Source organism: Lissotriton vulgaris, chromosome 10 (genome assembly GCF_964263255.1).
Source record: "Lissotriton vulgaris chromosome 10, aLisVul1.2, whole genome shotgun sequence".
NCBI classification, from domain to species: Eukaryota; Metazoa; Chordata; class Amphibia; order Caudata; family Salamandridae; genus Lissotriton; species Lissotriton vulgaris.
Genome location: NC_141698.1, coordinates 837,290,994 through 837,579,351, shown reverse-complemented (window position 1 = coordinate 837,579,351; position 288,358 = coordinate 837,290,994).

The window sequence follows — 288,358 nt, the reverse complement described above, 5'->3', positions numbered from 1 at the left end:
CCATGAAGGGACCAGTGCACAAAAGATATCCCATGAAGGGACCAGTGCACAAAAGATATCCCATAAAGGGACAGATATCCCATGAAGGGACCAGTGCATCAAAGATATCCCATGAAGGGACAGATATCCCATGAAGGGACCAGTGCATCAAAGATATCCCATGAAGGGACCAGTGCATCAATGACATCCCATGAAGGGACCAGTGCATCAAAGACATCCCATCAAGGGACCAGTGCACCAAAGATATCTATGAAGGGACCAGTGCACCAAAGATATCCCATGAAGGGACCAGTGCACCAAAGATATCCCATGAAGGGACCAGTGCACCAAAGATATCCCATGAAGGGACCAGTGCACCAAAGATATCCCATGAAGGGACAGATATCCCAATAAGGGACCAGTGCACCAAAGATATCCCATGAACGGACCATGCACCAAAGATATCCCATGAAGGGACAGATATCCCATGAAGGGACCAGTGCATCAAAGATATCCCATGAAGGGACCAGTGCATCAAAGATATCCCATGAAGGGACCAGTGCATCAAAGATATCCCATGAAGGGACCAGTGCATCAAAGATATCCCATGAAGGGACCAGTTCATCAAAGATATCCCATGAAGGGACAGATCCCATGAAGGGACCAGTGCATCAAAGATATCCCATGAAGGGACAGATATCCCATGAAGGGACCAGTTCACCAAAGATATCCCATGAAGGGACTAGTGCATCAATGATATCCCATGAAGGGACCAGTGCATCAAAGATATCCCATGAAGGGACCAGTGCATCAAAGATATCCCATGAAGGGACCAGTGCATCAAAGATATCCCATGAAGGGACAGATATCCCATGAAGGGACCAGTGCACAAAAGATATCCCATGAAGGGACCAGTGCACAAAAGATATCCCATGAAGGGACAGATATCCCATGAAGGGACCAGTGCACCAAAGATAACCCATAAAGGGACAGATATCCCATGAAGGGACCAGTGCACCAAAGATAACCCATAAAGGGACCGATATCCCATGAAGGGACCAGTGCACCAAAGATATCCCATGAAGGGACAGATATCCCATGAAGGGACCAGTGCATCAAAAATATCCCATGAAGGGACATATATCCCATGAAGGGACCAGTTCACCAAAGATATCCCATGAAGGGACCAGTGCATAAATGATATCCCATGAAGTGACCAGTGCATCAAAGATATCCCATGAAGGGACCAGTGCATCAAAGATATCCCATGAAGGGACCAGTGCACAAAAGATATCCCATGAAGGGACCAGTGCACAAAAGATATCCCATGAAGGGACAGATATCCCATGAAGGGACCAGTGCACCAAAGATATCCCATAAAGGGACCGATATCCCATGAAGGGACCAGTGCACAAAAGATATCCCATGAAGGGACCAGTGCACCAACGATATCCCATGAAGGGACCATTGCATCAAAGATATCCCATGAAGGGACCAGTGCAAAGATATCCCATGAAGGGACCAGTGCATCAAAGATATCCCATGAAGGGACCATTGCATCAAAGATATCCCATGAAGGGACAGATATCCCATGAAGGGACCAGTGCATCAAAGATATCCCATGAAGGGACAGATATCCCATGAAGGGACCAGTGCATCAAAAATATACCATGAAGGGACAGATATCCCATGAAGGGACCAGTGCATCAAAGATATCCCATGAAGGGACCAGTGCACAAAAGATATCCCATGAAGGGACAGATATCCCATGAAGGGACCAGTGCATCAAAGATATCCCATTAAGGGACAGATATCCCATGAAAGGACCAGTGCACCAAAGATATCCCATGAAGGGACCAGTGCATCAAAGATATCCCATGAAGGGACCAGTGCATCAAAGATATCCCATGAAGGGACCAGTGCATCAAAGATATCCCATGAAGGGACCAGTGCATCAAAGATATCCCATGAAGGGACCAGTGCATCAAAGATATCCCATGAAGGGACCAGTGCACCAAAGATATCCCATTGAAGGGACTGATATCCCATGAAGGGACCAGTGCACCAAGGTTAGCCCATGAAGGGACAGATATCCCATGAAAGGACCAGTGCACCAAAGATATCCCATGAAGGGACCAGTGCATCAAAGATATCCCATGAAGGGACTGATATCCCATGAAGGGACCAGTGCACCAAGGTTAGCCCATGAAGGGACAGATATTCCATGAAGGGACCAGTGCATCAAAGATATCCCATGAAGGGACAGATATCCCATGAAAGGACCAGTGCACCAAAGATATCCCATGAAGGGACCAGTGCATCAAAGATATCCCATGAAGGGACAGATATCCCATGAAGGGACCAGTGCATCAAAGATATCCCATGAAGGGACCAGTGCACAAAAGATATCCCATGAAGGGACCAGTGCATCAAAGATATCCCATGAAGGGACCATTGCATCAAAGATATCCCATGAAGGGACCAGTGCATCAAAGACATCCCATGAAGGGACCAGTGCATCAAAGATATCCCATGAAGGGACCAGTGCACCAAAGATATCCCATGAAGGGACGGATATCCCATGAAGGGACCAGTGCACAAAAGATATCCCATGAAGGGATCAGTGCACAAAAGATATCCCATAAAGGGACAGATATCCCATGAAGGGACCAGTGCATCAAAGATATCCCATGAAGGGACAGATATCCCATGAAGGGACCAGTGCATCAAAGATATCCCATGAAGGGACCAGTGCATCAATGACATCCCATGAAGGGACCAGTGCATCAAAGACATCCCATCAAGGGACCAGTGCACCAAAGATATCCATGAAGGGACCAGTGCACCAAAGATATCCCATGAAGGGACCAGTGCACCAAAGATATCCCATGAAGGGACCAGTGCACCAAAGATATCCCATGAAGGGACCAGTGCACCAAAGATATCCCATGAAGGGACAGATATCCCAATAAGGGACCAGTGCACCAAAGATATCCCATGAACGGACCATGCACCAAAGATATCCCATGAAGGGACAGATATCCCATGAAGGGACCAGTGCATCAAAGATATCCCATGAAGGGACCAGTGCATCAAAGATATCCCATGAAGGGACCAGTGCATCAAAAATATCCCATGAAGGGACCAGTGCATCAAAGATATCCCATGAAGGGACAGATCCCATGAAGGGACCAGTGCATCAAAGATATCCCATGAAGGGACAGATATCCCATGAAGGGACCAGTTCACCAAAGATATCCCATGAAGGGACCAGTGCATCAATGATATCCCATGAAGGGACCAGTGCATCAAAGATATCCCATGAAGGGACCAGTGCATCAAAGATATCCCATGAAGGGACCAGTGCATCAAAGATATCCCATGAAGGGACCAGTGCATCAAAGATATCCCATGAAGGGACCAGTGCATCAAAGATATCCCATGAAGGGACAGATATCCCATGAAGGGACCAGTGCACAAAAGATATCCCATGAAGGGACCAGTGCACAAAAGATATCCCATGAAGGGACAGATATCCCATGAAGGGACCAGTGCACCAAAGATAACCCATAAAGGGACAGATATCCCATGAAGGGACCAGTGCACCAAAGATATCCCATGAAGGGACAGATATCCCATGAAGGGACCAGTGCACCAAAGATATCCCATGAAGGGACCATTGCATCAAAGATATCCCATGAAGGGACCAGTGCATCAAAGATATCCCATGAAGGGACCAGTGCATCAAAGATATCCCATGAAGGGACCAGTGCATCAAAGATGTCCCATGAAGGGACCAGTGCATCAAAGATATCCTATGAAGGGACCAGTGCATCAAAGATATCCCATGAAGGGACCAGTGCACAAAAGATATCCCATGAAGGGACAGATATCCCATGAAGGGACCAGTGCATTAAAGATATCTCATAAAGGGATCGATATCCCATGAAGGGACCAGTGCACCAAAGATATCCCATGAAGGGACCAGTGCACAAAAGATATCCCATGAAGGGACAGATATCCCATGAAGGGACCAGTGCATCAAAGATATCCCATGAAGGGACAGATATCCCATGAAAGGACCAGTGCACCAAAGATATCCCATGAAGGGACCAGTGCATCAAAGATATCCCATGAAGGGACCAGTGCACCAAAGATATCCCATGAAGGGACCAGTACATCAAAGATATCCCATGAAGGGACCAGTGCATCAAAGATATCCCATGAAGGGACCATTGCATCAAAGATATCCCATGAAGGGACAGATATCCCATGAAGGGACCAGTGCATCAAAGATATCCCATGAAGGGACAGATATCCCATGAAGGGACCAGTGCATCAAAGATATCCCATGAAGGGACAGATATCCCATGAAGGGACCAGTGCATCAAAGATATCCCATGAAGGGACCAGTGCACAAAAGATATCCCATGAAGGGACAGATATCCCATGAAGGGACCAGTGCATCAAAGATATCCCATTAAGGGACAGATATCCCATGAAAGGACCAGTGCACCAAAGATATCCCATGAAGGGACCAGTGCATCAAAGATATCCCATGAAGGGACCAGTGCATCAAAGATATCCCATGAAGGGACCAGTGCATCAAAGATATCCTATGAAGGGACCAGTGCACCAATGATATCCCATTGAAGGGACTGATATCCCATGAAGGGACCAGTGCACCAAGGTTAGCCCATGAAGGGACAGATATTCCATGAAGGGACCAGTGCATCAAAGATATCCCATGAAGGGACAGATATCCCATGAAAGGACCAGTGCACCAAAGATATCCCATGAAGGGACCAGTGCATCAAAGATATCCCATGAAGGGACTGATATCCCATGAATGGACCAGTGCACCAAGGTTAGCCCATGAAGGGACAGATATTCCATGAAGGGACCAGTGCATCAAAGATATCCCATGAAGGGACAGATATCGCATGAAAGGACCAGTGCACCAAAGATATCCCAAGAAGGGACCAGTGCATCAAAGATATCCCATGAAGGGACAGATATCCCATGAAGGGACCAGTGCATCAAAGATATCCCATGAAGGGACAGATATCCCATGAAGGGACCAGTGCATCAAAGATATCCCATGAAGGGACCAGTGCACACAAGATATCCCATGAAGGGACCAGTGCATCAAAGATATCCCATGAAGGGACCATTGCATCAAAGATACCCCATGAAGGGACCAGTGCATCAAAGACATCCCATGAAGGGACCAGTGCATCAAAGATATCCCATGAAGGGACCAGTGCATCAAAGATATCCCATGAAGGGACCAGTGCACCAAAGATATCCCATGAAGGGACAGATATCCCATGAAGGGACCAGTGCACAAAAGATATCCCATGAAGGGACAGATATCCCATGAAGGGACCAGTGCACAAAAGATATCCCATGAAGGGACCAGTGCACTAAAGATATCCCATGAAGGGACCAGTGCACTAAAGATATCCCATGAAGGGACCAGTGCATCAAAGATATCCAATGAAGGGACCAGTGCATCAAAGATATCCCATGAAGGGACCAGTGCACACAAGATATCCCATGAAGGGACCAGTGCATCAAAGATATCCCATGAAGGGACCATTGCATCAAAGATATCCCATGAAGGGACCAGTGCATCAAAGACATCCCATGAAGGGACCAGTGCATCAAAGATATCCCATGAAGGGACCAGTGCACCAAAGATATCCCATGAAGGGACAGATATCCCATGAAGGGACCAGTGCACAAAAGATATCCCATGAAGGGACCAGTGCACAAAAGATATCCCATGAAGGGACAGATATCCCATGAAGGGACCAGTGCACAAAAGATATCCCATGAAGGGACCAGTGCACTAAAGATATCCCATGAAGGGACCAGTGCACTAAAGATATCCCATGAAGGGACCAGTGCATCAAAGATATCTCATGAAGGGACCAGTGCACCAAAGATATCCCATGAAGGGACAGATATCCCATGAAGGGACCAGTGCACAAAAGATATCCCATGAAGGGACAGATATCCCATGAAAGGACCAGTGCACCAAAGATATCCCATGAAGGGACCAGTGCATCAAAGATATCCCATGAAGGGACAGATATCCCATGAAGGGACCAGTGCATCAAAGATATCCCATGAAGGGACAGATATCCCATGAAGGGACCAGTGCATTAAAGATTTCCCATGAAGGGACCAGTGCACAAAAGATATCCCATGAAGGGACCAGTGCATCAAAGATATCCCATGAAGGGACCATTGCATCAAAGATATCCCATGAAGGGACCAGTGCATCAAAGACATCCCATGAAGGGACCAGTGCATCAAAGATATCCCATGAAGGGACCAGTGCACCAAAGATATCCCATGAAGGGACGGATATCCCATGAAGGGACCAGTGCACAAAAGATATCCCATGAAGGGACCAGTGCACAAAAGATATCCCATAAAGGGACAGATATCCCATGAAGGGACCAGTGCATCAAAGATATCCCATGAAGGGACAGATATCCCATGAAGGGACCAGTGCATCAAAGATATCCCATGAAGGGACCAGTGCATCAATGACATCCCATGAAGGGACCAGTGCATCAAAGACATCCCATCAAGGGACCAGTGCACCAAAGATATCTATGAAGGGACCAGTGCACCAAAGATATCCCATGAAGGGACCAGTGCACCAAAGATATCCCATGAAGGGACCAGTGCACCAAAGATATCCCATGAAGGGACCAGTGCACCAAAGATATCCCATGAAGGGACAGATATCCCAATAAGGGACCAGTGCACCAAAGATATCCCATGAACGGACCATGCACCAAAGATATCCCATGAAGGGACAGATATCCCATGAAGGGACCAGTGCATCAAAGATATCCCATGAAGGGACCAGTGCATCAAAGATATCCCATGAAGGGACCAGTGCATCAAAGATATCCCATGAAGGGACCAGTTCATCAAAGATATCCCATGAAGGGACAGATCCCATGAAGGGACCAGTGCATCAAAGATATCCCATGAAGGGACAGATATCCCATGAAGGGACCAGTTCACCAAAGATATCCCATGAAGGGACCAGTGCATCAATGATATCCCATGAAGGGACCAGTGCATCAAATATATCCCATGAAGGGACCAGTGCATCAAAGATATCCCATGAAGGGACCAGTGCATCAAAGATATCCCATGAAGGGACCAGTGCATCAAAGATATCCCATGAAGGGACAGATATCCCATGAAGGGACCAGTGCACAAAAGATATCCCATGAAGGGACCAGTGCACAAAAGATATCCCATGAAGGGACAGATATCCCATGAAGGGACCAGTGCACCAAAGATAACCCATAAAGGGACAGATATCCCATGAAGGGACCAGTGCACCAAAGATAACCCATAAAGGGACCGATATCCCATGAAGGGACCAGTGCACCAAAGATATCCCATGAAGGGACAGATATCCCATGAAGGGACCAGTGCATCAAAAATATCCCATGAAGGGACATATATCCCATGAAGGGACCAGTTCACCAAAGATATCCCATGAAGGGACCAGTGCATAAATGATATCCCATGAAGTGACCAGTGCATCAAAGATATCCCATGAAGGGACCAGTGCATCAAAGATATCCCATGAAGGGACCAGTGCACAAAAGATATCCCATGAAGGGACCAGTGCACAAAAGATATCCCATGAAGGGACAGATATCCCATGAAGGGACCAGTGCACCAAAGATATCCCATAAAGGGACCGATATCCCATGAAGGGACCAGTGCACAAAAGATATCCCATGAAGGGACCAGTGCACCAACGATATCCCATGAAGGGACCATTGCATCAAAGATATCCCATGAAGGGACCAGTGCAAAGATATCCCATGAAGGGACCAGTGCATCAAAGATATCCCATGAAGGGACCATTGCATCAAAGATATCCCATGAAGGGACAGATATCCCATGAAGGGACCAGTGCATCAAAGATATCCCATGAAGGGACAGATATCCCATGAAGGGACCAGTGCATCAAAAATATACCATGAAGGGACAGATATCCCATGAAGGGACCAGTGCATCAAAGATATCCCATGAAGGGACCAGTGCACAAAAGATATCACATGAAGGGACAGATATCCCATGAAGGGACCAGTGCATCAAAGATATCCCATTAAGGGACAGATATCCCATGAAAGGACCAGTGCACCAAAGATATCCCATGAAGGGACCAGTGCATCAACGATATCCCATGAAGGGACCAGTGCATCAAAGATATCCCATGAAGGGACCAGTGCATCAAAGATATCCCATGAAGGGACCAGTGCATCAAAGATATCCCATGAAGGGACCAGTGCATCAAAGATATCCCATGAAGGGACCAGTGCACCAAAGATATCCCATTGAAGGGACTGATATCCCATGAAGGGACCAGTGCACCAAGGTTAGCCCATGAAGGGACAGATATCCCATGAAAGGACCAGTGCACCAAAGATATCCCATGAAGGGACCAGTGCATCAAAGATATCCCATGAAGGGACTGATATCCCATGAAGGGACCAGTGCACCAAGGTTAGCCCATGAAGGGACAGATATTCCATGAAGGGACCAGTGCATCAAAGATATCCCATAAAGGGACCGATATCCCATGAAGGGACCAGTGCACCAAAGATATCCCATGAAGGGACAGATATCCCATGAAGGGACCAGTGCATCAAAAATATCCCATGAAGGGACATATATCCCATGAAGGGACCAGTTCACCAAAGATAACCCATAAAGGGACCGATATCCCATGAAGGGACCAGTGCACCAAAGATATCCCATGAAGGGACAGATATCCCATGAAGGGACCAGTGCATCAAAAATATCCCATGAAGGGACATATATCCCATGAAGGGACCAGTGCATCAAAGATATCCCATGAAGGGACCAGTGCATCAAAGATATCCCATGAAGGGACCAGTGCACAAAAGATATCCCATGAAGGGACCAGTGCACAAAAGATATCCCATGAAGGGACAGATATCCCATGAAGGGACCAGTGCACCAAAGATATCCCATAAAGGGACCGATATCCCATGAAGGGACCAGTGCACAAAAGATATCCCATGAAGGGACCAGTGCACCAACGATATCCCATGAAGGGACCATTGCATCAAAGATATCCCATGAAGGGACCAGTGCAAAGATATCCCATGAAGGGACCAGTGCATCAAAGATATCCCATGAAGGGACCATTGCATCAAAGATATCCCATGAAGGGACAGATATCCCATGAAGGGACCAGTGCATCAAAGATATCCCATGAAGGGACAGATATCCCATGAAGGGACCAGTGCATCAAAAATATACCATGAAGGGACAGATATCCCATGAAGGGACCAGTGCATCAAAGATATCCCATGAAGGGACCAGTGCACAAAAGATATCCCATGAAGGGACAGATATCCCATGAAGGGACCAGTGCATCAAAGATATCCCATTAAGGGACAGATATCCCATGAAAGGACCAGTGCACCAAAGATATCCCATGAAGGGACCAGTGCATCAAAGATATCCCATGAAGGGACCAGTGCATCAAAGATATCCCATGAAGGGACCAGTGCATCAAAGATATCCCATGAAGGGACCAGTGCATCAAAGATATCCCATGAAGGGACCAGTGCATCAAAGATATCCCATGAAGGGACCAGTGCACCAAAGATATCCCATTGAAGGGACTGATATCCCATGAAGGGACCAGTGCACCAAGGTTAGCCCATGAAGGGACAGATATCCCATGAAAGGACCAGTGCACCAAAGATATCCCATGAAGGGACCAGTGCATCAAAGATATCCCATGAAGGGACTGATATCCCATGAAGGGACCAGTGCACCAAGGTTAGCCCATGAAGGGACAGATATTCCATGAAGGGACCAGTGCATCAAAGATATCCCATGAAGGGACAGATATCCCATGAAAGGACCAGTGCACCAAAGATATCCCATGAAGGGACCAGTGCATCAAAGATATCCCATGAAGGGACAGATATCCCATGAAGGGACCAGTGCATCAAAGATATCCCATGAAGGGACCAGTGCACAAAAGATATCCCATGAAGGGACCAGTGCATCAAAGATATCCCATGAAGGGACCATTGCATCAAAGATATCCCATGAAGGGACCAGTGCATCAAAGACATCCCATGAAGGGACCAGTGCATCAAAGATATCCCATGAAGGGACCAGTGCACCAAAGATATCCCATGAAGGGACGGATATCCCATGAAGGGACCAGTGCACAAAAGATATCCCATGAAGGGATCAGTGCACAAAAGATATCCCATAAAGGGACAGATATCCCATGAAGGGACCAGTGCATCAAAGATATCCCATGAAGGGACAGATATCCCATGAAGGGACCAGTGCATCAAAGATATCCCATGAAGGGACCAGTGCATCAATGACATCCCATGAAGGGACCAGTGCATCAAAGACATCCCATCAAGGGACCAGTGCACCAAAGATATCCATGAAGGGACCAGTGCACCAAAGATATCCCATGAAGGGACCAGTGCACCAAAGATATCCCATGAAGGGACCAGTGCACCAAAGATATCCCATGAAGGGACCAGTGCACCAAAGATATCCCATGAAGGGACAGATATCCCAATAAGGGACCAGTGCACCAAAGATATCCCATGAACGGACCATGCACCAAAGATATCCCATGAAGGGACAGATATCCCATGAAGGGACCAGTGCATCAAAGATATCCCATGAAGGGACCAGTGCATCAAAGATATCCCATGAAGGGACCAGTGCATCAAAAATATCCCATGAAGGGACCAGTGCATCAAAGATATCCCATGAAGGGACAGATCCCATGAAGGGACCAGTGCATCAAAGATATCCCATGAAGGGACAGATATCCCATGAAGGGACCAGTTCACCAAAGATATCCCATGAAGGGACCAGTGCATCAATGATATCCCATGAAGGGACCAGTGCATCAAAGATATCCCATGAAGGGACCAGTGCATCAAAGATATCCCATGAAGGGACCAGTGCATCAAAGATATCCCATGAAGGGACCAGTGCATCAAAGATATCCCATGAAGGGACCAGTGCATCAAAGATATCCCATGAAGGGACAGATATCCCATGAAGGGACCAGTGCACAAAAGATATCCCATGAAGGGACCAGTGCACAAAAGATATCCCATGAAGGGACAGATATCCCATGAAGGGACCAGTGCACCAAAGATAACCCATAAAGGGACAGATATCCCATGAAGGGACCAGTGCACCAAAGATATCCCATGAAGGGACAGATATCCCATGAAGGGACCAGTGCACCAAAGATATCCCATGAAGGGACCATTGCATCAAAGATATCCCATGAAGGGACCAGTGCATCAAAGATATCCCATGAAGGGACCAGTGCATCAAAGATATCCCATGAAGGGACCAGTGCATCAAAGATGTCCCATGAAGGGACCAGTGCATCAAAGATATCCTATGAAGGGACCAGTGCATCAAAGATATCCCATGAAGGGACCAGTGCACAAAAGATATCCCATGAAGGGACAGATATCCCATGAAGGGACCAGTGCATTAAAGATATCTCATAAAGGGATCGATATCCCATGAAGGGACCAGTGCACCAAAGATATCCCATGAAGGGACCAGTGCACAAAAGATATCCCATGAAGGGACAGATATCCCATGAAGGGACCAGTGCATCAAAGATATCCCATGAAGGGACAGATATCCCATGAAAGGACCAGTGCACCAAAGATATCCCATGAAGGGACCAGTGCATCAAAGATATCCCATGAAGGGACCAGTGCACCAAAGATATCCCATGAAGGGACCAGTACATCAAAGATATCCCATGAAGGGACCAGTGCATCAAAGATATCCCATGAAGGGACCATTGCATCAAAGATATCCCATGAAGGGACAGATATCCCATGAAGGGACCAGTGCATCAAAGATATCCCATGAAGGGACAGATATCCCATGAAGGGACCAGTGCATCAAAGATATCCCATGAAGGGACAGATATCCCATGAAGGGACCAGTGCATCAAAGATATCCCATGAAGGGACCAGTGCACAAAAGATATCCCATGAAGGGACAGATATCCCATGAAGGGACCAGTGCATCAAAGATATCCCATTAAGGGACAGATATCCCATGAAAGGACCAGTGCACCAAAGATATCCCATGAAGGGACCAGTGCATCAAAGATATCCCATGAAGGGACCAGTGCATCAAAGATATCCCATGAAGGGACCAGTGCATCAAAGATATCCTATGAAGGGACCAGTGCACCAATGATATCCCATTGAAGGGACTGATATCCCATGAAGGGACCAGTGCACCAAGGTTAGCCCATGAAGGGACAGATATTCCATGAAGGGACCAGTGCATCAAAGATATCCCATGAAGGGACAGATATCCCATGAAAGGACCAGTGCACCAAAGATATCCCATGAAGGGACCAGTGCATCAAAGATATCCCATGAAGGGACTGATATCCCATGAATGGACCAGTGCACCAAGGTTAGCCCATGAAGGGACAGATATTCCATGAAGGGACCAGTGCATCAAAGATATCCCATGAAGGGACAGATATCGCATGAAAGGACCAGTGCACCAAAGATATCCCAAGAAGGGACCAGTGCATCAAAGATATCCCATGAAGGGACAGATATCCCATGAAGGGACCAGTGCATCAAAGATATCCCATGAAGGGACAGATATCCCATGAAGGGACCAGTGCATCAAAGATATCCCATGAAGGGACCAGTGCACACAAGATATCCCATGAAGGGACCAGTGCATCAAAGATATCCCATGAAGGGACCATTGCATCAAAGATACCCCATGAAGGGACCAGTGCATCAAAGACATCCCATGAAGGGACCAGTGCATCAAAGATATCCCATGAAGGGACCAGTGCATCAAAGATATCCCATGAAGGGACCAGTGCACCAAAGATATCCCATGAAGGGACAGATATCCCATGAAGGGACCAGTGCACAAAAGATATCCCATGAAGGGACAGATATCCCATGAAGGGACCAGTGCACAAAAGATATCCCATGAAGGGACCAGTGCACTAAAGATATCCCATGAAGGGACCAGTGCACTAAAGATATCCCATGAAGGGACCAGTGCATCAAAGATATCCCATGAAGGGACCAGTGCATCAAAGATATCCCATGAAGGGACCAGTGCACACAAGATATCCCATGAAGGGACCAGTGCATCAAAGATATCCCATGAAGGGACCATTGCATCAAAGATATCCCATGAAGGGACCAGTGCATCAAAGACATCCCATGAAGGGACCAGTGCATCAAAGATATCCCATGAAGGGACCAGTGCACCAAAGATATCCCATGAAGGGACAGATATCCCATGAAGGGACCAGTGCACAAAAGATATCCCATGAAGGGACCAGTGCACAAAAGATATCCCATGAAGGGACAGATATCCCATGAAGGGACCAGTGCACAAAAGATATCCCATGAAGGGACCAGTGCACTAAAGATATCCCATGAAGGGACCAGTGCACTAAAGATATCCCATGAAGGGACCAGTGCATCAAAGATATCTCATGAAGGGACCAGTGCACCAAAGATATCCCATGAAGGGACAGATATCCCATGAAGGGACCAGTGCACAAAAGATATCCCATGAAGGGACAGATATCCCATGAAAGGACCAGTGCACCAAAGATATCCCATGAAGGGACCAGTGCATCAAAGATATCCCATGAAGGGACAGATATCCCATGAAGGGACCAGTGCATCAAAGATATCCCATGAAGGGACAGATATCCCATGAAGGGACCAGTGCATTAAAGATTTCCCATGAAGGGACCAGTGCACAAAAGATATCCCATGAAGGGACCAGTGCATCAAAGATATCCCATGAAGGGACCATTGCATCAAAGATATCCCATGAAGGGACCAGTGCATCAAAGACATCCCATGAAGGGACCAGTGCATCAAAGATATCCCATGAAGGGACCAGTGCACCAAAGATATCCCATGAAGGGACGGATATCCCATGAAGGGACCAGTGCACAAAAGATATCCCATGAAGGGACCAGTGCACAAAAGATATCCCATAAAGGGACAGATATCCCATGAAGGGACCAGTGCATCAAAGATATCCCATGAAGGGACAGATATCCCATGAAGGGACCAGTGCATCAAAGATATCCCATGAAGGGACCAGTGCATCAATGACATCCCATGAAGGGACCAGTGCATCAAAGACATCCCATCAAGGGACCAGTGCACCAAAGATATCTATGAAGGGACCAGTGCACCAAAGATATCCCATGAAGGGACCAGTGCACCAAAGATATCCCATGAAGGGACCAGTGCACCAAAGATATCCCATGAAGGGACCAGTGCACCAAAGATATCCCATGAAGGGACAGATATCCCAATAAGGGACCAGTGCACCAAAGATATCCCATGAACGGACCATGCATCAAAGATATCCCATGAAGGGACAGATATCCCATGAAGGGACCAGTGCATCAAAGATATCCCATGAAGGGACCAGTGCATCAAAGATATCCCATGAAGGGACCAGTGCATCAAAGATATCCCATGAAGGGACCAGTTCATCAAAGATATCCCATGAAGGGACAGATCCCATGAAGGGACCAGTGCATCAAAGATATCCCATGAAGGGACAGATATCCCATGAAGGGACCAGTTCACCAAAGATATCCCATGAAGGGACCAGTGCATCAATGATATCCCATGAAGGGACCAGTGCATCAAATATATCCCATGAAGGGACCAGTGCATCAAAGATATCCCATGAAGGGACCAGTGCATCAAAGATATCCCATGAAGGGACCAGTGCATCAAAGATATCCCATGAAGGGACAGATATCCCATGAAGGGACCAGTGCACAAAAGATATCCCATGAAGGGACCAGTGCACAAAAGATATCCCATGAAGGGACAGATATCCCATGAAGGGACCAGTGCACCAAAGATAACCCATAAAGGGACAGATATCCCATGAAGGGACCAGTGCACCAAAGATAACCCATAAAGGGACCGATATCCCATGAAGGGACCAGTGCACCAAAGATATCCCATGAAGGGACAGATATCCCATGAAGGGACCAGTGCATCAAAAATATCCCATGAAGGGACATATATCCCATGAAGGGACCAGTTCACCAAAGATATCCCATGAAGGGACCAGTGCATAAATGATATCCCATGAAGTGACCAGTGCATCAAAGATATCCCATGAAGGGACCAGTGCATCAAAGATATCCCATGAAGGGACCAGTGCACAAAAGATATCCCATGAAGGGACCAGTGCACAAAAGATATCCCATGAAGGGACAGATATCCCATGAAGGGACCAGTGCACCAAAGATATCCCATAAAGGGACCGATATCCCATGAAGGGACCAGTGCACAAAAGATATCCCATGAAGGGACCAGTGCACCAACGATATCCCATGAAGGGACCATTGCATCAAAGATATCCCATGAAGGGACCAGTGCAAAGATATCCCATGAAGGGACCAGTGCATCAAAGATATCCCATGAAGGGACCATTGCATCAAAGATATCCCATGAAGGGACAGATATCCCATGAAGGGACCAGTGCATCAAAGATATCCCATGAAGGGACAGATATCCCATGAAGGGACCAGTGCATCAAAAATATACCATGAAGGGACAGATATCCCATGAAGGGACCAGTGCATCAAAGATATCCCATGAAGGGACCAGTGCACAAAAGATATCACATGAAGGGACAGATATCCCATGAAGGGACCAGTGCATCAAAGATATCCCATTAAGGGACAGATATCCCATGAAAGGACCAGTGCACCAAAGATATCCCATGAAGGGACCAGTGCATCAAAGATATCCCATGAAGGGACCAGTGCATCAAAGATATCCCATGAAGGGACCAGTGCATCAAAGATATCCCATGAAGGGACCAGTGCATCAAAGATATCCCATGAAGGGACCAGTGCATCAAAGATATCCCATGAAGGGACCAGTGCACCAAAGATATCCCATTGAAGGGACTGATATCCCATGAAGGGACCAGTGCACCAAGGTTAGCCCATGAAGGGACAGATATCCCATGAAAGGACCAGTGCACCAAAGATATCCCATGAAGGGACCAGTGCATCAAAGATATCCCATGAAGGGACTGATATCCCATGAAGGGACCAGTGCACCAAGGTTAGCCCATGAAGGGACAGATATTCCATGAAGGGACCAGTGCATCAAAGATATCCCATGAAGGGACAGATATCCCATGAAAGGACCAGTGCACCAAAGATATCCCATGAAGGGACCAGTGCATCAAAGATATCCCATGAAGGGACAGATATCCCATGAAGGGACCAGTGCATCAAAGATATCCCATGAAGGGACCAGTGCACAAAAGATATCCCATGAAGGGACCAGTGCATCAAAGATATCCCATGAAGGGACCATTGCATCAAAGATATCCCATGAAGGGACCAGTGCATCAAAGACATCCCATGAAGGGACCAGTGCATCAAAGATATCCCATGAAGGGACCAGTGCATCAAAGATATCCCATGAAGGGACCAGTGCACCAAAGATATCCCATGAAGGGACAGATATCCCATGAAGGGACCAGTGCACAAAAGATATCCCATGAAGGGACCAGTGCACAAAAGATATCCCATGAAGGGACAGATATCCCATGAAGGGACCAGTGCACAAAAGATATCCCATGAAGGGACCAGTGCACTAAAGATATCCCATGAAGGGACCAGTGCACTAAAGATATCCCATGAAGGGACCAGTGCATCAAAGATATCCCATGAAGGGACCAGTGCATCAAAGATATCCCATGAAGGGACCAGTGCACACAAGATATCCCATGAAGGGACCAGTGCATCAAAGATATCCCATGAAGGGACCATTGCATCAAAGATATCCCATGAAGGGACCAGTGCATCAAAGACATCCCATGAAGGGACCAGTGCATCAAAGATATCCCATGAAGGGACCAGTGCACCAAAGATATCCCATGAAGGGACAGATATCCCATGAAGGGACCAGTGCACAAAAGATATCCCATGAAGGGACCAGTGCACAAAAGATATCCCATGAAGGGACAGATATCCCATGAAGGGACCAGTGCACAAAAGATATCCCATGAAGGGACCAGTGCACTAAAGATATCCCATGAAGGGACCAGTGCACTAAAGATATCCCATGAAGGGACCAGTGCATCAAAGATATCTCATGAAGGGACCAGTGCACCAAAGATATCCCATGAAGGGACAGACATCCCATGAAGGGACCAGTGCACAAAAGATATCCCATGAAGGGACAGATATCCCATGAAAGGACCAGTGCACCAAAGATATCCCATGAAGGGACCAGTGCATCAAAGATATCCCATGAAGGGACAGATATCCCATGAAGGGACCAGTGCATCAAAGATATCCCATGAAGGGACAGATATCCCATGAAGGGACCAGTGCATTAAAGATTTCCCATGAAGGGACCAGTGCACAAAAGATATCCCATGAAGGGACCAGTGCATCAAAGATATCCCATGAAGGGACCATTGCATCAAAGATATCCCATGAAGGGACCAGTGCATCAAAGACATCCCATGAAGGGACCAGTGCATCAAAGATATCCCATAAAGGGACAGATATCCCATGAAGGGACCAGTGCATCAAAGATATCCCATGAAAGGACAGATATCCCATGAAGGGACCAGTGCATCAAAGATATCCCATGAAGGGACCAGTGCATCAATGACATCCCATGAAGGGACCAGTGCATCAAAGACATCCCATCAAGGGACCAGTGCACCAAAGATATCTATGAAGGGACCAGTGCACCAAAGATATCCCATGAAGGGACCAGTGCACCAAAGATATCCCATGAAGGGACCAGTGCACCAAAGATATCCCATGAAGGGACCAGTGCACCAAAGATATCCCATGAAGGGACAGATATCCCAATAAGGGACCAGTGCACCAAAGATATCCCATGAACGGACCATGCACCAAAGATATCCCATGAAGGGACAGATATCCCATGAAGGGACCAGTGCATCAAAGATATCCCATGAAGGGACCAGTGCATCAAAGATATCCCATGAAGGGACCAGTGCATCAAAGATATCCCATGAAGGGACCAGTGCATCAAAGATATCCCATGAAGGGACAGATCCCATGAAGGGACCAGTGCATCAAAGATATCCCATGAAGGGACAGATATCCCATGAAGGGACCAGTTCACCAAAGATATCTCATGAAGGGACCAGTGCATCAATGATATCCCATGAAGGGACCAGTGCATCAAAGATATCCCATGAAGGGACCAGTGCATCAAAGATATCCCATGAAGGGACCAGTGCATCAAAGATATCCCATGAAGGGACCAGTGCATCAAAGATATCCCATGAAGGGACAGATATCCCATGAAGGGACCAGTGCACAAAAGATATCCCATGAAGGGACCAGTGCACAAAAGATATCCCATGAAGGGACAGATATCCCATGAAGGGACCAGTGCACCAAAGATAACCCATAAAGGGACAGATATCCCATGAAGGGACCAGTGCACCAAAGATAACCCATAAAGGGACCGATATCCCATGAAGGGACCAGTGCACCAAAGATATCCCATGAAGGGACAGATATCCCATGAAGGGACCAGTGCATCAAAAATATCCCATGAAGGGACAGATATCCCATGAAGGGACCAGTTCACCAAAGATATCCCATGAAGGGACCAGTGCACCAAAGATATCCCATGAAGGGACCAGTGCATCAAAGATATCCCATGAAGGGACCAGTGCATCAAAGATATCCCATGAAGGGACAGATATCCCATGAAGGGACCAGTGCACAAAAGATATCCCATGAAGGGACCAGTGCACAAAAGATATCCCATGAAGGGACAGATATTCAATGAAGGGACCAGTGCACCAAAGATAACCCATAAAGGGACCGATATCCCATGAAGGGACCAGTGCACCAAAGATATCCCATGAAGGGACAGATATCCCATGAAGGGACCAGTGCACCAAAGATATCCCATGAAGGGACCAGTGCACCAAAGATATCCCATGAAGGGACCAGTGCACCAAAGATATCCCATGAAGGGACCAGTGCATCAAAGATATCCCATGAAGGGACCAGTGCATCAAAGATATCCCATGAAGGGACCAGTGCATCAAAGATATCCCATGAAGGGACAGATATCCCATCAAGGGACCAGTGCACAAAAGATATCCCATGAAGGGACAGATATCCCATGAAGGGACCAGTGCACCAAAGATATCCCATAAAGGGACCGATATCCCATGAAGGGACCAGTGCACCAAAGATATCCCATGAAGGGACAGATATCCCATCAAGGGACCAGTGCACAAAAGATATCCCATGAAGGGACAGATATCCCATGAAGGGACCAGTGCACAAAAGATATCCCATGAAGGGACAGATATCCCATGAAGGGACCAGTGCACCAAAGATATCCCATAAAGGGACAGATATCCCATGAAGGGACCAGTGCACAAAAGATATCCCATGAAGGGACTAGTGCATCAAAGATATCCCATGAAGGGACCATTGCATCAAAGATATCCAATGAAGGGACCAGGCATCAAAGACATCCCATGAAGGGACCAGTGCACCAAAGATATCCCATGAAGGGACCAGTGCACCAAAGATATCCCAGGAAGGGACAGATATCCCATGAAGGGACCAGTGCACCAAAGATATCCCATAAAGGGACAGATATCCCATGAAGGGACCAGTGCACCAAAGATATCCCCTAAAAGGGACCGATATCCCATGAAGGGACCAGTACATTATAGATATCCCATGAAGGGACAGATATCCCATGAAGGGACCAGCGCACCAAAGATATCCCATGAAGGGACCAGTGCATCAAAGATATCCCATGAAGGGACCAGTGCATCAAAGATATCCCATGAAGGGACCAGTGCATCAAAGATATCCCATGAAGGGACCAGTGCATCAAAGACATCCCATGAAGGGACCAGTGCATCAAAGATATCCCATGAAGGGACCAGTGCACCAAAGATATCCCATGAAGGGACCAGTGCACCAAAGATATCCCATGAAGGGACTTATATCCCATGAAGGGACCAGTGCATCAAAGATATCCCATGAAGGGACAGATATCCCATGAAGGGACCAGTGCATCAAAGATATTCCATGAAGGGACCAGTGCACCAAGTTTAGCCCATGAAGGGACAGATATTCCATGAAGGGACCAGTGCATCAAAGATATCCCATGAAGGGACAGATATCCCATGAAAGGACCAGTGCACCAAAGATATCCCATGAAGGGACCAGTGCATCAAAGATATCCCATGAAGGGACAGATATCCCATGAAGGGACCAGTGCATCAAAGATATCCCATGAAGGGACAGATATCCCATGAAGGGACCGTGCATCAAAGATATCCCATGAAGGGACAGATATCCCATGAAGGGACCAGTGCACCAAAGATATCCCATGAAGGGACCAGTGCATCAAAGATATCCCATGAAGGGACCAGTGCACCAAAGATATCCCATGAAGGGACCAGTGCACCAAAGATATCCCATGAAGGGACCAGTGCATCAAAGATATCCCATGAAGGGACCATTGCATCAAAGATATCCCATGAAGGGACAGATATCCCATGAAGGGACCAGTGCATCAAAGATATCCCATTAAGGGACAGATATCCCATGAAGGGACCAGTGCATCAAAGATATCCCATGAAGGGACAGATTTCCCATGAAGGGACCAGTGCATCAAAGATATCCCATGAAGGGACCAGTGCACAAAAGATAACCCATGAAGGGACAGATATCCCATGAAGGGACCAGTGCATCAAAGATATCCCATTAAGGGACAGATATCCCATGAAAGGACCAGTGCACCAAAGATATCCCATGAAGGGACCAGTGCATCAAAGATATCCCATGAAGGGACCAGTGCATCAAAGATATCCCATGAAGGGACCAGTGCATCAAAGATATCCCATGAAGGGACCAGTGCACCAAGGATATCCCATTGAAGGGACTGATATCCCATGAAGGGACCAGTGCATCAAAGATATCCCATGAAGGGACAGATATCCCATGAAAGGACCAGTGCACCAAAGATATCCCATGAAGGGACCAGTGCATCAAAGATATCCCATGAAGGGACAGATATCCCATGAAGGGACCAGTGCATCAAAGATATCCCATGAAGGGACAGATATCCCATGAAGGGACCAGTGCATCAAAGATATCCCATGAAGGGACCAGTGCACAAAAGATATCCCATGAAGGGACCAGTGCATCAAAGATATCCCATGAAGGGACCATTGCATCAAAGATATCCCATGAAGGGACCAGTGCATCAAAGACATCCCATGAAGGGACCAGTGCATCAAAGATATCCCATGAAGGGACCAGTGCACCAAAGATATCCCATGAAGGGACAGATATCCCATGAAGGGACCAGTGCACAAAAGATATCCCATGAAGGGACAGATATCCCATGAAGGGACCAGTGCACGAAAGATATCCCATGAAGGGACAGATATCCCATGAAGGGACCAGTGCACAAAAGATATCCCATAAAGGGACAGATATCCCATGAAGGGACCAGTGCACCAAAGATATCCCATGAAGGGACCAGTGCACCAAAGATATCCCATGAAGGGACCAGTGCACCAAAGATATCCCATGAAGGGACCAGTGCACCAAAGATATCCCATGAAGGGACCAGTGCACCAAAGATATCCCATGAAGGGACAGATATCCCAATAAGGGACCAGTGCACCAAAGATATCCCATGAACGGACCATGCACCAAAGATATCCCATGAAGGGACAGATATCCCATGAAGGGACCAGTGCACCAAAGATATCCCATGAAGGGACCAGTGCACCAAAGATATCCCATGAAGGGACCAGTGCATCAAAGATATCCCATGAAGGGACCAGTGCATCAAAGATATCCCATGAAGGGACCAGTGCATCAAAGATATCCCATGAAGGGACAGATCCCATGAAGGGACCAGTGCATCAAAGATATCCCATGAAGGGACAGATATCCCATGAAGGGACCAGTTCACCAAAGATATCCCATGAAGGGACAGATATCCCATGAAGGGACCAGTGCATCAAAGATATCCCATGAAGGGACCAGTGCACAAAAGATATCCCATGAAGGGACCAGTGCATCAAAGATATCCCATGAAGGGACCATTGCATCAAAGATATCCCATGAAGGGACCAGTGCATCAAAGACATCCCATGAAGGGACCAGTGCATCAAAGATATCCCATGAAGGGACCAGTGCACCAAAGATATCCCATGAAGGGACGGATATCCCATGAAGGGACCAGTGCACAAAAGATATCCCATGAAGGGACCAGTGCACAAAAGATATCCCATAAAGGGACAGATATCCCATGAAGGGACCAGTGCATCAAAGATCTCCCATGAAGGGACAGATATCCCATGAAGGGACCAGTGCATCAAAGATATCCCATGAAGGGACCAGTGCATCAATGACATCCCATGAAGGGACCAGTGCATCAAAGACATCCCATCAAGGGACCAGTGCACCAAAGATATCTATGAAGGGACCAGTGCACCAAAGATATCCCATGAAGGGACCAGTGCACCAAAGATATCCCATGAAGGGACCAGTGCACCAAAGATATCCCATGAAGGGACCAGTGCACCAAAGATATCCCATGAAGGGACAGATATCCCAATAAGGGACCAGTGCACCAAAGATATCCCATGAACGGACCATGCACCAAAGATATCCCATGAAGGGACAGATATCCCATGAAGGGACCAGTGCATCAAAGATATCCCATGAAGGGACCAGTGCATCAAAGATATCCCATGAAGGGACCAGTGCATCAAAGATATCCCATGAAGGGACCAGTGCATCAAAGATATCCCATGAAGGGACCAGTGCATCAAAGATATCCCATGAAGGGACAGATCCCATGAAGGGACCAGTGCATCAAAGATATCCCATGAAGGGACAGATATCCCATGAAGGGACCAGTTCACCAAAGATATCCCATGAAGGGACCAGTGCATCAATGATATCCCATGAAGGGACCAGTGCATCAAAGATATCCCATGAAGGGACCAGTGCATCAAAGATATCCCATGAAGGGACCAGTGCATCAAAGATATCCCATGAAGGGACCAGTGCATCAAAGATATCCCATGAAGGGACAGATATCCCATGAAGGGACCAGTGCACAAAAGATATCCCATGAAGGGACCAGTGCACAAAAGATATCCCATGAAGGGACAGATATCCCATGAAGGGACCAGTGCACCAAAGATAACCCATAAAGGGACAGATATCCCATGAAGGGACCAGTGCACCAAAGATAACCCATAAAGGGACCGATATCCCATGAAGGGACCAGTGCACCAAAGATATCCCATGAAGGGACAGATATCCCATGAAGGGACCAGTGCATCAAAAATATCCCATGAAGGGACAGATATCCCATGAAGGGACCAGTTCACCAAAGATATCCCATGAAGGGACCAGTGCACCAAAGATATCCCATGAAGGGACCAGTGCATCAAAGATATCCCATGAAGGGACCAGTGCATCAAAGATATCCCATGAAGGGACAGATATCCCATGAAGGGACCAGTGCACAAAAGATATCCCATGAAGGGACCAGTGCACAAAAGATATCCCATGAAGGGACAGATATTCAATGAAGGGACCAGTGCACCAAAGATAACCCATAAAGGGACCGATATCCCATGAAGGGACCAGTGCACCAAAGATATCCCATGAAGGGACAGATATCCCATGAAGGGACCAGTGCACCAAAGATATCCCATGAAGGGACCAGTGCACCAAAGATATCCCATGAAGGGACCAGTGCACCAAAGATATCCCATGAAGGGACCAGTGCATCAAAGATATCCCATGAAGGGACCAGTGCATCAAAAATATCCCATGAAGGGACCAGTGCATCAAAGATATCCCATGAAGGGACCAGTGCATCAAAGATATCCCATGAAGGGACAGATATCCCATCAAGGGACCAGTGCACAAAAGATATCCCATGAAGGGACAGATATCCCATGAAGGGACCAGTGCACCAAAGATATCCCATAAAGGGACCGATATCCCATGAAGGGACCAGTGCACCAAAGATATCCCATCAAGGGACCAGTGCACAAAAGATATCCCATGAAGGGACAGATATCCCATGAAGGGACCAGTGCACAAAAGATATCCCATGAAGGGACAGATATCCCATGAAGGGACCAGTGCACCAAAGATATCCCATAAAGGGACAGATATCCCATGAAGGGACCAGTGCACAAAAGATATCCCATGAAGGGACTAGTGCATCAAAGATATCCCATGAAGGGACCATTGCATCAAAGATATCCAATGAAGGGACCAGGCATCAAAGACATCCCATGAAGGGACCAGTGCACCAAAGATATCCCATGAAGGGACCAGTGCACCAAAGATATCCCACGAAGGGACAGATATCCCATGAAGGAACCAGTGCACCAAAGATATCCCATAAAGGGACAGATATCCCATGAAGGGACCAGTGCACCAAAGATATCCCCTAAAAGGGACCGATATCCCATGAAGGGACCAGTGCATTATAGATATCCCATGAAGGGACAGATATCCCATGAAGGGACCAGCGCACCAAAGATATCCCATGAAGGGACCAGTGCATCAAAGATATCCCATGAAGGGACCAGTGCATCAAAGATATCCCATGAAGGGACCAGTGCATCAAAGATATCCCATGAAGGGACCAGTGCATCAAAGATATCCCATGAAGGGACCAGTGCATCAAAGACATCCCATGAAGGGACCAGTGCATCAAAGATATCCCATGAAGGGACCAGTGCACCAAAGATATCCCATGAAGGGACCAGTGCACCAAAGATATCCCATGAAGGGACTTATATCCCATGAAGGGACCAGTGCATCAAAGATATCCCATGAAGGGACAGATATCCCATGAAGGGACCAGTGCATCAAAGATATCCCATGAAGGGACCAGTGCATCAAAGACATCCCATGAAGGGACCAGTGCATCAAAGATATCCCATGAAGGGACCAGTGCACCAAAGATATCCCATGAAGGGACCAGTGCACCAAAGATATCCCATGAAGGGACTTATATCCCATGAAGGGACCAGTGCATCAAAGATATCCCATGAAGGGACAGATATCCCATGAAGGGACCAGTGCACAAAAGATATCCCATGAAGGGACCAGTGCACCAACGATATCCCATGAAGGGACCATTGCATCAAAGATATCCCATGAAGGGACCAGTGCAAAGATATCCCATGAAGGGACCAGTGCATCAAAGATATCCCATGAAGGGACCATTGCATCAAAGATATCCCATGAAGGGACAGATATCCCATGAAGGGACCAGTGCATCAAAGATATCCCATGAAGGGACAGATATCCCATGAAGGGACCAGTGCATCAAAAATATACCATGAAGGGACAGATATCCCATGAAGGGACCAGTGCATCAAAGATATCCCATGAAGGGACCAGTGCACAAAAGATATCCCATGAAGGGACAGATATCCCATGAAGGGACCAGTGCATCAAAGATATCCCATTAAGGGACAGATATCCCATGAAAGGACCAGTGCACCAAAGATATCCCATGAAGGGACCAGTGCATCAAAGGTATCCCATGAAGGGACCAGTGCATCAAAGATATCCCATGAAGGGACCAGTGCATCAAAGATATCCCATGAAGGGACCAGTGCATCAAAGATATCCCATGAAGGGACCAGTGCATCAAAGATATCCCATGAAGGGACCAGTGCACCAAAGATATCCCATTGAAGGGACTGATATCCCATGAAGGGACCAGTGCACCAAGGTTAGCCCATGAAGGGACAGATATCCCATGAAAGGACCAGTGCACCAAAGATATCCCATGAAGGGACCAGTGCATCAAAGATATCCCATGAAGGGACTGATATCCCATGAAGGGACCAGTGCACCAAGGTTAGCCCATGAAGGGACAGATATTCCATGAAGGGACCAGTGCATCAAAGATATCCCATGAAGGGACAGATATCCCATGAAAGGACCAGTGCACCAAAGATATCCCATGAAGGGACCAGTGCATCAAAGATATCCCATGAAGGGACAGATATCCCATGAAGGGACCAGTGCATCAAAGATATCCCATGAAGGGACCAGTGCACAAAAGATATCCCATGAAGGGACCAGTGCATCAAAGATATCCCATGAAGGGACCATTGCATCAAAGATATCCCATGAAGGGACCAGTGCATCAAAGATATCCCATGAAGGGACCAGTGCATCAAAGATATCCCATGAAGGGACCAGTGCATCAAAGATATCCCATGAAGGGACCAGTGCACCAAAGATATCCCATGAAGGGACAGATATCCCATGAAGGGACCAGTGCACAAAAGATATCCCATGAAGGGACAGATATCCCATGAAGGGACCAGTGCACAAAAGATATCCCATGAAGGGACCAGTGCACAAAAGATATCCCATGAAGGGACCAGTGCACTAAAGATATCCCATGAAGGGACCAGTGCATCAAAGATATCCCATGAAGGGACCAGTGCATCAAAGATATCCCATGAAGGGACCAGTGCACACAAGATATCCCATGAAGGGACCAGTGCATCAAAGATATCCCATGAAGGGACCATTGCATCAAAGATATCCCATGAAGGGACCAGTGCATCAAAGACATCCCATGAAGGGACCAGTGCATCAAAGATATCCCATGAAGGGACCAGTGCACCAAAGATATCCCATGAAGGGACAGATATCCCATGAAGGGACCAGTGCACAAAAGATATCCCATGAAGGGACCAGTGCACAAAAGATATCCCATGAAGGGACAGATATCCCATGAAGGGACCAGTGCACAAAAGATATCCCATGAAGGGACCAGTGCACTAAAGATATCCCATGAAGGGACCAGTGCACTAAAGATATCCCATGAAGGGACCAGTGCATCAAAGATATCTCATGAAGGGACCAGTGCACCAAAGATATCCCATGAAGGGACAGATATCCCATGAAGGGACCAGTGCACAAAAGATATCCCATGAAGGGACCAATGCATCAAAGATATCCCATGAAGGGACAGATATCCCATGAAGGGACCAGTGCATCAAAGATACCCCATGAAGGGACAGATATCCCATGAAGGGACCAGTGCATTAAAGATTTCCCATGAAGGGACCAGTGCACAAAAGATATCCCATGAAGGGACCAGTGCATCAAAGATATCCCATGAAGGGACCATTGCATCAAAGATATCCCATGAAGGGACCAGTGCATCAAAGACATCCCATGAAGGGACCAGTGCATCAAAGATATCCCATAAAGGGACAGATATCCCATGAAGGGACCAGTGCATCAAAGATATCCCATGAAGGGACAGATATCCCATGAAGGGACCAGTGCATCAAAGATATCCCATGAAGGGACCAGTGCATCAATGACATCCCATGAAGGGACCAGTGCATCAAAGACATCCCATCAAGGGACCAGTGCACCAAAGATATCTATGAAGGGACCAGTGCACCAAAGATATCCCATGAAGGGACCAGTGCACCAAAGATATCCCATGAAGGGACCAGTGCACCAAAGATATCCCATGAAGGGACCAGTGCACCAAAGATATCCCATGAAGGGACAGATATCCCAATAAGGGACCAGTGCACCAAAGATATCCCATGAACGGACCATGCACCAAAGATATCCCATGAAGGGACAGATATCCCATGAAGGGACCAGTGCATCAAAGATATCCCATGAAGGGACCAGTGCATCAAAGATATCCCATGAAGGGACCAGTGCATCAAAGATATCCCATGAAGGGACCAGTGCATCAAAGATATCCCATGAAGGGACAGATATCCCATGAAGGGACCAGTGCACCAAAGATATCCCATGAAGGGACCAGTGCACCAAAGATATCCCATGAAGGGACCAGTGCACCAAAGATATCCCATGAAGGGACCAGTGCATCAAAGATATCCCATGAAGGGACCAGTGCATCAAAGATATCCCATGAAGGGACCAGTGCATCAAAGATATCCCATGAAGGGACAGATATCCCATCAAGGGACCAGTGCACAAAAGATATCCCATGAAGGGACAGATATCCCATGAAGGGACCAGTGCACCAAAGATATCCCATAAAGGGACCGATATCCCATGAAGGGACCAGTGCACCAAAGATATCCCATGAAGGGACAGATATCCCATCAAGGGACCAGTGCACAAAAGATATCCCATGAAGGGACAGATATCCCATGAAGGGACCAGTGCACAAAAGATATCCCATGAAGGGACAGATATCCCATGAAGGGACCAGTGCACCAAAGATATCCCATAAAGGGACAGATATCCCATGAAGGGACCAGTGCACAAAAGATATCCCATGAAGGGACTAGTGCATCAAAGATATCCCATGAAGGGACCATTGCATCAAAGATATCCAATGAAGGGACCAGGCATCAAAGACATCCCATGAAGGGACCAGTGCACCAAAGATATCCCATGAAGGGACCAGTGCACCAAAGATATCCCACGAAGGGACAGATATCCCATGAAGGGACCAGTGCACCAAAGATATCCCATAAAGGGACAGATATCCCATGAAGGGACCAGTGCACCAAAGATATCCCCTAAAAGGGACCGATATCCCATGAAGGGACCAGTACATTATAGATATCCCATGAAGGGACAGATATCCCATGAAGGGACCAGCGCACCAAAGATATCCCATGAAGGGACCAGTGCATCAAAGATATCCCATGAAGGGACCAGTGCATCAAAGATATCCCATGAAGGGACCAGTGCATCAAAGATATCCCATGAAGGGACCAGTGCATCAAAGACATCCCATGAAGGGACCAGTGCATCAAAGATATCCCATGAAGGGACCAGTGCACCAAAGATATCCCATGAAGGGACCAGTGCACCAAAGATATCCCATGAAGGGACTTATATCCCATGAAGGGACCAGTGCATCAAAGATATCCCATGAAGGGACAGATATCCCATGAAGGGACCAGTGCATCAAAGATATTCCATGAAGGGACCAGTGCACCAAGTTTAGCCCATGAAGGGACAGATATTCCATGAAGGGACCAGTGCATCAAAGATATCCCATGAAGGGACAGATATCCCATGAAAGGACCAGTGCACCAAAGATATCCCATGAAGGGACCAGTGCATCAAAGATATCCCATGAAGGGACAGATATCCCATGAAGGGACCAGTGCATCAAAGATATCCCATGAAGGGACAGATATCCCATGAAGGGACCGTGCATCAAAGATATCCCATGAAGGGACAGATATCCCATGAAGGGACCAGTGCACCAAAGATATCCCATGAAGGGACCAGTGCATCAAAGATATCCCATGAAGGGACCAGTGCACCAAAGATATCCCATGAAGGGACCAGTGCACCAAAGATATCCCATGAAGGGACCAGTGCATCAAAGATATCCCATGAAGGGACCATTGCATCAAAGATATCCCATGAAGGGACAGATATCCCATGAAGGGACCAGTGCATCAAAGATATCCCATTAAGGGACAGATATCCCATGAAGGGACCAGTGCATCAAAGATATCCCATGAAGGGACAGATATCCCATGAAGGGACCAGTGCATCAAAGATATCCCATGAAGGGACCAGTGCACAAAAGATAACCCATGAAGGGACAGATATCCCATGAAGGGACCAGTGCATCAAAGATATCCCATTAAGGGACAGATATCCCATGAAAGGACCAGTGCACCAAAGATATCCCATGAAGGGACCAGTGCATCAAAGATATCCCATGAAGGGACCAGTGCATCAAGGATATCCCATGAAGGGACCAGTGCATCAAAGATATCCCATGAAGGGACCAGTGCACCAAGGATATCCCATTGAAGGGACTGATATCATATGAAGGGACCAGTGCACCAAGGTTAGCCCATGAAGGGACAGATATTCCATGAAGGGACCAGTGCATCAAAGATATCCCATGAAGGGACAGATATCCCATGAAAGGACCAGTGCACCAAAGATATCCCATGAAGGGACCAGTGCATCAAAGATATCCCATGAAGGGACAGATATCCCATGAAGGGACCAGTGCATCAAAGATATCCCATGAAGGGACAGATATCCCATGAAGGGACCAGTGCATCAAAGATATCCCATGAAGGGACCAGTGCACAAAAGATATCCCATGAAGGGACCAGTGCATCAAAGATATCCCATGAAGGGACCATTGCATCAAAGATATCCCATGAAGGGACCAGTGCATCAAAGACATCCCATGAAGGGACCAGTGCATCAAAGATATCCCATGAAGGGACCAGTGCACCAAAGATATCCCATGAAGGGACAGATATCCCATGAAGGGACCAGTGCACAAAAGATATCCCATGAAGGGACAGATATCCCATGAAGGGACCAGTGCACGAAAGATATCCCATGAAGGGACAGATATCCCATGAAGGGACCAGTGCACAAAAGATATCCCATAAAGGGACAGATATCCCATGAAGGGACCAGTGCACCAAAGATATCCCATGAAGGGACCAGTGCACCAAAGATATCCCATGAAGGGACCAGTGCACCAAAGATATCCCATGAAGGGACCAGTGCACCAAAGATATCCCATGAAGGGACCAGTGCACCAAAGATATCCCATGAAGGGACAGATATCCCAATAAGGGACCAGTGCACCAAAGATATCCCATGAACGGACCATGCACCAAAGATATCCCATGAAGGGACAGATATCCCATGAAGGGACCAGTGCACCAAAGATATCCCATGAAGGGACCAGTGCACCAAAGATATCCCATGAAGGGACCAGTGCATCAAAGATATCCCATGAAGGGACCAGTGCATCAAAGATATCCCATGAAGGGACCAGTGCATCAAAGATATCCCATGAAGGGACAGATCCCATGAAGGGACCAGTGCATCAAAGATATCCCATGAAGGGACAGATATCCCATGAAGGGACCAGTTCACCAAAGATATCCCATGAAGGGACAGATATCCCATGAAGGGACCAGTGCATCAAAGATATCCCATGAAGGGACCAGTGCACAAAAGATATCCCATGAAGGGACCAGTGCATCAAAGATATCCCATGAAGGGACCATTGCATCAAAGATATCCCATGAAGGGACCAGTGCATCAAAGAAATCCCATGAAGGGACCAGTGCATCAAAGATATCCCATGAAGGGACCAGTGCACCAAAGATATCCCATGAAGGGACGGATATCCCATGAAGGGACCAGTGCACAAAAGATATCCCATGAAGGGACCAGTGCACAAAAGATATCCCATAAAGGGACAGATATCCCATGAAGGGACCAGTGCATCAAAGATCTCCCATGAAGGGACAGATATCCCATGAAGGGACCAGTGCATCAAAGATAACCCATGAAGGGACCAGTGCATCAATGACATCCCATGAAGGGACCAGTGCATCAAAGACATCCCATCAAGGGACCAGTGCACCAAAGATATCTATGAAGGGACCAGTGCACCAAAGATATCCCATGAAGGGACCAGTGCACCAAAGATATCCCATGAAGGGACCAGTGCACCAAAGATATCCCATGAAGGGACCAGTGCACCAAAGATATCCCATGAAGGGACAGATATTCCAATAAGGGACCAGTGCACCAAAGATATCCCATGAACGGACCATGTACCAAAGATATCCCATGAAGGGACAGATATCCCATGAAGGGACCAGTGCATCAAAGATATCCCATGAAGGGACCAGTGCATCAAAGATATCCCATGAAGGGACCAGTGCATCAAAGATATCCCATGAAGGGACCAGTGCATCAAAGATATCCCATGAAGGGACAGATCCCATGAAGGGACCAGTGCATCAAAGATATCCCATGAAGGGACAGATATCCCATGAAGGGACCAGTTCACCAAAGATATCCCATGAAGGGACCAGTGCATCAATGATATCCCATGAAGGGACCAGTGCATCAAAGATATCCCATGAAGGGACCAGTGCATCAAAGATATCCCATGAAGGGACCAGTGCATCAAAGATATCCCATGAAGGGACCAGTGCATCAAAGATATCCCATGAAGGGACAGATATCCCATGAAGGGACCAGTGCACAAAAGATATCCCATGAAGGGACCAGTGCACAAAAGATATCCCATGAAGGGACAGATATCCCATGAAGGGACCAGTGCACCAAAGATAACCCATAAAGGGACAGATATCCCATGAAGGGACCAGTGCACCAAAGATAACCCATAAAGGGACCGATATCCCATGAAGGGACCAGTGCACCAAAGATATCCCATGAAGGGACAGATATCCCATGAAGGGACCAGTGCATCAAAAATATCCCATGAAGGGACAGATATCCCATGAAGGGACCAGTTCACCAAAGATATCCCATGAAGGGACCAGTGCACCAAAGATATCCCATGAAGGGACCAGTGCATCAAAGATATCCCATGAAGGGACCAGTGCATCAAAGATATCCCATGAAGGGACAGATATCCCATGAAGGGACCAGTGCACAAAAGATATCCCATGAAGGGACCAGTGCACAAAAGATATCCCATGAAGGGACAGATATTCAATGAAGGGACCAGTGCACCAAAGATAACCCATAAAGGGACCGATATCCCATGAAGGGACCAGTGCACCAAAGATATCCCATGAAGGGACAGATATCCCATGAAGGGACCAGTGCACCAAAGATATCCCATGAAGGGACCAGTGCACCAAAGATATCCCATGAAGGGACCAGTGCACCAAAGATATCCCATGAAGGGACCAGTGCATCAAAGATATCCCATGAAGGGACCAGTGCATCAAAAATATCCCATGAAGGGACCAGTGCATCAAAGATATCCCATGAAGGGACCAGTGCATCAAAGATATCCCATGAAGGGACAGATATCCCATCAAGGGACCAGTGCACAAAAGATATCCCATGAAGGGACAGATATCCCATGAAGGGACCAGTGCACCAAAGATATCCCATAAAGGGACCGATATCCCATGAAGGGACCAGTGCACCAGAGATATCCCATGAAGGGACAGATATCCCATCAAGGGACCAGTGCACAAAAGATATCCCATGAAGGGACAGATATCCCATGAAGGGACCAGTGCACAAAAGATATCCCATGAAGGGACAGATATCCCATGAAGGGACCAGTGCACCAAAGATATCCCATAAAGGGACAGATATCCCATGAAGGGACCAGTGCACAAAAGATATCCCATGAAGGGACTAGTGCATCAAAGATATCCCATGAAGGGACCATTGCATCAAAGATATCCAATGAAGGGACCAGGCATCAAAGACATCCCATGAAGGGACCAGTGCACCAAAGATATCCCATGAAGGGACCAGTGCACCAAAGATATCCCACGAAGGGACAGATATCCCATGAAGGGACCAGTGCACCAAAGATATCCCATAAAGGGACAGATATCCCATGAAGGGACCAGTGCACCAAAGATATCCCCTAAAAGGGACCGATATCCCATGAAGGGACCAGTGCATTATAGATATCCCATGAAGGGACAGATATCCCATGAAGGGACCAGCGCACCAAAGATATCCCATGAAGGGACCAGTGCATCAAAGATATCCCATGAAGGGACCAGTGCATCAAAGATATCCCATGAAGGGACCAGTGCATCAAAGATATCCCATGAAGGGACCAGTGCATCAAAGACATCCCATGAAGGGACCAGTGCATCAAAGATATCCCATGAAGGGACCAGTGCACCAAAGATATCCCATGAAGGGACCAGTGCACCAAAGATATCCCATGAAGGGACTTATATCCCATGAAGGGACCAGTGCATCAAAGATATCCCATGAAGGGACAGATATCCCATGAAGGGACCAGTGCATCAAAGATATCCCATGAAGGGACCAGTGCATCAAAGACATCCCATGAAGGGACCAGTGCATCAAAGATATCCCATGAAGGGACCAGTGCACCAAAGATATCCCATGAAGGGACCAGTGCACCAAAGATATCCCATGAAGAGACTTATATCCCATGAAGGGACCAGTGCATCAAAGATATCCCATGAAGGGACAGATATCCCATGAAGGGACCAGTGCACAAAAGATATCCCATGAAGGGACCAGTGCACCAACGATATCCCATGAAGGGACCATTGCATCAAAGATATCCCATGAAGGGACCAGTGCAAAGATATCCCATGAAGGGACCAGTGCATCAAAGATATCCCATGAAGGGATCATTGCATCAAAGATATCCCATGAAGGGACAGATATCCCATGAAGGGACCAGTGCATCAAAGATATCCCATGAAGGGACAGATATCCCATGAAGGGACCAGTGCATCAAAAATATACCATGAAGGGACAGATATCCCATGAAGGGACCAGTGCATCAAAGATATCCCATGAAGGGACCAGTGCACAAAAGATATCCCATGAAGGGACAGATATCCCATGAAGGGACCAGTGCATCAAAGATATCCCATTAAGGGACAGATATCCCATGAAAGGACCAGTGCACCAAAGATATCCCATGAAGGGACCAGTGCATCAAAGATATCCCATGAAGGGACCAGTGCATCAAAGATATCCCATGAAGGGACCAGTGCATCAAAGATATCCCATGAAGGGACCAGTGCATCAAAGATATCCCATGAAGGGACCAGTGCATCAAAGATATCCCATGAAGGGACCAGTGCACCAAAGATATCGCATTGAAGGGACTGATATCCCATGAAGGGACCAGTGCACCAAGGTTAGCCCATGAAGGGACAGATATCCCATGAAAGGACCAGTGCACCAAAGATATCCCATGAAGGGACCAGTGCATCAAAGATATCCCATGAAGGGACTGATATCCCATGAAGGGACCAGTGCACCAAGGTTAGCCCATGAAGGGACAGATATTCCATGAAGGGACCAGTGCATCAAAGATATCCCATGAAGGGACAGATATCCCATGAAAGGACCAGTGCACCAAAGATATCCCATGAAGGGACCAGTGCATCAAAGATATCCCATGAAGGGACAGATATCCCATGAAGGGACCAGTGCATCAAAGATATCCCATGAAGGGACCAGTGCACAAAAGATATCCCATGAAGGGACCAGTGCATCAAAGATATCCCATGAAGGGACCATTGCATCAAAGATATCCCATGAAGGGACCAGTGCATCAAAGACATCCCATGAAGGGACCAGTGCATCAAAGATATCCCATGAAGGGACCAGTGCATCAAAGATATCCCATGAAGGGACCAGTGCACCAAAGATATCCCATGAAGGGACAGATATCCCATGAAGGGACCAGTGCACAAAAGATATCCCATGAAGGGACCAGTGCACAAAAGATATCCCATGAAGGGACAGATATCCCATGAAGGGACCAGTGCACAAAAGATATCCCATGAAGGGACCAGTGCACAAAAGATATCCCATGAAGGGACCAGTGCACTAAAGATATCCCATGAAGGGACCAGTGCATCAAAGATATCCCATGAAGGGACCAGTGCATCAAAGATATCCCATGAAGGGACCAGTGCACACAAGATATCCCATGAAGGGACCAGTGCATCAAAGATATCCCATGAAGGGACCATTGCATCAAAGATATCCCATGAAGGGACCAGTGCATCAAAGACATCCCATGAAGGGACCAGTGCATCAAAGATATCCCATGAAGGGACCAGTGCACCAAAGATATCCCATGAAGGGACAGATATCCCATGAAGGGACCAGTGCACAAAAGATATCCCATGAAGGGACCAGTGCACAAAAGATATCCCATGAAGGGACAGATATCCCATGAAGGGACCAGTGCACAAAAGATATCCCATGAAGGGACCAGTGCACTAAAGATATCCCATGAAGGGACCAGTGCACTAAAGATATCCCATGAAGGGACCAGTGCATCAAAGATATCTCATGAAGGGACCAGTGCACCAAAGATATCCCATGAAGGGACAGATATCCCATGAAGGGACCAGTGCACAAAAGATATCCCATGAAGGGACAGATATCCCATGAAAGGACCAGTGCACCAAAGATATCCCATGAAGGGACCAATGCATCAAAGATATCCCATGAAGGGACAGATATCCCATGAAGGGACCAGTGCATCAAAGATACCCCATGAAGGGACAGATATCCCATGAAGGGACCAGTGCATTAAAGATTTCCCATGAAGGGACCAGTGCACAAAAGATATCCCATGAAGGGACCAGTGCATCAAAGATATCCCATGAAGGGACCATTGCATCAAAGATATCCCATGAAGGGACCAGTGCATCAAAGACATCCCATGAAGGGACCAGTGCATCAAAGATATCCCATAAAGGGACAGATATCCCATGAAGGGACCAGTGCATCAAAGATATCCCATGAAGGGACAGATATCCCATGAAGGGACCAGTGCATCAAAGATATCCCATGAAGGGACCAGTGCATCAATGACATCCCATGAAGGGACCAGTGCATCAAAGACATCCCATCAAGGGACCAGTGCACCAAAGATATCTATGAAGGGACCAGTGCACCAAAGATATCCCATGAAGGGACCAGTGCACCAAAGATATCCCATGAAGGGACCAGTGCACCAAAGATATCCCATGAAGGGACCAGTGCACCAAAGATATCCCATGAAGGGACAGATATCCCAATAAGGGACCAGTGCACCAAAGATATCCCATGAACGGACCATGCACCAAAGATATCCCATGAAGGGACAGATATCCCATGAAGGGACCAGTGCATCAAAGATATCCCATGAAGGGACCAGTGCATCAAAGATATCCCATGAAGGGACCAGTGCATCAAAGATATCCCATGAAGGGACCAGTGCATCAAAGATATCCCATGAAGGGACAGATCCCATGAAGGGACCAGTGCATCAAAGATATCCCATGAAGGGACAGATATCCCATGAAGGGACCAGTTCACCAAAGATATCCCATGAAGGGACCAGTGCATCAATGATATCCCATGAAGGGACCAGTGCATCAAAGATATCCCATGAAGGGACCAGTGCATCAAAGATATCCCATGAAGGGACCAGTGCATCAAAGATATCCCATGAAGGGACCAGTGCATCAAAGATATCCCATGAAGGGACAGATATCCCATGAAGGGACCAGTGCACAAAAGATATCCCATGAAGGGACCAGTGCACAAAAGATATCCCATGAAGGGACAGATATCCCATGAAGGGACCAGTGCACCAAAGATAACCCATAAAGGGACAGATATCCCATGAAGGGACCAGTGCACCAAAGATAACCCATAAAGGGACCGATATCCCATGAAGGGACCAGTGCACCAAAGATATCCCATGAAGGGACAGATATCCCATGAAGGGACCAGTGCATCAAAAATATCCCATGAAGGGACAGATATCCCATGAAGGGACCAGTTCACCAAAGATATCCCATGAAGGGACCAGTGCACCAAAGATATCCCATGAAGGGACCAGTGCATCAAAGATATCCCATGAAGGGACCAGTGCATCAAAGATATCCCATGAAGGGACAGATATCCCATGAAGGGACCAGTGCACAAAAGATATCCCATGAAGGGACCAGTGCACAAAAGATATCCCATGAAGGGACAGATATTCAATGAAGGGACCAGTGCACCAAAGATAACCCATAAAGGGACCGATATCCCATGAAGGGACCAGTGCACCAAAGATATCCCATGAAGGGACAGATATCCCATGAAGGGACCAGTGCACCAAAGATATCCCATGAAGGGACCAGTGCACCAAAGATATCCCATGAAGGGACCAGTGCACCAAAGATATCCCATGAAGGGACCAGTGCATCAAAGATATCCCATGAAGGGACCAGTGCATCAAAGATATCCCATGAAGGGACCAGTGCACCAAAGATATCCCATGAAGGGACAGATATCCCATCAAGGGACCAGTGCACAAAAGATATCCCATGAAGGGACAGATATCCCATGAAGGGACCAGTGCACCAAAGATATCCCATAAAGGGACCGATATCCCATGAAGGGACCAGTGCACCAAAGATATCCCATGAAGGGACAGATATCCCATCAAGGGACCAGTGCACAAAAGATATCCCATGAAGGGACAGATATCCCATGAAGGGACCAGTGCACAAAAGATATCCCATGAAGGGACAGATATCCCATGAAGGGACCAGTGCACCAAAGATATCCCATAAAGGGACAGATATCCCATGAAGGGACCAGTGCACAAAAGATATCCCATGAAGGGACTAGTGCATCAAAGATATCCCATGAAGGGACCATTGCATCAAAGATATCCAATGAAGGGACCAGGCATCAAAGACATCCCATGAAGGGACCAGTGCACCAAAGATATCCCATGAAGGGACCAGTGCACCAAAGATATCCCACGAAGGGACAGATATCCCATGAAGGGACCAGTGCACCAAAGATATCCCATAAAGGGACAGATATCCCATGAAGGGACCAGTGCACCAAAGATATCCCCTAAAAGGGACCGATATCCCATGAAGGGACCAGTACATTATAGATATCCCATGAAGGGACAGATATCCCATGAAGGGACCAGCGCACCAAAGATATCCCATGAAGGGACCAGTGCATCAAAGATATCCCATGAAGGGACCAGTGCATCAAAGATATCCCATGAAGGGACCAGTGCATCAAAGATATCCCATGAAGGGACCAGTGCATCAAAGACATCCCATGAAGGGACCAGTGCATCAAAGATATCCCATGAAGGGACCAGTGCACCAAAGATATCCCATGAAGGGACCAGTGCACCAAAGATATCCCATGAAGGGACTTATATCCCATGAAGGGACCAGTGCATCAAAGATATCCCATGAAGGGACAGATATCCCATGAAGGGACCAGTGCATCAAAGATATTCCATGAAGGGACCAGTGCACCAAGTTTAGCCCATGAAGGGACAGATATTCCATGAAGGGACCAGTGCATCAAAGATATCCCATGAAGGGACAGATATCCCATGAAAGGACCAGTGCACCAAAGATATCCCATGAAGGGACCAGTGCATCAAAGATATCCCATGAAGGGACAGATATCCCATGAAGGGACCAGTGCATCAAAGATATCCCATGAAGGGACAGATATCCCATGAAGGGACCGTGCATCAAAGATATCCCATGAAGGGACAGATATCCCATGAAGGGACCAGTGCACCAAAGATATCCCATGAAGGGACCAGTGCATCAAAGATATCCCATGAAGGGACCAGTGCACCAAAGATATACCATGAAGGGACCAGTGCACCAAAGATATCCCATGAAGGGACCAGTGCACCAAAGATATCCCATGAAGGGACCAGTGCATCAAAGATATCCCATGAAGGGACCATTGCATCAAAGATATCCCATGAAGGGACAGATATCCCATGAAGGGACCAGTGCATCAAAGATATCCCATTAAGGGACAGATATCCCATGAAGGGACCAGTGCATCAAAGATATCCCATGAAGGGACAGATATCCCATGAAGGGACCAGTGCATCAAAGATATCCCATGAAGGGACCAGTGCACAAAAGATAACCCATGAAGGGACAGATATCCCATGAAGGGACCAGTGCATCAAAGATATCCCATTAAGGGACAGATATCCCATGAAAGGACCAGTGCACCAAAGATATCCCATGAAGGGACCAGTGCATCAAAGATATCCCATGAAGGGACCAGTGCATCAAAGATATCCCATGAAGGGACCAGTGCATCAAAGATATCCCATGAAGGGACCAGTGCACCAAGGATATCCCATTGAAGGGACTGATATCATATGAAGGGACCAGTGCACCAAGGTTAGCCCATGAAGGGACAGATATTCCATGAAGGGACCAGTGCATCAAAGATATCCCATGAAGGGACAGATATCCCATGAAAGGACCAGTGCACCAAAGATATCCCATGAAGGGACCAGTGCATCAAAGATATCCCATGAAGGGACAGATATCCCATGAAGGGACCAGTGCATCAAAGATATCCCATGAAGGGACAGATATCCCATGAAGGGACCAGTGCATCAAAGATATCCCATGAAGGGACCAGTGCACAAAAGATATCCCATGAAGGGACCAGTGCATCAAAGATATCCCATGAAGGGACCATTGCATCAAAGATATCCCATGAAGGGACCAGTGCATCAAAGACATCCCATGAAGGGACCAGTGCATCAAAGATATCCCATGAAGGGACCAGTGCACCAAAGATATCCCATGAAGGGACAGATATCCCATGAAGGGACCAGTGCACAAAAGATATCCCATGAAGGGACCAGTGCACAAAAGATATCCCATGAAGGGACAGATATCCCATGAAGGGACCAGTGCACAAAAGATATCCCATGAAGGGACCAGTGCACTAAAGATATCCCATGAAGGGACCAGTGCACTAAAGATATCCCATGAAGGGACCAGTGCATCAAAGATATCTCATGAAGGGACCAGTGCACCAAAGATATCCCATGAAGGGACAGACATCCCATGAAGGGACCAGTGCACAAAAGATATCCCATGAAGGGACAGATATCCCATGAAAGGACCAGTGCACCAAAGATATCCCATGAAGGGACCAGTGCATCAAAGATATCCCATGAAGGGACAGATATCCCATGAAGGGACCAGTGCATCAAAGATATCCCATGAAGGGACAGATATCCCATGAAGGGACCAGTGCATTAAAGATTTCCCATGAAGGGACCAGTGCACAAAAGATATCCCATGAAGGGACCAGTGCATCAAAGATATCCCATGAAGGGACCAGTGCATCAAAGATATCCCATGAAGGGACCAGTGCATCAAAGACATCCCATGAAGGGACCAGTGCATCAAAGATATCCCATAAAGGGACAGATATCCCATGAAGGGACCAGTGCATCAAAGATATCCCATGAAAGGACAGATATCCCATGAAGGGACCAGTGCATCAAAGATATCCCATGAAGGGACCAGTGCATCAATGACATCCCATGAAGGGACCAGTGCATCAAAGACATCCCATCAAGGGACCAGTGCACCAAAGATATCTATGAAGGGACCAGTGCACCAAAGATATCCCATGAAGGGACCAGTGCACCAAAGATATCCCATGAAGGGACCAGTGCACCAAAGATATCCCATGAAGGGACCAGTGCACCAAAGATATCCCATGAAGGGACAGATATCCCAATAAGGGACCAGTGCACCAAAGATATCCCATGAACGGACCATGCACCAAAGATATCCCATGAAGGGACAGATATCCCATGAAGGGACCAGTGCATCAAAGATATCCCATGAAGGGACCAGTGCATCAAAGATATCCCATGAAGGGACCAGTGCATCAAAGATATCCCATGAAGGGACTAGTGCATCAAAGATATCCCATGAAGGGACAGATCCCATGAAGGGACCAGTGCATCAAAGATATCCCATGAAGGGACAGATATCCCATGAAGGGACCAGTTCACCAAAGATATCCCATGAAGGGACCAGTGCATCAATGATATCCCATGAAGGGACCAGTGCATCAAAGATATCCCATGAAGGGACCAGTGCATCAAAGATATCCCATGAAGGGACCAGTGCATCAAAGATATCCCATGAAGGGACCAGTGCATCAAAGATATCCCATGAAGGGACAGATATCCCATGAAGGGACCAGTGCACAAAAGATATCCCATGAAGGGACCAGTGCACAAAAGATATCCCATGAAGGGACAGATATCCCATGAAGGGACCAGTGCACCAAAGATAACCCATAAAGGGACAGATATCCCATGAAGGGACCAGTGCACCAAAGATAACCCATAAAGGGACCGATATCCCATGAAGGGACCAGTGCACCAAAGATATCCCATGAAGGGACAGATATCCCATGAAGGGACCAGTGCATCAAAAATATCCCATGAAGGGACAGATATCCCATGAAGGGACCAGTTCACCAAAGATATCCCATGAAGGGACCAGTGCACCAAAGATATCCCATGAAGGGACCAGTGCATCAAAGATATCCCATGAAGGGACCAGTGCATCAAAGATATCCCATGAAGGGACAGATATCCCATGAAGGGACCAGTGCACAAAAGATATCCCATGAAGGGACCAGTGCACAAAAGATATCCCATGAAGGGATAGATATTCAATGAAGGGACCAGTGCACCAAAGATAACCCATAAAGGGACCGATATCCCATGAAGGGACCAGTGCACCAAAGATATCCCATGAAGGGACAGATATCCCATGAAGGGACCAGTGCACCAAAGATATCCCATGAAGGGACCAGTGCACCAAAGATATCCCATGAAGGGACCAGTGCACCAAAGATATCCCATGAAGGGACCAGTGCATCAAAGATATCCCATGAAGGGACCAGTGCATCAAAGATATCCCATGAAGGGACCAGTGCATCAAAGATATCCCATGAAGGGACAGATATCCCATCAAGGGACCAGTGCACAAAAGATATCCCATGAAGGGACAGATATCCCATGAAGGGACCAGTGCACCAAAGATATCCCATAAAGGGACCGATATCCCATGAAGGGACCAGTGCACCAAAGATATCCCATGAAGGGACAGATATCCCATCAAGGGACCAGTGCACAAAAGATATCCCATGAAGGGACAGATATCCCATGAAGGGACCAGTGCACAAAAGATATCCCATGAAGGGACAGATATCCCATGAAGGGACCAGTGCACCAAAGATATCCCATAAAGGGACAGATATCCCATGAAGGGACCAGTGCACAAAAGATATCCCATGAAGGGACTAGTGCATCAAAGATATCCCATGAAGGGACCATTGCATCAAAGATATCCAATGAAGGGACCAGGCATCAAAGACATCCCATGAAGGGACCAGTGCACCAAAGATATCCCATGAAGGGACCAGTGCACCAAAGATATCCCACGAAGGGACAGATATCCCATGAAGGGACCAGTGCACCAAAGATATCCCATAAAGGGACAGATATCCCATGAAGGGACCAGTGCACCAAAGATATCCCCTAAAAGGGACCGATATCCCATGAAGGGACCAGTACATTATAGATATCCCATGAAGGGACAGATATCCCATGAAGGGACCAGCGCACCAAAGATATCCCATGAAGGGACCAGTGCATCAAAGATATCCCATGAAGGGACCAGTGCATCAAAGATATCCCATGAAGGGACCAGTGCATCAAAGATATCCCATGAAGGGACCAGTGCATCAAAGACATCCCATGAAGGGACCAGTGCATCAAAGATATCCCATGAAGGGACCAGTGCACCAAAGATATCCCATGAAGGGACCAGTGCACCAAAGATATCCCATGAAGGGACTTATATCCCATGAAGGGACCAGTGCATCAAAGATATCCCATGAAGGGACAGATATCCCATGAAGGGACCAGTGCATCAAAGATATTCCATGAAGGGACCAGTGCACCAAGTTTAGCCCATGAAGGGACAGATATTCCATGAAGGGACCAGTGCATCAAAGATATCCCATGAAGGGACAGATATCCCATGAAGGGACCAGTGCATCAAAGATATCCCATGAAGGGACAGATATCCCATGAAGGGACCGTGCATCAAAGATATCCCATGAAGGGACAGATATCCCATGAAGGGACCAGTGCACCAAAGATATCCCATGAAGGGACCAGTGCATCAAAGATATCCCATGAAGGGACAGATATCCCATGAAGGGACCAGTGCATCAAAGATATCCCATGAAGGGACAGATATCCCATGAAGGGACCGTGCATCAAAGATATCCCATGAAGGGACAGATATCCCATGAAGGGACCAGTGCACCAAAGATATCCCATGAAGGGACCAGTGCATCAAAGATATCCCATGAAGGGACCAGTGCACCAAAGATATCCCATGAAGGGACCAGTGCACCAAAGATATCCCATGAAGGGACCAGTGCACCAAAGATATCCCATGAAGGGACCATTGCATCAAAGATATCCCATGAAGGGACAGATATCCCATGAAGGGACCAGTGCATCAAAGATATCCCATTAAGGGACAGATATCCCATGAAGGGACCAGTGCATCAAAGATATCCCATGAAGGGACAGATATCCCATGAAGGGACCAGTGCATCAAAGATATCCCATGAAGGGACCAGTGCACAAAAGATAACCCATGAAGGGACAGATATCCCATGAAGGGACCAGTGCATCAAAGATATCCCATTAAGGGACAGATATCCCATGAAAGGACCAGTGCACCAAAGATATCCCATGAAGGGACCAGTGCATCAAAGATATCCCATGAAGGGACCAGTGCATCAAAGATATCCCATGAAGGGACCAGTGCATCAAAGATATCCCATGAAGGGACCAGTGCACCAAGGATATCCCATTGAAGGGACTGATATCATATGAAGGGACCAGTGCACCAAGGTTAGCCCATGAAGGGACAGATATTCCATGAAGGGACCAGTGCATCAAAGATATCCCATGAAGGGACAGATATCCCATGAAAGGACCAGTGCACCAAAGATATCCCATGAAGGGACCAGTGCATCAAAGATATCCCATGAAGGGACAGATATCCCATGAAGGGACCAGTGCATCAAAGATATCCCATGAAGGGACAGATATCCCATGAAGGGACCAGTGCATCAAAGATATCCCATGAAGGGACCAGTGCACAAAAGATATCCCATGAAGGGACCAGTGCATCAAAGATATCCCATGAAGGGACCATTGCATCAAAGATATCCCATGAAGGGACCAGTGCATCAAAGACATCCCATGAAGGGACCAGTGCATCAAAGATATCCCATGAAGGGACCAGTGCACCAAAGATATCCCATGAAGGGACAGATATCCCATGAAGGGACCAGTGCACAAAAGATATCCCATGAAGGGACAGATATCCCATGAAGGGACCAGTGCACGAAAGATATCCCATGAAGGGACAGATATCCCATGAAGGGACCAGTGCACAAAAGATATCCCATAAAGGGACAGATATCCCATGAAGGGACCAGTGCACCAAAGATATCCCATGAAGGGACCAGTGCACCAAAGATATCCCATGAAGGGACCAGTGCACCAAAGATATCCCATGAAGGGACCAGTGCACCAAAGATATCCCATGAAGGGACAGATATCCCAATAAGGGACCAGTGCACCAAAGATATCCCATGAACGGACCATGCACCAAAGATATCCCATGAAGGGACAGATATCCCATGAAGGGACCAGTGCACCAAAGATATCCCATGAAGGGACCAGTGCACCAAAGATATCCCATGAAGGGACCAGTGCATCAAAGATATCCCATGAAGGGACCAGTGCATCAAAGATATCCCATGAAGGGACCAGTGCATCAAAGATATCCCATGAAGGGACAGATCCCATGAAGGGACCAGTGCATCAAAGATATCCCATGAAGGGACAGATATCCCATGAAGGGACCAGTTCACCAAAGATATCCCATGAAGGGACAGATATCCCATGAAGGGACCAGTGCATCAAAGATATCCCATGAAGGGACCAGTGCACAAAAGATATCCCATGAAGGGACCAGTGCATCAAAGATATCCCATGAAGGGACCATTGCATCAAAGATATCCCATGAAGGGACCAGTGCATCAAAGACATCCCATGAAGGGACCAGTGCATCAAAGATATCCCATGAAGGGACCAGTGCACCAAAGATATCCCATGAAGGGACGGATATCCCATGAAGGGACCAGTGCACAAAAGATATCCCATGAAGGGACCAGTGCACAAAAGATATCCCATAAAGGGACAGATATCCCATGAAGGGACCAGTGCATCAAAGATCTCCCATGAAGGGACAGATATCCCATGAAGGGACCAGTGCATCAAAGATATCCCATGAAGGGACCAGTGCATCAATGATATCCCATGAAGGGACCAGTGCATCAAAGACATCCCATCAAGGGACCAGTGCACCAAAGATATCTATGAAGGGACCAGTGCACCAAAGATATCCCATGAAGGGACCAGTGCACCAAAGATATCCCATGAAGGGACCAGTGCACCAAAGATATCCCATGAAGGGACCAGTGCACCAAAGATATCCCATGAAGGGACAGATATCCCAATAAGGGACCAGTGCACCAAAGATATCCCATGAACGGACCATGCACCAAAGATATCCCATGAAGGGACAGATATCCCATGAAGGGACCAGTGCATCAAAGATATCCCATGAAGGGACCAGTGCATCAAAGATATCCCATGAAGGGACCAGTGCATCAAAGATATCCCATGAAGGGACCAGTGCATCAAAGATATCCCATGAAGGGACAGATCCCATGAAGGGACCAGTGCATCAAAGATATCCCATGAAGGGACAGATATCCCATGAAGGGACCAGTTCACCAAAGATATCCCATGAAGGGACCAGTGCATCAATGATATCCCATGAAGGGACCAGTGCATCAAAGATATCCCATGAAGGGACCAGTGCATCAAAGATATCCCATGAAGGGACCAGTGCATCAAAGATATCCCATGAAGGGACCAGTGCATCAAAGATATCCCATGAAGGGACAGATATCCCATGAAGGGACCAGTGCACAAAAGATATCCCATGAAGGGACCAGTGCACAAAAGATATCCCATGAAGGGACAGATATCCCATGAAGGGACCAGTGCACCAAAGATAACCCATAAAGGGACAGATATCCCATGAAGGGACCAGTGCACCAAAGATAACCCATAAAGGGACCGATATCCCATGAAGGGACCAGTGCACCAAAGATATCCCATGAAGGGACAGATATCCCATGAAGGGACCAGTGCATCAAAAATATCCCATGAAGGGACAGATATCCCATGAAGGGACCAGTTCACCAAAGATATCCCATGAAGGGACCAGTGCACCAAAGATATCCCATGAAGGGACCAGTGCATCAAAGATATCCCATGAAGGGACCAGTGCATCAAAGATATCCCATGAAGGGACAGATATCCCATGAAGGGACCAGTGCACAAAAGATATCCCATGAAGGGACCAGTGCACAAAAGATATCCCATGAAGGGACAGATATTCAATGAAGGGACCAGTGCACCAAAGATAACCCATAAAGGGACCGATATCCCATGAAGGGACCAGTGCACCAAAGATATCCCATGAAGGGACAGATATCCCATGAAGGGACCAGTGCACCAAAGATATCCCATGAAGGGACCAGTGCACCAAAGATATCCCATGAAGGGACCAGTGCACCAAAGATATCCCATGAAGGGACCAGTGCATCAAATATATCCCATGAAGGGACCAGTGCATCAAAAATATCCCATGAAGGGACCAGTGCATCAAAGATATCCCATGAAGGGACCAGTGCATCAAAGATATCCCATGAAGGGACAGATATCCCATCAAGGGACCAGTGCACAAAAGATATCCCATGAAGGGACAGATATCCCATGAAGGGACCAGTGCACCAAAGATATCCCATAAAGGGACCGATATCCCATGAAGGGACCAGTGCACCAAAGATATCCCATGAAGGGACAGATATCCCATCAAGGGACCAGTGCACAAAAGATATCCCATGAAGGGACAGATATCCCATGAAGGGACCAGTGCACAAAAGATATCCCATGAAGGGACCAGTGCACCAAAGATATCCCATAAAGGGACAGATATCCCATGAAGGGACCAGTGCACAAAAGATATCCCATGAAGGGACTAGTGCATCAAAGATATCCCATGAAGGGACCATTGCATCAAAGATATCCAATGAAGGGACCAGGCATCAAAGACATCCCATGAAGGGACCAGTGCACCAAAGATATCCCATGAAGGGACCAGTGCACCAAAGATATCCCACGAAGGGACAGATATCCCATGAAGGGACCAGTGCACCAAAGATATCCCATAAAGGGACAGATATCCCATGAAGGGACCAGTGCACCAAAGATATCCCCTAAAAGGGACCGATATCCCATGAAGGGACCAGTGCATTATAGATATCCCATGAAGGGACCATTGCATCAAAGATATCCCATGAAGGGACAGATATCCCATGAAGGGACCAGTGCATCAAAGATATCCCATGAAGGGACAGATATCCCATGAAGGGACCAGTGCATCAAAGATATCCCATGAAGGGACCATTGCATCAAAGATATCCCATGAAGGGACAGATATCCCATGAAGGGACCAGTGCATCAAAGATATCCCATGAAGGGACAGATATCCCATGAAGGGACCAGTGCATCAAAAATATACCATGAAGGGACAGATATCCCATGAAGGGACCAGTGCACAAAAGATATCCCATGAAGGGACAGATATCCCATGAAGGGACCAGTGCATCAAAGATATCCCATTAAGGGACAGATATCCCATGAAAGGACCAGTGCACCAAAGATATCCCATGAAGGGACCAGTGCATCAAAGATATCCCATGAAGGGACCAGTGCATCAAAGATATCCCATGAAGGGACCAGTGCATCAAAGATATCCCATGAAGGGACCAGTGCATCAAAGATATCCCATGAAGGGACCAGTGCATCAAAGATATCCCATGAAGGGACCAGTGCACCAAAGATATCCCATTGAAGGGACTGATATCCCATGAAGGGACCAGTGCACCAAGGTTAGCCCATGAAGGGACAGATATCCCATGAAAGGACCAGTGCACCAAAGATATCCCATGAAGGGACCAGTGCATCAAAGATATCCCATGAAGGGACTGATATCCCATGAAGGGACCAGTGCACCAAGGTTAGCCCATGAAGGGACAGATATTCCATGAAGGGACCAGTGCATCAAAGATATCCCATGAAGGGACAGATATCCCATGAAAGGACCAGTGCACCAAAGATATCCCATGAAGGGACCAGTGCATCAAAGATATCCCATGAAGGGACAGATATCCCATGAAGGGACCAGTGCATCAAAGATATCCCATGAAGGGACCAGTGCACAAAAGATATCCCATGAAGGGACCAGTGCATCAAAGATATCCCATGAAGGGACCATTGCATCAAAGATATCCCATGAAGGGACCAGTGCATCAAAGACATCCCATGAAGGGACCAGTGCATCAAAGATATCCCATGAAGGGACCAGTGCATCAAAGATATCCCATGAAGGGACCAGTGCACCAAAGATATCCCATGAAGGGACAGATATCCCATGAAGGGACCAGTGCACAAAAGATATCCCATGAAGGGACCAGTGCACAAAAGATATCCCATGAAGGGACAGATATCCCATGAAGGGACCAGTGCACAAAAGATATCCCATGAAGGGACCAGTGCACTAAAGATATCCCATGAAGGGACCAGTGCACTAAAGATATCCCATGAAGGGACCAGTGCATCAAAGATATCCCATGAAGGGACCAGTGCATCAAAGATATCCCATGAAGGGACCAGTGCACACAAGATATCCCATGAAGGGACCAGTGCATCAAAGATATCCCATGAAGGGACCATTGCATCAAAGATATCCCATGAAGGGACCAGTGCATCAAAGACATCCCATGAAGGGACCAGTGCATCAAAGATATCCCATGAAGGGACCAGTGCACCAAAGATATCCCATGAAGGGACAGATATCCCATGAAGGGACCAGTGCACAAAAGATATCCCATGAAGGGACCAGTGCACAAAAGATATCCCATGAAGGGACAGATATCCCATGAAGGGACCAGTGCACAAAAGATATCCCATGAAGGGACCAGTGCACTAAAGATATCCCATGAAGGGACCAGTGCACTAAAGATATCCCATGAAGGGACCAGTGCATCAAAGATATCTCATGAAGGGACCAGTGCACCAAAGATATCCCATGAAGGGACAGATATCCCATGAAGGGACCAGTGCACAAAAGATATCCCATGAAGGGACCAGTGCATCAAAGATACCCCATGAAGGGACAGATATCCCATGAAGGGACCAGTGCATTAAAGATTTCCCATGAAGGGACCAGTGCACAAAAGATATCCCATGAAGGGACCAGTGCATCAAAGATATCCCATGAAGGGACCATTGCATCAAAGATATCCCATGAAGGGACCAGTGCATCAAAGACATCCCATGAAGGGACCAGTGCATCAAAGATATCCCATAAAGGGACAGATATCCCATGAAGGGACCAGTGCATCAAAGATATCCCATGAAGGGACAGATATCCCATGAAGGGACCAGTGCATCAAAGATATCCCATGAAGGGACCAGTGCATCAATGACATCCCATGAAGGGACCAGTGCATCAAAGACATCCCATCAAGGGACCAGTGCACCAAAGATATCTATGAAGGGACCAGTGCACCAAAGATATCCCATGAAGGGACCAGTGCACCAAAGATATCCCATGAAGGGACCAGTGCACCAAAGATATCCCATGAAGGGACCAGTGCACCAAAGATATCCCATGAAGGGACAGATATCCCAATAAGGGACCAGTGCACCAAAGATATCCCATGAACGGACCATGCACCAAAGATATCCCATGAAGGGACAGATATCCCATGAAGGGACCAGTGCATCAAAGATATCCCATGAAGGGACCAGTGCATCAAAGATATCCCATGAAGGGACCAGTGCATCAAAGATATCCCATGAAGGGACCAGTGCATCAAAGATATCCCATGAAGGGACAGATCCCATGAAGGGACCAGTGCATCAAAGATATCCCATGAAGGGACAGATATCCCATGAAGGGACCAGTTCACCAAAGATATCCCATGAAGGGACCAGTGCATCAATGATATCCCATGAAGGGACCAGTGCATCAAAGATATCCTATGAAGGGACCAGTGCATCAAAGATATCCCATGAAGGGACCAGTGCATCAAAGATATCCCATGAAGGGACCAGTGCATCAAAGATATCCCATGAAGGGACAGATATCCCATGAAGGGACCAGTGCACAAAAGATATCCCATGAAGGGACCAGTGCACAAAAGATATCCCATGAAGGGACAGATATCCCATGAAGGGACCAGTGCACCAAAGATAACCCATAAAGGGACAGATATCCCATGAAGGGACCAGTGCACCAAAGATAACCCATAAAGGGACCGATATCCCATGAAGGGACCAGTGCACCAAAGATATCCCATGAAGGGACAGATATCCCATGAAGGGACCAGTGCATCAAAAATATCCCATGAAGGGACAGATATCCCATGAAGGGACCAGTTCACCAAAGATATCCCATGAAGGGACCAGTGCACCAAAGATATCCCATGAAGGGACCAGTGCATCAAAGATATCCCATGAAGGGACCAGTGCATCAAAGATATCCCATGAAGGGACAGATATCCCATGAAGGGACCAGTGCACAAAAGATATCCCATGAAGGGACCAGTGCACAAAAGATATCCCATGAAGGGACAGATATTCAATGAAGGGACCAGTGCACCAAAGATAACCCATAAAGGGACCGATATCCCATGAAGGGACCAGTGCACCAAAGATATCCCATGAAGGGACAGATATCCCATGAAGGGACCAGTGCACCAAAGATATCCCATGAAGGGACCAGTGCACCAAAGATATCCCATGAAGGGACCAGTGCACCAAAGATATCCCATGAAGGGACCAGTGCATCAAAGATATCCCATGAAGGGACCAGTGCATCAAAGATATCCCATGAAGGGACCAGTGCACCAAAGATATCCCATGAAGGGACAGATATCCCATCAAGGGACCAGTGCACAAAAGATATCCCATGAAGGGACAGATATCCCATGAAGGGACCAGTGCACCAAAGATATCCCATAAAGGGACCGATATCCCATGAAGGGACCAGTGCACCAAAGATATCCCATGAAGGGACAGATATCCCATCAAGGGACCAGTGCACAAAAGATATCCCATGAAGGGACAGATATCCCATGAAGGGACCAGTGCACAAAAGATATCCCATGAAGGGACAGATATCCCATGAAGGGACCAGTGCACCAAAGATATCCCATAAAGGGACAGATATCCCATGAAGGGACCAGTGCACAAAAGATATCCCATGAAGGGACTAGTGCATCAAAGATATCCCATGAAGGGACCATTGCATCAAAGATATCCAATGAAGGGACCAGGCATCAAAGACATCCCATGAAGGGACCAGTGCACCAAAGATATCCCATGAAGGGACCAGTGCACCAAAGATATCCCACGAAGGGACAGATATCCCATGAAGGGACCAGTGCACCAAAGATATCCCATAAAGGGACAGATATCCCATGAAGGGACCAGTGCACCAAAGATATCCCCTAAAAGGGACCGATATCCCATGAAGGGACCAGTACATTATAGATATCCCATGAAGGGACAGATATCCCATGAAGGGACCAGCGCACCAAAGATATCCCATGAAGGGACCAGTGCATCAAAGATATCCCATGAAGGGACCAGTGCATCAAAGATATCCCATGAAGGGACCAGTGCATCAAAGATATCCCATGAAGGGACCAGTGCATCAAAGATATCCCATGAAGGGACCAGTGCATCAAAGACATCCCATGAAGGGACCAGTGCATCAAAGATATCCCATGAAGGGACCAGTGCACCAAAGATATCCCATGAAGGGACCAGTGCACCAAAGATATCCCATGAAGGGACTTATATCCCATGAAGGGACCAGTGCATCAAAGATATCCCATGAAGGGACAGATATCCCATGAAGGGACCAGTGCATCAAAGATATTCCATGAAGGGACCAGTGCACCAAGTTTAGCCCATGAAGGGACAGATATTCCATGAAGGGACCAGTGCATCAAAGATATCCCATGAAGGGACAGATATCCCATGAAAGGACCAGTGCACCAAAGATATCCCATGAAGGGACCAGTGCATCAAAGATATCCCATGAAGGGACAGATATCCCATGAAGGGACCAGTGCATCAAAGATATCCCATGAAGGGACAGATATCCCATGAAGGGACCGTGCATCAAAGATATCCCATGAAGGGACAGATATCCCATGAAGGGACCAGTGCACCAAAGATATCCCATGAAGGGACCAGTGCATCAAAGATATCCCATGAAGGGACCAGTGCACCAAAGATATCCCATGAAGGGACCAGTGCACCAAAGATATCCCATGAAGGGACCAGTGCACCAAAGATATCCCATGAAGGGACCAGTGCATCAAAGATATCCCATGAAGGGACCATTGCATCAAAGATATCCCATGAAGGGACAGATATCCCATGAAGGGACCAGTGCATCAAAGATATCCCATGAAGGGACAGATATCCCATGAAGGGACCAGTGCATCAAAGATATCCCATGAAGGGACCAGTGCACAAAAGATATCCCATGAAGGGACCAGTGCATCAAAGATATCCCATGAAGGGACCATTGCATCAAAGATATCCCATGAAGGGACCAGTGCATCAAAGACATCCCATGAAGGGACCAGTGCATCAAAGATATCCCATGAAGGGACCAGTGCACCAAAGATATCCCATGAAGGGACAGATATCCCATGAAGGGACCAGTGCACAAAAGATATCCCATGAAGGGACCAGTGCACAAAAGATATCCCATGAAGGGACAGATATCCCATGAAGGGACCAGTGCACAAAAGATATCCCATGAAGGGACCAGTGCACTAAAGATATCCCATGAAGGGACCAGTGCACTAAAGATATCCCATGAAGGGACCAGTGCATCAAAGATATCTCATGAAGGGACCAGTGCACCAAACATATCCCATGAAGGGACAGACATCCCATGAAGGGACCAGTGCACAAAAGATATCCCATGAAGGGACAGATATCCCATGAAAGGACCAGTGCACCAAAGATATCCCATGAAGGGACCAGTGCATCAAAGATATCCCATGAAGGGACAGATATCCCATGAAGGGACCAGTGCATCAAAGATATCCCATGAAGGGACAGATATCCCATGAAGGGACCAGTGCATTAAAGATTTCCCATGAAGGGACCAGTGCACAAAAGATATCCCATGAAGGGACCAGTGCATCAAAGATATCCCATGAAGGGACCATTGCATCAAAGATATCCCATGAAGGGACCAGTGCATCAAAGACATCCCATGAAGGGACCAGTGCATCAAAGATATCCCATAAAGGGACAGATATCCCATGAAGGGACCAGTGCATCAAAGATATCCCATGAAAGGACAGATATCCCATGAAGGGACCAGTGCATCAAAGATATCCCATGAAGGGACCAGTGCATCAATGACATCCCATGAAGGGACCAGTGCATCAAAGACATCCCATCAAGGGACCAGTGCACCAAAGATATCTATGAAGGGACCAGTGCACCAAAGATATCCCATGAAGGGACCAGTGCACCAAAGATATCCCATGAAGGGACCAGTGCACCAAAGATATCCCATGAAGGGACCAGTGCACCAAAGATATCCCATGAAGGGACAGATATCCCAATAAGGGACCAGTGCACCAAAGATATCCCATGAACGGACCATGCACCAAAGATATCCCATGAAGGGACAGATATCCCATGAAGGGACCAGTGCATCAAAGATATCCCATGAAGGGACCAGTGCATCAAAGATATCCCATGAAGGGACCAGTGCATCAAAGATATCCCATGAAGGGACCAGTGCATCAAAGATATCCCATGAAGGGACAGATCCCATGAAGGGACCAGTGCATCAAAGATATCCCATGATGGGACAGATATCCCATGAAGGGACCAGTTCACCAAAGATATCCCATGAAGGGACCAGTGCATCAATGATATCCCATGAAGGGACCAGTGCATCAAAGATATCCCATGAAGGGACCAGTGCATCAAAGATATCCCATGAAGGGACCAGTGCATCAAAGATATCCCATGAAGGGACCAGTGCATCAAAGATATCCCATGAAGGGACAGATATCCCATGAAGGGACCAGTGCACAAAAGATATCCCATGAAGGGACCAGTGCACAAAAGATATCCCATGAAGGGACAGATATCCCATGAAGGGACCAGTGCACCAAAGATAACCCATAAAGGGACAGATATCCCATGAAGGGACCAGTGCACCAAAGATAACCCATAAAGGGACCGATATCCCATGAAGGGACCAGTGCACCAAAGATATCCCATGAAGGGACAGATATCCCATGAAGGGACCAGTGCATCAAAAATATCCCATGAAGGGACAGATATCCCATGAAGGGACCAGTTCACCAAAGATATCCCATGAAGGGACCAGTGCACCAAAGATATCCCATGAAGGGACCAGTGCATCAAAGATATCCCATGAAGGGACCAGTGCATCAAAGATATCCCATGAAGGGACAGATATCCCATGAAGGGACCAGTGCACAAAAGATATCCCATGAAGGGACCAGTGCACAAAAGATATCCCATGAAGGGACAGATATTCAATGAAGGGACCAGTGCACCAAAGATAACCCATAAAGGGACCGATATCCCATGAAGGGACCAGTGCACCAAAGATATCCCATGAAGGGACAGATATCCCATGAAGGGACCAGTGCACTAAAGATATCCCATGAAGGGACCAGTGCACCAAAGATATCCCATGAAGGGACCAGTGCACCAAAGATATCCCATGAAGGGACCAGTGCATCAAAGATATCCCATGAAGGGACCAGTGCATCAAAGATATCCCATGAAGGGACCAGTGCATCAAAGATATCCCATGAAGGGACAGATATCCCATCAAGGGACCAGTGCACAAAAGATATCCCATGAAGGGACAGATATCCCATGAAGGGACCAGTGCACCAAAGATATCCCATAAAGGGACCGATATCCCATGAAGGGACCAGTGCACCAAAGATAACCCATGAAGGGACAGATATCCCATCAAGGGACCAGTGCACAAAAGATATCCCATGAAGGGACAGATATCCCATGAAGGGACCAGTGCACAAAAGATATCCCATGAAGGGACAGATATCCCATGAAGGGACCAGTGCACCAAAGATATCCCATAAAGGGACAGATATCCCATGAAGGGACCAGTGCACAAAAGATATCCCATGAAGGGACTAGTGCATCAAAGATATCCCATGAAGGGACCATTGCATCAAAGATATCCAATGAAGGGACCAGGCATCAAAGACATCCCATGAAGGGACCAGTGCACCAAAGATATCCCATGAAGGGACCAGTGCACCAAAGATATCCCACGAAGGGACAGATATCCCATGAAGGGACCAGTGCACCAAAGATATCCCATAAAGGGACAGATATCCCATGAAGGGACCAGTGCACCAAAGATATCCCCTAAAAGGGACCGATATCCCATGAAGGGACCAGTACATTATAGATATCCCATGAAGGGACAGATATCCCATGAAGGGACCAGCGCACCAAAGATATCCCATGAAGGGACCAGTGCATCAAAGATATCCCATGAAGGGACCAGTGCATCAAAGATATCCCATGAAGGGACCAGTGCATCAAAGATATCCCATGAAGGGACCAGTGCATCAAAGACATCCCATGAAGGGACCAGTGCATCAAAGATATCCCATGAAGGGACCAGTGCACCAAAGATATCCCATGAAGGGACCAGTGCACCAAAGATATCCCATGAAGGGACTTATATCCCATGAAGGGACCAGTGCATCAAAGATATCCCATGAAGGGACAGATATCCCATGAAGGGACCAGTGCATCAAAGATATTCCATGAAGGGACCAGTGCACCAAGTTTAGCCCATGAAGGGACAGATATTCCATGAAGGGACCAGTGCATCAAAGATATCCCATGAAGGGACAGATATCCCATGAAAGGACCAGTGCACCAAAGATATCCCATGAAGGGACCAGTGCATCAAAGATATCCCATGAAGGGACAGATATCCCATAAAGGGACCAGTGCATCAAAGATATCCCATGAAGGGACAGATATCCCATGAAGGGACCGTGCATCAAAGATATCCCATGAAGGGACAGATATCCCATGAAGGGACCAGTGCACCAAAGATATCCCATGAAGGGACCAGTGCATCAAAGATATCCCATGAAGGGACCAGTGCACCAAAGATATCCCATGAAGGGACCAGTGCACCAAAGATATCCCATGAAGGGACCAGTGCACCAAAGATATCCCATGAAGGGACCAGTGCATCAAAGATATCCCATGAAGGGACCATTGCATCAAAGATATCCCATGAAGGGACAGATATCCCATGAAGGGACCAGTGCATCAAAGATATCCCATTAAGGGACAGATATCCCATGAAGGGACCAGTGCATCAAAGATATCCCATGAAGGGACAGATATCCCATGAAGGGACCAGTGCATCAAAGATATCCCATGAAGGGACCAGTGCACAAAAGATAACCCATGAAGGGACAGATATCCCATGAAGGGACCAGTGCATCAAAGATATCCCATTAAGGGACAGATATCCCATGAAAGGACCAGTGCACCAAAGATATCCCATGAAGGGACCAGTGCATCAAAGATATCCCATGAAGGGACCAGTGCATCAAAGATATCCCATGAAGGGACCAGTGCATCAAAGATATCCCATGAAGGGACCAGTGCACCAAGGATATCCCATTGAAGGGACTGATATCATATGAAGGGACCAGTGCACCAAGGTTAGCCCATGAAGGGACAGATATTCCATGAAGGGACCAGTGCATCAAAGATATCCCATGAAGGGACAGATATCCCATGAAAGGACCAGTGCACCAAAGATATCCCATGAAGGGACCAGTGCATCAAAGATATCCCATGAAGGGACAGATATCCCATGAAGGGACCAGTGCATCAAAGATATCCCATGAAGGGACAGATATCCCATGAAGGGACCAGTGCATCAAAGATATCCCATGAAGGGACCAGTGCACAAAAGATATCCCATGAAGGGACCAGTGCATCAAAGATATCCCATGAAGGGACCATTGCATCAAAGATATCCCATGAAGGGACCAGTGCATCAAAGACATCCCATGAAGGGACCAGTGCATCAAAGATATCCCATGAAGGGACCAGTGCACCAAAGATATCCCATGAAGGGACAGATATCCCATGAAGGGACCAGTGCACAAAAGATATCCCATGAAGGGACAGATATCCCATGAAGGGACCAGTGCACGAAAGATATCCCATGAAGGGACAGATATCCCATGAAGGGACCAGTGCACAAAAGATATCCCATAAAGGGACAGATATCCCATGAAGGGACCAGTGCACCAAAGATATCCCATGAAGGGACCAGTGCACCAAAGATATCCCATGAAGGGACCAGTGCACCAAAGATATCCCATGAAGGGACCAGTGCACCAAAGATATCCCATGAAGGGACCAGTGCACCAAAGATATCCCATGAAGGGACAGATATCCCAATAAGGGACCAGTGCACCAAAGATATCCCATGAACGGACCATGCACCAAAGATATCCCATGAAGGGACAGATATCCCATGAAGTGACCAGTGCACCAAAGATATCCCATGAAGGGACCAGTGCACCAAAGATATCCCATGAAGGGACCAGTGCATCAAAGATATCCCATGAAGGGACCAGTGCATCAAAGATATCCCATGAAGGGACCAGTGCATCAAAGATATCCCATGAAGGGACAGATCCCATGAAGGGACCAGTGCATCAAAGATATCCCATGAAGGGACAGATATCCCATGAAGGGACCAGTTCACCAAAGATATCCCATGAAGGGACAGATATCCCATGAAGGGACCAGTGCATCAAAGATATCCCATGAAGGGACCAGTGCACAAAAGATATCCCATGAAGGGACCAGTGCATCAAAGATATCCCATGAAGGGACCATTGCATCAAAGATATCCCATGAAGGGACCAGTGCATCAAAGACATCCCATGAAGGGACCAGTGCATCAAAGATATCCCATGAAGGGACCAGTGCACCAAAGATATCCCATGAAGGGACGGATATCCCATGAAGGGACCAGTGCACAAAAGATATCCCATGAAGGGACCAGTGCACAAAAGATATCCCATAAAGGGACAGATATCCCATGAAGGGACCAGTGCATCAAAGATCTCCCATGAAGGGACAGATATCCCATGAAGGGACCAGTGCATCAAAGATATCCCATGAAGGGACCAGTGCATCAATGACATCCCATGAAGGGACCAGTGCATCAAAGACATCCCATCAAGGGACCAGTGCACCAAAGATATCTATGAAGGGACCAGTGCACCAAAGATATCCCATGAAGGGACCAGTGCACCAAAGATATCCCATGAAGGGACCAGTGCACCAAAGATATCCCATGAAGGGACCAGTGCACCAAAGATATCCCATGAAGGGACAGATATCCCAATAAGGGACCAGTGCACCAAAGATATCCCATGAACGGACCATGCACCAAAGATATCCCATGAAGGGACAGATATCCCATGAAGGGACCAGTGCATCAAAGATATCCCATGAAGGGACCAGTGCATCAAAGATATCCCATGAAGGGACCAGTGCATCAAAGATATCCCATGAAGGGACCAGTGCATCAAAGATATCCCATGAAGGGACAGATCCCATGAAGGGACCAGTGCATCAAAGATATCCCATGAAGGGACAGATATCCCATGAAGGGACCAGTTCACCAAAGATATCCCATGAAGGGACCAGTGCATCAATGATATCCCATGAAGGGACCAGTGCATCAAAGATATCCCATGAAGGGACCAGTGCATCAAAGATATCCCATGAAGGGACCAGTGCATCAAAGATATCCCATGAAGGGACCAGTGCATCAAAGATATCCCATGAAGGGACAGATATCCCATGAAGGGACCAGTGCACAAAAGATATCCCATGAAGGGACCAGTGCACAAAAGATATCCCATGAAGGGACAGATATCCCATGAAGGGACCAGTGCACCAAAGATAACCCATAAAGGGACAGATATCCCATGAAGGGACCAGTGCACCAAAGATAACCCATAAAGGGACCGATATCCCATGAAGGGACCAGTGCACCAAAGATATCCCATGAAGGGACAGATATCCCATGAAGGGACCAGTGCATCAAAAATATCCCATGAAGGGACAGATATCCCATGAAGGGACCAGTTCACCAAAGATATCCCATGAAGGGACCAGTGCACCAAAGATATCCCATGAAGGGACCAGTGCATCAAAGATATCCCATGAAGGGACCAGTGCATCAAAGATATCCCATGAAGGGACAGATATCCCATGAAGGGACCAGTGCACAAAAGATATCCCATGAAGGGACAGATATTCAATGAAGGGACCAGTGCACCAAAGATAACCCATAAAGGGACTGATATCCCATGAAGGGACCAGTGCAACAAAGATATCCCATGAAGGGACAGATATCCCATGAAGGGACCAGTGCACCAAAGATATCCCATGAAGGGACCAGTGCACCAAAGATATCCCATGAAGGGACCAGTGCACCAAAGATATCCCATGAAGGGACCAGTGCATCAAAGATATCCCATGAAGGGACCAGTGCATCAAAAATATCCCATGAAGGGACCAGTGCATCAAAGATATCCCATGAAGGGACCAGTGCATCAAAGATATCCCATGAAGGGACAGATATCCCATCAAGGGACCAGTGCACAAAAGATATCCCATGAAGGGACAGATATCCCATGAAGGGACCAGTGCACCAAAGATATCCCATAAAGGGACCGATATCCCATGAAGGGACCAGTGCACCAAAGATATCCCATGAAGGGACAGATATCCCATCAAGGGACCAGTGCACAAAAGATATCCCATGAAGGGACAGATATCCCATGAAGGGACCAGTGCACAAAAGATATCCCATGAAGGGACAGATATCCCATGAAGGGACCAGTGCACCAAAGATATCCCATAAAGGGACAGATATCCCATGAAGGGACCAGTGCACAAAAGATATCCCATGAAGGGACTAGTGCATCAAAGATATCCCATGAAGGGACCATTGCATCAAAGATATCCAATGAAGGGACCAGGCATCAAAGACATCCCATGAAGGGACCAGTGCACCAAAGATATCCCATGAAGGGACCAGTGCACCAAAGATATCCCACGAAGGGACAGATATCCCATGAAGGGACCAGTGCACCAAAGATATCCCATAAAGGGACAGATATCCCATGAAGGGACCAGTGCACCAAAGATATCCCCTAAAAGGGACCGATATCCCATGAAGGGACCAGTGCATTCTAGATATCCCATGAAGGGACCATTGCATCAAAGATATCCCATGAAGGGACAGATATCCCATGAAGGGACCAGTGCATCAAAGATATCCCATGAAGGGACAGATATCCCATGAAGGGACCAGTGCATCAAAGATATCCCATGAAGGGACCATTGCATCAAAGATATCCCATGAAGGGACAGATATCCCATGAAGGGACCAGTGCATCAAAAATATACCATGAAGGGACAGATATCCCATGAAGGGACCAGTGCACAAAAGATATCCCATGAAGGGACAGATATCCCATGAAGGGACCAGTGCATCAAAGATATCCCATTAAGGGACAGATATCCCATGAAAGGACCAGTGCACCAAAGATATCCCATGAAGGGACCAGTGCATCAAAGATATCCCATGAAGGGACCAGTGCATCAAAGATATCCCATGAAGGGACCAGTGCATCAAAGATATCCCATGAAGGGACCAGTGCATCAAAGATATCCCATGAAGGGACCAGTGCATCAAAGATATCCCATGAAGGGACCAGTGCACCAAAGATATCCCATTGAAGGGACTGATATCCCATGAAGGGACCAGTGCACCAAGATTAGCCCATGAAGGGACAGATATCCCATGAAAGGACCAGTGCACCAAAGATATCCCATGAAGGGACCAGTGCATCAAAGATATCCCATGAAGGGACTGATATCCCATGAAGGGACCAGTGCACCAAGGTTAGCCCATAAATCGACAGATATTCCATGAAGGGACCAGTGCATCAAAGATATCCCATGAAGGGACAGATATCCCATGAAAGGACCAGTGCACCAAAGATATCCCATGAAGGGACCAGTGCATCAAAGATATCCCATGAAGGGACAGATATCCCATGAAGGGACCAGTGCATCAAAGATATCCCATGAAGGGACCAGTGCACAAAAGATATCCCATGAAGGGACCAGTGCATCAAAGATATCCCATGAAGGGACCATTGCATCAAAGATATCCCATGAAGGGACCAGTGCATCAAAGACATCCCATGAAGGGACCAGTGCATCAAAGATATCCCATGAAGGGACCAGTGCATCAAAGATATCCCATGAAGGGACCAGTGCACCAAAGATATCCCATGAAGGGACAGATATCCCATGAAGGGACCAGTGCACAAAAGATATCCCATGAAGGGACCAGTGCACAAAAGATATCCCATGAAGGGACAGATATCCCATGAAGGGACCAGTGCACAAAAGATATCCCATGAAGGGACCAGTGCACTAAAGATATCCCATGAAGGGACCAGTGCACTAAAGATATCCCATGAAGGGACCAGTCGATCAAAGATATCCCATGAAGGGACCAGTGCATCAAAGATATCCCATGAAGGGACCAGTGCACACAAGATATCCCATGAAGGGACCAGTGCATCAAAGATATCCCATGAAGGGACCAGTGCATCAAAGATATCCCATGAAGGGACCAGTGCATCAAAGACATCCCATGAAGGGACCAGTGCATCAAAGATATCCCATGAAGGGACCAGTGCACCAAAGATATCCCATGAAGGGACAGATATCCCATGAAGGGACCAGTGCACAAAAGATATCCCATGAAGGGACCAGTGCACAAAAGATATCCCATGAAGGGACAGATATCCCATGAAGGGACCAGTGCACAAAAGATATCCCATGAAGGGACCAGTGCACTAAAGATATCCCATGAAGGGACCAGTGCACTAAAGATATCCCATGAAGGGACCAGTGCATCAAAGATATCTCATGAAGGGACCAGTGCACCAAAGATATCCCATGAAGGGACAGATATCCCATGAAGGGACCAGTGCACAAAAGATATCCCATGAAGGGACAGATATCCCATGAAAGGACCAGTGCACCAAAGATATCCCATGAAGGGACCAGTGCATCAAAGATATCCCATGAAGGGACAGATATCCCATGAAGGGACCAGTGCATCAAAGATACCCCATGAAGGGACAGATATCCCATGAAGGGACCAGTGCATTAAAGATTTCCCATGAAGGGACCAGTGCACAAAAGATATCCCATGAAGGGACCAGTGCATCAAAGATATCCCATGAAGGGACCATTGCATCAAAGATATCCCATGAAGGGACCAGTGCATCAAAGACATCCCATGAAGGGACCAGTGCATCAAAGACATCCCATCAAGGGACCAGTGCACCAAAGATATCTATGAAGGGACCAGTGCACCAAAGATATCCCATGAAGGGACCAGTGCACCAAAGATATCCCATGAAGGGACCAGTGCACCAAAGATATCCCATGAAGGGACCAGTGCACCAAAGATATCCCATGAAGGGACAGATATCCCAATAAGGGACCAGTGCACCAAAGATATCCCATGAACGGACCATGCACCAAAGATATCCCATGAAGGGACAGATATCCCATGAAGGGACCAGTGCATCAAAGATATCCCATGAAGGGACCAGTGCATCAAAGATATCCCATGAAGGGACCAGTGCATCAAAGATATCCCATGAAGGGACCAGTGCATCAAAGATATCCCATGAAGGGACAGATCCCATGAAGGGACCAGTGCATCAAAGATATCCCATGATGGGACAGATATCCCATGAAGGGACCAGTTCACCAAAGATATCCCATGAAGGGACCAGTGCATCAATGATATCCCATGAAGGGACCAGTGCATCAAAGATATCCCATGAAGGGACCAGTGCATCAAAGATATCCCATGAAGGGACCAGTGCATCAAAGATATCCCATGAAGGGACCAGTGCATCAAAGATATCCCATGAAGGGACAGATATCCCATGAAGGGACCAGTGCACAAAAGATATCCCATGAAGGGACCAGTGCACAAAAGATATCCCATGAAGGGACAGATATCCCATGAAGGGACCAGTGCACCAAAGATAACCCATAAAGGGACAGATATCCCATGAAGGGACCAGTGCACCAAAGATAACCCATAAAGGGACCGATATCCCATGAAGGGACCAGTGCACCAAAGATATCCCATGAAGGGACAGATATCCCATGAAGGGACCAGTGCATCAAAAATATCCCATGAAGGGACAGATATCCCATGAAGGGACCAGTTCACCAAAGATATCCCATGAAGGGACCAGTGCACCAAAGATATCCCATGAAGGGACCAGTGCATCAAAGATATCCCATGAAGGGACCAGTGCATCAAAGATATCCCATGAAGGGACAGATATCCCATGAAGGGACCAGTGCACAAAAGATATCCCATGAAGGGACCAGTGCACAAAAGATATCCCATGAAGGGACAGATATTCAATGAAGGGACCAGTGCACCAAAGATAACCCATAAAGGGACCGATATCCCATGAAGGGACCAGTGCACCAAAGATATCCCATGAAGGGACAGATATCCCATGAAGGGACCAGTGCACTAAAGATATCCCATGAAGGGACCAGTGCACCAAAGATATCCCATGAAGGGACCAGTGCACCAAAGATATCCCATGAAGGGACCAGTGCATCAAAGATATCCCATGAAGGGACCAGTGCATCAAAGATATCCCATGAAGGGACCAGTGCATCAAAGATATCCCATGAAGGGACAGATATCCCATCAAGGGACCAGTGCACAAAAGATATCCCATGAAGGGACAGATATCCCATGAAGGGACCAGTGCACCAAAGATATCCCATAAAGGGACCGATATCCCATGAAGGGACCAGTGCACCAAAGATATCCCATGAAGGGACAGATATCCCATCAAGGGACCAGTGCACAAAAGATATCCCATGAAGGGACAGATATCCCATGAAGGGACCAGTGCACAAAAGATATCCCATGAAGGGACAGATATCCCATGAAGGGACCAGTGCACCAAAGATATCCCATAAAGGGACAGATATCCCATGAAGGGACCAGTGCACAAAAGATATCCCATGAAGGGACTAGTGCATCAAAGATATCCCATGAAGGGACCATTGCATCAAAGATATCCAATGAAGGGACCAGGCATCAAAGACATCCCATGAAGGGACCAGTGCACCAAAGATATCCCATGAAGGGACCAGTGCACCAAAGATATCCCACGAAGGGACAGATATCCCATGAAGGGACCAGTGCACCAAAGATATCCCATAAAGGGACAGATATCCCATGAAGGGACCAGTGCACCAAAGATATCCCCTAAAAGGGACCGATATCCCATGAAGGGACCAGTACATTATAGATATCCCATGAAGGGACAGATATCCCATGAAGGGACCAGCGCACCAAAGATATCCCATGAAGGGACCAGTGCATCAAAGATATCCCATGAAGGGACCAGTGCATCAAAGATATCCCATGAAGGGACCAGTGCATCAAAGATATCCCATGAAGGGACCAGTGCATCAAAGACATCCCATGAAGGGACCAGTGCATCAAAGATATCCCATGAAGGGACCAGTGCACCAAAGATATCCCATGAAGGGACCAGTGCACCAAAGATATCCCATGAAGGGACTTATATCCCATGAAGGGACCAGTGCATCAAAGATATCCCATGAAGGGACAGATATCCCATGAAGGGACCAGTGCATCAAAGATATTCCATGAAGGGACCAGTGCACCAAGTTTAGCCCATGAAGGGACAGATATTCCATGAAGGGACCAGTGCATCAAAGATATCCCATGAAGGGACAGATATCCCATGAAAGGACCAGTGCACCAAAGATATCCCATGAAGGGACCAGTGCATCAAAGATATCCCATGAAGGGACAGATATCCCATGAAGGGACCAGTGCATCAAAGATATCCCATGAAGGGACAGATATCCCATGAAGGGACCGTGCATCAAAGATATCCCATGAAGGGACAGATATCCCATGAAGGGACCAGTGCACCAAAGATATCCCATGAAGGGACCAGTGCATCAAAGATATCCCATGAAGGGACCAGTGCACCAAAGATATCCCATGAAGGGACCAGTGCACCAAAGATATCCCATGAAGGGACCAGTGCACCAAAGATATCCCATGAAGGGACCAGTGCATCAAAGATATCCCATGAAGGGACCATTGCATCAAAGATATCCCATGAAGGGACGGATATCCCATGAAGGGACCAGTGCATCAAAGATATCCCATTAAGGGACAGATATCCCATGAAGGGACCAGTGCATCAAAGATATCCCATGAAGGGACAGATATCCCATGAAGGGACCAGTGCATCAAAGATATCCCATGAAGGGACCAGTGCACAAAAGATAACCCATGAAGGGACAGATATCCCATGAAGGGACCAGTGCATCAAAGATATCCCATTAAGGGACAGATATCCCATGAAAGGACCAGTGCACCAAAGATATCCCATGAAGGGACCAGTGCATCAAAGATATCCCATGAAGGGACCAGTGCATCAAAGATATCCCATGAAGGGACCAGTGCATCAAAGATATCCCATGAAGGGACCAGTGCACCAAGGATATCCCATTGAAGGGACTGATATCATATGAAGGGACCAGTGCACCAAGGTTAGCCCATGAAGGGACAGATATTCCATGAAGGGACCAGTGCATCAAAGATATCCCATGAAGGGACAGATATCCCATGAAAGGACCAGTGCACCAAAGATATCCCATGAAGGGACCAGTGGATCAAAGATATCCCATGAAGGGACAGATATCCCATGAAGGGACCAGTGCATCAAAGATATCCCATGAAGGGACAGATATCCCATGAAGGGACCAGTGCATCAAAGATATCCCATGAAGGGACCAGTGCACAAAAGATATCCCATGAAGGGACCAGTGCATCAAAGATATCCCATGAAGGGACCATTGCATCAAAGATATCCCATGAAGGGACCAGTGCATCAAAGACATCCCATGAAGGGACCAGTGCATCAAAGATATCCCATGAAGGGACCAGTGCACCAAAGATATCCCATGAAGGGACAGATATCCCATGAAGGGACCAGTGCACAAAAGATATCCCATGAAGGGACAGATATCCCATGAAGGGACCAGTGCACGAAAGATATCCCATGAAGGGACAGATATCCCATGAAGGGACCAGTGCACAAAAGATATCCCATAAAGGGACAGATATCCCATGAAGGGACCAGTGCACCAAAGATATCCCATGAAGGGACCAGTGCACCAAAGATATCCCATGAAGGGACCAGTGCACCAAAGATATCCCATGAAGGGACCAGTGCACCAAAGATATCCCATGAAGGGACAGATATCCCAATAAGGGACCAGTGCACCAAAGATATCCCATGAACGGACCATGCACCAAAGATATCCCATGAAGGGACAGATATCCCATGAAGTGACCAGTGCACCAAAGATATCCCATGAAGGGACCAGTGCACCAAAGATATCCCATGAAGGGACCAGTGCATCAAAGATATCCCATGAAGGGACCAGTGCATCAAAGATATCCCATGAAGGGACCAGTGCATCAAAGATATCCCATGAAGGGACAGATCCCATGAAGGGACCAGTGCATCAAAGATATCCCATGAAGGGACAGATATCCCATGAAGGGACCAGTTCACCAAAGATATCCCATGAAGGGACAGATATCCCATGAAGGGACCAGTGCATCAAAGATATCCCATGAAGGGACCAGTGCACAAAAGATATCCCATGAAGGGACCAGTGCATCAAAGATATCCCATGAAGGGACCATTGCATCAAAGATATCCCATGAAGGGACCAGTGCATCAAAGACATCCCATGAAGGGACCAGTGCATCAAAGATATCCCATGAAGGGACCAGTGCACCAAAGATATCCCATGAAGGGACGGATATCCCATGAAGGGACCAGTGCACAAAAGATATCCCATGAAGGGACCAGTGCACAAAAGATATCCCATAAAGGGACAGATATCCCATGAAGGGACCAGTGCATCAAAGATCTCCCATGAAGGGACAGATATCCCATGAAGGGACCAGTGCATCAAAGATATCCCATGAAGGGACCAGTGCATCAATGACATCCCATGAAGGGACCAGTGCATCAAAGACATCCCATCAAGGGACCAGTGCACCAAAGATATCTATGAAGGGACCAGTGCACCAAAGATATCCCATGAAGGGACCAGTGCACCAAAGATATCCCATGAAGGGACCAGTGCACCAAAGATATCCCATGAAGGGACCAGTGCACCAAAGATATCCCATGAAGGGACAGATATCCCAATAAGGGACCAGTGCACCAAAGATATCCCATGAACGGACCATGCACCAAAGATATCCCATGAAGGGACAGATATCCCATGAAGGGACCAGTGCATCAAAGATATCCCATGAAGGGACCAGTGCATCAAAGATATCCCATGAAGGGACCAGTGCATCAAAGATATCCCATGAAGGGACCAGTGCATCAAAGATATCCCATGAAGGGAGAGATCCCATGAAGGGACCAGTGCATCAAAGATATCCCATGAAGGGACAGATATCCCATGAAGGGACCAGTTCACCAAAGATATCCCATGAAGGGACCAGTGCATCAATGATATCCCATGAAGGGACCAGTGCATCAAAGATATCCCATGAAGGGACCAGTGCATCAAAGATATCCCATGAAGGGACCAGTGCATCAAAGATATCCCATGAAGGGACCAGTGCATCAAAGATATCCCATGAAGGGACAGATATCCCATGAAGGGACCAGTGCACAAAAGATATCCCATGAAGGGACCAGTGCACAAAAGATATCCCATGAAGGGACCAGTGCACAAAAGATATCCCATGAAGGGACAGATATCCCATGAAGGGACCAGTGCACCAAAGATAACCCATAAAGGGACAGATATCCCATGAAGGGACCAGTGCACCAAAGATAACCCATAAAGGGACCGATATCCCATGAAGGGACCAGTGCACCAAAGATATCCCATGAAGGGACAGATATCCCATGAAGGGACCAGTGCATCAAAAATATCCCATGAAGGGACAGATATCCCATGAAGGGACCAGTTCACCAAAGATATCCCATGAAGGGACCAGTGCACCAAAGATATCCCATGAAGGGACCAGTGCATCAAAGATATCCCATGAAGGGACCAGTGCATCAAAGATATCCCATGAAGGGACAGATATCCCATGAAGGGACCAGTGCACAAAAGATATCCCATGAAGGGACAGATATTCAATGAAGGGACCAGTGCACCAAAGATAACCCATAAAGGGACCGATATCCCATGAAGGGACCAGTGCACCAAAGATATCCCATGAAGGGACAGATATCCCATGAAGGGACCAGTGCACCAAAGATATCCCATGAAGGGACCAGTGCACCAAAGATATCCCATGAAGGGACCAGTGCACCAAAGATATCCCATGAAGGGACCAGTGCATCAAAGATATCCCATGAAGGGACCAGTGCATCAAAAATATCCCATGAAGGGACCAGTGCATCAAAGATATCCCATGAAGGGACCAGTGCATCAAAGATATCCCATGAAGGGACAGATATCCCATCAAGGGACCAGTGCACAAAAGATATCCCATGAAGGGACAGATATCCCATGAAGGGACCAGTGCACCAAAGATATCCCATAAAGGGACCGATATCCCATGAAGGGACCAGTGCACCAAAGATATCCCATGAAGGGACAGATATCCCATCAAGGGACCAGTGCACAAAAGATATCCCATGAAGGGACAGATATCCCATGAAGGGACCAGTGCACAAAAGATATCCCATGAAGGGACAGATATCCCATGAAGGGACCAGTGCACCAAAGATATCCCATAAAGGGACAGATATCCCATGAAGGGACCAGTGCACAAAAGATATCCCATGAAGGGACTAGTGCATCAAAGATATCCCATGAAGGGACCATTGCATCAAAGATATCCAATGAAGGGACCAGGCATCAAAGACATCCCATGAAGGGACCAGTGCACCAAAGATATCCCATGAAGGGACCAGTGCACCAAAGATATCCCACGAAGGGACAGATATCCCATGAAGGGACCAGTGCACCAAAGATATCCCATAAAGGGACAGATATCCCATGAAGGGACCAGTGCACCAAAGATATCCCCTAAAAGGGACCGATATCCCATGAAGGGACCAGTGCATTATAGATATCCCATGAAGGGACCATTGCATCAAAGATATCCCATGAAGGGACAGATATCCCATGAAGGGACCAGTGCATCAAAGATATCCCATGAAGGGACAGATATCCCATGAAGGGACCAGTGCATCAAAGATATCCCATGAAGGGACCATTGCATCAAAGATATCCCATGAAGGGACAGATATCCCATGAAGGGACCAGTGCATCAAAAATATACCATGAAGGGACAGATATCCCATGAAGGGACCAGTGCACAAAAGATATCCCATGAAGGGACAGATATCCCATGAAGGGACCAGTGCATCAAAGATATCCCATTAAGGGACAGATATCCCATGAAAGGACCAGTGCACCAAAGATATCCCATGAAGGGACCAGTGCATCAAAGATATCCCATGAAGGGACCAGTGCATCAAAGATATCCCATGAAGGGACCAGTGCATCAAAGATATCCCATGAAGGGACCAGTGCATCAAAGATATCCCATGAAGGGACCAGTGCATCAAAGATATCCCATGAAGGGACCAGTGCACCAAAGATATCCCATTGAAGGGACTGATATCCCATGAAGGGACCAGTGCACCAAGGTTAGCCCATGAAGGGACAGATATCCCATGAAAGGACCAGTGCACCAAAGATATCCCATGAAGGGACCAGTGCATCAAAGATATCCCATGAAGGGACTGATATCCCATGAAGGGACCAGTGCACCAAGGTTAGCCCATAAATCGACAGATATTCCATGAAGGGACCAGTGCATCAAAGATATCCCATGAAGGGACAGATATCCCATGAAAGGACCAGTGCACCAAAGATATCCCATGAAGGGACCAGTGCATCAAAGATATCCCATGAAGGGACAGATATCCCATGAAGGGACCAGTGCATCAAAGATATCCCATGAAGGGACCAGTGCACAAAAGATATCCCATGAAGGGACCAGTGCATCAAAGATATCCCATGAAGGGACCATTGCATCAAAGATATCCCATGAAGGGACCAGTGCATCAAAGACATCCCATGAAGGGACCAGTGCATCAAAGATATCCCATGAAGGGACCAGTGCATCAAAGATATCCCATGAAGGGACCAGTGCACCAAAGATATCCCATGAAGGGACAGATATCCCATGAAGGGACCAGTGCACAAAAGATATCCCATGAAGGGACCAGTGCACAAAAGATATCCCATGAAGGGACAGATATCCCATGAAGGGACCAGTGCACAAAAGATATCCCATGAAGGGACCAGTGCACTAAAGATATCCCATGAAGGGACCAGTGCACTAAAGATATCCCATGAAGGGACCAGTGCATCAAAGATATCCCAAGAAGGGACCAGTGCATCAAAGATATCCCATGAAGGGACCAGTGCACACAAGATATCCCATGAAGGGACCAGTGCATCAAAGATATCCCATGAAGGGACCAGTGCATCAAAGATATCCCATGAAGGGACCAGTGCATCAAAGACATCCCATGAAGGGACCAGTGCATCAAAGATATCCCATGAAGGGACCAGTGCACCAAAGATATCCCATGAAGGGACAGATATCCCATGAAGGGACCAGTGCACAAAAGATATCCCATGAAGGGACCAGTGCACAAAAGATATCCCATGAAGGGACAGATATCCCATGAAGGGACCAGTGCACAAAAGATATCCCATGAAGGGACCAGTGCACTAAAGATATCCCATGAAGGGACCAGTGCACTAAAGATATCCCATGAAGGGACCAGTGCATCAAAGATATCTCATGAAGGGACCAGTGCACCAAAGATATCCCATGAAGGGACAGATATCCCATGAAGGGACCAGTGCACAAAAGATATCCCATGAAGGGACAGATATCCCATGAAAGGACCAGTGCACCAAAGATATCCCATGAAGGGACCAGTGCATCAAAGATATCCCATGAAGGGACAGATATCCCATGAAGGGACCAGTGCATCAAAGATACCCCATGAAGGGACAGATATCCCATGAAGGGACCAGTGCATTAAAGATTTCCCATGAAGGGACCAGTGCACAAAAGATATCCCATGAAGGGACCAGTGCATCAAAGATATCCCATGAAGGGACCATTGCATCAAAGATATCCCATGAAGGGACCAGTGCATCAAAGACATCCCATGAAGGGACCAGTGCATCAAAGATATCCCATAAAGGGACAGATATCCCATGAAGGGACCAGTGCATCAAAGATATCCCATGAAGGGACAGATATCCCATGAAGGGACCAGTGCATCAAAGATATCCCATGAAGGGACCAGTGCATCAATGACATCCCATGAAGGGACCAGTGCATCAAAGACATCCCATCAAGGGACCAGTGCACCAAAGATATCTATGAAGGGACCAGTGCACCAAAGATATCCCATGAAGGGACCAGTGCACCAAAGATATCCCATGAAGGGACCAGTGCACCAAAGATATCCCATGAAGGGACCAGTGCACCAAAGATATCCCATGAAGGGACAGATATCCCAATAAGGGACCAGTGCACCAAAGATATCCCATGAACGGACCATGCACCAAAGATATCCCATGAAGGGACAGATATCCCATGAAGGGACCAGTGCAAAGATATCCCATGAAGGGACCAGTGCATCAAAGATATCCCATGAAGGGACCAGTGCATCAAAGATATCCCATGAAGGGACCAGTGCATCAAAGATATCCCATGAAGGGACAGATCCCATGAAGGGACCAGTGCATCAAAGATATCCCATGAAGGGACAGATATCCCATGAAGGGACCAGTTCACCAAAGATATCCCATGAAGGGACCAGTGCATCAATGATATCCCATGAAGGGACCAGTGCATCAAAGATATCCTATGAAGGGACCAGTGCATCAAAGATATCCCATGAAGGGACCAGTGCATCAAAGATATCCCATGAAGGGACCAGTGCATCAAAGATATCCCATGAAGGGACAGATATCCCATGAAGGGACCAGTGCACAAAAGATATCCCATGAAGGGACCAGTGCACAAAAGATATCCCATGAAGGGACAGATATCCCATGAAGGGACCAGTGCACCAAAGATAACCCATAAAGGGACAGATATCCCATGAAGGGACCAGTGCACCAAAGATAACCCATAAAGGGACCGATATCCCATGAAGGGACCAGTGCACCAAAGATATCCCATGAAGGGACAGATATCCCATGAAGGGACCAGTGCATCAAAAATATCCCATGAAGGGACAGATATCCCATGAAGGGACCAGTTCACCAAAGATATCCCATGAAGGGACCAGTGCACCAAAGATATCCGATGAAGGGACCAGTGCATCAAAGATATCCCATGAAGGGACCAGTGCATCAAAGATATCCCATGAAGGGACAGATATCCCATGAAGGGACCAGTGCACAAAAGATATCCCATGAAGGGACCAGTGCACAAAAGATATCCCATGAAGGGACAGATATTCAATGAAGGGACCAGTGCACCAAAGATAACCCATAAAGGGACCGATATCCCATGAAGGGACCAGTGCACCAAAGATATCCCATGAAGGGACAGATATCCCATGAAGGGACCAGTGCACCAAAGATATCCCATGAAGGGACCAGTGCACCAAAGATATCCCATGAAGGGACCAGTGCACCAAAGATATCCCATGAAGGGACCAGTGCATCAAAGATATCCCATGAAGGGACCAGTGCATCAAAGATATCCCATGAAGGGACCAGTGCACCAAAGATATCCCATGAAGGGACAGATATCCCATCAAGGGACCAGTGCACAAAAGATATCCCATGAAGGGACAGATATCCCATGAAGGGACCAGTGCACCAAAGATATCCCATAAAGGGACCGATATCCCATGAAGGGACCAGTGCACCAAAGATATCCCATGAAGGGACAGATATCCCATCAAGGGACCAGTGCACAAAAGATATCCCATGAAGGGACAGATATCCCATGAAGGGACCAGTGCACAAAAGATATCCCATGAAGGGACAGATATCCCATGAAGGGACCAGTGCACCAAAGATATCCCATAAAGGGACAGATATCCCATGAAGGGACCAGTGCACAAAAGATATCCCATGAAGGGACTAGTGCATCAAAGATATCCCATGAAGGGACCATTGCATCAAAGATATCCAATGAAGGGACCAGGCATCAAAGACATCCCATGAAGGGACCAGTGCACCAAAGATATCCCATGAAGGGACCAGTGCACCAAAGATATCCCCTAAAAGGGACCGATATCCCATGAAGGGACCAGTACATTATAGATATCCCATGAAGGGACAGATATCCCATGAAGGGACCAGCGCACCAAAGATATCCCATGAAGGGACCAGTGCATCAAAGATATCCCATGAAGGGACCAGTGCATCAAAGATATCCCATGAAGGGACCAGTGCATCAAAGATATCCCATGAAGGGACCAGTGCATCAAAGACATCCCATGAAGGGACCAGTGCATCAAAGATATCCCATGAAGGGACCAGTGCACCAAAGATATCCCATGAAGGGACCAGTGCACCAAAGATATCCCATGAAGGGACTTATATCCCATGAAGGGACCAGTGCATCAAAGATATCCCATGAAGGGACAGATATCCCATGAAGGGACCAGTGCATCAAAGATATTCCATGAAGGGACCAGTGCACCAAGTTTAGCCCATGAAGGGACAGATATTCCATGAAGGGACCAGTGCATCAAAGATATCCCATGAAGGGACAGATATCCCATGAAAGGACCAGTGCACCAAAGATATCCCATGAAGGGACCAGTGCATCAAAGATATCCCATGAAGGGACAGATATCCCATGAAGGGACCAGTGCATCAAAGATATCCCATGAAGGGACAGATATCCCATGAAGGGACCGTGCATCAAAGATATCCCATGAAGGGACAGATATCCCATGAAGGGACCAGTGCACCAAAGATATCCCATGAAGGGACCAGTGCATCAAAGATATCCCATGAAGGGACCAGTGCACCAAAGATATCCCATGAAGGGACCAGTGCACCAAAGATATCCCATGAAGGGACCAGTGCACCAAAGATATCCCATGAAGGGACCAGTGCATCAAAGATATCCCATGAAGGGACCATTGCATCAAAGATATCCCATGAAGGGACAGATATCCCATGAAGGGACCAGTGCATCAAAGATATCCCATTAAGGGACAGATATCCCATGAAGGGACCAGTGCATCAAAGATATCCCATGAAGGGACAGATATCCCATGAAGGGACCAGTGCATCAAAGATATCCCATGAAGGGACCAGTGCACAAAAGATAACCCATGAAGGGACAGATATCCCATGAAGGGACCAGTGCATCAAAGATATCCCATTAAGGGACAGATATCCCATGAAAGGACCAGTGCACCAAAGATATCCCATGAAGGGACCAGTGCATCAAAGATATCCCATGAAGGGACCAGTGCATCAAAGATATCCCATGAAGGGACCAGTGCATCAAAGATATCCCATGAAGGGACCAGTGCACCAAGGATATCCCATTGAAGGGACTGATATCATATGAAGGGACCAGTGCACCAAGGTTAGCCCATGAAGGGACAGATATTCCATGAAGGGACCAGTGCATCAAAGATATCCCATGAAGGGACAGATATCCCATGAAAGGACCAGTGCACCAAAGATATCCCATGAAGGGACCAGTGCATCAAAGATATCCCATGAAGGGACAGATATCCCATGAAGGGACCAGTGCATCAAAGATATCCCATGAAGGGACAGATATCCCATGAAGGGACCAGTGCATCAAAGATATCCCATGAAGGGACCAGTGCATCAAAGATATCCCATGAAGGGACCAGTGCATCAAAGATATCCCATGAAGGGACCATTGCATCAAAGATATCCCATGAAGGGACCAGTGCATCAAAGACATCCCATGAAGGGACCAGTGCATCAAAGATATCCCATGAAGGGACCAGTGCACCAAAGATATCCCATGAAGGGACAGATATCCCATGAAGGGACCAGTGCACAAAAGATATCCCATGAAGGGACAGATATCCCATGAAGGGACCAGTGCACGAAAGATATCCCATGAAGGGACAGATATCCCATGAAGGGACCAGTGCACAAAACATATCCCATAAAGGGACAGATATCCCATGAAGGGACCAGTGCACCAAAGATATCCCATGAAGGGACCAGTGCACCAAAGATATCCCATGAAGGGACCAGTGCACCAAAGATATCCCATGAAGGGACCAGTGCACCAAAGATATCCCATGAAGGGACCAGTGCACCAAAGATATCCCATGAAGGGACAGATATCCCAATAAGGGACCAGTGCACCAAAGATATCCCATGAACGGACCATGCACCAAAGATATCCCATGAAGGGACAGATATCCCATGAAGGGACCAGTGCATCAAAGATATCCCATGAAGGGACCAGTGCATCAAAGATATCCCATGAAGGGACCAGTGCATCAAAGATATCCCATGAAGGGACAGATCCCATGAAGGGACCAGTGCATCAAAGATATCCCATGAAGGGACAGATATCCCATGAAGGGACCAGTTCACCAAAGATATCCCATGAAGGGACAGATATCCCATGAAGGGACCAGTGCATCAAAGATATCCCATGAAGGGACCAGTGCACAAAAGATATCCCATGAACGGACCAGTGCATCAAAGATATCCCATGAAGGGACCATTGCATCAAAGATATCCCATGAAGGGACCAGTGCATCAAAGACATCCCATGAAGGGACCAGTGCATCAAAGATATCCCATGAAGGGACCAGTGCACCAAAGATATCCCATGAAGGGACGGATATCCCATGAAGGGACCAGTGCACAAAAGATATCCCATGAAGGGACCAGTGCACAAAAGATATCCCATAAAGGGACAGATATCCCATGAAGGGACCAGTGCATCAAAGATCTCCCATGAAGGGACAGATATCCCATGAAGGGACCAGTGCATCAAAGATATCCCATGAAGGGACCAGTGCATCAATGACATCCCATGAAGGGACCAGTGCATCAAAGACATCCCATCAAGGGACCAGTGCACCAAAGATATTTATGAAGGGACCAGTGCACCAAAGATATCCCATGAAGGGACCAGTGCACCAAAGATATCCCATGAAGGGACCAGTGCACCAAAGATATCCCATGAAGGGACCAGTGCACCAAAGATATCCCATGAAGGGACAGATATCCCAATAAGGGACCAGTGCACCAAAGATATCCCATGAACGGACCATGCACCAAAGATATCCCATGAAGGGACAGATATCCCATGAAGGGACCAGTGCATCAAAGATATCCCATGAAGGGACCAGTGCATCAAAGATATCCCATGAAGGGACCAGTGCATCAAAGATATCCCATGAAGGGACCAGTGCATCAAAGATATCCCATGAAGGGACAGATCCCATGAAGGGACCAGTGCATCAAAGATATCCCATGAAGGGACAGATATCCCATGAAGGGACCAGTTCACCAAAGATATCCCATGAAGGGACCAGTGCATCAATGATATCCCATGAAGGGACCAGTGCATCAAAGATATCCCATGAAGGGACCAGTGCATCAAAGATATCCCATGAAGAGACCAGTGCATCAAAGATATCCCATGAAGGGACCAGTGCATCAAAGATATCCCATGAAGGGACAGATATCCCATGAAGGGACCAGTGCACAAAAGATATCCCATGAAGGGACCAGTGCACAAAAGATATCCCATGAAGGGACAGATATCCCATGAAGGGACCAGTGCACCAAAGATAACCCATAAAGGGACAGATATCCCATGAAGGGACCAGTGCACCAAAGATAACCCATAAAGGGACCGATATCCCATGAAGGGACCAGTGCACCAAAGATATCCCATGAAGGGACAGATATCCCATGAAGGGACCAGTGCATCAAAAATATCCCATGAAGGGACAGATATCCCATGAAGGGACCAGTTCACCAAAGATATCCCATGAAGGGACCAGTGCACCAAAGATATCCCATGAAGGGACCAGTGCATCAAAGATATCCCATGAAGGGACCAGTGCATCAAAGATATCCCATGAAGGGACAGATATCCCATGAAGGGACCAGTGCACAAAAGATATCCCATGAAGGGACCAGTGCACAACAGATATCCCATGAAGGGACAGATATTCAATGAAGGGACCAGTGCACCAAAGATAACCCATAAAGGGACCGATATCCCATGAAGGGACCAGTGCACCAAAGATATCCCATGAAGGGACAGATATCCCATGAAGGGACCAGTGCACCAAAGATATCCCATGAAGGGACCAGTGCACCAAAGATATCCCATGAAGGGACCAGTGCACCAAAGATATCCCATGAAGGGACCAGTGCATCAAAGATATCCCATGAAGGGACCAGTGCATCAAAAATATCCCATGAAGGGACCAGTGCATCAAAGATATCCCATGAAGGGACCAGTGCATCAAAGATATCCCATGAAGGGACAGATATCCCATCAAGGGACCAGTGCACAAAAGATATCCCATGAAGGGACCAGTGCACAAAAGATATCCCATGAAGGGACAGATATCCCATCAAGGGACCAGTGCACAAAAGATATCCCATGAAGGGACAGATATCCCATGAAGGGACCAGTGCACCAAAGATATCCCATAAAGGGACCGATATCCCATGAAGGGACCAGTGCACAAAAGATATCCCATGAAGGGACAGATATCCCATCAAGGGACCAGTGCACAAAAGATATCCCATGAAGGGACAGATATCCCATGAAGGGACCAGTGCACCAAAGATATCCCATAAAGGGACCGATATCCCATGAAGGGACCAGTGCACCAAAGATATCCCATGAAGGGACAGATATCCCATCAAGGGACCAGTGCACAAAAGATATCCCATGAAGGGACAGATATCCCATGAAGGGACCAGTGCACAAAAGATATCCCATGAAGGGACAGATATCCCATGAAGGGACCAGTGCACCAAAGATATCCCATAAAGGGACAGATATCCCATGAAGGGACCAGTGCACAAAAGATATCCCATGAAGGGACTAGTGCATCAAAGATATCCCATGAAGGGACCATTGCATCAAAGATATCCAATGAAGGGACCAGGCATCAAAGACATCCCATTAAGGGACCAGGCATCAAAGACATCCCATGAAGGGACCAGTGCACCAAAGATATCCCATGAAGGGACCAGTGCACCAAAGATATCCCACGAAGGGACAGATATCCCATGAAGGGACCAGTGCACCAAAGATATCCCATAAAGGGACAGATATCCCATGAAGGGACCAGTGCACCAAAGATATCCCCTAAAAGGGACCGATATCCCATGAAGGGACCAGTGCATTATAGATATCCCATGAAGGGACAGATATCCCATGAAGGGACCAGCGCACCAAAGATATCCCATGAAGGGACCAGTGCATCAAAGATATCCCATGAAGGGACCAGTGCATCAAAGATATCCCATGAAGGGACCAGTGCATCAAAGATATCCCATGAAGGGACCAGTGCATCAAAGACATCCCATGAAGGGACCAGTGCATCAAAGATATCCCATGAAGGGACCAGTGCACCAAAGATATCCCATGAAGGGACCAGTGCACCAAAGATATCCCATGAAGGGACTTATATCCCATGAAGGGACCAGTGCATCAAAGATATCCCATGAAGGGACAGATATCCCATGAAGGGACCAGTGCATCAAAGATATTCCATGAAGGGACCAGTGCACCAAGTTTAGCCCATGAAGGGACAGATATTCCATGAAGGGACCAGTGCATCAAAGATATCCCATGAAGGGACAGATATCCCATGAAAGGACCAGTGCACCAAAGATATCCCATGAAGGGACCAGTGCATCAAAGATATCCCATGAAGGGACAGATATCCCATGAAGGGACCAGTGCATCAAAGATATCCCATGAAGGGACAGATATCCCATGAAGGGACCGTGCATCAAAGATATCCCATGAAGGGACAGATATCCCATGAAGGGACCAGTGCACCAAAGATATCCCATGAAGGGACCAGTGCATCAAAGATATCCCATGAAGGGACCAGTGCACCAAAGATATCCCATGAAGGGACCAGTGCACCAAAGATATCCCATGAAGGGACCAGTGCACCAAAGATATCCCATGAAGGGACCAGTGCATCAAAGATATCCCATGAAGGGACCATTGCATCAAAGATATCCCATGAAGGGACAGATATCCCATGAAGGGACCAGTGCATCAAAGATATCCCATTAAGGGACAGATATCCCATGAAGGGACCAGTGCATCAAAGATATCCCATGAAGGGACCAGTGCACCAAAGATATCCCATGAAGAGACAGATATCCCATGAAGGGACCAGTGCACAAAAGATATCCCATGAAGGGACAGATATCCCATGAAGGGACCAGTGCACGAAAGATATCCCATGAAGGGACAGATATCCCATGAAGGGACCAGTGCACAAAACATATCCCATAAAGGGACAGATATCCCATGAAGGGACCAGTGCACCAAAGATATCCCATGAAGGGACCAGTGCACCAAAGATATCCCATGAAGGGACCAGTGCACCAAAGATATCCCATGAAGGGACAGATATCCCATGAAGGGACCAGTGCATCAAAGATATCCCATGAAGGGACCAGTGCATCAAAGATATCCCATGAAGGGACCAGTGCATCAAAGATATCCCATGAAGGGACCAGTGCATCAAAGATATCCCATGAAGGGACAGATCCCATGAAGGGACCAGTGCATCAAAGATATCCCATGAAGGGACAGATATCCCATGAAGGGACCAGTTCACCAAAGATATCCCATGAAGGGACAGATATCCCATGAAGGGACCAGTGCATCAAAGATATCCCATGAAGGGACCAGTGCACAAAAGATATCCCATGAAGGGACCAGTGCATCAAAGATATCCCATGAAGGGACCATTGCATCAAAGATATCCCATGAAGGGACCAGTGCATCAAAGACATCCCATGAAGGGACCAGTGCATCAAAGATATCCCATGAAGGGACCAGTGCACCAAAGATATTCCATGAAGGGACGGATATCCCATGAAGGGACCAGTGCACAAAAGATATCCCATGAAGGGACCAGTGCACAAAAGATATCCCATAAAGGGACAGATATCCCATGAAGGGACCAGTGCATCAAAGATCTCCCATGAAGGGACAGATATCCCATGAAGGGACCAGTGCATCAAAGATATCCCATGAAGGGACCAGTGCATCAATGACATCCCATGAAGGGACCAGTGCATCAAAGACATCCCATCAAGGGACCAGTGCACCAAAGATATTTATGAAGGGACCAGTGCACCAAAGATATCCCATGAAGGGACCAGTGCACCAAAGATATCCCATGAAGGGACCAGTGCACCAAAGATATCCCATGAAGGGACCAGTGCACCAAAGATATCCCATGAAGGGACAGATATCCCAATAAGGGACCAGTGCACCAAAGATATCCCATGAACGGACCATGCACCAAAGATATCCCATGAAGGGACAGATATCCCATGAAGGGACCAGTGCATCAAAGATATCCCATGAAGGGACCAGTGCATCAAAGATATCCCATAAAGGGACCAGTGCATCAAAGATATCCCATGAAGGGACCAGTGCATCAAAGATATCCCATGAAGGGACAGATCCCATGAAGGGACCAGTGCATCAAAGATATCCCATGAAGGGACAGATATCCCATGAAGGGACCAGTTCACCAAAGATATCCCATGAAGGGACCAGTGCATCAATGATATCCCATGAAGGGACCAGTGCATCAAAGATATCCCATGAAGGGACCAGTGCATCAAAGATATCCCATGAAGGGACCAGTGCATCAAAGATATCCCATGAAGGGACCAGTGCATCAAAGATATCCCATGAAGGGACAGATATCCCATGAAGGGACCAGTGCACAAAAGATATCCCATGAAGGGACCAGTGCACAAAAGATATCCCATGAAGGGACAGATATCCCATGAAGGGACCAGTGCACCAAAGATAACCCATAAAGGGACAGATATCCCATGAAGGGACCAGTGCACCAAAGATAACCCATAAAGGGACCGATATCCCATGAAGGGACCAGTGCACCAAAGATATCCCATGAAGGGACAGATATCCCATGAAGGGACCAGTGCATCAAAAATATCCCATGAAGGGACAGATATCCCATGAAGGGACCAGTTCACCAAAGATATCCCATGAAGGGACCAGTGCACCAAAGATATCCCATGAAGGGACCAGTGCATCAAAGATATCCCATGAAGGGACCAGTGCATCAAAGATATCCCATGAAGGGACAGATATCCCATGAAGGGACCAGTGCACAAAAGATATCCCATGAAGGGACCAGTGCACAACAGATATCCCATGAAGGGACAGATATTCAATGAAGGGACCAGTGCACCAAAGATAACCCATAAAGGGACCGATATCCCATGAAGGGACCAGTGCACCAAAGATATCCCATGAAGGGACAGATATCCCATGAAGGGACCAGTGCACCAAAGATATCCCATGAAGGGACCAGTGCACCAAAGATATCCCATGAAGGGACCAGTGCATCAAAGATATCCCATGAAGGGACCAGTGCATCAAAAATATCCCATGAAGGGACCAGTGCATCAAAGATATCCCATGAAGGGACCAGTGCATCAAAGATATCCCATGAAGGGACAGATATCCCATCAAGGGACCAGTGCACAAAAGATATCCCATGAAGGGACAGATATCCCATGAAGGGACCAGTGCACCAAAGATATCCCATAAAGGGACCGATATCCCATGAAGGGACCAGTGCACCAAAGATATCCCATGAAGGGACAGATATCCCATCAAGGGACCAGTGCACAAAAGATATCCCATGAAGGGACAGATATCCCATGAAGGGACCAGTGCACAAAAGATATCCCATGAAGGGACAGATATCCCATGAAGGGACCAGTGCACCAAAGATATCCCATAAAGGGACAGATATCCCATGAAGGGACCAGTGCACAAAAGATATCCCATGAAGGGACTAGTGCATCAAAGATATCCCATGAAGGGACCATTGCATCAAAGATATCCAATGAAGGGACCAGGCATCAAAGACATCCCATGAAGGGACCAGGCATCAAAGACATCCCATGAAGGGACCAGTGCACCAAAGATATCCCATGAAGGGACCAGTGCACCAAAGATATCCCACGAAGGGACAGATATCCCATGAAGGGACCAGTGCACCAAAGATATCCCATAAAGGGACAGATATCCCATGAAGGGACCAGTGCACCAAAGATATCCCCTAAAAGGGACCGATATCCCATGAAGGGACCAGTGCATTATAGATATCCCATGAAGGGACAGATATCCCATGAAGGGACCAGCGCACCAAAGATATCCCATGAAGGGACCAGTGCATCAAAGATATCCCATGAAGGGACCAGTGCATCAAAGATATCCCATGAAGGGACCAGTGCATCAAAGATATCCCATGAAGGGACCAGTGCATCAAAGACATCCCATGAAGGGACCAGTGCATCAAAGATATCCCATGAAGGGACCAGTGCACCAAAGATATCCCATGAAGGGACCAGTGCACCAAAGATATCCCATGAAGGGACTTATATCCCATGAAGGGACCAGTGCATCAAAGATATCCCATGAAGGGACAGATATCCCATGAAGGGACCAGTGCATCAAAGATATTCCATGAAGGGACCAGTGCACCAAGTTTAGCCCATGAAGGGACAGATATTCCATGAAGGGACCAGTGCATCAAAGATATCCCATGAAGGGACAGATATCCCATGAAAGGACCAGTGCACCAAAGATATCCCATGAAGGGACCAGTGCATCAAAGATATCCCATGAAGGGACAGATATCCCATGAAGGGACCAGTGCATCAAAGATATCCCATGAAGGGACAGATATCCCATGAAGGGACCGTGCATCAAAGATATCCCATGAAGGGACAGATATCCCATGAAGGGACCAGTGCACCAAAGATATCCCATGAAGGGACCAGTGCATCAAAGATATCCCATGAAGGGACCAGTGCACCAAAGATATCCCATGAAGGGACCAGTGCACCAAAGATATCCCATGAAGGGACCAGTGCACCAAAGATATCCCATGAAGGGACCAGTGCATCAAAGATATCCCATGAAGGGACCATTGCATCAAAGATATCCCATGAAGGGACAGATATCCCATGAAGGGACCAGTGCATCAAAGATATCCCATTAAGGGACAGATATCCCATGAAGGGACCAGTGCATCAAAGATATCCCATGAAGGGACAGATATCCCATGAAGGGACCAGTGCATCAAAGATATCCCATGAAGGGACCAGTGCACAAAAGATAACCCATGAAGGGACAGATATCCCATGAAGGGACCAGTGCATCAAAGATATCCCATTAAGGGACAGATATCCCATGAAAGGACCAGTGCACCAAAGATATCCCATGAAGGGACCAGTGCATCAAAGATATCCCATGAAGGGACCAGTGCATCAAAGATATCCCATGAAGGGACCAGTGCATCAAAGATATCCCATGAAGGGACCAGTGCACCAAGGATATCCCATTGAAGGGACTGATATCCTATGAAGGGACCAGTGCACCAAGGTTAGCCCATGAAGGGACAGATATTCCATGAAGGGACCAGTGCATCAAAGATATCCCATGAAGGGACAGATATCCCATGAAAGGACCAGTGCACCAAAGATATCCCATGAAGGGACCAGTGCATCAAAGATATCCCATGAAGGGACAGATATCCCATGAAGGGACCAGTGCATCAAAGATATCCCATGAAGGGACAGATATCCCATGAAGGGACCAGTGCATCAAAGATATCCCATGAAGGGACCAGTGCACAAAAGATATCCCATGAAGGGACCAGTGCATCAAAGATATCCCATGAAGGGACCATTGCATCAAAGATATCCCATGAAGGGACCAGTGCATCAAAGACATCCCATGAAGGGACCAGTGCATCAAAGATATCCCATGAAGGGACCAGTGCACCAAAGATATCCCATGAAGGGACAGATATCCCATGAAGGGACCAGTGCACAAAAGATATCCCATGAAGGGACAGATATCCCATGAAGGGACCAGTGCACGAAAGATATCCCATGAAGGGACAGATATCCCATGAAGGGACCAGTGCACAAAAGATATCCCATAAAGGGACAGATATCCCATGAAGGGACCAGTGCACCAAAGATATCCCATGAAGGGACCAGTGCACCAAAGATATCCCATGAAGGGACCAGTGCACCAAAGATATCCCATGAAGGGACCAGTGCACCAAAGATATCCCATGAAGGGACAGATATCCCAATAAGGGACCAGTGCACCAAAGATATCCCATGAACGGACCATGCACCAAAGATATCCCATGAAGGGACAGATATCCCATGAAGGGACCAGTGCATCAAAGATATCCCATGAAGGGACCAGTGCATCAAAGATATCCCATGAAGGGACCAGTGCATCAAAGATATCCCATGAAGGGACCAGTGCATCAAAGATATCCCATGAAGGGACAGATCCCATGAAGGGACCAGTGCATCAAAGATATCCCATGAAGGGACAGATATCCCATGAAGGGACCAGTTCACCAAAGATATCCCATGAAGGGACCAGTGCATCAATGATATCCCATGAAGGGACCAGTGCATCAAAGATATCCCATGAAGGGAGCAGTGCATCAAAGATATCCCATGAAGGGACCAGTGCATCAAAGATATCCCATGAAGGGACCAGTGCACCAAAGATATCCCATGAAGGGACCAGTGCATCAAAGATATCCCATGAAGGGACCAGTGCATCAAAGATATCCCATGAAGGGACCAGTGCATCAAAGATATCCCATGAAGGGACAGATATCCCATGAAGGGACCAGTGCACAAAAGATATCCCATGAAGGGACCAGTGCACAAAAGATATCCCATGAAGGGACAGATATTCCATGAAGGGACCAGTGCACCAAAGATAACCCATAAAGGGACAGATATCCCATGAAGGGACCAGTGCACCAAAGATATCCCATGAAGGGACCAGTGCACCAAAGATATCCCATGAAGGGACCATTGCATCAAAGATATCCCATGAAGGGACCAGTGCATCAAAGATATCCCATGAAGGGACCAGTGCATCAAAGATATCCCATGAAGGGACCAGTGCACCAAAGATATCCCATGAAGGGACAGATATCCCATGAAGGGACCAGTGCACCAAAGATATCCCATGAAGGGACAGATATCCCATGAAGGGACCAGTGCACAAAAGATATCCCATGAAGGGACAGATATCCCATGAAGGGACCAGTGCACCAAAGATATCCCATAAAGGGACAGATATCCCATGAAGGGACCAGTGCACAAAAGATATCCCATGAAGGGACTAGTGCATCAAAGATATCCCATGAAGGGACCATTGCATCAAAGATATCCAATGAAGGGACCAGGCATCAAAGACATCCCATGAAGGGACCAGTGCACCAAAGATATCCCATGAAGGGACCAGTGCACCAAAGATATCCCACGAAGGGACAGATATCCCATGAAGGGACCAGTGCACCAAAGATATCCCATAAAGGGACAGATATCCCATGAAGGGACCAGTGCACCAAAGATATCCCCTAAAAGGGACCGATATCCCATGAAGGGACCAGTGCATTATAGATATCCCATGAAGGGACAGATATGCCATGAAGGGACCAGCGCACCAAAGATATCCCATGAAGGGACCAGTGCATCAAAGATATCCCATGAAGGGACCAGTGCATCAAAGATATCCCATGAAGGGACCAGTGCATCAAAGACATCCCATGAAGGGACCAGTGCATCAAAGACATCCCATGAAGGGACCAGTGCACCAAAGATATCCCATGAAGGGACCAGTGCACCAAAGATATCCCATGAAGGGACTGATATCCCATGAAGGGACCAGTGCATCAAAGATATCCCATGAAGGGACAGATATCCCATGAAGGGACCAGTGCATCAAAGATATTCCATGAAGGGACCAGTGCACCAAGTTTAGCCCATGAAGGGACAGATATTCCATGAAGGGACCAGTGCATCAAAGATATCCCATGAAGGGGCAGATATCCCATGAAAGGACCAGTGCACCAAAGATATCCCATGAAGGGACCAGTGCATCAAAGATATCCCATGAAGGGACAGATATTCCATGAAGGGACCAGTGCATCAAAGATATCCCATGAAGGGACAGATATCCCATGAAGGGACCGTGCATCAAAGATATCCCATGAAGGGACCAGTGCACAAAAGATATCCCATGAAGGGACAGATATCCCATGAAGGGACCAGTGCATCAAAGATATCCCATGAAGGGACAGATATCCCATGAAAGGACCAGTGCACCAAAGATATCCCATGAAGGGACCAGTGCATCAAAGATATCCCATGAAGGGACCAGTGCACCAAAGATATCCCATGAAGGGACCAGTGCACCAAAGATATCCCATGAAGGGACCAGTGCACCAAAGATATCCCATGAAGGGACCAGTGCATCAAAGATATCCCATGAAGGGACCATTGCATCAAAGATATCCCATGAAGGGACAGATATCCCATGAAGGGACCAGTGCATCAAAGATATCCCATTAAGGGACAGATATCCCATGAAGGGACCAGTGCATCAAAGATATCCCATGAAGGGACCAGTGCATCAAAGATATCCCATGAAGGGACCAGTGCACAAAAGATATCCCATGAAGGGACAGATATCCCATGAAGGGACCAGTGCATGAAAGATATCCCATTAAGGGACAGATATCCCATGAAAGGACCAGTGCACCAAAGATATCCCATGAAGGGACCAGTGCATCAAAGATATCCCATGAAGGGACCAGTGCATCACAGATATCCCATGAAGGGACCAGTGCATCACAGATATCCCATGAAGGGACCAGTGCATCAAAGATATCCCATGAAGGGACCAGTGCACCAAAGATATCCCATTGAAGGGACTGATATCCCATGAAGGGACCAGTGCACCAAGGTTAGCCCATGAAGGGACAGATATTCCATGAAGGGACCAGTGCATCAAAGATATCCCATGAAAGGACAGATATCCCATGAAAGGACCAGTGCACCAAAGATATCCCATGAAGGGACCAGTGCATCAAAGATATCCCATGAAGGGACAGATATCCCATGAAGGGACCAGTGCATCAAAGATATCCCATGAAGGGACCAGTGCACAAAAGATATCCCATGAAGGGACCATTGCATCAAAGATATCCCATGAAGGGACCAGTGCATCAAAGACATCCCATGAAGGGACCAGTGCATCAAAGATATCCCATGAAGGGACCAGTGCATCAAAGATATCCCATGAAGGGACCAGTGCACAAAAGATATCCCATGAAGGGACAGATATCCCATGAAGGGACCAGTGCACAAAAGATATCCCATAAAGGGACAGATATCCCATGAAGGGACCAGTGCACCAAAGATATCCCATGAAGGGACAGATATCCCATGAAGGGACCAGTGCACCAAAGATATCCCATGAAGGGACCAGCGCATCAAAGATATCCCATGAAGGGACCAGTGCATCAAAGATATCCCATGAAGGGACCAGTGCACCAAAGATATCCCATGAAGGGACCAGTGCACCAAAGATATCCCATGAAGGGACCAGTGCACCAAAGATATCCCATGAAGGGACAGATATCCCAATAAGGGACCAGTGCACCAAAGATATCCCATGAACGGACCATGCACCAAAGATATCCCATGAAGGGACAGATATCCCATGAAGGGACCAGTGCATCAAAGATATCCCATGAAGGGACCAGTGCATCAAAGATATCCCATGAAGGGACCAGTGCATCAAAGATATCCCATGAAGGGACAGATATCCCATGAAGGGACCAGTGCATCAAAAATATCCCATGAAGGGACATATCCCATGAAGGGACCAGTTCACCAAAGATATCCCATGAAGGTACCAGTACATGAATGATATCCCATGAAGTGACCAGTGCATCAAAGATATCCCATGAAGGGACCAGTGCATCAAAGATATCCCATGAAGGGACCAGTGCACAAAAGATATCCCATGAAGGGACCAGTGCACAAAAGATATCCCATGAAGGGACAGATATCCCATGAAGGGACCAGTGCACCAAAGATATCCCATAAAGGGACCGATATCCCATGAAGGGACCAGTGCACCAAAGATATCCCATGAAGGGACCAGTGCACCAACGATATCCCATGAAGGGACGATTGCATCAAAGATATCCCATGAAGGGACCAGTGCAAAGATATCCCATGAAGGGACCAGTGCATCAAAGATATCCCATGAAGGGACCAGTGCATCAAAGATATCCCATGAAGGGACCAGTGCATCAAAGATATCCCATGAAGGGACCATTGCATCAAAGATATCCCATGAAGGGACAGATATCCCATGAAGGGACCAGTGCATCAAAGATATCCCATGAAGGGACAGATATCCCATGAAGGGACCAGTGCATCAAAGATATCCCATTAAGGGACAGATATCCCATGAAAGGACCAGTGCACCAAAGATATCCCATGAAGGGACCAGTGCATCAAAGATATCCCATGAAGGGACCAGTGCATCAAAGATATCCCATGAAGGGACCAGTGCATCAAAGATATCCCATGAAGGGACCAGTGCATCAAAGATATCCCATGAAGGGACCAGTGCACCAAAGATATCCCATTGAAGGGACTGATATCCCATGAAGGGACCAGTGCACCAAGGTTAGCCCATGAAGGGACAGATATTCCATGAAGGGACCAGTGCATCAAAGATATCCCATGAAGGGACAGATATCCCATGAAAGGACCAGTGCACCAAAGATATCCCATGAAGGGACCAGTGCATCAAAGATATCCCATGAAGGGACTGATATCCCATGAAGGGACCAGTGCACCAAGGTTAGCCCATGAAGGGACAGATATTCCATGAAGGGACCAGTGCATCAAAGATATCCCATGAAGGGACAGATATCCCATGAAAGGACCAGTGCACCAAAGATATCCCATGAAGGGACCAGTGCATCAAAGATATCCCATGAAGGGACAGATATCCCATGAAGGGACCAGTGCATCAAAGATATCCCATGAAGGGACCAGTGCACAAAAGATATCCCATGAAGGGACCAGTGCATCAAAGATATCCCATGAAGGGACCATTGCATCAAAGATATCCCATGAAGGGACCAGTGCATCAAAGACATCCCATGAAGGGACCAGTGCATCAAAGATATCCCATGAAGGGACCAGTGCACCAAAGATATCCCATGAAGGGACGGATATCCCATGAAGGGACCAGTGCACAAAAGATATCCCATGAAGGGACCAGTGCACAAAAGATATCCCATAAAGGGACAGATATCCCATGAAGGGACCAGTGCATCAAAGATATCCCATGAAGGGACAGATATCCCATGAAGGGACCAGTGCATCAAAGATATCCCATGAAGGGACCAGTGCATCAATGACATCCCATGAAGGGACCAGTGCATCAAAGACATCCCATCAAGGGACCAGTGCACCAAAGATATCTATGAAGGGACCAGTGCACCAAAGATATCCCATGAAGGGACCAGTGCACCAAAGATATCCCATGAAGGGACCAGTGCACCAAAGATATCCCATGAAGGGACCAGTGCACCAAAGATATCCCATGAAGGGACCAGTGCACCAAAGATATCCCATGAAGGGACCAGTGCACCAAAGATATCCCATGAAGGGACAGATATCCCAATAAGGGACCAGTGCACCAAAGATATCCCATGAACGGACCATGCACCAAAGATATCCCATGAAGGGACAGATATCCCATGAAGGGACCAGTGCATCAAAGATATCCCATGAAGGGACCAGTGCATCAAAGATATCCCATGAAGGGACCAGTGCATCAAAGATATCCCATGAAGGTACCAGTTCATCAAAGATATCCCATGAAGGGACAGATCCCATGAAGGGACCAGTGCATCAAAGATATCCCGTGAAGGGACAGATATCCCATGAAGGGACCAGTTCACCAAAGATATCCCATGAAGGGACCAGTGCATCAATGATATCCCATGAAGGGACCAGTGCATCAAAGATATCCCATGAAGGGACCAGTGCATCAAAGATATCCCATGAAGGGACAGATATCCCATGAAGGGACCAGTGCACAAAAGATATCCCATGAAGGGACCAGTGCACAAAAGATATCCCATGAAGGGACAGATATCCCATGAAGGGACCAGTGCACCAAAGATAACCCATAAAGGGACAGATATCCCATGAAGGGACCAGTGCACCAAAGATAACCCATAAAGGGACCGATATCCCATGAAGGGACCAGTGCACCAAAGATATCCCATGAAGGGACAGATATCCCATGAAGGGACCAGTGCACAAAAAATATCCCATGAAGGGACATATATCCCATGAAGGGACCAGTTCACCAAAGATATCCCATGAAGGGACCAGTGCATAAATGATATCCCATGAAGTGACCAGTGCATCAAAGATATCCCATGAAGGGACCAGTGCATCAAAGATATCCCATGAAGGGACCAGTGCACAAAAGATATCCCATGAAGGGACCAGTGCACAAAAGATATCCCATGAAGGGACAGATATCCCATGAAGGGACCAGTGCACCAAAGATATCCCATAAAGGGACCGATATCCCATGAAGGGACCAGTGCACAAAAGATATCCCATGAAGGGACCAGTGCACCAACGATATCCCATGAAGGGACCATTGCATCAAAGATATCCCATGAAGGGACCAGTGCAAAGATATCCCATGAAGGGACCAGTGCATCAAAGATATCCCATGAAGGGACCAGTGCATCAAAGATATCCCATGAAGGGACCATTGCATCAAAGATATCCCATGAAGGGACAGATATCCCATGAAGGGACCAGTGCATCAAAGATATCCCATGAAGGGACAGATATCCCATGAAGGGACCAGTGCATCAAAAATATACCATGAAGGGACAGATATCCCATGAAGGGACCAGTGCATCAAAGATATCCCATGAAGGGACCAGTGCACAAAAGATATCCCATGAAGGGACAGATATCCCATGAAGGGACCAGTGCATCAAAGATATCCCATTAAGGGACAGATATCCCATGAAAGGACCAGTGCACCAAAGATATCCCATGAAGGGACCAGTGCATCAAAGATATCCCATGAAGGGACCAGTGCATCAAAGATATCCCATGAAGGGACCAGTGCATCAAAGATATCCCATGAAGGGACCAGTGCATCAAAGATATCCCATGAAGGGACCAGTGCACCAAAGATATCCCATTGAAGGGACTGATATCCCATGAAGGGACCAGTGCACCAAGGTTAGCCCATGAAGGGACAGATATTCCATGAAGGGACCAGTGCATCAAAGATATCCCATGAAGGGACAGATATCCCATGAAAGGACCAGTGCACCAAAGATATCCCATGAAGGGACCAGTGCATCAAAGATATCCCATGAAGGGACTGATATCCCATGAAGGGACCAGTGCACCAAGGTTAGCCCATGAAGGGACAGATATTCCATGAAGGGACCAGTGCATCAAAGATATCCCATGAAGGGACAGATATCCCATGAAAGGACCAGTGCACCAAAGATATCCCATGAAGGGACCAGTGCATCAAAGATATCCCATGAAGGGACAGATATCCCATGAAGGGACCAGTGCATCAAAGATATCCCATGAAGGGACCAGTGCACAAAAGATATCCCATGAAGGGACCAGTGCATCAAAGATATCCCATGAAGGGACCATTGCATCAAAGATATCCCATGAAGGGACCAGTGCATCAAAGACATCCCATGAAGGGACCAGTGCATCAAAGATATCCCATGAAGGGACCAGTGCACCAAAGATATCCCATGAAGGGACGGATATCCCATGAAGGGACCAGTGCACAAAAGATATCCCATGAAGGGACCAGTGCACAAAAGATATCCCATAAAGGGACAGATATCCCATGAAGGGACCAGTGCATCAAAGATATCCCATGAAGGGACAGATATCCCATGAAGGGACCAGTGCATCAAAGATATCCCATGAAGGGACCAGTGCATCAATGACATCCCATGAAGGGACCAGTGTATCAAAGACATCCCATCAAGGGACCAGTGCACCAAAGATATCTATGAAGGGACCAGTGCACCAAAGATATCCCATGAAGGGACCAGTGCACCAAAGATATCCCATGAAGGGACCAGTGCACCAAAGATATCCCATGAAGGGACCAGTGCACCAAAGATATCCCATGAAGGGACCAGTGCACCAAAGATATCCCATGAAGGGACAGATATCCCAATAAGGGACCAGTGCATCAAAGATATCCCATGAAGGGACAGATATCCCATGAAGGGACCGTGCATCAAAGATATCCCATGAAGGGACCAGTGCACAAAAGATATCCCATGAAGGGACAGATATCCCATGAAGGGACCAGTGCATCAAAGATATCCCATGAAGGGACAGATATCCCATGAAAGGACCAGTGCACCAAAGATATCCCATGAAGGGACCAGTGCATCAAAGATATCCCATGAAGGGACCAGTGCACCAAAGATATCCCATGAAGGGACCAGTGCACCAAAGATATCCCATGAAGGGACCAGTGCACCAAAGATATCCCATGAAGGGACCAGTGCATCAAAGATATCCCATGAAGGGACCATTGCATCAAAGATATCCCATGAAGGGACAGATATCCCATGAAGGGACCAGTGCATCAAAGATATCCCATTAAGGGACAGATATCCCATGAAGGGACCAGTGCATCAAAGATATCCCATGAAGGGACCAGTGCATCAAAGATATCCCATGAAGGGACCAGTGCACAAAAGATATCCCATGAAGGGACAGATATCCCATGAAGGGACCAGTGCATGAAAGATATCCCATTAAGGGACAGATATCCCATGAAAGGACCAGTGCACCAAAGATATCCCATGAAGGGACCAGTGCATCAAAGATATCCCATGAAGGGACCAGTGCATCACAGATATCCCATGAAGGGACCAGTGCATCACAGATATCCCATGAAGGGACCAGTGCATCAAAGATATCCCATGAAGGGACCAGTGCACCAAAGATATCCCATTGAAGGGACTGATATCCCATGAAGGGACCAGTGCACCAAGGTTAGCCCATGAAGGGACAGATATTCCATGAAGGGACCAGTGCATCAAAGATATCCCATGAAAGGACAGATATCCCATGAAAGGACCAGTGCACCAAAGATATCCCATGAAGGGACCAGTGCATCAAAGATATCCCATGAAGGGACAGATATCCCATGAAGGGACCAGTGCATCAAAGATATCCCATGAAGGGACCAGTGCACAAAAGATATCCCATGAAGGGACCATTGCATCAAAGATATCCCATGAAGGGACCAGTGCATCAAAGACATCCCATGAAGGGACCAGTGCATCAAAGATATCCCATGAAGGGACCAGTGCATCAAAGATATCCCATGAAGGGACCAGTGCACAAAAGATATCCCATGAAGGGACAGATATCCCATGAAGGGACCAGTGCACAAAAGATATCCCATAAAGGGACAGATATCCCATGAAGGGACCAGTGCACCAAAGATATCCCATGAAGGGACAGATATCCCATGAAGGGACCAGTGCACCAAAGATATCCCATGAAGGGACCAGCGCATCAAAGATATCCCATGAAGGGACCAGTGCATCAAAGATATCCCATGAAGGGACCAGTGCACCAAAGATATCCCATGAAGGGACCAGTGCACCAAAGATATCCCATGAAGGGACCAGTGCACCAAAGATATCCCATGAAGGGACAGATATCCCAATAAGGGACCAGTGCACCAAAGATATCCCATGAACGGACCATGCACCAAAGATATCCCATGAAGGGACAGATATCCCATGAAGGGACCAGTGCATCAAAGATATCCCATGAAGGGACCAGTGCATCAAAGATATCCCATGAAGGGACCAGTGCATCAAAGATATCCCATGAAGGGACAGATATCCCATGAAGGGACCAGTGCATCAAAAATATCCCATGAAGGGACATATCCCATGAAGGGACCAGTTCACCAAAGATATCCCATGAAGGTACCAGTACATGAATGATATCCCATGAAGTGACCAGTGCATCAAAGATATCCCATGAAGGGACCAGTGCATCAAAGATATCCCATGAAGGGACCAGTGCACAAAAGATATCCCATGAAGGGACCAGTGCACAAAAGATATCCCATGAAGGGACAGATATCCCATGAAGGGACCAGTGCACCAAAGATATCCCATAAAGGGACCGATATCCCATGAAGGGACCAGTGCACCAAAGATATCCCATGAAGGGACCAGTGCACCAACGATATCCCATGAAGGGACGATTGCATCAAAGATATCCCATGAAGGGACCAGTGCAAAGATATCCCATGAAGGGACCAGTGCATCAAAGATATCCCATGAAGGGACCAGTGCATCAAAGATATCCCATGAAGGGACCAGTGCATCAAAGATATCCCATGAAGGGACCATTGCATCAAAGATATCCCATGAAGGGACAGATATCCCATGAAGGGACCAGTGCATCAAAGATATCCCATGAAGGGACAGATATCCCATGAAGGGACCAGTGCATCAAAGATATCCCATTAAGGGACAGATATCCCATGAAAGGACCAGTGCACCAAAGATATCCCATGAAGGGACCAGTGCATCAAAGATATCCCATGAAGGGACCAGTGCATCAAAGATATCCCATGAAGGGACCAGTGCATCAAAGATATCCCATGAAGGGACCAGTGCATCAAAGATATCCCATGAAGGGACCAGTGCACCAAAGATATCCCATTGAAGGGACTGATATCCCATGAAGGGACCAGTGCACCAAGGTTAGCCCATGAAGGGACAGATATTCCATGAAGGGACCAGTGCATCAAAGATATCCCATGAAGGGACAGATATCCCATGAAAGGACCAGTGCACCAAAGATATCCCATGAAGGGACCAGTGCATCAAAGATATCCCATGAAGGGACTGATATCCCATGAAGGGACCAGTGCACCAAGGTTAGCCCATGAAGGGACAGATATTCCATGAAGGGACCAGTGCATCAAAGATATCCCATGAAGGGACAGATATCCCATGAAAGGACCAGTGCACCAAAGATATCCCATGAAGGGACCAGTGCATCAAAGATATCCCATGAAGGGACAGATATCCCATGAAGGGACCAGTGCATCAAAGATATCCCATGAAGGGACCAGTGCACAAAAGATATCCCATGAAGGGACCAGTGCATCAAAGATATCCCATGAAGGGACCATTGCATCAAAGATATCCCATGAAGGGACCAGTGCATCAAAGACATCCCATGAAGGGACCAGTGCATCAAAGATATCCCATGAAGGGACCAGTGCACCAAAGATATCCCATGAAGGGACGGATATCCCATGAAGGGACCAGTGCACAAAAGATATCCCATAAAGGGACAGATATCCCATGAAGGGACCAGTGCATCAAAGATATCCCATGAAGGGACAGATATCCCATGAAGGGACCAGTGCATCAAAGATATCCCATGAAGGGACCAGTGCATCAATGACATCCCATGAAGGGACCAGTGCATCAAAGACATCCCATCAAGGGACCAGTGCACCAAAGATATCTATGAAGGGACCAGTGCACCAAAGATATCCCATGAAGGGACCAGTGCACCAAAGATATCCCATGAAGGGACCAGTGCACCAAAGATATCCCATGAAGGGACAGATATCCCAATAAGGGACCAGTGCACCAAAGATATCCCATGAACGGACCATGCACCAAAGATATCCCATGAAGGGACAGATATCCCATGAAGGGACCAGTGCATCAAAGATATCCCATGAAGGGACCAGTGCATCAAAGATATCCCATGAAGGGACCAGTGCATCAAAGATATCCCATGAAGGGACCAGTTCATCAAAGATATCCCATGAAGGGACAGATCCCATGAAGGGACCAGTGCATCAAAGATATCCCATGAAGGGACAGATATCCCATGAAGGGACCAGTTCACCAAAGATATCCCATGAAGGGACCAGTGCATCAATGATATCCCATGAAGGGACCAGTGCATCAAAGATATCCCATGAAGGGACCAGTGCATCAAAGATATCCCATGAAGGGACAGATATCCCATGAAGGGACCAGTGCACAAAAGATATCCCATGAAGGGACCAGTGCACAAAAGATATCCCATGAAGGGACAGATATCCCATGAAGGGACCAGTGCACCAAAGATAACCCATAAAGGGACAGATATCCCATGAAGGGACCAGTGCACCAAAGATAACCCATAAAGGGACCGATATCCCATGAAGGGACCAGTGCACCAAAGATATCCCATGAAGGGACAGATATCCCATGAAGGGACCAGTGCATCAAAAATATCCCATGAAGGGACATATATCCCATGAAGGGACCAGTTCACCAAAGATATCCCATGAAGGGACCAGTGCATAAATGATATCCCATGAAGTGACCAGTGCATCAAAGATATCCCATGAAGGGACCAGTGCATCAAAGATATCCCATGAAGGGACCAGTGCACAAAAGATATCCCATGAAGGGACCAGTGCACAAAAGATATCCCATGAAGGGACAGATATCCCATGAAGGGACCAGTGCACCAAAGATATCCCATAAAGGGACCGATATCCCATGAAGGGACCAGTGCACAAAAGATATCCCATGAAGGGACCAGTGCACCAACGATATCCCATGAAGGGACCATTGCATCAAAGATATCCCATGAAGGGACCAGTGCAAAGATATCCCATGAAGGGACCAGTGCATCAAAGATATCCCATGAAGGGACCAGTGCATCAAAGATATCCCATGAAGGGACCATTGCATCAAAGATATCCCATGAAGGGACAGATATCCCATGAAGGGACCAGTGCATCAAAGATATCCCATGAAGGGACAGATATCCCATGAAGGGACCAGTGCATCAAAAATATACCATGAAGGGACAGATATCCCATGAAGGGACCAGTGCATCAAAGATATCCCATGAAGGGACCAGTGCACAAAAGATATCCCATGAAGGGACAGATATCCCATGAAGGGACCAGTGCATCAAAGATATCCCATTAAGGGACAGATATCCCATGAAAGGACCAGTGCACCAAAGATATCCCATGAAGGGACCAGTGCATCAAAGATATCCCATGAAGGGACCAGTGCATCAAAGATATCCCATGAAGGGACCAGTGCATCAAAGATATCCCATGAAGGGACCAGTGCATCAAAGATATCCCATGAAGGGACCAGTGCACCAAAGATATCCCATTGAAGGGACTGATATCCCATAAAGGGACCAGTGCACCAAGGTTAGCCCATGAAGGGACAGATATTCCATGAAGGGACCAGTGCATCAAAGATATCCCATGAAGGGACAGATATCCCATGAAAGGACCAGTGCACCAAAGATATCCCATGAAGGGACCAGTGCATCAAAGATATCCCATGAAGGGACTGATATCCCATGAAGGGACCAGTGCACCAAGGTTAGCCCATGAAGGGACAGATATTCCATGAAGGGACCAGTGCATCAAAGATATCCCATGAAGGGACAGATATCCCATGAAAGGACCAGTGCACCAAAGATATCCCATGAAGGGACCAGTGCATCAAAGATATCCCATGAAGGGACAGATATCCCATGAAGGGACCAGTGCATCAAAGATATCCCATGAAGGGACCAGTGCACAAAAGATATCCCATGAAGGGACCAGTGCATCAAAGATATCCCATGAAGGGACCATTGCATCAAAGATATCCCATGAAGGGACCAGTGCATCAAAGACATCCCATGAAGGGACCAGTGCATCAAAGATATCCCATGAAGGGACCAGTGCACCAAAGATATCCCATGAAGGGACGGATATCCCATGAAGGGACCAGTGCACAAAAGATATCCCATGAAGGGACCAGTGCACAAAAGATATCCCATAAAGGGACAGATATCCCATGAAGGGACCAGTGCATCAAAGATATCCCATGAAGGGACAGATATCCCATGAAGGGACCAGTGCATCAAAGATATCCCATGAAGGGACCAGTGCATCAATGACATCCCATGAAGGGACCAGTGCATCAAAGACATCCCATCAAGGGACCAGTGCACCAAAGATATCTATGAAGGGACCAGTGCACCAAAGATATCCCATGAAGGGACCAGTGCACCAAAGATATCCCATGAAGGGACCAGTGCACCAAAGATATCCCATGAAGGGACCAGTGCACCAAAGATATCCCATGAAGGGACCAGTGCACCAGAGATATCCCATGAAGGGACAGATATCCCAATAAGGGACCAGTGCACCAAAGATATCCCATGAACGGACCATGCACCAAAGATATCCCATGAAGGGACAGATATCCCATGAAGGGACCAGTGCATCAAAGATATCCCATGAAGGGACCAGTGCATCAAAGATATCCCATGAAGGGACCAGTGCATCAAAGATATCCCATGAAGGGACCAGTGCATCAAAGATATCCCATGAAGGGACAGATCCCATGAAGGGACCAGTGCATCAAAGATATCCCATGAAGGGACAGATATCCCATGAAGGGACCAGTTCACCAAAGATATCCCATGAAGGGACCAGTGCATCAATGATATCCCATGAAGGGACCAGTGCATCAAAGATATCCCATGAAGGGACCAGTGCATCAAAGATATCCCATAAAGGGACCAGTGCATCAAAGATATCCCATGAAGGGACCAGTGCATCAAAGATATCCCATGAAGGGACCAGTGCATCAAAGATATCCCATGAAGGGACAGATATCCCATGAAGGGACCAGTGCACAAAAGATATCCCATGAAGGGACCAGTGCACAAAAGATATCCTATGAAGGGACAGATATCCCATGAAGGGACCAGTGCACCAAAGATAACCCATAAAGGGACAGATATCCCATGAAGGGACCAGTGCACCAAAGATAACCCATAAAGGGACCGATATCCCATGAAGGGACCAGTGCACCAAAGATATCCCATGAAGGGACAGATATCCCATGAAGGGACCAGTGCACCAAAGATATCCCATGAAGGGACCATTGCATCAAAGATATCCCATGAAGGGACCAGTGCATCAAAGATATCCCATGAAGGGACCAGTGCATCAAAGATATCCCATGAAGGGACCAGTGCATCAAAGATATCCCATGAAGGGACCAGTGCATCAAAGATATCCCATGAAGGGACCAGTGCATCAAAGATATCCCATGAAGGGACCAGTGCACAAAAGATATCCCATGAAGGGACAGATATCCCATGAAGGGACCAGTGCATTAAAGATATCTCATAAAGGGATCGATATCCCATGAAGGGACCAGTGCACCAAAGATATCCCATGAAGGGACCAGTGCACAAAAGATATCCCATGAAGGGACAGATATCCCATGAAGGGACCAGTGCATCAAAGATATCCCATGAAGGGACAGATATCCCATGAAAGGACCAGTGCACCAAAGATATCCCATGAAGGGACCAGTGCATCAAAGATATCCCATGAAGGGACCAGTGCACCAAAGATATCCCATGAAGGGACCAGTACATCAAAGATATCCCATGAAGGGACCAGTGCATCAAAGATATCCCATGAAGGGACCATTGCATCAAAGATATCCCATGAAGGGACAGATATCCCATGAAGGGACCAGTGCATCAAAGATATCCCATGAAGGGACAGATATCCCATGAAGGGACCAGTGCATCAAAGATATCCCATGAAGGGACAGATATCCCATGAAGGGACCAGTGCATCAAAGATATCCCATGAAGGGACCAGTGCACAAAAGATATCCCATGAAGGGACAGATATCCCATGAAGGGACCAGTGCATCAAAGATATCCCATTAAGGGACAGATATCCCATGAAAGGACCAGTGCACCAAAGATATCCCATGAAGGGACCAGTGCATCAAAGATATCCCATGAAGGGACCAGTGCATCAAAGATATCCCATGAAGGGACCAGTGCATCAAAGATATCCTATGAAGGGACCAGTGCACCAATGATATCCCATTGAAGGGACTCATATCCCATGAAGGGACCAGTGCACCAAGGTTAGCCCATGAAGGGACAGATATTCCATGAAGGGACCAGTGCATCAAAGATATCCCATGAAGGGACAGATATCCCATGAAAGGACCAGTGCACCAAAGATATCCCATGAAGGGACCAGTGCATCAAAGATATCCCATGAAGGGACTGATATCCCATGAATGGACCAGTGCACCAAGGTTAGCCCATGAAGGGACAGATATTCCATGAAGGGACCAGTGCATCAAAGATATCCCATGAAGGGACAGATATCGCATGAAAGGACCAGTGCACACAAGATATCCCATGAAGGGACCAGTGCATCAAAGATATCCCATGAAGGGACCATTGCATCAAAGATATCCCATGAAGGGACCAGTGCATCAAAGACATCCCATGAAGGGACCAGTGCATCAAAGATATCCCATGAAGGGACCAGTGCACCAAAGATATCCCATGAAGGGACAGATATCCCATGAAGGGACCAGTGCACTAAAGATATCCCATGAAGGGACCAGTGCACAAAAGATATCCCATGAAGGGACAGATATCCCATGAAGGGACCAGTGCACAAAAGATATCCCATGAAGGGACCAGTGCACTAAAGATATCCCATGAAGGGACCAGTGCACTAAAGATATCCCATGAAGGGACCAGTGCATCAAAGATATCTCATGAAGGGACCAGTGCACCAAAGATATCCCATGAAGGGACAGATATCCCATGAAGGGACCAGTGCACAAAAGATATCCCATGAAGGGACAGATATCCCATGAAAGGACCAGTGCACCAAAGATATCCCATGAAGGGACCAGTGCATCAAAGATATCCCATGAAGGGACAGATATCCCATGAAGGGACCAGTGCATCAAAGATATCCCATGAAGGGACAGATATCCCATGAAGGGACCAGTGCATTAAAGATTTCCCATGAAGGGACCAGTGCACAAAAGATATCCCATGAAGGGACCAGTGCATCAAAGATATCCCAAAGGGACCATTGCATCAAAGATATCCCATGAAGGGACCAGTGCATCAAAGACATCCCATGAAGGGACCAGTGCATCAAAGATATCCCATGAAGGGACCAGTGCACCAAAGATATCCCATGAAGGGACGGATATCCCATGAAGGGACCAGTGCACAAAAGATATCCCATGAAGGGACCAGTGCACAAAAGATATCCCATAAAGGGACAGATATCCCATGAAGGGACCAGTGCATCAAAGATATCCCATGAAGGGACAGATATCCCATGAAGGGACCAGTGCATCAAAGATATCCCATGAAGGGACCAGTGCATCAATGACATCCCATGAAGGGACCAGTGCATCAAAGACATCCCATCAAGGGACCAGTGCACCAAAGATATCTATGAAGGGACCAGTGCACCAAAGATATCCCATGAAGGGACCAGTGCACCAAAGATATCCCATGAAGGGACCAGTGCACCAAAGATATCCCATGAAGGGACCAGTGCACCAAAGATATCCCATGAAGGGACAGATATCCCAATAAGGGACCAGTGCACCAAAGATATCCCATGAACGGACCATGCACCAAAGATATCCCATGAAGGGACAGATATCCCATGAAGGGACCAGTGCATCAAAGATATCCCATGAAGGGACCAGTGCATCAAAGATATCCCATGAAGGGACCAGTGCATCAAAGATATCCCATGAAGGGACCAGTTCATCAAAGATATCCCATGAAGGGACAGATCCCATGAAGGGACCAGTGCATCAAAGATATCCCATGAAGGGACAGATATCCCATGAAGGGACCAGTTCACCAAAGATATCCCATGAAGGGACCAGTGCATCAATGATATCCCATGAAGGGACCAGTGCATCAAATATATCCCATGAAGGGACCAGTGCATCAAAGATATCCCATGAAGGGACCAGTGCATCAAAGATATCCCATGAAGGGACCAGTGCATCAAAGATATCCCATGAAGGGACAGATATCCCATGAAGGGACCAGTGCACAAAAGATATCCCATGAAGGGACCAGTGCACAAAAGATATCCCATGAAGGGACAGATATCCCATGAAGGGACCAGTGCACCAAAGATAACCCATAAAGGGACAGATATCCCATGAAGGGACCAGTGCACCAAAGATAACCCATAAAGGGACCGATATCCCATGAAGGGACCAGTGCACCAAAGATATCCCATGAAGGGACAGATATCCCATGAAGGGACCAGTGCATCAAAAATATCCCATGAAGGGACATATATCCCATGAAGGGACCAGTTCACCAAAGATATCCCATGAAGGGACCAGTGCATAAATGATATCCCATGAAGTGACCAGTGCATCAAAGATATCCCATGAAGGGACCAGTGCATCAAAGATATCCCATGAAGGGACCAGTGCACAAAAGATATCCCATGAAGGGACCAGTGCACAAAAGATATCCCATGAAGGGACAGATATCCCATGAAGGGACCAGTGCACCAAAGATATCCCATAAAGGGACCGATATCCCATGAAGGGACCAGTGCACAAAAGATAACCCATGAAGGGACCAGTGCACCAACGATATCCCATGAAGGGACCATTGCATCAAAGATATCCCATGAAGGGACCAGTGCAAAGATATCCCATGAAGGGACCAGTGCATCAAAGATATCCCATGAAGGGACCATTGCATCAAAGATATCCCATGAAGGGACAGATATCCCATGAAGGGACCAGTGCATCAAAGATATCCCATGAAGGGACAGATATCCCATGAAGGGACCAGTGCATCAAAAATATACCATGAAGGGACAGATATCCCATGAAGGGACCAGTGCATCAAAGATATCCCATGAAGGGACCAGTGCACAAAAGATATCCCATGAAGGGACAGATATCCCATGAAGGGACCAGTGCATCAAAGATATCCCATTAAGGGACAGATATCCCATGAAAGGACCAGTGCACCAAAGATATCCCATGAAGGGACCAGTGCATCAAAGATATCCCATGAAGGGACCAGTGCATCAAAGATATCCCATGAAGGGACCAGTGCATCAAAGATATCCCATGAAGGGACCAGTGCATCAAAGATATCCCATGAAGGGACCAGTGCATCAAAGATATCCCATGAAGGGACCAGTGCACCAAAGATATCCCATTGAAGGGACTGATATCCCATGAAGGGACCAGTGCACCAAGGTTAGCCCATGAAGGGACAGATATCCCATGAAAGGACCAGTGCACCAAAGATATCCCATGAAGGGACCAGTGCATCAAAGATATCCCATGAAGGGACTGATATCCCATGAAGGGACCAGTGCACCAAGGTTAGCCCATGAAGGGACAGATATTCCATGAAGGGACCAGTGCATCAAAGATATCCCATGAAGGGACAGATATCCCATGAAAGGACCAGTGCACCAAAGATATCCCATGAAGGGACCAGTGCATCAAAGATATCCCATGAAGGGACAGATATCCCATGAAGGGACCAGTGCATCAAAGATATCCCATGAAGGGACCAGTGCACAAAAGATATCCCATGAAGGGACCAGTGCATCAAAGATATCCCATGAAGGGACCATTGCATCAAAGATATCCCATGAAGGGACCAGTGCATCAAAGACATCCCATGAAGGGACCAGTGCATCAAAGATATCCCATGAAGGGACCAGTGCACCAAAGATATCCCATGAAGGGACGGATATCCCATGAAGGGACCAGTGCACAAAAGATATCCCATGAAGGGATCAGTGCACAAAAGATATCCCATAAAGGGACAGATATCCCATGAAGGGACCAGTGCATCAAAGATATCCCATGAAGGGACAGATATCCCATGAAGGGACCAGTGCATCAAAGATATCCCATGAAGGGACCAGTGCATCAATGACATCCCATGAAGGGACCAGTGCATCAAAGACATCCCATCAAGGGACCAGTGCACCAAAGATATCCATGAAGGGACCAGTGCACCAAAGATATCCCATGAAGGGACCAGTGCACCAAAGATATCCCATGAAGGGACCAGTGCACCAAAGATATCCCATGAAGGGACCAGTGCACCAAAGATATCCCATGAAGGGACAGATATCCCAATAAGGGACCAGTGCACCAAAGATATCCCATGAACGGACCATGCACCAAAGATATCCCATGAAGGGACAGATATCCCATGAAGGGACCAGTGCATCAAAGATATCCCATGAAGGGACCAGTGCATCAAAGATATCCCATGAAGGGACCAGTGCATCAAAGATATCCCATGAAGGGACCAGTGCATCAAAGATATCCCATGAAGGGACAGATCCCATGAAGGGACCAGTGCATCAAAGATATCCCATGAAGGGACAGATATCCCATGAAGGGACCAGTTCACCAAAGATATCCCATGAAGGGACCAGTGCATCAATGATATCCCATGAAGGGACCAGTGCATCAAAGATATCCCATGAAGGGACCAGTGCATCAAAGATATCCCATGAAGGGACCAGTGCATCAAAGATATCCCATGAAGGGACCAGTGCATCAAAGATATCCCATGAAGGGACCAGTGCATCAAAGATATCCCATGAAGGGACAGATATCCCATGAAGGGACCAGTGCACAAAAGATATCCCATGAAGGGACCAGTGCACAAAAGATATCCCATGAAGGGACAGATATCCCATGAAGGGACCAGTGCACCAAAGATAACCCATAAAGGGACAGATATCCCATGAAGGGACCAGTGCACAAAAGATATCCCATGAAGGGACCAGTGCACAAAAGATATCCCATGAAGGGACAGATATCCCATGAAGGGACCAGTGCACAAAAGATATCCCATGAAGGGACCAGTGCACTAAAGATATCCCATGAAGGGACCAGTGCACTAAAGATATCCCATGAAGGGACCAGTGCATCAAAGATATCTCATGAAGGGACCAGTGCACCAAAGATATCCCATGAAGGGACAGATATCCCATGAAGGGACCAGTGCACAAAAGATATCCCATGAAGGGACAGATATCCCATGAAAGGACCAGTGCACCAAAGATATCCCATGAAGGGACCAGTGCATCAAAGATATCCCATGAAGGGACAGATATCCCATGAAGGGACCAGTGCATCAAAGATATCCCATGAAGGGACAGATATCCCATGAAGGGACCAGTGCATTAAAGATTTCCCATGAAGGGACCAGTGCACAAAAGATATCCCATGAAGGGACCAGTGCATCAAAGATATCCCATGAAGGGACCATTGCATCAAAGATATCCCATGAAGGGACCAGTGCATCAAAGACATCCCATGAAGGGACCAGTGCATCAAAGATATCCCATGAAGGGACCAGTGCACCAAAGATATCCCATGAAGGGACGGATATCCCATGAAGGGACCAGTGCACAAAAGATATCCCATGAAGGGACCAGTGCACAAAAGATATCCCATAAAGGGACAGATATCCCATGAAGGGACCAGTGCATCAAAGATATCCCATGAAGGGACAGATATCCCATGAAGGGACCAGTGCATCAAAGATATCCCATGAAGGGACCAGTGCATCAATGACATCCCATGAAGGGACCAGTGCATCAAAGACATCCCATCAAGGACCAGTGCACCAAAGATATCTATGAAGGGACCAGTGCACCAAAGATATCCCATGAAGGGACCAGTGCACCAAAGATATCCCATGAAGGGACCAGTGCACCAAAGATATCCCATGAAGGGACCAGTGCACCAAAGATATCCCATGAAGGGACAGATATCCCAATAAGGGACCAGTGCACCAAAGATATCCCATGAACGGACCATGCACCAAAGATATCCCATGAAGGGACAGATATCCCATGAAGGGACCAGTGCATCAAAGATATCCCATGAAGGGACCAGTGCATCAAAGATATCCCATGAAGGGACCAGTGCATCAAAGATATCCCATGAAGGGACCAGTTCATCAAAGATATCCCATGAAGGGACAGATCCCATGAAGGGACCAGTGCATCAAAGATATCCCATGAAGGGACAGATATCCCATGAAGGGACCAGTTCACCAAAGACATCCCATGAAGGGACCAGTGCATCAATGATATCCCATGAAGGGACCAGTGCATCAAATATATCCCATGAAGGGACCAGTGCATCAAAGATATCCCATGAAGGGACCAGTGCATCAAAGATATCCCATGAAGGGACCAGTGCATCAAAGATATCCCATGAAGGGACAGATATCCCATGAAGGGACCAGTGCACAAAAGATATCCCATGAAGGGACCAGTGCACAAAAGATATCCCATGAAGGGACAGATATCCCATGAAGGGACCAGTGCACCAAAGATAACCCATAAAGGGACAGATATCCCATGAAGGGACCAGTGCACCAAAGATAACCCATAAAGGGACCGATATCCCATGAAGGGACCAGTGCACCAAAGATATCCCATGAAGGGACAGATATCCCATGAAGGGACCAGTGCATCAAAAATATCCCATGAAGGGACATATATCCCATGAAGGGACCAGTTCACCAAAGATATCCCATGAAGGGACCAGTGCATAAATGATATCCCATGAAGTGACCAGTGCATCAAAGATATCCCATGAAGGGACCAGTGCATCAAAGATATCCCATGAAGGGACCAGTGCACAAAAGATATCCCATGAAGGGACCAGTGCACAAAAGATATCCCATGAAGGGACAGATATCCCATGAAGGGACCAGTGCACCAAAGATATCCCATAAAGGGACCGATATCCCATGAAGGGACCAGTGCACAAAAGATATCCCATGAAGGGACCAGTGCACCAACGATATCCCATGAAGGGACCATTGCATCAAAGATATCCCATGAAGGGACCAGTGCAAAGATATCCCATGAAGGGACCAGTGCATCAAAGATATCCCATGAAGGGACCATTGCATCAAAGATATCCCATGAAGGGACAGATATCCCATGAAGGGACCAGTGCATCAAAGATATCCCATGAAGGGACAGATATCCCATGAAGGGACCAGTGCATCAAAAATATACCATGAAGGGACCAGTGCATCAAAGATATCCCATGAAGGGACCAGTGCACAAAAGATATCCCATGAAGGGACAGATATCCCATGAAGGGACCAGTGCATCAAAGATATCCCATTAAGGGACAGATATCCCATGAAAGGACCAGTGCACCAAAGATATCCCATGAAGGGACCAGTGCATCAAAGATATCCCATGAAGGGACCAGTGCATCAAAGATATCCCATGAAGGGACCAGTGCATCAAAGATATCCCATGAAGGGACCAGTGCATCAAAGATATCCCATGAAGGGACCAGTGCACCAAAGATATCCCATTGAAGGGACTGATATCCCATGAAGGGACCAGTGCACCAAGGTTAGCCCATGAAGGGACAGATATCCCATGAAAGGACCAGTGCACCAAAGATATCCCATGAAGGGACCAGTGCATCAAAGATATCCCATGAAGGGACTGATATCCCATGAAGGGACCAGTGCACCAAGGTTAGCCCATGAAGGGACAGATATTCCATGAAGGGACCAGTGCATCAAAGATATCCCATGAAGGGACAGATATCCCATGAAAGGACCAGTGCACCAAAGATATCCCATGAAGGGACCAGTGCATCAAAGATATCCCATGAAGGGACAGATATCCCATGAAGGGACCAGTGCATCAAAGATATCCCATGAAGGGACCAGTGCACAAAAGATATCCCATGAAGGGACCAGTGCATCAAAGATATCCCATGAAGGGACCATTGCATCAAAGATATCCCATGAAGGGACCAGTGCATCAAAGATATCCCATGAAGGGACCAGTGCATCAAAGATATCCCATGAAGGGACCAGTGCACCAAAGATATCCCATGAAGGGACAGATATCCCATGAAGGGACCAGTGCACAAAAGATATCCCATGAAGGGACCAGTGCACAAAAGATATCCCATGAAGGGACAGATATCCCATGAAGGGACCAGTGCACAAAAGATATCCCATGAAGGGACCAGTGCACTAAAGATATCCCATGAAGGGACCAGTGCACTAAAGATATCCCATGAAGGGACCAGTGCATCAAAGATATCCCATGAAGGGACCAGTGCATCAAAGATATCCCATGAAGGGACCAGTGCACACAAGATATCCCATGAAGGGACCAGTGCATCAAAGATATCCCATGAAGGGACCATTGCATCAAAGATATCCCATGAAGGGACCAGTGCATCAAAGACATCCCATGAAGGGACCAGTGCACCAAAGATATCCCATGAAGGGACAGATATCCCATGAAGGGACCAGTGCACAAAAGATATCCCATGAAGGGACCAGTGCACAAAAGATATCCCATGAAGGGACAGATATCCCATGAAGGGACCAGTGCACAAAAGATATCCCATGAAGGGACCAGTGCACTAAAGATATCCCATGAAGGGACCAGTGCACTAAAGATATCCCATGAAGGGACCAATGCATCAAAGATATCTCATGAAGGGACCAGTGCACCAAAGATATCCCATGAAGGGACAGATATCCCATGAAGGGACCAGTGCACAAAAGATATCCCATGAAGGGACAGATATCCCATGAAAGGACCAGTGCACCAAAGATATCCCATGAAGGGACCAGTGCATCAAAGATATCCCATGAAGGGACAGATATCCCATGAAGGGACCAGTGCATCAAAGATATCCCATGAAGGGACAGATATCCCATGAAGGGACCAGTGCATTAAAGATTTCCCATGAAGGGACCAGTGCACAAAAGATATCCCATGAAGGGACCAGTGCATCAAAGATATCCCATGAAGGGACCATTGCATCAAAGATATCCCATGAAGGGACCAGTGCATCAAAGACATCCCATGAAGGGACCAGTGCATCAAAGATATCCCATGAAGGGACCAGTGCACCAAAGATATCCCATGAAGGGACGGATATCCCATGAAGGGACCAGTGCACAAAAGATATCCCATGAAGGGACCAGTGCACATAATATATCCCATAAAGGGACAGATATCCCATGAAGGGACCAGTGCATCAAAGATATCCCATGAAGGGACAGATATCCCATGAAGGGACCAGTGCATCAAAGATATCCCATGAAGGGACCAGTGCATCAATGACATCCCATGAAGGGACCAGTGCATCAAAGACATCCCATCAAGGGACCAGTGCACCAAAGATATCTATGAAGGGACCAGTGCACCAAAGATATCCCATGAAGGGACCAGTGCACCAAAGATATCCCATGAAGGGACCAGTGCACCAAAGATATCCCATGAAGGGACCAGTGCACCAAAGATATCCCATGAAGGGACAGATATCCCAATAAGGGACCAGTGCACCAAAGATATCCCATGAACGGACCATGCACCAAAGATATCCCATGAAGGGACAGATATCCCATGAAGGGACCAGTGCATCAAAGATATCCCATGAAGGGACCAGTGCATCAAAGATATCCCATGAAGGGACCAGTGCATCAAAGATATCCCATGAAGGGACCAGTTCATCAAAGATATCCCATGAAGGGACAGATCCCATGAAGGGACCAGTGCATCAAAGATATCCCATGAAGGGACAGATATCCCATGAAGGGACCAGTTCACCAAAGATATCCCATGAAGGGACCAGTGCATCAATGATATCCCATGAAGGGACCAGTGCATCAAATATATCCCATGAAGGGACCAGTGCATCAAAGATATCCCATGAAGGGACCAGTGCATCAAAGATATCCCATGAAGGGACCAGTGCATCAAAGATATCCCATGAAGGGACAGATATCCCATGAAGGGACCAGTGCACAAAAGATATCCCATGAAGGGACCAGTGCACAAAAGATATCCCATGAAGGGACAGATATCCCATGAAGGGACCAGTGCACCAAAGATAACCCATAAAGGGACAGATATCCCATGAAGGGACCAGTGCACCAAAGATAACCCATAAAGGGACCGATATCCCATGAAGGGACCAGTGCACCAAAGATATCCCATGAAGGGACAGATATCCCATGAAGGGACCAGTGCATCAAAAATATCCCATGAAGGGACATATATCCCATGAAGGGACCAGTTCACCAAAGATATCCCATGAAGGGACCAGTGCATAAATGATATCCCATGAAGTGACCAGTGCATCAAAGATATCCCATGAAGGGACCAGTGCATCAAAGATATCCCATGAAGGGACCAGTGCACAAAAGATATCCCATGAAGGGACCAGTGCACAAAAGATATCCCATGAAGGGACAGATATCCCATGAAGGGACCAGTGCACCAAAGATATCCCATAAAGGGACCGATATCCCATGAAGGGACCAGTGCACAAAAGATATCCCATGAAGGGACCAGTGCACCAACGATATCCCATGAAGGGACCATTGCATCAAAGATATCCCATGAAGGGACCAGTGCAAAGATATCCCATGAAGGGACCAGTGCATCAAAGATATCCCATGAAGGGACCATTGCATCAAAGATATCCCATGAAGGGACAGATATCCCATGAAGGGACCAGTGCATCAAAGATATCCCATGAAGGGACAGATATCCCATGAAGGGACCAGTGCATCAAAAATATACCATGAAGGGACAGATATCCCATGAAGGGACCAGTGCATCAAAGATATCCCATGAAGGGACCAGTGCACAAAAGATATCCCATGAAGGGACAGATATCCCATGAAGGGACCAGTGCATCAAAGATATCCCATTAAGGGACAGATATCCCATGAAAGGACCAGTGCACCAAAGATATCCCATGAAGGGACCAGTGCATCAAAGATATCCCATGAAGGGACCAGTGCATCAAAGATATCCCATGAAGGGACCAGTGCATCAAAGATATCCCATGAAGGGACCAGTGCATCAAAGATATCCCATGAAGGGACCAGTGCACCAAAGATATCCCATTGAAGGGACTGATATCCCATGAAGGGACCAGTGCACCAAGGTTAGCCCATGAAGGGACAGATATCCCATGAAAGGACCAGTGCACCAAAGATATCCCATGAAGGGACCAGTGCATCAAAGATATCCCATGAAGGGACTGATATCCCATGAAGGGACCAGTGCACCAAGGTTAGCCCATGAAGGGACAGATATTCCATGAAGGGACCAGTGCATCAAAGATATCCCATGAAGGGACAGATATCCCATGAAAGGACCAGTGCACCAAAGATATCCCATGAAGGGACCAGTGCATCAAAGATATCCCATGAAGGGACAGATATCCCATGAAGGGACCAGTGCATCAAAGATATCCCATGAAGGGACCAGTGCACAAAAGATATCCCATGAAGGGACCATTGCATCAAAGATATCCCATGAAGGGACCATTGCATCAAAGATATCCCATGAAGGGACCAGTGCATCAAAGACATCCCATGAAGGGACCAGTGCATCAAAGATATCCCATGAAGGGACCAGTGCACCAAAGATATCCCATGAAGGGACGGATATCCCATGAAGGGACCAGTGCACAAAAGATATCCCATGAAGGGATCAGTGCACAAAAGATATCCCATAAAGGGACAGATATCCCATGAAGGGACCAGTGCATCAAAGATATCCCATGAAGGGACAGATATCCCATGAAGGGACCAGTGCATCAAAGATATCCCATGAAGGGACCAGTGCATCAATGACATCCCATGAAGGGACCAGTGCATCAAAGACATCCCATCAAGGGACCAGTGCACCAAAGATATCCATGAAGGGACCAGTGCACCAAAGATATCCCATGAAGGGACCAGTGCACCAAAGATATCCCATGAAGGGACCAGTGCACCAAAGATATCCCATGAAGGGACCAGTGCACCAAAGATATCCCATGAAGGGACAGATATCCCAATAAGGGACCAGTGCACCAAAGATATCCCATGAACGGACCATGCACCAAAGATATCCCATGAAGGGACAGATATCCCATGAAGGGACCAGTGCATCAAAGATATCCCATGAAGGGACCAGTGCATCAAAGATATCCCATGAAGGGACCAGTGCATCAAAGATATCCCATGAAGGGACAGATCCCATGAAGGGACCAGTGCATCAAAGATATCCCATGAAGGGACAGATATCCCATGAAGGGACCAGTTCACCAAAGATATCCCATGAAGGGACCAGTGCATCAATGATATCCCATGAAGGGACCAGTGCATCAAAGATATCCCATGAAGGGACCAGTGCATCAAAGATATCCCATGAAGGGACCAGTGCATCAAAGATATCCCATGAAGGGACCAGTGCATCAAAGATATCCCATGAAGGGACCAGTGCATCAAAGATATCCCATGAAGGGACAGATATCCCATGAAGGGACCAGTGCACAAAAGATATCCCATGAAGGGACCAGTGCACAAAAGATATCCCATGAAGGGACAGATATCCCATGAAGGGACCAGTGCACCAAAGATAACCCATAAAGGGACAGATATCCCATGAAGGGACCAGTGCACAAAAGATATCCCATGAAGGGACCAGTGCACAAAAGATATCCCATGAAGGGACAGATATCCCATGAAGGGACCAGTGCACAAAAGATATCCCATGAAGGGACCAGTGCACTAAAGATATCCCATGAAGGGACCAGTGCACTAAAGATATCCCATGAAGGGACCAGTGCATCAAAGATATCTCATGAAGGGACCAGTGCACCAAAGATATCCCATGAAGGGACAGATATCCCATGAAGGGACCAGTGCACAAAAGATATCCCATGAAGGGACAGATATCCCATGAAAGGACCAGTGCACCAAAGATATCCCATGAAGGGACCAGTGCATCAAAGATATCCCATGAAGGGACAGATATCCCATGAAGGGACCAGTGCATCAAAGATATCCCATGAAGGGACAGATATCCCATGAAGGGACCAGTGCATTAAAGATTTCCCATGAAGGGACCAGTGCACAAAAGATATCCCATGAAGGGACCAGTGCATCAAAGATATCCCATGAAGGGACCATTGCATCAAAGATATCCCATGAAGGGACCAGTGCATCAAAGACATCCCATGAAGGGACCAGTGCATCAAAGATATCCCATGAAGGGACCAGTGCACCAAAGATATCCCATGAAGGGACGGATATCCCATGAAGGGACCAGTGCACAAAAGATATCCCATGAAGGGACCAGTGCACAAAAGATATCCCATAAAGGGACAGATATCCCATGAAGGGACCAGTGCATCAAAGATATCCCATGAAGGGACAGATATCCCATGAAGGGACCAGTGCATCAAAGATATCCCATGAAGGGACCAGTGCATCAATGACATCCCATGAAGGGACCAGTGCATCAAAGACATCCCATCAAGGACCAGTGCACCAAAGATATCTATGAAGGGACCAGTGCACCAAAGATATCCCATGAAGGGACCAGTGCACCAAAGATATCCCATGAAGGGACCAGTGCACCAAAGATATCCCATGAAGGGACCAGTGCACCAAAGATATCCCATGAAGGGACAGATATCCCAATAAGGGACCAGTGCACCAAAGATATCCCATGAACGGACCATGCACCAAAGATATCCCATGAAGGGACAGATATCCCATGAAGGGACCAGTGCATCAAAGATATCCCATGAAGGGACCAGTGCATCAAAGATATCCCATGAAGGGACCAGTTCATCAAAGATATCCCATGAAGGGACAGATCCCATGAAGGGACCAGTGCATCAAAGATATCCCATGAAGGGACAGATATCCCATGAAGGGACCAGTTCACCAAAGACATCCCATGAAGGGACCAGTGCATCAATGATATCCCATGAAGGGACCAGTGCATCAAATATATCCCATGAAGGGACCAGTGCATCAAAGATATCCCATGAAGGGACCAGTGCATCAAACATATCCCATGAAGGGACCAGTGCATCAAAGATATCCCATGAAGGGACAGATATCCCATGAAGGGACCAGTGCACAAAAGATATCCCATGAAGGGACCAGTGCACAAAAGATATCCCATGAAGGGACAGATATCCCATGAAGGGACCAGTGCACCAAAGATAACCCATAAAGGGACAGATATCCCATGAAGGGACCAGTGCACCAAAGATAACCCATAAAGGGACCGATATCCCATGAAGGGACCAGTGCACCAAAGATATCCCATGAAGGGACAGATATCCCATGAAGGGACCAGTGCATCAAAAATATCCCATGAAGGGACATATATCCCATGAAGGGACCAGTTCACCAAAGATATCCCATGAAGGGACCAGTGCATAAATGATATCCCATGAAGTGACCAGTGCATCAAAGATATCCCATGAAGGGACCAGTGCATCAAAGATATCCCATGAAGGGACCAGTGCACAAAAGATATCCCATGAAGGGACCAGTGCACAAAAGATATCCCATGAAGGGACAGATATCCCATGAAGGGACCAGTGCACCAAAGATATCCCATAAAGGGACCGATATCCCATGAAGGGACCAGTGCACAAAAGATATCCCATGAAGGGACCAGTGCACCAACGATATCCCATGAAGGGACCATTGCATCAAAGATATCCCATGAAGGGACCAGTGCAAAGATATCCCATGAAGGGACCAGTGCATCAAAGATATCCCATGAAGGGACCATTGCATCAAAGATATCCCATGAAGGGACAGATATCCCATGAAGGGACCAGTGCATCAAAGATATCCCATGAAGGGACAGATATCCCATGAAGGGACCAGTGCATCAAAAATATACCATGAAGGGACAGATATCCCATGAAGGGACCAGTGCATCAAAGATATCCCATGAAGGGACCAGTGCACAAAAGATATCCCATGAAGGGACAGATATCCCATGAAGGGACCAGTGCATCAAAGATATCCCATTAAGGGACAGATATCCCATGAAAGGACCAGTGCACCAAAGATATCCCATGAAGGGACCAGTGCATCAAAGATATCCCATGAAGGGACCAGTGCATCAAAGATATCCCATGAAGGGACCAGTGCATCAAAGATATCCCATGAAGGGACCAGTGCATCAAAGATATCCCATGAAGGGACCAGTGCACCAAAGATATCCCATTGAAGGGACTGATATCCCATGAAGGGACCAGTGCACCAAGGTTAGCCCATGAAGGGACAGATATCCCATGAAAGGACCAGTGCACCAAAGATATCCCATGAAGGGACCAGTGCATCAAAGATATCCCATGAAGGGACTGATATCCCATGAAGGGACCAGTGCACCAAGGTTAGCCCATGAAGGGACAGATATTCCATGAAGGGACCAGTGCATCAAAGATATCCCATGAAGGGACAGATATCCCATGAAAGGACCAGTGCACCAAAGATATCCCATGAAGGGACCAGTGCATCAAAGATATCCCATGAAGGGACAGATATCCCATGAAGGGACCAGTGCATCAAAGATATCCCATGAAGGGACCAGTGCACAAAAGATATCCCATGAAGGGACCAGTGCATCAAAGATATCCCATGAAGGGACCATTGCATCAAAGATATCCCATGAAGGGACCAGTGCATCAAAGATATCCCATGAAGGGACCAGTGCATCAAAGATATCCCATGAAGGGACCAGTGCACCAAAGATATCCCATGAAGGGACAGATATCCCATGAAGGGACCAGTGCACAAAAGATATCCCATGAAGGGACCAGTGCACAAAAGATATCCCATGAAGGGACAGATATCCCATGAAGGGACCAGTGCACAAAAGATATCCCATGAAGGGACCAGTGCACTAAAGATATCCCATGAAGGGACCAGTGCACTAAAGATATCCCATGAAGGGACCAGTGCATCAAAGATATCCCATGAAGGGACCAGTGCATCAAAGATATCCCATGAAGGGACCAGTGCACACAAGATATCCCATGAAGGGACCAGTGCATCAAAGATATCCCATGAAGGGACCATTGCATCAAAGATATCCCATGAAGGGACCAGTGCATCAAAGACATCCCATGAAGGGACCAGTGCATCAAAGATATCCCATGAAGGGACCAGTGCACCAAAGATATCCCATGAAGGGACAGATATCCCATGAAGGGACCAGTGCACAAAAGATATCCCATGAAGGGACCAGTGCACAAAAGATATCCCATGAAGGGACAGATATCCCATGAAGGGACCAGTGCACAAAAGATATCCCATGAAGGGACCAGTGCACTAAAGATATCCCATGAAGGGACCAGTGCACTAAAGATATCCCATGAAGGGACCAGTGCATCAAAGATATCTCATGAAGGGACCAGTGCACCAAAGATATCCCATGAAGGGACAGATATCCCATGAAGGGACCAGTGCACAAAAGATATCCCATGAAGGGACAGATATCCCATGAAAGGACCAGTGCACCAAAGATATCCCATGAAGGGACCAGTGCATCAAAGATATCCCATGAAGGGACAGATATCCCATGAAGGGACCAGTGCATCAAAGATATCCCATGAAGGGACAGATATCCCATGAAGGGACCAGTGCATTAAAGATTTCCCATGAAGGGACCAGTGCACAAAAGATATCCCATGAAGGGACCAGTGCATCAAAGATATCCCATGAAGGGACCATTGCATCAAAGATATCCCATGAAGGGACCAGTGCATCAAAGACATCCCATGAAGGGACCAGTGCATCAAAGATATCCCATGAAGGGACCAGTGCACCAAAGATATCCCATGAAGGGACGGATATCCCATGAAGGGACCAGTGCACAAAAGATATCCCATGAAGGGACCAGTGCACATAATATATCCCATAAAGGGACAGATATCCCATGAAGGGACCAGTGCATCAAAGATATCCCATGAAGGGACAGATATCCCATGAAGGGACCAGTGCATCAAAGATATCCCATGAAGGGACCAGTGCATCAATGACATCCCATGAAGGGACCAGTGCATCAAAGACATCCCATCAAGGGACCAGTGCACCAAAGATATCTATGAAGGGACCAGTGCACCAAAGATATCCCATGAAGGGACCAGTGCAACAAAGATATCCCATGAAGGGACCAGTGCACCAAAGATATCCCATGAAGGGACCAGTGCACCAAAGATATCCCATGAAGGGACAGATATCCCAATAAGGGACCAGTGCACCAAAGATATCCCATGAACGGACCATGCACCAAAGATATCCCATGAAGGGACAGATATCCCATGAAGGGACCAGTGCATCAAAGATATCCCATGAAGGGACCAGTGCATCAAAGATATCCCATGAAGGGACCAGTTCATCAAAGATATCCCATGAAGGGACAGATCCCATGAAGGGACCAGTGCATCAAAGATATCCCATGAAGGGACAGATATCCCATGAAGGGACCAGTTCACCAAAGATATCCCATGAAGGGACCAGTGCATCAATGATATCCCATGAAGGGACCAGTGCATCAAATATATCCCATGAAGGGACCAGTGCATCAAAGATATCCCATGAAGGGACCAGTGCATCAAAGATATCCCATGAAGGGACAGATATCCCATGAAGGGACCAGTGCACAAAAGATATCCCATGAAGGGACCAGTGCACAAAAGATATCCCATGAAGGGACAGATATCCCATGAAGGGACCAGTGCACCAAAGATAACCCATAAAGGGACAGATATCCCATGAAGGGACCAGTGCACCAAAGATAACCCATAAAGGGACCGATATCCCATGAAGGGACCAGTGCACCAAAGATATCCCATGAAGGGACAGATATCCCATGAAGGGACCAGTGCATCAAAAATATCCCATGAAGGGACATATATCCCATGAAGGGACCAGTTCACCAAAGATATCCCATGAAGGGACCAGTGCATAAATGATATCCCATGAAGTGACCAGTGCATCAAAGATATCCCATGAAGGGACCAGTGCATCAAAGATATCCCATGAAGGGACCAGTGCACAAAAGATATCCCATGAAGGGACCAGTGCACAAAAGATATCCCATGAAGGGACAGATATCCCATGAAGGGACCAGTGCACCAAAGATATCCCATAAAGGGACCGATATCCCATGAAGGGACCAGTGCACAAAAGATATCCCATGAAGGGACCAGTGCACCAACGATATCCCATGAAGGGACCATTGCATCAAAGATATCCCATGAAGGGACCAGTGCAAAGATATCCCATGAAGGGACCAGTGCATCAAAGATATCCCATGAAGGGACCATTGCATCAAAGATATCCCATGAAGGGACAGATATCCCATGAAGGGACCAGTGCATCAAAGATATCCCATGAAGGGACAGATATCCCATGAAGGGACCAGTGCATCAAAAATATACCATGAAGGGACAGATATCCCATGAAGGGACCAGTGCATCAAAGATATCCCATGAAGGGACCAGTGCACAAAAGATATCCCATGAAGGGACAGATATCCCATGAAGGGACCAGTGCATCAAAGATATCCCATTAAGGGACAGATATCCCATGAAAGGACCAGTGCACCAAAGATATCCCATGAAGGGACCAGTGCATCAAAGATATCCCATGAAGGGACCAGTGCATCAAAGATATCCCATGAAGGGACCAGTGCATCAAAGATATCCCATGAAGGGACCAGTGCATCAAAGATATCCCATGAAGGGACCAGTGCACCAAAGATATCCCATTGAAGGGACTGATATCCCATGAAGGGACCAGTGCACCAAGGTTAGCCCATGAAGGGACAGATATCCCATGAAAGGACCAGTGCACCAAAGATATCCCATGAAGGGACCAGTGCATCAAAGATATCCCATGAAGGGACTGATATCCCATGAAGGGACCAGTGCACCAAGGTTAGCCCATGAAGGGACAGATATTCCATGAAGGGACCAGTGCATCAAAGATATCCCATGAAGGGACAGATATCCCATGAAAGGACCAGTGCACCAAAGATATCCCATGAAGGGACCAGTGCATCAAAGATATCCCATGAAGGGACAGATATCCCATGAAGGGACCAGTGCATCAAAGATATCCCATGAAGGGACCAGTGCACAAAAGATATCCCATGAAGGGACCATTGCATCAAAGATATCCCATGAAGGGACCATTGCATCAAAGATATCCCATGAAGGGACCAGTGCATCAAAGACATCCCATGAAGGGACCAGTGCATCAAAGATATCCCATGAAGGGACCAGTGCACCAAAGATATCCCATGAAGGGACGGATATCCCATGAAGGGACCAGTGCACAAAAGATATCCCATGAAGGGATCAGTGCACAAAAGATATCCCATAAAGGGACAGATATCCCATGAAGGGACCAGTGCATCAAAGATATCCCATGAAGGGACAGATATCCCATGAAGGGACCAGTGCATCAAAGATATCCCATGAAGGGACCAGTGCATCAATGACATCCCATGAAGGGACCAGTGCATCAAAGACATCCCATCAAGGGACCAGTGCACCAAAGACATCCCATCAAGGGACCAGTGCACCAAAGATATCCCATGAAGGGACCAGTGCACCAAAGATATCCCATGAAGGGACCAGTGCACCAAAGATATCCCATGAAGGGACCAGTGCACCAAAGATATCCCATGAAGGGACAGATATCCCAATAAGGGACCAGTGCACCAAAGATATCCCATGAACGGACCATGCACCAAAGATATCCCATGAAGGGACAGATATCCCATGAAGGGACCAGTGCATCAAAGATATCCCATGAAGGGACCAGTGCATCAAAGATATCCCATGAAGGGACCAGTGCATCAAAGATATCCCATGAAGGGACCAGTGCATCAAAGATATCCCATGAAGGGACAGATCCCATGAAGGGACCAGTGCATCAAAGATATCCCATGAAGGGACAGATATCCCATGAAGGGACCAGTTCACCAAAGATATCCCATGAAGGGACCAGTGCATCAATGATATCCCATGAAGGGACCAGTGCATCAAAGATATCCCATGAAGGGACCAGTGCATCAAAGATATCCCATGAAGGGACCAGTGCATCAAAGATATCCCATGAAGGGACCAGTGCATCAAAGATATCCCATGAAGGGACCAGTGCATCAAAGATATCCCATGAAGGGACAGATATCCCATGAAGGGACCAGTGCACAAAAGATATCCCATGAAGGGACCAGTGCACAAAAGATATCCCATGAAGGGACAGATATCCCATGAAGGGACCAGTGCACCAAAGATAACCCATAAAGGGACAGATATCCCATGAAGGGACCAGTGCACAAAAGATATCCCATGAAGGGACCAGTGCACAAAAGATATCCCATGAAGGGACAGATATCCCATGAAGGGACCAGTGCACAAAAGATATCCCATGAAGGGACCAGTGCACTAAAGATATCCCATGAAGGGACCAGTGCACTAAAGATATCCCATGAAGGGACCAGTGCATCAAAGATATCTCATGAAGGGACCAGTGCACCAAAGATATCCCATGAAGGGACAGATATCCCATGAAGGGACCAGTGCACAAAAGATATCCCATGAAGGGACAGATATCCCATGAAAGGACCAGTGCACCAAAGATATCCCATGAAGGGACCAGTGCATCAAAGATATCCCATGAAGGGACAGATATCCCATGAAGGGACCAGTGCATCAAAGATATCCCATGAAGGGACAGATATCCCATGAAGGGACCAGTGCATTAAAGATTTCCCATGAAGGGACCAGTGCACAAAAGATATCCCATGAAGGGACCAGTGCATCAAAGATATCCCATGAAGGGACCATTGCATCAAAGATATCCCATGAAGGGACCAGTGCATCAAAGACATCCCATGAAGGGACCAGTGCATCAAAGATATCCCATGAAGGGACCAGTGCACCAAAGATATCCCATGAAGGGACGGATATCCCATGAAGGGACCAGTGCACAAAAGATATCCCATGAAGGGACCAGTGCACAAAAGATATCCCATAAAGGGACAGATATCCCATGAAGGGACCAGTGCATCAAAGATATCCCATGAAGGGACAGATATCCCATGAAGGGACCAGTGCATCAAAGATATCCCATGAAGGGACCAGTGCATCAATGACATCCCATGAAGGGACCAGTGCATCAAAGACATCCCATCAAGGACCAGTGCACCAAAGATATCTATGAAGGGACCAGTGCACCAAAGATATCCCATGAAGGTACCAGTGCACCAAAGATATCCCATGAAGGGACCAGTGCACCAAAGATATCCCATGAAGGGACCAGTGCACCAAAGATATCCCATGAAGGGACCAGTGCACCAAAGATATCCCATGAAGGGACAGATATCCCAATAAGGGACCAGTGCACCAAAGATATCCCATGAACGGACCATGCACCAAAGATATCCCATGAAGGGACAGATATCCCATGAAGGGACCAGTGCATCAAAGATATCCCATGAAGGGACCAGTGCATCAAAGATATCCCATGAAGGGACCAGTGCATCAAAGATATCCCATGAAGGGACCAGTTCATCAAAGATATCCCATGAAGGGACAGATCCCATGAAGGGACCAGTGCATCAAAGATATCCCATGAAGGGACAGATATCCCATGAAGGGACCAGTTCACCAAAGACATCCCATGAAGGGACCAGTGCATCAATGATATCCCATGAAGGGACCAGTGCATCAAATATATCCCATGAAGGGACCAGTGCATCAAAGATATCCCATGAAGGGACCAGTGCATCAAAGATATCCCATGAAGGGACCAGTGCATCAAAGATATCCCATGAAGGGACAGATATCCCATGAAGGGACCAGTGCACAAAAGATATCCCATGAAGGGACCAGTGCACAAAAGATATCCCATGAAGGGACAGATATCCCATGAAGGGACCAGTGCACCAAAGATAACCCATAAAGGGACAGATATCCCATGAAGGGACCAGTGCACCAAAGATAACCCATAAAGGGACCGATATCCCATGAAGGGACCAGTGCACCAAAGATATCCCATGAAGGGACAGATATCCCATGAAGGGACCAGTGCATCAAAAATATCCCATGAAGGGACATATATCCCATGAAGGGACCAGTTCACCAAAGATATCCCATGAAGGGACCAGTGCATAAATGATATCCCATGAAGTGACCAGTGCATCAAAGATATCCCATGAAGGGACCAGTGCATCAAAGATATCCCATGAAGGGACCAGTGCACAAAAGATATCCCATGAAGGGACCAGTGCACAAAAGATATCCCATGAAGGGACAGATATCCCATGAAGGGACCAGTGCACCAAAGATATCCCATAAAGGGACCGATATCCCATGAAGGGACCAGTGCACAAAAGATATCCCATGAAGGGACCAGTGCACCAACGATATCCCATGAAGGGACCATTGCATCAAAGATATCCCATGAAGGGACCAGTGCAAAGATATCCCATGAAGGGACCAGTGCATCAAAGATATCCCATGAAGGGACCATTGCATCAAAGATATCCCATGAAGGGACAGATATCCCATGAAGGGACCAGTGCATCAAAGATATCCCATGAAGGGACAGATATCCCATGAAGGGACCAGTGCATCAAAAATATACCATGAAGGGACAGATATCCCATGAAGGGACCAGTGCATCAAAGATATCCCATGAAGGGACCAGTGCACAAAAGATATCCCATGAAGGGACAGATATCCCATGAAGGGACCAGTGCATCAAAGATATCCCATTAAGGGACAGATATCCCATGAAAGGACCAGTGCACCAAAGATATCCCATGAAGGGACCAGTGCATCAAAGATATCCCATGAAGGGACCAGTGCATCAAAGATATCCCATGAAGGGACCAGTGCATCAAAGATATCCCATGAAGGGACCAGTGCATCAAAGATATCCCATGAAGGGACCAGTGCACCAAAGATATCCCATTGAAGGGACTGATATCCCATGAAGGGACCAGTGCACCAAGGTTAGCCCATGAAGGGACAGATATCCCATGAAAGGACCAGTGCACCAAAGATATCCCATGAAGGGACCAGTGCATCAAAGATATCCCATGAAGGGACTGATATCCCATGAAGGGACCAGTGCACCAAGGTTAGCCCATGAAGGGACAGATATTCCATGAAGGGACCAGTGCATCAAAGATATCCCATGAAGGGACAGATATCCCATGAAAGGACCAGTGCACCAAAGATATCCCATGAAGGGACCAGTGCATCAAAGATATCCCATGAAGGGACAGATATCCCATGAAGGGACCAGTGCATCAAAGATATCCCATGAAGGGACCAGTGCACAAAAGATATCCCATGAAGGGACCAGTGCATCAAAGATATCCCATGAAGGGACCATTGCATCAAAGATATCCCATGAAGGGACCAGTGCATCAAAGATATCCCATGAAGGGACCAGTGCATCAAAGATATCCCATGAAGGGACCAGTGCACCAAAGATATCCCATGAAGGGACAGATATCCCATGAAGGGACCAGTGCACAAAAGATATCCCATGAAGGGACCAGTGCACAAAAGATATCCCATGAAGGGACAGATATCCCATGAAGGGACCAGTGCACAAAAGATATCCCATGAAGGGACCAGTGCACTAAAGATATCCCATGAAGGGACCAGTGCACTAAAGATATCCCATGAAGGGACCAGTGCATCAAAGATATCCCATGAAGGGACCAGTGCATCAAAGATATCCCATGAAGGGACCAGTGCACACAAGATATCCCATGAAGGGACCAGTGCATCAAAGATATCCCATGAAGGGACCATTGCATCAAAGATATCCCATGAAGGGACCAGTGCATCAAAGACATCCCATGAAGGGACCAGTGCATCAAAGATATCCCATGAAGGGACCAGTGCACCAAAGATATCCCATGAAGGGACAGATATCCCATGAAGGGACCAGTGCACAAAAGATATCCCATGAAGGGACCAGTGCACAAAAGATATCCCATGAAGGGACCAGTGCACTAAAGATATCCCATGAAGGGACCAGTGCATCAAAGATATCTCATGAAGGGACCAGTGCACCAAAGATATCCCATGAAGGGACAGATATCCCATGAAGGGACCAGTGCACAAAAGATATCCCATGAAGGGACAGATATCCCATGAAAGGACCAGTGCACCAAAGATATCCCATGAAGGGACCAGTGCATCAAAGATATCCCATGAAGGGACAGATATCCCATGAAGGGACCAGTGCATCAAAGATATCCCATGAAGGGACAGATATCCCATGAAGGGACCAGTGCATTAAAGATTTCCCATGAAGGGACCAGTGCACAAAAGATATCCCATGAAGGGACCAGTGCATCAAAGATATCCCATGAAGGGACCATTGCATCAAAGATATCCCATGAAGGGACCAGTGCATCAAAGACATCCCATGAAGGGACCAGTGCATCAAAGATATCCCATGAAGGGACCAGTGCACCAAAGATATCCCATGAAGGGACGGATATCCCATGAAGGGACCAGTGCACAAAAGATATCCCATGAAGGGACCAGTGCACATAATATATCCCATAAAGGGACAGATATCCCATGAAGGGACCAGTGCATCAAAGATATCCCATGAAGGGACAGATATCCCATGAAGGGACCAGTGCATCAAAGATATCCCATGAAGGGACCAGTGCATCAATGACATCCCATGAAGGGACCAGTGCATCAAAGACATCCCATCAAGGGACCAGTGCACCAAAGATATCTATGAAGGGACCAGTGCACCAAAGATATCCCATGAAGGGACCAGTGCACCAAAGATATCCCATGAAGGGACCAGTGCACCAAAGATATCCCATGAAGGGACCAGTGCACCAAAGATATCCCATGAAGGGACAGATATCCCAATAAGGGACCAGTGCACCAAAGATATCCCATGAACGGACCATGCACCAAAGATATCCCATGAAGGGACAGATATCCCATGAAGGGACCAGTGCATCAAAGATATCCCATGAAGGGACCAGTGCATCAAAAATATCCCATGAAGGGACCAGTTCATCAAAGATATCCCATGAAGGGACAGATCCCATGAAGGGACCAGTGCATCAAAGATATCCCATGAAGGGACAGATATCCCATGAAGGGACCAGTTCACCAAAGATATCCCATGAAGGGACCAGTGCATCAATGATATCCCATGAAGGGACCAGTGCATCAAATATATCCCATGAAGGGACCAGTGCATCAAAGATATCCCATGAAGGGACCAGTGCATCAAAGATATCCCATGAAGGGACAGATATCCCATGAAGGGACCAGTGCACAAAAGATATCCCATGAAGGGACCAGTGCACAAAAGATATCCCATGAAGGGACAGATATCCCATGAAGGGACCAGTGCACCAAAGATAACCCATAAAGGGACAGATATCCCATGAAGGGACCAGTGCACCAAAGATATCCCATAAAGGGACCGATATCCCATGAAGGGACCAGTGCACCAAAGATATCCCATGAAGGGACAGATATCCCATGAAGGGACCAGTGCATCAAAAATATCCCATGAAGGGACATATATCCCATGAAGGGACCAGTTCACCAAAGATATCCCATGAAGGGACCAGTGCATAAATGATATCCCATGAAGTGACCAGTGCATCAAAGATATCCCATGAAGGGACCAGTGCATCAAAGATATCCCATGAAGGGACCAGTGCACAAAAGAAAGATATCCCATGAAGGGACCAGTGCACAAAAGATATCCCATGAAGGGACAGATACCCCATGAAGGGACCAGTGCACCAAAGATATCCCATAAAGGGACCGATATCCCATGAAGGGACCAGTGCACAAAAGATATCCCATGAAGGGACCAGTGCACCAACGATATCCCATGAAGGGACCATTGCATCAAAGATATCCCATGAAGGGACCAGTGCAAAGATATCCCATGAAGGGACCAGTGCATCAAAGATATCCCATGAAGGGACCATTGCATCAAAGATATCCCATGAAGGGACAGATATCCCATGAAGGGACCAGTGCATCAAAGATATCCCATGAAGGGACAGATATCCCATGAAGGGACCAGTGCATCAAAAATATACCATGAAGGGACAGATATCCCATGAAGGGACCAGTGCATCAAAGATATCCCATGAAGGGACCAGTGCACAAAAGATATCCCATGAAGGGACAGATATCCCATGAAGGGACCAGTGCATCAAAGATATCCCATTAAGGGACAGATATCCCATGAAAGGACCAGTGCACCAAAGATATCCCATGAAGGGACCAGTGCATCAAAGATATCCCATGAAGGGACCAGTGCATCAAAGATATCCCATGAAGGGACCAGTGCATCAAAGATATCCCATGAAGGGACCAGTGCATCAAAGATATCCCATGAAGGGACCAGTGCATCAAAGATATCCCATGAAGGGACCAGTGCACCAAAGATATCCCATTGAAGGGACTGATATCCCATGAAGGGACCAGTGCACCAAGGTTAGCCCATGAAGGGACAGATATCCCATGAAAGGACCAGTGCACCAAAGATATCCCATGAAGGGACCAGTGCATCAAAGATATCCCATGAAGGGACTGATATCCCATGAAGGGACCAGTGCACCAAGGTTAGCCCATGAAGGGACAGATATTCCATGAAGGGACCAGTGCATCAAAGATATCCCATGAAGGGACAGATATCCCATGAAAGGACCAGTGCACCAAAGATATCCCATGAAGGGACCAGTGCATCAAAGATATCCCATGAAGGGACAGATATCCCATGAAGGGACCAGTGCATCAAAGATATCCCATGAAGGGACCAGTGCACAAAAGATATCCCATGAAGGGACCAGTGCATCAAAGATATCCCATGAAGGGACCATTGCATCAAAGATATCCCATGAAGGGACCAGTGCATCAAAGACATCCCATGAAGGGACCAGTGCATCAAAGATATCCCATGAAGGGACCAGTGCACCAAAGATATCCCATGAAGGGACGGATATCCCATGAAGGGACCAGTGCACAAAAGATATCCCATGAAGGGATCAGTGCACAAAAGATATCCCATAAAGGGACAGATATCCCATGAAGGGACCAGTGCATCAAAGATATCCCATGAAGGGACAGATATCCCATGAAGGGACCAGTGCATCAAAGATATCCCATGAAGGGACCAGTGCATCAATGACATCCCATGAAGGGACCAGTGCATCAAAGACATCCCATCAAGGGACCAGTGCACCAAAGATATCCATGAAGGGACCAGTGCACCAAAGATATCCCATGAAGGGACCAGTGCACCAAAGATATCCCATGAAGGGACCAGTGCACCAAAGATATCCCATGAAGGGACCAATATCCCAATAAGGGACCAGTGCACCAAAGATATCCCATGAACGGACCATGCACCAAAGATATCCCATGAAGGGACAGATATCCCATGAAGGGACCAGTGCATCAAAGATATCCCATGAAGGGACCAGTGCATCAAAGATATCCCATGAAGGGACCAGTGCATCAAAGATATCCCATGAAGGGACCAGTGCATCAAAGATATCCCATGAAGGGACAGATCCCATGAAGGGACCAGTGCATCAAAGATATCCCATGAAGGGACAGATATCCCATGAAGGGACCAGTTCACCAAAGATATCCCATGAAGGGACCAGTGCATCAATGATATCCCATGAAGGGACCAGTGCATCAAAGATATCCCATGAAGGGACCAGTGCATCAAAGATATCCCATGAAGGGACCAGTGCATCAAAGATATCCCATGAAGGGACCAGTGCATCAAAGATATCCCATGAAGGGACCAGTGCATCAAAGATATCCCATGAAGGGACAGATATCCCATGAAGGGACCAGTGTACAAAAGATATCCCATGAAGGGACCAGTGCACAAAAGATATCCCATGAAGGGACAGATATCCCATGAAGGGACCAGTGCACCAAAGATAACCCATAAAGGGACAGATATCCCATGAAGGGACCAGTGCACCAAAGATAACCCATAAAGGGACCGATATCCCATGAAGGGACCAGTGCACCAAAGATATCCCATGAAGGGACAGATATCCCATGAAGGGACCAGTGCACCAAAGATATCCCATGAAGGGACCATTGCATCAAAGATATCCCATGAAGGGACCAGTGCATCAAAGATATCCCATGAAGGGACCAGTGCATCAAAGATATCCCATGAAGGGACCAGTGCATCAAAGATATCCCATGAAGGGACCAGTGCATCAAAGATATCCTATGAAGGGACCAGTGCATCAAAGATATCCCATGAAGGGACCAGTGCATCAAAGATATCCCATGAAGGGACCAGTGCACAAAAGATATCCCATGAAGGGACAGATATCCCATGAAGGGACCAGTGCATTAAAGATATCTCATAAAGGGATCGATATCCCATGAAGGGACCAGTGCACCAAAGATATCCCATGAAGGGACCAGTGCACAAAAGATATCCCATGAAGGGACAGATATCCCATGAAGGGACCAGTGCATCAAAGATATCCCATGAAGGGACAGATATCCCATGAAAGGACCAGTGCACCAAAGATATCCCATGAAGGGACCAGTGCATCAAAGATATCCCATGAAGGGACCAGTGCACCAAAGATATCCCATGAAGGGACCAGTACATCAAAGATATCCCATGAAGGGACCAGTGCATCAAAGATATCCCATGAAGGGACCATTGCATCAAAGATATCCCATGAAGGGACAGATATCCCATGAAGGGACCAGTGCATCAAAGATATCCCATGAAGGGACAGATATCCCATGAAGGGACCAGTGCATCAAAGATATCCCATGAAGGGACAGATATCCCATGAAGGGACCAGTGCATCAAAGATATCCCATGAAGGGACCAGTGCACAAAAGATATCCCATGAAGGGACAGATATCCCATGAAGGGACCAGTGCATCAAAGATATCCCATTAAGGGACAGATATCCCATGAAAGGACCAGTGCACCAAAGATATCCCATGAAGGGACCAGTGCATCAAAGATATCCCATGAAGGGACCAGTGCATCAAAGATATCCCATGAAGGGACCAGTGCATCAAAGATATCCTATGAAGGGACCAGTGCACCAATGATATCCCATTGAAGGGACTGATATCCCATGAAGGGACCAGTGCACCAAGGTTAGCCCATGAAGGGACAGATATTCCATGAAGGGACCAGTGCATCAAAGATATCCCATGAAGGGACAGATATCCCATGAAAGGACCAGTGCACCAAAGATATCCCATGAAGGGACCAGTGCATCAAAGATATCCCATGAAGGGACTGATATCCCATGAATGGACCAGTGCACCAAGGTTAGCCCATGAAGGGACAGATATTCCATGAAGGGACCAGTGCATCAAAGATATCCCATGAAGGGACAGATATCGCATGAAAGGACCAGTGCACCAAAGATATCCCAAGAAGGGACCAGTGCATCAAAGATATCCCATGAAGGGACAGATATCCCATGAAGGGACCAGTGCATCAAAGATATCCCATGAAGGGACAGATATCCCATGAAGGGACCAGTGCATCAAAGATATCCCATGAAGGGACCAGTGCACACAAGATATCCCATGAAGGGACCAGTGCATCAAAGATATCCCATGAAGGGACCATTGCATCAAAGATATCCCATGAAGGGACCAGTGCATCAAAGACATCCCATGAAGGGACCAGTGCATCAAAGATATCCCATGAAGGGACCAGTGCATCAAAGATATCCCATGAAGGGACCAGTGCACCAAAGATATCCCATGAAGGGACAGATATCCCATGAAGGGACCAGTGCACAAAAGATATCCCATGAAGGGACCAGTGCACAAAAGATATCCCATGAAGGGACAGATATCCCATGAAGGGACCAGTGCACAAAAGATATCCCATGAAGGGACCAGTGCACTAAAGATATCCCATGAAGGGACCAGTGCACTAAAGATATCCCATGAAGGGACCAGTGCATCAAAGATATCCCATGAAGGGACCAGTGCACCAAAGATATCCCATGAAGGGACAGATATCCCATGAAGGGACCAGTGCACAAAAGATATCCCATGAAGGGACAGATATCCCATGAAAGGACCAGTGCACCAAAGATATCCCATGAAGGGACCAGTGCATCAAAGATATCCCATGAAGGGACAGATATCCCATGAAGGGACCAGTGCATCAAAGATATCCCATGAAGGGACAGATATCCCATGAAGGGACCAGTGCATTAAAGATATCCCATGAAGGGACCAGTGCACAAAAGATATCCCATGAAGGGACCAGTGCATCAAAGATATCCCATGAAGGGACCATTGCATCAAAGATATCCCATGAAGGGACCAGTGCATCAAAGACATCCCATGAAGGGACCAGTGCATCAAAGATATCCCATGAAGGGACCAGTGCACCAAAGATATCCCATGAAAAGACAGATATCCCATGAAGGGACCAGTGCACAAAAGATATCCCATGAAGGGACCAGGGCACAAAAGATATCCCATGAAGGGACAGATAACCCATGAAGGGACCAGTGCACGAAAGATATCCCATGAAGGGACAGATATCCCATGAAGGGACAAGTGCACAAAAGATATCCCATGAAGGGACCAGTGCATCAATGATATCCCATGAAGGGACCAGTGCATCAAAGATATCCCATGAAGGGACCAGTGCATCAAAGATATCCCATGAAGGGACCAGTGCATCAAAGATATCCCATGAAGGGACCAGTGCACAAAAGATATCCCATGAAGGGACCAGTGCACCAAAGATATCCCATGAAGGGACCAGTTCATCAAAGATATCCCATGAAGGGACAGATCCCATGAAGGGACCAGTGCATCAAAGATATCCCATGAAGGGACAGATATCCCATGAAGGGACCAGTTCACCAAAGATATCCCATGAAGGGACCAGTGCATCAATGATATCCCATGAAGGGACCAGTGCATCAATGATATCCCATGAAGGGACCAGTGCACCAAAGATATCCCATGAAGGGACAGATATCCCATGAAGGGACCAGTGCACCAAAGATATCCCATGAAGGGACCAGTGCATCAAAGATATCCCATGAAGGGACCAGTGCATCAAAGATATCCCATGAAGGGACCAGTGCACCAAAGATATCCCATGAAGGGACCAGTGCACCAAAGATATCCCATGAAGTGACCAGTGCACTAAAGATATCCCATGAAGGGACCAGTGCACCAAAGATATCCCATGAAGGGACAGATATCCCAATAAGGGGCCAGTGCACCAAAGATATCCCATGAACGGACCATGCACCAAAGATATCCCATGAAGGGACAGATATCCCATGAAGGGACCAGTGCATCAAAGATATCCCATGAAGGGACCAGTGCATCAAAGATATCCCATGAAGGGACCAGTGCATCAAAGATATCCCATGAAGGGACAGATATGCCATGAAGGGACCAGTGCATCAAAAATATCCCATGAAGGGACAGATATCCCATGAAGGGACCAGTTCACCAAAGATATCCCATGAAGGGACCAGTGCATAAACGATATCCCATGAAGTGACCAGTGCATCAAAGATATCCCATGAAGGGACCAGTGCATCAAAGATATCCCATGAAGGGACCAGTGCATCAAAGATATCCCATGAAGGGACCAGTGCATCAAAGATATCCCATGAAGGGACAGATATCCCATGAAGGGACCAGTGCACAAAAGATATCCCATGAAGGGACCAGTGCACAAAAGATATCCCATGAAGGGACAGATATCCCATGAAGGGACCAGTGCACCAAAGATATCCCATGAAGGGACCAGTGCACAAAAGATATCCCATAAAGGGACCGATATCCCATGAAGGGACCAGTGCACCAAAGATATCCCATGAAGGGACCAGTGCATCAAAGATATCCCATGAAGGGACCAGTGCATCAAAGATATCCCATGAAGGGACCAGTGCATCAAAGATATCCCATGAAGGGACAGATATCCTATGAAGGGACCAGTGCATCAAATATATCCCATGAAGGGACAGATATCCCATGAAGGGACAGATATCCCATGAAGGGACTGATATCCCATGAAGGGACCAGTGCATTATAGATATCCCATGAAGGGACAGATATCCCATGAAGGGACCAGCGCACCAAAGATATCCCATGAAGGGACCAGTGCATCAAAGATATCCCATGAAGGGACCAGTGCATCAAAGATATCCCATGAAGGGACCAGTGCATCAAAGATATCCGATGAAGGGACCAGTGCATCAAAGATATCCCATGAAGGGACCAGTGCATCAAAGATATCCCATGAAGGGACAGATATCCCATCAAGGGACCAGTGCACAAAAGATATCCCATGAAGGGACCAGTGCACAAAAGATATCCCATGAAGGGACAGATATCCCATGAAGGGACCAGTGCACCAAAGATATCCCATAAAGGGACCGATATCCCATGAAGGGACCAGTGCACCAAAGATATCCCATGAAGGGACAGATATCCCATGAAGGGACCAGTGCACCAAAGATATCCCATGAAGGGACAGATATCCCATGAAGGGACCAGTGCACCAAAGATATCCCATGAAGGGACAGATATCCCATGAAGGGACCAGTGCATCAAAGATATCCCATGAAGGGACCAGTGCACAAAAGATATCCCATGAAGGGACCAGTGCACAAAAGACATCCCATGAAGGGACCAGTGCATCAAAGACATCCCATGAAGGGACCAGTGCATCAAAGACATCCCATGAAGGGACCAGTGCATCAAAGATATCCCATGAAGGGACCAGTGCACCAAAGATATCCCATGAAGGGACCAGTGCACCAAAGATATCCCATGAAGGGACCAGTGCACCAAAGATATCCCATGAAGGGACAGATATCCCAATAAGGGACCAGTGCACCAAAGATATCCCATGAACGGACCATGCACCAAAGATGTCCCATGAAGGGACAGATATCCCATGAAGGGACAGATATCCCATGAAGGGACAGATATCCCATGAAGGGACCAGTTCACCAAAGATATCCCATGTAAATGTAAATGTATGAAACTTATATAGCGCAGGACTTACCCTGGGGCATCTCCGCGCTTGCTTAGGGAACCCGTCCTGGTATTCCCCTGTGAGATAGCCCTGGAAGGGTATCCACAAGGTGAAAGCCAGGCATCCCGCCGCGAAGGGCCAATGTTGAGATTAAGCAAGCTATTGCCCAGAGTCGCAGAGTGTGAACCCGTGAGTCGAGAAGGCACCGGAGCGAGAATTATCGAGTCCGTGGGAATATTGAGCCCAAGACCCGCCGAGGCGGGGAATTGAACCCTGGTCCAGGGCCGAAACTCAAGCCACACTTCTCCACCGACCAGTGCATCAAAGATATCCCATGAAGGGACCAGTGCATCAAAGATATCCCATGAAGGGACCAGTGCTTCAAAGATATCCCATGAAGGGACCAGTGCATCAAAGATATCCCATGAAGGGACCAGTGCATCAAAGATATCCCATGAAGGGACAGATATCCCATGAAGGGACCAGTGCACCAAAGATATCCCGTGAAGGGACAGATATCCCATGAAGGGACCAGTGCACCAAAGATATCACATGAAGGGACAGATATCCCATGAAGGGACCAGTGCACCAAAGATATCCCATAAAGGGACAGATATCCCATGAAGGGGGCAGTGCACCAAAGATATCCCATAAAGGGACCGATATCCCATGAAGGGACCAGTGCACCAAAGATATCCCATAAAGGGACCGATATCCCATGAAGGGACCAGTGCATCAAAGATATCCCATTAAGGGAAAGATATCCCATGAAGGGACAGATATCCCATGAAGGGACAGATATCCCATGAAGGGACCAGTGCATCAAAGATATCCCATGAAGGGACCAGTGCACCAAAGATATCCCATGAAGGGACCAGTGCATCAAAGATATCCCATGAAGGGACCAGTGCACCAAAGATATCCCATGAAGGGACAGATATCCCATGAAGGGACCAGTGCATCAAAGATATCCCATGAAGGGACAGATATCCCATGAAGGGACCAGTGCATCAAAGATATCCCATGAAGGGACAGATATCCCATGAAGGGACCAGTGCATCAAAGATATCCCATGAAGGGACCAGTGCATCAAATATATCCCATGAAGGGACCAGTGCATCAAAGATATCCCACGAAAGGACCAGTGCACCAAAGATATCCCATGAAGTGACAGATATCCCATTAAGGGACCAGTGCACCAAAGATATCCCATGAAGTGACAGATATCCCATGAAGGGGGCAGTGCACCAAAGATATCCCATGAAGGGACCGATATCCCATGAAGGGACCAGTGCACCAAAGATATCCCATGAAGGGACAGATATCCCATGAAGGGACAGATATCCCATGAAGGGACCAGTGCATCAAAGATATCCCATGAAGGGACCAGTGCACCAAAGATATCCCATGAAGGGACCAGTGCATCAAAGATATCCCATGAAGGGACCAGTGCACCAAAGATATCCCATGAAGGGACAGATATCCCATGAAGGGACCAGTGCATCAAAGATATCCCATGAAGGGACAGATATCCCATGAAGGGACCAGTGCATCAAAGATATCCCATGAAGGGACAGATATCCCATGAAGGGACCAGTGCATCAAAGATATCCCATGAAGGGACCAGTGCATCAAATATATCCCATGAAGGGACCAGTGCATCAAAGATATCCCACGAAAGGACCAGTGCACCAAAGATATCCCATGAAGTGACAGATATCCCACTAAGGGACCAGTGCACCAAAGATATCCCATGAAGTGACAGATATCCCATGAAGGGACTAGTGCACCAAAGATATCCCATGAAGGGACAGATATCCCATGAAGGGACCAGTGCACCAAAGATATCCCATGAAGGGACAGATATACCATGAAGGGACCAGTGCACCAAAGATATCCCATGAAGGGACAGATATCCCATGAAGGGACCAGTGCACCAAAGATATCCCATGAAGGGACAGATATCCCATGAAGGGACCAGTGCACCAAAGATATCCCATGAAGGGACCAGTGCACTAAAGATATCCCATGATGGAACAGATCCCATGAAGGGACCAGTGCACCAAAGATATCCCATGATGGAACAGATCCCATGAAGGGACCAGTGCACCAAAGATATCCCATGATGGAACAGATCCCATGAAGGGACCAGTGCATCAAAGATATCCCATAAAGGGACAGATATCCCATGAAGGGACAGAGGGACCAGTGCATCAAAGATATCCCATAAAGGGACAGATATCCCATGAAGGGACAGAGGGACCAGTGCATCAAAGATATCCCATAAAGGGACAGATATCCCATGAAGGGACAGAGGGACCAGTGCATCAAAGATATCCCATGAAGGGACCAGTGCATCAAAGATATCCCATGAAGGGACCAGTGCATCAAAGATATCCCATGAAGGGACCAGTGCATCAAAGATATCCCATGAAGGGACCAGTGCATCAAAGATATCCCATGAAGGGACCAGTGCATCATAGATCTCCCATGAAGGGACCAGTGCATCATAGATATCCCAAGAAGGGACCAGTGCATCATAGATATCCCAGGAAGGGACCAGTGCATCATAGATATCCCATGAAGGGACCAGTGCATCAAAGATATCCCATGAAGGGACCATGCATCAAAGATATCCCATGAAGGGACCATGCATCGAAGATATCCCATGAAGGGACGACGCACAACGATATCCGATGAAGGGACAGATAACCCATGAAGGGAACAGTGCATCAAAGATATCCCATGAAGGGACAGATATCCCATGAAGGGACCAGGGCATCAAAGATATCCCATGGAAGGACAGATATCCCATGAAGAGACCAGTGCATCAAAGATATCCCATGAGGGGACCAGTGCCTCAAAGATATCCCATGAAGGGACCAGTGCATCAAAGGTATCCCACGAAGGGACTAGTGCATCAAAGGTATCCCACGAAGGGACTAGTGCATCAAAGGTATCCCATGAAGGGACTAGTGCATCAAAGGTATCCCATGAAGGGACCACTGCATTCCCCTACTTATCTCAGACTATTCTTCATTTATGTAAGTGGGGACCAAACATGGGGTAGTATCTAGACTACTCAAACACCTGATAGATCACCTATATCCCAACAGTTGAAAATGTAGTGGTCGGATAGGTTTCTATGGTACTACTTGGGCCAAAACCTGGAATTATCTCCCCGCTCACCTCAGCCTCACACAGAACCACCTCTCCTCAGAAAGCAGCTAAAAACCTGGCTATTCGATAAATGATGCACCCACCCTCACTCAAGCGCCTTGAGACCCTCTGGGTGAGTAGTGTGCTATACAAATTACTGAACTTGAACTAGATGTTACACCTCAGAAGGGGACATTGTCCACCTGCTCTGGGATGGTACCATGTTGAATAACCTTTGGACAGGTGTGGAGATGAAGGATATAGTCGACATAGGAGCCACCTGACAGCGCAGACCATTCTTCTACATCACTTTGAAGTTTACCCTGAGATTGCATATGAATGGACACAGCAGACTGCAAAAGCTTTAGCCATAGCAGTGGTCTGCATTCTTAGACATGAGAATGGAACTTAGTCTTACCCATCGAGTCTTGGTTACATGAAATGGTGTCTTATGAACGTGGGATTTATGCACTGAATGACCAAAAAAAGATAGTGCCTACAACCGGTCCTTATGCCAAATGTATTTGGTACAGCCAAGACTAACAAAACAAGAGCAAGGTTGCCTTGAACCAACTGTACAACGCAGTGCTGGGTCTCGGCTGGTAGCTAAAGCACCTCAGTGCAGGCATTAGCTCAAGGCAAGCTGCAAACCATGAATTAACTACCTTTCCCTAGGCTAAACATGTGTAGTTTATGGTTGTCGAAGTTCCTGGTCCACCTAGAAAGGGGAAAAAGAGGGTGTGCCTACAGCCTGTCCCTGAAGAAAACATTCTTAGTGTAGACACAAGAAACAAAATGAGTGAGGTTGTCTTGAACCAACTGTACAACGTGGTGCTGAGACTCTGCTGTAGCAAAAGCACCTCAGTGAGGGCATTAGCTCAAAGCAAGCTGCAAACCATGAACCTACAAACTTTCCCTAGGCTAATCATGTGAAGTTTATGGTTGTCGAAGTTCCTGGTCCACCTAGAAAAGGAAAAAGAGGGTGTGCCTACAGCCTGTCCCTGAAGTAAATATTCTTAGTGTAGACACCAGAAACAAAATGCGTGACGTTGCCTTGAACCAACTGTACAACGTGGTGCTGAGGCTCTGCTGGTAGCAAAAGCACCTCAGTGAGGGCATTAGCTCAAAGCAAGCTGCAAACCATGAACCTACAAACTTTCCCTAGGCTAAACATGTGTAGTTTATGGTTGTCGAAGTTCCTGGTCCACCTAGAAAGGGAAAAAGAGGGTGTGCCTACAGCCTGTCCCTGAAGAAAACATTCTTAGTGTAGACACAAGAAATAAAATGAGTGAGGTTGTCTTGAACCAACTGTACAACGTGGTGCTGAGACTCTACTGTAGCAAAAGCACCTCAGTGAGGGCATTAGTTCAAAGCAAGCTGCAAACCATGAAACTACAAACTTTCCCTAGGCTAATCATGTGAAGTTTATGGTTGTCAAAGTTCCTGGTCCACCTAGAAAAGGAAAAAGAGGGTGTGCCTACAGCCTGTCCCTGAAGTAAATATTCTTAGTGTAGACACCAGAAACAAAATGCGTGAGGTTGCCTTGAACCAACTGTACAACGTGGTGCTGAGGCTCTGCTGGTAGCATAGGCACCTCAGTGAGGGCATTAGCTCAAAGCAAGCTGCAAACCATGAACCTACAAACTTTCCCTAGGCTAAACATGTGTAGTTTATGGTTGTCGAAGTTCCTGGTCCACCTAGAAAGGGAAAAAGAGGGTGTGCCTACAGCCTGTCCCTGAAGAAAACATTCTTAGTGTAGACACAAGAAATAAAATGAGTGAGGTTGTCTTGAACTAACTGTACAACGTGGTGCTGAGACTCTGCTGTAGCAAAAGCACCTCAGTGAGGGCATTAGCTCAAAGCAAGCTGCAAACCATGAACCTACAAACTTTCCTTAGGCTAATCATGTGAAGTTTATGGTTGTCAAAGTTCCTGGTCCACCTAGAAAAGGAAAAAGAGGGTGTGCCTACAGCCTGTCCCTGAAGTAAATATTCTTAGTGTAGACACCAGAAACAAAATGCGTGAGGTTGCCTTGAACCAACTGTACAACGTGGTGCTGAGGCTCTGCTGGTAGCAAAAGCACCTCAGTGAGGGCATTAGCTCAAAGCAAGCTGCAAACCATGAACCTACAAACTTTCCCTAGGCTAAACATGTGTAGTTGATGGTTGTCGAAGATCCAAGTACACCTAGAAAGGGGAGAGGAGGGAGTGTGCGTACAATCTGTCCCTGAACTAAACATTCTTCGCGCAGAAACAAAATGAGAGCAAGGTTGCCTTGAACCCACTCCACTGTAATATGTCGTGCTGTGGATCTTACGTTAGCAAAAGCACCTCAGTGAGGGATTGGAGAAGGCAAACTGCAAACCATGAATCTACATACTGACCCTAGACTAACTATGATTATGTTAGCAAGTTTACTGGTCCACCTGTAAAACAAAGTATGCCTATAACCTGACCCTCTGCTACTCATGCTGAACAAGTAGATAATGGATACGGATTCCCAGAAAGTATACCAGGTTGCTTTTTGTGCGTTTCCCAGGAGGTCCACAGATTTGGCATACCTTCTAGTCACCGACTTACCTTACTGACACCTCTGACAATGGTCAACAGTCTTGCCTGCAGGGCCACATGTTTGTTCGTGTTCTTCTTCAGTCCGCCTCCAACACACCCCTTATCACAATGTTCTCACATGTTAGGTTTCCACCATGTAAAGATAAAAACTTTTAACATTAAGCAAAGGTAGTCAACAGGTCTTCACCTCAATAGTTGTGCAAATAAAGCTATATCTAAACGTGCTGTTGAGGTGGCAAACTCGTGCATCTTTTTGACTTCTTAATCGGGGAAAGACTAAAGGTTGTCCCTGGCAAGAACTATATCCTGTTTCACAAAAAACTGCATTACTACCCCGAACCCCCACTCTTTCACCAAATGTAAATGCTCAGTCATTTCATTCAAATAACTATTTCGATTTCACAAGAAATCATAAAAGTATACATATAAAAAACAACAATGTACAGTGAAACCACAATACCACAATACATATTTACATATTTCTGGTTTTCAAAACACTCAATATCGGTTTCTAATAACAAGCGCTGATCTAATAAAGCTAAGTACAGCATTACAAATGATTGGGGTTGACAAAGATAAATATTCATAACACTCTTTGTAGTAGCATGATCCAAAGGATAGTAAAAATGGTCTAATAAAGGTATTTCTTGGGACCTTATACAAAGCGCAGAAAAGAATAAGGTGCAAGGTGTTTTGCGAAACCTTATTACAGGCGCAAAAACGTAATTTCTCACACCACCCCCCCTGCTTTGGAAAAGCAAAAAGGAAGGGTAGAGTATTAAGGCAAAACCTTGTCAAATAGAAACGCCATTGTGTGTTCATAATATATGATAAATAAAAAGGTCGCACCAGTTTGCCCCTGATACGTACTGCATATTCACTATTCCTTAAGGTGCCCAAATTAGAGCTAAAAGCATTTTTGATGGTTAGCTTAGCATCCTTATTGATCATGCCAGGATTTACAAACATATTACCTAACCCAATCTTATAGAAGGTATCCCTAACATATCGGAGCCATGGGATCTCCCTGTAATGCTCAAGTTTACGGCAATCTTGTAAGATGTCTTTTGTCAATTTCAATTCATCAGATTGCCAAACTTTAGACCATAGTAATAATGGAGCTCGATGTATAATGTCACTCACAAACTCAATGGCAACCTCCCCATGGCAGTAACTATTTCACGTACCCGATGGAACAGATAGGAGACGTTTTATGAATTTATTCTCCACAATCTGCAACTTTTCACAATTTTGTGATCCCCAAACACCAGCGCCAAAAGTCATAACAGAGACACACTTCGCTTTATACAGGGATATCATTTCTGCAATACGCCGTTGTCCTAGTTTCCTGGCAAAACGAAAGAGCTTTAATTGATTGTGTAACCTTTTGGGCCCGAGCAAATATTAAAGGTTCCCAGTTCAATTTTTTAATAAAAAGGTTACCGAAGTAATTAAAGTTATCAACTTTCTCTATAATTGAATCCCTCACCATATACCTGCGGCTTTTTACACTTTTCGAACCACAAGTCATTGCAAATGATTTGATAAAATTGACCCCCAGATCTAAATTTCCCATAAACATGTCAAAAGCATTCAGACAAGTCTGCATGCTATTGGGAGTAAGGGTCATTAAAACAGTGTCATCTGCATATGACAGCATTGGGATTCTTCTGCCATTGATCTGTGGGAAATCAGCACCAGTTTCCAACAGAAAACTTTCTAATCCATTAGTGTAAACCAAAAATAAAAATGGAGCTAAAATACATCCCTGACTGACACCTTCCGTAGATAATATAGGTCTAGACTTCTCCCCACCAGGACCATATCTAATTTCCCTGAGAGCTAGTATCCACAGCGCCGATATACCTGAAGCTATTTAACAGTATCACCAGATGCATACTAACTTCTAGTATCAACGAATTCCTCCACGTCGCGATCAATTACATTGAAGGAGATCACACGTTTATGATATAAACCTTGTATCTGCACTTCCCCTACAACTACGTTGGGTCTACAAGATTGAACAATTATATAGCTAGGATTTTCGACCAGCTCCTCCATTCATCTTGAGCGGTTTTAAGTCAAAGACAGGTCACCTGATGAAGGCTTACGAGTCGAAACGCGCGTAGTGCATCTACCGCTTTGCCTACATCATGTTTATTCATCTTCTTCTGTCTAATTTTATGTCTTGTCATATGTTTGTCTTTGCACCTTTGATAAACTATCATTGATTTAGAAATGCATAAAAGGGTTTCTTAAACATATTTATCAGCTATCTTCTACAAAATTCATATTTAAAAAATATATTTTTTTATAAAATCAAACAAAAATAATAAATTTTGAATAAAAGTACAACTATGTGGTCAATGATCATTTATATATAGTGGGTTCCTATATCACTATTCCTTAATGTTTTATGTGTACTAGTTATAGACCTTTTTCAAACTAGAAAATCTTTCCCTATGTATAACTAGCGTATTTCATATATCGGGGTCCCCTACTTCCTAAATCACCCATATCTAATTCTCACCATTGTGGCGGCGTGGAGCCTGAGGAGCAGGGTAATCAAAGGCTCCTCAAACCCCATAGACCCAATCATCCGCCACAACTTGTCCCTACAAACAGTGTCGAAAGCACTGGACAAGTCCATGAATGCCAGATGGATAACTATTCCTGGCACCCATGTACTTGCCCATAATTAGTGCTAAATTTAGGCACTGCTCAATAGTCCCTTTCCCTCTTCTAAACCCATATTGGGAGTCTACAATAGCCCCCACTGACTCCGCCCATGTCTAAAGGGGAGCCAATATCACCCTACCCATTAATTTACATGACGCGTCTATTAGTGATATTGGCCTATAACAGCGTGGGTCAGACTTATCACCTTTCTTAAAAATGGGTACCACCACTGCCTCTTTCCAAGAAATCGGGATGGGCCCCAACGTTATTGCCTTAAATACATTCAGGAGTAACGGGGACCAAAAATCCAAATTATATTTAAAAAGATCCAGTGGTACTGCATCAGGGCCTGGGGCCTTTGAAGCAGCCCCCTTTGTCAGAGCCATCTTTACCTCCGAGAGCGTTAAGGAATCACTGAGTGATTTTGCTGATACCACATTAAGCTCGCCCACTCCAGTGGTGGCAGTCAATGATACTTCATTTGGATTGAAGGTTTTACTATAATGAGCTACCCAGGAGTCCTCAGATATGTGCACTAAGATAGTATTCTCTTCTCCTGTTTTTAAAAAAAAGGCCTATTTATGACCTCCCAAAAAAGCCTATTATCCCTTAAATCTACCGCTTTTTCCAAGTCTTCCCACGCTTTAGATCGTAGATCATTTTTTCTTTTACTAACTGCATCTCTATACCTCTTCCTAGCTGATCTAACCAAATCTCTATCTCGTGGGACTTGGCGTAATGCCTTTGATAAATGTGTTTGAGCAGAAGAACATTCTTCGTAAACCATTTAGGCCCCCTGTCTTGTTTCCTTACCCCTGTCTTTACAAGGTATTAAGCAACATTTCCCAGTAGTGATTCAAAATTCTTAATTATGCATTCTGGGTCAGATATGGGCGTTAGACAAGTTTCTTATTTTCCTTGAAGAGGACAGCCTCCAGTTTCCTCACATCTTCTTTATCCCACCTTAAGGTGATACCCTTGTTTTGACTATATACTATAGGTTGTTCCACAGTCAGATTCTCGAAAACTAGTTTAAAACTCAAAATTAGGGGATTAGGGTCACTGGCTGGATTCGCCTCAATTTTAAATTCATTCAGAAAATGACAGAAATCCTTGGATACAATTGCAAAGTCAATTGTACTCATTCTACCACCTGTACCTTGAAAAGTGGGTATATTCAATGCACCCGAAAAACTGAGCATATCCAGGATACATAAATCATTGTTCATGATAATATTATTTAGAGCCTCCCCTTGTTTGGAGTGAATAAAATGAGCCATAGGTTGGTCAGTTAGGTCCATTAGACCACATACTCTAGCCCCACTGAATTTGCATAACTCACAATTAAAATCACCTACCCATATAATAAAAAGAGGAAAAACCCTGTTTGTCACCGTAACAATCTCCTCCTGTAGATCATCAATAACTACAGTTATATTGGGATCAAATATATTATAGTACCAATTTACATGGGTTACTGGAAATAAGTCCTTAATCATAAGTAATAGGTACCAGGGTGATTCCACCACTTGAATCACATGTATTAAATTATACTTTACAGAAAAAGCTGTCATAAGCCCACCCTTTGCTCTCCCAGCTTGCGATGGCATTGCACAGACATTAAACATTTGGAAACCATCCAAACTCTGGTCCATAGTGCTCCATGTCTCCTGGAGGCAGACAATATCAAAAGATTCAATATAATCTAACCAAACAGGGTCACTTGATCTCCGCCCAAAGCCAGCTATATTCCAAGAATTTAAACGAAAACATCTGTCCTCCTCCCGATTACCCACTTTACCCTGTACTAATTCCCCTTTAGGATAAATTAGGTCACACCCATCTACTTTCTTTTCTCTGCCCTTTATTGCTGCATCAGCATAGGGAGAATTTTTACCTTCAAGTGCACAGGGATTATCTCCATGCAACTGATCTAAAACAGAAGAATCGACATTTGATTTACACATAATTCCCATATTCCCAATAGTAACATCTCTATCTCCACCAAAGGCTACATAATTAGTATAGTGTTCACAAAGATTTTGGGGTGTATTACTAGCCCAAGGGTTCTCTACATCTTTATTAATATTAATTCTTGGCTCTCGATCACATGGAGTAAATTCATAATGGGGTGCAGAGGCAGAAATAACCTCCTTGGCCGAAGAGTGTAGTATGGATATTTTATCCCGAACAGATATTTTATGTAGGGGAGTTGGGTTCAGTCAATCATTTACATCCATGGCAGTTAATGGCTGAAACATATTAGATAAAGGAATATTCCAAAGTTCCCTTGGATCTATAGGAGGAAAATTATTTGGGGTAGAGTACATGTTGGAGTAATTTGGCAGAGGGAGAGAATTAACATTATTAAAATGATTATGATTAGGGATAACCGGATTCGTAAAGTGTTTCCGATGATAAGGGACATCGGGACGATACTTCATCAGAGATTTATTCAAAGGGGGCATCATAGTTTCCGGGTAAAAGTATGTCAGATTTCGAGTTGATACTCCTCCATCGCTTCTACCCGGGAACCAGTCACTAATATAAGTGACCACCCTATGGTCCCGGAAATTTACAATAATCAGATCACCTTCTATATCTTGAGGGCGTACGCCCACCCAATGACACCTTCTCACTGAGACGATGTCACCATTCAAATGTAAAGGTAATGGTCTATTCAAACGTAGCCAATAAATGACTGTTTTTTAGGCTAATATTTGATTCCACATTTCCTTCTGAAAGAACAGGAACACCTGTTAGAATTATAACAAAATTAGATGAATCCGGAGGCAAAGTTACTATGTTTTTGTAATGAAATTTACCTCTGTTAGAGGAATTTGTTTGGTTAGAAGGTAATTTATTCGTGTGAGTGGGTTTTGGAGGCACTAAACTGACTTTTCCTTTATTTGTGGCCTTTATAACTGTAGAATCTGGTATGCCCGCTGGTTTGGTGGAATTTCTACCGGCAGGCATATTTATAGATTTCACAATAGAGGTGTGTTGTCTACATGTGTTATTTATGGGGTGTTCAGTTATAGCTCTGGTTTCCATTGGGGTAACTGGAATAACTAGATTTGGATTCCCTACCGGAATAAGCTTCGGGGAAAGTTGATCCAATTTTTCCTCCAACCTTTTAAGCCTCAATAAGAGGAAGAATAAGAGCCTTTAAAAGTCTTTCCACTGCCTCAAGCATCCCTTCATTACAAAGGGATTTATGATCAGTGGCAAGTTTCCCTGCTATGGCTTCTTTCCCCACTACATCTGGTGGAATTTGATTGGGAGCAGGTTCGTGTGATGGCTTCCAAGGATTGGCCACCCCGTTCTTATTTTTCCCTCCCTTCCTCCTTTTCCTAACCGGAGAACGTACTGATCCTCCACTCCCTTTACTTATTTTACTGTCACAAGGTCGGCTAATGTTGATAGCTGGTTGAGAATCAATCAACGTGACTACCTCAGTTTGGATCTTCAGAGGTGGAGGTAAGATGTTACTAGTAGAGTGAGGGACAGCATCTAAGGGTAAAGGGGTGTTAAGGTCTATAAGATTATTGGATGCAGCCGTTGACAGGTTACTGTGGCCTTCCAATTCAACATCCAAATTTTCCAATATTGGCGGACTTACTTGGAAAATTAACGGATTATTATCTGTATTAAACAATTCTGCATCAGTCTCAACGGAAGTGCTATCATGTACCAGAGTATTTATAGCAACCTTCTCATGATTGGGAGGTGCCTGTCTCTTAAGGAGCTCAACTGAAAGGAGACGCTCGGCCTCCTTTCAGCTAGAGCTAACTCTCTATCAATAGCTTTCGTTGCCTTAGTGAAAAATTTATCAAGAGGGCCAAGAATAGATACGCCCACACAATTAGGAAGAGAATTAGGAATAGTGCTAGACATGCTTAGTTAATAATACAATAATTAAACAATACATAAAAAGGAGAGGTGGTAAACTGATAGTATCTAATTCCTCACACCCAAGTAATAATTAAAAATACATTTCCCTAGATTACTATTGAAAATACTCAATAGTCAATGGAAATGCAGGCTCTTATATGGGAGAAAAAAGGTCTATAAAGCTAAAACCAAACTTATCAGAGGGGGGGCCCAGCCCAGCCTCTTTCGGCCCCTGACGGCCACGGACGGTCCCGCCCTTGTCCCGGGCTTCTCCCGGGACGCTCCCGCGCAGCGGGGAGTGCCTCTGTTCCGAATAAGTGTAATGAGCGCAGGGGGCGTGGCTAGCAGGGAGAGCGGGCCAGGTGTTCCAAATTGGCCGAGCAGGGACTCCTGGACAATGGAGTCCCCGCACTTAAGCTCGCAGCCCTGCACCTGCGCTCACAGGTAGATGTTAGCTCCAAGCTGCAGGGACATTCCTCCACACAACGCGGGACCCGTGAAGCGGGTTCCGCGAGCAGTCAAGGGAACAATCAAAGAATCTGGTAGGCAAACAAGGCTACCAGCCCAACAGGAACAACGGAAATCCAGGAAATAAGGCTAAATGCTCAGTCATTATAAAACCAGCAGATAATTGCTTAAGGCCCTCATTGAAATTCTAAGGGTATCCCACTCTTTAGCCTCCATCAATACTATGTATGGGTGGCCACACTCCAGCCACAGAAATACTTTAGCACTAGTTAAATGTGCAGAATCCGAAGGTCAGCAAATTCAACTGGCCCAAACCCAGATTTGCGAACAGAAGGACGAAGGACGAAAAACATCAAAGACGTCCTTGTACACACCAGACCTAAGAGCAAACCATTGAAGTCTACTATCAGAGACACGACCATGACCCAGATTACTGGCCACTACCCTTGTGGCACATGTGGAGTTTGCAAATTTACCAATACCACCAAGACTCTACAATTAACTGACAACATATTGTGGACCCAAAGAAGCCATACAAACTGCAACTCAACTCATGTAATTTACCTAATCACCTGCCCTTGCCAACGTCAATACGTAGGCATGACATGCCGCAAAATCAAACTCCGTATAGGAGAACATCGGAGCAACATCAGATTTAAGAAAAATACCACGAAACTATGTACACATTTTGTGGAGGCAGGCCATACCTGTGATGATCTCAGATGGACAGTTCTTGAAATGCTTCATTTCAAAAATCAAAATGCAGAGCAAATTTTATTCGAAAAAGAACAAAGATGGGTAGACCGCCTCAAAACAGACACACTGGGTATGAACGATCATATTCCATGGCACCAGTTCTACTGAATGAAGGAACACACTATGAACTGATCCCTGGGATACTGTCACCATCTTTAAACAACCCCACTATAAGCCCTCGCTTATACACGAGACACACAGATTGCTGAAAGATATCACCCCCAGACTAGTGAACTTCTAATATTATGCCAAAGTGTGGGTCCTAAAAGTAACATATGCTAGAATAATGTTACAAAATTGGTAAATTTGTGCAACGCATAAACTCCAGTAATGAGTCCTGAACAAGACTAATTTTTTCAGATACAAGATGTACATTATCAACCTGGCTAACCAATTACCTAGATACTTTGAGGTACTTAGTCAAACTCGTATCCAACCGAGCATCCGCCATCTTACTAGTATCGACACTCACAGAGTTGTCCCTTCTTTATGTTGAGGCCCCATACAAAGGACGGGGAAGTAGCGTCCCGCCCATAGCCAGGGGAAGAGTCAGCACAAGGGACGCTACGCTGTACCTCATGGGTAAGAATGGTAGCACACCGCTTTCCAGCAAAACGGGTAAGACCTACAATTGTACTAATCAGTGGGCCCATTTTTACTTTGACAGTAAATAACCATATGCGACTCTGGGCCCCCTGTTGAAGTACTCATTTTGCGCAAAACAGGTAACTTTTATTCTTTAATACGGGGCACATAAGTCACCGTTTACTTCTCCTTTAAAATGAAAGTGTCTCACTAAATAACTATTACTTTCTATCTACTTCGCACTATTTTTCACTAACCTATGATTGCGGAACATACGTTACCATTCCTTCTCCCAGTCTAACAGAACACCGTTTAGACTTAATATTTAATATCTATTTTCGCCGACTGTGCATGGGTAATAACTGTTTTTACAAACACAGACCACCTTAGCGACAACACTAGTTGTTTAAAACTTCCTTTGAATCTTTATTACCTCATTTCCCCTCCCTCAGACCAAGAGTGTTTTCCTTTCCTCTCTGTTTTCTGTGTAAAGGCTACAATATTGTCGTGCACTCTAAAATTGGAGTGCTTCACAAAGAATCTTGCATGCTTGTCTTCTCACCTGACAACAGCACCAACCTACATAATAGTTTGTGTTGGTTTTTGTTTCCACAGCATGGGAATTTCCCAATACTCAACATTGAATCCCACACAAATTGTGTGAGTTACTCTTTGTAATTATCCTTTGTACGTTTTGTTTGTTTATACGTTTTACTGTCCTGACGAAAGCTCCATAGACCCGACAGGGCTCAGTGAGCTGAAACATGTCGACACGTCTTTCAAGAGATATGGTAGTCCAGTAACTTTACCGCCTGCATATCGCAATTCCTTTTTAATTATAGTGCCTAGCTATCTACAATAAATAAGCCTTTTTTTGATTAGACACTATTTTTAGTCTATTCCTTCACATATATTTTTTGATCTCTGGACACTTCTACACATACCAGAGGGAGCCTCGGGTGAGGCAGGCATCCAGCACGTCAATCGATCACCCAATGAATACGCCATGACTCCTGATGGGGCGGGAAAAAGATATACCGCAACGACAATACCAGGATGTCTATGAGGGTTTTCGAATACAAACCAATGGTTTTGTAGAAACTAGTGTCTATTCTATTTTTGATTATTGGTCAGCAAAAATAGGTCTGAAAGCAAAAATTAAGGGGGAAATCACGCCATGGATGCCAGTTCTAACAGGCATCTTCAAATGCCTCCATAAACCAAACATCCATAGCACATGCAGGAGCTAACCAATACAGATATCCCAAACAATAATATGAAGCCATCACTAACTTTCAGAAATCAGCATGCAGTATCAAAAAGATATGCAAGTATTACCTCTGAACAAAGGGTTGCACTTAGTCACATGAGGGCTCATCAACAGTATCTAGAATACTTTGTGTCAGACATTTACCATAAAACGTTCATGTGTACTGCCTGACAAGAAAGGACTCTTGAAACCAAAATACGTCACAGAATTGCACACCTGCCATCCAGGGTCACTGTTCAACATCCACATCACAATACTTCATGTACATACGACACCCATGCATTTAAACTCTTTTCAGATATCCACACCTACCACCAGACACCTATGCACACCACCATTCCTATTTTTCCACTGTGAGATACGTACTTTCAGAAACCCGTACTGACACCAAAATGCACATTTGATGGCAAGAACCTTCAAATACATGCCATCAGATACTTGCACCAACCTTATATAATCATCAGTCCCTTACAACTCAAGCTCCAAGAGACAACGTAAGGCACCTATGAACTGGAAACTCATAGGGATGTTTACACATATGCATGTAATGGGAACAGGTCCGTTGATATGTTCCCATAGCACACTATCAGTTATCCATCACACACACGCACAAGCGCACACATCTATTTAGACACTCGGACATTCACACATAGGGACATTGCAAGGTATGCTGTTGCCTCGTGAAAATACGTTTTTTTAATCTCGCCCACAGCTCTTCCCCCTCACCTCTTGCAGATTTGCTCATTTTCAGCTCATTTCCTCTTCCAGCTCTCGCTTAACCCTTTCATTTTCCCTGCAGCCCTCTTCTGTCACGTATGTTTTTGCTGCATTCCCTCACACCTCTTTAGACCTCCATGTTGATTCCCATTCATCTCTGCCTTAGTACTCTTCTCCCCTCTGTACCAGTCTATCCACTAATTCTGCAGCCCTCCCTGTCACTTGTGCACCTACACCTTTCGTTTTCACCTGCCCTCCTGTACATCTTGCTCACCCTCTAAACTCTCCTCCAGCTTTTCCTAACAATGCCTCCTGCACCCCCTTCACTTTTTTAATTCCACAAGAAGCTGAAGACCTGACTTCGAGTAGTCCCAATAGGCCCTTGTTGTGGCTAGACTCACACCTGCTCAGTACCAGGATACCCTTCGGGGTGATCATGCACCACAAATCCGCATAACACCTATCATAGATCATCCTTTCATTTCTTCTTCTGCAACTCCCTCCATGTTTCGCTGCACCTCTCCCTGCCAAGTATCCAGCTCTCCCCTCCACCCTAACATCTCTTGTAACTATGTAACTTCTCTTCCTTAATCTCGCCCTCTGACATCTTCATCTCACTGACTTTCTCTAGTTCAACGCTCTTCAGTGTTTTGTAATGTAAAACTAAATATTTCAGTCAAGTGACAGATTGGTGATCCAATTAGTTTACACAATACAAAGAGCTAACTGATCAGAGAGGTGTGCCATGAGCACACAGGATGCTCTGGCATGCAACAAGAAGCAAATGAGGGGGTGATAAAAGATTAATGAAAAATATGGCTATATGTTATTACTGTAGGAGAGTAGGGTCTGCTATCCTTTGTTCACCCCAAATTTTTGCTTTTTGCTTCACTGGTTTCTGACTTAATGTGGCTGTGGGCCTGCTAATCAGACCCACAGCCTGCTGTTCTCTCTCTAAATTGATGCCAATGCACTTTAGGTGCATTACGAATTGGAACTGGTTCACCTTATGAGCCCCTGTAATAGTGCACCCTAGGTGCCCAGGGCATAGGTGCATCCAAGGCCTACCAGGGGCTGCAGCATGTATTATGCCACCCCTGGCCTGGCCTCCATATTTGACACAACTGGCTGATCACTCAGCTGGGGTAAGTCGGTGTAACCACCTCTTACTTAGGTACAGTATGTCTGTGCCTAACCCTAAAACTGGACACATATGTTCCTATCAGCCACTCCTATGGAAGGCCTCATCAATCCTGGAGGCAGAGTGCTTGGAAATATGTGAGATGGTGCTCTAGCATGAGCTGAGCCTGTCTGCAGCTGTCGGGAACAAGTCCCTAAGCTGTTCCGGGATATTGCCATACCATATACTCTTAAGTGCATTATAATCCTCGCGGTTAAATGCTATCTTTGGTTTGGCTTTATCAAAACATGTCGAGTAAGGTGTCATACAAATTGGAATACTATCCCCTCACCAATTCTGGCGACGGGGATAGCATTCCACCCTTCTAGAGGGGCACGACATGTGTGTAGCCTTAACCCCGGTTAAAGTTAAACAGAGCCTCAGCTCCACAAAATGGACGCTGCCACCACAGACACAAGTCTGGCCTCCTGCTGCTGACCGAAACTCGGCAGATGGTGGCCTGGACAAAGGGTTTCCTGCCTTGGGAGGTGCGAGCACCACCCCAGACAGGATTTTGTGTATTGGGTAGGACAGGGCTGAATAGAATCAGGCATGCCCGGGGCACACAAGGTGTCCCCGTGCATAGGCCAGTCCAAACCGGTTCTGGGGCCTTCCAGCCCCAGTCCTGGCGCGGAGCTGGACAAAGGAAAGGGGGTGTAACCGCCCCCCTTCCTGGTTCCTCCCAGAGGAGGGACCTAGTAGGTGATCCACCCCCAGTTTGGGAATAAGAGGGGGAGCAGTGCCCTTGCACAGCAGATCATCCCGAAATCAACTTTAAACAAGAAGAAGACTGGACTTCGACATTCTGCTGCACAGAAGACTGAAGAGAATCTCCCTTGTGGCCTAGGAGTGGCCACCCTGTGAACACAGGTACCAACCAGCAACTCGACGCCTGCTTTGCCGCCGCCTCCCGCCGGAGACCGAGCCCAAAGCCCGACAAGAACCAGACTCCCAGACCTCTCAGAGCCCGATCCACAGTCCCTGCGAAGAAGGGACCCGTGGAGGCACCGAGTGACGTGGGACCGGACCTCTTGAAAGACACTCGAAAAGCTGACTGCGCAGCTTCTGAGGCATCCTCGACGTTGTGCTTTGGGGATTGAGAACCCCCACCACCGAGCAGCCCTTGCACCGAAGAGCAGCCCTCCAGCGTCTCCACGATCTGCGTGGGGCCCTTTTGCATTGTGCCACTCGACGCGCCATCCCGGCCACTAGCCACGTGGTCAGCGGCCATCCTGGCGACGAACCCGAAGATTTACACAGCAGGTCTGGTTGCTCCAGACCTACCCAAGCTCCTGTGAAAAGGAGCACCCGCTCTGACCTTGCTGGTCCGAGTGAACAGCATCTTTCAACTTCTGCGTGGCTTGCATTTGCCAAGGCCTGTTTGCTCCGATCAGGTCGCCGACACCGCCAACAGCGAGAAGCCTACGTGGGACAGCTCGTGACCGACTCCTGGACGTCCTCAACCCCGGGTATCCACGTGGCTGCAGAAAGAAGCTACCCGACAACGCCTGTTTGCACCCGACATCGCCTGGTTCCGATCTGGTTCCACGGTAGTCACTGGCTAGTGACTTTGAACACTGTCCCCTCTGCTTTCAAGTCTTCACATCTTCAGATCCACCGGAACTCTTCTCATCGAGCCGCCTGCAGCATCTTCAGCTCCAAGCACCATCGACCAGCGTGACGAAACCCGACACAACTTCGACCCTGTGCACCCGCTTCCTGTGGGTGAGGTAACTCAGCTCCGCCGGTGCTCCTGCACTGGTACACATCCCAAGGGCCTGTGTTTTAAGTTTCAGCTCCGTAGGTCACTCGGAAGGTTCCTAACTTTCTAACTTTGTGCTTTTTACGCACCATAGACTTTGTATTGAGAAGTGCGTGCACTTTGAACACTGCACCCGAGTCCCGTGGGCCTTTCCCGACTTAGTTAACTCCAGTCTCGAATAGCTCCAGCGATTCCCAAGGCCCTAGGCCTCTTCACTTTCCTCCTGGTATCTCTTATACCACTTTCTTAGTATATGGTTTAGGTGGCCCCTAGGGCTCATCCATATTGTGCAACTTTTGTGTATTTTAAACTGTCTTGTGATTTAACGCTTGTGCTTCTGTGCTCATAAAGAGTCCAGGGGATTTTAATAGTTAATAAATCAATATATATTTTCAATATATATCTGTGTGGTGTTCCTTTCATTTGGTATTCAAGGGGGTTGTGTATGGTATAACAGCTGGCTTCACATGCCTTTCAGAGTTTAGCCTAAGACTGCTTTGTCCACGTTACCACTAGGATAACTGGTCTACAAGGTTGAATTACAACCATCATCATAAGGGTTGCTTGGCATGGTACAAAGTGATCACTAGAATTAGTGAGCATTATATACCAGGCCAACTTCTCACATTGGTGAGCAGCGGATTGGGATCTGAGCTTGCTGTTGTTTTACCATTACAATCTTTGAGATTATCATTTGAAAGATCATACAGGTACCTGCTAGGTACATATAAAACAAGACTAGTATACTTAAGTTCTACTGAACTTAGTTGTTGTAGAGCAAAGGGAGTAGCACACCCTAGCTACAACTACTAGATAGGTTTAGTAGGTAAACACCAGTGTAGGTAGATTGCAACACATCCACCCACACTAGAGCAATGTCTGGAACAGAGGGGTCCAGTGGACTTACTCCTGTTGAGAGTGACCCTCCAAGGGCACCATCCCAGTTTGCTATTTTTCCCTTTAAGGAATTAAGACAGCTTTGTGTCTTAAGGGGTCTGAAGACAGGGCCTTCCCCTACTACAGACCACCTAAGAGAGCTCTTGGATCAGTCTGAGGCTCTAAAGACCTCTAAAGCAAACCCCACAGGGGATGCTGAAGGAGGCCATCCTTCAGAGGATGACACTGTAGACACCCCTGCCCCTATCATCCTGGTAGATGAGGAAGCCTCCACCACTGGAGCTCCTCAGGTAGATGTAGAGGAAGAAGAAGAGGAGGAGGAGGTGGAAAGCAGTGAGTCAGATGATGACAGAGATAGTCAGGTGCTGGTCAGTAGATTGAACCAGGCTAACTTAAGTCAACTTGGGAATGAATCAGGTAACAACCCATTCAGACCCCCAGGTGGACTTAACCAGGAGCCTAGGAGGAGAAGGATTCACTCAGGTGACTCTGACAACTCCTATGCTTCTAGAGGTTCTCATGGTCACTCCAGAAGGAGGATTACTAGCCCTCAGAGAAGGGAACATGAGACCAAATTGAGAGAATTTCAAATTAGAGAGGCTGAATTGAGAGTCCAGAGACAAGAGTTAGAGATTGCCCTGGCCCAAGAGAAACTTGCTAGAGCAAGACAGCCTAGAGAGAGTGGGGTAATAGAACCCACTGGTGGCAGCAATATCCACAAGGATAAAGACAGGTCTTTTGATAATAGAAACCTGAGTAAGATTGTGCCCCCCTACAAAGGTGGGGATGATATCCATAAATGGATTACTGCAATGGAGAGAGCCTGCAGAGTACAGCAGATCCCTCAGGAGCAGTGGGCAGCAATCTTGTGGCTCTCCTTTGAAGGTAGAGGCCGAGACAGACTCCTCACAGTTAGTGATGGGGATTCTAGAAACTACCTGGTCCTGAAGAGTGCTCTGATTGATGGGTTAGGCTTAACCACTGAACAGTACAGGTTAATGTTCAGAGATACCCAGAAGACACAGACTCAGGACTGGTCTGAATTTGTTGAGTGTGCCACTAAGGCTCTGGAGGGATGGTTGCTGGGAAGCAAGGTTACAGACTATGAAGGATTGTATAATTTGCTGATGAGAGAACAAATTTTAAATAATTGTCAGAACCAGCAGTTGCATCAACATTTGGTTGACTCAGATTTGACCTCTCCCCAAGAATTGGGAAAGAGGGCAGATAAATGGGTAAGAACCAGAGTTAAGCAAAAGAACCAGAACCAGGGTGGTGACCAGAAGAAAACAGACCAGAAGGGTGGGGAGCAGAAAGCTAAAGACCAGAAGTCTTCAACAGGGCCCCAAACTGAGACAGAGGGTGGGTCCCAAACTTCCAAGAAGAAGAAGAAAGAAGGTCAGAAGAAACCCTGGTGTAAAACTTGTAAGAACACCTCTCACTGGACAAGTGAGTGTAAAAAGGGTGGAGCCCCCAGCACTGCAGCCCCTAAGGCACCTGCACCCACTAGTACAGTTAGCAGTGCTGGTCCTCAAGCCAAGGGATTAGTGGGAATCACTTTGGGAACTGAAGGAGATTCTGACCTAGTCAGAACTCTTACACAGGCTGTTCTGGTTTGTGAAGGGGACATAGATTTGACCCCTGACATAAGTCCCAGTAACCTGGGCAAATACAGACAGACGCCTTTGATTAACAACAAAGTGGCTCAAGCTTACAGGGACACATGTGCCAGTGTCACTATGGTGATACCTAACTTTGTGGACCCTGGACAATACATGCCAGGCGATGATTACCTGGTGACCAATGCCAGCAATGTCACTACTACACATAGTGTGGCACTTGTTAACTTTTCCTGGGGAGGGGTAACTGGCCTAAAGAAAGTTGTGGTTAGTGCTGATCTCCCAGTAGAATGTTTGTTGGGCAATGACCTGGAGAACTCTCTATGGTCAGAAGTTGAGTACAGGACTCATGCAGAGATGTTAGGGATATCATCACATGTCCTTGCTGTGACCAGGTCACAGGCCAAAAAGTGCCTCTCTGAACCTCAGGTCTTGGATCCTGGAACAATGGACCAAGTACCTCCCAAGAAGAAGAACAGGAGGTTTAAGGCTGCGCCTTCCCAACTGCCTACAAGTGAGGATCAGGCTTCACAGGAAACTGATCTTGAGACCCCTGAAGGAACTGTCCCTGAAGAACTTGAACCTGATCAGGTTGAGTTTCTGGGGACAGGGGGACCTTCTAGGGCAGACTTGGGGCAGGCTCAGTTAACCTGTCCTTCTCTTGAACCCCTCAGACAGCAGGCTGCTGCTGAGGCTGCTGGGAATGCTCAAGGTGCCCATAAAGTATATTGGGACGATGGACTCCTTTATTCAGAGGCTAGAGACCCCAAGCCTGGTGCTACCAGGAGGTTGGTTATACCTCTGCAATTTAGGGGCTTCCTACTCACCTTGGCCCATGATATTCCTTTAGCAGGACACCTAGGCCAAAACAAGACTTGGGACAGGCTTGTCCCTCACTTTCACTGGCCTCACATGTCTGAAGACACCAAGGAGTTTTGTCGCTCCTGTGAAACCTGCCAAGCCAGTGGTAAAGCAGGTGGAACAACAAAGGCCCCCCTGATACCACTACCTGTGGTGGGGGTTCCCTTTGAGAGAGTGGGGATTGATATTGTTGGTCCAATGGATCCCCCTACAGCATCTGGGCACAGATTCATACTGGTGGTAGTGGATCATGCCACCAGGTACCCAGAGGCAATTCCCCTTAGGACCACAACAGCTCCTGTTGTGGCCAGGGCCTTACTTGGAGTTTTCTCCAGAGTGGGGTTTCCTAAGGAGGTAATATCAGATAGAGGTGCCAACTTCATGTCTGGATATTTGACAGCTATGTGGAAGGAATGTGGTGTAAACTACAAGTTCACCACTCCTTATCACCCACAATGCAATGGGCTTGTTGAGAGATTTAACAAGACCCTAAAGGGCATGATTAAAGGATTACCTGAAAAGCTCAGGCGAAGATGGGACATCCTTCTGCCCTGCCTTTTGTTCGCTTACAGAGAGGTCCCTCAAAAGGGGGTTGGCTTCAGCCCCTTTGAATTGTTGTTTGGGCACCCTGTAAGAGGACCCCTGTGTCTTGTGAAGGAAGGATGGGAGTTACCTCTCAAAAAGCCTAAACAGGACATAGTGGACTATGTACTTGGTCTCCGCTCCAGGATGGCAGAGTACATGGAAAAGGCATCCAAAAACCTTGAGGCTAGCCAAGAATTACAAAAAGCTTGGCATGACCAAAAGGCTGTCCTTGTTGAATTTCAGCCTGGACAGAAGGTATGGGTGTTGGAGCCAGTGGCCCCAGCAGCACTCCAAGACAAATGGTCTGGACCCCATACAATTCTGGAAAAGAAGGGAGAGGTTACCTACTTGGTGGACCTAGGAACTCCCAGGAGCCCCCACAGGGTGCTCCATGTGAACAGATTGAAGGAATATGTCAGCAGGGCAGACATGGGCTTGCTCATGGCTACAGATGAGGGACAGGAGGAAGAGAGTGACCCTCTCCCAGACCTGCTCACTCAGAACCCTGAGGATGGCTCAGTTGATGGTGTGGCCTTAGGTGGCAGCCTCACTGAACATCAGCAACATGACTGCAGACAAGTTCTACAGGCATACAGGCATATGTTCTCCCCGACACCCAGTCAGACTAACTGGTGTACCCATGTGGTGGACACTGGTGACAGTCTTCCTGTAAAGAGCAAAATTTACAGGCAACCTGACCACGTCAGGGACTGTATAAAGACTGAGGTGCAAAAGATGCTGGAATTAGGTGTCATTGAGCCTTCAGAGAGCCCCTGGGCTAGCCCAGTGGTTCTGGTCCCCAAACCTCACACCAAAGATGGCAAGAGAGAGATGAGGTTCTGTGTGGATTACAGAGGACTCAATGCTGTCACCAGGACAGATGCACACCCTATTCCAAGGGCAGATGAGGTCATTGACAAGTTGGCTTCTGCCAAATATTTGAGCACATTTGACTTGACAGCTGGCTACTGGCAAATCAGGTTAGCTGAGGAGTCTAAAGCCAAGACAGCATTTTCTACCCCCAGTGGGCATTATCAGTTTGTGGTGATGCCCTTTGGTTTGAAAAATGCACCTGCCACCTTCCAAAGGTTGGTGAATCAAGTCCTCACTGGGTTGGATGACTTTTGTGCAGCTTATCTGGACGATATTGCTGTCTTTAGCTCCACCTGGGAGGATCACCTGGTCCACCTGAAGGAAGTGCTTGAGGCTCTGCAGAAGGCAGGCCTCACTATCAAGGCAACAAAGTGCCAGATAGGGCAGAGCAAGGTTGTATACCTGGGCCACCTTGTAGGTGGAGGCCAAGTTCAACCACTGGAGAGTAAGATCCAGACCATCAAGGACTGGTCCCCTCCAACTACCCAGACTCAGGTCAGAGCTTTCTTGGGCCTGACTGGGTACTACAGGAAGTTTGTTAAGAACTATGGGTCCATTGTGACTCCTCTTAATGATCTGACATCCAAGAAGATGCCCAAAAAGGTTCAGTGGACAGAAATCTGTCAAAAGGCATTTGATGACCTGAAGAAGGCCATGTGCTCTGCACCTATCCTGAAGAGTCCTGACTACTCAAGAGAGTTCATTGTCCAAACAGATGCTTCTGAGTTGGGAGTGGGAGCAGTGCTTTCACAGCTTAATGTAGATGGCCAGGACCAGCCCATTGCTTTCATTAGCAGAAGGCTGACCCCCAGAGAGAAACGTTGGTCAGCTATAGAGAGGGAGGCCTTTGCTGTGGTGTGGGCCCTGAAGAAGTTGAGATCATACTTATTTGGCACTCACTTCAAGATTCAGACCGACCATAAGCCCCTCCTATGGCTTAATCAGATGAAGGGTGAAAACCCCAAACTACTCAGGTGGTCCATTTCCCTACAGGGGATGGACTTTACAGTGGAGCACCGCCCAGGGACTGACCATGGCAACGCAGATGGTCTCTCCAGGTACTTCCACTTAGAACATGAAGACACAACTGGTCAAGGTTAGTCTAATGTCCCTGCGTTTGGGGGGGGTTATGTAGGAGAGTAGGGTCTGCTATCCTATGGTCACCCCAAATGTTTGCTTTTAGCTTCACTGGTTTCTGACTTAATGTGGCTGTGGGCCTGCTAATCAGACCCACAGCCTGCTGTTCTCTCTCTAAATTGATGCCAATGCACTTTAGGTGCATTACGAATTGGAACTGGTTCACCTTATGAGCCCCTGTAATAGTGCACCCTAGGTGCCCAGGGCATAGGTGCATCCAAGGCCTACCAGGGGCTGCAGCATGTATTATGCCACCCCTGGCCTGGCCTCCATATTTGACACAACTGGCTGATCACTCAGCTGGGGTAAGTCGGTGTAACCACCTCTTACTTAGGTACAGTATGTCTGTGCCTAACCCTAAAACTGGACACATATGTTCCTATCAGCCACTCCTATGGAAGGCCTCATCAATCCTGGAGGCAGAGTGCTTGGAAATATGTGAGATGGTGCTCTAGCATGAGCTGAGCCTGTCTGCAGCTGTCGGGAACAAGTCCCTAAGCTGTTCCGGGATATTGCCATACCATATACTCTTAAGTGCATTATAATCCTCGCGGTTAAATGCTATCTTTGGTTTGGCTTTATCAAAACATGTCGAGTAAGGTGTCATACGAATTGGAATACTATCCCCTCGCCAATTCTGGCGACGGGGATAGCATTCCACCCTTCTAGAGGGACACGACATGTGTGTAGCCTTAACCCCGGTTAAAGTTAAACAGAGCCTCAGCTCCACAAAATGGACGCTGCCACCACAGACACAAGTCTGGCCTCCTGCTGCTGACCGAAACTCGGCAGATGGTGGCCTGGACAAAGGGTTTCCTGCCTTGGGAGGTGCGAGCACCACCCCAGACAGGATTTTGTGTATTGGGTAGGACAGGGCTGAATAGAATCAGGCATGCCCGGGGCACACAAGGTGTCCCCGTGCATAGGCCAGTCCAAACCGGTTCTGGGGCCTTCCAGCCCCAGTCCTGGCGCGGAGCTGGACAAAGGAAAGGGGGTGTAACCGCCCCCCTTCCTGGTTCCTCCCAGAGGAGGGACCTAGTAGGTGATCCACCCCCAGTTTGGGAATAAGAGGGGGAGCAGTGCCATTGCACAGCAGATCATCCCGAAATCAACTTTAAACAAGAAGAAGACTGGACTTCGACATTCTGCTGCACAGAAGACTGAAGAGAATCTCCCTTGTGGCCTAGGAGTGGCCACCCTGTGAACACAGGTACCAACCAGCAACTCGACGTCTGCTTTGCCGCCGCCTCCCGCCGGAGACCGAGCCCAGAGCCCGACAAGAACCAGACTCCCAGACCTCTCAGAGCCCGATCCACAGTCCCTGCGAAGAAGGGACCCGTGGAGGCACCGAGTGACGTGGGACTGGACCTCTTGAAAGACACTCGAAAATCTGACTGCGCAGCTTCTGAGGCATCCTCGACGTTGTGCTTTGGGGATTGAGAACCCCCACCACCGAGCAGCCCTTGCACCGAAGAGCAGCCCTCCAGCGTCTCCACGATCTGCGTGGGGCCCTTTTGCATTGTGCCACTCGACGCGCCATCCCGGCCACTAGCCACGTGGTCAGCGGCCATCTTGGCGACGAACCCGAAGATTTACACAGCAGGTCTGGTTGCTCCAGACCTACCCACGCTCCAGTGAAAAGGAGCACCCGCTCTGACCTTGTTGGTCCGAGTGAACAGCATCTTTCAACTTCTGCGTGGCTTGCATTTGCCAAGGCCTGTTTGCTCCGATCAGGTCGCCGACACCGCCAACAGCGAGAAGCCTACGTGGGACAGCTACTGACCAACTCCTGGACGTCCTCGACCCCGGGTATCCACGTGGCTGCAGAAAGAAGCTACCCGACAACGCCTGTTTGCACCCGACATCGCCTGGTTCCGATCTGGTTCCACGGTAGTCACTGGCTAGTGACTTTGAACACTGTCCCCTCTGTTTTCAGGTCTTTACATCTTCAGATCCACCCTTGGATCCACCGGAACTCTTCTCATCGAGCCGCCTGCAGCATCTTCAGCTCCAAGCACCATCGACCAGCGTGACGATACCCGACACAACTTCAACCCTGTGCACCCGCTTCCTGTGGGTGAGGTAACTCAGCTCCGCCGGTGCTCCTGCACTGGTACACATCCCAAGGGCCTGTGTTTTAAGTTTCAGCTCCGTAGGTCACTCGGAAGGTTCCTAACTTTCTAACTTTGTGCTTTTTACGCACCATGGACTTTGTATTGAGAAGTGCGTGCACTTTGAACACTGCACCCGAGTCCCGTGGGCCTTTCCCGACTTAGTTAACTCCAGTCTCGAATAGCTCCAGCGATTCCCAAGGCCCTAGGCCTCTTCACTTTCCTCCTGGTATCTCTTATACCACTTTCTTAGTATATGGTTTAGGTGGCCCCTAGGGCTCATCCATATTGTGCAACTTTTGTGTATTTTAAACTGTCTTGTGATTTAACGCTTGTGCTTCTGTGCTCATAAAGAGTCCAGGGGATTTTAATAGTTAATAAATCAATATATATTTTCAATATATATCTGTGTGGTGTCCCTTTCATTTGGTATTCAAGGGGGTTGTGTATGGTATAACAGCTGGCTTCACATGCCTTTCAGAGTTTAGCCTAAGACTGCTTTGTCCACGTTACCACTAGGATAACTGGTCTACAAGGTTGAATTACAACCATCATCATAAGGGTTGCTTGGCATGGTACAAAGTGATCACTAGAATTAGTGAGCATTATATACCAGGCCAACTTCTCACAATTACATGTCGTTAAACTCCACTTACTGGACATATAGCCTGTTTCAGCCCTGTTAAGTACCACACATTAAATGTATGAGTAAGAAGGGTATAAGCCACACCCCATGGACAGCAGAGTATCCAAATAAAGCCATCTTGGCAAGAGAGAGGTGAGGTTACTATGCAAAGTATTGGAGGGTAGAGAACCAAACAGCATCCTGTATTAGGAAGGCGATGAGTATTAAACAGAGGACACCTGGATTGCGGGGCACCAAAAGGGCAACTCTGGATGGCAGGGCATTAAACAGCATATATTGGGAAGGGGGTACGAAAGAGCATCAGTAGGGCACAGAGTACCACCAGAACCTCTTGAGGAATGGAAGCATGGGTACCATCCCCAGCCTCCGAGTGGGGAAAGACACCAAATCTGCCTGGTACAAAGCAGAGCATCTCTTAAGGTGGAGGGGGAATATTCTCTGCAAATGTTTTCCACATATGGCTCTGCCATATTTGACACATAAGACATCTTCAAGCTGCACAATCTGACAGTTGTAACTAAAAAACTGGTTGTAGCTCCAATGGATTAAATGTTACAAAAAATGTGGCTTGTGTTACAGCAAAAATGAGTCCCTTTGAAAACTGACTGGGCACCGATCTCAATGCATTTGGATGTTACACTGGTACTGAGGCAACATTTTTGCAAAGACTTAGTATGTGTACAAATCAGAATAATAAGTATCAGAAATTGTACAGCATTATGCTGCAGCCTTGTTTGCTGTATAATTTAGTCAACACTGCGACAATGTCCTCTATTGCTGCATAATTCCAGGGCCACCAAAGCATACAGCACATATTAAAAGTGTTTGTGTATGAAGCAGAGAGACCGTCAAGTTTGCGAACTTAGTTTGGTGTGCGTGCAAATCCTGCATTGTCTATTCCTGGTGAGTTGCTCTACTACTGATGAAAAAAAGCAAAAAGGTACCAATGGGTGAAGTGGACTGGCCTCAGGGTCCTGTGACGTAAGTGACAGTCACTGTTGCTCTAGATTTGATACTTCATAGGGCTGCCTACAAAACTTGAGGTGGACTTTAGTATGGATTGTAGTGAACAGGCCATCAAAGTTAAAAACTTGCCACCACTAGGGTGTATCTGCTAGTGCAATGACACCAAGGCTTCTAAAGTATAGCATGAGAAAGTGCTCCCTCAGGAGAGTGGTCATGTGGAATGGTCATGAAAGCTGAACCTGGTTCCCCAGTTCCAAATTCAGCAGCTCAAGCTACAGTGCCACATCCTCTCCCCCACTAAACACCATCCTGCCCCACTGAGAGAAACGTGCACTGCCTTTAGCTACAACCCAATTGAGCCCCGCTAACATCTGGATGGGACTCAATTCAAATTATGCACTTGACAAGAGTAATATGATGCCGAAAAAAAAGTAACGTCCAGGAAAAAGCAAACCCTCATAGGGAATTCAAGATTAAGTAATGCATGTGAAATGCAAACGGGAACTTGGTTACCTTAACGCTTTAACTCACATTCAGAATTTGTGTTCTTGCCTGAAAAGTTAACATGACTACAGGGCCTGGAAGGGACCCATTTCAATGTCCATTGCTTATATCCTTACAAAACGTAAGCAGTAAGGGTTAAAAAGATCAAATCCCTGAATGCAGTGCCACAGTACAAGTTATAAACTAAAATAAGGAAAACAGCTGATAAGGATCACAAAACTTTTGCGCTCCACGCATCTACCAGGTATTGCAGTACCTCCAGGAATGGTGCACTTACCGACCTGGAAAAAGCAATGTTGTTCAAAGACGAGAAAACAAAAAAGATGAAAGATGACGGGGCAACTGACAGCGGCAGAGCAGGAGAAGTAGACACTGCCCTTTGCCTTCTCTTGGCAAGAAGGAAAAGAGCCCTTTCCCTACTCAGCAACCGTCACCAATTCCTGGACCGCCACAGAAAGCTGATCCTAATCTGTAGGCCCGGGATGAATTTTTCAAATTAAAAGTAAGGGGACAGTCAAAAGGGAAAGAAAAACTCAGGCATCCACAGGTAGAAAAGGTTAGAAAGCCATTACCAATAACTATGTAAACAATGCAGTCAACGGAAAATCATCAAAAAAACTCATGAAAGGCTGCAGCACTGAACTTACCAGTGAAGATTAATGCGAGTGTCAAAGCTCACAGCAGTCTAGGGAACATCTGCACTCTGGTGTCTGTTCTCTCGTGTTTAGTCCACGTTTTAAACCTAAACTCATTAGAAATACATGCTTCTGAACAAGGAATGACATGGCCTTTTCTCTAAGTGTGTGAACTTAAAGCAGACTGTGTTGCATGTGTGTTTTTAATTGCACATGCTGCCTCTTATGTGGTGGTGAAGTATTACAACTCTTACAAGCAGACGTGCAGCGTTATTTTACCAGCGCATGCAGGGTCCAGCAATATAGGCATCATTTTCATAGAATACAAAGTAAAAAGATTTATAAACAGTGAAAAATGAAATTTACTTTTTTGTTCTATCACACATGCCTGACTTGGTGGATTTAAAACATAACAAACAGTGCATCATCAAAATGAAATGCAAATAACTGGTTTGCAAAAGGAGCTCCATTGGCACCCAAATTCCAAAACTGTATATAGGTATTTCACAGGTAAGTTTCCTGGATTTTTAAAGTAAAATCCAACGCGATTGCTCTTTCAACACTGCAAAAATGTTTGCCAATTGTTGGCGAGCCGAACTGTGCCTAATTGGAGTGCCTGAGAAGACTGCCTGGGGTCATGTTCTGGTCACGCCAGGCAATGTTGAATTTGGTGCGGAAAGGCCATTGCCCAAGGTGCAGATGCAAAGGTTAACTTTCTCCTACATATGAGCAGCCAATATCTGATCATACCCAAAAGTCTCTGAATTACGCATACACCAATACCTGTCACTGAATTAGTAATCATGCAGTGTTTACAGGGTGTGTAATGTAAAAAGAAATGTTTCCAATGTTAGCACTCCGTCAAATAGGCAGGTAGGTTCAGAAAATGATTTTTCCTTCCCCGCTCACCATGACCAATCACTTGCCACTAACAGCCAGTCACAGAGCTGGGGCCTTATTTATGAAGGCCTTGCGTCACTTTTTCCCCATGTTAAAAGTGACGCACCGGTGGCGCAAGGCCTTCATAAATAAGGCCCCTGGTGTTTTGACTTTCCCTGAACACCAGAAACATTGACGCTTTGATGAAGAGATCCAGACCAAGCAGGCAAATGCTCAAACTTTACCTTAAAACAAAAAACACATTCACGGTAATGAAAACCAAATTGTTCATTGAAGCAATACTAAAAGCTTCTCAGTAGACATTTGTTTTATTTCTGGTGCATCTGACTGAATCGGTGACAGGCATGGGCAAAAAAAACCATTTTCATTTGCAAAATGCATGCAATCAACTCATTTGTTTATCAATCACACTGCCACTAATTCCAAACCTGGACTACTTGCATTTTAAATTATTCATTTTACAAGTTATTGCCATTAACGGCGAGCAACACCTACCCTGGTGTACTGTATTTTGCTGGGAGCTCTGCTGAAGTACCTAAAGCATGAGTAAGCACCCGATCTGGGGTCATCGTCTTGTCAGGCCAGAGTGGGAGACGGGATTCATCATCTGGCTGGCAAAAGAAGTCCTATATCCCTCACACTAGCAACCTCGTAACAGAGCTGCAACTAAAGGAAGAGCTAGTCAAGGTACGAGCACACCGCTCAGTTTTCTTTCATACTCCATACAAATTTAAACAAGCATTGGCATAGCCAATAGGTCTCACCTTTGGGACCTTTTAATACCAGTATTTGTAAAGCGTAATTACCCCTAAGGATGTCAAGGCGCTGGGGGCCGTCTGGAAGGTTAAGCGAGCTATTGCCCAGGAGTCGCATGGTGCTGGGCTAACCTGCCTCAGGCGCCAGGGATCAAACTGAGCGCCGGTGTTCCAGAGTCAGCCGCCCTGGCCACTGCACCACACCTCTTCTATAAGTGTTTAGACATGCAACAGTTGATGTTGCAGGAAGGATATTGTGCTGCATAACTAAATACTCATAAAGCCCTAAAGGCGAGATCTATTGCCAATGCGTGTGTTCCTGCCCACGGAAAGGAATTGAGGATGATCCACTCATCTCCAAGTTGAGAAAAGAAAAACATACAAGGAGCGTAATCGGGAGGAGGCTGCTGAGCTGATAGAAAGCAGGGCCTGCTGCCAGCCAGGCGCAGGACGGGGGGGAGAAGTGAGATGGAGGAGGTCTAATCTTTGAGAGACGTGGGAAGGCTGACATTTCCCTACCTCCACACTCACTGCTGCTCAAAGACTTGAAAAGACGAGTTAAGTTGCTGCCCATAGTACATTGTTCTAGCTGAAATAAGATTGCAAATAAAAACGAATGTGATTACCTGGTGATGGATGGTAGGAGTACACTAGACACTTAGTTTTTAGTTTACAGATTTGCTGCGGATTAAATACTAACAATTTGCAGCACATGGTGGTGCAGGGATTTGCCACAATAACGCGACTTCTAATGAAGAGCTAAACATTAGATTAGCACTCAAGAAATGAGGGTTCAAGGTCAACATTAATAGATTTGAATATGTGAATAGCGTGCAAATCTTTAAGGTTTTTCTATTGAGGTCATAGATGGATGGGGAGAGGGCGGCACAGAGTCGACTGCGTCATCTACAGGTTGCACGCAAACATGAACATGCTAACTGAGTAGTGTTGGTTAAATGTTCACCCCTACATGTGGTGTGTGAACAAGGCAGGTATGTCGGTCTGATCTGCAGTTGGACTCCAGCTTTCTGCAAGGAGGAAGGGTGTTAATGCCTTTAAGAGAAATTATATTCTGGCACAAGTCTGTTTACAACACAGGCTCGCGAGACTCTTGTATTTATTTCCATAATAAATATCAGATGGGGAAGGTTTAATGTCTGTGGCAGATAAGACTGATAGACAAAGTAGCTCAAAAACAATCAGAATGAGCATTTTCATTTCAGGTAGACGCAAGATGCTAGTGCCAAGAATGTAAGGGGTACAGTTCAAACTCACCAGTATTTTTCCAGTGACCCTTCATTTCCATCAATGATTCTGGCTGAGAAATCGTAAATGGACTAGGCTGCATTCAAGTCATCCACGTGGGCACACTGTAGACGAGAGCAAAAGTGAGAAGTCAATTCCACAGAGCAAGTCGGAGGTATGCACAGAGAACAGTATGAAAATACTGAAAAATTAATGTAGATAGAGGTATGCAAGATCGCCTCATGAAAAGACAAGAGAACCAAAGCACTGAGAAGTCAAATATGCAGAGCAAGTCAGAAATGCAAGATCGCCTCACGAAGAAACCAGGGCAACGAATACTGATATGTCAGTCCGTCAATGTAGCTTTATTTGGTTTTGAGGTACAATTAAAACTTGATATAGTAAAGATTAAAAGAAATGCAAATAAAACATAGGATTAAAAAAAAATCTGCTAATCTTTGTACATTTCTGAACATGCAGAAGTGGTTAGTCAGTACATCGTAGTTACTAGAGAACCTAAGAAAGCCTAAAAAAAATTTGGCTGGTTATAGATGCTTTAGGCACTGCCACTGCTATTCAGTGCCAAAGTGTCAAAGATATCCCATGAAGGGACAGATATCCCATGAAGGGACCAGTTCACCAAAGATATCCCATGAAGGGACCAGTGCATCAATGATATCCCATGAAGGGACCAGTGCATCAAAGATATCCCATGAAGGGACCAGTGCATCAAAGATATCCCATGAAGGGACCAGTGCATCAAAGATATCCCATGAAGGGACCAGTGCATCAAAGATATCCCATGAAGGGACAGATATCCAATGAAGGGACCAGTGCACAAAAGATATCCCATAAAGGGACCGATATCCCATGAAGGGACCAGTGCACCAACGATATCCCATGAAGGGACCAGTGCACCAACGATATCCCATGAAAGGACCATTGCATCAAAGATATCCCATGAAGGGACCAGTGCATCAAAGATATCCCATGAAGGGACCAGTGCACAAAAGATATCCCATGAAGGGGCCAGTGCACAAAAGATATCCCATGAAGGGACAGATATCCCATGAAGGGACCAGTGCACCAAAGATATCTAATAAAGGGACCGATATCCCATGAAGGGACCAGTGCACCAAAGATATCCCATGAAGGGACAGATATCCCATGAAGGGACCAGTGCACCAAAGATATCCCATGAAGGGACAGATATCCCATGAAGGGACCAGTGCACCAAAGATATCCCATGAAGGGACAGATATCCCATGAAGGGACCAGTGCACAAAAGATATCCCATAAAGGGACAGATATCCCATGAAGGGACCAGTGCACAAAAGATATCCCATGAAGGGACTAGTGCATCAAAGATATCCCATGAAGGGACCATTGCATCAAAGATAACCCATGAAGGGACCAGTGCATCAAAGACATCCCATGAAGGGACCAGTGCACCAAAGATATACCATGAAGGGACCAGTGCACCAAAGATATCCCATGAAGGGACAGATATCCCATGAAGGGACCAGTGCACCAAAGATATTCCATAAAGGGACAGATATCCCATGAAGGGACCAGTGCACCAAAGATATCCCCTAAAAGGGACCGATATCCCATGAAGGGACCAGTGCATTATAGATATCCCATGAAGGGACATATATCCCATGAAGGGACCAGCGCACCAAAGATATCCCATGAAGGGACCAGTGCATCAAAGATATCCCATGAAGGGACCAGTGCACCAAAGATATCCCATGAAGGGACCAGTGCACCAAAGATATCCCATGAAGGGACTGATATCCCATGAAGGGACCAGTGCATCAAAGATATCCCATGAAGGGACTGATATCCCATGAAGGACCAGTGCATCAAAGATATCCCATGAAGGGACCAGTGCACCAAGGTTAGCCCATGAAGGGACAGATATTCCATGAAGGGACCAGTGCATCAAAGATATCCCATGAAGGGACAGATATCCCATGAAAGGACCAGTGCACCAAAGATATCCCATGAAGGGACCAGTGCATCAAAGATATCCCATGATGGGACAGATATCCCATGAAGGGACCAGTGCATCAAAGATATCCCATGAAGGGACCGATATCCCATGAAGGGACCAGTGCACCAAAGATATCCCATGAAGGGACCAGTGCATCAAAGATATCCCATGAAGGGACCAGTGCATCAAAGATATCCCATGAAGGGACCAGTGCATCAATGACATCCCATGAAGGGACCAGTGCACCAAAGATATCCCATGAAGGGACCAGTGCACCAAAGATATCCCATGAAGGGACCAGTGCACCAAAGATATCCCATGAAGGGACAGATATCCCAATAAGGGACCAGTGCACCAAAGATATCCCATGAACGGACCATGCACCAAAGATATCCCATGAAGGGACAGATATCCCATGAAGGGACCAGTGCATCAAAGATATCCCATGAAGGGACCAGTGCATCAAAGATATCCCATGAAGGGACCAGTGCATCAAAGATATCCCATGAAGGGACAGATCCCATGAAGGGACCAGTGCATCAAAGATATCCCATGAAGGGACAGATATCCCATGAAGGGACCAGTTCACCAAAGATATCCCATGAAGGGACCAGTGCATCAATGATATCCCATGAAGGGACCAGTGCATCAAAGATATCCCATGAAGGGACCAGTGCATCAAAGATATCCCATGAAGGGACCAGTGCATCAAAGATATCCCATGAAGGGACAGATATCCCATGAAGGGACCAGTGCACAAAAGATATCCCATGAAGGGACCAGTGCACAAAAGATATCCCATGAAGGGACAGATATCCCATGAAGGGACCAGTGCACCAAAGATATCCCATGAAGGGACCAGTGCACCAACGATATCCCATGAAGGGACCATTGCATCAAAGATATCCCATGAAGGGACCAGTGCATCAAAGATATCCCATGAAGGGACCAGTGCATCAAAGATATCCCATGAAGGGACCAGTGCATCAAAGATATCCCATGAAGGGACCAGTGCATCAAAGATATCCCATGAAGGGACAGATATCCCCTCAAGGGACCAGTGCACAAAAGATATCCCATGAAGGGGCCAGTGCACAAAAGATATCCCATGAAGGGACCGATATCCCATGAAGGGACCAGTGCACCAAAGATATCCCATGAAGGGACAGATATCCCATGAAGGGACCAGTGCACCAAAGATATCCATGAAGGGACAGATATCCCATGAAGGGACCAGTGCACCAAAGATATCCCATGAAGGGACAGATATCCCATGAAGGGACCAGTGCACCAAAGATATCCCATAAAGGGACAGATATCCCATGAAGGGACCAGTGCACAAAAGATATCTAATGAAGGGACTAGTGCATCAAAGATATCCCATGAAGGGACAATTGCATCAAAGATATCCCATGAAGGGACCAGTGCATCAAAGACATCCCATGAAGGGACCAGTGCACCAAAGATATCCCATGAAGGGACCAATGCACCAAAGATATCCCATGAAGGGACCAGTGCACCAAAGATATCCCATGAAGGGACAGATATCCCATGAAGGGACCAGTGCACCAAAGATATTCCATAAAGGGACAGATATCCCATGAAGGGACCAGTGCACCAAAGATATCCCCTAAAAGGGACCGATATCCCATGAAGGGACCAGTGCATTATAGATATCCCATGAAGGGACAGATATCCCATGAAGGGACCAGCGCACCAAAGATATCCCATGAAGGGACCAGTGCATCAAAGATATTCCATGAAGGGACCAGTGCACCAAAGATATCCCATGAAGGGACCAGTGCATCAAAGATATCCCATGAAGGGACTGATATCCCATGAAGGGACCAGTGCATCAAAAGGGACCAGTGCATCAAAGATATCCCATGAAGGGACCAGTGCACCAAGGTTAGCCCATGAAGGGACAGATATTCCATGAAGGGACCAGTGCATCAAAGATATCCCATGAAGGGACCAGTGCATCAAAGATATTCCATGAAGGGACCAGTGCACCAAGGTTAGCCCATGAAGGGACAGATATTCCATGAAGGGACCAGTGCATCAAAGATATCCCATGAAGGGACAGATATCCCATGAAAGGACCAGTGCACCAAAGATATCCCATGAAGGGACCAGTGCATCAAAGATATCCCAGGAAGGGACAGATATCCCATGAAGGGACCAGTGCATCAAAGATATCCCATGAAGGGACAGATATCCCATGAAGGGACCAGTGCACCAAAGATATCCCATGAAGGGACCAGTGCATCAAAGATATCCCATGAAGGGACCAGTGCATCAAAGATATCCCAGGAAGGGACCAGTGCATCAAAGACATCCCATGAAGGGACCAGTGCACCAAAGATATCCCATGAAGGGACCAGTGCACCAAAGATATCCCATGAAGGGACCAGTGCACCAAAGATATCCCATGAAGGGACCAGTGCACCAAAGATATCCCATGAAGGGACAGATATCCCAATAAGGGACCAGTGCACCAAAGATATCCCATGAACGGACCATGCACCAAAGATATACCATGAAGGGACAGATATCCCATGAAGGGACCAGTACATCAAAGATATCCCATGAAGGGACCAGTGCATCAAAGATATCCCATGAAGGGACCAGTGCATCAAAGATATCCCATGAAGGGACAGATCCCATGAAGGGACCAGTGCATCAAAGATATCCCATGAAGGGACAGATATCCCATGAAGGGACCAGTTCACCAAAGATATCCCATGAAGGGACCAGTGCATCAATGATATCCCATGAAGGGACCAGTGCATCAAAGATATCCCATGAAGGGACCAGTGCATGAAAGATATCCCATGAAGGGACCAGTGCATCAAAGATATCCCATGAAGGGACCAGTGCATCAAAGATATCCCATGAAGGGACAGATATCCCATGAAGGGACCAGTGCACAAAAGATATCCCATGAAGGGACCAGTGCACAAAAGATATCCCATGAAGGGACAGATATCCCATGAAGGGACCAGTGCACCAAAGATAACCCATAAAGGGACCGATATCCCATGAAGGGACCAGTGCACCAAAGATATCCCATGAAGGGACAGATATCCCATGAAGGGACCAGTGCACCAAAGATATCCCATGAAGGGACCAGTGCACCAAAGATATCCCATGAAGGGACCATTGCATCAAAGATATCCCATGAAGGGACCAGTGCATCAAAGATATCCCATGAAGGGACCAGTGCATCAAAGATATCCCATGAAGGGACCAGTGCATCCAAGATATCCCATGAAGGGACAGATATCCCATGAAGGGACCAGTGCACCAAAGATATCCCATAAAGGGACCGATATCCCATGAAGGGACCAGTGCACCAAAGATATCCCATGAAGGGACAGATAGCCCATGAAGGGACCAGTGCACCAAAGATATCCCATGAAGGGACAGATATCCCATGAAGGGACCAGTGCACCAAAGATATCCCATGAAGGGACAGATATCCCATGAAGGGACCAGTGCACCAAAGATATCCCATAAAGGGACAGATATCCCATGAAGGGACCAGTGCACAAAAGATATCCCATGAAGGGACTAGTGCATCAAAGATATCCCATGAAGGGACCATTGCATCAAAGATATCCCATGAAGGGACCAGTGCATCAAAGACATCCCATGAAGGGACCAGTGCACCAAAGATATCCCATAAGGGACCAGTGCACCAAAGATATCCCATGAAGGGACAGATATCCCATGAAGGGACCAGTGCACCAAAGATATCCCATAAAGGGACAGATATCCCATGAAGGGACCAGTGCACCAAAGATATCCCCTAAAAGGGACCGATATCCCATGAAGGGACCAGTGCATTATAGATATCCCATGAAGGGACAGATATCCCATGAAGGGACCAGTGCATCAAAGATATCCCATGAAGGGACCATTGCAAAGATATCCCATGAAGGGACCAGTGCATCAAAGACATCCCATGAAGGAACCAGTGCATCAAAGATATCCCATGAAGGGACCAGTGCACCAAAGATATCCCATGAAGGGACCAGTGCACCAAAGATATCCCATGAAGGGACTGATATCCCATGAAGGGACCAGTGCATCAAAGATATCCCATGAAGGGACAGATATCCCATGAAGGGACCAGTGCATCAAAGATATCCCATGAAGGGACCAGTGCACCAAGTTTAGCCCATGAAGGGACAGATATTCCATGAAGGGACCAGTGCATCAAAGATATCCCATGAAGGGACAGATATCCCATGAAAGGACCAGCGCACCAAAGATATCCCATGAAGGGACCAGTGCATCAAAGATATCCCATGAAGGGACAGATATCCCATGAAGGGACCAGTGCATCAAAGATATCCCATGAAGGGACAGATATCCCATGAAAGGACCAGTGCACCAAAGATATCCCATGAAGGGCCCAGTGCATCAAAGATATCCCATGAAGGGGCCAGTGCACCAAAGATATCCCATGAAGGGACCAGTGCATCAAAGATATCCCATGAAGGGACCAGTGCACAAAAGATATCCCATGAAGGGACAGATATCCCATGAAGGGACCAGTGCATCAAAGATATCCCATGAAGGGACAGATATCCCATGAAAGGACCAGTGCACCAAAGATATCCCATGAAGGGCCCAGTGCATCAAAGATATCCCATGAAGGGACCAGTGCACCAAAGATATCCCATGAAGGGACCAGTGCATCAAAGATATCCCATGAAGGGACCATTGCATCAAAGATATCCCATGAAGGGACAGATATCCCATGAAGGGACCAGTGCATCAAAGATATCCCATGAAGGGACAGATATCCCATGAAGGGACCAGTGCATCAAAGATATCCCATGAAGGGACAGATATCCCATGAAGGGACCAGTGCATCAAAGATATCCCATGAAGGGACCAGTGCACAAAAGATATCCCATGAAGGGACAGATATCCCATGAAGGGACCAGCGCATCAAAGATATCCCATTAAGGGACAGATATCCCATGAAAGGACCAGTGCACCAAAGATATCCCATGAAGGGGCCAGTGCATCAAAGATATCCCATGAAGGGACCAGTGCATCAAAGATATCCCATGAAGGGACCAGTGCATCAAAGATATCCCATGAAGGGACCAGTGCACCAAAGATATCCCATTGAAGGGACTGATATCCCATGAAGGGACCAGTGCACCAAGGTTAGCCCATGAAGGGACAGATATTCCATGAAGGGACCAGTGCATCAAAGATATCCCATGAAGGGACAGATATCCCATGAAAGGACCAGTGCACCAAAGATATCCCATGAAGGGACCAGTGCATCAAAGATATCCCATAAAGGGACAGATATCCCATGAAGGGACCAGTGCATCAAAGATATCCCATGAAGGGACCAGTGCACAAAAGATATCCCATGAAGGGACCAGTGCATCAAAGATATCCCATGAAGGGACCATTGCATCAAAGATATCCCATGAAGGGACCAGTGCATCAAAGACATCCCATGAAGGGACCAGTGCATCAAAGATATCCCATGAAGGGACCAGTGCACCAAAGATATCCCATGAAGGGACAGATATCCCATGAAGGGACCAGTGCACAAAAGATATCCCATGAAGGGACAGATATCCCATGAACGGACCAGTGCACGAAAGATATCCCATGAAGGGACAGATATCCCATGAAGGGACCAGTGCACAAAAGATATCCCATAAAGGGACAGATATCCCATGAAGGGACCAGTGCACCAAAGATATCCCATGAAGGGACAGATATCCCATGAAGGGACCAGTGCACCAAAGATATCCCATGAAGGGACCAGTGCATCAAAGATATCCCATGAAGGGACCAGTGCATCAAAGATATCCCATGAAGGGACCAGTGCACCAAAGATATCCCATGAAGGGACCAGTGCACCAAAGATATCCCATGAAGGGACCAGTGCACCAAAGATATCCAGTGAAGGGACAGATATCCCAATAAGGGACCAGTGCACCAAAGATATCCCATGAACGGACCATGCACCAAAGATATCCCATGAAGGGACAGATATCCCATGAAGGGACCAGTGCATCAAAGATATCCCATGAAGGGACCAGTGCATCAAAGATATCCCATGAAGGGACAGATATCCCATGAAGGGACCAGTGCATCAAAAATATCCCATGAAGGGACAGATATCCCATGAAGGGACCAGTTCACCAAAGATATCCCATGAAGGGACCAGTGCATAAATGATATCCCATGAAGGGACCAGTGCATCAAAGATATCCCATGAAGGGACCAGTGCATCAAAGATATCCCATGAAGGGACCAGTGCATCAAAGATATCCCATGAAGGGACCAGTGCATCAAAGATATCCCATGAAGGGACCAGTGCATAAATGATATCCCATGAAGTGACCAGTGCATCAAAGATATCCCATGAAGGGACCAGTGCATCAAAGATATCCCATGAAGGGACCAGTGCATCAAAGATATCCCATGAAGGGACCAGTGCATCAAAGATATCCCATGAAGGGACAGATATCCCATGAAGGGACCAGTGCATCAAAGATATCCCATGAAGGGACCAGTGCACAAAAGATATCCCATAAAGGGACCGATATCCCATGAAGGGGCCAGTGCACCAAAGATATCCCATGAAGGGACAGATATCCCATGAAGGGACCAGTGCACCAAAGTTATCCCATGAAGGGACCAGTGCATCAAAGATTTCCCCTGAAGGGACCATTGCATCAAAGATATCCCATGAAGGGACCAGTGCATCAAAGATATCCCATGAAGGGACCAGTGCATCAAAGATATCCCATGAAGGGACCAGTGCATCAAAGATATCCCATGAAGGGACCAGTGCATCAAAGATATCCCATGAAGGGACCAGTGCATCAAAGATATCCCATGAAGGGACAGATATCCCATCAAGGGACCAGTGCACAAAAGATATCCCATGAAGGGACCAGTGCACAAAAGATATCCCATGAAGGGACAGATATCCCATGAAGGGACCAGTGCACCAAAGATATCCCATAAAGGGACCGATATCCCATGAAGGGACCAGTGCACCAGAGATATCCCATGAAGGGACCAGTGCACCAACGATATCCCATGAAGGGACCATTGCATCAAAGATATCCCATGATGGGACCAGTGCATCAAAGATATCTCATGAAGGGACCAGTGCATCAAAGACATCCCATGAAGGGACCAGTGCATCAAAGATATCCCATGAAGGGACCAGTGCATCAAAGATATCCCATGAAGGGACCAGTGCATCAAAGATATCCCATGAAGGGACAGATATCCCATGAAGGGACCAGTGCACAAAAGATATCCCATGAAGGGACCAGTGCACAAAAGATATCCCATGAAGGGACAGATATCCCATGAAGGGACCAGTGCACCAAAGATATCCCATAAAGGGACCGATATCCCATGAAGGGACCAGTGCACCAAAGATATCCCATGAAGGGACCAGTGCACCAACGATATCCCATGAAGGGACCATTGCATCAAAGATATCCCATGAAGGGACCAGTGCATCAAAGATATCTCATGAAGGGACCAGTGCATCAAAGACATCCCATGAAGGGACCAGTGCATCAAAGATATCCCATGAAGGGACAGATATCCCATGAAGGGACCAGTGCACCAAAGATATCTCATAAAGGGACCGATATCCCATGAAGGGACCAGTGCACCAAAGATATCCCATGAAGGGACAGATATCCCATGAAGGGACCAGTGCACCAAAGATATCCCATGAAGGGACAGATATCCCATGAAGGGACCAGTGCACCAAAGATATCCCATGAAGGGACAGATATCCCATGAAGGGACCAGTCCACCAAAGATATCCCATAAAGGGACAGATATCCCATGAAGGGACCAGTGCACCAAAGATATCCCATAAAGGGATAGATAACCCACGAAGGGACCAGTGCACACAAGATATCCCATGAAGGGACTAGTGCATCAAAGATATCCCATGAAGGGACCATTGCATCAAAGATATCCCATGAAGGGACCAGTGCATCAAAGACATCCCATGAAGGGACCAGTGCACCAAAGATATCCCATGAAGGGACCAGTGCACCAAAGATATCCCATGAAGGGACAGATATCCCATGAAGGGACCAGTGCACCAAAGATATTCCATAAAGGGACAGATATCCCATGAAGGGACCAGTGCACCAAAGATATCCCCTAAAAGGGACCGATATCCCATGAAGGGACCAGTGCATTATAGATATCCCATGAAGGGACAGATATCCCATGAAGGGACCAGCGCACCAAAGATATCCCATGAAGGGACCAGTGCATCAAAGATATCCCATGAAGGGACCAGTGCACCAAAGATATCCCATGAAGGGACCAGTGCACCAAAGATATCCCATGAAGGGACTGATATCCCATGAAGGGACCAGTGCATCAAAGATATCCCATGAAGGGACAGATATCCCATGAAGGGACCAGTGCATCAAAGATATCCCATGAAGGGACAGATATCCCATGAAGGGACCAGTGCATCAAAGATATCCCATGAAGGGACCAGTGCACCAAGGTTAGCCCATGAAGGGACAGATATTCCATGAAGGGACCAGTGCATCAAAGATATCCCATGAAGGGACAGATATCCCATGAAAGGACCAGTGCACCAAAGATATCCCATGAAGGGACCAGTGCATCAAAGATATCCCATGAAGGGACAGATATCCCATGAAGGGACCAGTGCATCAAAGATATCCCATGAAGGGACAGATATCCCATGAAGGGACCAGTGCACCAAAGATATCCCATGAAGGGACCAGTGCATCAAAGATATCCCATGAAGGGACCAGTGCATCAAAGACATCCCATGAAGGGACCAGTGCATCAAAGACATCCCATGAAGGGACCAGTGCACCAAAGATATCCCATGAAGGGACCAGTGCACCAAAGATATCCCATGAAGGGACCAGTGCACCAAAGATATCCAGTGCACCAAAGATATCCCATGAAGGGACCAGTGCACCAAAGATATCCCATGAAGGGACAGATATCCCATGAAGGGACCAGTGCACAAAAGATATCCCATGAAGGGACCAGTGCACAAAAGATATCCCATGAAGGGACAGATATCCCATGAAGGGACCAGTGCACGAAAGATATCCCATGAAGGGACAGATATCCCATGAAGGGACCAGTGCACAAAAGATATCCCATAAAGGGACAGATATCCCATGAAGGGACCAGTGCACCAAAGATATCCCATGAAGGGACAGATATCCCATGAAGGGACCAGTGCACCAAAGATATCCCATGAAGGGACCAGTGCATCAAAGATATCCCATGAAGGGACCAGTGCATCAAAGATATCCCATGAAGGGACCAGTGCATCAAAGATATCCCATGAAGGGACAGATATCCCATGAAGGGACCAGTGCACAAAAGATATCCCATGAAGGGACCAGTGCACAAAAGATATCCCATGAAGGGACAGATATTCAATGAAGGGACCAGTGCACCAAAGATAACCCATAAAGGGACCGATATCCCATGAAGGGACCAGTGCACCAAAGATATCCCATGAAGGGACAGATATCCCATGAAGGGACCAGTGCACCAAAGATATCCCATGAAGGGACCAGTGCACCAAAGATATCCCATGAAGGGACCAGTGCACCAAAGATATCCCATGAAGGGACCAGTGCATCAAAGATATCCCATGAAGGGACCAGTGCATCAAAGATATCCCATGAAGGGACCAGTGCATCAAAGATATCCCATGAAGGGACCAGTGCATCAAAGATATCCCATGAAGGGACAGATATCCCATCAAGGGACCAGTGCACAAAAGATATCCCATGAAGGGACAGATATCCCATGAAGGGACCAGTGCACCAAAGATATCCCATAAAGGGCACGATATCCCATGAAGGGACCAGTGCACCAAAGATATCCCATGAAGGGACAGATATCCCATGAAGGGACCAGTGCACCAAAGATATCCCATGAAGGGACAGATATCCCATGAAGGGACCAGTGCACAAAAGATATCCCATGAAGGGACAGATATCCCATGAAGGGACCAGTGCACCAAAGATATCCCATAAAGGGACAGATATCCCATGAAGGGACCAGTGCACAAAAGATATCCCATGAAGGGACTAGTGCATCAAAGATATCCCATGAAGGGACCATTGCATCAAAGATATCCAATGAAGGGACCAGGCATCAAAGACATCCCATGAAGGGACCAGTGCACCAAAGATATCCCATGAAGGGACCAGTGCACCAAAGATATCCCACGAAGGGACAGATATCCCATGAAGGGACCAGTGCACCAAAGATATCCCATAAAGGGACAGATATCCCATGAAGGGACCAGTGCACCAAAGATATCCCCTAAAAGGGACCAATATCCCATGAAGGGACCAGTGCATTATAGATATCCCATGAAGGGACAGATATCCCATGAAGGGACCAGCGCACCAAAGATATCCCATGAAGGGACCAGTGCATCAAAGATATCCCATGAAGGGACCAGTGCATCAAAGATATCCCATGAAGGGACCAGTGCATCAAAGATATCCCATGAAGGGACCAGTGCATCAAAGACATCCCATGAAGGGACCAGTGCATCAAAGACATCCCATGAAGGGACCAGTGCACCAAAGATATCCCATGAAGGGACCAGTGCACCAAAGATATCCCATGAAGGGACTGATACCCCATGAAGGGACCAGTGCATCAAAGATATCCCATGAAGGGACAGATATCCCATGAAGGGACCAGTGCATCAAAGATATTCCATGAAGGGACCAGTGCACCAAGTTTAGCCCATGAAGGGACAGATATTCCATGAAGGGACCAGTGCATCAAAGATATCCCATGAAGGGACAGATATCCCATGAAAGGACCAGTGCACCAAAGATATCCCATGAAGGGACCAGTGCATCAAAGATATCCCATGAAGGGACAGATATCCCATGAAGGGACCAGTGCATCAAAGATATCCCATGAAGGGACAGATATCCCATGAAGGGACCGTGCATCAAAGATATCCCATGAAGGGACAGATATCCCATGAAGGGACCAGTGCACCAAAGATATCCCATGAAGGGACCAGTGCATCAAAGATATCCCATGAAGGGACCAGTGCACCAAAGATATCCCATGAAGGGACCAGTGCACCAAAGATATCCCATGAAGGGACCAGTGCACCAAAGATATCCCATGAAGGGACCAGTGCATCAAAGATATCCCATGAAGGGACCATTGCATCAAAGATATCCCATGAAGGGACAGATATCCCATGAAGGGACCAGTGCATCAAAGATATCCCATTAAGGGACAGATATCCCATGAAGGGACCAGTGCATCAAAGATATCCCATGAAGGGACCAGTGCACAAAAGATATCCCATGAAGGGGCAGATATCCCATGAAGGGACCAGTGCATCAAAGATATCCCATTAAGGGACAGATATCCCATGAAAGGACCAGTGCACCTAAGATATCCCATGAAGGGACCAGTGCATCAAAGATATCCCATGAAGGGACCAGTGCATCAAAGATATCCCATGAAGGGACCAGTGCATCAAAGATATCCCATGAAGGGACCAGTGCACCAAAGATATCCCATTGAAGGGACTGATATCCCATGAAGGGACCAGTGCACCAAGGTTAGCCCATGAAGGGACAGATATTCCATGAAGGGACCAGTGCATCAAAGATATCCCATGAAGGGACAGATATCCCATGAAAGGACCAGTGCACCAAAGATATCCCATGAAGGGACCAGTGCATCAAAGATATTCCATAAAGGGACAGATATCCCATGAAGGGACCAGTGCATCAAAGATATCCCATGAAGGGACCATTGCATCAAAGATATCCCATGAAGGGACCAGTGCATCAAAGACATCCCATGAAGGGACCAGTGCATCAAAGATATCCCATGAAGGGGACCAGTGCACCAAAGATATCCCATGAAGGGACAGATATCCCATGAAGGGACCAGTGCACAAAAGATATCCCATGAAGGGACAGATATCCCATGAAGGGACCAGTGCACCAAAGAGATCCCATGAAGGGACCAGTGCATCAAAGATATCCCATGAAGGGACCAGTGCACCAAAGATATCCCACGGAGGGACCAGTGCATAAAAGATATCCCATGAAGGGACCAGTGCACCAAAGATATCCCATGAAGGGACCAGTGCACCAAAGATATCCCATGAAGGGACCAGTGCACCAAAGATATCCCATGAAGGGACAGATATCCCAATAAGGGACCAGGGCACCAAAGATATCCCATGAACGGACCATGCACCAAAGATATCCCATGAAGGGACAGATATCCCATGAAGGGACCAGTGCATCAAAGATATCCCATGAAGGGACCAGTGCATCAAAGATATCCCATGAAGGGACCAGTGCATCAAAGATATCCCATGAAGGGACAGATATCCCATGAAGGGACCAGTTCACCAAAGATATCCCGTGAAGGGACCAGTGCATAAATGATATCCCATGAAGTGACCAGTGCATCAAAGATATCCCATGAAGGGACCAGTGCATCAAAGATATCCCATGAAGGGACAGATATCCCATGAAGGGACCAGTTCACCAAAGATATCCCATGAAGGGACCAGTGCATAAATGATATCCCATGAAGTGACCAGTGCATCAAAGATATCCCATGAAGGGACCAGTGCATCAAAGATATCCCATGAAGGGACCAGTGCATCAAAGATATCCCATGAACGGACCAGTGCATCAAAGATATCCCATGAAGGGACCAGTGCATCAAAGATATCCCATGAAGGGACCAGTGCACAAAAGATATCCCATGAAGGGACAGATATCCCATGAAGGGACCAGTGCACGAAAGATATCCCATGAAGGGACAGATATCCCATGAAGGGACCAGTGCACAAAAGATATCCCATAAAGGGACAGATATCCCATGAAGGGACCAGTGCACCAAAGATATCCCATGAAGGGACAGATATCCCATGAAGGGACCAGTGCACCAAAGATATCCCATGAAGGGACCAGCGCATCAAAGATATCCCATGAAGGGACCAGTGCATCAAAGATATCCCATGAAGGGACCAGTGCACCAAAGATATCCCATGAAGGGACCAGTGCACCAAAGATATCCCATGAAGGGACCAGTGCACCAAAGATATCCCATGAAGGGACCAGTGCACCAAAGATATCCCATGAAGGAACAGATATCCCAATAAGGGACCAGTGCACCAAAGATATCCCATGAACGGACCATGCACCAAAGATATCCCATGAAGGGACAGATATCCCATGAAAGGACCAGTGTACCAAAGATATCCCATGAAGGGACCAGTGCATCAAAGATATCCCATGAAGGGACAGATATCCCATGAAGGGACCAGTGCATCAAAGATATCCCATGAAGGGACAGATATCCCATGAAGGGACCAGTGCATCAAAGATATCCCATGAAGGGACCAGTGCACAAAAGATATCCCATGAAGGGACCAGTGCATCAAAGATATCCCATGAAGGGACCATTGCATCAAAGATATCCCATGAAGGGACCAGTGCATCAAAGACATCCCATGAAGGGACCAGTGCATCAAAGATATCCCATGAAGGGACCAGTGCACCAAAGATATCCCATGAAGGGACAGATATCCCATGAAGGGACCAGTGCACAAAAGATATCCCATAAAGGGACAGATATCCCATGAAGGGACCAGTGCACCAAAGATATCCCATGAAGGGACAGATATCCCATGAAGGGACCAGTGCACCAAAGATATCCCATGAAGGGACCAGTGCATCAAAGATATCCCATGAAGGGACCAGTGCATCAAAGATATCCCATGAAGGGACCAGTGCACCAAAGATATCCCATGAAGGGACCAGTGCACCAAAGATATCCCATGAAGGGACCAGTGCACCAAAGATATCACATGAAGGGACCAGTGCACCAAAGATATCCCATGAAGGGACAGATATCCCAATAAGGGACCAGTGCACCAAAGATATCCCATGAACGGACCATGCACCAAAGATATCCCATGAAGGGACAGATATCCCATGAAGGGACCAGTGCATCAAAGATATCCCATGAAGGGACCAGTGCATCAAAGATATCCCATGAAGGGACCAGTGCATCAAAGATATCCCATGAAGGGACCAGTGCATCAAAGATATCCCATGAAGGGACAGATCCCATGAAGGGACCAGTGCATCAAAGATATCCCATGAAGGGACAGATATCCATGAAGGGACCAGTTCACCAAAGATATCCCATGAAGGGACCAGTGCATCAATGATATCCCATGAAGGGACAGATATCCCATGAAGGGACTAGTGCACGAAAGATATCCCATGAAGGGACAGATATCCCATGAAGGGACCAGTGCACAAAAGATATCCCATAAAGGGACAGATATCCCATGAAGGGACCAGTGCACCAAAGATATCCCATGAAGGGACAGATATCCCATGAAGGGACCAGTGCACCAAAGATATCCCATGAAGGGACCAGCGCATCAAAGATATCCCATGAAGGGACCAGTGCACCAAAGATATCCCATGAAGGGACCAGTGCACCAAAGATATCCCATGAAGGGACCAGTGCACCAAAGATATCCCATGAAGGGACCAGTGCACCAAAGATATCCCATGAAGGGACAGATATCCCAATAAGGGACCAGTGCACCAAAGATATCCCATGAACGGACCATGCACCAAAGATATCCCATGAAGGGACAGATATCCCATGAAGGGACCAGTGCATCAAAGATATCCCATGAAGGGACCAGTGCATCAAAGATATCCCATGAAGGGACCAGTGCATCAAAGATATCCCATGAAGGGACCAGTGCATCAAAGATATCCCATGAAGGGACCAGTGCATCAAAGATCTCCCATTAAGGGACCAGTGCATCAAAGATATCCCATGAAGGGACCAGAGCATCAAAGATATCCCATGAAGGGACAGATATCCCATGAAGGGACAGATCCCATGAAGGGACCAGTGCATCAAAGATATCCCATGAAGGGACAGATATCCATTGAAGGGACCAGTTCACCAAAGATATCCCATGAAGGGACCAGTGCATCAATGATATCCCATGAAGGGACCAGTGCATCAAAGATATCCCATGAAGGGACCAGTGCATCAAAGATATCCCATGAAGGGACCAGTGCATCAAAGATATCCCATGAAGGGACCAGTGCATCAAAGATCTCCCATTAAGGGACCAGTGCATCAAAGATATCCCATGAAGGGACCAGAGCATCAAAGATATCCCATGAAGGGACAGATATCCCATGAAGGGACCAGTGCACAAAAGATATCCCATGAAGGGACCAGTGCACCAAAGATATCCCATGAAGGGACCAGTGCATCAAAGATATCCCATGAAGGGACCAGTGTACAAAAGATATCCCATGAAGGGACAGATATCCCATGAAGGGACCAGTGCACCAAAGATATCCCATAAAGGGACCGATATACCATGAAGGGACCAGTGCACCAAAGATATCCCATGAAGGGACCAGTGCACCAACGATATCCCATGAAGGGACCATTGCATCAAAGATATCCCATGAAGGGACCAGTGCATCAAAGATATCCCATGAAGGGACCAGTGCATCAAAGACATCCCATGAAGGGACCAGTGCATCAAAGATATCCCATGAAGGGACAGATATCCCATGAAGGGACAAGTGCACCAAAGATATCTCATAAAGGGACCGATATCCCATGAAGGGACCAGTGCACCAAAGATATCCCATGAAGGGACAGATATCCCATGAAGGGACCAGTGCACCAAAGATATCCCATGAAGGGACAGATATCCCATGAAGGGACCAGTGCACCAAAGATATCCCATGAAGGGACAGATATCCCATGAAGGGACCAGTGCACCAAAGATATCCCATAAAGGGACAGATATCCCATGAAGGGACCAGTGCACCAAAGATATCCCATAAAGGGATAGATAACCCATGAAGGGACCAGTGCACAAAAGATATCCCATGAAGGGACTAGTGCATCAAAGATATCCCATGAAGGGACCATTGCATCAAAGATATCCCATGAAGGGACCAGTGCATCAAAGACATCCCATGAAGGGACCAGTGCACCAAAGATATCCCATGAAGGGACCAGTGCACCAAAGATATCCCATGAAGGGACAGATATCCCATGAAGGGACCAGTGCACCAAAGATATTCCATAAAGGGACAGATATCCCATGAAGGGACCAGTGCACCAAAGATATCCCCTAAAAGGGACCGATATCCCATGAAGGGACCAGTGCATTATAGATATCCCATGAAGGGACAGATATCCCATGAAGGGACCAGCGCACCAAAGATATCCCATGAAGGGACCAGTGCATCAAAGATATCCCATGAAGGGACCAGTGCACCAAAGATATCCCATGAAGGGACCAGTGCACCAAAGATATCCCATGAAGGGACTGATATCCCATGAAGGGACCAGTGCATCAAAGATATCCCATGAAGGGACAGATATCCCATGAAGGGACCAGTGCATCAAAGATATCCCATGAAGGGACCAGTGCACCAAGGTTAGCCCATGAAGGGACAGATATTCCATGAAGGGACCAGTGCATCAAAGATATCCCATGAAGGGACAGATATCCCATGAAAGGACCAGTGCACCAAAGATATCCCATGAAGGGACCAGTGCATCAAAGATATCCCATGAAGGGACAGATATCCCATGAAGGGACCAGTGCATCAAAGATATCCCATGAAGGGACAGATATCCCATGAAGGGACCAGTGCACCAAAGATATCCCATGAAGGGACCAGTGCATCAAAGATATCCCATGAAGGGACCAGTGCATCAAAGACATCCCATGAAGGGACCAGTGCATCAAAGACATCCCATGAAGGGACCAGTGCACCAAAGATATCCCATGAAGGGACCAGTGCACCAAAGATATCCCATGAAGGGACCAGTGCACCAAAGATATCCAGTGCACCAAAGATATCCCATGAAGGGACCAGTGCACCAAAGATATCCCATGAAGGGACAGATATCCCATGAAGGGACCAGTGCACAAAAGATATCCCATGAAGGGACCAGTGCACAAAAGATATCCCATGAAGGGACAGATATCCCATGAAGGGACCAGTGCACGAAAGATATCCCATGAAGGGACAGATATCCCATGAAGGGACCAGTGCACAAAAGATATCCCATAAAGGGACAGATATCCCATGAAGGGACCAGTGCACCAAAGATATCCCATGAAGGGACAGATATCCCATGAAGGGACCAGTGCACCAAAGATATCCCATGAAGGGACCAGTGCATCAAAGATATCCCATGAAGGGACCAGTGCATCAAAGATATCCCATGAAGGGACCAGTGCATCAAAGATATCCCATGAAGGGACCAGTGCATCAAAGATATCCCATGAAGGGACAGATATCCCATGAAGGGACCAGTGCACAAAAGATATCCCATGAAGGGACCAGTGCACAAAAGATATCCCATGAAGGGACAGATATTCCATGAAGGGACCAGTGCACCAAAGATAACCCATAAAGGGACCGATATCCCATGAAGGGACCAGTGCACCAAAGATATCCCATGAAGGGACAGATATCCCATGAAGGGACCAGTGCACCAAAGATATCCCATGAAGGGACCAGTGCACCAAAGATATCCCATGAAGGGACCATTGCATCAAAGATATCCCATGAAGGGACCAGTGCATCAAAGATATCCCATGAAGGGACCAGTGCATCAAAGATATCCCATGAAGGGACAGATATCCCATGAAGGGACCAGTGCACAAAAGATATCCCATGAAGGGACAGATATTCCATGAAGGGACCAGTGCACCAAAGATATCCCATAAAGGGACCGATATCCCATGAAGGGACCAGTGCACCAAAGATATCCCATGAAGGGACAGATATCCCATGAAGGGACCAGTGCACCAAAGATATCCCATGAAGGGACAGATATCCCATGAAGGGACCAGTGCACAAAAGATATCCCATGAAGGGACAGATATCCCATGAAGGGACCAGTGCACCAAAGATATCCCATAAAGGGACAGATATCCCATGAAGGGACCAGTGCACAAAAGATATCCCATGAAGGGACTAGTGCATCAAAGATATCCCATGAAGGGACCATTGCATCAAAGATATCCAATGAAGGGACCAGGCATCAAAGACATCCCATGAAGGGACCAGTGCACCAAAGATATCCCATGAAGGGACCAGTGCACCAAAGATATCCCACGAAGGGACAGATATCCCATGAAGGGACCAGTGCACCAAAGATATCCCATAAAGGGACAGATATCCCATGAAGGGACCAGTGCACCAAGGATATCCCCTAAAAGGGACCGATATCCCATGAAGGGACCAGTGCATTATAGATATCCCATGAAGGGACAGATATGCCATGAAGGGACCAGCGCACCAAAGATATCCCATGAAGGGACCAGTGCATCAAAGATATCCCATGAAGGGACCAGTGCATCAAAGATATCCCATGAAGGGACCAGTGCATCAAAGATATCCCATGAAGGGACCAGTGCATCAAAGACATCCCATGAAGGGACCAGTGCATCAAAGATATCCCATGAAGGGACCAGTGCACCAAAGATATCCCATGAAGGGACCAGTGCATCAAAGATATCCCATGAAGGGACAGATATCCCATGAAGGGACCAGTGCATCAAAGATATTCCATGAAGGGACCAGTGCACCAAGTTTAGCCCATGAAGGGACAGATATTCCATGAAGGGACCAGTGCATCAAAGATATCCCATGAAGGGACAGATATCCCATGAAAGGACCAGTGCACCAAAGATATCCCATGAAGGGACCAGTGCATCAAAGATATCCCATGAAGGGACAGATATCCCATGAAGGGACCAGTGCATCAAAGATATCCCATGAAGGGACAGATATCCCATGAAGGGACCGTGCATCAAAGATATCCCATGAAGGGACCAGTGCACAAAAGATATCCCATGAAGGGACAGATATCCCATGAAGGGACCAGTGCATCAAAGATATCCCATGAAGGGACAGATATCCCATGAAAGGACCAGTGCACCAAAGATATCCCATGAAGGGACCAGTGCATCAAAGATATCCCATGAAGGGACCAGTGCACCAAAGATATCCCATGAAGGGACCAGTGCACCAAAGATATCCCATGAAGGGACCAGTGCACCAAAGATATCCCATGAAGGGACCAGTGCATCAAAGATATCCCATGAAGGGACCATTGCATCAAAGATATCCCATGAAGGGACAGATATCCCATGAAGGGACCAGTGCATCAAAGATATCCCATTAAGGGACAGATATCCCATGAAGGGACCAGTGCATCAAAGATATCCCATGAAGGGACAGATATCCCATGAAGGGACCAGTGCATCAAAGATATCCCATGAAGGGACCAGTGCACAAAAGATATCCCATGAAGGGACAGATATCCCATGAAGGGACCAGTGCATCAAAGATATCCCATTAAGGGACAGATATCCCATGAAAGGACCAGTGCACCAAAGATATCCCATGAAGGGACCAGTGCACCAAAGATATCCCATGAAGGGACCAGTGCACCAAAGATATCCCATGAAGGGACCAGTGCACCAAAGATATCCCATGAAGGGACCAGTGCATCAAAGATATCCCATGAAGGGACAGATATCCCATGAAGGGACCAGTGCACAAAAGATATCCCATGAAGGGACCAGTGCACAAAAGATATCCCATGAAGGGACAGATATTCAATGAAGGGTCCAGTGCACCAAAGATAACCCATAAAGGGGCCGATATCCCATGAAGGGACCAGTGCACCAAAGATATCCCATGAAGGGACAGATATCCCATGAAGGGACCAGTGCACCAAAGATATCCCATGAAGGGACCAGTGCACCAAAGATATCCCATGAAGGGACCAGTGCATCAAAGATATCCCATGAAGGGACCAGTGCATCAAAGATATCCCATGAAGGGACCAGTGCATCAAAGATATCCCATGAAGGGACCAGTGCATCAAAGATATCCCATGAAGGGACAGATATCCCATCAAGGGACCAGTGCACAAAAGATATCCCATGAAGGGACAGATATCCCATGAAGGGACCAGTGCACCAAAGATATCCCATAAAGGGACCGATATCCCATGAAGGGTCCAGTGCACCAAAGATATCCCATGAAGGGACAGATATCCCATGAAGGGACCAGTGCACCAAAGATATCCCATGAAGGGACAGATATCCCATGAAGGGACCAGTGCACAAAAGATATCCCATGAAGGGACAGATATCCCATGAAGGGACCAGTGCACCAAAGATATCCCATAAAGGGACAGATATCCCATGAAGGGACCAGTGCACAAAAGATATCCCATGAAGGGACTAGTGCATCAAAGATATCCCATGAAGGGACCATTGCATCAAAGATATCCAATGAAGGGACCAGGCATCAAAGACATCCCATGAAGGGACCAGTGCACCAAAGATATCCCATGAAGGGACCAGTGCACCAAAGATATCCCACGAAGGGACAGATATCCCATGAAGGGACCAGTGCACCAAAGATATCCCATAAAGGGACAGATATCCCATGAAGGGACCAGTGCACCAAAGATATCCCCTAAAAGGGACCGATATCCCATGAAGGGACCAGTGCATTATAGATATCCCATGAAGGGACAGATATCCCATGAAGGGACCAGCGCACCAAAGATATCCCATGAAGGGACCAGTGCATCAAAGATATCCCATGAAGGGACCAGTGCATCAAAGATATCCCATGAAGGGACCAGTGCATCAAAGATATCCCATGAAGGGACCAGTGCATCAAAGACATCCCATGAAGGGACCAGTGCATCAAAGATATCCCATGAAGGGACCAGTGCACCAAAGATATCCCATGAAGGGACCAGTGCACCAAAGATATCCCATGAAGGGACTGATATCCCATGAAGGGACCAGTGCATCAAAGATATCCCATGAAGGGACAGATATCCCATGAAGGGACCGGTGCATCAAAGATATTCCATGAAGGGACCAGTGCACCAAGTTTAGCCCATGAAGGGACAGATATTCCATGAAGGGACCAGTGCATCAAAGATATCCCATGAAGGGACAGATATCCCATGAAAGGACCAGTGCACCAAAGATATCCCATGAAGGGACCAGTGCATCAAAGATATCCCATGAAGGGACCATTGCATCAAAGATATCCCATGAAGGGACCAGTGCATCAAAGACATCCCATGAAGGGACCAGTGCATCAAAGATATCCCATGAAGGGACCAGTGCACCAAAGATATCCCATGAAGGGACAGATATCCCATGAAGGGACCAGTGCACAAAAGATATCCCATGAAGGGACAGATATCCCATGAAGGGACCAGTGCACGAAAGATATCCCATGAAGGGACAGATATCCCATGAAGGGACCAGTGCACAAAAGATATCCCATAAAGGGACAGATATCCCATGAAGGGACCAGTGCACCAAAGATATCCCATGAAGGGACCAGTGCACCAAAGATATCCCATGAAGGGACCAGTGCACCAAAGATATCCCATGAAGGGACAGATATCCCAATAAGGGACCAGTGCACCAAAGATATCCCATGAACGGACCATGCACCAAAGATATCCCATGAAGGGACAGATATCCCATGAAGGGACCAGTGCATCAAAGATATCCCATGAAGGGACCAGTGCATCAAAGATATCCCATGAAGGGACCAGTGCATCAAAGATATCCCATGAAGGGACCAGTGCATCAAAGATATCCCATGAAGGGACAGATCCCATGAAGGGACCAGTGCATCAAAGATATCCCATGAAGGGACAGATATCCCATGAAGGGACCAGTTCACCAAAGATATCCCATGAAGGGACCAGTGCATCAATGATATCCCATGAAGGGACCAGTGCATCAAAGATATCCCATGAAGGGACCAGTGCATCAAAGATATCCCATGAAGGGACCAGTGCATCAAAGATATCCCATGAAGGGACCAGTGCACCAAAGATATCCCATGAAGGGACCAGTGCATCAAAGATATCCCATGAAGGGACCAGTGCATCAAAGATATCCCATGAAGGGACCAGTGCATCAAAGATATCCCATGAAGGGACAGATATCCCATGAAGGGACCAGTGCACAAAAGATATCCCATGAAGGGACCAGTGCACAAAAGATATCCCATGAAGGGACAGATATTCCATGAAGGGACCAGTGCACCAAAGATAACCCATAAAGGGACCGATATCCCATGAAGGGACCAGTGCACCAAAGATATCCCATGAAGGGACAGATATCCCATGAAGGGACCAGTGCACCAAAGATATCCCATGAAGGGACCAGTGCACCAAAGATATCCCATGAAGGGACCATTGCATCAAAGATATCCCATGAAGGGACCAGTGCATCAAAGATATCCCATGAAGGGACCAGTGCATCAAAGATATCCCATGAAGGGACCAGTGCATCAAAGATATCCCATGAAGGGACAGATATCCCATCAAGGGACCAGTGCACAAAAGATATCCCATGAAGGGACAGATATCCCATGAAGGGACCAGTGCACCAAAGATATCCCATAAAGGGACCGATATCCCATGAAGGGACCAGTGCACCAAAGATATCCCATGAAGGGACAGATATCCCATGAAGGGACCAGTGCACCAAAGATATCCCATGAAGGGACAGATATCCCATGAAGGGACCAGTGCACAAAAGATATCCCATGAAGGGACAGATATCCCATGAAGGGACCAGTGCACCAAAGATATCCCATAAAGGGACAGATATCCCATGAAGGGACCAGTGCACAAAAGATATCCCATGAAGGGACTAGTGCATCAAAGATATCCCATGAAGGGACCATTGCATCAAAGATATCCAATGAAGGGACCAGGCATCAAAGACATCCCATGAAGGGACCAGTGCACCAAAGATATCCCATGAAGGGACCAGTGCACCAAAGATATCCCACGAAGGGACAGATATCCCATGAAGGGACCAGTGCACCAAAGATATCCCATAAAGGGACAGATATCCCATGAAGGGACCAGTGCACCAAAGATATCCCCTAAAAGGGACCGATATCCCATGAAGGGACCAGTGCATTATAGATATCCCATGAAGGGACAGATATGCCATGAAGGGACCAGCGCACCAAAGATATCCCATGAAGGGACCAGTGCATCAAAGATATCCCATGAAGGGACCAGTGCATCAAAGATATCCCATGAAGGGACCAGTGCATCAAAGATATCCCATGAAGGGACCAGTGCATCAAAGACATCCCATGAAGGGACCAGTGCATCAAAGATATCCCATGAAGGGACCAGTGCACCAAAGATATCCCATGAAGGGACCAGTGCATCAAAGATATCCCATGAAGGGACAGATATCCCATGAAGGGACCAGTGCATCAAAGATATCCCATGAAGGGACAGATATCCCATGAAGGGACAGATATCCCATGAAGGGACCGTGCATCAAAGATATCCCATGAAGGGACCAGTGCACAAAAGATATCCCATGAAGGGACAGATATCCCATGAAGGGACCAGTGCATCAAAGATATCCCATGAAGGGACAGATATCCCATGAAAGGACCAGTGCACCAAAGATATCCCATGAAGGGACCAGTGCATCAAAGATATCCCATGAAGGGACCAGTGCACCAAAGATATCCCATGAAGGGACCAGTGCACCAAAGATATCCCATGAAGGGACCAGTGCATCAAAGATATCCCATGAAGGGACCATTGCATCAAAGATATCCCATGAAGGGACAGATATCCCATGAAGGGACCAGTGCATCAAAGATATCCCATTAAGGGACAGATATCCCATGAAGGGACCAGTGCATCAAAGATATCCCATGAAGGGACAGATATCCCATGAAGGGACCAGTGCATCAAAGATATCCCATGAAGGGACCAGTGCACAAAAGATATCCCATGAAGGGACAGATATCCCATGAAGGGACCAGTGCATGAAAGATATCCCATTAAGGGACAGATATCCCATGAAAGGACCAGTGCACCAAAGATATCCCATGAAGGGACCAGTGCATCAAAGATATCCCATGAAGGGACCAGTGCATCACAGATATCCCATGAAGGGACCAGTGCATCACAGATATCCCATGAAGGGACCAGTGCATCAAAGATATCCCATGAAGGGACCAGTGCACCAAAGATATCCCATGAAGGGACCAGTGCATCAAAGATATCCCATGAAGGGACAGATATCCCATGAAGGGACCAGTGCACAAAAGATATCCCATGAAGGGACAGATATCCCATGAAGGGACCAGTGCACGAAAGATATCCCATGAAGGGACAGATATCCCATGAAGGGACCAGTGCACAAAAGATATCCCATAAAGGGACAGATATCCCATGAAGGGACCAGTGCACCAAAGATATCCCATGAAGGGACCAGTGCACCAAAGATATCCCATGAAGGGACCAGTGCACCAAAGATATCCCATGAAGGGACCAGTGCACCAAAGATATCCCATGAAGGGACCAGTGCATCAAAGATATCCCATGAAGGGACCATTGCATCAAAGATATCCCATGAAGGGACAGATATCCCATGAAGGGACCAGTGCATCAAAGATATCCCATTAAGGGACAGATATCCCATGAAGGGACCAGTGCATCAAAGATATCCCATGAAGGGACCAGTGCACAAAAGATATCCCATGAAGGGGCAGATATCCCATGAAGGGACCAGTGCATCAAAGATATCCCATTAAGGGACAGATATCCCATGAAAGGACCAGTGCACCAAAGATATCCCATGAAGGGACCAGTGCATCAAAGATATCCCATGAAGGGACCAGTGCATCAAAGATATCCCATGAAGGGACCAGTGCATCAAAGATATCCCATGAAGGGACCAGTGCACCAAAGATATCCCATTGAAGGGACTGATATCCCATGAAGGGACCAGTGCACCAAGGTTAGCCCATGAAGGGACAGATATTCCATGAAGGGACCAGTGCATCAAAGATATCCCATAAAGGGACAGATATCCCATGAAAGGACCAGTGTACCAAAGATATCCCATGAAGGGACCAGTGCATCAAAGATATCCCATGAAGGGACAGATATCCCATGAAGGGACCAGTGCATCAAAGATATCCCATGAAGGGACAGATATCCCATGAAGGGACCAGTGCATCAAAGATATCCCATGAAGGGACCAGTGCACAAAAGATATCCCATGAAGGGACCAGTGCATCAAAGATATCCCATGAAGGGACCATTGCATCAAAGATATCCCATGAAGGGACCAGTGCATCAAAGACATCCCATGAAGGGACCAGTGCATCAAAGATATCCCATGAAGGGACCAGTGCACCAAAGATATCCCATGAAGGGACAGATATCCCATGAAGGGACCAGTGCACAAAAGATATCCCATAAAGGGACAGATATCCCATGAAGGGACCAGTGCACCAAAGATATCCCATGAAGGGACAGATATCCCATGAAGGGACCAGTGCACCAAAGATATCCCATGAAGGGACCAGTGCATCAAAGATATCCCATGAAGGGACCAGTGCATCAAAGATATCCCATGAAGGGACCAGTGCACCAAAGATATCCCATGAAGGGACCAGTGCACCAAAGATATCCCATGAAGGGACCAGTGCACCAAAGATATCCCATGAAGGGACAGATATCCCAATAAGGGACCAGTGCACCAAAGATATCCCATGAACGGACCATGCACCAAAGATATCCCATGAAGGGACAGATATCCCATGAAGGGACCAGTGCATCAAAGATATCCCATGAAGGGACCAGTGCATCAAAGATATCCCATGAAGGGACCAGTGCATCAAAGATATCCCATGAAGGGACCAGTGCATCAAAGATATCCCATGAAGGGACAGATCCCATGAAGGGACCAGTGCATCAAAGATATCCCATGAAGGGACAGATATCCATGAAGGGACCAGTTCACCAACGATATCCCATGAAGGGACCAGTGCATCAATGATATCCCATGAAGGGACAGATATCCCATGAAGGGACCAGTGCACGAAAGATATCCCATGAAGGGACAGATATCCCATGAAGGGACCAGTGCACAAAAGATATCCCATAAAGGGACAGATATCCCATGAAGGGACCAGTGCACCAAAGATATCCCATGAAGGGACAGATATCCCATGAAGGGACCAGTGCACCAAAGATATCCCATGAAGGGACCAGCGCATCAAAGATATCCCATGAAGGGACCAGTGCACCAAAGATATCCCATGAAGGGACCAGTGCACCAAAGATATCCCATGAAGGGACCAGTGCACCAAAGATATCCCATGAAGGGACCAGTGCACCAAAGATATCCCATGAAGGGACCAGTGCACCAAAGATATCCCATGAAGGGACAGATATCCCAATAAGGGACCAGTGCACCAAAGATATCCCATGAACGGACCATGCACCAAAGATATCCCATGAAGGGACAGATATCCCATGAAGGGACCAGTGCATCAAAGATATCCCATGAAGGGACCAGTGCATCAAAGATATCCCATGAAGGGACCAGTGCATCAAAGATATCCCATGAAGGGACCAGTGCATCAAAGATATCCCATGAAGGGACAGATCCCATGAAGGGACCAGTGCATCAAAGATATCCCATGAAGGGACAGATATCCATTGAAGGGACCAGTTCACCAAAGATATCCCATGAAGGGACCAGTGCATCAATGATATCCCATGAAGGGACCAGTGCATCAAAGATATCCCATGAAGGGACCAGTGCATCAAAGATATCCCATGAAGGGACCAGTGCATCAAAGATATCCCATGAAGGGACCAGTGCATCAAAGATCTCCCATGAAGGGACCAGTGCATCAAAGATATCCCATGAAGGGACCAGTGCATCAAAGATATCCCATGAAGGGACAGATATCCCATGAAGGGACCAGTGCACAAAAGATATCCCATGAAGGGACCAGTGCACCAAAGATATCCCATGAAGGGACCAGTGCATCAAAGATATCCCATGAAGGGACCAGTGCACAAAAGATATCCCATGAAGGGACAGATATCCCATGAAGGGACCAGTGCACCAAAGATATCCCATAAAGGGACCGATATACCATGAAGGGACCCGTGCACCAAAGATATCCCATGAAGGGACCAGTGCACCAACGATATCCCATGAAGGGACCATTGCATCAAAGATATCCCATGAAGGGACCAGTGCATCAAAGATATCCCATGAAGGGACCAGTGCATCAAAGACATCCCATGAAGGGACCAGTGCATCAAAGATATCCCATGAAGGGACAGATATCCCATGAAGGGACAAGTGCACCAAAGATATCTCATAAAGGGACCGATATCCCATGAAGGGACCAGTGCACCAAAGATATCCCATGAAGGGACAGATATCCCATGAAGGGACCAGTGCACCAAAGATATCCCATGAAGGGACAGATATCCCATGAAGGGACCAGTGCACCAAAGATATCCCATGAAGGGACAGATATCCCATGAAGGGACCAGTGCACCAAAGATATCCCATAAAGGGACAGATATCCCATGAAGGGACCAGTGCACCAAAGATATCCCATAAAGGGATAGATAACCCATGAAGGGACCAGTGCACAAAAGATATCCCATGAAGGGACTAGTGCATCAAAGATATCCCATGAAGGGACCATTGCATCAAAGATATCCCATGAAGGGACCAGTGCATCAAAGACATCCCATGAAGGGACCAGTGCACCAAAGATATCCCATGAAGGGACCAGTGCACCAAAGATATCCCATGAAGGGACAGATATCCCATGAAGGGACCAGTGCACCAAAGATATTCCATAAAGGGACAGATATCCCATGAAGGGACCAGTGCACCAAAGATATCCCCTAAAAGGGACCGATATCCCATGAAGGGACCAGTGCATTATAGATATCCCATGAAGGGACAGATATCCCATGAAGGGACCAGCGCACCAAAGATATCCCATGAAGGGACCAGTGCATCAAAGATATCCCATGAAGGGACCAGTGCACCAAAGATATCCCATGAAGGGACCAGTGCACCAAAGATATCCCATGAAGGGACTGATATCCCATGAAGGGACCAGTGCATCAAAGATATCCCATGAAGGGACAGATATCCCATGAAGGGACCAGTGCATCAAAGATATCCCATGAAGGGACCAGTGCACCAAGGTTAGCCCATGAAGGGACAGATATTCCATGAAGGGACCAGTGCATCAAAGATATCCCATGAAGGGACAGATATCCCATGAAAGGACCAGTGCACCAAAGATATCCCATGAAGGGACCAGTGCATCAAAGATATCCCATGAAGGGACAGATATCCCATGAAGGGACCAGTGCATCAAAGATATCCCATGAAGGGACAGATATCCCATGAAGGGACCAGTGCACCAAAGATATCCCATGAAGGGACCAGTGCATCAAAGATATCCCATGAAGGGACCAGTGCATCAAAGACATCCCATGAAGGGACCAGTGCATCAAAGACATCCCATGAAGGGACCAGTGCACCAAAGATATCCCATGAAGGGACCAGTGCACCAAAGATATCCCATGAAGGGACCAGTGCACCAAAGATATCCAGTGCACCAAAGATATCCCATGAAGGGACCAGTGCACCAAAGATATCCCATGAAGGGACAGATATCCCATGAAGGGACCAGTGCACAAAAGATATCCCATGAAGGGACCAGTGCACAAAAGATATCCCATGAAGGGACAGATATCCCATGAAGGGACCAGTGCACGAAAGATATCCCATGAAGGGACAGATATCCCATGAAGGGACCAGTGCACAAAAGATATCCCATAAAGGGACAGATATCCCATGAAGGGACCAGTGCACCAAAGATATCCCATGAAGGGACAGATATCCCATGAAGGGACCAGTGCACCAAAGATATCCCATGAAGGGACCAGTGCATCAAAGATATCCCATGAAGGGACCAGTGCATCAAAGATATCCCATGAAGGGACCAGTGCATCAAAGATATCCCATGAAGGGACCAGTGCATCAAAGATATCCCATGAAGGGACAGATATCCTATGAAGGGACCAGTGCACAAAAGATATCCCATGAAGGGACCAGTGCACAAAAGATATCCCATGAAGGGACAGATATTCCATGAAGGGACCAGTGCACCAAAGATAACCCATAAAGGGACCGATATCCCATGAAGGGACCAGTGCACCAAAGATATCCCATGAAGGGACAGATATCCCATGAAGGGACCAGTGCACCAAAGATATCCCATGAAGGGACCAGTGCACCAAAGATATCCCATGAAGGGACCATTGCATCAAAGATATCCCATGAAGGGACCAGTGCATCAAAGATATCCCATGAAGGGACCAGTGCATCAAAGATATCCCATGAAGGGACAGATATCCCATCAAGGGACCAGTGCACAAAAGATATCCCATGAAGGGACAGATATCCCATGAAGGGACCAGTGCACCAAAGATATCCCATAAAGGGACCGATATCCCATGAAGGGACCAGTGCACCAAAGATATCCCATGAAGGGACAGATATCCCATGAAGGGACCAGTGCACCAAAGATATCCCATGAAGGGACAGATATCCCATGAAGGGACCAGTGCACAAAAGATATCCCATGAAGGGACAGATATCCCATGAAGGGACCAGTGCACCAAAGATATCCCATAAAGGGACAGATATCCCATGAAGGGACCAGTGCACAAAAGATATCCCATGAAGGGACTAGTGCATCAAAGATATCCCATGAAGGGACCATTGCATCAAAGATATCCAATGAAGGGACCAGGCATCAAAGACATCCCATGAAGGGACCAGTGCACCAAAGATATCCCATGAAGGGACCAGTGCACCAAAGATATCCCACGAAGGGACAGATATCCCATGAAGGGACCAGTGCACCAAAGATATCCCATAAAGGGACAGATATCCCATGAAGGGACCAGTGCACCAAAGATATCCCCTAAAAGGGACCGATATCCCATGAAGGGACCAGTGCATTATAGATATCCCATGAAGGGACAGATATGCCATGAAGGGACCAGCGCACCAAAGATATCCCATGAAGGGACCAGTGCATCAAAGATATCCCATGAAGGGACCAGTGCATCAAAGATATCCCATGAAGGGACCAGTGCATCAAAGATATCCCATGAAGGGACCAGTGCATCAAAGACATCCCATGAAGGGACCAGTGCATCAAAGATATCCCATGAAGGGACCAGTGCACCAAAGATATCCCATGAAGGGACCAGTGCATCAAAGATATCCCATGAAGGGACAGATATCCCATGAAGGGACCAGTGCATCAAAGATATTCCATGAAGGGACCAGTGCACCAAGTTTAGCCCATGAAGGGACAGATATTCCATGAAGGGACCAGTGCATCAAAAATATCCCATGAAGGGACAGATATCCCATGAAAGGACCAGTGCACCAAAGATATCCCATGAAGGGACCAGTGCATCAAAGATATCCCATGAAGGGACAGATATCCCATGAAGGGACCAGTGCATCAAAGATATCCCATGAAGGGACAGATATCCCATGAAGGGACCGTGCATCAAAGATATCCCATGAAGGGACCAGTGCACAAAAGATATCCCATGAAGGGACAGATATCCCATGAAGGGACCAGTGCATCAAAGATATCCCATGAAGGGACAGATATCCCATGAAAGGACCAGTGCACCAAAGATATCCCATGAAGGGACCAGTGCATCAAAGATATCCCATGAAGGGACCAGTGCACCAAAGATATCCCATGAAGGGACCAGTGCACCAAAGATATCCCATGAAGGGACCAGTGCACCAAAGATATCCCATGAAGGGACCAGTGCATCAAAGATATCCCATGAAGGGACCATTGCATCAAAGATATCCCATGAAGGGACAGATATCCCATGAAGGGACCAGTGCATCAAAGATATCCCATTAAGGGACAGATATCCCATGAAGGGACCAGTGCATCAAAGATATCCCATGAAGGGACAGATATCCCATGAAGGGACCAGTGCATCAAAGATATCCCATGAAGGGACCAGTGCACAAAAGATATCCCATGAAGGGACAGATATCCCATGAAGGGACCAGTGCATCAAAGATATCCCATTAAGGGACAGATATCCCATGAAAGGACCAGTGCACCAAAGATATCCCATGAAGGGACCAGTGCACCAAAGATATCCCATGAAGGGACCAGTGCACCAAAGATATCCCATGAAGGGACCAGTGCATCAAAGATATCCCATGAAGGGACCAGTGCATCAAAGATATCCCATGAAGGGACAGATATCCCATGAAGGGACCAGTGCACAAAAGATATCCCATGAAGGGACCAGTGCACAAAAGATATCCCATGAAGGGACAGATATTCAATGAAGGGACCAGTGCACCAAAGATAACCCATAAAGGGGCCGATATCCCATGAAGGGACCAGTGCACCAAAGATATCCCATGAAGGGACAGATATCCCATGAAGGGACCAGTGCACCAAAGATATCCCATGAAGGGACCAGTGCACCAAAGATATCCCATGAAGGGACCAGTGCATCAAAGATATCCCATGAAGGGACCAGTGCATCAAAGATATCCCATGAAGGGACCAGTGCATCAAAGATATCCCATGAAGGGACCAGTGCATCAAAGATATCCCATGAAGGGACAGATATCCCATCAAGGGACCAGTGCACAAAAGATATCCCATGAAGGGACAGATATCCCATGAAGGGACCAGTGCACCAAAGATATCCCATAAAGGGACCGATATCCCATGAAGGGACCAGTGCACCAAAGATATCCCATGAAGGGACAGATATCCCATGAAGGGACCAGTGCACCAAAGATATCCCATGAAGGGACAGATATCCCATGAAGGGACCAGTGCACAAAAGATATCCCATGAAGGGACAGATATCCCATGAAGGGACCAGTGCACCAAAGATATCCCATAAAGGGACAGATATCCCATGAAGGGACCAGTGCACAAAAGATATCCCATGAAGGGACTAATGCATCAAAGATATCCCATGAAGGGACCATTGCATCAAAGATATCCAATGAAGGGACCAGGCATCAAAGACATCCCATGAAGGGACCAGTGCACCAAAGATATCCCATGAAGGGACCAGTGCACCAAAGATATCCCACGAAGGGACAGATATCCCATGAAGGGACCAGTGCACCAAAGATATCCCATAAAGGGACAGATATCCCATGAAGGGACCAGTGCACCAAAGATATCCCCTAAAAGGGACCGATATCCCATGAAGGGACCAGTGCATTATAGATATCCCATGAAGGGACAGATATCCCATGAAGGGACCAGCGCACCAAAGATATCCCATGAAGGGACCAGTGCATCAAAGATATCCCATGAAGGGACCAGTGCATCAAAGACATCCCATGAAGGGACCAGTGCATCAAAGATATCCCATGAAGGGACCAGTGCACCAAAGATATCCCATGAAGGGACCAGTGCACCAAAGATATCCCATGAAGGGACTGATATCCCATGAAGGGACCAGTGCATCAAAGATATCCCATGAAGGGACAGATATCCCATGAAGGGACCAGTGCATCAAAGATATTCCATGAAGGGACCAGTGCACCAAGTTTAGCCCATGAAGGGACAGATATTCCATGAAGGGACCAGTGCATCAAAGATATCCCATGAAGGGACAGATATCCCATGAAGGGACCAGTGCATCAAAGATATCCCATGAAGGGACCAGTGCACAAAAGATATCCCATGAAGGGACAGATATCCCATGAAGGGACCAGTGCATCAAAGATATCCCATTAAGGGACAGATATCCCATGAAAGGACCAGTGCACCAAAGATATCCCATGAAGGGACCAGTGCACCAAAGATATCCCATGAAGGGACCAGTGCACCAAAGATATCCCATGAAGGGACCAGTGCATCAAAGATATCCCATGAAGGGACCAGTGCATCAAAGATATCCCATGAAGGGACAGATATCCCATGAAGGGACCAGTGCACAAAAGATATCCCATGAAGGGACCAGTGCACAAAAGATATCCCATGAAGGGACAGATATTCAATGAAGGGACCAGTGCACCAAAGATAACCCATAAAGGGGCCGATATCCCATGAAGGGACCAGTGCACCAAGATTTCCCATGAAGGGACAGATATCCCATGAAGGGACCAGTGCACCAAAGATATCCCATGAAGGGACCAGTGCACCAAAGATATCCCATGAAGGGACCAGTGCATCAAAGATATCCCATGAAGGGACCAGTGCATCAAAGATATCCCATGAAGGGACCAGTGCATCAAAGATATCCCATGAAGGGACCAGTGCATCAAAGATATCCCATGAAGGGACAGATATCCCATCAAGGGACCAGTGCACAAAAGATATCCCATGAAGGGACAGATATCCCATGAAGGGACCAGTGCACCAAAGATATCCCATAAAGGGACCGATATCCCATGAAGGGACCAGTGCACCAAAGATATCCCATGAAGGGACAGATATCCCATGAAGGGACCAGTGCACCAAAGATATCCCATGAAGGGACAGATATCCCATGAAGGGACCAGTGCACAAAAGATATCCCATGAAGGGACAGATATCCCATGAAGGGACCAGTGCACCAAAGATATCCCATAAAGGGACAGATATCCCATGAAGGGACCAGTGCACAAAAGATATCCCATGAAGGGACTAATGCATCAAAGATATCCCATGAAGGGACCATTGCATCAAAGATATCCAATGAAGGGACCAGGCTTCAAAGACATCCCATGAAGGGACCAGTGCACCAAAGATATCCCATGAAGGGACCAGTGCACCAAAGATATCCCACGAAGGGACAGATATCCCATGAAGGGACCAGTGCACCAAAGATATCCCATAAAGGGACAGATATCCCATGAAGGGACCAGTGCACCAAAGATATCCCCTAAAAGGGACCGATATCCCATGAAGGGACCAGTGCATTATAGATATCCCATGAAGGGACAGATATCCCATGAAGGGACCAGCGCACCAAAGATATCCCATGAAGGGACCAGTGCATCAAAGATATCCCATGAAGGGACCAGTGCATCAAAGACATCCCATGAAGGGACCAGTGCATCAAAGATATCCCATGAAGGGACCAGTGCACCAAAGATATCCCATGAAGGGACCAGTGCACCAAAGATATCCCATGAAGGGACTGATATCCCATGAAGGGACCAGTGCATCAAAGATATCCCATGAAGGGACAGATATCCCATGAAGGGACCAGTGCATCAAAGATATTCCATGAAGGGACCAGTGCACCAAGTTTAGCCCATGAAGGGACAGATATTCCATGAAGGGACCAGTGCATCAAAGATATCCCATGAAGGGACAGATATCCCATGAAAGGACCAGTGCACCAAAGATATCCCATGAAGGGACCAGTGCATCAAAGATATCCCATGAAGGGACAGATATCCCATGAAGGGACCAGTGCATCAAAGATATCCCATGAAGGGACAGATATCCCATGAAGGGACCGTGCATCAAAGATATCCCATGAAGGGACAGATATCCCATGAAGGGACCAGTGCACCAAAGATATCCCATGAAGGGACCAGTGCATCAAAGATATCCCATGAAGGGACCAGTGCACCAAAGATATCCCATGAAGGGACCAGTGCACCAAAGATATCCCATGAAGGGACCAGTGCACCAAAGATATCCCATGAAGGGACCAGTGCATCAGAGATATCCCATGAAGGGACCATTGCATCAAAGATATCCCATGAAGGGACAGATATCCCATGAAGGGACCAGTACATCAAAGATATCCCATTAAGGGACAGATATCCCATGAAGGGACCAGTGCATCAAAGATATCCCATGAAGGGACAGATATCCCATGAAGGGACCAGTGCATCAAAGATATCCCATGAAGGGACCAGTGCACAAAAGATATCCCATGAAGGGACAGCTATCCCATGAAGGGACCAGTGCATCAAAGATATCCCATTAAGGGACAGATATCCCATGAAAGGACCAGTGCACCAAAGATATCCCATGAAGGGACCAGTGCATCAAAGATATCCCATGAAGGGACCAGTGCATCAAAGATATCCCATGAAGGGACCAGTGCATCAAAGATATCCCATGAAGGGACCAGTGCACCAAAGATATCCCATTGAAGGGACTGATATCCCATGAAGGGACCAGTGCACCAAGGTTAGCCCATGAAGGGACAGATATTCCATGAAGGGGACAGTGCATCAAAGATATCCCATGAAGGGACAGATATCCCATGAAAGGACCAGTGCACCAAAGATATCCCATGAAGGGACCAGTGCATCAAAGATATCCCATGAAGGGACAGATATCCCATGAAGGGACCAGTGCATCAAAGATATCCCATGAAGGGACAGATATCCCATGAAGGGACCAGTGCATCAAAGATATCCCATGAAGGGACCAGTGCACAAAAGATATCCCATGAAGGGACCAGTGCATCAAAGATATCCCATGAAGGGACCATTGCATCAAAGATATCCCATGAAGGGACCAGTGCATCAAAGACATCCCATGAAGGGACCAGTGCATCAAAGATATCCCATGAAGGGACCAGTGCACCAAAGATATCCCATGAAGGGACAGATATCCCATGAAGGGACCAGTGCACAAAAGATATCCCATGAAGGGACAGATATCCCATGAAGGGACCAGTGCACGAAAGATATCCCATGAAGGGACAGATATCCCATGAAGGGACCAGTGCACAAAAGATATCCCATAAAGGGACAGATATCCCATGAAGGGACCAGTGCACCAAAGATATCCCATGAAGGGACCAGTGCACCAAAGATATCCCATGAAGGGACCAGTGCACCAAAGATATCCCATGAAGGGACCAGTGCACCAAAGATATCCCATGAAGGGACAGATATCCCAATAAGGGACCAGTGCACCAAAGATATCCCATGAACGGACCATGCACCAAAGATATCCCATGAAGGGACAGATATCCCATGAAGGGACCAGTGCATCAAAGATATCCCATGAAGGGACCAGTGCATCAAAGATATCCCATGAAGGGACCAGTGCATCAAAGATATCCCATGAAGGGACCAGTGCATCAAAGATATCCCATGAAGGGACAGATCCCATGAAGGGACCAGTGCATCAAAGATATCCCATGAAGGGACAGATATCCCATGAAGGGACCAGTTCACCAAAGATATCCCATGAAGGGACCAGTGCATCAATGATATCCCATGAAGGGACCAGTGCATCAAAGATATCCCATGAAGGGACCAGTGCATCAAAGATATCCCATGAAGGGACCAGTGCATCAAAGATATCCCATGAAGGGACCAGTGCATCAAAGATATCCCATGAAGGGACCAGTGCATCAAAGATATCCCATGAAGGGACCAGTGCATCAAAGATATCCCATGAAGGGACAGATATCCCATGAAGGGACCAGTGCACAAAAGATATCCCATGAAGGGACCAGTGCACAAAAGATATCCCATGAAGGGACAGATATTCCATGAAGGGACCAGTGCACCAAAGATAACCCATAAAGGGACCGATATCCCATGAAGGGACCAGTGCACCAATGATATCCCATGAAGGGACAGATATCCCATGAAGGGACCAGTGCACCAAAGATATCCCATGAAGGGACCAGTGCACCAAAGATATCCCATGAAGGGACCATTGCATCAAAGATATCCCATGAAGGGACCAGTGCATCAAAGATATCCCATGAAGGGACCAGTGCATCAAAGATATCCCATGAAGGGACCAGTGCATCAAAGATATCCCATGAAGGGACAGATATCCCATCAAGGGACCAGTGCACAAAAGATATCCCATGAAGGGACAGATATCCCATGAAGGGACCAGTGCACCAAAGATATCCCATAAAGGGACCGATATCCCATGAAGGGACCAGTGCACCAAAGATATCCCATGAAGGGACAGATATCCCATGAAGGGACCAGTGTACCAAAGATATCCCATGAAGGGACAGATATCCCATGAAGGGACCAGTGCACAAAAGATATCCCATGAAGGGACAGATATCCCATGAAGGGACCAGTGCACCAAAGATATCCCATAAAGGGACAGATATCCCATGAAGGGACCAGTGCACAAAAGATATCCCATGAAGGGACTAGTGCATCAAAGATATCCCATGAAGGGACCATTGCATCAAACATATCCAATGAAGGGACCAGGCATCAAAGACATCCCATGAAGGGACCAGTGCACCAAAGATATCCCATGAAGGGACCAGTGCACCAAAGATATCCCACGAAGGGACAGATATCCCATGAAGGGACCAGTGCACCAAAGATATCCCATAAAGGGACAGATATCCCATGAAGGGACCAGTGCACCAAAGATATCCCCTAAAAGGGACCGATATCCCATGAAGGGACCAGTGCATTATAGATATCCCATGAAGGGACAGATATGCCATGAAGGGACCAGCGCACCAAAGATATCCCATGAAGGGACCAGTGCATCAAAGATATCCCATGAAGGGACCAGTGCATCAAAGATATCCCATGAAGGGACCAGTGCATCAAAGATATCCCATGAAGGGACCAGTGCATCAAAGACATCCCATGAAGGGACCAGTGCATCAAAGATATCCCATGAAGGGACCAGTGCACCAAAGATATCCCATGAAGGGACCAGTGCACCAAAGATATCCCATGAAGGGACTGATATCCCATGAAGGGACCAGTGCATCAAAGATATCCCATGAAGGGACAGATATCCCATGAAGGGACCAGTGCATCAAAGATATTCCATGAAGGGACCAGTGCACCAAGTTTAGCCCATGAAGGGACAGATATTCCATGAAGGGACCAGTGCATCAAAGATATCCCATGAAGGGACAGATATCCCATGAAAGGACCAGTGCACCAAAGATATCCCATGAAGGGACCAGTGCATCAAAGATATCCCATGAAGGGACAGATATCCCATGAAGGGACCAGTGCATCAAAGATATCCCATGAAGGGACCAGTGCACAAAAGATATCCCATGAAGGGACAGATATCCCATGAAGGGACCAGTGCATCAAAGATATCCCATGAAGGGACAGATATCCCATGAAAGGACCAGTGCACCAAAGATATCCCATGAAGGGACCAGTGCATCAAAGATATCCCATGAAGGGACCAGTGCACCAAAGATATCCCATGAAGGGACCAGTGCACCAAAGATATCCCATGAAGGGACCAGTGCACCAAAGATATCCCATGAAGGGACCAGTGCATCAAAGATATCCCATGAAGGGACCATTGCATCAAAGATATCCCATGAAGGGACAGATATCCCATGAAGGGACCAGTGCATCAAAGATATCCCATTAAGGGACAGATATCCCATGAAGGGACCAGTGCATCAAAGATATCCCATGAAGGGACAGATATCCCATGAAGGGACCAGTGCATCAAAGATATCCCATGAAGGGACCAGTGCACAAAAGATATCCCATGAAGGGACAGATATCCCATGAAGGGACCAGTGCATGAAAGATATCCCATTAAGGGACAGATATCCCATGAAAGGACCAGTGCACCAAAGATATCCCATGAAGGGACCAGTGCATCAAAGATATCCCATGAAGGGACCAGTGCATCACAGATATCCCATGAAGGGACCAGTGCATCACAGATATCCCATGAAGGGACCAGTGCATCAAAGATATCCCATGAAGGGACCAGTGCACCAAAGATATCCCATGAAGGGACCAGTGCATCAAAGATATCCCATGAAGGGACAGATATCCCATGAAGGGACCAGTGCACAAAAGATATCCCATGAAGGGACCAGTGCACAAAAGATATCCCATGAAGGGACAGGTATTCCATGAAGGGACCAGTGCACCAAAGATAACCCATAAAGGGACAGATATTCCATGAAGGGACCAGTGCACCAAAGATAACCCATAAAGGGACCGATATCCCATGAAGGGACCAGTGCACCAAAGATATCCCATGAAGGGACAGATATCCCATGAAGGGACCAGTGCACCAAAGATATCCCATGAAGGGACCAGTGCACCAAAGATATCCCATGAAGGGACCATTGCATCAAAGATATCCCATGAAGGGACCAGTGCATCAAAGATATCCCATGAAGGGACCAGTGCATCAAAGATATCCCATGAAGGGACCAGTGCATCAAAGATATCCCATGAAGGGACAGATATCCCATCAAGGGACCAGTGCACAAAAGATATCCCATGAAGGGACAGATATCCCATGAAGGGACCAGTGCACCAAAGATATCCCATAAAGGGACCGATATCCCATGAAGGGACCAGTGCACCAAAGATATCCCATGAAGGGACAGATATCCCATGAAGGGACCAGTGCACCAAAGATATCCCATGAAGAGACAGATATCCCATGAAGGGACCAGTGCACAAAAGATATCCCATGAAGGGACTAGTGCATCAAAGATATCCCATGAAGGGACCATTGCATCAAAGATATCCCATGAAGGGACAGATATCCCATCAAGGGACCAGTGCACAAAAGATATCCCATGAAGGGACAGATATCCCATGAAGGGACCAGTGCACCAAAGATATCCCATGAAGGGACAGATATCCCATGAAGGGACCAGTGCACAAAAGATATCCCATGAAGGGACAGATATCCCATGAAGGGACCAGTGCACCAAAGATATCCCATAAAGGGACAGATATCCCATGAAGGGACCAGTGCACAAAAGATATCCCATGAAGGGACTAGTGCATCAAAGATATCCCATGAAGGGACCATTGCATCAAAGATATCCAATGAAGGGACCAGGCATCAAAGACATCCCATGAAGGGACCAGTGCACCAAAGATATCCCATGAAGGGACCAGTGCACCAAAGATATCCCACGAAGGGACAGATATCCCATGAAGGGACCAGTGCACCAAAGATATCCCATAAAGGGACAGATATCCCATGAAGGGACCAGTGCACCAAAGATATCCCCTAAAAGGGACCGATATCCCATGAAGGGACCAATGCATTATAGATATCCCATGAAGGGACAGATATGCCATGAAGGGACCAGCGCACCAAAGATATCCCATGAAGGGACCAGTGCATCAAAGATATCCCATGAAGGGACCAGTGCATCAAAGATATCCCATGAAGGGACCAGTGCATCAAAGATATCCCATGAAGGGACCAGTGCATCAAAGACATCCCATGAAGGGACCAGTGCATCAAAGATATCCCATGAAGGGACCAGTGCACCAAAGATATCCCATGAAGGGACCAGTGCACCAAAGATGTCCCATGAAGGGACTGATATCCCATGAAGGGACCAGTGCATCAAAGATATCCCATGAAGGGACAGATATCCCATGAAGGGACCAGTGCATCAAAGATATTCCATGAAGGGACCAGTGCACCAAGTTTAGCCCATGAAGGGACAGATATTCCATGAAGGGACCAGTGCATCAAAGATATCCCATGAAGGGACAGATATCCCATGAAAGGACCAGTGCACCAAAGATATCCCATGAAGGGACCAGTGCATCAAAGATATCCCATGAAGGGACAGATATCCCATGAAGGGACCAGTGCATCAAAGATATCCCATGAAGGGACAGATATCCCATGAAGGGACCGTGCATCAAAGATATCCCATGAAGGGACCAGTGCACAAAAGATATCCCATGAAGGGACAGATATCCCATGAAGGGACCAGTGCATCAAAGATATCCCATGAAGGGACAGATATCCCATGAAAGGACCAGTGCACCAAAGATATCCCATGAAGGGACCAGTGCATCAAAGATATCCCATGAAGGGACCAGTGCACCAAAGATATCCCATGAAGGGACCAGTGCACCAAAGATATCCCATGAAGGGACCAGTGCACCAAAGATATCCCATGAAGGGACCAGTGCATCAAAGATATCCCATGAAGGGACCATTGCATCAAAGATATCCCATGAAGGGACAGATATCCCATGAAGGGACCAGTGCATCAAAGATATCCCATTAAGGGACAGATATCCCATGAAGGGACCAGTGCATCAAAGATATCCCATGAAGGGACAGATATCCCATGAAGGGACCAGTGCATCAAAGATATCCCATGAAGGGACCAGTGCACAAAAGATATCCCATGAAGGGACAGATATCCCATGAAGGGACCAGTGCATGAAAGATATCCCATTAAGGGACAGATATCCCATGAAAGGACCAGTGCACCAAAGATATCCCATGAAGGGACCAGTGCATCAAAGATATCCCATGAAGGGACCAGTGCATCACAGATATCCCATGAAGGGACCAGTGCATCACAGATATCCCATGAAGGGACCAGTGCATCAAAGATATCCCATGAAGGGACCAGTGCATCAAAGATATCCCATGAAGGGACAGATATCCCATGAAGGGACCAGTGCACAAAAGATATCCCATGAAGGGACCAGTGCACAAAAGATATCCCATGAAGGGACAGGTATTCCATGAAGGGACCAGTGCACCAAAGATAACCCATAAAGGGACAGATATTCCATGAAGGGACCAGTGCACCAAAGATAACCCATAAAGGGACCGATATCCCATGAAGGGACCAGTGCACCAAAGATATCCCATGAAGGGACAGATATCCCATGAAGGGACCAGTGCACCAAAGATATCCCATGAAGGGACCAGTGCACCAAAGATATCCCATGAAGGGACCATTGCATCAAAGATATCCCATGAAGGGACCAGTGCATCAAAGATATCCCATGAAGGGACCAGTGCATCAAAGATATCCCATGAAGGGACCAGTGCATCAAAGATATCCCATGAAGGGACAGATATCCCATCAAGGGACCAGTGCACAAAAGATATCCCATGAAGGGACAGATATCCCATGAAGGGACCAGTGCACCAAAGATATCCCATAAAGGGACCGATATCCCATGAAGGGACCAGTGCACCAAAGATATCCCATGAAGGGACAGATATCCCATGAAGGGACCAGTGCACCAAAGATATCCCATGAAGAGACAGATATCCCATGAAGGGACCAGTGCACAAAAGATATCCCATGAAGGGACAGATATCCCATGAAGGGACCAGTGCACCAAAGATATCCCATAAAGGGACAGATATCCCATGAAGGGACAAGTGCACAAAAGATATCCCATGAAGGGACTAGTGCATCAAAGATATCCCATGAAGGGACCATTGCATCAAAGATATCCAATGAAGGGACCAGGCATCAAAGACATCCCATGAAGGGACCAGTGCACCAAAGATATCCCATGAAGGGACCAGTGCACCAAAGATATCCCACGAAGGGACAGATATCCCATGAAGGGACCAGTGCACCAAAGATATCCCATAAAGGGACAGATATCCCATGAAGGGACCAGTGCACCAAAGATATCCCCTAAAAGGGACCGATATCCCATGAAGGGACCAGTGCATTATAGATATCCCATGAAGGGACAGATATGCCATGAAGGGACCAGCGCACCAAAGATATCCCATGAAGGGACCAGTGCATCAAAGATATCCCATGAAGGGACCAGTGCATCAAAGATATCCCATGAAGGGACCAGTGCATCAAAGATATCCCATGAAGGGACCAGTGCATCAAAGACATCCCATGAAGGGACCAGTGCATCAAAGATATCCCATGAAGGGACCAGTGCACCAAAGATATCCCATGAAGGGACCAGTGCACCAAAGATATCCCATGAAGGGACTGATATCCCATGAAGGGACCAGTGTATCAAAGATATCCCATGAAGGGACAGATATCCCATGAAGGGACCAGTGCATCAAAGATATTCCATGAAGGGACCAGTGCACCAAGTTTAGCCCATGAAGGGACAGATATTCCATGAAGGGACCAGTGCATCAAAGATATCCCATGAAGGGACAGATATCCCATGAAAGGACCAGTGCACCAAAGATATCCCATGAAGGGACCAGTGCATCAAAGATATCCCATGAAGGGACAGATATCCCATGAAGGGACCAGTGCATCAAAGATATCCCATGAAGGGACAGATATCCCATGAAGGGACCGTGCATCAAAGATATCCCATGAAGGGACCAGTGCACAAAAGATATCCCATGAAGGGACAGATATCCCATGAAGGGACCAGTGCATCAAAGATATACCATGAAGGGACAGATATCCCATGAAAGGACCAGTGCACCAAAGATATCCCATGAAGGGACCAGTGCATCAAAGATATCCCATGAAGGGACCAGTGCACCAAAGATATCCCATGAAGGGACCAGTGCACCAAAGATATCCCATGAAGGGACCAGTGCACCAAAGATATCCCATGAAGGGACCAGTGCATCAAAGATATCCCATGAAGGGACCATTGCATCAAAGATATCCCATGAAGGGACAGATATCCCATGAAGGGACCAGTGCATCAAAGATATCCCATTAAGGGACAGATATCCCATGAAGGGACCAGTGCATCAAAGATATCCCATGAAGGGACAGATATCCCATGAAGGGACCAGTGCATCAAAGATATCCCATGAAGGGACCAGTGCACAAAAGATATCCCATGAAGGGACAGATATCCCATGAAGGGACCAGTGCATGAAAGATATCCCATTAAGGGACAGATATCCCATGAAAGGACCAGTGCACCAAAGATATCCCATGAAGGGACCAGTGCATCAAAGATATCCCATGAAGGGACCAGTGCATCACAGATATCCCATGAAGGGACCAGTGCATCACAGATATCCCATGAAGGGACCAGTGCATCAAAGATATCCCATGAAGGGACCAGTGCACCAAAGATATCCCATTGAAGGGACTGATATCCCATGAAGGGACCAGTGCACCAAGGTTAGCCCATGAAGGGACAGATATTCCATGAAGGGACCAGTGCATCAAAGATATCCCATGAAGGGACAGATATCCCATGAAAGGACCAGTGCACCAAAGATATCCCATGAAGGGACCAGTGCATCAAAGATATCCCATGAAGGGACAGATATCCCATGAAGGGACCAGTGCATCAAAGATATCCCATGAAGGGACAGATATCCGATGAAGGGACCAGTGCATCAAAGATATCCCATGAAGGGACCAGTGCACAAAAGATATCCCATGAAGGGACCAGTGCACCAAAGATATCCCATGAAGGGACCAGTGCACCAAAGATATCCCATGAAGGGACCAGTGCACCAAAGATATCCCATGAAGGGACAGATATCCCAATAAGGGACCAGTGCAATAAAGATATCCCATGAACGGACCATGCACCAAAGATATCCCATGAAGGGACAGATATCCCATGAAGGGACCAGTGCATCAAAGATATCCCATGAAGGGACCAGTGCATCAAAGATATCCCATGAAGGGACCAGTGCATCAAAGATATCCCATGAAGGGACAGATATCCCATGAAGGGACCAGTGCATCAAAAATATCCCATGAAGGGACATATCCCATGAAGGGACCAGTTCACCAAAGATATCCCATGAAGGGACCAGTGCATAAATGATATCCCATGAAGTGACCAGTGCATCAAAGATATCCCATGAAGGGACCAGTGCATCAAAGATATCCCATGAAGGGACCAGTGCACAAAAGATATCCCATGAAGGGACCAGTGCACAAAAGATATCCCATGAAGGGACAGATATCCCATGAAGGGACCAGTGCACCAAAGATATCCCATAAAGGGACCGATATCCCATGAAGGGACCAGTGCACCAAAGATATCCCATGAAGGGACCAGTGCACCAACGATATCCCATGAAGGGACCATTGCATCAAAGATATCCCATGAAGGGACCAGTGCAAAGATATCCCATGAAGGGACCAGTGCATCAAAGATATCCCATGAAGGGACCAGTGCATCAAAGATATCCCATGAAGGGACCATTGCATCAAAGATATCCCATGAAGGGACAGATATCCCATGAAGGGACCAGTGCATCAAAGATATCCCATGAAGGGACAGATATCCCATGAAGGGACCAGTGCATCAAAAATATACCATGAAGGGACAGATATCCCATGAAGGGACCAGTGCATCAAAGATATCCCATGAAGGGACCAGTGCACAAAAGATATCCCATGAAGGGACAGATATCCCATGAAGGGACCAGTGCATCAAAGATATCCCATTAAGGGACAGATATCCCATGAAAGGACCAGTGCACCAAAGATATCCCATGAAGGGACCAGTGCATCAAAGATATCCCATGAAGGGATCAGTGCATCAAAGATATCCCATGAAGGGACCAGTGCATCAAAGATATCCCATGAAGGGACCAGTGCATCAAAGATATCCCATGAAGGGACCAGTGCACCAAAGATATCCCATTGAAGGGACTGATATCCCATGAAGGGACCAGTGCACCAAGGTTAGCCCATGAAGGGACAGATATTCCATGAAGGGACCAGTGCATCAAAGATATCCCATGAAGGGACAGATATCCCATGAAAGGACCAGTGCACCAAAGATATCCCATGAAGGGACCAGTGCATCAAAGATATCCCATGAAGGGACTGATATCCCATGAAGGGACCAGTGCACCAAGGTTAGCCCATGAAGGGACAGATATTCCATGAAGGGACCAGTGCATCAAAGATATCCCATGAAGGGACAGATATCCCATGAAAGGACCAGTGCACCAAAGATATCCCATGAAGGGACCAGTGCATCAAAGATATCCCATGAAGGGACAGATATCCCATGAAGGGACCAGTGCATCAAAGATATCCCATGAAGGGACCAGTGCACAAAAGATATCCCATGAAGGGACCAGTGCATCAAAGATATCCCATGAAGGGACCATTGCATCAAAGATATCCCATGAAGGGACCAGTGCATCAAAGACATCCCATGAAGGGACCAGTGCATCAAAGATATCCCATGAAGGGACCAGTGCACCAAAGATATCCCATGAAGGGACGGATATCCCATGAAGGGACCAGTGCACAAAAGATATCCCATGAAGGGACCAGTGCACAAAAGATATCCCATAAAGGGACAGATATCCCATGAAGGGACCAGTGCATCAAAGATCTCCCATGAAGGGACAGATATCCCATGAAGGGACCAGTGCATCAAAGATATCCCATGAAGGGACCAGTGCATCAATGACATCCCATGAAGGGACCAGTGCATCAAAGACATCCCATCAAGGGACCAGTGCACCAAAGATATCTATGAAGGGACCAGTGCACCAAAGATATCCCATGAAGGGACCAGTGCACCAAAGATATCCCATGAAGGGACCAGTGCACCAAAGATATCCCATGAAGGGACCAGTGCACCAAAGATATCCCATGAAGGGACAGATATCCCAATAAGGGACCAGTGCACCAAAGATATCCCATGAACGGACCATGCACCAAAGATATCCCATGAAGGGACAGATATCCCATGAAGGGACCAGTGCATCAAAGATATCCCATGAAGGGACCAGTGCATCAAAGATATCCCATGAAGGGACCAGTGCATCAAAGATATCCCATGAAGGGACCAGTGCATCAAAGATATCCCATGAAGGGACAGATCCCATGAAGGGACCAGTGCATCAAAGATATCCCATGAAGGGACAGATATCCCATGAAGGGACCAGTTCACCAAAGATATCCCATGAAGGGACCAGTGCATCAATGATATCCCATGAAGGGACCAGTGCATCAAAGATATCCCATGAAGGGACCAGTGCATCAAAGATATCCCATGAAGGGACCAGTGCATCAAAGATATCCCATGAAGGGACCAGTGCATCAAAGATATCCCATGAAGGGACAGATATCCCATGAAGGGACCAGTGCACAAAAGATATCCCATGAAGGGACCAGTGCACAAAAGATATCCCATGAAGGGACAGATATCCCATGAAGGGACCAGTGCACCAAAGATAACCCATAAAGGGACAGATATCCCATGAAGGGACCAGTGCACCAAAGATAACCCATAAAGGGACCGATATCCCATGAAGGGACCAGTGCACCAAAGATATCCCATGAAGGGACAGATATCCCATGAAGGGACCAGTGCATCAAAAATATCCCATGAAGGGACAGATATCCCATGAAGGGACCAGTTCACCAAAGATATCCCATGAAGGGACCAGTGCACCAAAGATATCCCATGAAGGGACCAGTGCATCAAAGATATCCCATGAAGGGACCAGTGCATCAAAGATATCCCATGAAGGGACAGATATCCCATGAAGGGACCAGTGCACAAAAGATATCCCATGAAGGGACCAGTGCACAAAAGATATCCCATGAAGGGACAGATATTCAATGAAGGGACCAGTGCACCAAAGATAACCCATAAAGGGACCGATATCCCATGAAGGGACCAGTGCACCAAAGATATCCCATGAAGGGACAGATATCCCATGAAGGGACCAGTGCACCAAAGATATCCCATGAAGGGACCAGTGCACCAAAGATATCCCATGAAGGGACCAGTGCACCAAAGATATCCCATGAAGGGACCAGTGCATCAAAGATATCCCATGAAGGGACCAGTGCATCAAAGATATCCCATGAAGGGACCAGTGCATCAAAGATATCCCATGAAGGGACAGATATCCCATCAAGGGACCAGTGCACAAAAGATATCCCATGAAGGGACAGATATCCCATGAAGGGACCAGTGCACCAAAGATATCCCATAAAGGGACCGATATCCCATGAAGGGACCAGTGCACCAAAGATATCCCATGAAGGGACAGATATCCCATCAAGGGACCAGTGCACAAAAGATATCCCATGAAGGGACAGATATCCCATGAAGGGACCAGTGCACAAAAGATATCCCATGAAGGGACAGATATCCCATGAAGGGACCAGTGCACCAAAGATATCCCATAAAGGGACAGATATCCCATGAAGGGACCAGTGCACAAAAGATATCCCATGAAGGGACTAGTGCATCAAAGATATCCCATGAAGGGACCATTGCATCAAAGATATCCAATGAAGGGACCAGGCATCAAAGACATCCCATGAAGGGACCAGTGCACCAAAGATATCCCATGAAGGGACCAGTGCACCAAAGATATCCCACGAAGGGACAGATATCCCATGAAGGGACCAGTGCACCAAAGATATCCCATAAAGGGACAGATATCCCATGAAGGGACCAGTGCACCAAAGATATCCCCTAAAAGGGACCGATATCCCATGAACGGACCATGCACCAAAGATATCCCATGAAGGGACAGATATCCCATGAAGGGACCAGTGCATCAAAGATATCCCATGAAGGGACCAGTGCATCAAAGATATCCCATGAAGGGACCAGTGCATCAAAGATATCCCATGAAGGGACAGATCCCATGAAGGGACCAGTGCATCAAAGATATCCCATGAAGGGACAGATATCCCATGAAGGGACCAGTTCACCAAAGATATCCCATGAAGGGACCAGTGCATCAATGATATCCCATGAAGGGACCAGTGCATCAAAGATATCCCATGAAGGGACCAGTGCATCAAAGATATCCCATGAAGGGACCAGTGCATCAAAGATATCCCATGAAGGGACCAGTGCATCAAAGATATCCCATGAAGGGACAGATATCCCATGAAGGGACCAGTGCACAAAAGATATCCCATGAAGGGACCAGTGCACAAAAGATATCCCATGAAGGGACAGATATCCCATGAAGGGACCAGTGCACCAAAGATAACCCATAAAGGGACAGATATCCCATGAAGGGACCAGTGCACCAAAGATAACCCATAAAGGGACCGATATCCCATGAAGGGACCAGTGCACCAAAGATATCCCATGAAGGGACAGATATCCCATGAAGGGACCAGTGCATCAAAAATATCCCATGAAGGGACAGATATCCCATGAAGGGACCAGTTCACCAAAGATATCCCATGAAGGGACCAGTGCACCAAAGATATCCCATGAAGGGACCAGTGCATCAAAGATATCCCATGAAGGGACCAGTGCATCAAAGATATCCCATGAAGGGACAGATATCCCATGAAGGGACCAGTGCACAAAAGATATCCCATGAAGGGACCAGTGCACAAAAGATATCCCATGAAGGGACAGATATTCAATGAAGGGACCAGTGCACCAAAGATAACCCATAAAGGGACCGATATCCCATGAAGGGACCAGTGCACCAAAGATATCCCATGAAGGGACAGATATCCCATGAAGGGACCAGTGCACCAAAGATATCCCATGAAGGGACCAGTGCACCAAAGATATCCCATGAAGGGACCAGTGCACCAAAGATATCCCATGAAGGGACCAGTGCATCAAAGATATCCCATGAAGGGACCAGTGCATCAAAGATATCCCATGAAGGGACCAGTGCATCAAAGATATCCCATGAAGGGACAGATATCCCATCAAGGGACCAGTGCACAAAAGATATCCCATGAAGGGACAGATATCCCATGAAGGGACCAGTGCACCAAAGATATCCCATAAAGGGACCGATATCCCATGAAGGGACCAGTGCACCAAAGATATCCCATGAAGGGACAGATATCCCATCAAGGGACCAGTGCACAAAAGATATCCCATGAAGGGACAGATATCCCATGAAGGGACCAGTGCACAAAAGATATCCCATGAAGGGACAGATATCCCATGAAGGGACCAGTGCACCAAAGATATCCCATAAAGGGACAGATATCCCATGAAGGGACCAGTGCACAAAAGATATCCCATGAAGGGACTAGTGCATCAAAGATATCCCATGAAGGGACCATTGCATCAAAGATATCCAATGAAGGGACCAGGCATCAAAGACATCCCATGAAGGGACCAGTGCACCAAAGATATCCCATGAAGGGACCAGTGCACCAAAGATATCCCACGAAGGGACAGATATCCCATGAAGGGACCAGTGCACCAAAGATATCCCATAAAGGGACAGATATCCCATGAAGGGACCAGTGCACCAAAGATATCCCCTAAAAGGGACCGATATCCCATGAAGGGACCAGTACATTATAGATATCCCATGAAGGGACAGATATCCCATGAAGGGACCAGCGCACCAAAGATATCCCATGAAGGGACCAGTGCATCAAAGATATCCCATGAAGGGACCAGTGCATCAAAGATATCCCATGAAGGGACCAGTGCATCAAAGATATCCCATGAAGGGACCAGTGCATCAAAGACATCCCATGAAGGGACCAGTGCATCAAAGATATCCCATGAAGGGACCAGTGCACCAAAGATATCCCATGAAGGGACCAGTGCACCAAAGATATCCCATGAAGGGACTTATATCCCATGAAGGGACCAGTGCATCAAAGATATCCCATGAAGGGACAGATATCCCATGAAGGGACCAGTGCATCAAAGATATTCCATGAAGGGACCAGTGCACCAAGTTTAGCCCATGAAGGGACAGATATTCCATGAAGGGACCAGTGCATCAAAGATATCCCATGAAGGGACAGATATCCCATGAAAGGACCAGTGCACCAAAGATATCCCATGAAGGGACCAGTGCATCAAAGATATCCCATGAAGGGACAGATATCCCATGAAGGGACCAGTGCATCAAAGATATCCCATGAAGGGACAGATATCCCATGAAGGGACCGTGCATCAAAGATATCCCATGAAGGGACAGATATCCCATGAAGGGACCAGTGCACCAAAGATATCCCATGAAGGGACCAGTGCATCAAAGATATCCCATGAAGGGACCAGTGCACCAAAGATATCCCATGAAGGGACCAGTGCACCAAAGATATCCCATGAAGGGACCAGTGCACCAAAGATATCCCATGAAGGGACCAGTGCATCAAAGATATCCCATGAAGGGACCATTGCATCAAAGATATCCCATGAAGGGACAGATATCCCATGAAGGGACCAGTGCATCAAAGATATCCCATTAAGGGACAGATATCCCATGAAGGGACCAGTGCATCAAAGATATCCCATGAAGGGACAGATATCCCATGAAGGGACCAGTGCATCAAAGATATCCCATGAAGGGACCAGTGCACAAAAGATAACCCATGAAGGGACAGATATCCCATGAAGGGACCAGTGCATCAAAGATATCCCATTAAGGGACAGATATCCCATGAAAGGACCAGTGCACCAAAGATATCCCATGAAGGGACCAGTGCATCAAAGATATCCCATGAAGGGACCAGTGCATCAAAGATATCCCATGAAGGGACCAGTGCATCAAAGATATCCCATGAAGGGACCAGTGCACCAAGGATATCCCATTGAAGGGACTGATATCATATGAAGGGACCAGTGCACCAAGGTTAGCCCATGAAGGGACAGATATTCCATGAAGGGACCAGTGCATCAAAGATATCCCATGAAGGGACAGATATCCCATGAAAGGACCAGTGCACCAAAGATATCCCATGAAGGGACCAGTGCATCAAAGATATCCCATGAAGAGACAGATATCCCATGAAGGGACCAGTGCATCAAAGATATCCCATGAAGGGACAGATATCCCATGAAGGGACCAGTGCATCAAAGATATCCCATGAAGGGACCAGTGCACAAAAGATATCCCATGAAGGGACCAGTGCATCAAAGATATCCCATGAAGGGACCATTGCATCAAAGATATCCCATGAAGGGACCAGTGCATCAAAGATATCCCATGAAGGGACCAGTGCACGAAAGATATCCCATGAAGGGACAGATATCCCATGAAGGGACCAGTGCACCAAAGATATCCCATGAAGGGACCAGTGCACCAAAGATATCCCATGAAGGGACCAGTGCACCAAAGATATCCCATGAAGGGACCAGTGCACCAAAGATATCCCATGAAGGGACCAGTGCACCAAAGATATCCCATGAAGGGACAGATATCCCAATAAGGGACCAGTGCACCAAAGATATCCCATGAACGGACCATGCACCAAAGATATCCCATGAAGGGACAGATATCCCATGAAGGGACCAGTGCATCAAAGATATCCCATGAAGGGACCAGTGCATCAAAGATATCCCATGAAGGGACCAGTGCATCAAAGATATCCCATGAAGGGACCAGTGCATCAAAGATATCCCATGAAGGGACAGATCCCATGAAGGGACCAGTGCATCAAAGATATCCCATGAAGGGACAGATATCCCATGAAGGGACCAGTTCACCAAAGATATCCCATGAAGGGACAGATATCCCATGAAGGGACCAGTGCATCAAAGATATCCCATGAAGGGACCAGTGCACAAAAGATATCCCATGAAGGGACCAGTGCATCAAAGATATCCCATGAAGGGACCATTGCATCAAAGATATCCCATGAAGGGACCAGTGCATCAAAGACATCCCATGAAGGGACCAGTGCATCAAAGATATCCCATGAAGGGACCAGTGCACCAAAGATATCCCATGAAGGGACGGATATCCCATGAAGGGACCAGTGCACAAAAGATATCCCTTGAAGGGACCAGTGCACAAAAGATATCCCATAAAGGGACAGATATCCCATGAAGGGACCAGTGCATCAAAGATCTCCCATGAAGGGACAGATATCCCATGAAGGGACCAGTGCATCAAAGATATCCCATGAAGGGACCAGTGCATCAATGACATCCCATGAAGGGACCAGTGCATCAAAGACATCCCATCAAGGGACCAGTGCACCAAAGATATCTATGAAGGGACCAGTGCACCAAAGATATCCCATGAAGGGACCAGTGCACCAAAGATATCCCATGAAGGGACCAGTGCACCAAAGATATCCCATGAAGGGACCAGTGCACCAAAGATATCCCATGAAGGGACAGATATCCCAATAAGGGACCAGTGCACCAAAGATATCCCATGAACGGACCATGCACCAAAGATATCCCATGAAGGGACAGATATCCCATGAAGGGACCAGTGCATCAAAGATATCCCATGAAGGGACCAGTGCATCAAAGATATCCCATGAAGGGACCAGTGCATCAAAGATATCCCATGAAGGGACCAGTGCATCAAAGATATCCCATGAAGGGACAGATCCCATGAAGGGACCAGTGCATCAAAGATATCCCATGAAGGGACAGATATCCCATGAAGGGACCAGTTCACCAAAGATATCCCATGAAGGGACCAGTGCATCAATGATATCCCATGAAGGGACCAGTGCATCAAAGATATCCCATGAAGGGACCAGTGCATCAAAGATATCCCATGAAGGGACCAGTGCATCAAAGATATCCCATGAAGGGACCAGTGCATCAAAGATATCCCATGAAGGGACAGATATCCCATGAAGGGACCAGTGCACAAAAGATATCCCATGAAGGGACCAGTGCACAAAAGATATCCCATGAAGGGACAGATATCCCATGAAGGGACCAGTGCACCAAAGATAACCCATAAAGGGACAGATATCCCATGAAGGGACCAGTGCACCAAAGATAACCCATAAAGGGACCGATATCCCATGAAGGGACCAGTGCACCAAAGATATCCCATGAAGGGACAGATATCCCATGAAGGGACCAGTGCATCAAAAATATCCCATGAAGGGACAGATATCCCATGAAGGGACCAGTTCACCAAAGATATCCCATGAAGGGACCAGTGCACCAAAGATATCCCATGAAGGGACCAGTGCATCAAAGATATCCCATGAAGGGACCAGTGCATCAAAGATATCCCATGAAGGGACAGATATCCCATGAAGGGACCAGTGCACAAAAGATATCCCATGAAGGGACCAGTGCACAAAAGATATCCCATGAAGGGACAGATATTCAATGAAGGGACCAGTGCACCAAAGATAACCCATAAAGGGACCGATATCCCATGAAGGGACCAGTGCACCAAAGATATCCCATGAAGGGACAGATATCCCATGAAGGGACCAGTGCACCAAAGATATCCCATGAAGGGACCAGTGCACCAAAGATATCCCATGAAGGGACCAGTGCACCAAAGATATCCCATGAAGGGACCAGTGCATCAAAGATATCCCATGAAGGGACCAGTGCATCAAAAATATCCCATGAAGGGACCAGTGCATCAAAGATATCCCATGAAGGGACCAGTGCATCAAAGATATCCCATGAAGGGACAGATATCCCATCAAGGGACCAGTGAACAAAAGATATCCCATGAAGGGACAGATATCCCATGAAGGGACCAGTGCACCAAAGATATCCCATAAAGGGACCGATATCCCATGAAGGGACCAGTGCACCAAAGATATCCCATGAAGGGACAGATATCCCATCAAGGGACCAGTGCACAAAAGATATCCCATGAAGGGACAGATATCCCATGAAGGGACCAGTGCACAAAAGATATCCCATGAAGGGACAGATATCCCATGAAGGGACCAGTGCACCAAAGATATCCCATAAAGGGACAGATATCCCATGAAGGGACCAGTGCACAAAAGATATCCCATGAAGGGACTAGTGCATCAAAGATATCCCATGAAGGGACCATTGCATCAAAGATATCCAATGAAGGGACCAGGCATCAAAGACATCCCATGAAGGGACCAGTGCACCAAAGATATCCCATGAAGGGACCAGTGCACCAAAGATATCCCACGAAGGGACAGATATCCCATGAAGGGACCAGTGCACCAAAGATATCCCATAAAGGGACAGATATCCCATGAAGGGACCAGTGCACCAAAGATATCCCCTAAAAGGGACCGATATCCCATGAAGGGACCAGTGCATTATAGATATCCCATGAAGGGACAGATATCCCATGAAGGGACCAGCGCACCAAAGATATCCCATGAAGGGACCAGTGCATCAAAGATATCCCATGAAGGGACCAGTGCATCAAAGATATCCCATGAAGGGACCAGTGCATCAAAGATATCCCATGAAGGGACCAGTGCATCAAAGACATCCCATGAAGGGACCAGTGCATCAAAGATATCCCATGAAGGGACCAGTGCACCAAAGATATCCCATGAAGGGACCAGTGCACCAAAGATATCCCATGAAGGGACTTATATCCCATGAAGGGACCAGTGCATCAAAGATATCCCATGAAGGGACAGATATCCCATGAAGGGACCAGTGCATCAAAGATATTCCATGAAGGGACCAGTGCACCAAGTTTAGCCCATGAAGGGACAGATATTCCATGAAGGGACCAGTGCATCAAAGATATCCCATGAAGGGACAGATATCCCATGAAAGGACCAGTGCACCAAAGATATCCCATGAAGGGACCAGTGCATCAAAGATATCCCATGAAGGGACAGATATCCCATGAAGGGACCAGTGCATCAAAGATATCCCATGAAGGGACAGATATCCCATGAAGGGACCGTGCATCAAAGATATCCCATGAAGGGACAGATATCCCATGAAGGGACCAGTGCACCAAAGATATCCCATGAAGGGACCAGTGCATCAAAGATATCCCATGAAGGGACCAGTGCACCAAAGATATCCCATGAAGGGACCAGTGCACCAAAGATATCCCATGAAGGGACCAGTGCACCAAAGATATCCCATGAAGGGACCAGTGCATCAAAGATATCCCATGAAGGGACCATTGCATCAAAGATATCCCATGAAGGGACAGATATCCCATGAAGGGACCAGTGCATCAAAGATATCCCATTAAGGGACAGATATCCCATGAAGGGACCAGTGCATCAAAGATATCCCATGAAGGGACAGATATCCCATGAAGGGACCAGTGCATCAAAGATATCCCATGAAGGGACCAGTGCACAAAAGATAACCCATGAAGGGACAGATATCCCATGAAGGGACCAGTGCATCAAAGATATCCCATTAAGGGACAGATATCCCATGAAAGGACCAGTGCACCAAAGATATCCCATGAAGGGACCAGTGCATCAAAGATATCCCATGAAGGGACCAGTGCATCAAAGATATCCCATGAAGGGACCAGTGCATCAAAGATATCCCATGAAGGGACCAGTGCACCAAGGATATCCCATTGAAGGGACTGATATCCTATGAAGGGACCAGTGCACCAAGGTTAGCCCATGAAGGGACAGATATTCCATGAAGGGACCAGTGCATCAAAGATATCCCATGAAGGGACAGATATCCCATGAAAGGACCAGTGCACCAAAGATATCCCATGAAGGGACCAGTGCATCAAAGATATCCCATGAAGGGACAGATATCCCATGAAGGGACCAGTGCATCAAAGATATCCCATGAAGGGACAGATATCCCATGAAGGGACCAGTGCATCAAAGATATCCCATGAAGGGACCAGTGCACAAAAGATATCCCATGAAGGGACCAGTGCATCAAAGATATCCCATGAAGGGACCATTGCATCAAAGATATCCCATGAAGGGACCAGTGCATCAAAGACATCCCATGAAGGGACCAGTGCATCAAAGATATCCCATGAAGGGACCAGTGCACCAAAGATATCCCATGAAGGGACAGATATCCCATGAAGGGACCAGTGCACAAAAGATATCCCATGAAGGGACAGATATCCCATGAAGGGACCAGTGCACGAAAGATATCCCATGAAGGGACAGATATCCCATGAAGGGACCAGTGCACAAAAGATATCCCATAAAGGGACAGATATCCCATGAAGGGACCAGTGCACCAAAGATATCCCATGAAGGGACCAGTGCACCAAAGATATCCCATGAAGGGACCAGTGCACCAAAGATATCCCATGAAGGGACCAGTGCACCAAAGATATCCCATGAAGGGACAGATATCCCAATAAGGGACCAGTGCACCACAGATATCCCATGAACGGACCATGCACCAAAGATATCCCATGAAGGGACAGATATCCCATGAAGGGACCAGTGCATCAAAGATATCCCATGAAGGGACCAGTGCATCAAAGATATCCCATGAAGGGACCAGTGCATCAAAGATATCCCATGAAGGGACCAGTGCATCAAAGATATCCCATGAAGGGACAGATCCCATGAAGGGACCAGTGCATCAAAGATATCCCATGAAGGGACAGATATCCCATGAAGGGACCAGTGCATCAAAGATATCCCATGAAGGGACCAGTGCATCAAAGATATCCCATGAAGGGACCAGTGCATCAAAGATATCCCATGAAAGGACCAGTTCATCAAAGATATCCCATGAAGGGACAGATCCCATGAAGGGACCAGTGCATCAAAGATATCCCATGAAGGGACAGATATCCCATGAAGGGACCAGTTCACCAAAGATATCCCATGAAGGGACCAGTGCATCAATGATATCCCATGAAGGGACCAGTGCATCAAAGATATCCCATGAAGGGACCAGTGCATCAAAGATATCCCATGAAGGGACAGATATCCCATGAAGGGACCAGTGCACAAAAGATATCCCATGAAGGGACCAGTGCACAAAAGATATCCCATGAAGGGACAGATATCCCATGAAGGGACCAGTGCACCAAAGATAACCCATAAAGGGACAGATATCCCATGAAGGGACCAGTGCACCAAAGATAACCCATAAAGGGACCGATATCCCATGAAGGGACCAGTGCACCAAAGATATCCCATGAAGGGACAGATATCCCATGAAGGGACCAGTGCATCAAAAATATCCCATGAAGGGACATATATCCCATGAAGGGACCAGTTCACCAAAGATATCCCATGAAGGGACCAGTGCATAAATGATATCCCATGAAGTGACCAGTGCATCAAAGATATCCCATGAAGGGACCAGTGCATCAAAGATATCCCATGAAGGGACCAGTGCACAAAAGATATCCCATGAAGGGACCAGTGCACAAAAGATATCCCATGAAGGGACAGATATCCCATGAAGGGACCAGTGCACCAAAGATATCCCATAAAGGGACCGATATCCCATGAAGGGACCAGTGCACAAAAGATATCCCATGAAGGGACCAGTGCACCAACGATATCCCATGAAGGGACCATTGCATCAAAGATATCCCATGAAGGGACCAGTGCAAAGATATCCCATGAAGGGACCAGTGCATCAAAGATATCCCATGAAGGGACCAGTGCATCAAAGATATCCCATGAAGGGACCATTGCATCAAAGATATCCCATGAAGGGACAGATATCCCATGAAGGGACCAGTGCATCAAAGATATCCCATGAAGGGACAGATATCCCATGAAGGGACCAGTGCATCAAAAATATACCATGAAGGGACAGATATCCAATGAAGGGACCAGTGCATCAAAGATATCCCATGAAGGGACCAGTGCACAAAAGATATCCCATGAAGGGACAGATATCCCATGAAGGGACCAGTGCATCAAAGATATCCCATTAAGGGACAGATATCCCATGAAAGGACCAGTGCACCAAAGATATCCCATGAAGGGACCAGTGCATCAAAGATATCCCATGAAGGGACCAGTGCATCAAATATATCCCATGAAGGGACCAGTGCATCAAAGATATCCCATGAAGGGACCAGTGCATCAAAGATATCCCATGAAGGGACCAGTGCACCAAAGATATCCCATTGAAGGGACTGATATCCCATGAAGGGACCAGTGCACCAAGGTTAGCCCATGAAGGGACAGATATTCCATGAAGGGACCAGTGCATCAAAGATATCCCATGAAGGGACAGATATCCCATGAAAGGACCAGTGCACCAAAGATATCCCATGAAGGGACCAGTGCATCAAAGATATCCCATGAAGGGACAGATATCCCATGAAGGGACCAGTGCATCAAAGATATCCCATGAAGGGACCAGTGCACAAAAGATATCCCATGAAGGGACCAGTGCATCAAAGATATCCCATGAAGGGACCATTGCATCAAAGATATCCCATGAAGGGACCAGTGCATCAAAGACATCCCATGAAGGGACCAGTGCATCAAAGATATCCCATGAAGGGACCAGTGCACCAAAGATATCCCATGAAGGGACGGATATCCCATGAAGGGACCAGTGCACAAAAGATATCCCATGAAGGGACCAGTGCACAAAAGATATCCCATAAAGGGACAGATATCCCATGAAGGGACCAGTGCATCAAAGATATCCCATGAAGGGACAGATATCCCATGAAGGGACCAGTGCATCAAAGATATCCCATGAAGGGACCAGTGCATCAATGACATCCCATGAAGGGACCAGTGCATCAAAGACATCCCATCAAGGGACCAGTGCACCAAAGATATCTATGAAGGGACCAGTGCACCAAAGATATCCCATGAAGGGACCAGTGCACCAAAGATATCCCATGAAGGGACCAGTGCACCAAAGATATCCCATGAAGGGACCAGTGCACCAAAGATATCCCATGAAGGGACCAGTGCACCAAAGATATCCCATGAAGGGACAGATATCCCAATAAGGGACCAGTGCACCAAAGATATCCCATGAACGGACCATGCACCAAAGATATCCCATGAAGGGACAGATATCCCATGAAGGGACCAGTGCATCAAAGATATCCCATGAAGGGACCAGTGCATCAAATATATCCCATGAAGGGACCAGTGCATCAAAGATATCCCATGAAGGGACCAGTGCATCAAAGATATCCCATGAAGGGACAGATCCCATGAAGGGACCAGTGCATCAAAGATATCCCATGAAGGGACAGATATCCCATGAAGGGACCAGTTCACCAAAGATATCCCATGAAGGGACCAGTGCATCAATGATATCCCATGAAGGGACCAGTGCATCAAAGATATCCCATGAAGGGACCAGTGCATCAAAGATATCCCATAAAGGGACCAGTGCATCAAAGATATCCCATGAAGGGACCAGTGCATCAAAGATATCCCATGAAGGGACCAGTGCATCAAAGATATCCCATGAAGGGACAGATATCCCATGAAGGGACCAGTGCACAAAAGATATCCCATGAAGGGACCAGTGCACAAAAGATATCCCATGAAGGGACAGATATCCCATGAAGGGACCAGTGCACCAAAGATAACCCATAAAGGGACAGATATCCCATGAAGAGACCAGTGCACCAAAGATATCCCATGAAGGGACAGATATCCCATGAAGGGACCAGTGCACCAAAGATATCCCATGAAGGGACCATTGCATCAAAGATATCCCATGAAGGGACCAGTGCATCAAAGATATCCCATGAAGGGACCAGTGCATCAAAGATATCCCATGAAGGGACCAGTGCATCAAAGATATCCCATGAAGGGACCAGTGCATCAAAGATATCCCATGAAGGGACCAGTGCACAAAAGATATCCCATGAAGGGACAGATATCCCATGAAGGGACCAGTGCATTAAAGATATCTCATAAAGGGATCGATATCCCATGAAGGGACCAGTGCACCAAAGATATCCCATGAAGGGACCAGTGCACAAAAGATATCCCATGAAGGGACAGATATCCCATGAAGGGACCAGTGCATCAAAGATATCCCATGAAGGGACAGATATCCCATGAAAGGACCAGTGCACCAAAGATATCCCATGAAGGGACCAGTGCATCAAAGATATCCCATGAAGGGACCAGTGCACCAAAGATATCCCATGAAGGGACCAGTACATCAAAGATATCCCATGAAGGGACCAGTGCATCAAAGATATCCCATGAAGGGACCATTGCATCAAAGATATCCCATGAAGGGACAGATATCCCATGAAGGGACCAGTGCATCAAAGATATCCCATGAAGGGACAGATATCCCATGAAGGGACCAGTGCATCAAAGATATCCCATGAAGGGACAGATATCCCATGAAGGGACCAGTGCATCAAAGATATCCCATGAAGGGACCAGTGCACAAAAGATATCCCATGAAGGGACAGATATCCCATGAAGGGACCAGTGCATCAAAGATATCCCATTAAGGGACAGATATCCCATGAAAGGACCAGTGCACCAAAGATATCCCATGAAGGGACCAGTGCATCAAAGATATCCCATGAAGGGACCAGTGCATCAAAGATATCCCATGAAGGGACCAGTGCATCAAAGATATCCTATGAAGGGACCAGTGCACCAATGATATCCCATTGAAGGGACTCATATCCCATGAAGGGACCAGTGCACCAAGGTTAGCCCATGAAGGGACAGATATTCCATGAAGGGACCAGTGCATCAAAGATATCCCATGAAGGGACAGATATCCCATGAAAGGACCAGTGCACCAAAGATATCCCATGAAGGGACCAGTGCATCAAAGATATCCCATGAAGGGACTGATATCCCATGAATGGACCAGTGCACCAAGGTTAGCCCATGAAGGGACAGATATTCCATGAAGGGACCAGTGCATCAAAGATATCCCATGAAGGGACAGATATCGCATGAAAGGACCAGTGCACACAAGATATCCCATGAAGGGACCAGTGCATCAAAGATATCCCATGAAGGGACCATTGCATCAAAGATATCCCATGAAGGGACCAGTGCATCAAAGACATCCCATGAAGGGACCAGTGCATCAAAGATATCCCATGAAGGGACCAGTGCACCAAAGATATCCCATGAAGGGACAGATATCCCATGAAGGGACCAGTGCACAAAAGATATCCCATGAAGGGACCAGTGCACAAAAGATATCCCATGAAGGGACAGATATCCCATGAAGGGACCAGTGCACAAAAGATATCCCATGAAGGGACCAGTGCACTAAAGATATCCCATGAAGGGACCAGTGCACTAAAGATATCCCATGAAGGGACCAGTGCATCAAAGATATCTCATGAAGGGACCAGTGCACCAAAGATATCCCATGAAGGGACAGATATCCCATGAAGGGACCAGTGCACAAAAGATATCCCATGAAGGGACAGATATCCCATGAAAGGACCAGTGCACCAAAGATATCCCATGAAGGGACCAGTGCATCAAAGATATCCCATGAAGGGACAGATATCCCATGAAGGGACCAGTGCATCAAAGATATCCCATGAAGGGACAGATATCCCATAAAGGGACCAGTGCATTAAAGATTTCCCATGAAGGGACCAGTGCACAAAAGATATCCCATGAAGGGACCAGTGCATCAAAGATATCCCAAAGGGACCATTGCATCAAAGATATCCCATGAAGGGACCAGTGCATCAAAGACATCCCATGAAGGGACCAGTGCATCAAAGATATCCCATGAAGGGACCAGTGCACCAAAGATATCCCATGAAGGGACGGATATCCCATGAAGGGACCAGTGCACAAAAGATATCCCATGAAGGGACCAGTGCACAAAAGATATCCCATAAAGGGACAGATATCCCATGAAGGGACCAGTGCATCAAAGATATCCCATGAAGGGACAGATATCCCATGAAGGGACCAGTGCATCAAAGATATCCCATGAAGGGACCAGTGCATCAATGACATCCCATGAAGGGACCAGTGCATCAAAGACATCCCATCAAGGGACCAGTGCACCAAAGATATCTATGAAGGGACCAGTGCACCAAAGATATCCCATGAAGGGACCAGTGCACCAAAGATATCCCATGAAGGGACCAGTGCACCAAAGATATCCCATGAAGGGACCAGTGCACCAAAGATATCCCATGAAGGGACAGATATCCCAATAAGGGACCAGTGCACCAAAGATATCCCATGAACGGACCATGCACCAAAGATATCCCATGAAGGGACAGATATCCCATGAAGGGACCAGTGCATCAAAGATATCCCATGAAGGGACCAGTGCATCAAAGATATCCCATGAAGGGACCAGTGCATCAAAGATATCCCATGAAGGGACCAGTGCATCAAAGATATCCCATGAAGGGACCAGTTCATCAAAGATATCCCATGAAGGGACAGATCCCATGAAGGGACCAGTGCATCAAAGATATCCCATGAAGGGACAGATATCCCATGAAGGGACCAGTTCACCAAAGATATCCCATGAAGGGACTAGTGCATCAATGATATCCCATGAAGGGACCAGTGCATCAAAGATATCCCATGAAGGGACCAGTGCATCAAAGATATCCCATGAAGGGACCAGTGCATCAAAGATATCCCATGAAGGGACAGATATCCCATGAAGGGACCAGTGCACAAAAGATATCCCATGAAGGGACCAGTGCACAAAAGATATCCCATGAAGGGACAGATATCCCATGAAGGGACCAGTGCACCAAAGATAACCCATAAAGGGACAGATATCCCATGAAGGGACCAGTGCACCAAAGATAACCCATAAAGGGACCGATATCCCATGAAGGGACCAGTGCACCAAAGATATCCCATGAAGGGACAGATATCCCATGAAGGGACCAGTGCATCAAAAATATCCCATGAAGGGACATATATCCCATGAAGGGACCAGTTCACCAAAGATATCCCATGAAGGGACCAGTGCATAAATGATATCCCATGAAGTGACCAGTGCATCAAAGATATCCCATGAAGGGACCAGTGCATCAAAGATATCCCATGAAGGGACCAGTGCACAAAAGATATCCCATGAAGGGACCAGTGCACAAAAGATATCCCATGAAGGGACAGATATCCCATGAAGGGACCAGTGCACCAAAGATATCCCATAAAGGGACCGATATCCCATGAAGGGACCAGTGCACAAAAGATATCCCATGAAGGGACCAGTGCACCAACGATATCCCATGAAGGGACCATTGCATCAAAGATATCCCATGAAGGGACCAGTGCAAAGATATCCCATGAAGGGACCAGTGCATCAAAGATATCCCATGAAGGGACCATTGCATCAAAGATATCCCATGAAGGGACAGATATCCCATGAAGGGACCAGTGCATCAAAGATATCCCATGAAGGGACAGATATCCCATGAAGGGACCAGTGCATCAAAAATATACCATGAAGGGACAGATATCCCATGAAGGGACCAGTGCATCAAAGATATCCCATGAAGGGACCAGTGCACAAAAGATATCCCATGAAGGGACAGATATCCCATGAAGGGACCAGTGCATCAAAGATATCCCATTAAGGGACAGATATCCCATGAAAGGACCAGTGCACCAAAGATATCCCATGAAGGGACCAGTGCATCAAAGATATCCCATGAAGGGACCAGTGCATCAAAGATATCCCATGAAGGGACCAGTGCATCAAAGATATCCCATGAAGGGACCAGTGCATCAAAGATATCCCATGAAGGGACCAGTGCATCAAAGATATCCCATGAAGGGACCAGTGCACCAAAGATATCCCATTGAAGGGACTGATATCCCATGAAGGGACCAGTGCACCAAGGTTAGCCCATGAAGGGACAGATATCCCATGAAAGGACCAGTGCACCAAAGATATCCCATGAAGGGACCAGTGCATCAAAGATATCCCATGAAGGGACTGATATCCCATGAAGGGACCAGTGCACCAAGGTTAGCCCATGAAGGGACAGATATTCCATGAAGGGACCAGTGCATCAAAGATATCCCATGAAGGGACAGATATCCCATGAAAGGACCAGTGCACCAAAGATATCCCATGAAGGGACCAGTGCATCAAAGATATCCCATGAAGGGACAGATATCCCATGAAGGGACCAGTGCATCAAAGATATCCCATGAAGGGACCAGTGCACAAAAGATATCCCATGAAGGGACCAGTGCATCAAAGATATCCCATGAAGGGACCATTGCATCAAAGATATCCCATGAAGGGACCAGTGCATCAAAGACATCCCATGAAGGGACCAGTGCATCAAAGATATCCCATGAAGGGACCAGTGCACCAAAGATATCCCATGAAGGGACGGATATCCCATGAAGGGACCAGTGCACAAAAGATATCCCATGAAGGGATCAGTGCACAAAAGATATCCCATAAAGGGACAGATATCCCATGAAGGGACCAGTGCATCAAAGATATCCCATGAAGGGACAGATATCCCATGAAGGGACCAGTGCATCAAAGATATCCCATGAAGGGACCAGTGCATCAATGACATCCCATGAAGGGACCAGTGCATCAAAGACATCCCATCAAGGGACCAGTGCACCAAAGATATCCATGAAGGGACCAGTGCACCAAAGATATCCCATGAAGGGACCAGTGCACCAAAGATATCCCATGAAGGGACCAGTGCACCAAAGATATCCCATGAAGGGACCAGTGCACCAAAGATATCCCATGAAGGGACAGATATCCCAATAAGGGACCAGTGCACCAAAGATATCCCATGAACGGACCATGCACCAAAGATATCCCATGAAGGGACAGATATCCCATGAAGGGACCAGTGCATCAAAGATATCCCATGAAGGGACCAGTGCATCAAAGATATCCCATGAAGGGACCAGTGCATCAAAAATATCCCATGAAGGGACCAGTGCATCAAAGATATCCCATGAAGGGACAGATCCCATGAAGGGACCAGTGCATCAAAGATATCCCATGAAGGGACAGATATCCCATGAAGGGACCAGTTCACCAAAGATATCCCATGAAGGGACCAGTGCATCAATGATATCCCATGAAGGGACCAGTGCATCAAAGATATCCCATGAAGGGACCAGTGCATCAAAGATATCCCATGAAGGGACCAGTGCATCAAAGATATCCCATGAAGGGACCAGTGCATCAAAGATATCCCATGAAGGGACCAGTGCATCAAAGATATCCCATGAAGGGACAGATATCCCATGAAGGGACCAGTGCACAAAAGATATCCCATGAAGGGACCAGTGCACAAAAGATATCCCATGAAGGGACAGATATCCCATGAAGGGACCAGTGCACCAAAGATAACCCATAAAGGGACAGATATCCCATGAAGGGACCAGTGCACCAAAGATATCCCATGAAGGGACAGATATCCCATGAAGGGACCAGTGCACCAAAGATATCCCATGAAGGGACCATTGCATCAAAGATATCCCATGAAGGGACCAGTGCATCAAAGATATCCCATGAAGGGACCAGTGCATCAAAGATATCCCATGAAGGGACCAGTGCATCAAAGATGTCCCATGAAGGGACCAGTGCATCAAAGATATCCTATGAAGGGACCAGTGCATCAAAGACATCCCATGAAGGGACCAGTGCACAAAAGATATCCCATGAAGGGACAGATATCCCATGAAGGGACCAGTGCATTAAAGATATCTCATAAAGGGATCGATATCCCATGAAGGGACCAGTGCACCAAAGATATCCCATGAAGGGACCAGTGCACAAAAGATATCCCATGAAGGGACAGATATCCCATGAAGGGACCAGTGCATCAAAGATATCCCATGAAGGGACAGATATCCCATGAAAGGACCAGTGCACCAAAGATATCCCATGAAGGGACCAGTGCATCAAAGATATCCCATGAAGGGACCAGTGCACCAAAGATATCCCATGAAGGGACCAGTACATCAAAGATATCCCATGAAGGGACCAGTGCATCAAAGATATCCCATGAAGGGACCATTGCATCAAAGATATCCCATGAAGGGACAGATATCCCATGAAGGGACCAGTGCATCAAAGATATCCCATGAAGGGACAGATATCCCATGAAGGGACCAGTGCATCAAAGATATCCCATGAAGGGACAGATATCCCATGAAGGGACCAGTGCATCAAAGATATCCCATGAAGGGACCAGTGCACAAAAGATATCCCATGAAGGGACAGATATCCCATGAAGGGACCAGTGCATCAAAGATATCCCATTAAGGGACAGATATCCCATGAAAGGACCAGTGCACCAAAGATATCCCATGAAGGGACCAGTGCATCAAAGATATCCCATGAAGGGACCAGTGCATCAAAGATATCCCATGAAGGGACCAGTGCATCAAAGATATCCTATGAAGGGACCAGTGCACCAATGATATCCCATTGAAGGGACTGATATCCCATGAAGGGACCAGTGCACCAAGGTTAGCCCATGAAGGGACAGATATTCCATGAAGGGACCAGTGCATCAAAGATATCCCATGAAGGGACAGATATCCCATGAAAGGACCAGTGCACCAAAGATATCCCATGAAGGGACCAGTGCATCAAAGATATCCCATGAAGGGACTGATATCCCATGAATGGACCAGTGCACCAAGGTTAGCCCATGAAGGGACAGATATTCCATGAAGGGACCAGTGCATCAAAGATATCCCATGAAGGGACAGATATCGCATGAAAGGACCAGTGCACCAAAGATATCCCAAGAAGGGACCAGTGCATCAAAGATATCCCATGAAGGGACAGATATCCCATGAAGGGACCAGTGCATCAAAGATATCCCATGAAGGGACAGATATCCCATGAAGGGACCAGTGCATCAAAGATATCCCATGAAGGGACCAGTGCACACAAGATATCCCATGAAGGGACCAGTGCATCAAAGATATCCCATGAAGGGACCATTGCATCAAAGATACCCCATGAAGGGACCAGTGCATCAAAGACATCCCATGAAGGGACCAGTGCATCAAAGATATCCCATGAAGGGACCAGTGCATCAAAGATATCCCATGAAGGGACCAGTGCACCAAAGATATCCCATGAAGGGACAGATATCCCATGAAGGGACCAGTGCACAAAAGATATCCCATGAAGGGACAGATATCCCATGAAGGGACCAGTGCACAAAAGATATCCCATGAAGGGACCAGTGCACTAAAGATATCCCATGAAGGGACCAGTGCACTAAAGATATCCCATGAAGGGACCAGTGCATCAAAGATATCCAATGAAGGGACCAGTGCATCAAAGATATCCCATGAAGGGACCAGTGCACACAAGATATCCCATGAAGGGACCAGTGCATCAAAGATATCCCATGAAGGGACCATTGCATCAAAGATATCCCATGAAGGGACCAGTGCATCAAAGACATCCCATGAAGGGACCAGTGCATCAAAGATATCCCATGAAGGGACCAGTGCACCAAAGATATCCCATGAAGGGACAGATATCCCATGAAGGGACCAGTGCACAAAAGATATCCCATGAAGGGACCAGTGCACAAAAGATATCCCATGAAGGGACAGATATCCCATGAAGGGACCAGTGCACAAAAGATATCCCATGAAGGGACCAGTGCACTAAAGATATCCCATGAAGGGACCAGTGCACTAAAGATATCCCATGAAGGGACCAGTGCATCAAAGATATCTCATGAAGGGACCAGTGCACCAAAGATATCCCATGAAGGGACAGATATCCCATGAAGGGACCAGTGCACAAAAGATATCCCATGAAGGGACAGATATCCCATGAAAGGACCAGTGCACCAAAGATATCCCATGAAGGGACCAGTGCATCAAAGATATCCCATGAAGGGACAGATATCCCATGAAGGGACCAGTGCATCAAAGATATCCCATGAAGGGACAGATATCCCATGAAGGGACCAGTGCATTAAAGATTTCCCATGAAGGGACCAGTGCACAAAAGATATCCCATGAAGGGACCAGTGCATCAAAGATATCCCATGAAGGGACCATTGCATCAAAGATATCCCATGAAGGGACCAGTGCATCAAAGACATCCCATGAAGGGACCAGTGCATCAAAGATATCCCATGAAGGGACCAGTGCACCAAAGATATCCCATGAAGGGACGGATATCCCATGAAGGGACCAGTGCACAAAAGATATCCCATGAAGGGACCAGTGCACAAAAGATATCCCATAAAGGGACAGATATCCCATGAAGGGACCAGTGCATCAAAGATATCCCATGAAGGGACAGATATCCCATGAAGGGACCAGTGCATCAAAGATATCCCATGAAGGGACCAGTGCATCAATGACATCCCATGAAGGGACCAGTGCATCAAAGACATCCCATCAAGGGACCAGTGCACCAAAGATATCTATGAAGGGACCAGTGCACCAAAGATATCCCATGAAGGGACCAGTGCACCAAAGATATCCCATGAAGGGACCAGTGCACCAAAGATATCCCATGAAGGGACCAGTGCACCAAAGATATCCCATGAAGGGACAGATATCCCAATAAGGGACCAGTGCACCAAAGATATCCCATGAACGGACCATGCACCAAAGATATCCCATGAAGGGACAGATATCCCATGAAGGGACCAGTGCATCAAAGATATCCCATGAAGGGACCAGTGCATCAAAGATATCCCATGAAGGGACCAGTGCATCAAAGATATCCCATGAAGGGACCAGTTCATCAAAGATATCCCATGAAGGGACAGATCCCATGAAGGGACCAGTGCATCAAAGATATCCCATGAAGGGACAGATATCCCATGAAGGGACCAGTTCACCAAAGATATCCCATGAAGGGACCAGTGCATCAATGATATCCCATGAAGGGACCAGTGCATCAAATATATCCCATGAAGGGACCAGTGCATCAAAGATATCCCATGAAGGGACCAGTGCATCAAAGATATCCCATGAAGGGACCAGTGCATCAAAGATATCCCATGAAGGGACAGATATCCCATGAAGGGACCAGTGCACAAAAGATATCCCATGAAGGGACCAGTGCACAAAAGATATCCCATGAAGGGACAGATATCCCATGAAGGGACCAGTGCACCAAAGATAACCCATAAAGGGACAGATATCCCATGAAGGGACCAGTGCACCAAAGATAACCCATAAAGGGACCGATATCCCATGAAGGGACCAGTGCACCAAAGATATCCCATGAAGGGACAGATATCCCATGAAGGGACCAGTGCATCAAAAATATCCCATGAAGGGACATATATCCCATGAAGGGACCAGTTCACCAAAGATATCCCATGAAGGGACCAGTGCATAAATGATATCCCATGAAGTGACCAGTGCATCAAAGATATCCCATGAAGGGACCAGTGCATCAAAGATATCCCATGAAGGGACCAGTGCACAAAAGATATCCCATGAAGGGACCAGTGCACAAAAGATATCCCATGAAGGGACAGATATCCCATGAAGGGACCAGTGCACCAAAGATATCCCATAAAGGGACCGATATCCCATGAAGGGACCAGTGCACAAAAGATATCCCATGAAGGGACCAGTGCACCAACGATATCCCATGAAGGGACCATTGCATCAAAGATATCCCATGAAGGGACCAGTGCAAAGATATCCCATGAAGGGACCAGTGCATCAAAGATATCCCATGAAGGGACCATTGCATCAAAGATATCCCATGAAGGGACAGATATCCCATGAAGGGACCAGTGCATCAAAGATATCCCATGAAGGGACAGATATCCCATGAAGGGACCAGTGCATCAAAAATATACCATGAAGGGACAGATATCCCATGAAGGGACCGGTGCATCAAAGATATCCCATGAAGGGACCAGTGCACAAAAGATATCACATGAAGGGACAGATATCCCATGAAGGGACCAGTGCATCAAAGATATCCCATTAAGGGACAGATATCCCATGAAAGGACCAGTGCACCAAAGATATCCCATGAAGGGACCAGTGCATCAACGATATCCCATGAAGGGACCAGTGCATCAAAGATATCCCATGAAGGGACCAGTGCATCAAAGATATCCCATGAAGGGACCAGTGCATCAAAGATATCCCATGAAGGGACCAGTGCATCAAAGATATCCCATGAAGGGACCAGTGCACCAAAGATATCCCATTGAAGGGACTGATATCCCATGAAGGGACCAGTGCACCAAGGTTAGCCCATGAAGGGACAGATATCCCATGAAAGGACCAGTGCACCAAAGATATCCCATGAAGGGACCAGTGCATCAAAGATATCCCATGAAGGGACTGATATCCCATGAAGGGACCAGTGCACCAAGGTTAGCCCATGAAGGGACAGATATTCCATGAAGGGACCAGTGCATCAAAGATATCCCATAAAGGGACCGATATCCCATGAAGGGACCAGTGCACCAAAGATATCCCATGAAGGGACAGATATCCCATGAAGGGACCAGTGCATCAAAAATATCCCATGAAGGGACATATATCCCATGAAGGGACCAGTTCACCAAAGATAACCCATAAAGGGACCGATATCCCATGAAGGGACCAGTGCACCAAAGATATCCCATGAAGGGACAGATATCCCATGAAGGGACCAGTGCATCAAAAATATCCCATGAAGGGACATATATCCCATGAAGGGACCAGTTCACCAAAGATATCCCATGAAGGGACCAGTGCATAAATGATATCCCATGAAGTGACCAGTGCATCAAAGATATCCCATGAAGGGACCAGTGCATCAAAGATATCCCATGAAGGGACCAGTGCACAAAAGATATCCCATGAAGGGACCAGTGCACAAAAGATATCCCATGAAGGGACAGATATCCCATGAAGGGACCAGTGCACCAAAGATATCCCATAAAGGGACCGATATCCCATGAAGGGACCAGTGCACAAAAGATATCCCATGAAGGGACCAGTGCACCAACGATATCCCATGAAGGGACCATTGCATCAAAGATATCCCATGAAGGGACCAGTGCAAAGATATCCCATGAAGGGACCAGTGCATCAAAGATATCCCATGAAGGGACCATTGCATCAAAGATATCCCATGAAGGGACAGATATCCCATGAAGGGACCAGTGCATCAAAGATATCCCATGAAGGGACAGATATCCCATGAAGGGACCAGTGCATCAAAAATATACCATGAAGGGACAGATATCCCATGAAGGGACCAGTGCATCAAAGATATCCCATGAAGGGACCAGTGCACAAAAGATATCCCATGAAGGGACAGATATCCCATGAAGGGACCAGTGCATCAAAGATATCCCATTAAGGGACAGATATCCCATGAAAGGACCAGTGCACCAAAGATATCCCATGAAGGGACCAGTGCATCAAAGATATCCCATGAAGGGACCAGTGCATCAAAGATATCCCATGAAGGGACCAGTGCATCAAAGATATCCCATGAAGGGACCAGTGCATCAAAGATATCCCATGAAGGGACCAGTGCATCAAAGATATCCCATGAAGGGACCAGTGCACCAAAGATATCCCATTGAAGGGACTGATATCCCATGAAGGGACCAGTGCACCAAGGTTAGCCCATGAAGGGACAGATATCCCATGAAAGGACCAGTGCACCAAAGATATCCCATGAAGGGACCAGTGCATCAAAGATATCCCATGAAGGGACTGATATCCCATGAAGGGACCAGTGCACCAAGGTTAGCCCATGAAGGGACAGATATTCCATGAAGGGACCAGTGCATCAAAGATATCCCATGAAGGGACAGATATCCCATGAAAGGACCAGTGCACCAAAGATATCCCATGAAGGGACCAGTGCATCAAAGATATCCCATGAAGGGACAGATATCCCATGAAGGGACCAGTGCATCAAAGATATCCCATGAAGGGACCAGTGCACAAAAGATATCCCATGAAGGGACCAGTGCATCAAAGATATCCCATGAAGGGACCATTGCATCAAAGATATCCCATGAAGGGACCAGTGCATCAAAGACATCCCATGAAGGGACCAGTGCATCAAAGATATCCCATGAAGGGACCAGTGCACCAAAGATATCCCATGAAGGGACGGATATCCCATGAAGGGACCAGTGCACAAAAGATATCCCATGAAGGGATCAGTGCACAAAAGATATCCCATAAAGGGACAGATATCCCATGAAGGGACAAGTGCATCAAAGATATCCCATGAAGGGACAGATATCCCATGAAGGGACCAGTGCATCAAAGATATCCCATGAAGGGACCAGTGCATCAATGACATCCCATGAAGGGACCAGTGCATCAAAGACATCCCATCAAGGGACCAGTGCACCAAAGATATCCATGAAGGGACCAGTGCACCAAAGATATCCCATGAAGGGACCAGTGCACCAAAGATATCCCATGAAGGGACCAGTGCACCAAAGATATCCCATGAAGGGACCAGTGCACCAAAGATATCCCATGAAGGGACAGATATCCCAATAAGGGACCAGTGCACCAAAGATATCCCATGAACGGACCATGCACCAAAGATATCCCATGAAGGGACAGATATCCCATGAAGGGACCAGTGCATCAAAGATATCCCATGAAGGGACCAGTGCATCAAAGATATCCCATGAAGGGACCAGTGCATCAAAAATATCCCATGAAGGGACCAGTGCATCAAAGATATCCCATGAAGGGACAGATCCCATGAAGGGACCAGTGCATCAAAGATATCCCATGAAGGGACAGATATCCCATGAAGGGACCAGTTCACCAAAGATATCCCATGAAGGGACCAGTGCATCAATGATATCCCATGAAGGGACCAGTGCATCAAAGATATCCCATGAAGGGACCAGTGCATCAAAGATATCCCATGAAGGGACCAGTGCATCAAAGATATCCCATGAAGGGACCAGTGCATCAAAGATATCCCATGAAGGGACCAGTGCATCAAAGATATCCCATGAAGGGACAGATATCCCATGAAGGGACCAGTGCACAAAAGATATCCCATGAAGGGACCAGTGCACAAAAGATATCCCATGAAGGGACAGATATCCCATGAAGGGACCAGTGCACCAAAGATAACCCATAAAGGGACAGATATCCCATGAAGGGACCAGTGCACCAAAGATATCCCATGAAGGGACAGATATCCCATGAAGGGACCAGTGCACCAAAGATATCCCATGAAGGGACCATTGCATCAAAGATATCCCATGAAGGGACCAGTGCATCAAAGATATCCCATGAAGGGACCAGTGCATCAAAGATATCCCATGAAGGGACCAGTGCATCAAAGATGTCCCATGAAGGGACCAGTGCATCAAAGATATCCTATGAAGGGACCAGTGCATCAAAGATATCCCATGAAGGGACCAGTGCACAAAAGATATCCCATGAAGGGACAGATATCCCATGAAGGGACCAGTGCATTAAAGATATCTCATAAAGGGATCGATATCCCATGAAGGGACCAGTGCACCAAAGATATCCCATGAAGGGACCAGTGCACAAAAGATATCCCATGAAGGGACAGATATCCCATGAAGGGACCAGTGCATCAAAGATATCCCATGAAGGGACAGATATCCCATGAAAGGACCAGTGCACCAAAGATATCCCATGAAGGGACCAGTGCATCAAAGATATCCCATGAAGGGACCAGTGCACCAAAGATATCCCATGAAGGGACCAGTACATCAAAGATATCCCATGAAGGGACCAGTGCATCAAAGATATCCCATGAAGGGACCATTGCATCAAAGATATCCCATGAAGGGACAGATATCCCATGAAGGGACCAGTGCATCAAAGATATCCCATGAAGGGACAGATATCCCATGAAGGGACCAGTGCATCAAAGATATCCCATGAAGGGACAGATATCCCATGAAGGGACCAGTGCATCAAAGATATCCCATGAAGGGACCAGTGCACAAAAGATATCCCATGAAGGGACAGATATCCCATGAAGGGACCAGTGCATCAAAGATATCCCATTAAGGGACAGATATCCCATGAAAGGACCAGTGCACCAAAGATATCCCATGAAGGGACCAGTGCATCAAAGATATCCCATGAAGGGACCAGTGCATCAAAGATATCCCATGAAGGGACCAGTGCATCAAAGATATCCTATGAAGGGACCAGTGCACCAATGATATCCCATTGAAGGGACTGATATCCCATGAAGGGACCAGTGCACCAAGGTTAGCCCATGAAGGGACAGATATTCCATGAAGGGACCAGTGCATCAAAGATATCCCATGAAGGGACAGATATCCCATGAAAGGACCAGTGCACCAAAGATATCCCATGAAGGGACCAGTGCATCAAAGATATCCCATGAAGGGACTGATATCCCATGAATGGACCAGTGCACCAAGGTTAGCCCATGAAGGGACAGATATTCCATGAAGGGACCAGTGCATCAAAGATATCCCATGAAGGGACAGATATCGCATGAAAGGACCAGTGCACCAAAGATATCCCAAGAAGGGACCAGTGCATCAAAGATATCCCATGAAGGGACAGATATCCCATGAAGGGACCAGTGCATCAAAGATATCCCATGAAGGGACAGATATCCCATGAAGGGACCAGTGCATCAAAGATATCCCATGAAGGGACCAGTGCACACAAGATATCCCATGAAGGGACCAGTGCATCAAAGATATCCCATGAAGGGACCATTGCATCAAAGATACCCCATGAAGGGACCAGTGCATCAAAGACATCCCATGAAGGGACCAGTGCATCAAAGATATCCCATGAAGGGACCAGTGCATCAAAGATATCCCATGAAGGGACCAGTGCACCAAAGATATCCCATGAAGGGACAGATATCCCATGAAGGGACCAGTGCACAAAAGATATCCCATGAAGGGACAGATATCCCATGAAGGGACCAGTGCACAAAAGATATCCCATGAAGGGACCAGTGCACTAAAGATATCCCATGAAGGGACCAGTGCACTAAAGATATCCCATGAAGGGACCAGTGCATCAAAGATATCCCATGAAGGGACCAGTGCATCAAAGATATCCCATGAAGGGACCAGTGCACACAAGATATCCCATGAAGGGACCAGTGCATCAAAGATATCCCATGAAGGGACCATTGCATCAAAGATATCCCATGAAGGGACCAGTGCATCAAAGACATCCCATGAAGGGACCAGTGCATCAAAGATATCCCATGAAGGGACCAGTGCACCAAAGATATCCCATGAAGGGACAGATATCCCATGAAGGGACCAGTGCACAAAAGATATCCCATGAAGGGACCAGTGCACAAAAGATATCCCATGAAGGGACAGATATCCCATGAAGGGACCAGTGCACAAAAGATATCCCATGAAGGGACCAGTGCACTAAAGATATCCCATGAAGGGACCAGTGCACTAAAGATATCCCATGAAGGGACCAGTGCATCAAAGATATCTCATGAAGGGACCAGTGCACCAAAGATATCCCATGAAGGGACAGATATCCCATGAAGGGACCAGTGCACAAAAGATATCCCATGAAGGGACAGATATCCCATGAAAGGACCAGTGCACCAAAGATATCCCATGAAGGGACCAGTGCATCAAAGATATCCCATGAAGGGACAGATATCCCATGAAGGGACCAGTGCATCAAAGATATCCCATGAAGGGACAGATATCCCATGAAGGGACCAGTGCATTAAAGATTTCCCATGAAGGGACCAGTGCACAAAAGATATCCCATGAAGGGACCAGTGCATCAAAGATATCCCATGAAGGGACCATTGCATCAAAGATATCCCATGAAGGGACCAGTGCATCAAAGACATCCCATGAAGGGACCAGTGCATCAAAGATATCCCATGAAGGGACCAGTGCACCAAAGATATCCCATGAAGGGACGGATATCCCATGAAGGGACCAGTGCACAAAAGATATCCCATGAAGGGACCAGTGCACAAAAGATATCCCATAAAGGGACAGATATCCCATGAAGGGACCAGTGCATCAAAGATATCCCATGAAGGGACAGATATCCCATGAAGGGACCAGTGCATCAAAGATATCCCATGAAGGGACCAGTGCATCAATGACATCCCATGAAGGGACCAGTGCATCAAAGACATCCCATCAAGGGACCAGTGCACCAAAGATATCTATGAAGGGACCAGTGCACCAAAGATATCCCATGAAGGGACCAGTGCACCAAAGATATCCCATGAAGGGACCAGTGCACCAAAGATATCCCATGAAGGGACCAGTGCACCAAAGATATCCCATGAAGGGACAGATATCCCAATAAGGGACCAGTGCACCAAAGATATCCCATGAACGGACCATGCACCAAAGATATCCCATGAAGGGACAGATATCCCATGAAGGGACCAGTGCATCAAAGATATCCCATGAAGGGACCAGTGCATCAAAGATATCCCATGAAGGGACCAGTGCATCAAAGATATCCCATGAAGGGACCAGTTCATCAAAGATATCCCATGAAGGGACAGATCCCATGAAGGGACCAGTGCATCAAAGATATCCCATGAAGGGACAGATATCCCATGAAGGGACCAGTTCACCAAAGATATCCCATGAAGGGACCAGTGCATCAATGATATCCCATGAAGGGACCAGTGCATCAAATATATCCCATGAAGGGACCAGTGCATCAAAGATATCCCATGAAGGGACCAGTGCATCAAAGATATCCCATGAAGGGACCAGTGCATCAAAGATATCCCATGAAGGGACAGATATCCCATGAAGGGACCAGTGCACAAAAGATATCCCATGAAGGGACCAGTGCACAAAAGATATCCCATGAAGGGACAGATATCCCATGAAGGGACCAGTGCACCAAAGATAACCCATAAAGGGACAGATATCCCATGAAGGGACCAGTGCACCAAAGATAACCCATAAAGGGACCGATATCCCATGAAGGGACCAGTGCACCAAAGATATCCCATGAAGGGACAGATATCCCATGAAGGGACCAGTGCATCAAAAATATCCCATGAAGGGACATATATCCCATGAAGGGACCAGTTCACCAAAGATATCCCATGAAGGGACCAGTGCATAAATGATATCCCATGAAGTGACCAGTGCATCAAAGATATCCCATGAAGGGACCAGTGCATCAAAGATATCCCATGAAGGGACCAGTGCACAAAAGATATCCCATGAAGGGACCAGTGCACAAAAGATATCCCATGAAGGGACAGATATCCCATGAAGGGACCAGTGCACCAAAGATATCCCATAAAGGGACCGATATCCCATGAAGGGACCAGTGCACAAAAGATATCCCATGAAGGGACCAGTGCACCAACGATATCCCATGAAGGGACCATTGCATCAAAGATATCCCATGAAGGGACCAGTGCAAAGATATCCCATGAAGGGACCAGTGCATCAAAGATATCCCATGAAGGGACCATTGCATCAAAGATATCCCATGAAGGGACAGATATCCCATGAAGGGACCAGTGCATCAAAGATATCCCATGAAGGGACAGATATCCCATGAAGGGACCAGTGCATCAAAAATATACCATGAAGGGACAGATATCCCATGAAGGGACCAGTGCATCAAAGATATCCCATGAAGGGACCAGTGCACAAAAGATATCACATGAAGGGACAGATATCCCATGAAGGGACCAGTGCATCAAAGATATCCCATTAAGGGACAGATATCCCATGAAAGGACCAGTGCACCAAAGATATCCCATGAAGGGACCAGTGCATCAAAGATATCCCATGAAGGGACCAGTGCATCAAAGATATCCCATGAAGGGACCAGTGCATCAAAGATATCCCATGAAGGGACCAGTGCATCAAAGATATCCCATGAAGGGACCAGTGCATCAAAGATATCCCATGAAGGGACCAGTGCACCAAAGATATCCCATTGAAGGGACTGATATCCCATGAAGGGACCAGTGCACCAAGGTTAGCCCATGAAGGGACAGATATCCCATGAAAGGACCAGTGCACCAAAGATATCCCATGAAGGGACCAGTGCATCAAAGATATCCCATGAAGGGACTGATATCCCATGAAGGGACCAGTGCACCAAGGTTAGCCCATGAAGGGACAGATATTCCATGAAGGGACCAGTGCATCAAAGATATCCCATGAAGGGACAGATATCCCATGAAAGGACCAGTGCACCAAAGATATCCCATGAAGGGACCAGTGCATCAAAGATATCCCATGAAGGGACAGATATCCCATGAAGGGACCAGTGCATCAAAGATATCCCATGAAGGGACCAGTGCACAAAAGATATCCCATGAAGGGACCAGTGCATCAAAGATATCCCATGAAGGGACCATTGCATCAAAGATATCCCATGAAGGGACCAGTGCATCAAAGACATCCCATGAAGGGACCAGTGCATCAAAGATATCCCATGAAGGGACCAGTGCATCAAAGATATCCCATGAAGGGACCAGTGCACCAAAGATATCCCATGAAGGGACAGATATCCCATGAAGGGACCAGTGCACAAAAGATATCCCATGAAGGGACCAGTGCACAAAAGATATCCCATGAAGGGACAGATATCCCATGAAGGGACCAGTGCACAAAAGATATCCCATGAAGGGACCAGTGCACTAAAGATATCCCATGAAGGGACCAGTGCACTAAAGATATCCCATGAAGGGACCAGTGCATCAAAGATATCCCATGAAGGGACCAGTGCATCAAAGATATCCCATGAAGGGACCAGTGCACACAAGATATCCCATGAAGGGACCAGTGCATCAAAGATATCCCATGAAGGGACCATTGCATCAAAGATATCCCATGAAGGGACCAGTGCATCAAAGACATCCCATGAAGGGACCAGTGCATCAAAGATATCCCATGAAGGGACCAGTGCACCAAAGATATCCCATGAAGGGACAGATATCCCATGAAGGGACCAGTGCACAAAAGATATCCCATGAAGGGACCAGTGCACAAAAGATATCCCATGAAGGGACAGATATCCCATGAAGGGACCAGTGCACAAAAGATATCCCATGAAGGGACCAGTGCACTAAAGATATCCCATGAAGGGACCAGTGCACTAAAGATATCCCATGAAGGGACCAGTGCATCAAAGATATCTCATGAAGGGACCAGTGCACCAAAGATATCCCATGAAGGGACAGACATCCCATGAAGGGACCAGTGCACAAAAGATATCCCATGAAGGGACAGATATCCCATGAAAGGACCAGTGCACCAAAGATATCCCATGAAGGGACCAGTGCATCAAAGATATCCCATGAAGGGACAGATATCCCATGAAGGGACCAGTGCATCAAAGATATCCCATGAAGGGACAGATATCCCATGAAGGGACCAGTGCATTAAAGATTTCCCATGAAGGGACCAGTGCACAAAAGATATCCCATGAAGGGACCAGTGCATCAAAGATATCCCATGAAGGGACCATTGCATCAAAGATATCCCATGAAGGGACCAGTGCATCAAAGACATCCCATGAAGGGACCAGTGCATCAAAGATATCCCATAAAGGGACAGATATCCCATGAAGGGACCAGTGCATCAAAGATATCCCATGAAAGGACAGATATCCCATGAAGGGACCAGTGCATCAAAGATATCCCATGAAGGGACCAGTGCATCAATGACATCCCATGAAGGGACCAGTGCATCAAAGACATCCCATCAAGGGACCAGTGCACCAAAGATATCTATGAAGGGACCAGTGCACCAAAGATATCCCATGAAGGGACCAGTGCACCAAAGATATCCCATGAAGGGACCAGTGCACCAAAGATATCCCATGAAGGGACCAGTGCACCAAAGATATCCCATGAAGGGACAGATATCCCAATAAGGGACCAGTGCACCAAAGATATCCCATGAACGGACCATGCACCAAAGATATCCCATGAAGGGACAGATATCCCATGAAGGGACCAGTGCATCAAAGATATCCCATGAAGGGACCAGTGCATCAAAGATATCCCATGAAGGGACCAGTGCATCAAAGATATCCCATGAAGGGACAGATCCCATGAAGGGACCAGTGCATCAAAGATATCCCATGAAGGGACAGATATCCCATGAAGGGACCAGTTCACCAAAGATATCTCATGAAGGGACCAGTGCATCAATGATATCCCATGAAGGGACCAGTGCATCAAAGATATCCCATGAAGGGACCAGTGCATCAAAGATATCCCATGAAGGGACCAGTGCATCAAAGATATCCCATGAAGGGACCAGTGCATCAAAGATATCCCATGAAGGGACAGATATCCCATGAAGGGACCAGTGCACAAAAGATATCCCATGAAGGGACCAGTGCACAAAAGATATCCCATGAAGGGACAGATATCCCATGAAGGGACCAGTGCACCAAAGATAACCCATAAAGGGACAGATATCCCATGAAGGGACCAGTGCACCAAAGATAACCCATAAAGGGACCGATATCCCATGAAGGGACCAGTGCACCAAAGATATCCCATGAAGGGACAGATATCCCATGAAGGGACCAGTGCATCAAAAATATCCCATGAAGGGACAGATATCCCATGAAGGGACCAGTTCACCAAAGATATCCCATGAAGGGACCAGTGCACCAAAGATATCCCATGAAGGGACCAGTGCATCAAAGATATCCCATGAAGGGACCAGTGCATCAAAGATATCCCATGAAGGGACAGATATCCCATGAAGGGACCAGTGCACAAAAGATATCCCATGAAGGGACCAGTGCACAAAAGATATCCCATGAAGGGACAGATATTCAATGAAGGGACCAGTGCACCAAAGATAACCCATAAAGGGACCGATATCCCATGAAGGGACCAGTGCACCAAAGATATCCCATGAAGGGACAGATATCCCATGAAGGGACCAGTGCACCAAAGATATCCCATGAAGGGACCAGTGCACCAAAGATATCCCATGAAGGGACCAGTGCACCAAAGATATCCCATGAAGGGACCAGTGCATCAAAGATATCCCATGAAGGGACCAGTGCATCAAAGATATCCCATGAAGGGACCAGTGCATCAAAGATATCCCATGAAGGGACAGATATCCCATCAAGGGACCAGTGCACAAAAGATATCCCATGAAGGGACAGATATCCCATGAAGGGACCAGTGCACCAAAGATATCCCATAAAGGGACCGATATCCCATGAAGGGACCAGTGCACCAAAGATATCCCATGAAGGGACAGATATCCCATCAAGGGACCAGTGCACAAAAGATATCCCATGAAGGGACAGATATCCCATGAAGGGACCAGTGCACAAAAGATATCCCATGAAGGGACAGATATCCCATGAAGGGACCAGTGCACCAAAGATATCCCATAAAGGGACAGATATCCCATGAAGGGACCAGTGCACAAAAGATATCCCATGAAGGGACTAGTGCATCAAAGATATCCCATGAAGGGACCATTGCATCAAAGATATCCAATGAAGGGACCAGGCATCAAAGACATCCCATGAAGGGACCAGTGCACCAAAGATATCCCATGAAGGGACCAGTGCACCAAAGATATCCCACGAAGGGACAGATATCCCATGAAGGGACCAGTGCACCAAAGATATCCCATAAAGGGACAGATATCCCATGAAGGGACCAGTGCACCAAAGATATCCCCTAAAAGGGACCGATATCCCATGAAGGGACCAGTACATTATAGATATCCCATGAAGGGACAGATATCCCATGAAGGGACCAGCGCACCAAAGATATCCCATGAAGGGACCAGTGCATCAAAGATATCCCATGAAGGGACCAGTGCATCAAAGATATCCCATGAAGGGACCAGTGCATCAAAGATATCCCATGAAGGGACCAGTGCATCAAAGACATCCCATGAAGGGACCAGTGCATCAAAGATATCCCATGAAGGGACCAGTGCACCAAAGATATCCCATGAAGGGACCAGTGCACCAAAGATATCCCATGAAGGGACTTATATCCCATGAAGGGACCAGTGCATCAAAGATATCCCATGAAGGGACAGATATCCCATGAAGGGACCAGTGCATCAAAGATATTCCATGAAGGGACCAGTGCACCAAGTTTAGCCCATGAAGGGACAGATATTCCATGAAGGGACCAGTGCATCAAAGATATCCCATGAAGGGACAGATATCCCATGAAAGGACCAGTGCACCAAAGATATCCCATGAAGGGACCAGTGCATCAAAGATATCCCATGAAGGGACAGATATCCCATGAAGGGACCAGTGCATCAAAGATATCCCATGAAGGGACAGATATCCCATGAAGGGACCGTGCATCAAAGATATCCCATGAAGGGACAGATATCCCATGAAGGGACCAGTGCACCAAAGATATCCCATGAAGGGACCAGTGCATCAAAGATATCCCATGAAGGGACCAGTGCACCAAAGATATCCCATGAAGGGACCAGTGCACCAAAGATATCCCATGAAGGGACCAGTGCATCAAAGATATCCCATGAAGGGACCATTGCATCAAAGATATCCCATGAAGGGACAGATATCCCATGAAGGGACCAGTGCATCAAAGATATCCCATTAAGGGACAGATATCCCATGAAGGGACCAGTGCATCAAAGATATCCCATGAAGGGACAGATATCCCATGAAGGGACCAGTGCATCAAAGATATCCCATGAAGGGACCAGTGCACAAAAGATAACCCATGAAGGGACAGATATCCCATGAAGGGACCAGTGCATCAAAGATATCCCATTAAGGGACAGATATCCCATGAAAGGACCAGTGCACCAAAGATATCCCATGAAGGGACCAGTGCATCAAAGATATCCCATGAAGGGACCAGTGCATCAAAGATATCCCATGAAGGGACCAGTGCATCAAAGATATCCCATGAAGGGACCAGTGCACCAAGGATATCCCATTGAAGGGACTGATATCATATGAAGGGACCAGTGCACCAAGGTTAGCCCATGAAGGGACAGATATTCCATGAAGGGACCAGTGCATCAAAGATATCCCATGAAGGGACAGATATCCCATGAAAGGACCAGTGCACCAAAGATATCCCATGAAGGGACCAGTGCATCAAAGATATCCCATGAAGGGACAGATATCCCATGAAGGGACCAGTGCATCAAAGATATCCCATGAAGGGACAGATATCCCATGAAGGGACCAGTGCATCAAAGATATCCCATGAAGGGACCAGTGCACAAAAGATATCCCATGAAGGGACCAGTGCATCAAAGATATCCCATGAAGGGACCATTGCATCAAAGATATCCCATGAAGGGACCAGTGCATCAAAGACATCCCATGAAGGGACCAGTGCATCAAAGATATCCCATGAAGGGACCAGTGCACCAAAGATATCCCATGAAGGGACAGATATCCCATGAAGGGACCAGTGCACAAAAGATATCCCATGAAGGGACAGATATCCCATGAAGGGACCAGTGCACGAAAGATATCCCATGAAGGGACAGATATCCCATGAAGGGACCAGTGCACAAAAGATATCCCATAAAGGGACAGATATCCCATGAAGGGACCAGTGCACCAAAGATATCCCATGAAGGGACCAGTGCACCAAAGATATCCCATGAAGGGACCAGTGCACCAAAGATATCCCATGAAGGGACCAGTGCACCAAAGATATCCCATGAAGGGACCAGTGCACCAAAGATATCCCATGAAGGGACAGATATCCCAATAAGGGACCAGTGCACCAAAGATATCCCATGAACGGACCATGCACCAAAGATATCCCATGAAGGGACAGATATCCCATGAAGGGACCAGTGCACCAAAGATATCCCATGAAGGGACCAGTGCACCAAAGATATCCCATGAAGGGACCAGTGCATCAAAGATATCCCATGAAGGGACCAGTGCATCAAAGATATCCCATGAAGGGACCAGTGCATCAAAGATATCCCATGAAGGGACAGATCCCATGAAGGGACCAGTGCATCAAAGATATCCCATGAAGGGACAGATATCCCATGAAGGGACCAGTTCACCAAAGATATCCCATGAAGGGACAGATATCCCATGAAGGGACCAGTGCATCAAAGATATCCCATGAAGGGACCAGTGCACAAAAGATATCCCATGAAGGGACCAGTGCATCAAAGATATCCCATGAAGGGACCATTGCATCAAAGATATCCCATGAAGGGACCAGTGCATCAAAGACATCCCATGAAGGGACCAGTGCATCAAAGATATCCCATGAAGGGACCAGTGCACCAAAGATATCCCATGAAGGGACGGATATCCCATGAAGGGACCAGTGCACAAAAGATATCCCATGAAGGGACCAGTGCACAAAAGATATCCCATAAAGGGACAGATATCCCATGAAGGGACCAGTGCATCAAAGATCTCCCATGAAGGGACAGATATCCCATGAAGGGACCAGTGCATCAAAGATATCCCATGAAGGGACCAGTGCATCAATGACATCCCATGAAGGGACCAGTGCATCAAAGACATCCCATCAAGGGACCAGTGCACCAAAGATATCTATGAAGGGACCAGTGCACCAAAGATATCCCATGAAGGGACCAGTGCACCAAAGATATCCCATGAAGGGACCAGTGCACCAAAGATATCCCATGAAGGGACCAGTGCACCAAAGATATCCCATGAAGGGACAGATATCCCAATAAGGGACCAGTGCACCAAAGATATCCCATGAACGGACCATGCACCAAAGATATCCCATGAAGGGACAGATATCCCATGAAGGGACCAGTGCATCAAAGATATCCCATGAAGGGACCAGTGCATCAAAGATATCCCATGAAGGGACCAGTGCATCAAAGATATCCCATGAAGGGACCAGTGCATCAAAGATATCCCATGAAGGGACCAGTGCATCAAAGATATCCCATGAAGGGACAGATCCCATGAAGGGACCAGTGCATCAAAGATATCCCATGAAGGGACAGATATCCCATGAAGGGACCAGTTCACCAAAGATATCCCATGAAGGGACCAGTGCATCAATGATATCCCATGAAGGGACCAGTGCATCAAAGATATCCCATGAAGGGACCAGTGCATCAAAGATATCCCATGAAGGGACCAGTGCATCAAAGATATCCCATGAAGGGACCAGTGCATCAAAGATATCCCATGAAGGGACAGATATCCCATGAAGGGACCAGTGCACAAAAGATATCCCATGAAGGGACCAGTGCACAAAAGATATCCCATGAAGGGACAGATATCCCATGAAGGGACCAGTGCACCAAAGATAACCCATAAAGGGACAGATATCCCATGAAGGGACCAGTGCACCAAAGATAACCCATAAAGGGACCGATATCCCATGAAGGGACCAGTGCACCAAAGATATCCCATGAAGGGACAGATATCCCATGAAGGGACCAGTGCATCAAAAATATCCCATGAAGGGACAGATATCCCATGAAGGGACCAGTTCACCAAAGATATCCCATGAAGGGACCAGTGCACCAAAGATATCCCATGAAGGGACCAGTGCATCAAAGATATCCCATGAAGGGACCAGTGCATCAAAGATATCCCATGAAGGGACCAGTGCATCAAAGATATCCCATGAAGGGACAGATATCCCATGAAGGGACCAGTGCACAAAAGATATCCCATGAAGGGACCAGTGCACAAAAGATATCCCATGAAGGGACAGATATTCAATGAAGGGACCAGTGCACCAAAGATAACCCATAAAGGGACCGATATCCCATGAAGGGACCAGTGCACCAAAGATATCCCATGAAGGGACAGATATCCCATGAAGGGACCAGTGCACCAAAGATATCCCATGAAGGGACCAGTGCACCAAAGATATCCCATGAAGGGACCAGTGCACCAAAGATATCCCATGAAGGGACCAGTGCATCAAAGATATCCCATGAAGGGACCAGTGCATCAAAAATATCCCATGAAGGGACCAGTGCATCAAAGATATCCCATGAAGGGACCAGTGCATCAAAGATATCCCATGAAGGGACAGATATCCCATCAAGGGACCAGTGCACAAAAGATATCCCATGAAGGGACAGATATCCCATGAAGGGACCAGTGCACCAAAGATATCCCATAAAGGGACCGATATCCCATGAAGGGACCAGTGCACCAAAGATATCCCATGAAGGGACAGATATCCCATCAAGGGACCAGTGCACAAAAGATATCCCATGAAGGGACAGATATCCCATGAAGGGACCAGTGCACAAAAGATATCCCATGAAGGGACAGATATCCCATGAAGGGACCAGTGCACCAAAGATATCCCATAAAGGGACAGATATCCCATGAAGGGACCAGTGCACAAAAGATATCCCATGAAGGGACTAGTGCATCAAAGATATCCCATGAAGGGACCATTGCATCAAAGATATCCAATGAAGGGACCAGGCATCAAAGACATCCCATGAAGGGACCAGTGCACCAAAGATATCCCATGAAGGGACCAGTGCACCAAAGATATCCCACGAAGGGACAGATATCCCATGAAGGGACCAGTGCACCAAAGATATCCCATAAAGGGACAGATATCCCATGAAGGGACCAGTGCACCAAAGATATCCCCTAAAAGGGACCGATATCCCATGAAGGGACCAGTGCATTATAGATATCCCATGAAGGGACAGATATCCCATGAAGGGACCAGCGCACCAAAGATATCCCATGAAGGGACCAGTGCATCAAAGATATCCCATGAAGGGACCAGTGCATCAAAGATATCCCATGAAGGGACCAGTGCATCAAAGATATCCCATGAAGGGACCAGTGCATCAAAGATATCCCATGAAGGGACCAGTGCATCAAAGACATCCCATGAAGGGACCAGTGCATCAAAGATATCCCATGAAGGGACCAGTGCACCAAAGATATCCCATGAAGGGACCAGTGCACCAAAGATATCCCATGAAGGGACTTATATCCCATGAAGGGACCAGTGCATCAAAGATATCCCATGAAGGGACAGATATCCCATGAAGGGACCAGTGCATCAAAGATATCCCATGAAGGGACCAGTGCATCAAAGACATCCCATGAAGGGACCAGTGCATCAAAGATATCCCATGAAGGGACCAGTGCACCAAAGATATCCCATGAAGGGACCAGTGCACCAAAGATATCCCATGAAGGGACTTATATCCCATGAAGGGACCAGTGCATCAAAGATATCCCATGAAGGGACAGATATCCCATGAAGGGACCAGTGCACAAAAGATATCCCATGAAGGGACCAGTGCACCAACGATATCCCATGAAGGGACCATTGCATCAAAGATATCCCATGAAGGGACCAGTGCAAAGATATCCCATGAAGGGACCAGTGCATCAAAGATATCCCATGAAGGGACCATTGCATCAAAGATATCCCATGAAGGGACAGATATCCCATGAAGGGACCAGTGCATCAAAGATATCCCATGAAGGGACAGATATCCCATGAAGGGACCAGTGCATCAAAAATATACCATGAAGGGACAGATATCCCATGAAGGGACCAGTGCATCAAAGATATCCCATGAAGGGACCAGTGCACAAAAGATATCCCATGAAGGGACAGATATCCCATGAAGGGACCAGTGCATCAAAGATATCCCATTAAGGGACAGATATCCCATGAAAGGACCAGTGCACCAAAGATATCCCATGAAGGGACCAGTGCATCAAAGATATCCCATGAAGGGACCAGTGCATCAAAGATATCCCATGAAGGGACCAGTGCATCAAAGATATCCCATGAAGGGACCAGTGCATCAAAGATATCCCATGAAGGGACCAGTGCATCAAAGATATCCCATGAAGGGACCAGTGCACCAAAGATATCCCATTGAAGGGACTGATATCCCATGAAGGGACCAGTGCACCAAGGTTAGCCCATGAAGGGACAGATATCCCATGAAAGGACCAGTGCACCAAAGATATCCCATGAAGGGACCAGTGCATCAAAGATATCCCATGAAGGGACTGATATCCCATGAAGGGACCAGTGCACCAAGGTTAGCCCATGAAGGGACAGATATTCCATGAAGGGACCAGTGCATCAAAGATATCCCATGAAGGGACAGATATCCCATGAAAGGACCAGTGCACCAAAGATATCCCATGAAGGGACCAGTGCATCAAAGATATCCCATGAAGGGACAGATATCCCATGAAGGGACCAGTGCATCAAAGATATCCCATGAAGGGACCAGTGCACAAAAGATATCCCATGAAGGGACCAGTGCATCAAAGATATCCCATGAAGGGACCATTGCATCAAAGATATCCCATGAAGGGACCAGTGCATCAAAGATATCCCATGAAGGGACCAGTGCATCAAAGATATCCCATGAAGGGACCAGTGCATCAAAGATATCCCATGAAGGGACCAGTGCACCAAAGATATCCCATGAAGGGACAGATATCCCATGAAGGGACCAGTGCACAAAAGATATCCCATGAAGGGACAGATATCCCATGAAGGGACCAGTGCACAAAAGATATCCCATGAAGGGACCAGTGCACAAAAGATATCCCATGAAGGGACCAGTGCACTAAAGATATCCCATGAAGGGACCAGTGCATCAAAGATATCCCATGAAGGGACCAGTGCATCAAAGATATCCCATGAAGGGACCAGTGCACACAAGATATCCCATGAAGGGACCAGTGCATCAAAGATATCCCATGAAGGGACCATTGCATCAAAGATATCCCATGAAGGGACCAGTGCATCAAAGACATCCCATGAAGGGACCAGTGCATCAAAGATATCCCATGAAGGGACCAGTGCACCAAAGATATCCCATGAAGGGACAGATATCCCATGAAGGGACCAGTGCACAAAAGATATCCCATGAAGGGACCAGTGCACAAAAGATATCCCATGAAGGGACAGATATCCCATGAAGGGACCAGTGCACAAAAGATATCCCATGAAGGGACCAGTGCACTAAAGATATCCCATGAAGGGACCAGTGCACTAAAGATATCCCATGAAGGGACCAGTGCATCAAAGATATCTCATGAAGGGACCAGTGCACCAAAGATATCCCATGAAGGGACAGATATCCCATGAAGGGACCAGTGCACAAAAGATATCCCATGAAGGGACAGATATCCCATGAAAGGACCAGTGCACCAAAGATATCCCATGAAGGGACCAATGCATCAAAGATATCCCATGAAGGGACAGATATCCCATGAAGGGACCAGTGCATCAAAGATACCCCATGAAGGGACAGATATCCCATGAAGGGACCAGTGCATTAAAGATTTCCCATGAAGGGACCAGTGCACAAAAGATATCCCATGAAGGGACCAGTGCATCAAAGATATCCCATGAAGGGACCATTGCATCAAAGATATCCCATGAAGGGACCAGTGCATCAAAGACATCCCATGAAGGGACCAGTGCATCAAAGATATCCCATAAAGGGACAGATATCCCATGAAGGGACCAGTGCATCAAAGATATCCCATGAAGGGACAGATATCCCATGAAGGGACCAGTGCATCAAAGATATCCCATGAAGGGACCAGTGCATCAATGACATCCCATGAAGGGACCAGTGCATCAAAGACATCCCATCAAGGGACCAGTGCACCAAAGATATCTATGAAGGGACCAGTGCACCAAAGATATCCCATGAAGGGACCAGTGCACCAAAGATATCCCATGAAGGGACCAGTGCACCAAAGATATCCCATGAAGGGACCAGTGCACCAAAGATATCCCATGAAGGGACAGATATCCCAATAAGGGACCAGTGCACCAAAGATATCCCATGAACGGACCATGCACCAAAGATATCCCATGAAGGGACAGATATCCCATGAAGGGACCAGTGCATCAAAGATATCCCATGAAGGGACCAGTGCATCAAAGATATCCCATGAAGGGACCAGTGCATCAAAGATATCCCATGAAGGGACCAGTGCATCAAAGATATCCCATGAAGGGACAGATATCCCATGAAGGGACCAGTGCACCAAAGATATCCCATGAAGGGACCAGTGCACCAAAGATATCCCATGAAGGGACCAGTGCACCAAAGATATCCCATGAAGGGACCAGTGCATCAAAGATATCCCATGAAGGGACCAGTGCATCAAAGATATCCCATGAAGGGACCAGTGCATCAAAGATATCCCATGAAGGGACAGATATCCCATCAAGGGACCAGTGCACAAAAGATATCCCATGAAGGGACAGATATCCCATGAAGGGACCAGTGCACCAAAGATATCCCATAAAGGGACCGATATCCCATGAAGGGACCAGTGCACCAAAGATATCCCATGAAGGGACAGATATCCCATCAAGGGACCAGTGCACAAAAGATATCCCATGAAGGGACAGATATCCCATGAAGGGACCAGTGCACAAAAGATATCCCATGAAGGGACAGATATCCCATGAAGGGACCAGTGCACCAAAGATATCCCATAAAGGGACAGATATCCCATGAAGGGACCAGTGCACAAAAGATATCCCATGAAGGGACTAGTGCATCAAAGATATCCCATGAAGGGACCATTGCATCAAAGATATCCAATGAAGGGACCAGGCATCAAAGACATCCCATGAAGGGACCAGTGCACCAAAGATATCCCATGAAGGGACCAGTGCACCAAAGATATCCCACGAAGGGACAGATATCCCATGAAGGGACCAGTGCACCAAAGATATCCCATAAAGGGACAGATATCCCATGAAGGGACCAGTGCACCAAAGATATCCCCTAAAAGGGACCGATATCCCATGAAGGGACCAGTACATTATAGATATCCCATGAAGGGACAGATATCCCATGAAGGGACCAGCGCACCAAAGATATCCCATGAAGGGACCAGTGCATCAAAGATATCCCATGAAGGGACCAGTGCATCAAAGATATCCCATGAAGGGACCAGTGCATCAAAGATATCCCATGAAGGGACCAGTGCATCAAAGACATCCCATGAAGGGACCAGTGCATCAAAGATATCCCATGAAGGGACCAGTGCACCAAAGATATCCCATGAAGGGACCAGTGCACCAAAGATATCCCATGAAGGGACTTATATCCCATGAAGGGACCAGTGCATCAAAGATATCCCATGAAGGGACAGATATCCCATGAAGGGACCAGTGCATCAAAGATATTCCATGAAGGGACCAGTGCACCAAGTTTAGCCCATGAAGGGACAGATATTCCATGAAGGGACCAGTGCATCAAAGATATCCCATGAAGGGACAGATATCCCATGAAAGGACCAGTGCACCAAAGATATCCCATGAAGGGACCAGTGCATCAAAGATATCCCATGAAGGGACAGATATCCCATGAAGGGACCAGTGCATCAAAGATATCCCATGAAGGGACAGATATCCCATGAAGGGACCGTGCATCAAAGATATCCCATGAAGGGACAGATATCCCATGAAGGGACCAGTGCACCAAAGATATCCCATGAAGGGACCAGTGCATCAAAGATATCCCATGAAGGGACCAGTGCACCAAAGATATCCCATGAAGGGACCAGTGCACCAAAGATATCCCATGAAGGGACCAGTGCATCAAAGATATCCCATGAAGGGACCATTGCATCAAAGATATCCCATGAAGGGACAGATATCCCATGAAGGGACCAGTGCATCAAAGATATCCCATTAAGGGACAGATATCCCATGAAGGGACCAGTGCATCAAAGATATCCCATGAAGGGACAGATATCCCATGAAGGGACCAGTGCATCAAAGATATCCCATGAAGGGACCAGTGCACAAAAGATAACCCATGAAGGGACAGATATCCCATGAAGGGACCAGTGCATCAAAGATATCCCATTAAGGGACAGATATCCCATGAAAGGACCAGTGCACCAAAGATATCCCATGAAGGGACCAGTGCATCAAAGATATCCCATGAAGGGACCAGTGCATCAAGGATATCCCATGAAGGGACCAGTGCATCAAAGATATCCCATGAAGGGACCAGTGCACCAAGGATATCCCATTGAAGGGACTGATATCATATGAAGGGACCAGTGCACCAAGGTTAGCCCATGAAGGGACAGATATTCCATGAAGGGACCAGTGCATCAAAGATATCCCATGAAGGGACAGATATCCCATGAAAGGACCAGTGCACCAAAGATATCCCATGAAGGGACCAGTGCATCAAAGATATCCCATGAAGGGACAGATATCCCATGAAGGGACCAGTGCATCAAAGATATCCCATGAAGGGACAGATATCCCATGAAGGGACCAGTGCATCAAAGATATCCCATGAAGGGACCAGTGCACAAAAGATATCCCATGAAGGGACCAGTGCATCAAAGATATCCCATGAAGGGACCATTGCATCAAAGATATCCCATGAAGGGACCAGTGCATCAAAGACATCCCATGAAGGGACCAGTGCATCAAAGATATCCCATGAAGGGACCAGTGCACCAAAGATATCCCATGAAGGGACAGATATCCCATGAAGGGACCAGTGCACAAAAGATATCCCATGAAGGGACAGATATCCCATGAAGGGACCAGTGCACGAAAGATATCCCATGAAGGGACAGATATCCCATGAAGGGACCAGTGCACAAAAGATATCCCATAAAGGGACAGATATCCCATGAAGGGACCAGTGCACCAAAGATATCCCATGAAGGGACCAGTGCACCAAAGATATCCCATGAAGGGACCAGTGCACCAAAGATATCCCATGAAGGGACCAGTGCACCAAAGATATCCCATGAAGGGACCAGTGCACCAAAGATATCCCATGAAGGGACAGATATCCCAATAAGGGACCAGTGCACCAAAGATATCCCATGAACGGACCATGCACCAAAGATATCCCATGAAGGGACAGATATCCCATGAAGGGACCAGTGCACCAAAGATATCCCATGAAGGGACCAGTGCACCAAAGATATCCCATGAAGGGACCAGTGCATCAAAGATATCCCATGAAGGGACCAGTGCATCAAAGATATCCCATGAAGGGACCAGTGCATCAAAGATATCCCATGAAGGGACAGATCCCATGAAGGGACCAGTGCATCAAAGATATCCCATGAAGGGACAGATATCCCATGAAGGGACCAGTTCACCAAAGATATCCCATGAAGGGACAGATATCCCATGAAGGGACCAGTGCATCAAAGATATCCCATGAAGGGACCAGTGCACAAAAGATATCCCATGAAGGGACCAGTGCATCAAAGATATCCCATGAAGGGACCATTGCATCAAAGATATCCCATGAAGGGACCAGTGCATCAAAGAAATCCCATGAAGGGACCAGTGCATCAAAGATATCCCATGAAGGGACCAGTGCACCAAAGATATCCCATGAAGGGACGGATATCCCATGAAGGGACCAGTGCACAAAAGATATCCCATGAAGGGACCAGTGCACAAAAGATATCCCATAAAGGGACAGATATCCCATGAAGGGACCAGTGCATCAAAGATCTCCCATGAAGGGACAGATATCCCATGAAGGGACCAGTGCATCAAAGATAACCCATGAAGGGACCAGTGCATCAATGACATCCCATGAAGGGACCAGTGCATCAAAGACATCCCATCAAGGGACCAGTGCACCAAAGATATCTATGAAGGGACCAGTGCACCAAAGATATCCCATGAAGGGACCAGTGCACCAAAGATATCCCATGAAGGGACCAGTGCACCAAAGATATCCCATGAAGGGACCAGTGCACCAAAGATATCCCATGAAGGGACAGATATCCCAATAAGGGACCAGTGCACCAAAGATATCCCATGAACGGACCATGCACCAAAGATATCCCATGAAGGGACAGATATCCCATGAAGGGACCAGTGCATCAAAGATATCCCATGAAGGGACCAGTGCATCAAAGATATCCCATGAAGGGACCAGTGCATCAAAGATATCCCATGAAGGGACCAGTGCATCAAAGATATCCCATGAAGGGACAGATCCCATGAAGGGACCAGTGCATCAAAGATATCCCATGAAGGGACAGATATCCCATGAAGGGACCAGTTCACCAAAGATATCCCATGAAGGGACCAGTGCATCAATGATATCCCATGAAGGGACCAGTGCATCAAAGATATCCCATGAAGGGACCAGTGCATCAAAGATATCCCATGAAGGGACCAGTGCATCAAAGATATCCCATGAAGGGACCAGTGCATCAAAGATATCCCATGAAGGGACAGATATCCCATGAAGGGACCAGTGCACAAAAGATATCCCATGAAGGGACCAGTGCACAAAAGATATCCCATGAAGGGACAGATATCCCATGAAGGGACCAGTGCACCAAAGATAACCCATAAAGGGACAGATATCCCATGAAGGGACCAGTGCACCAAAGATAACCCATAAAGGGACCGATATCCCATGAAGGGACCAGTGCACCAAAGATATCCCATGAAGGGACAGATATCCCATGAAGGGACCAGTGCATCAAAAATATCCCATGAAGGGACAGATATCCCATGAAGGGACCAGTTCACCAAAGATATCCCATGAAGGGACCAGTGCACCAAAGATATCCCATGAAGGGACCAGTGCATCAAAGATATCCCATGAAGGGACCAGTGCATCAAAGATATCCCATGAAGGGACCAGTGCATCAAAGATATCCCATGAAGGGACCAGTGCACCAAAGATATCCCTTTGAAGGGACTGATATCCCATGAAGGGACCAGTGCACCAAGGTTAGCCCATGAAGGGACAGATATTCCATGAAGGGACCAGTGCATCAAAGATATCCCATGAAGGGACAGATATCCCATGAAAGGACCAGTGCACCAAAGATATCCCATGAAGGGACCAGTGCATCAAAGATATCCCATAAAGGGACAGATATCCCATGAAGGGACCAGTGCATCAAAGATATCCCATGAAGGGACCAGTGCACAAAAGATATCCCATGAAGGGACCAGTGCATCAAAGATATCCCATGAAGGGACCATTGCATCAAAGATATCCCATGAAGGGACCAGTGCATCAAAGACATCCCATGAAGGGACCAGTGCATCAAAGATATCCCATGAAGGGACCAGTGCACCAAAGATATCCCATGAAGGGACAGATATCCCATGAAGGGACCAGTGCACAAAAGATATCCCATGAAGGGACAGATATCCCATGAACGGACCAGTGCACGAAAGATATCCCATGAAGGGACAGATATCCCATGAAGGGACCAGTGCACAAAAGATATCCCATAAAGGGACAGATATCCCATGAAGGGACCAGTGCACCAAAGATATCCCATGAAGGGACAGATATCCCATGAAGGGACCAGTGCACCAAAGATATCCCATGAAGGGACCAGTGCATCAAAGATATCCCATGAAGGGACCAGTGCATCAAAGATATCCCATGAAGGGACCAGTGCACCAAAGATATCCCATGAAGGGACCAGTGCACCAAAGATATCCCATGAAGGGACCAGTGCACCAAAGATATCCAGTGAAGGGACAGATATCCCAATAAGGGACCAGTGCACCAAAGATATCCCATGAACGGACCATGCACCAAAGATATCCCATGAAGGGACAGATATCCCATGAAGGGACCAGTGCATCAAAGATATCCCATGAAGGGACCAGTGCATCAAAGATATCCCATGAAGGGACAGATATCCCATGAAGGGACCAGTGCATCAAAAATATCCCATGAAGGGACAGATATCCCATGAAGGGACCAGTTCACCAAAGATATCCCATGAAGGGACCAGTGCATAAATGATATCCCATGAAGGGACCAGTGCATCAAAGATATCCCATGAAGGGACCAGTGCATCAAAGATATCCCATGAAGGGACCAGTGCATCAAAGATATCCCATGAAGGGACCAGTGCATCAAAGATATCCCATGAAGGGACCAGTGCATAAATGATATCCCATGAAGTGACCAGTGCATCAAAGATATCCCATGAAGGGACCAGTGCATCAAAGATATCCCATGAAGGGACCAGTGCATCAAAGATATCCCATGAAGGGACCAGTGCATCAAAGATATCCCATGAAGGGACAGATATCCCATGAAGGGACCAGTGCATCAAAGATATCCCATGAAGGGACCAGTGCACAAAAGATATCCCATAAAGGGACCGATATCCCATGAAGGGGCCAGTGCACCAAAGATATCCCATGAAGGGACAGATATCCCATGAAGGGACCAGTGCACCAAAGTTATCCCATGAAGGGACCAGTGCATCAAAGATTTCCCCTGAAGGGACCATTGCATCAAAGATATCCCATGAAGGGACCAGTGCATCAAAGATATCCCATGAAGGGACCAGTGCATCAAAGATATCCCATGAAGGGACCAGTGCATCAAAGATATCCCATGAAGGGACCAGTGCATCAAAGATATCCCATGAAGGGACCAGTGCATCAAAGATATCCCATGAAGGGACAGATATCCCATCAAGGGACCAGTGCACAAAAGATATCCCATGAAGGGACCAGTGCACAAAAGATATCCCATGAAGGGACAGATATCCCATGAAGGGACCAGTGCACCAAAGATATCCCATAAAGGGACCGATATCCCATGAAGGGACCAGTGCACCAGAGATATCCCATGAAGGGACCAGTGCACCAACGATATCCCATGAAGGGACCATTGCATCAAAGATATCCCATGATGGGACCAGTGCATCAAAGATATCTCATGAAGGGACCAGTGCATCAAAGACATCCCATGAAGGGACCAGTGCATCAAAGATATCCCATGAAGGGACCAGTGCATCAAAGATATCCCATGAAGGGACCAGTGCATCAAAGATATCCCATGAAGGGACAGATATCCCATGAAGGGACCAGTGCACAAAAGATATCCCATGAAGGGACCAGTGCACAAAAGATATCCCATGAAGGGACAGATATCCCATGAAGGGACCAGTGCACCAAAGATATCCCATAAAGGGACCGATATCCCATGAAGGGACCAGTGCACCAAAGATATCCCATGAAGGGACCAGTGCACCAACGATATCCCATGAAGGGACCATTGCATCAAAGATATCCCATGAAGGGACCAGTGCATCAAAGATATCTCATGAAGGGACCAGTGCATCAAAGACATCCCATGAAGGGACCAGTGCATCAAAGATATCCCATGAAGGGACAGATATCCCATGAAGGGACCAGTGCACCAAAGATATCTCATAAAGGGACCGATATCCCATGAAGGGACCAGTGCACCAAAGATATCCCATGAAGGGACAGATATCCCATGAAGGGACCAGTGCACCAAAGATATCCCATGAAGGGACAGATATCCCATGAAGGGACCAGTGCACCAAAGATATCCCATGAAGGGACAGATATCCCATGAAGGGACCAGTCCACCAAAGATATCCCATAAAGGGACAGATATCCCATGAAGGGACCAGTGCACCAAAGATATCCCATAAAGGGATAGATAACCCACGAAGGGACCAGTGCACACAAGATATCCCATGAAGGGACTAGTGCATCAAAGATATCCCATGAAGGGACCATTGCATCAAAGATATCCCATGAAGGGACCAGTGCATCAAAGACATCCCATGAAGGGACCAGTGCACCAAAGATATCCCATGAAGGGACCAGTGCACCAAAGATATCCCATGAAGGGACAGATATCCCATGAAGGGACCAGTGCACCAAAGATATTCCATAAAGGGACAGATATCCCATGAAGGGACCAGTGCACCAAAGATATCCCCTAAAAGGGACCGATATCCCATGAAGGGACCAGTGCATTATAGATATCCCATGAAGGGACAGATATCCCATGAAGGGACCAGCGCACCAAAGATATCCCATGAAGGGACCAGTGCATCAAAGATATCCCATGAAGGGACCAGTGCACCAAAGATATCCCATGAAGGGACCAGTGCACCAAAGATATCCCATGAAGGGACTGATATCCCATGAAGGGACCAGTGCATCAAAGATATCCCATGAAGGGACAGATATCCCATGAAGGGACCAGTGCATCAAAGATATCCCATGAAGGGACAGATATCCCATGAAGGGACCAGTGCATCAAAGATATCCCATGAAGGGACCAGTGCACCAAGGTTAGCCCATGAAGGGACAGATATTCCATGAAGGGACCAGTGCATCAAAGATATCCCATGAAGGGACAGATATCCCATGAAAGGACCAGTGCACCAAAGATATCCCATGAAGGGACCAGTGCATCAAAGATATCCCATGAAGGGACAGATATCCCATGAAGGGACCAGTGCATCAAAGATATCCCATGAAGGGACAGATATCCCATGAAGGGACCAGTGCATCAAAGATATCCCATGAAGGGACCAGTGCATCAAAGACATCCCATGAAGGGACCAGTGCATCAAAGACATCCCATGAAGGGACCAGTGCACCAAAGATATCCCATGAAGGGACCAGTGCACCAAAGATATCCCATGAAGGGACCAGTGCACCAAAGATATCCAGTGCACCAAAGATATCCCATGAAGGGACCAGTGCACCAAAGATATCCCATGAAGGGACAGATATCCCATGAAGGGACCAGTGCACAAAAGATATCCCATGAAGGGACCAGTGCACAAAAGATATCCCATGAAGGGACAGATATCCCATGAAGGGACCAGTGCACGAAAGATATCCCATGAAGGGACAGATATCCCATGAAGGGACCAGTGCACAAAAGATATCCCATAAAGGGACAGATATCCCATGAAGGGACCAGTGCACCAAAGATATCCCATGAAGGGACAGATATCCCATGAAGGGACCAGTGCACCAAAGATATCCCATGAAGGGACCAGTGCATCAAAGATATCCCATGAAGGGACCAGTGCATCAAAGATATCCCATGAAGGGACCAGTGCATCAAAGATATCCCATGAAGGGACAGATATCCCATGAAGGGACCAGTGCACAAAAGATATCCCATGAAGGGACCAGTGCACAAAAGATATCCCATGAAGGGACAGATATTCAATGAAGGGACCAGTGCACCAAAGATAACCCATAAAGGGACCGATATCCCATGAAGGGACCAGTGCACCAAAGATATCCCATGAAGGGACAGATATCCCATGAAGGGACCAGTGCACCAAAGATATCCCATGAAGGGACCAGTGCACCAAAGATATCCCATGAAGGGACCAGTGCACCAAAGATATCCCATGAAGGGACCAGTGCATCAAAGATATCCCATGAAGGGACCAGTGCATCAAAGATATCCCATGAAGGGACCAGTGCATCAAAGATATCCCATGAAGGGACCAGTGCATCAAAGATATCCCATGAAGGGACAGATATCCCATCAAGGGACCAGTGCACAAAAGATATCCCATGAAGGGACAGATATCCCATGAAGGGACCAGTGCACCAAAGATATCCCATAAAGGGCACGATATCCCATGAAGGGACCAGTGCACCAAAGATATCCCATGAAGGGACAGATATCCCATGAAGGGACCAGTGCACCAAAGATATCCCATGAAGGGACAGATATCCCATGAAGGGACCAGTGCACAAAAGATATCCCATGAAGGGACAGATATCCCATGAAGGGACCAGTGCACCAAAGATATCCCATAAAGGGACAGATATCCCATGAAGGGACCAGTGCACAAAAGATATCCCATGAAGGGACTAGTGCATCAAAGATATCCCATGAAGGGACCATTGCATCAAAGATATCCAATGAAGGGACCAGGCATCAAAGACATCCCATGAAGGGACCAGTGCACCAAAGATATCCCATGAAGGGACCAGTGCACCAAAGATATCCCACGAAGGGACAGATATCCCATGAAGGGACCAGTGCACCAAAGATATCCCATAAAGGGACAGATATCCCATGAAGGGACCAGTGCACCAAAGATATCCCCTAAAAGGGACCAATATCCCATGAAGGGACCAGTGCATTATAGATATCCCATGAAGGGACAGATATCCCATGAAGGGACCAGCGCACCAAAGATATCCCATGAAGGGACCAGTGCATCAAAGATATCCCATGAAGGGACCAGTGCATCAAAGATATCCCATGAAGGGACCAGTGCATCAAAGATATCCCATGAAGGGACCAGTGCATCAAAGACATCCCATGAAGGGACCAGTGCATCAAAGACATCCCATGAAGGGACCAGTGCACCAAAGATATCCCATGAAGGGACCAGTGCACCAAAGATATCCCATGAAGGGACTGATACCCCATGAAGGGACCAGTGCATCAAAGATATCCCATGAAGGGACAGATATCCCATGAAGGGACCAGTGCATCAAAGATATTCCATGAAGGGACCAGTGCACCAAGTTTAGCCCATGAAGGGACAGATATTCCATGAAGGGACCAGTGCATCAAAGATATCCCATGAAGGGACAGATATCCCATGAAAGGACCAGTGCACCAAAGATATCCCATGAAGGGACCAGTGCATCAAAGATATCCCATGAAGGGACAGATATCCCATGAAGGGACCAGTGCATCAAAGATATCCCATGAAGGGACAGATATCCCATGAAGGGACCGTGCATCAAAGATATCCCATGAAGGGACAGATATCCCATGAAGGGACCAGTGCACCAAAGATATCCCATGAAGGGACCAGTGCATCAAAGATATCCCATGAAGGGACCAGTGCACCAAAGATATCCCATGAAGGGACCAGTGCACCAAAGATATCCCATGAAGGGACCAGTGCACCAAAGATATCCCATGAAGGGACCAGTGCATCAAAGATATCCCATGAAGGGACCATTGCATCAAAGATATCCCATGAAGGGACAGATATCCCATGAAGGGACCAGTGCATCAAAGATATCCCATTAAGGGACAGATATCCCATGAAGGGACCAGTGCATCAAAGATATCCCATGAAGGGACCAGTGCACAAAAGATATCCCATGAAGGGGCAGATATCCCATGAAGGGACCAGTGCATCAAAGATATCCCATTAAGGGACAGATATCCCATGAAAGGACCAGTGCACCTAAGATATCCCATGAAGGGACCAGTGCATCAAAGATATCCCATGAAGGGACCAGTGCATCAAAGATATCCCATGAAGGGACCAGTGCATCAAAGATATCCCATGAAGGGACCAGTGCACCAAAGATATCCCATTGAAGGGACTGATATCCCATGAAGGGACCAGTGCACCAAGGTTAGCCCATGAAGGGACAGATATTCCATGAAGGGACCAGTGCATCAAAGATATCCCATGAAGGGACAGATATCCCATGAAAGGACCAGTGCACCAAAGATATCCCATGAAGGGACCAGTGCATCAAAGATATTCCATAAAGGGACAGATATCCCATGAAGGGACCAGTGCATCAAAGATATCCCATGAAGGGACCATTGCATCAAAGATATCCCATGAAGGGACCAGTGCATCAAAGACATCCCATGAAGGGACCAGTGCATCAAAGATATCCCATGAAGGGGACCAGTGCACCAAAGATATCCCATGAAGGGACAGATATCCCATGAAGGGACCAGTGCACAAAAGATATCCCATGAAGGGACAGATATCCCATGAAGGGACCAGTGCACCAAAGAGATCCCATGAAGGGACCAGTGCATCAAAGATATCCCATGAAGGGACCAGTGCACCAAAGATATCCCACGGAGGGACCAGTGCATAAAAGATATCCCATGAAGGGACCAGTGCACCAAAGATATCCCATGAAGGGACCAGTGCACCAAAGATATCCCATGAAGGGACCAGTGCACCAAAGATATCCCATGAAGGGACAGATATCCCAATAAGGGACCAGGGCACCAAAGATATCCCATGAACGGACCATGCACCAAAGATATCCCATGAAGGGACAGATATCCCATGAAGGGACCAGTGCATCAAAGATATCCCATGAAGGGACCAGTGCATCAAAGATATCCCATGAAGGGACCAGTGCATCAAAGATATCCCATGAAGGGACAGATATCCCATGAAGGGACCAGTTCACCAAAGATATCCCGTGAAGGGACCAGTGCATAAATGATATCCCATGAAGTGACCAGTGCATCAAAGATATCCCATGAAGGGACCAGTGCATCAAAGATATCCCATGAAGGGACAGATATCCCATGAAGGGACCAGTTCACCAAAGATATCCCATGAAGGGACCAGTGCATAAATGATATCCCATGAAGTGACCAGTGCATCAAAGATATCCCATGAAGGGACCAGTGCATCAAAGATATCCCATGAAGGGACCAGTGCATCAAAGATATCCCATGAACGGACCAGTGCATCAAAGATATCCCATGAAGGGACCAGTGCATCAAAGATATCCCATGAAGGGACCAGTGCACAAAAGATATCCCATGAAGGGACAGATATCCCATGAAGGGACCAGTGCACGAAAGATATCCCATGAAGGGACAGATATCCCATGAAGGGACCAGTGCACAAAAGATATCCCATAAAGGGACAGATATCCCATGAAGGGACCAGTGCACCAAAGATATCCCATGAAGGGACAGATATCCCATGAAGGGACCAGTGCACCAAAGATATCCCATGAAGGGACCAGCGCATCAAAGATATCCCATGAAGGGACCAGTGCATCAAAGATATCCCATGAAGGGACCAGTGCACCAAAGATATCCCATGAAGGGACCAGTGCACCAAAGATATCCCATGAAGGGACCAGTGCACCAAAGATATCCCATGAAGGGACCAGTGCACCAAAGATATCCCATGAAGGGACAGATATCCCAATAAGGGACCAGTGCACCAAAGATATCCCATGAACGGACCATGCACCAAAGATATCCCATGAAGGGACAGATATCCCATGAAAGGACCAGTGTACCAAAGATATCCCATGAAGGGACCAGTGCATCAAAGATATCCCATGAAGGGACAGATATCCCATGAAGGGACCAGTGCATCAAAGATATCCCATGAAGGGACAGATATCCCATGAAGGGACCAGTGCATCAAAGATATCCCATGAAGGGACCAGTGCACAAAAGATATCCCATGAAGGGACCAGTGCATCAAAGATATCCCATGAAGGGACCATTGCATCAAAGATATCCCATGAAGGGACCAGTGCATCAAAGACATCCCATGAAGGGACCAGTGCATCAAAGATATCCCATGAAGGGACCAGTGCACCAAAGATATCCCATGAAGGGACAGATATCCCATGAAGGGACCAGTGCACAAAAGATATCCCATAAAGGGACAGATATCCCATGAAGGGACCAGTGCACCAAAGATATCCCATGAAGGGACAGATATCCCATGAAGGGACCAGTGCACCAAAGATATCCCATGAAGGGACCAGTGCATCAAAGATATCCCATGAAGGGACCAGTGCATCAAAGATATCCCATGAAGGGACCAGTGCACCAAAGATATCCCATGAAGGGACCAGTGCACCAAAGATATCCCATGAAGGGACCAGTGCACCAAAGATATCACATGAAGGGACCAGTGCACCAAAGATATCCCATGAAGGGACAGATATCCCAATAAGGGACCAGTGCACCAAAGATATCCCATGAACGGACCATGCACCAAAGATATCCCATGAAGGGACAGATATCCCATGAAGGGACCAGTGCATCAAAGATATCCCATGAAGGGACCAGTGCATCAAAGATATCCCATGAAGGGACCAGTGCATCAAAGATATCCCATGAAGGGACCAGTGCATCAAAGATATCCCATGAAGGGACAGATCCCATGAAGGGACCAGTGCATCAAAGATATCCCATGAAGGGACAGATATCCATGAAGGGACCAGTTCACCAAAGATATCCCATGAAGGGACCAGTGCATCAATGATATCCCATGAAGGGACAGATATCCCATGAAGGGACTAGTGCACGAAAGATATCCCATGAAGGGACAGATATCCCATGAAGGGACCAGTGCACAAAAGATATCCCATAAAGGGACAGATATCCCATGAAGGGACCAGTGCACCAAAGATATCCCATGAAGGGACAGATATCCCATGAAGGGACCAGTGCACCAAAGATATCCCATGAAGGGACCAGCGCATCAAAGATATCCCATGAAGGGACCAGTGCACCAAAGATATCCCATGAAGGGACCAGTGCACCAAAGATATCCCATGAAGGGACCAGTGCACCAAAGATATCCCATGAAGGGACCAGTGCACCAAAGATATCCCATGAAGGGACAGATATCCCAATAAGGGACCAGTGCACCAAAGATATCCCATGAACGGACCATGCACCAAAGATATCCCATGAAGGGACAGATATCCCATGAAGGGACCAGTGCATCAAAGATATCCCATGAAGGGACCAGTGCATCAAAGATATCCCATGAAGGGACCAGTGCATCAAAGATATCCCATGAAGGGACCAGTGCATCAAAGATATCCCATGAAGGGACCAGTGCATCAAAGATCTCCCATTAAGGGACCAGTGCATCAAAGATATCCCATGAAGGGACCAGAGCATCAAAGATATCCCATGAAGGGACCAGTGCACAAAAGATATCCCATGAAGGGACCAGTGCATCAAAGATATCCCATGAAGGGACCATTGCATCAAAGATATCCCATGAAGGGACCAGTGCATCAAAGATATCCCATGAAGGGACCAGTGCACGAAAGATATCCCATGAAGGGACAGATATCCCATGAAGGGACCAGTTCACCAAAGATATCCCATGAAGGGACCAGTGCACCAAAGATATCCCATGAAGGGACCAGTGCATCAAAGATATCCCATGAAGGGACCAGTGCATCAAAGATATCCCATGAAGGGACAGATATCCCATGAAGGGACCAGTGCACAAAAGATATCCCATGAAGGGACCAGTGCACAAAAGATATCCCATGAAGGGACAGATATTCAATGAAGGGACCAGTGCACCAAAGATAACCCATAAAGGGACCGATATCCCATGAAGGGACCAGTGCACCAAAGATATCCCATGAAGGGACAGATATCCCATGAAGGGACCAGTGCACCAAAGATATCCCATGAAGGGACCAGTGCACCAAAGATATCCCATGAAGGGACCAGTGCACCAAAGATATCCCATGAAGGGACCAGTGCATCAAAGATATCCCATGAAGGGACCAGTGCATCAAAGATATCCCATGAAGGGACCAGTGCATCAAAGATATCCCATGAAGGGACAGATATCCCATCAAGGGACCAGTGCACAAAAGATATCCCATGAAGGGACAGATATCCCATGAAGGGACCAGTGCACCAAAGATATCCCATAAAGGGACCGATATCCCATGAAGGGACCAGTGCACCAAAGATATCCCATGAAGGGACAGATATCCCATCAAGGGACCAGTGCACAAAAGATATCCCATGAAGGGACAGATATCCCATGAAGGGACCAGTGCACAAAAGATATCCCATGAAGGGACAGATATCCCATGAAGGGACCAGTGCACCAAAGATATCCCATAAAGGGACAGATATCCCATGAAGGGACCAGTGCACAAAAGATATCCCATGAAGGGACTAGTGCATCAAAGATATCCCATGAAGGGACCATTGCATCAAAGATATCCAATGAAGGGACCAGGCATCAAAGACATCCCATGAAGGGACCAGTGCACCAAAGATATCCCATGAAGGGACCAGTGCACCAAAGATATCCCACGAAGGGACAGATATCCCATGAAGGGACCAGTGCACCAAAGATATCCCATAAAGGGACAGATATCCCATGAAGGGACCAGTGCACCAAAGATATCCCCTAAAAGGGACCGATATCCCATGAAGGGACCAGTACATTATAGATATCCCATGAAGGGACAGATATCCCATGAAGGGACCAGCGCACCAAAGATATCCCATGAAGGGACCAGTGCATCAAAGATATCCCATGAAGGGACCAGTGCATCAAAGATATCCCATGAAGGGACCAGTGCATCAAAGATATCCCATGAAGGGACCAGTGCATCAAAGACATCCCATGAAGGGACCAGTGCATCAAAGATATCCCATGAAGGGACCAGTGCACCAAAGATATCCCATGAAGGGACCAGTGCACCAAAGATATCCCATGAAGGGACTTATATCCCATGAAGGGACCAGTGCATCAAAGATATCCCATGAAGGGACAGATATCCCATGAAGGGACCAGTGCATCAAAGATATTCCATGAAGGGACCAGTGCACCAAGTTTAGCCCATGAAGGGACAGATATTCCATGAAGGGACCAGTGCATCAAAGATATCCCATGAAGGGACAGATATCCCATGAAAGGACCAGTGCACCAAAGATATCCCATGAAGGGACCAGTGCATCAAAGATATCCCATGAAGGGACAGATATCCCATGAAGGGACCAGTGCATCAAAGATATCCCATGAAGGGACAGATATCCCATGAAGGGACCGTGCATCAAAGATATCCCATGAAGGGACAGATATCCCATGAAGGGACCAGTGCACCAAAGATATCCCATGAAGGGACCAGTGCATCAAAGATATCCCATGAAGGGACCAGTGCACCAAAGATATCCCATGAAGGGACCAGTGCACCAAAGATATCCCATGAAGGGACCAGTGCATCAAAGATATCCCATGAAGGGACCATTGCATCAAAGATATCCCATGAAGGGACAGATATCCCATGAAGGGACCAGTGCATCAAAGATATCCCATTAAGGGACAGATATCCCATGAAGGGACCAGTGCATCAAAGATATCCCATGAAGGGACAGATATCCCATGAAGGGACCAGTGCATCAAAGATATCCCATGAAGGGACCAGTGCACAAAAGATAACCCATGAAGGGACAGATATCCCATGAAGGGACCAGTGCATCAAAGATATCCCATTAAGGGACAGATATCCCATGAAAGGACCAGTGCACCAAAGATATCCCATGAAGGGACCAGTGCATCAAAGATATCCCATGAAGGGACCAGTGCATCAAAGATATCCCATGAAGGGACCAGTGCATCAAAGATATCCCATGAAGGGACCAGTGCACCAAGGATATCCCATTGAAGGGACTGATATCATATGAAGGGACCAGTGCACCAAGGTTAGCCCATGAAGGGACAGATATTCCATGAAGGGACCAGTGCATCAAAGATATCCCATGAAGGGACAGATATCCCATGAAAGGACCAGTGCACCAAAGATATCCCATGAAGGGACCAGTGCATCAAAGATATCCCATGAAGGGACAGATATCCCATGAAGGGACCAGTGCATCAAAGATATCCCATGAAGGGACAGATATCCCATGAAGGGACCAGTGCATCAAAGATATCCCATGAAGGGACCAGTGCACAAAAGATATCCCATGAAGGGACCAGTGCATCAAAGATATCCCATGAAGGGACCATTGCATCAAAGATATCCCATGAAGGGACCAGTGCATCAAAGACATCCCATGAAGGGACCAGTGCATCAAAGATATCCCATGAAGGGACCAGTGCACCAAAGATATCCCATGAAGGGACAGATATCCCATGAAGGGACCAGTGCACAAAAGATATCCCATGAAGGGACAGATATCCCATGAAGGGACCAGTGCACGAAAGATATCCCATGAAGGGACAGATATCCCATGAAGGGACCAGTGCACAAAAGATATCCCATAAAGGGACAGATATCCCATGAAGGGACCAGTGCACCAAAGATATCCCATGAAGGGACCAGTGCACCAAAGATATCCCATGAAGGGACCAGTGCACCAAAGATATCCCATGAAGGGACCAGTGCACCAAAGATATCCCATGAAGGGACCAGTGCACCAAAGATATCCCATGAAGGGACAGATATCCCAATAAGGGACCAGTGCACCAAAGATATCCCATGAACGGACCATGCACCAAAGATATCCCATGAAGGGACAGATATCCCATGAAGGGACCAGTGCACCAAAGATATCCCATGAAGGGACCAGTGCACCAAAGATATCCCATGAAGGGACCAGTGCATCAAAGATATCCCATGAAGGGACCAGTGCATCAAAGATATCCCATGAAGGGACCAGTGCATCAAAGATATCCCATGAAGGGACAGATCCCATGAAGGGACCAGTGCATCAAAGATATCCCATGAAGGGACAGATATCCCATGAAGGGACCAGTTCACCAAAGATATCCCATGAAGGGACAGATATCCCATGAAGGGACCAGTGCATCAAAGATATCCCATGAAGGGACCAGTGCACAAAAGATATCCCATGAAGGGACCAGTGCATCAAAGATATCCCATGAAGGGACCATTGCATCAAAGATATCCCATGAAGGGACCAGTGCATCAAAGACATCCCATGAAGGGACCAGTGCATCAAAGATATCCCATGAAGGGACCAGTGCACCAAAGATATCCCATGAAGGGACGGATATCCCATGAAGGGACCAGTGCACAAAAGATATCCCATGAAGGGACCAGTGCACAAAAGATATCCCATAAAGGGACAGATATCCCATGAAGGGACCAGTGCATCAAAGATCTCCCATGAAGGGACAGATATCCCATGAAGGGACCAGTGCATCAAAGATATCCCATGAAGGGACCAGTGCATCAATGACATCCCATGAAGGGACCAGTGCATCAAAGACATCCCATCAAGGGACCAGTGCACCAAAGATATCTATGAAGGGACCAGTGCACCAAAGATATCCCATGAAGGGACCAGTGCACCAAAGATATCCCATGAAGGGACCAGTGCACCAAAGATATCCCATGAAGGGACCAGTGCACCAAAGATATCCCATGAAGGGACAGATATCCCAATAAGGGACCAGTGCACCAAAGATATCCCATGAACGGACCATGCACCAAAGATATCCCATGAAGGGACAGATATCCCATGAAGGGACCAGTGCATCAAAGATATCCCATGAAGGGACCAGTGCATCAAAGATATCCCATGAAGGGACCAGTGCATCAAAGATATCCCATGAAGGGACCAGTGCATCAAAGATATCCCATGAAGGGACCAGTGCATCAAAGATATCCCATGAAGGGACAGATCCCATGAAGGGACCAGTGCATCAAAGATATCCCATGAAGGGACAGATATCCCATGAAGGGACCAGTTCACCAAAGATATCCCATGAAGGGACCAGTGCATCAATGATATCCCATGAAGGGACCAGTGCATCAAAGATATCCCATGAAGGGACCAGTGCATCAAAGATATCCCATGAAGGGACCAGTGCATCAAAGATATCCCATGAAGGGACCAGTGCATCAAAGATATCCCATGAAGGGACAGATATCCCATGAAGGGACCAGTGCACAAAAGATATCCCATGAAGGGACCAGTGCACAAAAGATATCCCATGAAGGGACAGATATCCCATGAAGGGACCAGTGCACCAAAGATAACCCATAAAGGGACAGATATCCCATGAAGGGACCAGTGCACCAAAGATAACCCATAAAGGGACCGATATCCCATGAAGGGACCAGTGCACCAAAGATATCCCATGAAGGGACAGATATCCCATGAAGGGACCAGTGCATCAAAAATATCCCATGAAGGGACAGATATCCCATGAAGGGACCAGTTCACCAAAGATATCCCATGAAGGGACCAGTGCACCAAAGATATCCCATGAAGGGACCAGTGCATCAAAGATATCCCATGAAGGGACCAGTGCATCAAAGATATCCCATGAAGGGACAGATATCCCATGAAGGGACCAGTGCACAAAAGATATCCCATGAAGGGACCAGTGCACAAAAGATATCCCATGAAGGGACAGATATTCAATGAAGGGACCAGTGCACCAAAGATAACCCATAAAGGGACCGATATCCCATGAAGGGACCAGTGCACCAAAGATATCCCATGAAGGGACAGATATCCCATGAAGGGACCAGTGCACCAAAGATATCCCATGAAGGGACCAGTGCACCAAAGATATCCCATGAAGGGACCAGTGCACCAAAGATATCCCATGAAGGGACCAGTGCATCAAAGATATCCCATGAAGGGACCAGTGCATCAAAAATATCCCATGAAGGGACCAGTGCATCAAAGATATCCCATGAAGGGACCAGTGCATCAAAGATATCCCATGAAGGGACAGATATCCCATCAAGGGACCAGTGCACAAAAGATATCCCATGAAGGGACAGATATCCCATGAAGGGACCAGTGCACCAAAGATATCCCATAAAGGGACCGATATCCCATGAAGGGACCAGTGCACCAAAGATATCCCATGAAGGGACAGATATCCCATCAAGGGACCAGTGCACAAAAGATATCCCATGAAGGGACAGATATCCCATGAAGGGACCAGTGCACAAAAGATATCCCATGAAGGGACAGATATCCCATGAAGGGACCAGTGCACCAAAGATATCCCATAAAGGGACAGATATCCCATGAAGGGACCAGTGCACAAAAGATATCCCATGAAGGGACTAGTGCATCAAAGATATCCCATGAAGGGACCATTGCATCAAAGATATCCAATGAAGGGACCAGGCATCAAAGACATCCCATGAAGGGACCAGTGCACCAAAGATATCCCATGAAGGGACCAGTGCACCAAAGATATCCCACGAAGGGACAGATATCCCATGAAGGGACCAGTGCACCAAAGATATCCCATAAAGGGACAGATATCCCATGAAGGGACCAGTGCACCAAAGATATCCCCTAAAAGGGACCGATATCCCATGAAGGGACCAGTGCATTATAGATATCCCATGAAGGGACAGATATCCCATGAAGGGACCAGCGCACCAAAGATATCCCATGAAGGGACCAGTGCATCAAAGATATCCCATGAAGGGACCAGTGCATCAAAGATATCCCATGAAGGGACCAGTGCATCAAAGATATCCCATGAAGGGACCAGTGCATCAAAGATATCCCATGAAGGGACCAGTGCATCAAAGACATCCCATGAAGGGACCAGTGCATCAAAGATATCCCATGAAGGGACCAGTGCACCAAAGATATCCCATGAAGGGACCAGTGCACCAAAGATATCCCATGAAGGGACTTATATCCCATGAAGGGACCAGTGCATCAAAGATATCCCATGAAGGGACAGATATCCCATGAAGGGACCAGTGCATCAAAGATATCCCATGAAGGGACCAGTGCATCAAAGACATCCCATGAAGGGACCAGTGCATCAAAGATATCCCATGAAGGGACCAGTGCACCAAAGATATCCCATGAAGGGACCAGTGCACCAAAGATATCCCATGAAGGGACTTATATCCCATGAAGGGACCAGTGCATCAAAGATATCCCATGAAGGGACAGATATCCCATGAAGGGACCAGTGCACAAAAGATATCCCATGAAGGGACCAGTGCACCAACGATATCCCATGAAGGGACCATTGCATCAAAGATATCCCATGAAGGGACCAGTGCAAAGATATCCCATGAAGGGACCAGTGCATCAAAGATATCCCATGAAGGGACCATTGCATCAAAGATATCCCATGAAGGGACAGATATCCCATGAAGGGACCAGTGCATCAAAGATATCCCATGAAGGGACAGATATCCCATGAAGGGACCAGTGCATCAAAAATATACCATGAAGGGACAGATATCCCATGAAGGGACCAGTGCATCAAAGATATCCCATGAAGGGACCAGTGCACAAAAGATATCCCATGAAGGGACAGATATCCCATGAAGGGACCAGTGCATCAAAGATATCCCATTAAGGGACAGATATCCCATGAAAGGACCAGTGCACCAAAGATATCCCATGAAGGGACCAGTGCATCAAAGATATCCCATGAAGGGACCAGTGCATCAAAGATATCCCATGAAGGGACCAGTGCATCAAAGATATCCCATGAAGGGACCAGTGCATCAAAGATATCCCATGAAGGGACCAGTGCATCAAAGATATCCCATGAAGGGACCAGTGCACCAAAGATATCCCATTGAAGGGACTGATATCCCATGAAGGGACCAGTGCACCAAGGTTAGCCCATGAAGGGACAGATATCCCATGAAAGGACCAGTGCACCAAAGATATCCCATGAAGGGACCAGTGCATCAAAGATATCCCATGAAGGGACTGATATCCCATGAAGGGACCAGTGCACCAAGGTTAGCCCATGAAGGGACAGATATTCCATGAAGGGACCAGTGCATCAAAGATATCCCATGAAGGGACAGATATCCCATGAAAGGACCAGTGCACCAAAGATATCCCATGAAGGGACCAGTGCATCAAAGATATCCCATGAAGGGACAGATATCCCATGAAGGGACCAGTGCATCAAAGATATCCCATGAAGGGACCAGTGCACAAAAGATATCCCATGAAGGGACCAGTGCATCAAAGATATCCCATGAAGGGACCATTGCATCAAAGATATCCCATGAAGGGACCAGTGCATCAAAGATATCCCATGAAGGGACCAGTGCATCAAAGATATCCCATGAAGGGACCAGTGCATCAAAGATATCCCATGAAGGGACCAGTGCACCAAAGATATCCCATGAAGGGACAGATATCCCATGAAGGGACCAGTGCACAAAAGATATCCCATGAAGGGACAGATATCCCATGAAGGGACCAGTGCACAAAAGATATCCCATGAAGGGACCAGTGCACAAAAGATATCCCATGAAGGGACCAGTGCACTAAAGATATCCCATGAAGGGACCAGTGCATCAAAGATATCCCATGAAGGGACCAGTGCATCAAAGATATCCCATGAAGGGACCAGTGCACACAAGATATCCCATGAAGGGACCAGTGCATCAAAGATATCCCATGAAGGGACCATTGCATCAAAGATATCCCATGAAGGGACCAGTGCATCAAAGACATCCCATGAAGGGACCAGTGCATCAAAGATATCCCATGAAGGGACCAGTGCACCAAAGATATCCCATGAAGGGACAGATATCCCATGAAGGGACCAGTGCACAAAAGATATCCCATGAAGGGACCAGTGCACAAAAGATATCCCATGAAGGGACAGATATCCCATGAAGGGACCAGTGCACAAAAGATATCCCATGAAGGGACCAGTGCACTAAAGATATCCCATGAAGGGACCAGTGCACTAAAGATATCCCATGAAGGGACCAGTGCATCAAAGATATCTCATGAAGGGACCAGTGCACCAAAGATATCCCATGAAGGGACAGATATCCCATGAAGGGACCAGTGCACAAAAGATATCCCATGAAGGGACAGATATCCCATGAAAGGACCAGTGCACCAAAGATATCCCATGAAGGGACCAATGCATCAAAGATATCCCATGAAGGGACAGATATCCCATGAAGGGACCAGTGCATCAAAGATACCCCATGAAGGGACAGATATCCCATGAAGGGACCAGTGCATTAAAGATTTCCCATGAAGGGACCAGTGCACAAAAGATATCCCATGAAGGGACCAGTGCATCAAAGATATCCCATGAAGGGACCATTGCATCAAAGATATCCCATGAAGGGACCAGTGCATCAAAGACATCCCATGAAGGGACCAGTGCATCAAAGATATCCCATAAAGGGACAGATATCCCATGAAGGGACCAGTGCATCAAAGATATCCCATGAAGGGACAGATATCCCATGAAGGGACCAGTGCATCAAAGATATCCCATGAAGGGACCAGTGCATCAATGACATCCCATGAAGGGACCAGTGCATCAAAGACATCCCATCAAGGGACCAGTGCACCAAAGATATCTATGAAGGGACCAGTGCACCAAAGATATCCCATGAAGGGACCAGTGCACCAAAGATATCCCATGAAGGGACCAGTGCACCAAAGATATCCCATGAAGGGACCAGTGCACCAAAGATATCCCATGAAGGGACAGATATCCCAATAAGGGACCAGTGCACCAAAGATATCCCATGAACGGACCATGCACCAAAGATATCCCATGAAGGGACAGATATCCCATGAAGGGACCAGTGCATCAAAGATATCCCATGAAGGGACCAGTGCATCAAAGATATCCCATGAAGGGACCAGTGCATCAAAGATATCCCATGAAGGGACCAGTGCATCAAAGATATCCCATGAAGGGACAGATATCCCATGAAGGGACCAGTGCACCAAAGATATCCCATGAAGGGACCAGTGCACCAAAGATATCCCATGAAGGGACCAGTGCACCAAAGATATCCCATGAAGGGACCAGTGCATCAAAGATATCCCATGAAGGGACCAGTGCATCAAAGATATCCCATGAAGGGACCAGTGCATCAAAGATATCCCATGAAGGGACAGATATCCCATCAAGGGACCAGTGCACAAAAGATATCCCATGAAGGGACAGATATCCCATGAAGGGACCAGTGCACCAAAGATATCCCATAAAGGGACCGATATCCCATGAAGGGACCAGTGCACCAAAGATATCCCATGAAGGGACAGATATCCCATCAAGGGACCAGTGCACAAAAGATATCCCATGAAGGGACAGATATCCCATGAAGGGACCAGTGCACAAAAGATATCCCATGAAGGGACAGATATCCCATGAAGGGACCAGTGCACCAAAGATATCCCATAAAGGGACAGATATCCCATGAAGGGACCAGTGCACAAAAGATATCCCATGAAGGGACTAGTGCATCAAAGATATCCCATGAAGGGACCATTGCATCAAAGATATCCAATGAAGGGACCAGGCATCAAAGACATCCCATGAAGGGACCAGTGCACCAAAGATATCCCATGAAGGGACCAGTGCACCAAAGATATCCCACGAAGGGACAGATATCCCATGAAGGGACCAGTGCACCAAAGATATCCCATAAAGGGACAGATATCCCATGAAGGGACCAGTGCACCAAAGATATCCCCTAAAAGGGACCGATATCCCATGAAGGGACCAGTACATTATAGATATCCCATGAAGGGACAGATATCCCATGAAGGGACCAGCGCACCAAAGATATCCCATGAAGGGACCAGTGCATCAAAGATATCCCATGAAGGGACCAGTGCATCAAAGATATCCCATGAAGGGACCAGTGCATCAAAGATATCCCATGAAGGGACCAGTGCATCAAAGACATCCCATGAAGGGACCAGTGCATCAAAGATATCCCATGAAGGGACCAGTGCACCAAAGATATCCCATGAAGGGACCAGTGCACCAAAGATATCCCATGAAGGGACTTATATCCCATGAAGGGACCAGTGCATCAAAGATATCCCATGAAGGGACAGATATCCCATGAAGGGACCAGTGCATCAAAGATATTCCATGAAGGGACCAGTGCACCAAGTTTAGCCCATGAAGGGACAGATATTCCATGAAGGGACCAGTGCATCAAAGATATCCCATGAAGGGACAGATATCCCATGAAAGGACCAGTGCACCAAAGATATCCCATGAAGGGACCAGTGCATCAAAGATATCCCATGAAGGGACAGATATCCCATGAAGGGACCAGTGCATCAAAGATATCCCATGAAGGGACAGATATCCCATGAAGGGACCGTGCATCAAAGATATCCCATGAAGGGACAGATATCCCATGAAGGGACCAGTGCACCAAAGATATCCCATGAAGGGACCAGTGCATCAAAGATATCCCATGAAGGGACCAGTGCACCAAAGATATCCCATGAAGGGACCAGTGCACCAAAGATATCCCATGAAGGGACCAGTGCATCAAAGATATCCCATGAAGGGACCATTGCATCAAAGATATCCCATGAAGGGACAGATATCCCATGAAGGGACCAGTGCATCAAAGATATCCCATTAAGGGACAGATATCCCATGAAGGGACCAGTGCATCAAAGATATCCCATGAAGGGACAGATATCCCATGAAGGGACCAGTGCATCAAAGATATCCCATGAAGGGACCAGTGCACAAAAGATAACCCATGAAGGGACAGATATCCCATGAAGGGACCAGTGCATCAAAGATATCCCATTAAGGGACAGATATCCCATGAAAGGACCAGTGCACCAAAGATATCCCATGAAGGGACCAGTGCATCAAAGATATCCCATGAAGGGACCAGTGCATCAAGGATATCCCATGAAGGGACCAGTGCATCAAAGATATCCCATGAAGGGACCAGTGCACCAAGGATATCCCATTGAAGGGACTGATATCATATGAAGGGACCAGTGCACCAAGGTTAGCCCATGAAGGGACAGATATTCCATGAAGGGACCAGTGCATCAAAGATATCCCATGAAGGGACAGATATCCCATGAAAGGACCAGTGCACCAAAGATATCCCATGAAGGGACCAGTGCATCAAAGATATCCCATGAAGGGACAGATATCCCATGAAGGGACCAGTGCATCAAAGATATCCCATGAAGGGACAGATATCCCATGAAGGGACCAGTGCATCAAAGATATCCCATGAAGGGACCAGTGCACAAAAGATATCCCATGAAGGGACCAGTGCATCAAAGATATCCCATGAAGGGACCATTGCATCAAAGATATCCCATGAAGGGACCAGTGCATCAAAGACATCCCATGAAGGGACCAGTGCATCAAAGATATCCCATGAAGGGACCAGTGCACCAAAGATATCCCATGAAGGGACAGATATCCCATGAAGGGAACAGTGCACAAAAGATATCCCATGAAGGGACAGATATCCCATGAAGGGACCAGTGCACGAAAGATATCCCATGAAGGGACAGATATCCCATGAAGGGACCAGTGCACAAAAGATATCCCATAAAGGGACAGATATCCCATGAAGGGACCAGTGCACCAAAGATATCCCATGAAGGGACCAGTGCACCAAAGATATCCCATGAAGGGACCAGTGCACCAAAGATATCCCATGAAGGGACCAGTGCACCAAAGATATCCCATGAAGGGACCAGTGCACCAAAGATATCCCATGAAGGGACAGATATCCCAATAAGGGACCAGTGCACCAAAGATATCCCATGAACGGACCATGCACCAAAGATATCCCATGAAGGGACAGATATCCCATGAAGGGACCAGTGCACCAAAGATATCCCATGAAGGGACCAGTGCACCAAAGATATCCCATGAAGGGACCAGTGCATCAAAGATATCCCATGAAGGGACCAGTGCATCAAAGATATCCCATGAAGGGACCAGTGCATCAAAGATATCCCATGAAGGGACAGATCCCATGAAGGGACCAGTGCATCAAAGATATCCCATGAAGGGACAGATATCCCATGAAGGGACCAGTTCACCAAAGATATCCCATGAAGGGACAGATATCCCATGAAGGGACCAGTGCATCAAAGATATCCCATGAAGGGACCAGTGCACAAAAGATATCCCATGAAGGGACCAGTGCATCAAAGATATCCCATGAAGGGACCATTGCATCAAAGATATCCCATGAAGGGACCAGTGCATCAAAGAAATCCCATGAAGGGACCAGTGCATCAAAGATATCCCATGAAGGGACCAGTGCACCAAAGATATCCCATGAAGGGACGGATATCCCATGAAGGGACCAGTGCACAAAAGATATCCCATGAAGGGACCAGTGCACAAAAGATATCCCATAAAGGGACAGATATCCCATGAAGGGACCAGTGCATCAAAGATCTCCCATGAAGGGACAGATATCCCATGAAGGGACCAGTGCATCAAAGATAACCCATGAAGGGACCAGTGCATCAATGACATCCCATGAAGGGACCAGTGCATCAAAGACATCCCATCAAGGGACCAGTGCACCAAAGATATCTATGAAGGGACCAGTGCACCAAAGATATCCCATGAAGGGACCAGTGCACCAAAGATATCCCATGAAGGGACCAGTGCACCAAAGATATCCCATGAAGGGACCAGTGCACCAAAGATATCCCATGAAGGGACAGATATCCCAATAAGGGACCAGTGCACCAAAGATATCCCATGAACGGACCATGCACCAAAGATATCCCATGAAGGGACAGATATCCCATGAAGGGACCAGTGCATCAAAGATATCCCATGAAGGGACCAGTGCATCAAAGATATCCCATGAAGGGACCAGTGCATCAAAGATATCCCATGAAGGGACCAGTGCATCAAAGATATCCCATGAAGGGACAGATCCCATGAAGGGACCAGTGCATCAAAGATATCCCATGAAGGGACAGATATCCCATGAAGGGACCAGTTCACCAAAGATATCCCATGAAGGGACCAGTGCATCAATGATATCCCATGAAGGGACCAGTGCATCAAAGATATCCCATGAAGGGACCAGTGCATCAAAGATATCCCATGAAGGGACCAGTGCATCAAAGATATCCCATGAAGGGACCAGTGCATCAAAGATATCCCATGAAGGGACAGATATCCCATGAAGGGACCAGTGCACAAAAGATATCCCATGAAGGGACCAGTGCACAAAAGATATCCCATGAAGGGACAGATATCCCATGAAGGGACCAGTGCACCAAAGATAACCCATAAAGGGACAGATATCCCATGAAGGGACCAGTGCACCAAAGATAACCCATAAAGGGACCGATATCCCATGAAGGGACCAGTGCACCAAAGATATCCCATGAAGGGACAGATATCCCATGAAGGGACCAGTGCATCAAAAATATCCCATGAAGGGACAGATATCCCATGAAGGGACCAGTTCACCAAAGATATCCCATGAAGGGACCAGTGCACCAAAGATATCCCATGAAGGGACCAGTGCATCAAAGATATCCCATGAAGGGACCAGTGCATCAAAGATATCCCATGAAGGGACCAGTGCATCAAAGATATCCCATGAAGGGACCAGTGCACCAAAGATATCCCATTGAAGGGACTGATATCCCATGAAGGGACCAGTGCACCAAGGTTAGCCCATGAAGGGACAGATATTCCATGAAGGGACCAGTGCATCAAAGATATCCCATGAAGGGACAGATATCCCATGAAAGGACCAGTGCACCAAAGATATCCCATGAAGGGACCAGTGCATCAAAGATATCCCATAAAGGGACAGATATCCCATGAAGGGACCAGTGCATCAAAGATATCCCATGAAGGGACCAGTGCACAAAAGATATCCCATGAAGGGACCAGTGCATCAAAGATATCCCATGAAGGGACCATTGCATCAAAGATATCCCATGAAGGGACCAGTGCATCAAAGACATCCCATGAAGGGACCAGTGCATCAAAGATATCCCATGAAGGGACCAGTGCACCAAAGATATCCC